The following is a 213908-nucleotide window of genomic DNA, read 5'->3' as shown; positions in this document are numbered from 1 at the left end:
TAGGGGGCCAAATTGCGGCCCGCGGGCCATAGTTTGGGGACGCCTGTACATTGCTCATTAATTTTATACAGCGCACAGACCCAAACACTTCATGTTTTACCATGAAATCTATCAGTGACTTCAGTTTCTGTCTGAAAACACGTGCTGTGATGTCATGCCTATTCACCGGTGATTGCCCAGGAAGTAAGAGCTGTTGTATATCGTCCCAAGCTGGATTGCATGTGAATGTAATGAATAGGTCTGGACGCCCATAGTGACGAACATACGCAATTACATCTTGAGCATACGCATGCATATGACATGGACTGCCTGTATATGAAGATGGCAAAATCATTAGTCTTCCAACGTTAGTTGTATTACCATCATTTACAACTGCATCTCGCAAATGAACGTATTCTTCAGAGTGAAGCTTGGTCTGATTCAAACGGATGAATATCAAACGTTCTGTTTCGATTTTTGCATACATATCTACGATGTATTGGTGAAACAATTGATGGCATTTCAAAATGTGATTGTCTTCATTCTCGAATCATTAATTGGTACGAGTAATAGTTCATTGCGCTGCATTTCATATTTGTTTCTTCACCACTGACTGGATTTATTATCTTAATGTTGAAGTGATATCCATCGGCACCATCCCCAAAAATGATCGGATATTGCAGGGCATTGTAGCATCGATGAGTTTCTGCAACTTTTTTTTTTTTCATTTTTTTTTTTTTTTCATTTTTCTGAAGCTGGAAACAGGGAGAGACAGTCAGACAGACTCCCGCATGCGCCCGACCGGGATCCACCCGGCATGCCCACCATGGGGCGACGCTCTGCCCACCAGGGGGCGATGCTCTGCCCCTCCGGGGCATCGCCATGTTGCGACCAGAGCCACTCTAGCGCCTGAGGCAGAGGCCACAGAGCCATCCCCAGCGCCCGGGCCATCTTTGCTCCAATGGAGCCTTAGCTGCTGGAGGGGAAGAGAGAGACAGAGAGGAAAGCGCGGCGGAGGGGTGGAGAAGCAAATGGGCGCTTCTCCTGTGTGCCCTGGCCGGGAATTGAACCCGGGTCCTCCGCACGCTAGGCCGACGCTCTACCGCTGAGCCAACTGGCCAGGGCTGCAACTTTTGTCAATTGATTGTTTCTCTGATGAAGAACAATATCTCTAGGTTGGAATTGATCTCCGACTTTAACAGTTGCCACTTCGTCTATAGTTGGAGCATTGAATCTTCACACATGTTCTCCAGCAGCCGTTTTGTCAGCATGAATAACAATCTTGTGTGTATCAGATGGCATCATGTCAATTGCTGTTTTGAACAAATGCACTAAATTATTTTTTCGTGAAGAAGCTTTTGCAGTTGGAAAACGATGGACCTTTTTATGCCGGTAGAAATTCCACAGCGTGCATTCAATTCATTATTGCCATCACTGATGAAATACATTTGTAGGAATTTATGTTTACCATCTGGGAACGGAAGCAGAGAGCCGGCTTTATGATAAATTTGTCCTTTCACTTTGAAAGTTGGCATGAATTGAGCTGTTATGATTTCTGTACTGAACGACGTCATTTGGAAGCATGAGTTCTATTTCCTGATATTAGATAAGAAATGTTTTGATTCAGCGTTATATCCTGCAAGAAAAGTTTTTAAAATGGCTCTGGCTGTTCTCCAAGTTGAGGCAGTTTAATTTTTCTGGTTGCACAACACATTCCTTTTGTTTCTCCATTAAATGTCAGAGCCTTGCAATAAGGACACACTTCAGTCATAGTGCAGATAGAACATGCCGGCTCAAACTATAATCATCAGCTGGGTTGTACTGGAATGCAAGGCGATTGTAATCGCGTGATTGCTGAGCACGGAGTCATGTTTGACGCTGATCTGCTGTTTCTCGTTGACGTCTTTCAGCCACTCTCAGCCTGTCGCGTTCATTCTGTTGAGAACGAAGCAGATCTGAAGCTGTAGAACGTGATTGCCATGCTTGCAACAGTGCATCCTCAAGTCTGGCTGTACATAAATGGATTGTAAATTGGAAATATTGAAATGGAATCATAAAATATTTAGTATAGCGTGTGTTGCTTTTACGTCTAACAGATAACACTATTTTTTTTAAAACATGTTTTTACCTGTCACAGGTGTGACATCTAGATATAATAGTAGGTATATAAAAAAGAGTGCTTATTCAAATGCAACATTGTATCAAAATTTCAAAGCAATCAGTGAAGAACTTTCAGAGATTTAAGATTTTGAACAAACAAACATTTACATTTTTATTTATATAGATATACAGATACATGTACTGGATTGACTTACTTATATAGATATACAGATACATATACTGGATTGACTTAATTCTTTTGACCTTTTAAAAATTCTTTATTGATTGAAGTGTTTTTGATCCTGGTTGGTTGGCTCAGTGATAGAGCATTGGCCTAGTGTGTGGATGTCCTGGGTTAGATTCCCAGTTGGAGCACACAGGAGAAGCAACCGTCTGCTTCTTCACCCCTCTTGCTCCCTTTCTCTCTCTCTCTCTCTCTCTCTCTCTTTTCCCCTCCCACAGCAGCCATGGCTCAATTGGTTTGAGCAAGTTGGCCATGGGCACTGAGGATGGCTCCATGGCCTCCCCTTGGGTGCTAAAATAGCTCGGTTGCTGAGCAATGGAGCAGTGGCTCCAGAGGGGCAGAGCATTGCCCCATAGGGGTATTGCCAAGTGGATCCTGGTTGGGGCACATGCGGGAATCTGTCTCTCTGCTTCCCTGCCTCTCAATAAAAAAAAATTAAGTTTTTTAAGAGTGTTATATATATTACCTATGTGACCTTCAGAAAGTAACTTAACCTCTTTGAACTTCATTTTCTTATCTGCAATGTGAGGGATATACCAGTTTGACTGCCTTGTTGTAAGCTGCTGACACTAATCTGCCTTTAGCAAAAATTGGAGAGCATGCTAGTCAGACTCATTTTGCTTCCCAGCCTGCCACCCCCTGGTGGTCTAGTGGTTAGGATTTGGCTCTCTCATTTTGCTTCAGTCCATTCTCCGACATTCTCTCTGGCTGTATGTCCTCCTTTGGGTCTGACCTCTATGGACTGCTTCACCTGGGCTTGCCTTCTTTGTGTTGTGGCTTTTTTCCTCTGCGAGCCCTTGGTAGTTATTATCAGTGGTTTTACTCCTTTTTCTACCACTACAGGCCTTGTCAGGTGTCCCCTCTGCTACAGCAACACAAGATTCCACCAACACCATTCCCTCTTCTTGCCCTTCAGTCACCAAGTGCAAATGGCATTCTTAGATACTTCCTGGCTTCATCACCTTCCTTCCTTGATTCCTTACCTCCAGGAGTCTAGCTAGATAGGAGGTAATAATCAACTATCTTGTCAGGACATCACTGCTATAATGACTAAACATCAACCATGTTTATTTAGCCTTTTTTAAAAAAATATTTTATTTATTGATTTTAGAGGGGAGTGAGAGAGAGAGCAAAGGGGGGAGGAGCGGGAAGCATCAACTTGTGGTAGTTGCTTCTTCTATGTGCCTTGGCCAGGCAAGCCAGGGGTTTCGAACTGGCGACCTCAGCAATACAGGTCAACACTTTAACCACTGCGTCAACACAGGTCAGGCTAAGCTTTTTGTTTCTTTACTCAAAATTAAAATTTTGAAACGACATGCAATTGGCCTAGCATGGTCATTTACTTGTGAATAAATATACCTCTCAATGAGAGCAGGACATCTGGATTAACAGTCCTAATGCTGAAATCAAGGGAGGAGAATTCCCTTGATTAGGAAATCTGAGCAATATTATTATAGGAGAGAAATATGGATGCTGGTCAGCTAAAACCATATATTCCTACTCTACGGGATGGTAATACTATTCACCTCACACAATTGTAAAGATTACAGAGAAAAATTGTAAAAGTAACAGTGCTTAGAACATGGTAAGGACTCAGTATTGACTATTGCTGCTAGGGCCTTTTCCATCTTTTCTTTTTCTTTATTTTGCGAGGGGGGTGGGATAGACAGGGATGGACAGACAGGAAGGGAGAGAGATGAGAAGCATCAATTCTTCGTTGTGGCTCCTTAGTTTTCATTGATTGCTTTCTCATATGTGCCTTGACCTGGTCTTGCTACAGCAGAGTGGGTGACCCCTTGCTCAAGCCAACAAGCATGGGGTCATGTCTATGATCCCATGCTCAAGCCAGTGACCTGGCTCTTAAGCTGGTGAGTGTGATCTCAAGCCGGATAAGCCTGTGCTCAAGCCAGTGATCTCGGGGTTTCAAACCTGGGTCCTCAGGATCCCAGACCGACGCTCTGTCCACTGCACCACCACTTGGTCAGGCCATAGTTTTCTAAATAAAATTTAGAAGGATTTTTCAGGTTTTTGAAAAGGAAAGTTCTTTGAGATTTTTATTAGAATCACCTTAAATTTAAAAATAAATTAGGAAAGAACTAATTCATAATACTTCATATTTTACCTAATTATATGTTATGTTTGTTGATTTGTTCACATATTTATAATTTCTTGCAAAATTTTGCACTTCATTTCCTATTAGGTCTTAATAACTTAAGTTCATTTCTATATATTTTATGATTTTAGTAACTAAATAGGATTTCTCTCCATGTGAAAATTATTGAGAGGCTATTTACTTTACCAAGGTATGTTAGGTTTGAAAATGGAAACACGGATCCTACAGCTACTGAGGCATTTGCTGGTTGAAGGTCTTTTCTGCCTGATAATTCCATAGTTCTAAAAATCTGGCCAGAAATCCAATTTTGTCAAATTGGATTTTTGGTGTTGACCTGTAGGTGGCACTGTTGGTCAGAGCAAATGACTGTCAGGGAAGTGCTTTTTGTGTCGACTCCTATCCAGGGGATCACCGTAGAAAAGGTTTTGTATTCAGACAGATGTGCTCATCTCTACACTGCACTTTTATGAACTGCTTTACATTCCAGCCCCAATGGTAACCCGCCTTCCCTCTCTCCCGTGTGATAACCACACAGATCACCTGAACTTCTGTTGATTATTATTTTTGGGTAAAATATAATATACAAATATATGCCCCAAAATTTTAGAGAAAAAAAACATTTGGCTAAACGTATAGATTAATGTCTTTTTTTTTTTTAATTAAAAAAAGTAAGTTTTATTTTCTACTTCCTCCCCCAGGGGACATGTTATTTGTTTTACTTACACTTATATGATACTATGTTCTTGGTACTTTTCAAAGCACTTAACAAATACAAATCCATTTAATACTCATAACAACTCTTGGTAGATAATGTTATGATCCTCATTTTATCAATGAGGAAACTGAGGTACAGAGAAGTTAAGCAACTTCCCCTTGGTCACACAGCTGATCAACAATGGGGCTGAAACTGGAACTCCAGCAGTCGCTCCAGAAGAGTGCTCTGTGATATGCATTGCCTGAAATTGTGGGGTTCTCTTAATGCCCCCCTTTTCTGTCTGCCTCTTCCTTAATTGCTGACCCTTCATTTTTTCCTTCTGTAATGTTCTTTTTCATTTTGACATAATCATAACCTTAAAGAAAAACTGCAAGTACAGTAAAGAATTTTTCCCTTTAACTATATGAGATTATGTTGCTGACCTGATGCCCTGTCACCCCAAATATTTGAGTGTATATTTCCCATAAACAAGGACATTTGCTTTTTTTTTTTTACAGAGTACAACAAAATGAATCACTTTTATTTAAAAGAAACATTAAAAATAAGTGTGCAAAATTAAATTTCATGATTAAATATATATAAAAGGAATATACATACTTTACATTGAAACCCACATATCAAGTTAGTTGATTGTGCGACAATAAAAGAACTGGCAAATCAGAGAACTTGCTTCTGCAGATTTTAAAAATATTTTTTTATTTATTGATTTTTAGAGGTGGGGAGAGAGAAAGAGAAAGGGGGAGAATTGAGAAGCATCAACTCATAGTAGTTGCTTGCTATGTGTGTTGACCAGGCAAGCCCAGGGTTTTGAACCGGCGACCTCATCATTCCAGGTCAAAACTTCATCTACTGTGCCACCACAGGTCAGGTGTTATAGCAGATTTCAAATATTTGCTACCTGAAATCAAAACCATATTAGGTCCCTTTAAACGAAATTTAAGAAAATCAAATATAACCTCAAGTAGTACTAACTACATTGAGTCCACAACCTATTTTAGTTACCAAACATTTCAAAGGAAAAAGTTATGTGCCTTTCATTCTTAAAGCATTAGTGTACAGCTCTTACAAATGTTGAGGACAGCCTGGCCCGTCGTGGCGCAGTGGATAAAGTATCGACCTGGAATGCTGAGGTTGCTGGTTCAAAACCCTGGGCTTGCCTGGTCAAGGCACATACGACAAGCAACCAATGAACAACTAAAGTGAAGCAACCATGAGTTGATACCTCTCACTGCCCCCATCTCTCTCTCTCTCATCTTTCTGTAATATGAATTAAAAAATTTAAAAATAAACTTTGAGGACAGAAAAAGGTGGTGAGATAGAAGTGGGAATGGTGGCCTAAGGCAGTGGTCCCTAACCCCCGGGCCATGGACCGGTACCGGTCTGCAGAGAAAGAATAAATAACTTACATTATTTCCATTTTATTTATATTTAAGTCTGAACGATGTTTTATTTTTAAAAAATGACCAGATTCCCTCTGTTACATCCGTCTAAGACTCACTCTTGACGCTTGTCTCAGTCATGTGATACATTTATCCGTCCCACCCTAAAGGCCGATCTGTGAAATTATTTTTTGACATTAAACTGTCCGTGGCCCAAAAAAGGTTGGGGCCCACTGGCCTAAGGCATCCTGCTCTGCTTTGTTGAGATGTCAAACGCTTCCCTTCATATCCTCTAAATTAAGTGACACTTTCTACTATGACTGATTTTTATCTTATTGATTGATTGATTTTAGAAAGAGGAGAGGAGAGAGCTGTTCCACTTATGTATGCATTCACTAATGGCCTCAGGCACACACCTGAATGGGGGTCTAGCCCAGAACCGGGATGTATTGGCATGACGCTTCAGACAACTGAGTTACTGGGCCAGGGCATCTTCTATGACTTATTTTTTTTTTTTTTTTACAGAGGCAGAGATAGACAGGGACAGAGAGAGATGAGAAGCATCAATCATCAGTTTCTCGTTGCACGTTGCGACTTCTTAGTTGTTCATTGATTGCTTTCTCACATGTGCCTTGACCGGGGGCCTTCAGCAGACCGAGTAACCCCCTGCTGGAGCCAGCGACCTTGGGTCTAAGCTGGTGAGCTCTTTGCTCAAGCCAGATGAGCCCGCGCTCAAGCTGGCGACCTCGGGGTCTCGAACCTGGGTCCTTCCGCATCCCAGTCCGACGCTCTATCCACTGTGCCACCACCTGGTCAGGCCTATGACTAATTTTTAAAGACTATGCATTACTCTGTTCCCTACACACAACAGGGAAACTCAGTTTTCATTGGGAATTTTACCAGGAGACCCCAGGCGATGCACAAAACGCCCTACTCACTGGGTAGGCCTGGCATTTACCTCAATTCCAAAGCTCCTACAGAAAGATGCCTGCATGTGAGTACACACAATCAAACCACAGGGCTACAACAGGCACAAGAGACAGTTACGTCGTGGGACTCACGAGGGAAATGCCCACTGGTGTCCTTTCACACCGCTGTGTCTCCTGTTCGGATGGGAAACATTTCTCCTTTTCTAAGACAAGTCGCAGGGGCAGTCGCCCCTCGCCGGATCGCGGTTCACGTTTAGCGGTCTCACTATATCGCGGATTTTAAAATTGTATATATCTAATTTTGTATCGTGGATTTTTTCACTATCACGGGATTTTGCGGTCGATAGGTATATTTATTTATTTATTATTTTAATTATTTTTGCGGTAAAATAAGTGCGGGAAAGGTTAAGAACAGTGTGGGAAAGGTTTATAAGGGTGTGGGGAGGGTTTATAAAGCCTTAAAAATATAGAAATAATAAAATAAATATCAGGTCGCTACTTCGCGGATTTCCGCCTATGTCGGGGTTCTGGAACCTAGGCCCGCAATAGACGAGGGACCGCTGTATTATGATTCTGATTAAACTTGGGTGTAATGGAAGAACTAACATTTACACATCTGTTCATTTCCTCAGTATAGACTCAGTGAAAATGATGGAATTTGTTGCCAGAAACAGATTTCAATTTGTCCATCCTTTTCACCACTCAGTTCCTAAGTTTGCACGGAGCCCCCACTGTAGGCGCCAGGAAGCAGTGGGCCATTAAAGCTAGACTCACAGCTGAACTACAGGCACCGAGCCAGCAGTCGGGCTCAGGCTGCTTGAGTGTCTGTGGTGCCTTGATGGTTATTCTTTCTTTAATACTGGCAATGCGAAGCCTGGCTTAGGAAAACAGACAACCGCATGTGGCTTCGAGACCAAGGTCCCAGCGGCATGCTCTCCAGCCCATCACCCACGAGGCCCCAGGGTGCTGGCAGCAGCCCCAGGAGTGTGAGCGGCACCCCCAGCACGTGGGTGTTGATTGTACTTCTGGTCACAGCTTGAGGCGCGTCATTTCTATAAACTGCACATACACATCCCGGATTCATGGCCCCTCGGGGTTGAGCAGGCACGTGCACTAGCTGCCGTCTACACACATTTTCAGGACAGCATTTGGCTCTATTCCAAAAGCACAAATGCAGGGAGAGCCCTGACACTTGGAGAAACTCCACTTGGAACTGACGTGTTTTGGAAGGAAAGTGCCTGATGCCAAACTAGACTGTTTATTCCTTTTTCCTTTCACCTGGTCCCTGGACACGCAGGTGAGGGATGTGTCCTGACTGAAGTGAATGCAGTAAGTATTCATTGCTTCAGATCCCCTTCATCATCCCCAGATTAAATGCCCTGAAAAAGTATCAAATATTCTTATAAGGCTCCCTTTTTCATATGTGGTTGCAATTTTTGTTCCCTACAGGTTGCGGGCAATGCAGCTCTGAATGCCCTCGTGGGCAAGAATGTCGATGGGCGGCTTCTTGGTGTGGGCCGAGTCCATGATCTGCACATGGCCCGTGTGTGTGCCCAGGAAGGCCAGGAGGGAGTTACTATTCGGGCACAGAACACAGAGGCCTTTAGGATTGTAGCAGATTTTAAAGATGAGCAATTGGTGAGGGATGTTTGTAAATGTAAACACCTTAATCATAGAGTACAAAACAACCACAGTTCTATCTCGCTGCAATTTGACTGCCTTAACTTCTGTAGAAAATTCTAGTTCAATAACAGCCTTCATTTTCAGGTTGTCCCAGATCATCACTTTGTTGGGAGGATATTTTGGCTTTTTCCTACCATCAACTCAAGCTAAATAGTTGCAACGGAATAACATTTCAACATGCCCAACTCTCCCCCTTCCAGAAATTCTTGTTTCTTTTTCTTTTACTGGATCAGTGTTACAGACTCGGAACCCATTTTCCATCCCTCATGCAAAACATCCATGGTCCTGTTGCCGTGGCTTCGTGTGCTGCTGGCGAGTCTGCCACGCATCAACACAGATCCGCCTGGGGCGGGCACTCTCCCATCTAAGGGCATGACCCAGGAGTTACACAGGTCACTTCCGCTCACAGCACACTGGCAGGTCACAGTCACCATCAAATGAAAGGAAAACAACCTTTTTCTGTTTTGGGAGAGGGAGAGGGAGAGGGAGAAAGTAAGGGAAAGATGAGTATCAACTCATAGTTGCAGCACTGTAGTTGTTCATTGATTGCTTTCTCATATGAGCCTTGACTAGGGCGCTCCAGCTGAGCCAGTGACCCCCTTGCTCAAGCCAGCACCCACGGGATCATGTCTATGATCCCATGCTCAAGCTGGTGAGCTCATGGTCAAACCAGCAACCTCGGGGTTTCAAACCTGGGACCTCAGCATCCCAGGTCGATGCTCTTATCTACCGCGCTGCCTCTGGTCAGGCAAACTTTTATTCTTGGGAGCTGTGTATTCACTCAAAACTTGAGTGTTCTATTATGTTGGAAGAGGACAGAATGAATTTTGGGGGCAAATTAGCAGCTTCTACCACAGTGTTTATTAAAAATACTTCCCTTGCTCACTTGTCCTCTGTTATGTCACTGTTTTTTGGAAGGAATTTTTTTTTTTATAAATAAATTTTTATTTTAATGGGGTGACATCAACAAATCAGGGTACACATATTCAAAGAAAACATCTCCAGGTTATCTTGTCATTTAGTTCTGTTGCATACCCATCCCCCAAAGAGAGATCGCCCTCCGTCACCCTCTATCCAGTTTTCTCTGTACCCCTCCCCCTCCCCTTCCTCCTCTCCCTCCTTCCCTCCCCCCACCCCCTGTAACCACCACACTCCTGTCCATGTCCCTTAGTCTCGCTTCCATGTCCCACCAATGTATGGAACCTGCAGTTCTTGTCTTTTTCTGATTCGCCCATTTCACTCTGCACAATGTTATCAAAATTCCACCATTCTGCTGTAAGTGATCCGTTGTCATCATTTCTTCTAGCTGAATAGTATACCATGGTGTATATGAGCCCCATCTTCTTTATCCAGTCCCCTATTTTTTTTTACAGTGATTCAAAGCCTTTAAGCAAACTTTTGGCCAATACAGCAAGAATCCATAAAAGAGTAGTGTCCTTAACATGTTCACCAAGTCCAAATTGGCCCCATCACCATGCCAAATCCCTGAAAAAATGCAACCCAACCACAGTTCAGTCTGTTAGGAGCTGTCACAGGGAGCAGGAGTCCAGGAGAAGTCCACACAGGAAAAGTCCGCATGGCACTGGAATTGTCACCATTCTATACTTTGCAGCTTGGAAGGAAATTTCATTAGTACATTTCAATCACCATATATGCCTTTGATAAAAGATAGCATATTGCAGTAATTCTGAAAAATATTTCCCTGGGGGTGCTCTGCAGACTAGACCCAAAACATTTATTTCTGCCCTTTGCTCTTTATCTACACTCTCTAGGGGAGTGGATTGCAGACTCTCAGTTTGTTATGCTCGTCAGCAAATGAGTATATGTGAGAATGTGAGATACCGCCAGGGATTTGGCAGACCTTCTTTGCCAAGCAGCAAAATTTGAGGGTATGTGTATGCCTCTGCTGCAGTGGCAGGGATCCTGGGTGGCTGAGGCCTCTCTTCCATGTGGTCTCTCATCCCCCAGGAAGACAGCCTAGGCTTGTTCACATGATGGAGGAAGGATTACCAGCAGAAAGAAAAGTATTGCATGTCATTTTATCTTCTCATGTTATCTGCTAATCTGCCCATTATAAATTTACTTAGATTCTGCTATCATTCCCCAGGGCTATACTCACTCACCTCTTAGTAAAAATTAGAAGTAGTCTGCTTCCAAAAACGGCTGATCAGGGAGATTTCAAAGTTGCTTAGGAAGGAGTGGGAGGTGGAAGAGATGAGTTTGGACAAGTGGGACAGCTGGAGGTAGAGTTGGCAAAGACAGGTAGGGGGAACCTTGTGGGAGCCAATGGGACAAGTGGGCGGAGTTGACCGCGAGAAGTGGTGGTGCTGGTGGGAGAGAGGTGGCGAACAGGGAAGTGAGGCTAGGAACCAGTGCGTGAGCTTCCCTCAGCATTGCCTTTTGGCTCCATTTTCTACTCTCTGGCTCAACAGTTCTTAATCTATTGCATCAGGGCTGTCAGACAAGCCTGACTCAGTCTCCAACTCTGGGCCGGTAGCATTGAGGAAGTCCTGTGTCTTCTAAGACCCAGTAACCACCTCTGAAAAAGGGAGTAATCTTCCTATCATACTTCCCTTCCCAATGCTACTGTGAAATACAAATGCAATGCCAAGTGTGAGAACTCGTGTGTGTGTGTGTGTGTGTGTGTGTGTGTGTGTGTGTGTGTATAGAGTCCAGCGGACAGATGGTGTTAGGGACAGCAGGGGTGGAGCTCCCTGCAGTCCTGTGGAGCTGGTCTAGGACTGGGCCAACACAGGGGCACTGATTTAGCTGAGAGAGGCCCTCAGGTCTGGACCAGTGGGAGTCACTCGTGATTCAGAGGTCATTCCTTGCCTGGCCTGTGGTGGCACAGTGGATAAGGTGTTGACCTGGAATGCTGAGGTTGCCGGTTCAAAACCCCAGGCTTGCCTGGTCAAGGTTGGTATTTCCAACTCCTCCCTGCCCCTGCCTTTCCCCCCCCCCCCTCTCTCTTTCTCCTCTCACTAAATCAATAAATATAGTCTTTTTTTTTAAAGGCCAGTCCTTTGGCAAGCAGAGTCTAGTAGAGGCCATCTGGTCCAGGAATGGGTGATGGGTAGTATTTTAGGCTCCTGCTCGGCGGGTCTAGGACCTGGGCTTTCAGAGTCCACACCTGTCTGGAGAGGTGGAGGAGGAGATGGGCATGTGGCAGGTATAATCAGGGAGAAAGCCCTCGGCCGGGTCACTGGAGCTGTGTGGGGTCTCCAGGTCTGCCTCTGCAGGAAAGAGCTGAGGAAGTTCTAGTTCAGAACCTTTGACAGACACCCAGTGGCGAGAACTACACTGAGCCAAATAGCTGTTCCACTCCATCTCTCCCCGCTTTTGACGTGGTCTAAGCTGGTGAACTCATACAAATTGCTTTCAGCTGTGAAAAATCCCCTGGGTAGAATGAGGAGACATTCTCTCTTATTTCGTGTGTCATTCGAGCGTGCTACCGACATGAGGACTTTTGACTGTGAGCTAGGAAGGTGAGAGCCTCGTTCACACTCTCAACCAGCGTCTGTGAAGGAAGCTTTGCCGGTGTCCTTTTTAGCGGTCCAGATGATACATTGCCTTATCATAGGAGGGGACAGTGTCTCAAGGAGACATCTCGCTCCAGCATATACTGCAACTGAGAGGCTCAGATGTTAGTTTCACACCACAACTCTCAGTATTGATGGCTTTCATTTTTAAAATATTCAATATAACCAATTGTTACGAGAGCAATCAGGTGATTCGTTGAAGATTTTTTTTTTCTCTCCATAAGGTAATGATCTGTTCCAACTTAAAAAATTAGGCATAATCATTGCAGTGTTTCCCTGGTGTTTGAAATCCAGACTCCAGATAACTAAAGCAGAATGATCACAGGATTTTAAACCTCTTAAAATAGGATAAAGAAACCTCTAAAGAAAAAGTGCCCCCAAATTTTGTCTATAGCTTCTGGACCGTAGGCCCTGCAGCTGTGACTCAGTGAATTTTTATTCTCCTAGTCAGACAAAGAGAAGGTGGTGTCTCACCACAGCCTTCCTCTGCCATCTGCAGAGGAGCAAAGGTAAGCTGGAGGCCTCTGGCCTCATTTCCCATTTGTATGTTTTGACCTCTGCACATTTAATGACGACTTTCCTGTGATCACACTGCCCCCCCCCCCCCTTCCTTGGAGGATTTCATTTTATTCTTGCTTTGAGAAAGCACAGAGCTATGCCGGCTGCTGCTGGTCCAGCCTTCTCAGGAACTCTGTACCCCTGTGGCCTTTCAGAACTTCCAGTCCGCAGGAAGCTGCCCCACTGTTGAGATGTCATAGCCTACGTGCCTCCCGGGCTAAATGGCCAGCGTCCTGGCATCTCCTCAGCCCTGTGTCTTTATAAATAGCCTCATCGGATGGCTCCATGGCCTCCGCCTCAGGCGCTAGAATATCTCTGGCCTCGATGGAGCAATACCCCAGATGGGCAGCTGAGGCAGATGGCAGAGGAAGGCTGTGGTGAGACACCACCTTCTCTTTGTCTGACTAGGAGAATAAAAATTCACTGAGTCACGGCTGCAGGGCCTACGGTCCAGAAGCTATCGCCCCCTGGCGGGCATGCCGGCTGAATCCTGGTCAGGAGCATGCAGGAGTCTGTCTCCCCACTTCTAACTTCGGAAAAATACAAAATAAAATAAAATAATAAAATAAATAGCCTCATCCGTGGGTCACCCACTCTCTCCTGCAACAGGATGCTTCTCAGTAAAAGGCTCTCTCTGGAGCAGGGTGAAAGCCCCATTGTGCGCTCAGAGCTACCTAAGCCACTTGAAGGGCTTGCATTTTTAGTAGCTTTCAGAAACAGAAGGGGCTTTTTACCTGGACAAACTATTCCTTCCAGTGAAGTCCCCTTGGCTGACCTTTGTTTGTCATTAAACAGCAAGGTTCCAGTCACACTGTGGCTCACAGTCAAAGAATCACTACGGAAATTTGCTTCAGGGCTACTACTGGGCTTCTGAGGTCTACCTCTGCTTGCTTTCTTTTTCTTAGTGTGTCTTCCTTAACAACAGCAGAAAGGGTACAGAAACTTATGACCATCCTCATCACAAAGTCAAATTGACTTTTTCCCTCTTATTGCCCCTGATGGTCATAATGCACCATGACTTTTTTTTGAGATTTCATTTATTTATTGGGGGGGGGGGGAGAGGGAGAGAGCAAGAAACATTTATATGGGCCTTGGCCAGGCAAGCCCAGGGTTTCGAACAGGTGACCTCAGGGTTCAAGGTCAATGCTCTCCACTGCACTACCACAGGTCCAGGTGCACCCTGATTTTTATTATTTTATTTTATTCATTTTTGTTTGTATTTTTCTGAAGTTAGAAGCGGGGAGGCAGTCAGACTGACTCCTGCATGCACCTGACCAAGATCCACCCAGCATGCCCACCAGGTGGCGATGCTTGGCCCAGATGGGGCATTGCTCTGTTGCAACCGGAGCCATTCTAGCACCTGAGGCAGAAGCCATAGAGCCATCCTCAGCACCCGGGCCAACTTTGCTCCAATTGAGCCTTGGCTGCATAAAGGGAAAAGAGAGATAAAGAGAAAGGAGAGGGGGAAGGATGGAGAAGTAGATGGGTGCTTCTCCTGTGTGCCCTGGTCAGGAATTGAACACGGGGTTTCCATATGCTGGGCTGATGCTCTACCGCTGAGCCAACCGGCCAGAGCCAAGTGCACCCTGATTTTTAAATGTCTGTTTTTCTCACCAAGGGAAAGCTCTATGAGGTCAGGACCTTGTCTAGATTATTCTAGATGTCTCTTCTGCCTCTAGAAAGATGCTTGGTGCATAGTATGGGATCAATGTTTGTTGAATACTGTAAGCAAATACATGGATGTTTTGGCTTCTTGTATGTGTAGGAGAGGAAGATTTTTTCTATACTTTCTTAGTTTCTTTGATTGGGACCTGTGAATTAACCCCCCCCCCCAAAAAAAAAGAAAAGACATTAATAGGAGAAAATGAGGCCTGACCAGAGGTGGCACAGTGGATAGAGTGTTGACCTGGGACACTGAGGTCCCAGGTTCAAAACCCTGAGGTCACCAGCTTGAGCGTGGGGTCTCTGGCTTGAGCGTGGGATCATCGACATGATCCCATGGTCGTTGGCTTGAGCAAGGGGTCACTGCCTCAGCTAGAGTCCCCGGGTCAAGGCACCTATGAGAAGCAATCAATGAACAACTAAGGTGCCGCAACTACAAGTTGATTCTTCTCACCTCTTTCCCTTCCTGTCTCTCCTTTTTTTTTCCAAAAAGAAAAGAAGAAGAAGACAGGAAAAAAGGGATACAAATTTATTTGATATTACTATTTTATAAGAATACAGGCCTTCCTGAAAATTAATATCCAAAGAAGTGGTTTAGCTCTAAGGGCTTACATACCATTTAAACAAGGAGTGATAAATTCTGGAGAAATGACAAGACAAAGCAGAAAGGGTGGTAAACTGTGGCAAGGTAAATATACGTGGGAACTAAAAGAAGATGAGGGTTGGCCCTGGCCGGTTGGCTCAGTGGTAGAGCGTCGGCCTGGCGTGCAGAAGTCCCGGGTTCGATTCCTGGCCAGGGCACACAGGAGAAGCGCCCATCTGCTTCTCCACCCCCCCCCCCTTCCTCTCTGTCTCTCTCTTCCCCTCCTGCAGCCGAGGCTCCATTGGAGCAAAGATGGCCCGGGCGCTGGGGATGGCTCCTTGGCCTCTGCCCCAGGCTCTAGAGTGGCTCTGGTCGCAACAGAGCGACACCCCGGAGGGGCAGAGCATCGCCCCCTGGTGGGCGTGCCGGGTGGATCCCGGTCGGGCGCATGCGGGAGTCTGTCTATCTCTCCCCATTTCCAGCTTCAGAAAAAAAAAAGAAGATGAGGGTTATCCACTAAGATTTAATTTATGTAGACTCGGTGCCCTCCCCATCTCTGGTGATAAAGGTTGTTCTCTTTCAGATATGAGGGAGGGGACTCTCTCTTAACGACAGATCAGTGCACAGGGATTTCAGCCTAACAGAATTCATTAAACATCTGGTCGGCCGAAAATACCTACCTGTCTGTGTACCTGAAAGCAGCAATAGGGCAGGGAGTTGACTGCATCTACCTTGATTTCTTTTTCACTCTTAGACATAAAACAAGGCAACCAATTGCTTTTTTCTCTCTTGTCAGATTTTCCTCTGTTATTTTTATGTCACGAGAGCCAATCTCTTTTTCATAGCTTCTTTTAAAGAATATAAAATTCTTTTTAAACTTAGTTTATATGATTAAGAGCTTCTTCAACAATGAATGTTTATTTCTTAAACTCATTCTTTCTTGTATATATTGGTTGTCTAAACTCTGTTTCTCTTACCTTCCTAACCATAAGGGAGAAAGGAATTTTTATCTTTTTTAAAGAAATGGTGGCAATGGGTAACACGCAAGCAGTGGGGAGGGGATAGTCTATGAGGACAATCTATATCTCAAACAGGTTTGTGAGCTATGGCTTCGTGAGAAAATTATTTTTCTTCATTTTTAAGTAAATCAGTTTAATTTATTAATTGATTTTAGAGAGAGAGAGAGAGAGAGAGAGAGAGAGAGAAACATCAATGGGTTGTTCCACTTATTTATACATTCATTCGTTGAGTCTTGTATGTGCCCTTACCAGGGATTGAACCTGCAACCTTGCCAATCAAGAGGATGCTCCAACTAACTAAGCCACCCTGCCAGGGAGTAAATGACACTTTTTTTTTCTATAGGAATTCCTATTAAGTTCAGTCATGAAATTGGGAACTTTATTAGTCTAATTGGAGCGATGGGACATTAAAATAAGAACTCTTACCCCTGAATGTCCCTAGACCCTGAACTAGGAGGGCCCAGAAAGCAGAGAGTCCTGTCAAGTTGGACCATTTTGGAAGTTCTGCTGGCATGGACAGCGCTTTGGCTGGCTGCAGCGTTCAAACTGTTGGGCTTCCTACTGAATACTCAGGTTGAAAACCACTGATTTTACTCAATCATATCACATTGCCATTTTGTTTTAAGTTTAAAAAATGGTCATATTGGCAGTTTATTTTGCTTAACCTACAGATGCAATTTTAGTTTTCATGTCTTTTTTCCTCCAAGAATTGCCTTCTTAAAATACAAGTGTAAATGTTTAAGTGTTACTAGGAGTTTAACCACCAGTGGCACAGTGAATAGAGTGTTAGCCTGGGGTGCTGAGGACCCCGGTTTAAAACCCCAAGGCTGCTGGTGTGAGCTCAGGCTCTTCGGCTTGAGCGTGGGATTATAGATATGACCCTATGGTCGCTGACTTGAGCCCAAAGGTCGCTGGCTTGAAGCCCAAGATGGCTGGCTTGAGCCCAAAGTTGCTTGCTGACTTGAGCAAGGGGTCACTGGCTCAGCTGGAGCCTCCCTGCCCCCATCAAGGCACATATAAGAAAGCAATCAATGAACAAGTAAAGTGGTACAACTACAAATTGATGCTTCTCATCTCTCTCTCTTCCTGTCTATTCCTTTCTCTAAAAAAATAACAAAGAAACAAACAAATAAATAACTAAATGTTACTAGGAAAAAAACATTGTATATAAAACAATGGTAGAAAAGAATATATAGATAGATAGATTTTGTTTATTGATTTTAGAAAGAAAAGAGAGAGAGAGAGGAAAGGATGGGGGTGGGGGTGGGGGGTGGGAAGCATCAACTCATTGTAGTTGCTTCCTGTCTGTGCCTTGACCCGGCAAGCCCAGGGATTTGAATCTGCGACCTCAGCACTCCATGTGGATGCTTTATCCTCTGTGCTACCACAGGTCAGGTGAAATGGGTATTTTTTAATTGACTACTTTGTAGATAAAGAAAATAAGGCTGAGAGAGTTGAGGTTATTTATTGTCCATGTGTACAGAGCTGGGAACTGTCAGAGTCATTATGGGAACCTGGATCTGGCTGAACCTGAAACCCATGTTCTTGCCATCAAAGCTCAGTGTCCCTTCACTTGTATTCAGTGTAGTCCTTGGTCAAGTTTAGAAGAGAGCAATCATTGCAGAAACAAGGTTTTGTTTTTTTTAAGCTCTGGAACTCTTGGAAATCCTTGAGCTATATAGTTACGTGGTTCCTTGAAATTAAAGAAGCACTTCAACACATTGCTAACATTAAAATTCATCTTTTTTAAAACATGAAAATAAGTTTTTTTCTAATTATAAACACAGGGAATTGAAAGAAATAACAACTTGAAAATACAGGTAGGCAAAGGGAAGAAATTTGGCAGCCACAGTCCCACCAAGCAGACAAACACTGTTACCACTTGGATTATATACTTATCTGGAGGAAAATTGACAAAGCCAATTAACAAGTACATCAACAAATACATTGGCTAAAAAAGTTGAGATGTTTGAAACCAAGTCTCATTTTTAAAGGCCAGTCTGTGATTTAGAATTATGGGGGGAGAGAGGAGCGGGAACTTGAGGAAGAAACAGTTCAGCTCGGATAGTAATGGTCAGCAGTCAGAGAAACAGAGCCGAGTGTCCAGGCAAAGTGCGGCCAGGGCAGTGAGGTAGTTCAGTCCCTGCCGTCCCCAAACACTCTGCTTTCGCATACTGATTGTTTTGAGCTGAAGGAACTTGAGAAACGGCACGTACAGGAAGGCTTTCTGACCTCCCCCTTTGAACTTAAAAGCAGGGTGTAAAATTTCCTGTGAGGAGGTGCCCTACCTGCAGAAAGGGAGAACACTCTTAACGTCAGAGACAGGAAGTCAACACGAGCTGAACCTGCATGAACACACTGTTCGAAAGTAACGCCTCTTCTCCATCAGTGTCCCCCATGTATTGCCTAGTCCTGTCCCACAATTGATAGCTCTTAGCCCAAACCCATTTCCCCTTTGTCTTGTCACTCTTCTACAGCTTATCACTTTTAGTTATATAAAGTGGGCATATGAGCCCCCGGGTCTAACTTCTTTGGGATTTTTGCTTCTTTCAGGGAAGCCCCACAGGCCATGGAAAAATATTAACATCAAATGACATTTGTGTGCTTTTTCTCCTGTTAATCTGTCATTTGTTCAGTTCGCAGACCCCAGCCCCAGAGCCTGAGAGGGTAGCGGGGGTCTGTCCTCCTCACAGGAGGTAGGAGGTTGTTAGCACATTGACAGACTCTCCACCGGGAGAGAGGGGCCGGTGGGACTGGCCTGGAGTGCGGGGGTGGAGGGGTGGGGCTGGGGGTGGGGGTGGGGCTGGGGTGAGGGTGGGGCTGGGGTGAGGGTGGGGCTGGGGTGAGGGTGGGGGGTAGTGGCACTTGGGCCACCCTGCACGTGCCTTCATAGATTTGGAAGAGAGCTGTAATTCTGTCCCATTGAGGACATTAATTATATATGTAGTTTAAAAAATAAATTTGGAATAACATTGTGTACATAATTATTTGTAAATTGTTTTCTTAAATTTTCAAGACGTATATATTGGGTCCATAGCATTAAAAATTATTTATTTATATTTTAGAGGGAGAGGAAGGGAGAGAAAGAGAGAGAAACATTGATCTGTTCCTGAATGTGCCCTGACTAGGGACTGAACCCACAACCTTTGTGTACTGGGATAATGCTCCAACTAACTGAGCCATGCAGCCAGGGTGGGTCCATAGTCTTTTTTTTTTTTTTTTCTTTTGTATTTTTCTGAAGCTGGAAACGGGGAGAGACAGTTTGACAGACTCCCGCATGCGCCCTACCGGGATCCACCCGGCAGGCCCACCAGAGGGTGACGCTTTGCCCACCAGGGGGCGATGCTCTGCCCCTCCGGGGCGTCGCTCTGTTGCGACCAGAGCCACTCTAACGCCTGGGGCAGAGGCCGAGGAGCCATCCCCAGCGCCCGGGCCATCTTTGCTCCAATGGAGCCTCGCTGCGGGAGGGGAAGAGAGAGACAGAGAGGAAGGAGAGGGGGAGAGGTGGAGAAGCAGATGGGCGCTTCTCCTGTGTGCCCTGGCCGGGAATTGAACCCGGGACTTCTGCACGCCAGGCCGACGTTCTACCACTGAGCTAACCGGCCAGGGCCGATCCATAGTCTTTGATGCACAAGTGTCCTTACCTAGGTAACCTTGCCTGTTTCTTAATTTCTCACTCTCTCTCTCTTAAAGAGAGAGAAATGGACTCTCTTATTTTTACCTGTATGATATAAATTAGGGGAAAAAACCCTGACACTTCTCTGTATATGCAACTATGAAAGTAATTTCCTTGGGACTGAGAAAAAAATACAAATGAGCACTTTTTTAATAGGAAAGTTGTTGTTACCGGTCTGTCTCCTTCCCTCTCTGAAGCACAGGCAAAGAATAAAAATAAATTTGTACACAATGTTAATATCATTAATTAAATTGTAACACCATACAATTACATTATCTATCTATTCTTATTTCTTCAGAATCTCAATTAACATAACTTGATACTTAGCTAGAGCGATACTCTGACTTCTCTAAGAAATTAATGTGCCCCTCTGCCCTCCAGCTGGCAGGGTAGGTCAGTGGGGCTTTGGGGGAGATAGTCTATTTGTTTTGCATCACTGTGTTTTTTGGTCACCATCACTATTTTCAGTTCTGATAATCACTGAATAGCCACAGGGAATCTGACACATGCCAGTGCTGGCACATGAGTGCTTTTAGAGTTTCAACAGGAAGAAGCACAATGTGCTGTCCTGACAAGTCGAATTTCATAGGATTAAGTGGAAAAGATGACTTTTTGAAAGACAAGTGCAGCAAAAATGATTTGGCGTATTTTGGGTGGTACTTGATAACAGATTTACCCAAGACGAAGTGAACAAACAAAACAGCCAGGGGCCACTTTATACGTGGTGGGTAATTTCCCAGGGTTTATGCAGGTCTGGGAGAAGTTCTTTCCAGGCTTGCGCATTGGAAAGCTTTGCTCGGTTGAGAGTAAGAGAAGATACTTCCTCATTCTCATACACCCAGTTTGAGGAAAAACCACTCAGTCCACACTCAGCTGGAATTCCCTGACTTGATCTACTTTTTGGTAAAACTTAAGGTCTGAAATGTGACAGCTGGTTCCACCTGTGTAGTCTCACGAGTCCAGAACATTTCATGACTGGTGTGTGGGGGTGTGTGTGGGGATGTGTGGGGGTGGCCATGTTCACTGCAAATTCAGACCAGTTTGAGATCTAGAAGATTTGGAACCATTATGCTCAGCCGTATTTTTTTCCTGAATTATAACAGAAAAAAAGAATCACATGAATTCTGTTTAGTTATTGCTTTTTATGGGTTTTCTTCAGATAAAACTTAAGCTTCCTGGTTGTCTGTCCCTTGTGGAGGGGGAAGACACATGAACTGTATTTTATTAAGCAAATCCAGAGCCCAGAAAGAGGATGAGAAAATGGCCATCCGTGATTCGGGATCTGGGGAAGCTGGAATCTTCCGGAGCGGGCAGTCGAGGGGGCAGCGTTTGAATGGGTAGATGGGGGTCAGTGTGTGGATTTTCTCCACCGATTGCTTTCCCAAAGCCCGGGACACTGTTTAGTTGGGAGAGGAAATAAACTCATGGTCATTTAGACGTGTTTCCAAGCCTCTTAATTAAAACCTCATCCAGTGTCATAGGATTATTTACCTGGTCTCTCTTTCAGAGTTTGGCCTCACGTAGTCCTAGATAACAGAAACATATTGCAGGTTTTCTAAGATTTGAGGGACCTAATGAAATAACAGAGTTTACTAATGTTGTGCTATTAAAAAGAAATAGTAATGATCTCAATTACCCCACAATATTGGCTCCGGAGTCATCCTGGATATATGATTTTAATCTAGGCTTTGGAACTGATCTCCTAACTTTGGTAATTTGTAATCATGTTAACTTTGCTGTGATAACGTCTATTTAAGCTATATCGACTTCCTTTTCCTGAACACTCTATACTGAGTGAAGCAACACGCAGTCACTTGTTAAAGACACGGCGGTGAACTCCAGCCACTCCCGAAGGGGCGGAAAGTGTGGGCGCAGACAGGAGACGGCGCAGCACAGCGGCCACCAGCACGGCTCCTGGAGCCAGAGCACCAGGTCCTGGCTCCTCTACTAACTAGCCCTGGCTTTGAATAAGTTAACTTCTCTGTTGACTCAGTTTCACTACCCACAAAATGGGTAGTACAACTCCAGCTTTGCAAACCTCCAGCTGCAGAAAGCATAACTGGCCAAGGGCCTCTAGCCATTGTGCTCGGACATCTGGCGCAGTGCTCACTGCGAACGGCCCCCGTGGCTGCTCCCAGCCTACACAGCAGCAGGGATATTAAGGCAAAGCCAACATGGGGCCACACGGAGCTGCTTTGTCTGCCACTTTGGCTCGAGGACCCCTTGATGGCTTTGCCTACCCCCCCCCCTTTGTGATGTTGCCGTCCACCCTGCCCTCTGCCTCCTGGCTGGGCTCAGTCTTGCATCGAGTCTGCAGGTTCTCCAGCCTCTTCAGCCCCTTCCCTTCTCCCTCACACGGGCATTTCCACTAACACAGGGTTGTCAGATTAAGCAACAAATAAACCAATAACAGGGTGTCCAGTTAAATTTGAATTTCAAATAATTTTTTTAAATGATTTTATTTTATTGATTTTACAGAGAAAGGAGAGGTGGGGGGAGTGAGATGTAATGAGTCATAGTTGCCTCACTTTAATTGTTCATTGCTTGCTTGTTGCCTGTCATATGTGCCTTGACCATGCAAACCCAGAGTTTCGAACCAGCAACCTCAGAGTTCTAGGTCAACACTCTATCTACTGTGCTCCCACAGGCCAGGCTCAAAGAAATAATTTTTAATCATATATTTTAACTTTTAATAGGTTCACTTTTTTTATTTTTTTTTATTTTTATTTTTTACAGAGACAGAGAGAGGGATAGATAGGGACAGACAGACAGGAACAGAGAGAGATGAGAAGCATCAATCATCAGTTTTTTGTTGCGACACCTTAGTTGTTAATTGATTGCTTTCTCATATATGCCTTGACCATGGGCCTTCAGCAGACCGAGTAACCCCTTGCTCGAGCCAGCGACCTTAGGTCCAAGCTGGCGAGATTTTGCTCAAACCAGATGAGCCTGCGCTCAAACTGGCGACCTTGGGGTCTCGAACCTGGGTCTTTCCGCATCCCAGTCTGACGCTCTATCCACTGTGCCACTGCCTGGTTAGGCAGGTTCATTTTATCTATCAAGAAATCTGGACAACTTTAATACCACCTTGCTATCTGATTCTAGGAGGACCCTTACTAACACAGGGTGCTCGTAATTGTATCTACCTCATAGGTGTAATTGAATGAGTTAAAGGTGTAGTTAGAGCTGGACTTGAACTTAGGAAGCGCTCGATAAGTGGTGGCTACTCTACAAGTACTGAGTGGGCTTCTTGCATCTCCCAACTTTTCTCCCCAGGCAGTAGTGGGGACAGATTGACATCCAGGCTACATACCAGGTGAAGAATGCCCCCACACAGAGTGGTCTGGTGGTGGCATTTGCAGGGCTGGTAGAGGGTGAATGACTTACTCAGAGAGGGTGGTTGTCTCCGCACAGTGACTCCCCTCTCCTTTCCGCTGCCTGAGCAAACGCTGCCGGGCTCCTGGCCATCACGTTCTTGCTCCGTCAGCAGCTGTTTCTCATCTCCCTGCTCTTTTTCTCTTATCTCCAATTTCTGGTGTTCGCACAAAGAGCCAGGCCCGGTCACCACAACACTAGAATGCTCTCTCGCTTCTGGCAAACCTCCAAAGTGGTGTTTCTAGTTATTCTTCAGGCTGTTTCTCTTTTCTGTTGTTTCCGTTTACTTTGCTTTCTCTGCCTTCGAATTCTCAGGCTCCGAGGTAGTGGTCGCTTGTGAATTCTGCAGGCCTGACATGTGGACAGCTGAGGTGATGGAAATGAATTATGTAGGAGTAGAAGCTGAAGGAACAAATGAGGAATTTCATTGTTATCTGGAACAAGTAGAGAAATTTTAAGCTCAAAACAAAATGACTTGGATTCTTGGAATAGAATCTGAATGTTTTAATACCTTATGTGTCAGGACCAGAGTTATATGACATAGTCAATAGCAGTAATACATTAGTTGATTTACATTTCTCTAAAATCCAGAAAACTGTAATTTTAAAATACTACGTGAACATAAATTAATTCTTATCAAAGATAACTTTGTAATGAGTTTGTTTCCTCTCAATAGCAGCCTTGTATGTGCATTAAACTTCCAGATATTGATGCAAATAATTGGCGACAAAACTATAATCACAAATACTGGTTTACGATTGAACTTAAACTCCAGTTCTCATTAAAGTCATAGGATCATAATGCTAGGATTTTGAAAGGCCACTAAACCCAACACTCTGCTGTTAAGCAAATGTCCCAACAAGATTAAAATCAAACCATTTCAAAGTTTCAGAACAAGGTTTACATAACTTGAGACAAAAATGTAAGTTTTGGGGCCTCTACTGCCATATTTAGCAAAAATTGCAAACTGAGTTAGTTATTTAAAGAACGCTTGTATTAATCTTGTCTGTGTTTGTGATATGCTTGTTTATGGTATGTTTGATGGTTCATGAGATGTGATTTAACATGTAGTCTACAATAATCGTAATTTGGGAGTCATTTGGAATGAGCTTTTTTCCTTACTAAGTTGTGAGGGTTTTCAAAGTGCTATGCTCTGGACTTAGGAAGACTGATGAGACAAAGAGTGTGGTGGGAAGAGGAGAGGGTTTTGAATCAGAACTCCTGGATTCAGGTGCATTCCCCTGCTATTTGGTCCCTTGGGAATGCCAATCAGCCTCTTGGAATTTAGCTTCCTCGTCTGTAAAATGTTACTACAAATATGTGCCTGAATTTTAAAAATTATTTTTATTTATTTATTCATTTTAGAGAAGAGAGAGAGAGAAAGAGAGAGAGAGAGAGAGAGAAGGGGGGAAGAGCAAAAAAGAGCTTTTTAACAAATCCCTGTTATTATTTGTATGAGGAGGACAGTGTATATATAATTTGTTACTCATAAGAAGCAAACAGATTTGTTCATTCCATTCAGTTACAAGGCATTGTCTTCACCATAAGTAATTCGTAACCAAGTTTTTAAAAAAACATGAAGGGGAAGTGCACGTACAACATTCCTGATAGGTGAGGCTTAGGCTTTTGTCCCATGATGCCATCAGCAGCAGCAGCAGCCAGCACTGACACCGTTACTGCATCACAGCCTGGCCTGCGGAATTGTGAGTCATTATCCCCAGCACAGGTAATGTGACTGATGCTTACGAAGATAGAAAGCTTTGCCAAATCGCACCATTAGTAAGTCACAGAAGAAAAACCTGAATCTGGAGACCTGGGATCCAGAATCTATGATCTGAACACTTGATAACGTTGCCTCTGAGCTCACAAATGGACAGTCCTCAATAGTGCGTCTGTTTTCCCAGAACTCCCGAGCGTATCAATGTCCTTCGCCTGCACTGAGCCTGATTTGAAGGTGCGGAATTCTTCTTGTTGTTGTTCTAAGGGGTGAATGGCGCACATTACCATGGACTTGACTTGCTGTCGTAGGGGAGGAGAAACTTTTCCTCTCCTTTCTCGGGTTCAGTAACTGGGGCTTGTGGATTTAGTTGACAAAATGCAGATTAACAGGAGAAAAGGCCTGTAGATTACGTTGATGATGATAATTTTACATTTATGAGGGGCTTCACAGAAAGAGGTGAAAACCCCAGAGAGGTATTTATATTTGGAGGATGATGTACCTAACTTTGTAGGAAAAAAAGGGGCGTGGGAAATGTGGACAAACAACTGACCTTTTAGAGAAATGGTCCCTTAGGAGACTAGATGGCATATGCTCACTCTGTGACAATGTCCCCTGGGGTGTGAGTAGCTGAGAGTTCTTAGGGCGACGGATAATAATTGAGCTTCTTTGGGAGGCTCCGCTTTTAGGTAGATAGGGGATTTCAGGGACTCAGCTGCCTTAACTCAAAATGATTCTTATGTCAAAATGGCACATCTGGGGATGTCATATTGTGATCCTTTTAATATGTTTGAGTACTAAGTTCTCAAGGTACCTAACAAATGTGATATTTAGAGTTACTACTAACTCTATGATCTATGAAGACAATCCTATGCCCTCTGAAGCTGGCAAGCAAATCCCTTGAAGGGAGGCTCCATCTTTGTGGAGGCAAAGCACAGAGATGTTCCCTTGGGGACAGAAGGTAGGCCTTCGGTCCGGGGAGGCTGGCTGGAGTGGCTCTCCCTGCGGGGCCAGTCAGGGAAGGTCACGTGGTGTGAGCAGGGACCTCGGTCAAGCGCAGACTCGGAGAGAGCGGGACAAGCAGGAGGGAGGGCGGTGCAATAGCACAGGGCTGGCCAGGGCGTGGTGAGCGCCCTCCTCGGGCCACTTCAAACTGCCGGTGAACTTCTGCACTCAGGAACTTGTACTGCATCTTCTGAGGAAACTGGTGGAGACAGCCGTGTCCAGGTACCAGCACCCATAGACATGGAAGTGGCAGCACAGACACCAGGAGGCAGGAAAGAACGGGGGCAGAAAATTTCTCAAATAGAAAAATACATTCGCCTGACCAGGCGGTGGTGCAGTGGATGGAGCATCGGACTGGGATGTGGAGGACCCAGGTTCGAGACCCCAAGGTCGCTGGCTTGAGCATGGGCTCACAGGCTTGAGTGCAGGGTTGCTGGAATGAGCATAGGATCCTAGACATGACCCCATGTCTAGGTCGCTGGCTTGAGCCCAAAGGTCACTGGCTTGAAGCCTAAGGTTGCTGGCTTGAGCAAGGGGTCACTGGGTCCACTGTATACCCCTAGATCAAGACACATATGAAAAAGCAATCAATGAACAACTCAGGAGCTGCAATGAAGAATTGATGCTTCTCATCTCTCTCCCTTCCTGTCTGTCTGTCCCTATCTGTCCCTCTCTCTGTCTCTGTCACACACACACACACACACACACACACACACACACACGTTACCTGGTAAACGTATATGGTGTGTCTCTGAGGGTGTCCTGGGAGGAGATTAGCTTTTGAATCAGTAGCCCGAGTGAAGAGCACCCTCCTCGGTATAGGTGGCATCCAATCTGTTGGGGCCAAACAAAACACAAAGGGCAGAGGAAGGATGAATTTACTCTCTTTTTGAGCTGTGCCATCCATCTTCTCCTGCCCTTGGACTTTGGAGCTCCAGTTCTCAGGCCTTTGGATCGACTCCATCACAACACTGGCTTTTCTGGTTTTCCAGTTGTGTAGATGACATGTTGCAGGATTTAACCTCCATAACGTGTAAGCCAATTCCCATAATACATCTCCTTTTATATACGTGGTACCTGGATCTCCTATTGGTTCTGTTTCTCTGGAAAACTCTAATACAATGCACTAGGCTGTATGGGATGCCTTAATACATTCCACAAGGAACAATCTCATCCAGCTTATGTTATCTGATAATAATTGTCAATAATATTAGAAATCGGTAACAGAAGAAAAGACTAAATAGCTCATATGTTGGAAGCCAAATAACAGGACTAAAGAAATTTTAGATTTAAAAAGAACTCATCAATTTAAGGCCCCAAACTAAGAAGTATTTGGAGCTGAATGACAGCAAAGGCGAGGCATTGCCGACGTGGACCTCACCGACCTAGGTTAGGTTAACCTAAACCTCTGAGGTGCAAGGAGGCCCAAACTCTCATGAGTATTTGGACATTAGAACCAGCCTGTTATTAGAGCATTCTGAGGCCTTGCTTTCAGTATTGACCACCGATAATGTTGCAAAGTTTTTAATGAGCATGTGCACATGAAGGTGCTTGGAAAGCCAACACTTTGACGGTCATGTTGTTTGTGAGTTGTCACTTATGTTGCCATGAGTCCTGGCTCCCCTGGGATAGTTCCGGTTTGTGCCTGCTGTCCTGGTTCTGAAATCATTAGTGACACCTCCCTCCCCCCCCTTGCTCTCAGAAGTGTCATGTCATGGATGATAAATAATGCCATTACCCTAATGGCCACTTGCCACTTAAGTTGGCCACGACCTGGAGATGTTGATATGTTTGTGTTAAATGATGGGCTTGTAAAATTAGCGTTATGGTTCTCCACTGGTAGTTGTTTTGTTCTTGGGTAATTGCTCCATTAGTACTATTTTAATTGATTTGTTCCTCTCCTTTAATTCATTATTACCCGGCTTTGTCCCTCCTTGGGAAAGTTGGAATGATGGGCAAGCTGTGAGGGCCTGCCCACTGCCCCTCCAAGTGGAGTATGTTCAAAGGAGTCAGAGCCGTATTTCCCTGAGGCCCCTTCCTGTCGTGAAGCTGACTTCCCGTTTCAGTGTGTTCTCATTTCTGAGCCGGAAGAGAACACATCTTAGGATTCTTAACACTTAAGTTTCCCCTAGAAACTTATTTTCTCTGGTGTGGATAGAGTCTATTTAAACTTTACCCAGGTGCAGAAGAACAGTGAGGAATACAAAGGACAGTAAATTGACCTGATTCATCACCTAGGCCCCGAGAGCTTCCCTGTTCTAGGAGCGGGCAGGGTGGTGGTTTTGGGGCCTCAGCCTCTGGGTTGGGATCATAGGCGTTGCCTAATCTCTGCAGATGCTCTCAGTCTATGATTAACTTTAGACATGCACTACTGAGTTTACATCAATGGAAATGTCTGGTTTGAAATGTGCTCTGGCATCCCTCAATGAACATGTTTATTCATGCACTGTATTAATAAAGGTTTAGACCTACTCTTGCCATTAATCAGTCTGGAAGAGGCATAACCAGTGTATTGTGCAAACCATGAAGACCAGTCCTGTCATGTCCTCAGGGCTAAGAAGAAATCTGGGATAGCCTAAAGGATTCAGGCTGACCTGAGCGGAATGCAACGTTGGCCTCTTTTTCCTGTTTCTCATAGCCCATGGCCTCGGCTTTTGCTTGCAACGAGTGTTCCTTTACATTTCTTTTTTTTTTTTTTTTTTTTTTTTAAATAAATTTTTATTAATGGTAATGGGATGACATTAATAAATCAGGGTACATATATTCAAAGAAAACATGTCCAGGTTATCTTGTCATTAAACTATGTTGCATACCCCTCGCCCAAAGTCAGATTGTCCTTCGCCACCCTCCATCTAGTTCTCTGTGCCCCTCCCCCTCCCCCCAACCCTCCCCCTGTCCCCCCTCCCCCCACCCCTGGTAACCACCACACTCTTGTCCATGTCTCTTAGTCTCATTTTTATGTTCCACCAATGTATGGAATCATGTAGTTCTTGTTTTTTTCTGATTTACTTATTTCACTCCTTATAATGTTGTCAAGATCCCACCATTTTGCTGTAAATGATCTGATGTCATCGTTTCTTATGGCTGAGTAGTATTCCATAGTGTATATGTGCCACATCTTCTTTATCCAGTCTTCTATTGAAGGGCTTTTTGGTTGTTTCCATGTCTTGGCCACTGTGAACAGTGCTGCAATGAACATGGGGCTACATGTGTCTTCACGTATCAATGTTTCTGAGGTTTTGGGGTATATACCCAGTAGAGGGATTGCTGGGTCATAAGGTAGTTCTATTTGCAGTTTTTTGAGGAACCACCATACTTTCCTCCATAATGGTTGTACTACTTTACAGTCCCACCAACAGTGAATGAGGGTTCCTTTTTCTCCACAGCCTCTCCAACATTTGCTATTACCCGTCTTGTTGATCATAGCTAATCTAACAGGGGTGAGGTGGTATCTCATTGTAGTTTTGATTTGCATTTCCCTAATAACTAATGAAGCTGAGCATTTTTTCATATATCTGTTGGCCATTTGTATCTCTTCCTGGGAGAAGTGTCTATTCATGTCTTCTTCCCAAAGAATGAAACTCGACTACAGCCTGTCCCCGTGTACTAAAATTAATTCAAAATGGATCAAAGACCTAAATATAAGACCTGAAACAATAAAGTACATAGAAGAAGACATAGGTACTAAACTCATGGACCTGGGTTTTAAAGAACATTTTATGAACTTGACTCCAATGGCAAGAGAAGTGAAGGCAAAGATAAATGAATGGGACTACATCAGAATAAAAAGTTTTTGCTCAGCAAGAGAAACTGATATCAAAATAAACAGACAGCCAACTAAATGGGAAATGATATTTTCAAACAACAGCTCAGATAAGGGCCTAATTTCCAAAATTTACAAAGAACTCATAAAACTCAACAACAAACAAACAAACAATCCTTTACATTTCTAATAGGCCTCCTGATTTGCAGCCAGGGCCAGCTGGGATTTAACCATGTCACTCTATTATAAGTGAGTGACACTATGTTCCCAAACCCACCACCAGAAATTATAATTCAGATCTGATGGGGGTTTCAGAGTCTGTTTCAGCCAACATCTACCTACTTAGGTTTAGTGGTAGGCATTCCTTGGACCACACTGTTTTGGTGGGAGGCCCAATGCCTTTAATCCCATTGTGAGTTAATTCCCAGGGAAGCCAGAGCTGCTGTGTGAAGGGCATTCCTCCTCAGACGGGGCCACTGGTCTCCCGAATCACCAGATTTGGGAAGAGGTACAGATGGTAGCCGTTTTGTTGTGGCAGGTTCATGTTTTCTCCGGGGCCAGAGTCAGTAGGAGAGCATGTGACAACTTGAGAGGTGGGTGAAACTTAAATACATAAGCAAAAGAGCTGCTAAAAGCTTCAACTGTTTCCCCTGGAACAGCATCCCAGGCCCAGGCGATTTAATGAGGGGCATATCAAGGAATGGCAGTGTCTACTTATACTGTTTGGTGCTTTATTCATTATTGATGCCAACTACCAAGACCCAAAAAAAGAAATAATATGAAATGTGAAAGAAAAGTGCTTATGGAATCCTAAATCCTTAATAAAAACCAAATCCACGGGAGAAAAAAATAAGTTCCACGCTTGTTTGTTTCCTCACACCAGTGTCCAGGCAGTGCAGGTGTATATGAAAAAAACACCCTCATAGTGAGCACCAGGTCCAGGGAGTGCAAGTGTGTATGAAAAAACACCCTCATGGTGAGCACCAGGTCCAGGCAATGCAAGTGTGTATGAATAAAAACACCCTCACTGTGAGCACCAGGGTCCAGGGAGTGCAGGTGTGTATGAAAAAAACACCCTCATGGTGAGCACCAGGTCCAGGAAGTGCAGGTGTGTATGAATAAAACACCCCCATGGTGAGCACCAGGGTCCAGATGGTACAGGTGTGTATGAATAAAAACACCCTCATGGTGAGCACCAGGGTCCAGAGGGTACAGGTGTGTATGAATAAAAACACCCCATGGTGAGGACCAGGTCCAGGGAGTGCAGGTGTGTATGAATAAAACACCCCATGGTGAGGACCAGGTCCAGGGAGTGCAGGTGTGTATGAATAAAAACACCCCCATGGTGAGCACCAGGGTCCAGATGGTACAGGTGTGTATGAATAAAACACCCTCATGGTGAGCACCAGGTCCAGATGGTACAGGTGTGTATGAATAAAACACCCTCATGGTGAGCACCAGGTCCAGGGAGTGCAGGTGTGTATGAATAAAACACCCTCATGGTGAGCACCAGGTCCAGATGGTACAGGTGTGTATGAATAAAACACCCTCATGGTGAGCACCAGGTCCAGATGGTACAGGTGTGTATGAATAAAAACCCTCATGGTGAGCACCAGGTCCAGGGAGTGCAGGTGTGTATGAATAAAACACCCTCATGGTGAGCACCAGGTCCAGATGGTACAGGTGTGTATGAATAAAACACCCTCATGATTAGCACCAGGGTCCAGATGGTACAGGTGTGTATGAATAAAACACCCTCATGGTGAGCACCAGGCCAGGGAGTGCAGGTGTGTATGAATAAAACACCCTCATGGTGAGCACCAGGGTCCAGATGGTACAGGTGTGTATGAATAAAACACCCTCATGGTGAGCAACAGGTCCAGGGAGAGCAGGTGTGTATGAATAAAACACCCTCATGGTGAGCATCAGGGTCCAGATGGTACAGGTGTGTATGAATAAAACACCCTCATGGTGAGCACCAGGCCAGGGAGTGCAGGTGTGTATGAATAAAACACCCTCATGGTGAGCACCAGGCCAGGGAGTGCAGGTGTGTAAGAATAAAACACCCTCATGGTGAGCACCAGGGTCCAGATGGTACAGGTGTGTATGAATAAAAACACCCTCATGGTGAGCACCAGGCCCAGGGAGCGCAGGTGTGTATGAAAAAAACACCCTCATGGTGAGCACCAGGTCCAGGGAGTGCAGGTGTGTATGAATAAAACACCCTCATGGTGAGCACCAGGGTCCAGGAAGTGCAGGTGTGTATGAATAAAAACACCCTCATGGTGAGCACCAGGTCCAGGGAGTACAGGTGTGTATGAATAAAAACACCCCCATGGTGAGCACTAGGTCCAGGGAGTACAGGTGTGTATGAATAAAACACCCTCATGGTGAGCACCAGGGTCCAGGAAGTGCAGGTGTGTATGAATAAAAACACCCTCATGGTGAGCACCAGGTCCAGGGAGTGCAGCTGTGTATGAATAAAACACCCTCATGGTGAGCACCAGGGTCCAGGAAGTGCAGGTGTGTATGAATAAAAACACCCTCATGGTGAGCACCAGGTCCAGGGAGTGCAGCTGTGTATGAATAAAACACCCTCATGGTGAGCACCAGGTCCAGATGGTACAGGTGTGTATGAATAAAAACACCCTCATGGTGAGTACCAGGTCCAGATGGTACAGGTGTGTATGAATAAAACACCCTCATGGTGAGCACCTGGGTCCAGATGGTACAGGTGTGTATGAATAAAACACCCTCATGGTGAGCATCAGGTCCAGATGGTACAGGTGTGTATGAATAAAACACCCTCATGATGAGCACCAGGTCCAGGGAGTGCAGGTGTGTATGAATAAAAACACCCTCATGGTGAGCACCAGGGTCCAGATGGTACAGGTGTGTATGAATAAAATACCCCCATGGTGAGCACCAGGGTCCAGGGAGTGCAGGTGTGTATGAATAAAACACCCTCATGGTGAGCACCAGGGTCCAGGAAGTGCAGGTGTGTATGAATAAAACACCCTCATGGTGAGCACCAGGCCAGGGAGTGCAGGTGTGTATGAATAAAACACCCTCATGGTGAGCACCAGGTCCAGGGAGTGCAGGTGTGTATGAATAAAACACCCTCATGATGAGCACCAGGGTCCAGATGGTACAGGTGTGTATGAATAAAACACCCTCATGGTGAGCACCAGGGTCCAGATGGTACAGGTGTGTATGAATAAAACACCCTCAAGGTGAGCACCAGGGTCCAGATGGTACAGGTGTGTATGAATAAAAACACCCTCATGGTGAGCACCAGGTCCAGGGAGTGCAGGTGTGTATGAATAAAACACCCTCATGGTGAGCACCAGGTCCAGGGATTGCAGCTGTGTATGAATAAAACACCCTCATGGTGAGCACCAGGGTCCAGATGGTACAGGTGTGTATGAATAAAAACACCCTCATGGTGAGCACCAGGGTCCAGATGGTACAGGTGTGTATGAATAAAAACACCCTCATGGTGAGCACCAGGGTCCAGATGGTACAGGTGTGTATGAATAAAAACACCCTCATGGTGAGCACCAGGGTCAGATGGTACAGGTGTGTATGAATAAAAACACCCTCATGGTGAGCACCAGGTCCAGATGGTACAGGTGTGCATGAATAAAAACACCCTCATGGTGAGTACCAGGTCCAGATGATACAGGTGTGTATGAATAAAACACCCTCATGGTGAGCACCAGGTCCAGATGGTACAGGTGTGTATGAATAAAACACCCTCATGGTGAGCACCAGGCCAGGGAGTGCAGGTGTGTATGAATAAAACACCCTCATGGTGAGCACCAGGTCCAGGGAGTGCAGGTGTGTATGAATAAAACACCCTCATGGTGAGCACCAGGTCCAGATGGTACAGGTGTGTATGAATAAAACACCCTCATGGTGAGCACCAGGTCCAGATGTACAGGTGTGTATGAATAAAATACCCGCATGGTGAGCACCAGGGTCCAGGGAGTGCAGGTGTGTATGAATAAAACACCTTCATGGTGAGCACCAGGGTCCAGATGGTACAGGTGTGTATGAATAAAATACCCGCATGGTGAGCACCAGGGTCCAGGGAGTGCAGGTGTGTATGAATAAAACACCCTCATGGTGAGCACCAGGTCCAGGGAGTGCAGGTGTGTATGAATAAAACACCCTCATGGTGAGCACCAGGTCCAGATGGTACTGGTGTGTATGAATAAAACACCCTCATGGTGAGCACCAGGGTCCAGATGGTACAGGTGTGTATGAATAAAATACCCGCATGGTGAGCACCAGGGTCCAGGGAGTGCAGGTGTGTATGAATAAAACACCCTCATGGTGAGCACCAGGTCCAGGGAGTGCAGGTGTGTATGAATAAAACACCCTCATGGTGAGCACCAGGGTCCAGATGGTACAGGTGTGTATGAATAAAAACACCCTCATGGTGAGCACCAGGGTCCAGATGGTACAGGTGTGTATGAATAAAAACACCCTCATGGTGAACACCAGGGTCAGATGGTACAGGTGTGTATGAATAAAAACACCCTCATGGTGAGCACCAGGTCCAGATGGTACAGGTGTGCATGAATAAAAACACCCTCATGGTGAGTACCAGGTCCAGATGATACAGGTGTGTATGAATAAAACACCCTCATGGTGAGCACCAGGTCCAGATGGTACAGGTGTGTATGAATAAAACACCCTCATGGTGAGCACCAGGCCAGGGAGTGCAGGTGTGTATGAATAAAACACCCTCATGGTGAGCACCAGGTCCAGGGAGTGCAGGTGTGTATGAATAAAACACCCTCATGGTGAGCACCAGGTCCAGATGGTACAGGTGTGTATGAATAAAACACCCTCATGGTGAGCACCAGGTCCAGATGTACAGGTGTGTATGAATAAAATACCCGCATGGTGAGCACCAGGGTCCAGGGAGTGCAGGTGTGTATGAATAAAACACCTTCATGGTGAGCACCAGGGTCCAGATGGTACAGGTGTGTATGAATAAAATACCCGCATGGTGAGCACCAGGGTCCAGGGAGTGCAGGTGTGTATGAATAAAACACCCTCATGGTGAGCACCAGGTCCAGGGAGTGCAGGTGTGTATGAATAAAACACCCTCATGGTGAGCACCAGGTCCAGATGGTACTGGTGTGTATGAATAAAACACCCTCATGGTGAGCACCAGGGTCCAGATGGTACAGGTGTGTATGAATAAAATACCCGCATGGTGAGCACCAGGGTCCAGGGAGTGCAGGTGTGTATGAATAAAACACCCTCATGGTGAGCACCAGGTCCAGGGAGTGCAGCTGTGTATGAATAAAACACCCTCATGGTGAGCACCAGGTCCAGATGGTACAGGTGTGTATGAATAAAACACCCTCATGGTGAGCACCAGGTCCAGATGGTACAGGTGTGTATGAATAAAACACCCTCATGGTGAGCACCAGGCCAGGGCGTGCAGGTGTGTATGAATAAAACACCCTCATGGTGAGCACCAGGTCCAGATGGTACAGGTGTGTATGAATAAAACACCCTCATGGTGAGCACCAGGTCCAGGGAGTGCAGGTGTGTATGAATAAAACACCCTCATGGTGAGCACCAGGTCCAGATGGTACAGGTGTGTATGAATAAAACACCCTCATGGTGAGCACCAGGTCCAGATGTACAGGTGTGAATGAATAAAATACCCGCATGGTGAGCACCAGGGTTCAGGGAGTGCAGGTGTGTATGAATAAAACACCCTCATGGTGAGCACCAGGGTCCAGATGGTACAGGTGTGTATGAATAAAATACCCGCATGGTGAGCACCAGGGTCCAGGGAGTGCAGGTGTGTATGAATAAAACACCCTCATGGTGAGCACCAGGTCCAGGGAGTGCAGGTGTGTATGAATAAAAACACCCTCATGGTGAGCAACTGGGTCCAGGGAGTGCAGGTGTGTATGAATAAAACACCCTCATGGTGAGCACCAGGTCCAGATGGTACAGGTGTGTATGAATAAAACACCCTCATGGTGAGCACCAGGTCCAGATGTACAGGTGTGTATGAATAAAATACCCTCATGGTGAGCACCAGGTCCAGATGGTACTGGTGTGTATGAATAAAACACCCTCATGGTGAGCACCAGGGTCCAGATGGTACAGGTGTGTATGAATAAAATACCCGCATGGTGAGCACCAGGGTCCAGGGAGTGCAGGTGTGTATGAATAAAACACCCTCATGGTGAGCACCAGGTCCAGGGAGTGCAGGTGTGTATGAATAAAAACACCCTCATGGTGAGCAACTGGGTCCAGGGAGTGCAGGTGTGTATGAATAAAACACCCTCATGGTGAGCACCAGGTCCAGATGGTACTGGTGTGTATGAATAAAACACCCTCATGGTGAGCACCAGGGTCCAGATGGTACAGGTGTGTATGAATAAAATACCCGCATGGTGAGCACCAGGGTCCAGGGAGTGCAGGTGTGTATGAATAAAACACCCTCATGGTGAGCACCAGGTCCAGGGAGTGCAGCTGTGTATGAATAAAACACCCTCATGTGAGCACCAGGTCCAGATGGTACAGGTGTGTATGAATAAAAACACCCTCATGGTGAGCAACTGGGTCTAGGGAGTGCAGGTGTGTATGAATAAAACACCCTCATGGTGAGCACCAGGTCCAGATGGTACAGGTGTGTATGAATAAAACACCCTCATGGTGAGCACCAGGTCCAGGGAGTGCAGATGTGTATGAATAAAACACCCTCATGGTGAGCACCAGGTCCAGATGGTACAGGTGTGTATGAATAAAACACCCTCATGGTGAGCACCAGGCCAGGGCGTGCAGGTGTGTATGAATAAAACACCCTCATGGTGAGCACCAGGTCCAGATGGTTCAGGTGTGTATGAATAAAACACCCTCATGGTGAGCACCAGGTCCAGGGAGTGCAGGTGTGTATGAATAAAACACCCTCATGGTGAGCACCAGGTCCAGATGGTACTGGTGTGTATTAATAAAACACCCTCATGGTTAGCACCAGGGTCCAGATGGTACAGGTGTGTATGAATAAAATACCCGCATGGTGAGCACCAGGGTCCAGGGAGTGCAGGTGTGTATGAATAAAACACCCTCATGGTGAGCACCAGGTCCAGGGAGTGCAGCTGTGTATGAATAAAACACCCTCATGGTGAGCACCAGGTCCAGATGGTACAGGTGTGTATGAATAAAACACCCTCATGGTGAGCACCATGTCCAGGGAGTGCAGATGTGTATGAATAAAACACCCTCATGGTGAGCACCAGGCCAGGGCGTGCAGGTGTGTATGAATAAAACACCCTCATGGTGAGCACCAGGTCCAGATGGTACAGGTGTGTATGAATAAAACACCCTCATGGTGAGCACCAGGTCCAGGGAGTGTAGGTGTGTATGAATAAAACACCCTCATGGTGAGCACCAGGTCCAGATGGTACAGGTGTGTATGAATAAAACACCCTCATGGTGAGCACCAGGTCCAGATGTACAGGTGTGTATGAATAAAATACCCGCATGGTGAGCACCAGGGTCCAGGGAGTGCAGGTGTGTATGAATAAAACACCCTCATGGTGAGCACCAGGGTCCAGATGGTACAGGTGTGTATGAATAAAATACCCGCATGGTGAGCACCAGGGTCCAGGGAGTGCAGGTGTGTATGAATAAAACACCCTCATGGTGAGCACCAGGTCCAGATGGTACAGGTGTGTGTGAATAAAACACCCTCATGGTGAGCACCAGGTCCAGATGTACAGGTGTGTATGAATAAAATACCTGCATGGTGAGCACCAGGGTCCAGGGAGTGCAGGTGTGTATGAATAAAACACCCTCATGGTGAGCACCAGGGTCCAGATGGTACAGGTGTGTATGAAAAAAATACCCGCATGGTGAGCACCAGGGTCCAGGGAGTGCAGGTGTGTATGAATAAAACACCCTCATGGTGAGCACCAGGTCCAGGGAGTGCAGGTGTGTATGAATAAAAACACCCTCATGGTGAGCAACTGGGTCCAGGGAGTGCAGGTGTGTATGAATAAAACACCCTCATGGTGAGCACCAGGTCCAGATGGTACAGGTGTGTATGAATAAAACACCCTCATGGTGAGCACCAGGGTCCAGATGGTACAGGTGTGTATGAATAAAATACCCGCATGGTGAGCACCAGGGTCCAGGGAGTGTAGGTGTGTATGAATAAAACACCCTCATGGTGAGCACCAGGTCCAGGGAGTGCAGCTGTGTATGAATAAAACACCCTCATGGTGAGCACCAGGTCCAGATGGTACAGGTGTGTATGAATAAAAACACCCTCATGGTGAGCAACTGGGTCCAGGGAGTGCAGGTGTGTATGAATAAAACACCCTCATGGTGAGCACCAGGTCCAGATGGTACAGGTGTGTATGAATAAAACACCCTCATGGTGAGCACCAGGTCCAGGGAGTGCAGGTGTGTATGAATAAAACACCCTCATGGTGAGCACCAGGTCCAGATGGTATTGGTGTGTATGAATAAAAACACCCCCATGGTGAGCACCAGGTCCAGGGTGTGCAGGTGTGTATGAATAAAAACACCCTCATGGTGAGCACCAGGTCCAGGGAGTGCAGGTGTGTATGAATAAAAACACCCTCATGGTGAGCACCAGGTCCAGGGAGTGCAGGTGTGTATGAATAAAACACCCTCATGGTGAGCACCAGGGTCCAGATGGTACAGGTGTGTATGAATAAAACACCCTCATGGTGAGCACCAGGTCCAGATGGTACAGGTGTGTATGAATAAAACACCCTCAAGATGAGCACCAGGGTCCAGATGGTACAGGTGTGTTTGAATAAAACACCCTCATGGTGAGCATCAGGTCCAGATGGTACAGGTGTGTATGAATAAAACACCCTCATGGTGAGCACCAGGTCCAGATGGTACAGGTGTGTATGAATAAAACCACCCTCATGGTGAGTGCCTACATTTGAAAGGAAGCGGAATCACCTAATGCAAGTCCCCTTCGGTCCGTTCTGGCTGCTTGGCCACCCAAAAATGATTTCACCTCGCTGTCTCAGTACTGTTTGTGAACTTGGAAGCAAAGTGACGTCTTTTGGCCTTTATAAACGTCATTGGTTGATTTATTAATATTTACCTAACTGCCAGGAAGTCTTCACATATAAAAAGCCTAACAGTACCTGAACAAAAGACTACAAAAATATTGATTTAGAAACCGACACACCTCCTATTTCCCCAGGAAGGCCGTGTTCTGGTTCTATGCATTTACCTCAGTAGCAGGTGCGGTCGTGTGGGAATATTTACTTGGCGGCCTTTCACACAAATCTATTCAAGCCATTATGGTTGTTCATCTCAGTAGCAATGCAGCTCTTAGTGCCATCATCGCTTTATAGTGTGGCTGGCTTTGCAGATGTCCTTATTTCATATTCATTGCTACTTCCCTCAGCAACATTTAGCAAACTTTTCACCTTCCTTTAGGCTCCATGCAAAAAATGGAAGCATCTAGTTCTGATTGGACACTGTCACGCTCTTTTCTTCTCTGGTTACATCAGGAGAGGGGATATTTCCAAGGCCCTTCTTCTGGAGACTGTAGTTTGATGTAAAGTGTGGTGTCCCACCCAATTTAATGCCCTGGCCTTTAAAAGGGGAAATGTAGCAATTTGCTCAGGAAGGTTTACAGTCGTTCCAAACGATCACCAAATTCATCTCGCCTTTGGAGACCTGTTTTTGTATGATTTGGTCTTTGAAATTAATCATTATTCCTGACATTGAAAGTACAAGGAAACAGATCAGCAGGCTTGAGTGGGCTCACATCCCTCAAAGAGTCTCTTTATAGTGCTATTTTCTTATAAAACTTCATTCAAAAGTCTGTTTGGGCAGGGGGAGCAATACCACCATGAGACAAACCTGCCTTAAACGAACCTGCACGTTGTGGCATTAGAGAAAATAGTGTTCGAGGAGACCATCAGCATCACACACTATTCACTGGTCATTCAGAAGGATGTGAAATACAATTGAAAATCTTTCTTAAGGTTCCCTAGGAGTTAAAAAACAATGACAGCACCTGACCTGTGGTGGCGCAGTGGATAAAGCATCGACCTGGAAATGCTGAGGTCGCTGGTTTGAAACCCTGGGCTAGCCTGGTCAAGGCACATATGGGAGTTGATGCTTCCTGCTCCTCCCCCCTTCTCTCTCTCTGTCTGTCCTCTCTCTCTCTCTCTGTCTCTCCCTCTCCTCTCTAAAATGAATAAATAAAAATAAATAAATAAATAAATAATAAAAAAAAAAAACAATGACAGCAAAAGGAAGTGTATACTGACCCAAAGCTTACGCATTTCTTTACCAAGATTGCCAGGAGGATTCTGCACAGGGGGAAGCAATTGAGTCTGGATTGAGACTAATTTACTGGGCTTATGCCCTCTGCTTGGACTATTGGACAGGGAGATGCAGGCAGAAATCACCTTGAGTTTTAGCGCAAGTTAATTCCTCTTTCTCCTTGTTTAATTTTCTTTACTCTAGGGCAACTTCTTATTTACGTAGCATTTTATTCAGTTCAGCAGCCGCTTGGCTTTGATTGTGCAATCAGTACTCTGCCTTCCATTTTCTGCTGTCAGTAAACTACCTTTCTGGAACAACTGCCTGGCAAACAAATTGAGTCACAATATGCTCGTCTGGGAAGCCGACAGCACACCACATCCTCCACACAACATTACACAGATCAACCGTGACGGGGCCCCGGCATTACCATGTGGCTGTTGTTCTTATTTTTTAGTTTAGCAAGAAATGGCTTTATTTCCCATGGGCGACTTTACCTCTCGAATGGAAATTTGCCACAGCCTTAAAAAACTAAAATGAGGGTAAGTGCAGTGGAGGAAATGCAGATGGCTCACCCACCACTGTTCTCTCCTGAACTAGTCAGCAGAACGATTTCATGCCAAGCAATCTAGAATTTTTTTTCACACCCCCTGATAGCTGACTGGCTCTGACTGGCTTCCTCACTGAGCAGTCACTAAATAAATAGCTTTTTAACAAGTCCAACGCTGATGGGGAGGCAGACTGAAATTTGTGAATCTCCTCTCTCTCTGTCTTTTTTGGAAGTGCAGCTGTAAGGGCTAGAGTCCTGGCTTTGCATTCACTCTAAAACAACCCATTAAAATTTTAACCTTTAGAGACTAAATGTCAATTATCATGATGTGTGTGTGTGTGTGTGTGTGTGTGTGAGAGAGAGAGAGAGAGAGAGAGAGAGAGAGAGAGAGAGAGAGAGAGGAAAGGAGAGAGATGAGAAGTATCAACTCATTGTTGCAGTATTTCAGTTGTTCAGTGATTGTTTTCTCCTCTGTGCCTTGCCTGAGGAGCTTCAGCTAAGCCAGTGACCCCTTGCTCAAGCCAGTGACCTTGGGATCAAACCAGCGACCTTTTGGGCTTAAGCCAACGACCATGGGGCCATGTCTATAATCCCGCGCTCAAGCCGGCAACCTTGGGGTTTCGAACCTGGGTCCTCAGTGTACTAGGTCGATGTTTTATCTACTATCCCACCACCTGGTAAGGCATATCATGATGTTTTGTTCTGGGTTCATCCACACAGAGTTCCCCTTAAGAAGGCTGAGTTGGCTGACTCCTAACTTGGCAACAGCAGAGAGAGTCACTGAGCCCTTGCTAGAGCATCATTCTCCTCCTGCGGACCAGCTAACCACTCGGTGTCAGGACTATTACACTGGACCTCTTCCAGAGCGGAGGGGAAAGAGATGTATTTCCTTTGCAATAGGTATGTGCTCTTGACATTGATCTTCCTTCTTTGTTCATGATGTGTCTGCCTTATTCACTGTCATGGTGACTCTATAACATATTGCTTCTGATCAAGAAGCTTTATTCACAGCAAAAGAATTTCAGCAGAGAGCTAGTGTCCATGGAATTCACTGGTTTTTACCACATACTTCATCACTCAGAAGCCGCTGGTTTAATAATAAGACAGTGGCAAGGATTATTGAAGACCCCATCAGCCTGCCAGTTGGGAGAGATGCTCTGAAAGCATGGGGTTCTATTTTACAGAATGCTGTAGATGCAAAGAAGCAGAAGTCAATATATATAATATTTGTGTGCCTTGCCCATAGTCATGGGTCTAGAAATCAAGGTTGGAGGTAGGAGTAGCTTCTTTCATTATTACAACTAATAACTCACTTGTGGAATTCTTGCTTCCCATCCCTGCAGTTTTGAGCTCTGCTGGGCTGGAGGTTTTGGTTCCTAATGAGACATTAGGAACGTTGAATTGAAAGCTAAGGCTGCCAAATATCCACTGGAGTCTACTAACGCCATTGAACCAATAGGCAACTGAAATATACAGCAGCAACAAAGAAAGGAAGGAAGGAAGGAAGGAAGCAAGGAAGCAAGGAAGGAAGGAAGGGAGAAGGAAAAAAAGGAAAAGAAAAGAAAAAGAAAAATGAAAGGAAAGGAGAGAATGAGAAATATCAAGAGAGAAAGAAAAAGAAAGGCTCTGAGAATTCAGACCCTTCAGGGATAGAAATTTGGGTCACCTCACTTGGGATCCTGACCAGCTGAGGTTTATTCCTGAGGGCAAAGAAAAGACAAAATGGGTAGTCGAAGAAGGTTATAAACACATCTTTGTGATTCGCTGCAGAAAGGGAGACGATCACCGCTGTCCATATTTTCTTCCTTGCTTCGTGTATGAGTGTGGTATGTATATTATAAATGTGTGCATAGTAACAATTTTCTTTTCTCTCTTCCCTTTAATATTTTATACAAGTTTTATCGGAGGCTAACTTGATAATTTAGTCATTAGGGAACAGAATATTTAGATGGCACTCAGACCAAATTTTATTTTATTTTTAATTAGGTTTTTTTTTTTTTTCATTTTTCTGAAGCTGGAAACAGGGAGAGACAGTCAGACAGACTCCCGCATGCGCCCGACCAGGATCCACCCGGCATGCCCACCATGGGGTGACGCTCTGCCCACCAGGGGGCGATGCTCTGCCCATCCTGGGCGTCGCCATATTGCGACCAGAGCCACTCTAGTGCCTGAGGCAGAGGCCACAGAGCCATCCCCAGCGCCTGGGCCATCTTTGCTCCAATGGAGCCTTGGCTGCGGGAGGGGAAGAGAGAGACAGAGAGGAAGGAGGGGAGGGGTGGAGAAGCAAATGGGCGCTTCTCCTGTGTGCCCTGGCCGGGAATCGAACCCGGGTCCTCCGCACGCTAGGCCGATGCTCTACCGCTGAGCGAACCGGCCAGGGCTTAATTAGTTTTTTTAAAAGGGAGATTTGAATTCGTTATTTCCCCCCATTCTTGGTTCAGTTATACAACCAGGAGATGAGGCCAGGCCCCAGGGAGAGGAGAAGGGGTGGCCGGGGGTGCTACAGAGAGTCCCGGGGAAGCCCTCTCAGGGCAGGAGTAGGACCTCCTGTGCCCCCTCAGGTCACTGAACTCAGGAGAGAGGTCACTGGGAACGCCCAGAAGCAGGATGTGCATGCCATCTGGGTGGCCCGGCAGAGCCCGAAGGTCGGCACCTTCCTTCCTTCACAGGGGTTCTGGGAGGAGCTCTGTGGCTTGGCTCAGATAGGCAGGGAGAGGCAGACCCTCTTTCCTCTTCTTTCTCCTTCTCCTTCTGTGCTCCTGGTTCCAAGTTTCTGGCCCAGCCTTTTGGGCTTTGCCTGTATCGCTACCAGCTCACCCATGCTGTTAAGACTGGGGCCTGCACCTTTTAACTTGGAGAAGAGGGGAAAGAGAGCAAGATGAGCCTCAGTGAGGGGTCTCCGGCAGGGAAACTGATGCCTCCTTGGTGCTCCCACATTTACAGAGGGGATCCAGGGCCTCCTGGGGAGGGCTGGGTGGCAGGGCTCGTCCAGCTCCGAGTCCTTTTCTCTGCGGGGAGCGGCTGGGGCAACAAGTGTTCATTGGGCAGTGGGGATTCGAGGGGGTGCCTGGATGTGCAAATCCCTAGAACAGGGGTCGGGAACCTTTTTGGCTGAGAGAGCCATGAACACCACATATTTTAAAATGTAATTCTGTGAGAGCCAGACAACAACTGGTGTACGGTAGGCATTATCCAATAAAAATTTGGTGTTGTCCCGGAGGACAGCTGTGATTGGCTCCAGCCACCTGCGACCATGAACATGAGCGGTAGGAAATGAATGGATTGTAATACATGCGAATGTTTTATATTTTTAACATTATTATTTTTTTTTATTAAAGATTTGTCTGTGAGCCAGATGCAGCCATCAAAAGAGCCACATCTGGCCCGCAAGCCATAGGTTCCCGACCCCTGCCCTAGAAGCTGAGAGGGCCGTGTCACCTGCCCACCCTGAAAGAACTTGAGCTGGGGCTGCTGTTGAGCGTGAGAATGTGCACAGTGAGGAAAAGCCAGTCCTCAGCCTCCTTTCGCGACTCCCTTGATCACTGAGGCCAAACACCTGCCAGACACCTGGGCGCGAGGAGCGCTGGGAGCTCCTGGGGGAGACGGCAGAGGTGGCAGGTGGCGGAGGGGGCGGACGTCGCTGTACGCGCACTGATACAATCAGTGTTGGGACCTGGCAGTTCATCATTTTCAGGTAAGGATGAAAACATCTTCCTTTGTACGAAGTCCAGTTGCGTCTCGTTAGAAACACGAAGTTGTATTTCTTGTCCGAGAGTTCAGATATGTCTAGAAGGGGGTGTGTGACAGCTGGGTGGCCAGTGGAGCTGCCAGCAGCCAGTTATTACGCTATTATCTCTTAGCTCCAAGCCCTCCGTCCAGACTCCACTTTGTGGTGCTACTGTTGAGATTCTTCCACTTATATTTCTGTTGTGCCAGCGTCTCCATGTTAGATCTGCTGAGACAGGGAACTAGCAAGAGCCTGTGAGGCTGGAAGGGAAGAGGGGATGGCTCTTTCCTGCTCCCTGGGAACGTCTTGAATTTCTCCTCTTCTAGTAAATTTTTCCTGCTCCAGTGTTTCCTACTCTCACTCTTCACTTTGGCAATGGCCGTTTATTCCTTTAATAAGAGCAGCTGAACCCAATTTGCCCAGCTGGCCTCCTTGTGCTGCCTCGGAGGCGTTAGCCTTGCCTGGTGCCCTTCCTCAGAGCTGCGTGTTCCCGCGCCACAGAGCCTCTCCTGAGCTCCCAGCTTTCCTAGTTCTAACCCCGTCTCTCTTGTTCCCCTCACCTCCATACCATCTTAGTGTTGTGTTTCCCTATTCTGTCACCAAGTTAACAAGCCTATCTGTTTTACAGTCCCAGAGGCCAAATTTTCTCTGGGACGGACTTTCATTTCCATCCAAGATGGACTAACAGGGACTAGATTTGATTTTTTTTTATCTGTGTCGAAAGTTCAGCAATCGCTGTAAAACAAACAAAAGAAATGAATCGCTGAAGTAGTAATTAGTAAAAGTTTATTGTGCACACAACAAAAAGTTGCCAAACTAGGAGCACTCAAGCCATATATGGAATGAGCCGAGGGTTTATTGTTATAAAGCAGCTTATATAGTGAGAAGGCAGTGACTGTTTACTCTCACAGTGAGAGAGTAAATATATTGGTTATAATATTAGAATTTTTTTTTTAATGATAGGGAATTGTTCAGTGGTTTCTACGTATCAACCTTGGGAAAGTTTAGATTTTGCTTATAATTTCCAGAGGCATAAACAAGAAATAACCCAGGTCGAGTTAGCCTCGCAAAATAAGCAAAACTAAGCTTTGCTTGAATGACTAAATTGGTTTTGTCTGCTCAGGGCATTTTCATGGCTGCCCTCCATTTGTTTTTTATTGTAATACCTAAAACAATAACAACAACAAAAAAATCCAGACAAATATATGAACAATGGTTTTCAAGACACTGGAAATCAGGTAATGAACAAATGACCACCTGGGAGAAGGGAGGTGAGCTCCGTGTGGTCCCCACCTCCCCCCACCCCCCGGGCCACTGTGTCCTGCCCAGAGCATTCCGGCTGTGGTGCAAACGGGGACCCCAGGCAGGCTTGAGCTGCGGAAATGGGGCTGGGAGGAAGCCTGGGTAGCTAGAGATTGTGGAGCAGAGCGCTGGACAGGAGAGGACCTCTCTTTGAAAGATATAAAGAAAATGAAAAGACAAGCCATAGTCTGGGACAAAATATTTATAAATTACATATCTGATAAAGGAATTTTGTCCAGAATATATAATGACTTCTGAAAACTCAATGATATGAAAACAGTCTAATAAAAAAATGGGCAAAAGATTTGAACAACCCTTTGCCAAGGGTGATATAGAGATGATGTCAAACAGCCTATGAAAAAATGTTCAGCATTAATAGTGGTTAGAGAAATTCAAATTATAGCTACAATTAGGTACCACATAGCTATATTAGAAGCTCCCTTGAAAATTTGGAAGACTGATCGTGTCAAGTGTTGGTGAGGAGGTAGAGGAATAGTCATTGTCATATACTGTTGGTGGGAATGTTAAATAATACACTTCAGAAAAACAGCTTGGCAGGTTTTTAACAAGTTAAACATACAAATACCTTCCATAAGACCAAGCCATTCCATTCCTAGGTCTTTACCCAAGAGATATGAGTCTGTACAGAGGTTTGTGCAGGAATGCTTATAGCAGCTTTATTTGTAATAAGTAAAAACTAGAAACACCCCAAGTGTCTGTCCACGGGCTGGTGAATAACCAGTTTGTGGTATATACATACCATGGAATACTATTCGGCAATAAAAAGGAATGGAATAGTGAAACATGCAAAAAGTAGATAAATCCTAAAATAATTACTCTGCATGAAACAATCCAGACCAAAAAAAAAAAAAAAAGAGAGAGAGAGAGAGAGAGAGAGTACATGCTGTATGATTCCATTTATATAAGACTTTAGAAAACTGAAACTATTAACCAATGTATAGAAACAAAAAGCAGATCTGCGGTTGCTTGGCCAGGGGCGGGGTGCATGCACTGAGAGGCACAGGAGACGGATTGCAAAGGGAGTCCTCTGGGAGGTGATGGATGGTTTTAGTATCTTGGTTGTAGTGATGCTGTCACAGGTATATACTTATGTCACACTTAAATTGTACACTTTAAACATGTAGTTTACTTTATATAAATTATACATCAATAAGGTCTTAACAGGTCCTGGCTGGTTGGCTCAGTGGTAGAGCATCTGCTTTGTGTGTGGACATCCCGGGTTCAATTCTCCCAGTCAGGGCACACAGGAGAAGGGCCCATCTGCTTCTCCACCTTCCCCTTCCACTTCTCTGTCTCTCTCTCCCTTTCCCCCACCCCCTCCCACAGCATGGCTCGATTGGTTTGAGCCCATGGGCCAGGCGCTGAGAATGGCTCCGTGGAGTCTCTGCCTCAAACATGGCCCCAGATGGGCAGAGCATCAGCCCCAGGCAGCAGTTGCCAGGTGATCCCAGTCGTGCACATGTGGGAGTCTGTCCCTCTATCTCCCCTCCTCTCATCACTTGGAAAAGAAGAAGACAAGAAAAGGTGTTAACGATTAGAAAGAAAACAAATTCGAATGCTGCAAGGATGATGCTGGTTAGCCAGAACTGCACAAACATCCCTCTTGGCAGCTCACCTACTCCTCTCCTAACCTACTGCTGTGGATCACACTCTCAGCAGAGTAGCTTTCACCTGCGGGCAAGCAATCCCCAATTTGGTCCTGGGGAAGGTTTTTATTACCTCCTACTCTGGCCCAAGTATGTGCAGAGAAGAAGGAATAGAGTTCACAGTCATAATCTTTTTTTTTATTTTTAATTTTTTTTTTACAGAGACAGTGAGTGAGTCAGAGAGAGGGATAGACAGGGACAGACAGACAGGAACGGAGAGAGATGAGAAGCATCAATCATTAGTTTTTCATTGCGCGTTGCAACACCTTAGTTGTTCATTGATTGCTTTCTCACATGTGCCTTGACCGTGGGCCTTCAGCAGACCGAGTAACCCCTTGCTTGAGCCAGCAACCTTGGGTCCAAGCTGGTGAGCTTTGCTCAAACCAGATGAGTCTGCACTCAAGCTGGCAACCTCGGGGTCTCGAACCTGGGTCCTTCTGCATCCCAGTCTTACACTGTATCCACTGTGCCACCTCCTGGTCAGGCCACAGTCATAATCTTTAAATGGAGAAAGAGTGAGGGGTAATGGGGTCACTGCTTGTCCAGGGCCCAAGAGTGAGCGAGGATAACAGCCTCTTCTGCTTGGGCCCAGAGATTATTGGCTATACTGTCACCCCATTACCATATGGGGAGGGAAGAATGAATATACAGCTGAAATTATTTATGCACGTATAGTGTAGGGCCAATCAGAAACAGAACAGGCAGCGCTGTGAAAATGCCTACTTGTAGCTTTCTGGAGACAGAGGAGGAAGGCTCCCCCCTCTCCCCCCCGAATCCGTGTGGTGGCGGCAGGGCAGGGGTGCACGCCTCACTGTAGGACTACCTTGTGCCTCTGTGTCAGAAGCTTTTAGAATCAAGGTTGATTTCAGAAACAGCAGTGAAAGGAAGACTTTCTGGCAGAATTTTTAAGACCTAAGGAAAATGGGCGACATGGTTTTCACCAAGACCCGCTGAAACAGTAGTCTTGTCTACGGGAAGCAAGTCATCTTCCCTTCCGACTTTTCATACCACATACTGGGGTTATTGGTACGGTGGACGATGTGTGTGTGAGAGAGAGAGTAAAAGGGAGAGAGGGAAGATAGACTATATAAAGTGGTTAGAAATATAAAAACTGGAAGAAGTAAAGCGAGAACAGTCAGGTCTCTTTTTTTTTTCCACATTAGAAAAAGGCTTACATTAAAAAATTATATTCCTTGTCAAATAATAGCAATATTAAAGGAAACCCATTTTGTAATTCACAATTTCAGCACCTTAACAAAACAAGCATTTTCATTATTTTGTATTTCCTTCTAGGGATTTGTGCATGTGGGTGAATATTTTTTACCTAGAAGTTGTCATATAATTTTACACTCAGATTTTTTTACTGATCATCAATCATATCATTGAACATATCTTTGCTTTTTAAAATGTTCTTTGAGGAAATACACGTCGCAGAAGACAGAAATAGGCCTGTAACAGCCACTTAGGAGGTTAAAGGCAAACACAAAAGAATTTCATTTTAGCAAGTTTAGCTAAAAACAGAAATTCTTTTCTTTTGAAAATTGTAGTATAATTGACATATTAGTTTCAGGGGAATAACATAACGATTCAATATTTGTATAGATTGCAGAACGATAACCACAGGAAAGTCTAGTTAACATTGGTCATCATAGTTATGAATTCTTTTTTTCTTGTGATGAAAACTTTTAAGATCTACTCTTTTAGAAAATTTCAAATATACAAAATAATATTAACTATAGTCACCATGCTGTACAGTACATTCGTGCGACTTGTTTATTTTCTAGCTGAAAGTTTGTACATTCTGACTCCCTTTACCCATTTTGCCCAATCCTCCAACCCCTGGCTATGGCAGACATTGATCTGTTTTGTGTATCTACGAGCTTCTTTTTCTTTATGAATTTTCATATAAGTGAGATCATATGGTATTTGTCTTTCTCTGTTTAACTTCCTTCACTTAGCATAATGCCCTCAAGGTCCGTCCATATTGTTGCAAGTGGCAAGATTTCATTACTTTTTATGGCAGAATAATATTCCCTGTGTGTGTGTTATCAGTCACATTTTTTTAAATCCAGTCATCTGCTGATACACACTTAGGTTGTTTCCATATCTTGGCTGTTGTAAATCATGTTGCAATGCCCCATTAACATGGGGTCCATTTATCTTTTCAAGTTAGTGTTTTCCTTTTCTTCAGATATATATCCAGAAATAGAATTGCTGGGTCATAAGGTAGTTCTACTTTTAATTTTTGAGAACCTCCAAGCTGTTTTCCATACTGACTGCACCAATTTACTTTCCCACCAATAGGGCATACGGGTTCCTTTTTCTTCACATTCTTGCCAATGCTTTTATTTCTTGTCTTTTTCCATTCTAACAGGTGTGAGGTGATAGCTCATGTGGTTTTGATTTGCCTTTCTCTGATGATGAGTGATGTTGAGCATCTTTTTTTTCCTAGTGTTTTCTTAATTATTTTATTGATTTTAATTTATTGTTTACAGAGATTCTAGTGTTGCCCTGAATGCATCCCCCTCCCCCATATTTCCCTCAACATCTCCCTCGGCCCCCTCCCCATAGTGCCCTCCCCCCTTCCCTTCAGGTTTATCCCATCCTATCATCCCCCTTCCCTCTGTCCTCTTTTCCTCTGGTCCCTTTGATCTCTCCTTTGTCTCAATTCTGTTCCTCAGTTCACATTGTTCATTGGATTCCTCAAATGAGTGAGGTCATATGATATTTTTCTTTCTCTGCCTGGCTTATTTCACTTAATATATTAGTTTCCAGGTCCATCCATGTTGTCGCAAAAGGTAATATTTCCTTCTTTTTCATGGCCCCATAGTATTCCATTGTATATATGTACCAAAGCTTTTTAATCCACTCGTCCTCTGATGGACACTTGGGCTTTTTCCAGATCTTCACTATTGTGAACAATGCTGCCATAAACATGGGGGTGCATTTCTCCTTTTGGAACAGTGCTATGGTGTTCTTGGGGTATATTCCTAAAAGTGGGATAGCTGGGTCAAAAGGCAGTTCGATTTTCAATTTTTTGAGGAATCTCCATACTGTTTTCCACAGTGGCTGCACCAGTCTGCATTCCCACCAGCAGTGCAGGAGGGTTCCCTTTTCTCCACATCCTCGCCAGCACTTATTCTGTGTTGTTTTGCTGATGAGCGCCATTCTGACTGGTGTGAGGTGATATCTCATTGTGGTTTTAATTTGCATTTCTCTAATGATTAGTGATGAGCATTTTTTCATATGCCTATTGGCCATCTGTATGTCCTCTTTGGAGAAGTGTCTATTCATTTATTTCGCCCATTTTTTGATTGGATTGTTTGTCTTCCTGGTATTAAGTTTTACAAGTTCTTTATAAATTTTGGTTATTAACCCCTTATCAGACGTATTGTTGAATATGTTCTCCCATTGTGTAGTTTGTCTTTTTATTCTGTTCTTATTGTCTCTAGCTGTGCAAAAGCTTTTTAGTTTGATATAGCCCCATTTGTTTATCCTGTCTTTTATTTCACTTGCCCGTGGAGATAAATCAGCAAATATATTACGGCGAGAGATGTCAGAGAGCTTACTGCCTATGTTTTCTTTTAAGATACTTATGGTTTCATGGCTTACATTTAAGTCTTTTATCCATTTTGAGTTTATTTTTGTGAATGGAGTAAGTTGGTGGTCTAGTTTCATTTTTTTGCAGGCAGCTGTCCAATTTTCCCAACACCATTTGTTGAAGAGGCTGTCTTCACTCTATTGTATGCTCTTACCTCCTTTGTCAAATATCAGTTGTCCATAAAGGTGTGAGTTTATTTCTGGGTTCTCTATTCTGTTCCATTGATCTATATGCCTGTTCTTATGCCAGTACCAGGCTGTTTTGAGTACAATGGCCTTGTAGTATAACTTGATATCAGGAAGTATGATACCTCCCACTTTATTCTTCCTTTTCAAGATTGCTGAAGCTATTCTTGTTCTTTTTTGGTTCCATATAAATTTTTGGAATATGTGGTCTATATCTTTGAAGTATATCATTGGTATTTTAATCGGTATTGCATTGAATTTATAAATTGTTTTGGGTAATATAGACATTTTAATGATGTTTATTCTTCCTAACCATGAGCATGGTATATGCTTCCACTTGTTTGTATCTTCCTTGATTTCTTTTATCAATGTTTTATAATTTTTTGAGTACAAATCTTTAATCTCCCTGGTTAAATTTATTCCGAGGTACTTTTTTTTTTGGTTGCAATAGTGAAGGGGATTGTTTCCTTAATTTCTCTTTCTGACATTTCATTGTCGATGTATAAAAATACCTCTGATTTCTGAGTATTAATTTTATATCCTGCCACCTTGCTGAATTCATTTATCAGGTCCAGTAGTTTTTTGACTGAGACATTAGGCTTTTCTATATACAATATCATATCATCTGCAAATAATGATAGTTTTACTTCTTCTTTTCCAATTTGGATGCCTTTTATTTTTTTCTTCTCGTCTGATTGCTGTGGCTAGGACTTCCAGAACAATGTTGAATAAGAGTGGTGAAAGGAGGCACCCTGCCTTGTTCCTGATCTTAAGGAGATTGCTTTTAATTTTTGCCCATTGACTATGATGTTGGCTGTGGGTTTGTCATAAATGGCCTTTATCATGTTGAGGTATGTTCCCTGTATTCCCACTTTGCTGAGAGTTTTGATTATGAATGGGTGCTGGATTTTATCAAATGCTTTTTCAGCATCTATTGAAATTATCATGTGATTTTTCTCCTTCCTTTTGTTTATGTGATGAATCACATTGATTGATTTGTGAATATTGTACCAGCCTTGCCTCCCCAGATTAAATCCCACTTGATCATGGTGTATGATTTTTTTCATATATTGCTGGATCTGGTTTGCTAATATTTTGTTGAGGATTTTAGCATCTAAATTCATCAGGGATATTGGCCTATAATTTTCTATTTTTGTGTTGTCTTTGCCTGGTTTTGGAATCAGAATTATGCTCGCCTCATAAAAGGAGCTTGGAAGTCTTCCTTCCTCTTGAATTTTTTGAAATAGCTTGAGAAGGATAGGAGTTAGTTCTTCTTTGAATATTTGGTAGAATTCACTTGTGAAGCCATTGGGCGCCGGGCTTTTGTTTGTTGGGAGTTTTTTGATAACTGTGTCGATCTCATTTGTTGTAATCGGTCTGTTTAGGTTTTTTGATTCTTCCTGATTGATTTTTAAAATAAATGTTTCAAGGAATTTGTCCATTTCATCGAGGTTGTCTAATTTTTTGGCATACAGTTCTTCATAGTATTTTCTTACAGTGCTTTGTATTTCTGTTGTGTCAGTTGTTATTTCTCCACTCTCATTTCTAATTTTATTTATTTGAGTCCTCTTTTTTTCTTGGTGAGTCTGATTAAAGGTTCATTGATCTTGTTTACCTTTTCAGAGAACCAGCTCCTTGTTTCATTGATCCTCTGTATTGTTTCTTTAGCCTCTATGTCACTTATTTCTGCTCTGATCTTTATTATTTCCTTCCTTCTACTACCTCTGGGCTTTACTTGCTGTTCTTTTTCTAGTTCTTTTAGATGCAGGGTAAGTTGTTTTTTTGAGCTTTTTCTAGCTTCTTAAGGTATGCCTGTAATGCTATGAACTTCCCTCTCAGGACTGCTTTTGCTGTGTCCCATAAATTTTGAGTTGATGTATGCTCATTATCATTCATTTCTAAGAATTTTTTATTTCTTCTTTGATCTCATTGTTAACCCATTCGTTATTTAATAAAATGCTATTTAGTTTCCAAGTGTTTGAGTACTTTTCAGTTTTTCTGTTGTGGTTGATTTCTAGTTTCATACCATTGTGATCAGAGAAAATGCTTGATATGATTTCAATCTTCTTAAATTTGTTGAGACTGCTTTTGTGCCTTAACATGTAGTCTATCTTAGAGAATGTACCATGAGCACTTGAAAAGAATGTATATTCTGCTGCTTTAGGGTGGAAGGTTCTGAAGATATCTATTAAACTGAGTTGATCTAGTGTGTCTTTTAAGTCTGCTGTTTCTTTGTTAATTTTCTTTCTTGAGGATCTATCTAGTGATGTTAGTGCGGTATTGAAATCCCCTACTATTATAGTATTGCTGTTAATCTCGCCCTTTATATCCATCAAAGTCTGCTTTATATATTTAGGTGCTCCTATTTAGGTGCATAAATATTTATAATGGTTTTATCTTCCTGTTGGATTTCTCCCTTTATCATTATGTAGTGACCTTCTTTATCTCTTACTATACCCTTCGTTTTAAAGTCCATTTTGTCTGATATAAGTATTGCTACCCCAGACTATTTTTCATCCATTTGCGTGAAATATTTTTTTCCATCCTTTTACCTTCAGTGTATGTGCATCTTTTGTTTTAACGTGTGTCTCTTGTAGACAGCATATGTATGGGTCCTGTTTTCTTATCCACGCAGCTACCCTATGTCTTTGAATGGATCACATAATTCATTTACATTTAAGGTTATTATTGATATGTAGTTGTTTATTGCCATTTTATTCTTTAAAGCTGTATTCCTTTTTGTTATATATTTCCCCCCTTTGATCTGTTTACAACAGACCCCTTAACATGTCTTGTGGCATTGGTTTGGTTGTAATGAATTCCTTGAGTTTTTTTTTTTTTTTTTTTTTGGTCTGGGAAGCTTTTTATTTCTCCTTCAATTTTAAATGATAGCCTTGCTGGATAAATTAGTCTTGGTTGTAGGTTCTTGTTCTGCATTACTTTGAATATTTCTTGCCATTCCCATCTGGCCTCAAGTGTTTCTGTTGAGAAGTCGGATGTCATCCTTATGAGGACTCCTTTGTAGGTGATAGCCTTTTTTTCTCTTGCAGCTTTTAATATTTTCTCTTTATCACTTAGCTTTGGTATTTTAATTATGATGTGTCTTGGTGTAGATTTCTTTGGGTTTCTCTTTAATGGAATTCACTTGTGCTTCTTGAACCTGCCTTTTTCCTGCTTCAATTTAGGGAAGTTTTCAGCTATGATTCAATTGAACAAAGTCTCTATCCCTGTTCTTTCTCTTCTTCTTCAGGAACCCCTATGATGTGGATGTTATTTCTCTTCATGTTGTCACAGAGATCTCTTAGAGTTTCCTCAGACTTTTTGAGTTTCTTTTCTTTTTGCTGCTCTTCTTCCGTACCTTCATTTAGCTTGTCCTCTAACTCACTGATTCGATCCTCAGCTTCATCCATCCTGCTTTTAATTCCTTCCATTGTGGTCTTCATTTGTGATACTGTATTTGTTATTTCTTACTGATTCTTTTTTATTATTTCAATGTCCTTTTTTATACTTGCTATCTCTTTATTTAGTTGTTCATTATGATCCTCTATTGTTCTTCTAAGATCTTTGACCATCCTAACAATCATTATTTTAAACTCTGCATCTAGTAATTTGGTTATATCTGACTCATTCAAGTCCTTTTCTGGGGATTTCTCTTGATTCAATTGGGTTGCATTTCTCTGCCTTCCCATTTTGTCTGTATATAAGAAGGGTGTGGCCACTGGAGTCCAATGGGTGTGGCCTCTGTGTTGCCTAGGTGTGGTCTGTCTGCAGGCCCACCACCCTCTCTGCTGCTGCTTGGGCATTCAGGTATGGGTGTGGCCGGTGCTGGCTGGCTGTGGCTGTCGCTGTGGTTTCTACCTCTCTTCCACAGGAGGGTCTCTGTTCATGTGCCTGGGTCTACAAACCTTGGCCTTCATCCCACCCCCGCAGGTGGGGCTGCACACCACCCCTGGGGCCACAAGCCTTGGCACTGCAATCCTTCGCACTGTGGGCAGGGGTGAGCACTTTTGCTCAGCCGTGTCTCTGCCTATTCACGGACTTTTGCTCTGCCCCCACAGGTGGAGCTGCGCTCACAAGTCAGGCTGCAAGCCTGGCCGCAAGCCTGGGCTCTGTGGGCTGGGCAGGGCTCCGCGCCTGTTCCCAGGCTTTTGCCCCACCCCCGTGGATGAAGTTGCACTTGTGCTAGGGCAACAAGCCCGGGCTTCGTGGGCTGGCTGGGTCTCTACAAATCCCAGGCTTTTCCCTTTCCCCTGTGAGCGGGATTGCATGTGGGCCTGCAGCCAGCTGGACCGCTTTTGTGCACCCCTTCCGCCCACCGGGCAAATCTGAGCTCACACTGGGCCTCAGTCATGGCCTGTCCAGCTTCCGCCCCCTCAGCAGTGTGGGTGGGTGCACTGCATTTCAGACCCTAACACTCAATACTGTATTCCCTAAGGCTCCCTCCTAAGCGACTCTGCTCTGAGTGCCGCGGAAGAGCTTGTTTGGCTGGTGTCCTGCTTCCCTTTGCTGGTATTGCTGTTTCCAGGGGAAATATTCCCTTCAGATTTGGGGAGTGACTTGTCCCAGGGATTAGGGTGGCTGTCCCTCAAAGTGTTTCTCTCTGTGCCTCCTAGATTACACTCTCTTTCTGCTACTCTGGTCTTCTCCTCTCTCCCCGTCCCCTGGGTCCCCGGGTGAGTGGTTGTGAGAGAGGTATTCTGCGCAGTCCCTTTAAGAGGAATCCTGGGTCTGAGAAATCAGTCTCTTTCTCACAAACAGTATCCTGTCTTGTTTCCAGCTAAATACTGTCCAAACGCCTCTTCTAGGCTCTGGGGCTGCAGGCTGGGGCTTTGTTCCTGGGACTCAGGACCCTCCCCTCTCTGCTAAACTCACTTCCCACCCCACGAGTCTCTCCTGGCTGCCGTTAGCTCCGGGGAACTGGGCAGCCCTCTCCGTGTTTCCGCTTTTTCTACCAGTCTCAGTGTGGCTTCTTCAGTGTTCCTTGGTTGAAGAGTCCTCTTAGTTTAGTCCAAAGTTGATTTTTCCAGGTGATGGTTCTTAAAATTAGTTTGTAATCCACTTTGGTTCTGGGAGGTGGAGGTTGGTACGTCCGCCTACTCCATCGCCATCTTGTCTTCTCCGCTTTCATCCATTTTTGAGTTGACTTTTGTGTATGTAAGATAGTGGTACACTTTCATTCTTTTGCCTGTGGCTGTTCATTTTTTCAATATTATTTATTAAAAAGACTGTCCTCCATTGTATAATTTTGGCTTTCTTTTTTATAAATTAATTTACCATGTACATACTAGTCTATTTCTTGGTTCTCTGTTCCCATTGGTTTGTTTTTTCATGCCAGTACCATACTGTTGTGATTACTATAGCTTTGTAATATAATTTGAAATCAGGGAGCTGTTGCCTCCATCTTTGTCCATTCTCAAGATTGCTTTGTTTGGCTATTTGGGGTCTTTTGTTTTTCTACTAAAATTTTAGGATTGTTTCAGTTCTTTGAAAAATGGAATTGGAATTTTTATTGTGCTTGGATTGAATATATAAATTACTTTGGGTAAGGCTTTGCATTTCAAAAAAGCACGGAAATGCTATAAATTCAATGATGAAAGATGCTTCATTTCATATCTGATTTTTAATTTTAGTCAAGAACTGATAATATTACCATTAGCAGCAGGGATAGGCAGCACATGAAAAGAATATTATTATTACTGGGCTCCTTTGTGAGGAGATCAGGTATGGATTCCAAATGATGGCATAACTATTATTGATGTGTAGAATTTTCACTTACAAAAAAATGCTTAAGAGAAAAATCACCTGGGCTTTTTGTAACATGTCAGTGTGTGTGACCTTTAGATCACCAGAAACAAATGAATAAACGAAGAAAGCATCTCCTGAATTTTACTATTAGAATACATAAATCAAAACAGCATATGACACAATTCATATTTAAATTGAAAAATTTTTGGTTTGACTCCATAAATTCATGAATTAGGGTATGTTATAGAAGTCAAGGAAAACATGTATTAAAGAATGTGGTGGGGAGGGTAGAAGACAATAAGGGGATAAATGGTGATGAGGGAGAGACTTGCACAATACACAGATGATGTGTTATAGAATTGTACACCTGAAACCTATATCATTTTATTAACCAATGTCACCCCAATAAATTTAATTATGAAAAAAACAGAGCAGATTGTTTAATGAGCCTGGGAAATGTTACCCATACAAAAGCATCTTCTAAGAGGCCTGTGCTTCTAAGAGTGTTATGTTTAAAACGTAATCTAATGTAAATAAATAAATAAGGCAGAACAATCACTAAAAAAAAAAATTTGTGCCTAGGATAGTTCAAAGAATTGCATAAATGCGTACCTGGGCAATGCCCTGGAGTGTAGTAGAATCTATGTAGGAGGTATCTTACATATTCACAGAGCTTGAGAAGTCAATAATAACAGCTGTTCCTGTTTAGGTGAGACTGGTAATTTATTTTTTTTGACAGAGACAGGGAGAGAGAGAGATGGATAGGGATAGACAGACGGGAAGGGAGAGAGATGAGAAGCATCAATTCTTCATTGCGGCATCTTAGTTGTTCATTGATTGGTTCTCATATGTGCTTTGACCGGGGGGCTGCAGCAGAGTGAGTGACCCCTTGCTCAAGCTGGTGAGGTTGGGCTCAAGCCAGCGACCATGGGGTCACATCTATGATCCCATGTTTAAGCCAGCGACTCCACACTCAAGCTGGAGAGCCCGTGCTCAAGCCAGCGACCTCAGGGCTTCGAGCCTGGGTCCTCTGCATTCTGGTCCGATGATCAATGCACTGCCCATGGCCTGGTCAGATGAGACTGGCAATTTCTTTTCACCAAAATAGTATGTAATCATAGATTAAATTATCAGAATGTATAGGAATAGCATTACACCAAGTAATTTCTTTTTAAGGCTTATTTTTTTTCTGATTCTATCAAGGTAATATCCAACTTTTAAAAGGTAAGGTAGCCTGACCTCTGGTGGCGCAGTGGATCAAGTATTGACCTGGAATGCTGAGGTTGCTGGTTCAAACCCTGGGCTTGCCCAGTCAAGGCACATCTGGGAATTGCTGCTTCCTGCTCCTCCCCCTTCTCTCTCTCTCTCCGTCTCTCTTCTCTAAAATGAATTTTTTTTAAAAAAAGGCAAGGTATATGGTGGACATTTGGTATTATTTAGGCCAGTCAGCATCTGCAACTTCCTTCCTAGGTTAGAATGTCCTACTTTTGTAGTTCTGTGGTAGAGGCTGAAAATTCCAGTTGTTTGCTTTCTCATGTTGTTGTTTTTTTGTTTGCTTGTTTTTAATTTGTCTGAAGGTGACTGGCAGCAATGGCTAAGTTAGTCATGCTGCATATTTACCTCCACAGGTTCACTTCTTAGCACATCAGAAATACCTTTTCTCTGGACAAAGATTTCCCGTGCTTCTTTGTAGTTCATATGCAGACACATGACCTGGGGATCCACCATCTAGATCCCCTTGCACCAGATTTTGACTTAGGAGCTAATTGTAAAAATAAAACAAGCAGCAACATCCACAAAGAAAGCAACAACTTAGGCCCTGGCAGGTTGGCTCAGCGGTAGAGCGTCGGCCTAGCGTGCGGAGGACCCGGGTTCGATTCCCGGCCAGGGCACACAGGAGAAGCGCTCATTTGCTTCTCCACCCCTCCGCCGCGCTTTCCTCTCTGTCTCTCTCTTCCCCTCCCGCAGCCAAGGCTCCATTGGAGCAAAGATGGCCCGGGCGCTGGGGATGGCTCTGTGGCCTCTGCCTCAGGCGCTAGAGTGGCTCTGGTCGCAACATGGCGACGCCCAGGATGGGCAGAGCATCGCCCCCTGGTGGGCAGAGCGTCGCCCCTGGTGGGCGTGCCAGGTGGATCCCGGTCGGGCGCATGCGGGAGTCTGTCTGACTGTCTCTCCCTGTTTCCAGCTTCAGAAAAATGAAAAAAAAAAAAAAAATTAAAAAAAAAAAAAAAAAAAAAAGAAAGCAACAACTTAAATCTAGAAATGAAGAAGCATTTTCTTTCATTTGAAAGGGTAAATTATAATGGCTGTTGGAAAAAGCACTAAAAAGTGGTTCTGGGTGCAGAACTATCAACAGTGTAGCAGGGCATGTGTTCTGGTGTAAGATCTGATACCTAGAGCACCGCTTAATATTTTTAATCAACATCTGATTAAAAAAGGTAGTAACTGCTCATTATGCAAAACTTAGAGAACATAGAAAAGGTCAACATGTGTGCTTCCATATACACGGATGTGTACACACACATATGTAGGAGTTTCTTTATACAATTGGGATCAAAGTATGTCATTTTGTGCCTACCCTTGTAATGCTGTTTTCTATGCCCTTCTTTGACACTACTTTTCTAAATAACTACATCATTTAACTGTTCTGCTATTGAGTATTTAGAGTCTCTAATATTTTGCTGCCATAGAGCTTCAAACAATATTCTTGTATATAAATCTTTGACTAGATTTCTGCCTTAGGGTAAATTCCAAGATAGCAGACTATTAAATCAGTAAAATTTGAACCTGTTAAAAGTCTCTTCATACAGTTGTAAAATTTCTTTCCAGATGTGGCTGACCACCTCAATTCTTTAACTTTTGACTGTAAAAAGCATTGACATAGAACTTTTATAAAACTGGAATGTCAGACATGAAAACATTTTTTAAAATAATGAATGTGGTACCTGTTATGAGAGTATACTATCAATACTTATGTGACAGCAATATACATACTTAGAGACATTATCACATTTAATCCTCACAGTGACTTTTTGTTGGTCCTTTTAGCTTCATCAATGAAATGGCCAAATATCTGTTTAAGGTCACACAACTCATAAAATGTGAACTCAGGAATCAAGTATTAGTTTTCTGATTTCAAAATTCATTCTTTCCCTTATATTATTTCAACCCGACTGAAATAAGTTTTGAGTGTGTAAATGAATACTCATGAGAAATGAAATAAGGGTGAGCTGGAAGTAGTAGAGAGAAAGCAAGAAGCAGTTAAAAAGCATATTGTCTTAGTAAAGAGAATTTAGAAATAGAACACAGTGTTAGCAGGGTATTTTAACCAATGAGTATTTATTAAAAGCCGGGGTGCACCAGGCACAATTCTTGTCCAGTAGGCTAACAGATACAAATGATGTAACCAATTCACTTAGTAGCTTATCTGATTAAACAAAATACATTTCATAGAAATGATTATAAAATGCATTGCAGATAGAAACGGAATATCTTTTATATTACCGATCTTACAGTACCTAAATAATTATTAATAAAAACCAGGCAACCCATATGGTAAATAAAAGTTAGCAAACCACCAGTTATTACTTTATTTTAGTCAGCAAAAGAAAAAAAGCATGCTATCATCATGCTGAAATGGGTTTCAGCATTCCATACAGACATCCTTTTACAAAAGGAACACAGTCCACCTGTACTCTTAAAAATTCAGTGTCTTTCCTCCTGGCTCAAATTACATTCTACTTTTTGGCTTAAAGATTAGTTGTGGTGTCAAAGTAAGTTTATTTAGTACTTAAGTCCCATGTCTCAGATTCTCGACCTGGGGTACGTGAGAATCAGTCCAATGAAATATTAGAGGAACAAAACAAAACTTAAATGGGATGGTTTATCTGCTTTGCCCAATATTCTAGCCAGTATTCAATGGAGAAGTTCAGATACACAGTTGATAAACCAGAACATAACAGTAGAAGGGTTTGGAAAAAGACAAAATGCTGGTGTTATTTCTTTGAAGCATGTTTGTCCATGAGAGCTCTATTGCATGTTGGAGAGTTATGGCTAATTCTTTAAAGGACCATATCAGGTTTGTTGGCACATGATATATCCCTTAGTTTGAAGGCTGGTGTGGAAAGGACTGAAAAGGCATGTTGTGGAGTGTGTTTGCTGACACAGTCTTGACGGCCACTGAACCACAGTCATCCAGGAGAGTGTGCACCAGGTCCTTCCTGAGACCTCCTGAGATAGGTCTGCTTTCTTCAGGCAACAGCCCTGGAAACTTCCATAGAAGGTCAAGGTCAACTTTTATTGCACAGGAACCAAAATTATTCCCCCTCCCCCCTTTTCCTGAGCTGGAGACCTCCTAGTGCAAACATGGCTGGGGATGCCTCTCTGCTCGCTCCTCTGGCCAGCAGGGAGCGCTCCACCAGGACGCCTCCGAGAAGCACCTTCTTCAAAGGGAAGCACGAGGTATCATGTTGGCCCAAGCAATCTGGTCAGTCAGTCACCATTCTCAAGTAACTTTTGTAAGTTGTTCTGTATCTTGAAATAACAACAGAGAAGCTCCTGTTATTAAACGGAATGGAGTCTATTAAGAGCATATTTGCTATGGCCTAAATAATGCTTGAGCTTGTTCAAAAGAGCTCCACCTGGGTTAAATTTGGATCAGGCAAACACATGCCTTTTACTGGAATAGAGTTCTGTTTAACAGTCCACTTTGAGATGAAAAGAGCGAGGGCTGGAAAGGAAAGAGTGGCACAAAGATGAGAATGCTAGTAGAGACCGAGAGAGATCAGCTAGTTTAAATCGGGGCAGTCAACCTTTTTATACCTACCGCCCACTTCTGTATTTCTGTTAGTAGTAAAATTTTCTAACTGCCCACTGGTTCCACAGTAATGGTGATTTATAAGGTAGGGAAGTAACTTTACTTTATAAAATTTATAAAGCAGAGTTACAGCAAGTTAAAGCATATAATAATTAATTACTTACCAAGTACTTTATGTCGGATTTTCGCTAAGTTTGGCAGAATAAATCTTTATAAAACAACTTACTATAGTTAAATCTATCTTTTTATTTATACTTTGGTTGCTCTGCTACCGCCCACCATGAAAGCTGGAACGCCCGCTAGTGGGCGGTAGGGACCAGGTTGACTACCACTGGTTTAAATCTAACAAACACCACATAATAATGTATAACACCACTATTCGAGAGCATACAACATTTCTCAGAAGACTGACTTTCATAGGGACAGGGATCATGCCCTATCTTTGGATCTCAAGACTAGAGTACAGTGCTGGGCAGGAAAAATGCACTCAGTAAGTGTGTGAACTTGAAAGGGTTCAGAGCAAGGAATTCTCATCAACCTGTACTGTGATGGGCACAAGGAACCCCGGGACCAGAAGGAAGAGGATGAATTCTTCTGTAAGAAGAGTCTGTGATGTCCTTTAGGCTACACAGGGCACGTGAAGAGGAAGAGCTGGTCTGTGCCAGGAACTCCGTGCACGCTCGCCCTGAGCACACACCGCCACCGTCATACAGGGGCAGGCATGACACCAAAACTGAGGTCCAGAGGGGCCTGGAACAAGCCCAGTGACTCAGAGAGTAAATGGTAGAGCAGAGATAAGAGAGGCCCACCTCCAAAATTTATGCTCCTCCTTCTGTACTGCTCCACCATAAATGCCATTGTCAGTACTAATAAGTGTTTACTTCTTTACTCATAAAAGGCATTGCCTTCACCCTCCACATTCCTACTTCATGTCTTCCCTGCTATCTCACAGGACCAACGATAAAAGCAGGAGTGGGAAGGAAGAAGAAGAAATGAACCCAAGGATGGATATCCAAAACATCCAAAACATACCTACGAAGACAAAACACCCAAAAGTACAACAAAGGAGCTAGATGGGCAACGTATAGAACAAAATCCAAGTGGACAATAAAATATATATAGAAAGATGTTCACCTGCAGTAGTAATCAGGAAAATGCAAATAAAAATCATAATGAGACCTGATTTCCCACCGTTAGCCTGGGAGGAGGGGGGTGAATGGTAAGCCTTAGTCACTAAGGTGGCGCCAATGGGAAGAGCATCTGAGGAGACCTTTGAAGGCAGATTGCATAGGACTTTCCAGCTAATGAGTTAAATCAATGGCAAGTGAAAAAGAGGAGGGAGTTAAAAATCATTCTTAGATTTCCCTGAAAGGGCTGGGATGCCGTGAACGGAAATCAGGAAGTTCCAGGCAGGGCAGACCCGGAGGCTTGGATAAGAGCAGTCCCTGCAGGAGAGGAGGAAGGAATTGCAGGGGTAAGCCACATGGCTGAGAAGGCTCCCCTGCTCCAGCCGACTGGAGCTGCGTTTCACCACCGGGCTGTGCCACACTACTTGCCTGACTGCCTCTGGCTGGAGGGGGCAGAGCAATCAAAAAGAACATGGGCGTGTCCTCGTAACTTTTTCTGCTTTAAGTCATCTGTGCCATTTATAACTTTTCAGAATGTCAACATATGCATTCTGACCCTAAATGCACTTTTGACTGCTTCTGCTTTGGGACAAAGGCTTCTGCTGACACTAAGGGCCTCTTAGCTGAGTAGCCGGGCTCTGTCCGAAGCTGTGCACAAGACGTAACCAGCTGTCCACTCTTGTGAACAAGCCCTCCTGTTTTTCTGTCCTTCATTCCAGAACGTGGTGTCCTAGCCAGGCCCGGCAGGAGACCAGGGAGAAACACAGGAGGGGCCGCGGGGTTCCGTGTGCTTCCGGCCTGAGGACACCGGAGCGTACCAGAGTAAGCGACCGGAAACTGAAAACCACCTGTCCCCTTGCTCAGCATGGGAGCCAAACATTGGTCAACAGATCATTACAGAAAAAAAAATTCCCTCCCCTTCTCAGCAACTAACATTTTAGAAAGAAAAACACTTCTGGTTGCTACCTCATACCTTCTCTAGGTTCGTTTTGGAGTTAAAAAAAAGTTTCAAGTCAGCCCATAGATTTAATGACTCAATAGGACTTAATCTGGCATGCCCTGGTTTACAACAGAAGCTTGGAAACCGCCTTTGCTCTCAACACTTCAGTGGTTAAAGGCTACATAACATTTAGTAGAGCAAAACAAACAGTTGATTCACTTGAAGTTCATGTTTCTTCGCACATAAGCATAGCTGTGCTATGATGGGGAGCTACCGGGGAGTCGGCGGGTTGGAACTGAACACAACTCTAACCCTTTCTTTAAGGATTAGAGAAAAAACAAAGTTTTAGACTTGAAGAGGTGAACATGTTGAAAGGAGAAAGAACTGTTAATTAGGTTTAACTCTGGAATATTTCTGGTGTGCTCACCTTTTTCTCCTGTTCCCTCTCCTACTGAGTTCTAAGGCTTGCCCCAAGCCTGAGGGCAGACTTGCCCTAAAGTTGTCCTACAGAAAGATGCCTCCGGAGGTAAAGGTACATCAGTGGCCTTCTCAGCAAGGGACTCAGGTTGCACTCTGAGGGCCAGTAACAGAGGGCTTCCGAGCACAACTGTGACGCCACTCAGACCTGCTTTCAAATTCCAGGTCTGCCTACTTTCTAGATGTGTCTCCTTGAGCACGATCCTAGAAACTTGGACTCTTCCTTCTCAGATAGGACTGGTGACACCCGTCTCCCAGGGTTACAACAGGGAAGGAATGCAGTGTTTTATGTATGGCAACCACCGGCCTGGGTGGAGGCGGGGCTGCGCGCTCTGGCTGGGACTCCCTGCCACATCCCTCCCCTGAGCCCCGTGTCACGGGTCACTTGCCGCTGTATGGCACACAGAAATATTTCTAATCCAGGAGGAAAACCGGAAGATAGACAAACAAGGAAAATGAGATAGAAACCTATGTCTTGGTGGAAAGAAAAAAAAAAACCAAACCAGTCTTTCACATTTACCATGTGATCCCCTGGCTCGGTTTGGTCATTTAGACTGCCTGCTGCACACCAGCAGTGCTTTTTTTATTTTTTTACAGAGACAGAGGATATCAGAGAGAGGGATAGATAGGGACAGACAGACAGGTACGAAGAGAGATGAGAAGCATCAATCATCAGTTTTTCGTTGCGACACCTTAGTTCATTGATTGCTTTCTCGAAATATGTGCCTTGACTGCGGGCCTTCAGCAGACCGAGTAACCCCTTGCTCAAGCCAGCGACCTTGGGTCCAAGCTGGTGAGCTTTGCAGAAACCAGATGAGCCCACGTTCAAGCTGGCGACTTCGGGGTCTCGAACCTGGGTCTTCCGCATCCCAGTCTGATGCTCTATCCACTGCGCCACCGCCTGGTCAGGCCCAGCAGTGCTTTAATGAGTAACCGGTGATGTATGGCAAGCGACAGGCACTACCGCGACCTCCCCCAACACAGGAAAAAAAATCGGTCACCTTTTCTAGTTTCATTATGTTAGCCGTAAGCTCGCGGCAGAGGACCTCCATATTTAACTGTGCCTGTGACCCCAGGCCAGGGGGTGCTGCCTGTCTGTAGGAACAAGGAGAAGAGTTACCATGGGCGGGAGCGGCACAGGAAGAGGTGGAATAAACACATTTGAAATGCATTTGAACAGGAAACCAGGTTGTAGGAGAAGAGAGTGAGCCTTTGATTTGTTAACATCAGAAAGGCCCTGTGGCGATCCAGGACTCCCAGACTGGATGTGTGGGGACTGATTCTCAATAGTTGGCTGGACATCTTGTAAGCTGCCTTTGTTGGACCGGCTGTGTTGTGCCTTGGCTTCCAAACAAAAACCAGATGATTATTTTCAAGCACATGATTTCCTAAACCCCTTTAATTAGCCCTCAATGTCTTCTCTATCCCCAGTACAGCATAAATTTGCAAGAAGCATTGCTCTTAGTCATGCATGTATTTTTTGTGGGAGCAAGTACGCTTTCCACAAGAACTTTCAGAGTGTTTGGGAATGTCTTTTAATGAATTTCTGCTGAAGTGTGAGACCTTTGTGACTTGCCGTACTCTTGTCTTACAAGCTGTCAGATGTATTCATTATGTACTATTAGACTATTTATGGCATGGATTCTTTCTTACTCTGGGGCCCACTAGCATCCTATACCAGCTAAAACTGTAGGAAACTTAGAGATGTGTGTGTGTGTATATGTATATATATATTTATATATTAACTGGAGAGATGGTCTAAAGCTGTTTATCAGATATTCACGTTAAGGCTAAGAACCCTGGTTTGTATCTTCTCTGTATTTGTTGGTTGGGATTATTTGTAACTGTTAAGTTTTTAGGTGGTAATGACTGTCTGACTTATTTTATGTATGATCCATTTTTAAGATACAGGCATGTGGTAAATTACTGGTGATTACCTAAATATTAACAAAGCTATCAGATGTTTTTCTATTTACTAGCACTGAAACAGTTTTTTAAAAATCGTTGATCCATACTGTCAAAATCTTAGAACCCAACAAGGAAACTGAATCTACATCTTTCAGTTTCTACACGAAGGATCTGAGACCCAGAGTACTGATTATGAACATGACATTCTGACAATCTGTAGGCTGTAACTGTAATAACAAGCTGGTACAAAGTACGGATTCAAAAGGATCGCTCTGCAGCACCTGAACAATCAGAGTCGGTGTGCGGAGTCAGACCTGGGCAGTGTGGCTGGATTAATTACCTGGACAAAGTAAGGTACTGGGGAGGCTCAGCTCCTGTAAAAGTACTTTATTAACAGACTTTCTATCATGGGTGTTCCCTGATCGTATGTCATATATGACCTTTATAACTTTTCCTTTAAATGTTTATTTTTCAGACTGCATCTCTTTCTGAGTTGATTATTCAAACAGTAAAATAAATATTTCATTTGCCTTTGTTAGCGAAATTTCCCTGTCATCACCACCAAGTTAATGGAATAACAGAACATGGTGTACATTTTCCTAAAATAATCAAACCCTTATATGACCGTGAACAGAATAGTCTGCAATAATCCAAAGTCACCTCCTAACTCTAAGTGTATTAACATTTTGAACAAAGCCCTGGCTCGTTGGCTCAGTGGTAGAGCATAGGCCCAGTGTATGGAAGTCCTGGATTTTATTTTGGCCAGGGCGCACAGGAGAAGCACCCATATGTTTCTCCACCCCTGCCCATCTCCTCCTTCCCCCCCCCCTCGTCCCTCCCCGGAGCCACGGCCTGAATGGTTCAAGCAGGTTGGCCCTGGGTGCTGAGGAAGCCTATGGTCTTTGAAGTCATATGGACCTGCATTTGAATCCTGATTCTACTTCAAACTGTAAGACATTAAGCTGATTATTTCTGAGTGTCAGTTACCTCATCTGTAAAACGGGAATAATAGTTGCCTTATAAAGGCATACAGAGAGAGATAGAGAGAAAAATTGTAGTTATGCGTATATGTATTCATTCTAGTTGAGTTGCCAGCACATGGTATGTACTCTGTAAAGGAATAACTCTATGTTTAAAACTTGTGCTAAAAGTATATTTTCTAACAGAATAATTTATTTCTATTTCTCTTTTTAGGCAGGGTGTCAAAATCCTCATGGGACTGGGTTTAAGGAAAAGGGCTCTATGTCTGAATAGGTTTAATTAGCTTAGGCATGTAAAAATGGCAGAGATGAAAAGATTTCAGATGGGGGAAAGGGAGGGGGAGAGAGAGAGAGGCATCAACTCGTTACTCCCAGTGGTTATGTCATTTAGTTGTGCACTTATTGGTTGCTTCTCTTATCTGCCCTAACTGGGGTTTGAACCGATGACCTCAGTGAGTAAGGACAACTCTGTCCACTGAGTCACCCAGCCAGGGCCTAACCTACTCTTTGTTTTTTCCTTTTTAAATCAGTTTGTGGTATAATATACATAAAATAAAATTTACCATTTTAACCATTAAAAAGATTTATACAGGCACAGTCCACTAATTACTAGTCACATGAGTCTTTATAGTGGTCAAGGGCTTTGCAAGTAAATGTGCTAACATAAAGAGTTACAGATGAAGGCCCTGGCCGGTTGGCTCAGTGGTAGAGCATCGGCCTGGCGTGTGGAAGTCCCGGGTTCGATTCCCGGCCAGGGCACACAGGAGAAGCACCCATCTGCTTCTCCATCCCTCCCCCTCCTTCCTCTCTGTCTCTCTCTTCCCCTCCCGCAGCTGAGGCTCCATTAGAGCAAAAGATGGCCCGGGCGCTGGGGATGGCTCCATGGCCCCTGCCTCAGGCGCTAGACTGGCTCTGGTCACAACAGAGCGATGCCCCGGATGGGCAGAGCATCGCCCCCTGGTGGGCATGCCGGATGGATCCCGGTCGGGCGCATGCGGGAATCTGTCTGACTGCTTCCCTATTTCCAGCTTCAGAAAAAATACAAAAAAAAAAAAAAAAAAGGAGTTACAGATGAAGAAATGCACTGAGGCACTCAAATTGCTTTTCTCCTAGGAATGTCTTGATTCTGTCAGTTCACTGAGATAAACTTTGATATTTCAATAAATGGACCAAGGTCACAACTGAGTCTTAGAGGAACAGAATGAGATGATATAAAATTAGGCTTGCTTCTGGCCTTATCCCTGGCAACACTATAGCAATTCAAGAACCTGCACAATCAGGTGGTTCATTTCTAGGACCTTCCCTGCCTCTTTGCTTCCCATAAATGTATCCTTAATTAATATGTGCTATGAAGGTTGCTAAGTGCAGCTCCAACAGTATTCTCATCTGAAGTGCAAGCAGATGACAGCATAGGAGGGAAGTGTCTTACTCAGTATGATGGGTGTCCACAACGGAGGTTAGGGACCCCAGCCGCTCCTCCAGTGTATTAATTCTGTATCTCATGTAGAAGGTCGAGATGATTAGTGCACAGACGCTGGAAAGGGATAAGAGAGAAATCTCAGTGGTCAATGGCCAAGCCACGATGTTCGTAAAACTCAGAGCCAATGTCTAGTCAAGGCAAGGTATTTTCTAAAACACCTTGGCCAAAGAGACTTTGAAAAGACCTTTATTCAACAGGCTGATCCTTGTCATAACACTTCAGAGCTAGAAGGGGATTTTAAACCTTTAGCCCAAGTTCCTCAATTTACAAGAAATTCAAATAGGCTCTCTGCAGGCCACACCCCAGGAAGATCACCACACCAGTCCTCTTCCTCCTTCCCTGTGGAGCCTCACCAGAAGTGCCCGGCCTGTCCTGTTCATTGTGACTCACAAATTCCCGCTTAATCTGGAAACCAAACTGGGCATATCTGCCTTGGTCGTGATGGAACAGCCTAGAACTGGGTCAGGCTATTTTCAGAACAACAACTGATTACAAGACTGGGAGCTGAGGGGGAAGTTAAAAAAGTCAATGCCTAAGTATTCACTAAAGGGGATGACATTTTAAAGTTGCTTTGGCCTCTGTCCAGAGAACATGGGTTGGGTGGAAAATAAACAACAGGGACAAAGATGCTTCGTTCTAATCTTCCAACTAATAGTATCCACTTGGAGCGTGGTCCTCAGCTGATCTGGACGATTGTTTTGCTTTTCATTCCTCCCTTCTCACTATTTAAATGAGAAGGGGGTGGATGGGAAAATGTGGCCTAAACCTAAGGAAAACAAATGTTGACGAAGGAGACAAAAATTGCTGAAGAAAAGATCTGGGTCACATTAGACACAGCTGAGGTTTACAGTGGCTCTTGGCCACATGAAAAGATTATTCCTTTAAAGAACCGAATCACTGTCTTAAGTCCCTTTTAGTAAATTCATTCGTTCACTTACGCAATTGCGTAGAATATAAGAATATGGCGGAGAGTCGGACATTTCTGAGACTTTACTTTGTGTAAGAGTCCAATGGTTTCTGACTGACCTGTTGGTAGAAATGAAAGTGATCGTTTTAAAACTCCTTTGTCCAGCAATATTGCTAAGGGGAAGAGGCACTTGACAAAGGTAATTATTCCTAATAGAAATCATAGAAAATAGTAACTGAAGTCTTCCAGGTGTCATTTTAACTAGTAGTAACAATTCCCTCTGAACGTTTCATTCAACCCATATTTACTGAGAGACTTCTATGTGTCAAGCATTGTGTTGGAGTGAATGGTGAACCATATAGATACCACCATAGTTCTTATACCAGTATAACTGGTAACTGGTTATTAGAATAATTAGAAAATAAGAAATAATTTAGTAACTTGATTTTTAACAGCATTTTTTGAGTCACAGTCTCAAAGTATTCAAAATAATGGTGGTGCCGCCACGCAGGCTATTCTCCTGTATATCCTCTGTAGTAAAGCAGAGGGCCGGGGGATGTGTGATGAATGAATAAATATATAAACATGCAAAGACCTACAACAGGAACGGAGGGGAGGAAATATGAAAGGCAGTCATACAATGAAATATGTGGGCCCTTTAAAAGTTACAAACATACACGCATCCAAAAAATAATAATAATAAAGAAGTTACAAGCACATGCCCTCCACCTGCAGCCCCCAATCTGTTCCTTACCATGTGTGGGGAGACTCTTGGTTTTTCCTTCAGGTACTCTGTTCACATGGGCATCGGCCCTAGTTGGTTTTGCTTCTCCCTTGGAGACATCTAGAACTGTCTGGGATTCTGTCACACGGAAATCTATCATACCAAAATGGGGCTGGGTAAGTTTTCTCCCCAAAACATTTAAAATGTAGTATCAACCACAAAAGTAAATCAAGCGCCTGACCAGGTGGTGGCACAGTGGATAGAGCATCAGACTGGGATGCCGAGGACCCAGGTTCGAGACCCCGAGGTTGCCAGCTTGAACGTGGGCTCATCTGGTTTGAGCAAAAGCTCACCAACTTGAACCCAAGGTTGCTGGCTCAAGCAAAGGGTTACTCGGTCTGCTGAAGGCCCATGGTCAAGGCACATATGAGAAAGCAATCAATGAACAACTAAGGTGTCGCAATGCGCAACGAAAAACTAATGATTGATGCTTCTCATCTCTCCATTCCTGTCTGTCTGTCCCTGTCTATCCCTCTCTCTGACTCTCTGTCTCTGTTAAAAATAAATAAATTAATTTAAAAAAAAAAGTAAATCAAGCTCTTCATGTGCTTGATAATGGCCAAGGACATAAATGGATCTTCTCATAAACTGGTTGAGTGGCTAGGGATTAAAATCTAATGATCAAGCAAATACGTAATGAAATAATATAAAGCAGGGGTCAGGAACCTATGGCTCACGAGCCAGATGTGGCTCTTTTGATGGCTGCATCTGGCTCGCAGACAAATCTTTAATAAAAAAATAACAACATTAAAAATATAAAACATTCTCATGTATTACAATCCATTCATTTCCTACCACTCATGTTCAGGGTTGCGGGTGGCTGGAGCCAATCACAGCTGTCCTCCGGGACAACACCAAATTTTTATTGGATAAATAAAATTTTATTGGATAATTTTTATTGCATAACGTACACGGGTCATTGTATGGCTCTCACGGAATTACATTTTAAAACATGTGGCGTTCATGGCTCTCTCAGCCAAAAAGGCTCCTGACCCCTGATATAAAGACAAGTCTGTCTTTACCTCACTGACTCATGGAGATGGTTGAGCTATAATAATTACTAGTATTATTAAAAGAGGGAAGGAAACATATGTTTCTCTCAATCAACCTAATATTATGTTGATTTAAGAGACATTTATTAAATATGTATACATGGAAATGGACTTTTACCACATAGGCAATCCCGTTTCTTGGAAGTTTTCAAACTATCTTTTCTCCAGATTCCCTTTCCAATTTTTAACCAGGAAGACAAGGGCTGTTTGTTGTTGTTGGTTTTGTTTTTTGTTTTTAAAGGGTGGGATGAAGATGTTTTGGGGAGAATTACATTTTAGTCAAGATAGAAAAATTTCCCAGACCTCTCGAGTTCTCAGATTCGGGCGTCTGAGAACCGGAACTGCTGTATCCTTCCATGTCTTGCCTTCTTTGTTGAACCACTCCATCCAGATCTGAGAATTCATCATTGAAATCCTGAAGGGAAATAATGAAATGAAGAGAGGCCAATTCTCCTTATTAAAGAAGCAGGTCCTTGTAACCCCCAGCCTTTTCATTTAGACCTGACCTATAAAATATGGAAAAGAAGGAAGGATTCCCCCCCCCCCCCAAATCACTGAATATCTGGTTACTGACACTGAGATTGTTCCGGTCAGTTAAAATTCAATCAACAAACAGTGGCTGACTTATTTGAAACAATAAATGTCTAGAAAAGAAAAAAATGGAATGCTGATGATTAAAAAGCTTCCAGGGTAAAGCTTCAGATGCCTTGGTTAGCTCTTGGTAATGAGAAAGAATGACTGAAATAGACATATATAGAAGAAAAAGGGATACAGAAAGATCTAAATGCCTGTTCGAATATGTGGACACTGAGAAAGGTATTCTTTGATTCTAGTTTTAAAAAAGGCATTGGAGGCCCTGGCCAGTTTGCTCAGTGGTAGAGCGTCAGCCCAGCATGTGTATGTCCTAAGTTCGATTCCCGGTCAGGGTACATAGGAGAAGCACCCATCTGCTTCTCCACCCTTCCCTCCCTCCTTTCTCTCTGTCTCTCTCTTCCCCTCCAGTAGTCAAGGCTCCATTGGAGCAAAGTTGGCCCCAAGTGCTGAGGATGGCTGCATGGCCTCCACATCAGGTGCTAGAATGGCTCCAGTTGTAATGGAGCAATGCCCCAGATGGGCAGAGCACCGCCCCCTAGTGGGCTTGCCAGGTGGATCCTGATCGGGCGCTTGCGGCAGTCTGTCTGCCTCCCCGCTTCTCACTTCAAAAAATACAAAGAAAAAAAAAGGCATTGGTAACTGACAAGGGAAAATGGCTTTAACAAATTAGACTCTGAAAGGAAAATTTTAGCTTTTCAAAACAGGCTCAGGATGATAGAGGAGCGAGGAGTAGGGGAAAGAGCAGAAATGTTTTACTCTGTATCCCATTCATTCCCCCAAAGTGTTTAAGAACTAAAGAGACAAGAACGGCCAATAAAACATCCCAGTGAAGGTACAGTTGGGCTGAGCTCTCCACAATTTAGTGAGCTGTCAGATGAAGAAGGGATTCATCTTATAAGCAAATTACCAACTTTTCACTTTCAACTAGCTATCTTCTGGTCATTTCAACATTCACTTCAATTTCACATAAGATTTTTAGAGGGATAGAAAATTGAAAAATAGTTCAAGTCTCTTCAATTTAATAATGATTTATTGAATGCCTATCATGTGTCAGACAGTATGCAAAGCTCCTTACACACACAACTGCACCTGACATTCACACCCACATTGTGAGGCTGGCATTTTACTAGATGAAGAAACCAAATGAGAGCAGTTAAAGAGCTTGTCTGATGGCATAGCTCAGCTGGGTGGAACCCAGATTAAACCATGCGTGTTGGGTTCCAAATCATATGTGTTTAATTGTCTACTGGACTCCTTCTCACTATTTTTTAAAGGTTTTTTAAAAAATGTTTTTATAAAAAAATCAAGATAACAGTCAGCATTTTAATTGGACAATTTAGTCATTTTTAGAGTATTCACAATGTTGGACAACCATTGCTACTATCTTATTTCAGAACATTTCTTTCACTCCTAAAATAGAGAAACCTTTATCCATTAGCAGTCACTCCCAACTTTTCCTTCTCCCACAGTCTTTGGCAACCACTGATCTACATTCTGTCGTATGGATTTGCCTGTGTGGAACATTTTGTATAATCTGAATCATATAATATTGTGGCCTTTGTGTCTGGCTTTTTCAATTAGCACAGTGTTTTCAAGGTTCATCAATGTTGCAGTGTGTACCAGCAATTCTTCATTCCTTTTTAGGGACATAATATTCCACTGCATGGGGAGATTACATTTTATTTATCCATTCATCAGTTGATGGACATTAGTGTTGTTTCTACCTTTTTAGCTATTATGAATAATAGCTATGATCTTTTTTTCCTTTTTTTGAGAGGGAGGGAGAGAGATGACAAGCATCAACTCGTAGTTGTGTCATTTTAGTTGTTCATTGATTGCTTCTCAAATGTGCCTTGACCTGGGGGGCTCAAGCTGAGCCAGTGACCCCTTGCTCAAGCCAATGACCTTGGGCTTCAAGTCAGTGACCTTTGTGCTCAAGCCAGGTGAGCCGATGCTCATGCCAGTGACTTCAAGTTTTCAAACCTGGGACCCAGTGTTCCAGGTTGATGCTCTATGCACTGCACCACCACTGGTCCAATAGCTATGACCATTCTTGTTCAAGTTTTGTGTGAACATATTTTCAATCCCACTACTTTTTAACACCTCTCAAAAAAGATTTGTTGAGCCTGACCAGATGGCGGCGCAGTGGATAGAGCGTTGGACTGGGATGCGGAAGACCCAGGTTCAAGACCCCAAGGTTGCCAGCTTGAGTGCAGGCTCATCTGTTTTGAGCAAAGCTCACCAGCTTGGACCCAAGGTCGCTGGCTCGGGCAAGGGGTCACTCAGTCTGCTGAAGGCCCACGGTCAAGGCACATATGAGAAAGCAATCAGTGAACAACTAAGGTGTCGCAATGAAAAACTAATGATTGATGCCTCTCATCTCTCTCCGTTCCTGTCTGTGTGTCCCTATCCCTTTCTCTGACTCTGTCTCTGTAAAAAAAAAAAAGATTTGTTGATGTTGAAACCATGGATTCATACCACTTTACCAGTTATTTCACATTTAACAATAATCAATTTGGGAATACTCATTTGAATCATATGGCTAAGACACTCTTGGTCCAATTTATACAATCATAGGTATACATCTTGTACAAATGGGGGGAAAGGAGTTACTCCTCACTGGAGATTTACTCTACAGTCAACAAAGTCTAAAAGAATCAAAGAATCTCCATCTTTTGCTTAGGCATTATATATAGCTTTTTTCAGTTATTTCTAGGTATTCCTCATCTTTTCCACCAAGCTGTCAAATCTTTTTTTAAAGATTTGATTGGTTGATTTTACAGAGAGAGGAGAAAGAGAAGTGGGGGATGAGAAGTATCAACTCGTAGTTGCTTCACTTTAATTGTTCATTGACTGCTTCTCGTATGTGTCTTGACCAGGCAAGCCCAGGGTTTAGAACTGGCAACCTCAGCATTCCAGGTAGCTGCTCTGTCCACTGAACCACCAAAGGACAGGCTCAAATCACTGAAGATAAGAACTAGTCCTAGATTTTTCTTGGTGTCCTTACAGTATACTCTAGCATGGTGCCTTGAACACAGAAGACATTCAACTATATGTGGGATGAATCATGCCCTACCCCAGATAGACTGGTGAATCCCTCTGAAACAACACTGACAAGCAAATTCAGTAAGACTTGATGAATATCTCCAAATTCCAGTGACCAGTAATCCCCAAGACAGCCCACTATCGTGTTTCTCTTCCTTTGCAGGATACCCCTTCAATGGCTTGAAAAAAGCTTATGACCTCGTAGGTCCTCCTCTTCTTCAGGACAGAAACGCCCTGTTTCTTTACCTTGCCTCAGAGATGGTCCTAAGTTCTTCCTGCACTCTGGCCATCATGTAAGGAGAAGTATAATTGCAGGATGCATTCCCTTTCTTTTGCATTTATCAGGGGTCTCCAAACTTTTTACACAGGGGGCCAGTTCACTGTCCCTCAGACCATTGGAGGGCTGCCAAATACAGTGGTCCTCTCACTGACCACCAATGAAAGAGGTGCCCCTTCCAGAAGTGCAGTGGGGGCTGGATAAATGGCCTCAGGGGGCCACATTACGGCCCGCGGGCCGTAATTTGGGGACGCCTGATTTAGATAGTTATATAGGCTACTCACCAGAGGCAGAGAGGAAGGGCGGTCTGCCCGGAAACTGTTTTCAAGAGAAGACGGATTGGGACTGTTACCAACACTTGTGTTCTGAAATTATTGAAACAAAATGAAACCCCAGATTAACTACGAAACTGTTAAGAAACACAGACGTCAGACAGCAACTGAGGCTCGGCAATGTCGTACTCACTTCGAGGTGTCCACACACAGATTTTAGTAGTTTGTAAGTTGAATCTCTGGAGAGTAAGGAGACAAATATGTACTGAAAAACAAAACAGAGTAATTAATAACAGACACTGTCTATTGAGAAGTGAGTATTCAGAGTTCAAAACTTTACTTGTACATATTTTTTTCATTGGATATAGACCAATCTCTGTCTACATTCTTGTTCTGTTCACCCACAGTTTTTATTCCATTCCTGAACTAAAGGAAATACACTTCCCAACAATAGCAACAAAACCCCCACACCCAATTTAAGTAATAAACAAATGTAGAGAGAAATGAAGGCTCCAATGCCCTGATAGAAGCGCCACAAATAAGTACAACTAGGAAAAGACGAGGATGTTAAACAAAGGCTAGTGATACTTACCAAAGCCCCTTTGAAGTCTCTCTACCACCCCCCGCCCCCTTATAAAGGTATTTAGCAATTCCTAAGGGTCTGCTTTCTCTGCCCTGACCTAGATTCCCATCGAAAATTTCCCAGAACTCTAATAGGCTTGTTCTTTTTCAGTCTACTTCCAGATTCTTCCTTGTACAAGTATGGAGATTTTTGTAGTGGATGCTCTAAGTTATGGGAAAAGTAAAATTGAAGATAGAGAAGTAATTTGGAGACAAAATAAGGAAAAATAACTTTACCATAAATAGTACGTTGAGAAAATATTAAAACTTACTCTTTCTCCATCTATCAGAGCAACAGAATCTTCCCAGACTCACTTTCCAAAGTTTGTGATTACCTCTTCCATTCATTCACCCATGAAAGAATTCGACACATTCTCCAATCTGATCCATTATAATACAATACAATGCGAGTATTTTATTCCAAAGTAGTTAAGATTCTGGGTTCTGGCATTAGACCCAGTTGTAAATTTTGGCTCTGACACTAAGTAGGCAACAGAGGGCAAATTGCTACTTAATCCCTCTCAGAGAATACACGTGAAAACGTAAGGAAAGAATTTAGCGTATGCCTGGCAAGAAGGACTTGATGCTTGTTAGCCTAATTAGTGTGTCTAAGTAATTTTTCAGAAATAGATATTAACATATTTCTTCACTCATCAGAATAGCTTCTTTTATCATTCTTTTTGCTTCCCCTTTCTTCTTTATCCAGTGTGGTTAGAAATGAAATGTGGCGTTTATGCTTTCATAGAAATAGTAGGTGAAATATTAAAAAATAACTTCAAGTGAAATATGGGAAACCAATATTTGCGACTCTCTCTCTCTTCCCAGGCTGAAATAAACACCTCTCAGTGCAAATATTTCTGGTTGCACATGTCTGTGGTATCCCAGTGGTCAACAGCAGCTTGAGCACCTCAGTACAGGAGTGGGCCAGTGCAGGCCACCTGGAGGCAGAGACGGGCTAGGGGCTGGTCCACAGCGGCACGTGCACAGCAAGTTCAGGTTTTATGTATCCGGGATGCTTTTGGTGAGGTGCCAGCTGAGGTTAGGGGGTGGCCGCCCCCCCCCCCCCCCAGGGACTCCTCAGTGTCACCCTGCCTCACCCTGTCAATCAGGTGGTGATGGCTGTTGTTTTAAATAATACGAAAGAAACTGAACATCAGTGTAGCTTGACTGAACAGATGGTTGTCAGGGAAAGGGAAGTTGAGAAAGAATTCTGTTTTTTTGACCTTGGTTAAGCAAGTATAATTAAGTCAGCAGGAAATTAAAAATTGGCAACAATTACATTAGAATAAATCTTCTTTTGAGGGGAAACAACACTACACAAATGTCTAAAAGCGAGGACTCTAAAAATTAACCTTCTAGCACATTTCCTGATTGCCTGTGAGAGATGATATTTATGGTTCAGGGTCTTGGTCCTGGAAAGAGGCCTGAAGGCAGTGGAGACCAGGGAACTTCATTCTGTTGCCTGTGTACTCACCCGGTCTGTGACTGTCGCTATGATCAGGGCATTTGGCACCAGAAGGGCAGTTTTGGTTTTCTTTATTAGGGTGACGGAGAACGCCGGGATAGAGATCTGAAACGGAATCACCGAGTTAACACACTGGCTAAGACTTCACAGAACAGCACTTCAAATCTTCATGTTAAAGGAAAAAAACCCCCACAAATCAACAAAGAATTTAAAATCAGCAGTGGTCTCTCTCTTTCTCCATGAAGAAAGGCCATCTGAAAGAGCGGCCTGGGTGGGCGCGTCAGGAGCCCTTTGCGCTGGTGTTAATACAAGTGCCGCGGATCAACTAGCTCACGGGTTCTGCTGAAGGGCTTCAAGGGAAACCTTTTAGACATTGGGGCTAGAACGCAAAATTCACATTCATTTTAAAGGGAAGACCAATGCTCTAACAAAGTTAGTGCTAGTGGTCATCCACTTTGGGCTAATCTCCCACACCCTGCTCTCCTCTGTCCTTAAGACATGTGGGTGGGGGCAGCGTTGAAAAGCACTGGTATAATGGGACCGTTATTGGACAGAAAGTCTGGGACTGGAGTTCTCAGCTTGGTTCTGTTACTGTCTGTACGATCTTCTCTACCTTATGAGTTACCCTTTTTAGGCCTCAGTTTCCTGATTTGTAAAACAGCCATAGTCTTACTACCTCCCAGGGTTTTCTGTGGATTAAATGACCTAATATATGGAACAAGCCAAGCATCCAATGAAAGTATCATTCGTTTCCTCATTTGCCTCATATAAAGAGGATGGGTGAAATAAAAGAACTCTTAAATTCTTTTCTGGTTAATCAAGAATAAAAACAGTGACACATTATAGCATCTACCAGTATTAATATACACTTACCTGATGAGAATGTCATTTACTTATGACATTTCTGAAAAGCAGAGATTCTAAGAGATAAGGACATTTGTTTAGAGGCAAATGACTTGCTCAAGGTCATAGATACGTAGTTACAGAGACAGAATCTGAACAAATCAGAACCTAAATGGGTTTTTTTTCATATATTGTACTATAAGAATGTATCAGATGCCACAGAGAAAATAGTGAATGTTCCTGATACATTTATGTTACATCCCTTCAACCATGTTTGGTTAAAAAAAAAAATAGATCACAACACTTTGATCCCTGAAAACAGAATAAGGCACACCCATGATAAGAAGAAAATAACCTGGACCTCTCTATAGTACACCCACTCACTTGAACTTGTATTTTGTAAAAATGCTTTATGCGTTCTGAAAGAGATCAGTGAGGTCAGTGGGCAAGAAGAGGGCCTTATGTTCATGCTGCCAGCTTAAAGGAAGAAAAAACCCCCCACTATTAATGTTGAATGTTTGCGTTCATATTTAGGTTTATAAGATGGAATCGTTCTATCGCCCCTCCAGTTATAAGTTGAGAGGACTCTGTATGAAAGAAGTTACGATACACTCAGATAGATGATGAAATAAAACAGGTCTTATTTTGTTTCTGAGCGACGACATAGGGTCGAGGGGCTATAAATCTGGATTTTTTTCCTTCTCATAATCTAAGGCATGGAACACCCTCAAGAAGGAATTTTCAGTCAGTGGCTTCCTGAGTATAAAATGACAGCTAGATCACATTTGAGAAAGCAAAAATAACCTTTTGGTTTGAACCTGTAGGGAATGTGATACATGCATTTAATTTTATTAGCATCTGACAATATCAATGAGCTAACATGTCCTGATTAAATTAAGACTATCCCTTATTAATATTTTTCCAGTGTAGGATGCTTAGAAAACTCCCCTTTCCGGAGCAAATTGGTGGGTTGCCTGTAGTTCATAACTGGACCATGTTGGACCAGGGTCTGTTGGCAGCGAGGAAAGTCTGCCATAGAGTTGAAGCCCCAATCTCCTTGACCTCATCCTTCAAAGGGAAGGCATGTATCAGTCACTGTCAGATTCCAGGTCCCTGGCCCTGCTCATTTTCAATCTCTTGTCTCTTAGATTTAGCACAGGCAAAAGCAATCCCAGCGTGTTAAGTCTGTACAAAACCAGGGCCGCTCCTTTTATCTTTATTTATTTATTTTTGGTCAGTCCTCTTTTAGGTAGAAGTAGAATTTTGAAACCACCGGCAGAATCATCTTAGCTTGAAACTGCACATACTGGCTTTGTGAATTCCGTCTTCCTTAACAAAGACTAATTCTTTTCTCACTAATGTCTTCAAACCCTGCTGCTTTGATCCGAGGTGCTGGCTCTCTCTCAATTTCTGAGAATTATCTTTACCACACTGAACTGGAGCTCAGTACCTCCCAGTCCCCTTCCCCACTCCAAAAACCAGTTCTTAGAATCCAGAACTCTAGAAATAAGGTGAAATACTGAGTATTATTGCTATGCATTATACTGATTCAGATAATACTGTACATCAAAATGTTTATCGAACCAACTCTATACAGTAAAGGAACAATATAAAAAAAACACATCTGACTTCAAAATAGCATGCTAGTCTGCCGACTCAACACCAACAAAATAAAGAATTTCCATTTTATTTGTTAAGTGGTCTCTACGTATAAGATTGCCAGTGGCTTTAGAGAGAATACTTAAATAAAACATACCTACCACTGAAAAGAATTCTTAATCAGCTACGTCATGAATAGAAAAGCTGCTTACTCATAGTCATAAATCGGAATGCTGGAAAACTCACTGAGGTCATGCAAACCCAAGGTGTTTCTCTGACTCCTTATTCTGGTAGCCTGAATGTGACAGCATTGCTCAAAGGGCAAGAATGTCAACAGGATGGAATTATTTTTTCTTTTCTTATGCCATAGTCCCAAGGTCTCTTTCAGAAGGGAAAACTGCCAATTCCTTCAGGCTACTCTCCTTAATGGCTCAGTGTGTCCTGGGCCTCTGCTCCCCTAGATCTGTATTCAATGAGAATGAAAAGGTGTCACTCAGCATCCTGTGGGGATTGTGGGTATATGACTGTGAGTATAGGTCTTACACACTCCAGTTCCTGCTCCTTTTGTGCTGGGGACGGTACAAACTGAGCTCGTAAGTAGCTTGTTTATAGGCCTGTTTTCCTAGATATCTCTGATGGTTAACTGGTATGAATACAGTACAAAATCAGTATTTCTTGTTTGTCTTTTTAAGGTGAGAGGAAGGGAGAGTGAGGAAGACTCCCACATGTGCCCTGACTGGGATCCACCTGGGATCTACCCAGCAACCCTTTCTAGGGCTGATATTTGAGTATTGAGCTATTTTTAGCACCTGAGGCTGATGTGCTCCAGTGGAGCCATTCTTAGCACCCAGGGCCAAGCTCAAACCAATTGAGCCACTGGCTGTGGAAGTAGCAGAGGGAAAGGAGGGGGAGAAGGAAGGGGAGAAAAGCAGATGGTCGCTTTTCTTGGGTGCCCTGCCTGGGAATCGAACCCAGGATGTCCATATACTGGCTGATGCTCTATTCACTGAGCCACCGGCCAAGGCCCAGTTTTTTTTTTTTTTGTTTGTTTTTTTAGCAAGAGAGATAGAAGGACAGAGAGACAGGAAGGAGAGAGATAAGAAGCATCAATTCTTCACTGCAGCACTATAGTTGTTCATTGATTGCTTTCTCATATGTGCTTTGACGGGGGGGGGGGCAGGGGGGGCTACAGCAGAGCAAATGACTCCTTGCTCAAGTCAGCGACCTTTGGGCTCAAGCCAGTGACCCCGCACTCAAGCTGGTGAGCCCGTACTCAAGTCAGCAACCCCAAGGTTTCAAATCTGGGTCCTCTGCGTCCCAGTCCGATGCTGTATCCACTGTACAACCACCTGGTCAGGCCGGCCTAGTATTTCTTTAAAAGTTGTTTTAGATTTAATGTACATTTTTGAAGCTGAATGTGGAACACTTTTCATAGGAACAACTTTGAGAGTTCTCTGGTGACACCTGGCTAAGGATTTAGGGTAAGATTGTGGGAGAGAGATGTGTGTCATCTTAGAACTTGTAATGTTTGGAACTATCGTAAAGAAAGCTTTGTATAAAGGTATAATAATGGCACAAATATTTATAAATATTGCTACATTTTAAATAAGTAATATTCACAAATATAATAAAGTACAGGATTAGCTTTCTTTCTAAAAAATTATACAAACCTTAGTGTCTTTTCCAAAGACCTTGGAATGAAAACAAATCCAATTTTCTGATACAAATAGCTTCCCCTGGTATAAAATTTCTTTCTGAAGAGCACAGGTAAAACCTGAGAAAATATATACAGGTACAACATCATTTAGAATTTACATTTAAAATGAGAATTCTCTCTATATGCTGGTGTCTCAGGGTGGGCCAAGATAATAAACTCACATACTCAAAAGATCTGTCAACTCTTTTTTAGTCATCTTGAGTAGAATAAACATATGGAAATGAGCATTTGTTTTTATTTTTCTTTTCTATTTATTTTATTTATTAAGTGAGAGGCAGGGAGGCAGAGACAGACTCCCGCATACACTGCTGCTCCGTTGCTCGGCAATTGAGCTATTTTAGTGTCTGAGGCGAGGCCATGGATTCTTCCTCAGTGCCCAGGGCCAATACTGCTCAAACCATGGGAGTCATGGCTGCTGGAGAGGAAGAGAAAGACAGAGAGAAAGAGAGATGGGGGAAGTGGGGGAGAAGCAGATATTTGCTTCTCCTGTCTTTTCTGACCGGGAATCAAATCTGGGATTTCCCCATGCCAGGCTTATGCTCTAGCGCTGAGCCAACCAGCCTGGGCTGAGCATTTGTTTATTTCATTCAAGTCTTACAAATGTTAGGATGAAAATCAAAATGGAAAGGCAAGCCTGTTATTACAAATGAAGAATTCAAGAACGGTGTTTCAAAAATTTCTTCTATGTGGGAAGGTGTGCCACCCCCGTGCCAATCAATACTCCTGCCCCTCCTTCCCTGGACTGTGACTAATGACTCCTTCTGAAATAGACGGTCTAACCATGGGAGGCGTGTGTGACCCACACTTTCCGGTTTGGAGATTATGGCTGGAACCCAGCACCTGGCCTTCCCACTATTCACTGAGAGAGGCTAGAATAGAACACTGGTTCCTGGGGAACCACAACAGAGAGCAGGTGCTGAACTGGCCTGCGGGGCACGGTGTTTAGCTGCGATCACGGGGCCCTGAACAATGCAGGTATCAACACGTGTTTGTCCACCCAGGTCTGTGTTTCCTCTTAGCCTTCTTTCAGTGACCTCTCTTGTTCCAGCCTTGTCATCCTAACTCCCAGGACAATCCAAACACAATGCATTTCAGCAGTAAATATGGAAGGCGAGGATATCATTCTGGAATCATCTTGGATGGATTCCATGTCGTGTAGAGAAGTTCGGTTTCCCATTCCACTTTCTTGTCTTTCAAGGCAGCCGGCGAGCGCACGCCGGCACTGGTGCTGTGTCAGGACTCTCAGAAACCAGTCTCCCCAGTGACTTAAGTCCCCGGACCGTGCCCTCCTCCCCCAAATCAATTAGCATCTCTTCATATATGGAGCTTAAAAAGTCAAACAGAGCCGAACTTACTTTGCCTCAGTGGTTCTTCAGTTGGGACGTCAAGAAACAACTTGTGAAAGTGCATATTTGCTTTGTACTAGAGTGAGAACAAAACAGAGACGTCACTGCATTCAGTTTTTTGTGAAACCTCAAAAATTTTAACTTTGATTTAAATTGCATAATACATCCCCCCCCTTTTAATATATACTGCTCACAAAAATTAGGGGATATTTCAAAATGAATATGAAGCTATAAAATATCCCCTAATTTTTGTGAGCCGTATAGTATCTTCAGGAATTCCACCTCTCTGATCTCATAGTCTCCGGCACAACCTGTTGATGATCATCAGCGAGAGGGTAGGACACAAAGGTTTCCTTTCCCAACAAGACTAGACCTGCTGGTTGGACATGCAGCTAGAATCCTGACGCAGCTGGTGGCCAGCCTTCTGCCGAGGGGCCAGATAAGGACGTCCCGAATAAGAAATGAGAAGAAATTCTAAGGAATCTCACCAGGGAAGGCAGTGGACCCCAGGGCACTGAAGATAGAAGTGGGTACTCTCAGAAGAGGGCAGTGATTAAAAACTTCCCAGTCACAGAAACCTAAGTCTTGGCCACACCTCTTCTTTGGTATGTGATTGTGGCTTAGTCGCTTAACCACTCTGGGCCTCAGTTTCCTCTTCTGTGCCAGAGGGAAAAAACAGTACTTGCTTCTGTGGGATGACCTAAGGCTTAAATGGGATAACACAGCTAAAAGACCTGCTACCCGGGAATTGCCGCTAACACTGTTACTGCTGTGACGGCATTTCCTCAGCCAGTGTCACGGGGAAACGGCTGTCAAGACAAGTAGGCTTTCTTTTAAGGGAGGCAGAAGGCCCCAAGAGTCTGAAATGCTGAACATCACTTCATTTTCAAGGCATCTATTTCCACAACTGTGACTACAACATACAGACTGCACTTGACACTTTGCAAAATGCTTTCACAAACCGCCCCCACGATAACCTAAGAACTAACATCCTCAGTGCGTGGGTCTGGGCAGTGTGCTCGGAGATGTGGCGTTAACTGGAACCACCTAGGAACCATCCAGCTACTAAGAAGTAGAGCTGGGTCCTCCTGCTGCCTGACAGATGCTTTTGAGGGAAAAGTCTTTTGAGCAAAATAGAGAGATCTCATATTTAGGTCCTCTGATGTTTTATTAGCCAAACCAGGTAGGTCACAATGGCAAAAGCGGCCCTACCATCATTGTAAAGAAAAGCTTCAGACAGGTCAAGCAGATGACAGATGGAGCCCCATGAATCAGCTGTTTTACAGATGAACACCTCACATAAGGTTGGTTACCGCAAGCAGCTTCCGAGGAGCGCATTCTGCATCCAGGAAGTTACCCCAATTAAAGCTAGGCCTTCTATGGGATTTTTACTGAGATTTTGTTCTTAGTGGCTACAGTGAGCACTGGCTGCACACTTGATTGAAAAATATCTTGGGGCCATGGACTCTTCAACATGTCATTGTAACAAGAGGTTAAAAAGAAACGTCAGTGGCACTGACTGACAAGAAAAGCAACGTGACAAATCAATGCCGTGCCTGGCTCTTGACGGGATGTTCGAGAGGGGGAAATGAAAAACCTTTATAAAGGACATTTAGTACTGGGATAACTGTGCACATTTGAAAATGGACTTTATAACTTGGGCATATCAGGACAATGCTCCAACCAAATGAGCCACCTGGCCAGGGCCAAAAATATATTTTAAAAATTTATTATTTAGTTATATTTCCTGGGCGTGCTAACAGTGTTTTGTAATAGTTCTTAGGGGACACATATTCAAGTACTTAGGGATGAAGTTTCAGAAGACCCCACTGTTGCCTGCCCTTTGATGGCGCAGTGGATAAAGCGTCAACCTGGAATGCTGAGGTCGCAGGTTCAAAAGCCCGGGCTTGCCCAGTCAAGGCACATACAAGAAGCCACTATAAGTTGATGCTTCCTGCTCCTCCCCCCTGCCTTTCTTTCCTTCTCTAAAATCAATTAATAAATTAAAAAATCTTAAAAAAAAAAACTCCACTGTTGGTCCAGCTAATATAGCACGTTTATGGCACAGGACTGGGCTTCAATAGCTTCTGGGTGTATTTTATTTTAGAACAAACCCGAAACTACTTCGGGAGGAGAGTCACAGCCCTGTGCACAGGTTTCTCTCCCGTGTGCAGCGGGGTGACCTCTGTTCACAGAGTACCTTGTCAGACTCTCTTCATTTTAATGCAGGGATGTCACACCTCTCCAGGTCTTGGCCAGTTAGTAGACAAGCACATGACTTAGTGCTGGTCCCTGCTTGGCCTGAGGGAAGGGACGCCTGTGGGCACTTGTCAGAGTTAGGGACACAGTATAGAACTCGCTACCCACTCAGTCTGTGTTAAAAGGTCGGTTGTGAAATATACTGATGGAAAATCACCTGAAGGACCCGCTGCCTGTCCTTTTTCCTAGAGTCTCTACACCTATGCCTGTGCTGGTCCTGCCCAGCAGAAAGCTGCACCCCTGGGTTCTTTGCCCCTCTGGGCTTTCTGCTTCTGTCGCCTTCAGAGACAATGGCCCATTTCCCGGTTACCTGGCTGGAAGATGAAGACTTTTTCCTTTCCACCTTAGAGTCATTTTTGCTTTCTGTTTTACAGTCGTTCTTATCACTTGCTAAAGAGACACCATCAAAACTGGATTTTGACCTGAGGAGAGAAAATCCAGGGAGTCTATAGAGTGAATTTTTTATGCTACTCATTAGTTTTATTGTAATAAATCTTGATTATACCATCTCACAAGAAACCCTGATGTTTGTTTTTCTCTTCTAGATATCAATAACCACTCATAACCCTCTAAGGCAGGGGTCTCAAACTCAACTCAGCATGTGGGCCGCAGAGCAAGATCACAGCCGTTCGGCGGGCCGCACTAGGTCTACAAAAGGCAACTGTTATGCAACACTTTTCAGTGTCACAAAACGACCAGAAACTGTAGTTCGTGGATTAGTCTGCTGGCCGCACAAAATTGTTTGGCGGGCCGCATGCGGCCCACGGGCCGCGAGTTTGAGACCTCTGCTCTAAGGGGATTTACAGTGAGTATTGTAGGACTGGGATGATTTCAGCAGGCTGGAATCTCAAACTGAAGAAAGGGTCATTGGTAGCAGAGAAAAATAACAATCTAGTTGTGAAAATAATTATATCATCTCCAAAGTATTTTAATCAGTATAAAGCGTATGGGAGGCAAGTTATTAAAACTGCAGCTCTAGTTCAATAAAAAATATTTCTATTTCAAAAATCTGTTAATATTTAACAAGTATTAATTAAGTGGGGCATTGTGTCCAATGCCTTGGAACACACAAGACTGGTCTTTATTCTTAAGGTGCCTATGCACACATCAAACATCTGTCTGTCGTAAGTTCTCATCACACACACACAAAATTGTAACTATTGTACGGGGACAGTTGTTAACTAGACTTATTGTGGTGAGCATTTCACAATGTAGACAAATATTGAATCATGTGGTACACCCGAAACTAATATAATGTTATATGTCAATTATACCCCAATAAAAAGTGAAAATAAATTAAAAACAACAACAAACAAAAAACTTCTTAGAAAGGCAGTACATGATTTAGCGCCAAAACAATACACATCACAGGCATTAGGAGGAGGTATGGAGACTATTAGTCTAACAAGAGAAGAGAGAAGAGGAGACCAATAGAACGTGGTTTTAATAGAGAAGGCCTAATAGGATCAATAGGATTTGGGTATGAGGAAAAGAGAAACATCTCAGAGTGGGAAAGTAGTTGAAATTCGGATGAAAAAGAACACCCTTGGGAGTCAAGTTCAGGATTCCCTTCTAATGGAGGTTCTGGTCAAGGCTCTCCACCTTAGCAGACTTGTGCGTGTGCATATAGCTTCAACCCTACAGCTCAGCACGGGCATTTCAAAGTGGAATGCATGTAATAATGCTTTTTAGAGGTTTAAGTTTTATGATGATTATGTAGATTTTTTTGTTTACTGGGAGAAAATAGCACAGGAAATCCTTAATTTCACAGTATGATTTCTCAGAATGAGTCATGTTAAAAAATTTTTGTTCGAAGCAGATTTAAGAAACATTTTAAGCAATCTGAGTGGTATGTGGGTGTGACGGGGGCAAAGAAATGACTGAAGTCAGACATGAGGCTCTGGTTTTCTCAGCCCAGACTTGGTCTGAATTGCTGATGCTCAAACCGCAGGTGAATCAATCACCTCTCAGCAATTCAAGGCATGCTGATCTGGATGCGAGTACTGGCCGCTGAACCTATATGCACAGCTAGACATTTCTTTTAGAAGTCTAGGGATTACTTAAAAAAAGTTATGCATAAACATTTTACTGTACTTGAAAATAAAATGATTTTTTTTCAAAGGTCAAATGACCTGTATATTATTTATACTATCCACTAATTTGAATTTTATCAACTCTATTGATTCAAACGAATAAATATTAATAAAATTGTCAGGGCAATGACCAGACCCTTTGGAGAGCTCTGGACAGGAAGCAAAGGTGAGAAGCAGGGCGGCGGTACCGTCGATACCTTCAAAGGGAACAGAAGGCGCCCGTCTGCACTGGTCTCTGCGGTGGTGGGGGAGGGCACATATTTACATAGTATTGATTTCTTTGGGTCTTCTCAACCATGTTATTCTCACTTCTCACAAGTGACTGGGCGGGGCCAATGCAAAATAAAAATTCAGCCCCCCCCCCCCGCCCCCCATTCAAAGAACTAAGAATTTTCGAACAGCGAGAGCAGAGCATTAAACCAAGTGCTGGGATCTTTGCAACTACACAGACCACACACACCCTGTGATGTTTAACAAGCATGATGAGTGTATTAATCTCATCTACAGCCTGGGGGAGTTGGGCAAAAAACAATTGTGTTTGAGAAATGCCTGCTCTAGCCATGGCGTCAATAGCGGTGGAAGACACAAGAAACAACATGCTCTGTGCGTCCACAGAGGGCCTGGCTGGTGGGAGACGGGATGCTCTGGCAGGACGCGCGACAGAAAGCAAGGTGAGGTGAGCTGGCAGATCAGGCATGCAGCGAAGACGGAGAGAGAACTGGGAGTGACGGAGAGAGCTGGGGGAAGAGTGAAGACTTACACTGGGTCCTGCATGAAGTACAGATGTGGAGAGAAGGGAAGGGCTGGGTGGCCAGGAGGGAAGGGAAAGCGAGAGTTATTTAATCGCCCTTTACCAGAGGCCAAAAGACGCAGAAGGCAGCAGTTCTGACAGGTGTGACAACGGGGACAGCGATCACTCCTCAACTCCTGCAGATCAGTGGCCTTGCTACTTGTCCTTGACCTCTGGTTTAAACATTCTCTCTTACGAGCTGAAAGGCCACTCTTACGTTCCTGCTTCTCCTTCCACGCGAAGGAGAAGCATAGAATGGTGTCTCTGAGAGTGATGGGGGATCATAGCTTCACATCTCAAAACTGCCTGTCCCCCTACAGCCCCACAACCAAACCGTGGTTCCTGCACCTCCCCAGGAAATGCACACCCCTCCCCCACGCACACCCTGCCTGGGGATCGCGGCTGGGGTTTCCCTCTGCTCTTTTCTCGTTTCCCTCTGCTCTTTCTCGCAGCTGCCAGGAAAGCCAGACAGCAGGTGTGCACACCCAGAGGCCAAGCAGACACTCCAGCCAGGGCGGGCCTCCCGCGCACCTGGCCAGCCTTCCCAGGTGCATTACAAACCTAACCGGAACGAGGGCCACCTTGGCCTTATCAGTGAGCAACGTCAGTGCCTTCGGAAAAAGGGCCGACATTCTGCAGAAGGCTGGGTGGGAAGGAGCAAAAGGTACTTCCAGGTAGAGATGAGCAAGAAAGGCAAGCGCAAGGGCCAGGATTTCAAGGAGAAACACCCCACTTCTTTCTCAGGGGGGGTTATTCACCTGTACACAATCCTCACTCCATGAAACTAGAAACACCAGGTCCTCCCAGCAACCCCTCCTCCCAAAAAAGGGCAAAAAAGAGCAAAGTCAACGTGAGGACTCACCGCAGGGAGATGATTCTCTTCGGGTCTGGGGACTCGGCCTCGCTGGACGGGGTGGGAGACTGGGCTGTAGGCGACCTGCTGACCTTCTTCTTCTCCTCCACACCATTCTCAGCCTCCGAGCTGGAGAAGAGAGAAAAGCGCTTCACCTTAGACATCCAAAGCGAGGGGTGGGGCAGAAAAGCCAGAGAAGTCACCTCGCGTTCTAGAGAGTGGAATGATCTTCAGTTCACACCAACAGGCTGAGGTCATCGTGGGCAGCTGTACCCTTTCCAAAACTCCATTCTGACCCCTCTCATCTGCCTTCAGCAGGGGGACATTTGACTGTGGGGACCTGCTGCCTCCCGGGTTGCTCCCGTGGGCCGTTGCTCAGCCCTGCCCGGCCCAGCTCCACCGCCGGAGAGCCAGAGCACCTGGAGGCCCGGAGGGCTCCCGCGCACACTCCTCCCTCCCCTGCCTCCAGGCAGGTGTGAGCCTTCCAGCTGGGAACCCCCACTGCCCTTTGTCTGCACTTGTCTGTGTCACTTAATCACCTTTTGTTGTAGTTATACAGGAACCAAGTTTGGCTGTTGTTATTTTAAGCAAGCACCTCTTTAGGTGCTTAGGCAAGTGATCCTCTCTTATCTATCTGCACAACCGCCCAGTCTGGGCAGTTCTTACCCCCACTTTCTCAATGCGGATTCGGAGGCTCTCAGATACTAAAATGTCTTACCCAAGTGTGCAGAACTAGCGTCTGAGTTAGGATTCAAACTCGGGTCTGTCCGTAAGCCTTTGTGTATACATCTCTCTCTTCTGCCTCCCTTTCCCCATCCATCCATCCATCCCCCCAACCTCCTGTCTATCCATCTAGCCCCCTTAGCAAGTCTGCAGAGCAAGAGCTCTGGGGCAGAGTGGGGAAACGAGGTTTGACCTCGGCACAGAGGAAACAGAGAGGAAAGTGAGTCAAGAGGGTCTGCACACTGAACCGCTGTAGATAAAGTTGGATCAGTGTGGCAGACACAGGCGTGTCCGCTCAATGTCGGGACCAGGAGAAACCATTTCCAATGTGGAAAGGAGAGGAAGGAAGGAGGGAAGGGACGATACAGGCGGCATACAAGGATCAGACCTTCCCTGGTGTCAACCTGCACAGCAAAGAACTCACAAAACAGACCTCTGAGGATGTGAGACCCCCACATGGTTGAGCTTAAGGGAACACATATTAACATAGCATTGCTATGACGGTTCAGCTCATTTAAATCCTAACTTATCACCCCTTTTATATTTTCACCTGCAAATGATAGCACAGGCAGGAAATATTATTGGTTAGTTTAAGCTTTGTGGTTGCTGACTTAACCACTTTTTATAGCACAGGAAAATTCCATTGTGGTGTCAAAATCAAGACCAAGTATTTCTGACAAGGTGTCCATTAATAATCCCTACAACAGACGATGCTCTCCTGTCAGTTAGCGTTTCTCTTCTCCGAAGCAGGTAAGTATTTAAGGATAAAGGCCCAACCCTTCTTCAGTTCTTTTCAAAGTACTTAGAACATTTGTGCATAATAAAAGGGTTCAGTACATAACTAAGTTGCATTATGTGACAAAAGGTAGGTAGCACACCTTGAAATATTACTAGAAAAGCACTGCTTTGGTTTAAATGAGAATTTTATTTAAATTTAGCATCAAGTTTAATTTATGAACTCAAAAGAATTTTAGAACTGTTAAGGGACCTTCAAGCATATCTCTGCCCTTCCCCTCTAATCCCCAAGACACACAGCCCTCCTATTCTTCAAAACCACCAGGCAGAAGTCTACCCGAGAGTCCCTCTTGAAATAGGGAGACAGAGTGTGTGTGGAACTTCAACAACCCATCTCAGCATTCATTCAGATATCTACTGCACTTTAGGAAGGCTCAGACGGGAGACTTAGAGGCAGAGCTATCGCTGTCCTGAACCTCTGTGTGCTTAGAAAGAGCGCCCCCTCCCCACCGGGAAGCCTTCACAAAGAAGTGCCCCTCTGTTTAGATCAGGGGTCCCCAAACTACGGCCCGGCCCATGGGCCACATGCGGCCCCCTGAGGCCATTTATCCGGCCCCCACCACACTTCCGGAAGGGGCACCTCTTTCATTGGTGGTCAGTGAGAGGAGCATAGTTCCCATTGAAATACTGGTCAGTTTGTTGATTTAAATTTACTTGTTCTTTATTTTAAATGTTATATTTGTTCCCGTTTTGTTTTTTTACTTTAAAATAAGATATGTGCAGTATGCATAGAGAGTTGTTCATAGTTTTTTTTATAGTCCGGCCCTCCAACGGTCTGAGGGACAGTGAACTGGCCCCCTGTGTAAAAAGTTTGGGGACCCCTGGTTTAGATGGAGCTCCCTTGCCACACAGCCTGGCAGAGATAAGGTGCCCCTTGTCCTGGGCAGAAACAGCCCAGCACCAAGGTGTAAAAAAGCCAAATTCAGCTGGATTTCAGCCTTCCCTTGCCCCTTGTCGGTCAGGCACTTCAGTGCAGGGTGCCAAGGGCTCCCCCAGGCGTGGTGGTCCTGACTCGGGGCCCCCAGCGCAGCACTGACGTCACACAGTGCACACCTCTGCATCCACTCAGCCAAGCAATGCCTCTTCACCACAGAACAGACAGGGCTGCTCCCGTTAAAACCGCTTCTTTCTAGATAGTCTCCATTCCACTTTTCCTTAAATTTACACTTGGCCTCCAGCACTGCTTCTGTCCCTGAGGCCCTGGGGGAGGGGTGAGGAGGGCACAAGGTTCACGGAGCCTTCCAGCCTCGTCGTCGTCTGGGTTCTGCTGCTGCTGGCTTTATAACCCACCAGCCCCCTACTTAATCAATGCCTTGCTCTGGTAACTTTTTTATTTTTGGTCCCAAATGGCTTACTTATTAAACTCCTAGACTAAATTCCTCAAAAGTAGGGAACTTCTGTTTTATTTTCCTACCGCACTCAGCTCAGCATTTTGCTCACAGCAGTCATTTATGTGTTGACTGATGTGGGATTAATTCTGCAGTGTCTCAAAGACTATGTGAAATTCATCCATGGACCAATTTAATTTTAGGTCTTTTGCTGACTTAAAGATGCTATGGAATCGAAGGCAAGTTAATTCCTACCACAGGAGGGATTACTCAGCAAGCTCCGGACATTTCAGAGGTCCTGTGGCAGAGCAGGGAAACTGTAAATGCCAAACATCAGGGACGCCAGCCAGCGTTTGAGTGAGCAGAGTGGGAGGGTAAACGGAATCCTTCGTCAAGGCCACTGGGTAACTTTGAAATGACTGTGGGTGAGACTTAACAATAGAGATGAAATAACAGGTCTCATTTAAATCATGAAGATAAAGAAATCAGGTCTTTAAAAAAAAAAAAGCTAGCCCTTTCAGGGACTGTGACTAAAGAGTCAACAAAACCAAACCACAAGAGTAGTCCTCCTTCAGCAGATGTTTATGGGCAGAGTCCCTGCTGGCAGGGCAGGCTGCTCAGAGAGAGAGAGGTAAGTGGGTGACAATGAGAAGTAGCCGCAGAAGCAGCAAACAATGCTGAACACAGGCTCAGCGTTCACCTGGCCCAGGGCAGGTCCTTCTCCTCCCATCTCCAACCCATTTAAGCATCAGTGTGGACCCTGAAGAAAGCTTTCCAGTGGGAATTTTAGGCAGTGAGACAGACAGCCATGCTGACACCAACCAAACCCGACTTCACCTATTAGGAGATGGTATTTTTTTTCTAGAGAGAGGGAGAGGGAGAGGGAGAGGGAGAAGGAGGGAAGGAGGGAAAGAGAGAGGGAGAGATGCAGAAATGAAGAGATGAGAAACATCAACTCGTAGTTGTGGCACTTTAGTTGTTCATTGATTGCTTCTCATATGTGCCTTGATTGGAGGGGGGTGCCTCCCAGTGACCCCTTCCTCAAGCCAGTGACCTTTGGGCTCAAGCCAAGACCCTAGGATCATGTCGATGATCCCACGCTAAAGCCTACAACCCTGCACTCAAGCTGGATGAGCCCACTCAAGCTGGCGACCTCCGGGTTTCGAACTTGGGACCTCAGCGTCCCAGGTCGAAGTTCTGGCTATCCACCGCGCCATCACTGGTCAGGCAGGGGATGACATTTTTATTACCAGCTGGGAAGCGCTCGGTCACTAAGACACTGCCATCCACTGTTACACAATGTATAAATAAAAAACAGGTTAGACAATCCCTATCCACAGTCCCATATCTGCCAATTCCCATACCTCGTAAGTCTGATGACAACTTATTCTCATTTCACAAGTTCTCAGAATTAGAATTCTTATCCGGGGTGAACTATCATTCCTCCCAGACTCTGTGAGGGAAGGGAAACTCCCGTTCTCCTGTAACATCAAACTCCGGCCCCTGTCCCTCCCGCTGAGAACGGGTTGTATTTGGGCATCATCACAGGCAAGTCAAAGCAGCGACTGGGCAGAATGTGACTGAGCTGCGTCTCAGTTCAGGAGGCTGTGTTCCTTTCTAACGACAGTGGTAAATGCCTGTGTTTGAGTCTAACTTCAAGTTAAACTGGTCTCAGCTAAGACATAAACAACATCACTATATTTCCTTACGATAGTATGGGGGAGGGTGGTTTTAGATCCATCATCTTTTTTTATTTTTTTAAATCCGTGATCACCATTTCCTAAAACCAGTCTTAACCAACAAAGGTTTAGAAGTGACTTGAGGATAGGATATGTGTCACCAGAGGATCTCCATTGGATAACATCCTGGAAATGAGACTGCTGTGACAAGGCCAGCTCTGTGAACGTGCAGTGTTACTGGAACCCTGGGGGCCCACGGAGCCTGGTTCTTGGTGTACTACCTGCTAGTGGCTCGGTGGCTGGCAGGCACGGGGTGGGGGGGGGCATACTTGGGAAGCAAAAAGATGAGCTACAGGGACAGAGGAGGGCTCTGGGACTGCTGGGCAGCAGCCACTGTACTGAGACATCAATCCCAGTCACCAAAGAAAGGAAGCAGGATGGCGTGTGGAAGGTGTGGGAGCGGTGATGGGAGTGGAGACCGGCCCTGCCCCAACTTCCTCTGCCTCTCGCTGCAGAGCACACTCATTCTCCCAAGCTAGACTTTTGTAAGTCAGGAAGAACAGCCTCTCACTTACAATTCTGATAGAATAGACATTTGTCTAGAAACGTTCAATTGTACTTCTTTATCTACCCACACACTTCTTTCTGAACAGGCAACTACAAGCACAAGTCCACAATTCAAAAGTTACAGTCTCTCTTCTCTCCTTGTTTCACGGGGGCCCTGTTTCTCTCTCGAGGTACCTGCTGTCCAGCTCCTGTGTGTCTTTCCGGGGGGTCTGTGTGTGGGAGTGTGTGTATTTTTTTTTTAAGCACAAATGACAGCCTGCTATTCTATGCCTGGGTTTTTTCTTTCTTTCTTTTTTTAATTTACCGTATCTCGTATCTTGGTGCTTTTTCCCTATCACCACACTCAGTCTCCTCCTTTTTTGTAAGGACTGCATAGAGCTCACTGTAATGGGTGAATTATAATTTAGTTCCTCACTGACAGACATTTAGGTCGATTTCAGTCTTGCTACAAATATATACAACATGGCAAAAATATCCTTGTATGTTTATTATGTGTGTAAATATTTCCATAGGATTATTAATATCCTGGAAATGGAACTGTGTCAGAACTGTGTTAAAGTGTATCTAATTTTAAAGTTATATAGTTATTGCTAAATTACCCTCAGCAGGGGGTTTGTGACACACCCACAATATACAGCAGGGACTCTACATCCTCACTAACGAGGTGTTAAACTTAAAAAAAGAATCCCATTGTAGCTTTGGTATTTACCTTTCTCTTCTTAAGAGCAAGGTTGAGTGTACTATTTTCATATATTTAAGATTTTAAATAAGTCTGTTTTGTGAATTAGCTGTTTGTATGTACATTTTGCCAACATTTCTAGTGGGATGTTGATGAAAACATTTAGGAAAACCATCCTTATCATAACTGTGCCTCACAGTTTCTCGGCAATATTCTAGAACTGACGTAAAAATTTAGAAAAGTTAAGCAGATATTAGGGGTCAGTATCATGTTAAAATAAAATATTAATGACAAATTAACTTTTGTTTTCCTTGCTAGGCTTACTGGCAGATGGGGGGGGGGGGGAAGGAATGCCCCAAACAGTATTCTTTGATTTCAGCAAAACCTATAGTGAAACAAGATAGGCTTCCAGTTTAAGATAGAGAACAGGAGCACAAGTGTCTGCTCCTCCTTTCTGAATCTGTTAAAAAGAGTATTTATAAAAGAAGCAATAATCCTGCTACAACATCGGCGGGAAACCGGCCACAGAAGAGCAGTTTCCCCAAATTCCTGGAAACTGGAACGTCCAGTACAGTTGGACTCTTGCAGCAAAGTAGAGAAAGCTGTGGTTGAGAACACCAACGGCACCAACGGACATAAGTGGAAAGGCATCTGTTTATCAAAGTTCAGTGAGGTGCTACAGGAGGGCGATGTCAGAAATGGATGAAAACATCAGATTAAATGAAAGGTGTGCTGGAAAAAAATCCTTGACTTCCCCAACGCCCATTCTTGCCCCCAGCTCCCATCCTCAGATGTCAGGTTCTTAGTTAGCCCTGACGGGAAAATATCAGAAAGGCCGTCAATTAACAAGTCAGGTGCAGAAAACCAGGTATACAGGGTAAGTCTCTTCTCATCCTTCCGTTTTGAATGAGGTAGTCTCCAGGCAAAGTGCCAGCTCCCTAACCGTGTTCCTCTAAGGCTGCTCTAGTCCCCTATTCACTTTTCTTTCTAGTCCCTCTTTCTTAATATGAACTGACAACAGAGCACTGCAATATATAGGAGAAAAAAATCTGAAGTCTTAAAGAAAAGACCAAGGGAAACCAACAAGAAAGTAAAATTCTTAGGCAACTGATAGCAGAGAACTCAAGAAAATACAAGAGAAACAAAAAAACCCAGACCTTCTAATTCAGTGGTCCTCAACCCCTGGGCCTTGGACCAGTACTGGTCCATGGGCCATTTAGTACCAGTCCACAGAGAAAGAATAAATAACATATTATTTCCGTTTTATTTATATTTAAGTCTGAATGATGTTTTATTTTTAAAAAATGACCAGATTCCCTCTGTTACATCCATCTAAGACTCACTCTTGACGCTTGTCTTGGTCACGTGATACATTTATCCGTCCCACCCTAAAGGCCGGTCCGTGAAAATATTTTGACATTAAACCGGTCCGTGGCCCAAAAAAGGTTGGGGACCACTGTTCTAATTAATATTGTCAGAGAAAGAAGGTAGGACCCATAAAAGAGATCACAATACTGTGGAAAAGGAAACCTTCCTTAACTCCTTAATTCTTTGAGTCTAAATCTTTAATAGCCTACAAGGCACTGGTGACTTGCCCTGTCCGCCCATCCTGATGTCTCTGACCCCCTTTTCTCACTCCATCCTCCTCTCCCCAACCATACAGCCTTGTGGCTCTCCCTCCTCTTCTTTTCTACTCAAATGCTACCATCTCAATCAGACCTATCTATTTAATAACGGGTTGAAAGATAGCATCAGGATACAGAAATACAAAAAGAAAAAGAAAGGGGGAACAATAAGACCTGGTTAAGCCAGGCATTTCCATATCTAACGAATATAAATTCTACACAGAAAAAAAGGAGAAGGTATTATTATGAAAAAATATCCATAAAAGAGTGAAAGAATGGCAGAGGTTACTAATTTCTTATCCTAAAAAGGTGAGGAGACAAATTGATTTAGCCAGAGATTTACATGGATGTATTTATTCTTCATGAGACCAGGTTCAAGAGGTGTGTTGGGCCAGTTGGTGGCCTGCGCTAAGCCCTTCTTCCAGCCCTTGTATTGCAGCTGGGCTCTGGGTTTTCCTTTTGCCATGGCCACGTGCTTGGACCTCAACAGAAATACACAGTATCCAACAGGCAGACCCCTTCCTCTGCAAAATCAGACATTCTTTTTGTTGTTCTTTTGGTTTTAGATACAGTTCACCACCTGCTAACAAAGTAAGTCTATTATACTAAAACTAGACTCACAAAACCCCTCCCACCAAACTAACATTTCCTCTGGTGTTCCCAGTCACGGTTTGTGGCAAGTTCTCCTTCCCCCATATAACCTTGGTGGTAATCTGGAATGTTCCTCTCCACTGCCTGCTCCCTGCACTCCTTCTGGTGTTATTCCTGGGTTATCTCTCCAAGGCAGTCTCTGCCTCCAGCCTCCAGCTCCCTGCCCCGCCACTCCTGGCACTGATTCAGAGGCACTTCCCCAGAAGGACATGTCTCATCAGGCCCCCCAGGATGCAGTGTGGGGAAAGGTGGGCACTAAATATCCCATGGTGTCATTCGTTCAACTTAAAAGTCTTCAATCCATCCCCACTGTGAACCAAATGAAATCTAAAAGTAGCCCCCTCTCTAGGAATCAAGCTTCACAACAATCTTAATTTCTGCTTCTGATAAAACCAAAGTGCTAAATTTCCTGTGAGCATGTGACTCTTCTTTGTCTGCGTGCTTTCACTTCTGCCTTTCCTTGTATTTCTCATGCCCTTATGGTGTCTCCACCAGTGCAGATCACAGGGACCCAGCTCAAATGTCAGTCTTTCCACACTAAGCTTTGCACGAACAATGTTTCATTGGGTAGAGAGGTAATGCAGATGACTGCAATGGGCTAGTGGAAGGATTTGATCTTTTCCAGCCAAAAAGGAACTGTTTTATTTTTATTGTTGTATAGGATAAACAGAAATACAATTTACACTTCTGGTTGCTCAACACTTCTGGCAACTCAACTTCCCAAAGTGTTTAAATGTCAGGATTCTGATTTTGAGAGGATAGAAACCTAACTCAAATGAGCTTATGTTTAAAAAAAAAAAAGCACACCCACAAGGGCTTTTGTCACTGGTTTAAGATGAAGTCAACAGCAGAGAACAGCTGCAGACGTTTCCCTGCGACCTCTGGAACACGCCGCAGTGTCCTCCAGGGTCTCCCATTCCAAGTCTTCTGGGACGTCAATGGCCGATGCAGCCTCCTGAGACACCGCCTCCCTTATGTCGTGCCACTGGCCCAGAACCAACAATGGCTTTCTACTTGAACATCCCATTAAGGCATCTGGAGACGAGCCAAGACGCTCCAGAATTTTGCTGTCTTCCTCTACTTTTCAAAAAGAATTCTCCATTCCAGTCCTGGCCAGGTAGCACAATGGGTTCATCCCCATATGTCAAGGTTGCAGGTTTGATCCCTGACCAGGGCACATACAATCAACCAATGAATGCATAAATAAATGGAACAACAAATCAATGTCCCCCCCCCCCCAAATCAATTAGGAAAACAAACACATAAAAATTTCCATTCCAGCCATGTTGGTCTTCTACCACTGGCCTCGCTGACATCACGCTCCAGCCTCTGTGCACTGGCTCTCGGTTCTCCTGGCCTGGAATCTCCTCTCTGATCCTTCTACCCACAACTGTCCGTGTTCCATGCCAGGACAGGTCCCGTGATAGACCTTTCTGGTATTGGGCCCTGTTGCTTCATTTCTAGTGTCTGGATATAAGAAATTGTGCAATTAACAACTGTTGACATGACAACTTTGAGTATAGAGAACAACATTCAGGGCCAGGCTTGAATTTTGTTTCAAAACCTATATGGAAAACTCCCTCCCAAGATTTACAAGATCTCTCGGAAGAGGGCCATGTTGAAGGTGCGAGAGGAAAGAATAAGGCCATCTTGTCACTGTCCCTTTCACTGAATCACCCTGTGTGCAAACTTAGTTTTCAAACTATCATTAGAGGGGGTTGATCAATAATTTGAAACCATATGGAAACTTGATCACCCTGTCTCTTTTGTTGGAAGAAACAACTGTAAACAAAATCATAATCACATTAAATAACTTCTCAGCAGTGGTATTTTGAGGCCACACATCATTAGAAAGCAACAAAAAACAAATGACAAGAAAATGCATCAAGGAGGCAGTGATTGACTTTCCCAGTTCCCAGAAAAGGTAGATTGATCTCTGATGTGAGTTCCTTCTTGTCATTTACAGCCTAAGCATGTAAACAATATTGGTATAATTTTCTCAGGGGCGGGGACTTGAAATAATTTTTTCCTATTATATTTATTGATTTTAGAGCGAGGATAAAGAGAAAGAAGGTGGGGGGAGGAGCAGGAAGCACCAACTTGTAGTAGTTGCTTCTTGTATGTGTCTTGACCAGGCAAGCCTAGGTTCTGAACTGGTGACCTCTGTGTCCCAGGTCGACACTTTATCCACTGCGCCACCACAGGTCAGGCTAAATATTATTTTTGTATTTCTGTCTCCACTTTTGATGTTGTTCTTCAAAATAGCTTCAAAACCAGCCAACTGCTGAATGTCAAGTTAAGCCACTTTTCATATACCTAAACTATATGAGAGGACATCTACTTAATTGAGGCTTTTGGTCTGAAGGATATGTTTGGGGAAGAACTAGATTTTAAAAATGGAACGAGGCCCTGGCCGGTTGGCTCAATGGTAGAGCGTCGGCCTGGCGTGCAGAAGTCCCGGGTTCGATTCCCGGCCAGGGCACACAGGAGAAGCGCCCATCTGCTTCTCCACCCCTCCCCCTCTCCTTCCTCTCTGTCTCTCTCTTCCCCTCCCGCAGCGAGGCTCCATTGGAGCAAAGATGGCCCGGGCGCTGGGGATGGCTCCTTGGCCTCTGCCCCAGGTGCTAGAGTGGCTCTGGTTGCAACAGAGCGATGGCCCGGAGGGGCAGAGCATTGCCCCCTGGTGGGCAGAGCGTCACCCCCTGGTGGGTGTGCCGGGTGGATCCCGGTAGGGCGCATGCGGGAGTCTGTCTGACTGTCTCTCCCGGTTTCCAGCTTCAGAAAAATACAAAAAAAAAAAAAATGGAACGAAAAAGTTACCAACACAGAAAGATAGAAACGCAAAAGAATAGGGCATGAAACCCAGGAAAAAAATATTTATAGACAGTAAAATATTAACTTCTTTAGCTATCATGACACACATTCAAAAGACCATAAACGTCAAATAAGATTGAAAAGAACCTCAGGTACTTTAGAAATACTGTAAATTAAAACCTAGATTATGGAGAACAATTGGATCACTAGGAATATTTTTTGGAGACATAATAGAGAAAAAGAATATGCCATGTGATAAATCAAAACAACTATTCAGAATGAAGGACAAATCTGAATGCTAAAACGAAGCAAAGATGTTTACCTAAACTGAACTTAGACCCAGTCAAATCCACAGCTGCATCCATTGTCCACAGCAAGAAGCCTAGAACTGATGAATAAGGAAGAAGTTATTTCACACAGCTTTGGGTAAGCCCACAAGTAAAAATTTGAAATGGGAATCTGGTCTATTTTTAAGCATCTCTACACGAAAGAGATCCCATACCCATGATAAATAGCCAGTTGGATACGAAGGACAACTCTCTATTCTCAATAGATTTATAGTTGAATAGATGAAGTGCACACACTCAAAAAACCCACCGTTACCTCAACCCTGTGAAAACCCAGAATAAAAAAGGCGAACGCCTCCATTTGGATTTTTCAGAATGAAGTGGGGGTCCATCCCACAGAATATCAGTTTGGAGCCCCGTTTTAAAAGGAACAGAGGACCAAGGATCACACAACATTAGGAGGGTGAGGGCTTCAGGCAAAACTAATAAAAAGATTACATGTATTAAAAGTAGGAGAAAGGAAAGAACAAGTAAGCTGCAATTCAAGTTTGCAATGTCAAAGAGAAGAGGCTTCCGCAGGACAAGAACCTGAGAGGTGAGAATTATTATGAGCTGAGCAGAGGATGTCTCCATTTATGAGCGGAAAACAGAGGCCCGCTGTGGTTTCCTGAGATGAGGCACAGCTTTACGAAAATGATACTCCTGAGAAAAGGCCTGTGTTCCCTCTGACGGATGGGCACTGGCAGACAGCAATGGCAGAGGGACTCGATTCAGAGGCCCATGTCCAGGAAAGGGGAGGAATGAGGCCCAGATGGTAAGGGAGCCAGGGAAAAGGGAGGACACAGAGACACTCCAGAGTGAGCCATCTCTAGCAAGCTTTATGGGCAGAACATTCCTTGATGTTAACAAATTCCTCCTGAATAACGTTTCATTTCTCTTCTTACCATACCTATGATAACTTTTATTTGGAGCGAGTGGGTATGTATCATGCCAGAAATACATGCAGTATTTAGCCATAAGGAAATGTTTTACCTATTAATAGCACAGTAACATTTAAGGCTTAAAAAAAAAAAAACCAATAAAAAAACCCAGGGCCATTACAAGCTGACTTGAGAAGAGAGAAGTGTTTGCTTTTGTTTTGAGGCACCCCCTGTCTCCATGGAGATGAGCTGTGCTACTTTGGCCCTCAGCTGTTGGAGGAGGCATTTGGACTTAAAGCCTCAGAGGTATGAGCCACCCCCTGCCGCCCTGGCTGTCCTGTGTGATGACTACATTGCTTTTTTTCCTTCCTCTTCTACCTTCATTTCCTGGAATTCCGTTTTTCTGTTCCATGTAGTGGGAAACAATCAAAAAAGCCAGAGAGCTAAAAGACCAAGGTTTGTGGGAATGGCAGCCGAGTCACAAGGTGCCACAAGAATGCAAATGAGCAGCAGCGAGTGCTCCCAGAAGCCCGCCTCTCCTTTGCTGCCCTCCACTCCCCACGCCAATGGGCAGCACTACTTCCTCAGGCGCCTGTGCTCCGAGGTCCTGCTTCATTTCAGCATCGCACCTGCGGGAGGACAGTGCAGGATGGTCACAGGGCTGCGCCGGAAGGAACTTCCCAGAGGTCAGCTTCCCCTCTCACGCCACATCACCCGCACCGGTCACAATGGGCACGGGACGTGATGTGTGGATGTCATCAGCACACGTGAAAATCCTCTTTGCTTAAATGCTATGTATTATTAAGACTCAGACTCCTTTCTAATGAAAAATTAATGGGACTCAACTTCTAAAGAACAAAGGTACTGTCACTTTTCAAAAAGAGGCTATCTACACGTTAGAGAAAACAGTGTTCTGTAAAAGGGGTTGGTTTAACCAGAACACTTTCAAACTAGATACACTTAAGGAAAGAACAGTTCATGCTATCCTAGGGCAAAAAAAAAACCACACACACACAAAAAAAACAAGAGTGTATTTTTAGTTATTTCACATTGTAAGTTGAAAGTGTTAATGTAACCTACTTAGGAAAGTCAACCTATAAACTGTCTCTTCCCTATATTTGTTTTATCCTGGAATCTATCTGTGTTTTGTACATATTATTGTCAACAATATTGAATTGTTCAATATTTATATTGCACTATATTACATGACATAATGTATCATATATTATTTATGTTAGATATTATAATTGGTATTATAGATATCAAAGTATGGAATAATGGTAGAACTAACAACTCTTTACTGCTGTTGAAGAGAAATGCTTATCCTACTATTTTAAAGACTACTAACTTGCACAGGACAGAGGAATTAGAATTAATGTAATTTATACATGACAGTACCTCTTTCAAGGAAATAAGTCTAGATAGATTTTTAACAAATCTTACATCCTTACTTCCTGTCCTTAATTTCTTCCATGGCAAACATGCATTTTCTCTGCCTGTGCTGACCACATACTCCTTGTTCTCTGGCTCTTCCTCGCCTCTCCTTCCTTCTAGAATTTCCAGATGACTCTGCTTTTGCATTGCTGTTCTCGGAGAACGTTCACACCCACACCATGATACCATTCTAGCTCTCATACTGACTTTATGAGACAAGGAGGTAAGACAGGTGTGAGCCACAGTTCAGGAAGAAGCAAACAGGACAGAACACTGAGGGACCACTCAGTAATCTGAGTGCCCGGAGCCTCCACGACTCTCGCTTAGCCTGTCTCCCACCAAAGCCAGGCAGACACCAAGACCTGGGGGTTCTACCACCTTCATGTTTCCAGTGATGCCCCTCCTGTTCTTCCCCAGTTCTGTTGGCTTAGCCAAGGTCCTCAATGTCTTCTGCCTGGACCACTGCTCCACCCTACCCCATCTGAGTTACACACGACCCTACCCCATCTGAGTTACACACGGCCCTACCCCATCTGAGTTACACACGGCCCTACCCTATCTGAGTTACACACGACCCTACCCCATCTGAGTTACACACGACCCTACCCCATCTGAGTTACACACGACCCTACCCCATCTGAGTTATACACGACCCTACCCCACCTGAGTTACACACGACCCTACCCCATCTGAGTTATACACGGCACTTCCTCTTTCCCTCTCACCTTCCATCTAGAGCAGGGGTAGTCAACCTTTTTATACCTACCGCCCACTTTTGTATTTCTGTTAGTAGTAAAATTTTCTAACCGCCCACTGGTTCCACAGTAAGGGTGATTTATAAAGTAGGGAAGTAACTTTACTTTATAAAATTTATAAAGCAGAGTTACAGTAAGTTAAAGCATATAATAATAATTACTTACCAAGTACTTTATGTCGGATTTCGCTAAGTTTGGCAGAATAAATCTTTATAAAACAACTTACTGCAGTTAAATCTATCTTTTTATTTATACTTGGGTTGCGCAGCTACCGCCCACCATGAAAGCTGGAACGCCCACTAGCGGGCGGTAGGGACCAGGTTGACGACCACTGATCTAGATGAAAACACTTTGCTCTGTGGCCTTTGCAAAGCCCCCAAATGACGTGATGTTCACATCATCTCCCAGTCCCACCCCATAAAAGCCCCTTCGGTTTGCCACTGCCTGAGGAATCAAGTCGAAGGTAAATCCAGGAGGCCCTCGCAATCTGGAACCTCCCTCACGGCTTTTTAACCTCCTGCCATGTTTCCCACCCTGTGCTTGGGCTGCCCAAGGCCTTTCCCCTCGCCCTGGCAAGCACTGCTCACCTGCCAAGACATAGCTCTGCCTGGGGCCTCCTATAGGAAGACTTCTCCAGCCTCTTTTGTGCCCTGAAGACTGACCTTCCCTTCCTTTATTTTTAAATGCCCCTCCTCAGGACCCTTGAAGGTATGACTGCCGTGGCAACTGTATGCTTTATTTAACATGGGGTTTGCTTTAAAATTATGAATGGGCTACTGTTTACCTGTCTTTCCCCTGCACACGCCACAGGCCCCTGGATGGCAGGGTCTGGGGCTACAGCGTTTCTGGGGGGGGGGCACTCCCCTCATTTCCCTGAAGTACTCCTGTTCTCTAAACCAGCACCAGAGGCCAGGCATTCTGATCTCCAGCCCAGGGCCCTTTCTGGCTACAGCAGACAGTATAAATAGCAACAGGAAGGGATGTTCTTCACTTGAAATTCTTGGACTTTGGCAGGCTGGCATGAGAAAGGCCAGAGGAGTTTTCTTCCGGGCCTTGGCTCATGTTCTGGCAAACTCAGGTTAAAGCAGTCAGGGGCGAGTTTCGCTAGGCAGTGGCCCCCTTTCCATCCTCCCAGACAAAGGTCTTGACAGATTCATCCCGCAAAGGTTGTGGGGAAAGAAAAAACATTTTCCTTTCGGAAGCTGAATAGCGTCTTCCCACAAAACTGGGTGAAAGGTAGTGGAGTCTGCCTTGCTGAGGCCAAATGAGCTCCTTGCTAATGCTGGGAGGGGCCCTCCTGCCTTGGCTGACTTTCCTTTGTCAAGGGCTTAAAGGGCAATGCTCAGACACTAGAGACTGCAAGAACCTGGAACAGGGGTCCCCAAACTTTTTACACAGGGGGCCAGTTCACTGTCCCTCAGACCGATGGAGGGCCGGACTATAAAAAAAACTATGAACAAATCCCTATGCACACTGCACATATCTTATTTTAAAGTAAAAAAACAAAACGGGAACAAATACAATATTTAAAATAAAGAACAAGTAAATTTAAATCAACAAACTGACCAGTATTTCAATGGGAACTATGCTCCTCTCACTGACCACCAATGAAAGAGGTGCCCCTTCCGGAAGTGCGGCGGGGGGCCGGATAAATGGCCTCAGGGGGCCACATGTGGCCCGTGGGCCGTAGTTTGGGGACCCCTGACCTGGAAGAAAGCAGAGCTGCTTTTCTTCATTTTGCATCTCTAAAACGACACAGATGAGGCCCAAGGAGAAGAGTGTACTCCACCATCTGTCTTCGTAAGAGTGGCCCGATGCACGGTTCCTGGGAGTGGCCTCCTCACCAGGGGTGTTGATCATACACACTTCAGTGTCTTCCCAAGAGTCCGGCTTCCGGTCTCCACACAGCTCTCCCCGCCCTGGCACGTGTTACAGGCTGCAGTGGAGGGGCTGCTCCCTTTTCACATTCACTTTGAGTTCAGAAAACACATCTTTTTTATTTTTTTTAAGTTTTGAGTGTAAGAGCTTAGGGGATGTATGTATTTTGTATGTGACCCATGAAAGTAGGTGGTGTCAACAAAAGGAATAGTGGCAATGTTTGAAGATCAGTCACAGATTTCATCAGAGAAATTCAGACTGGTCTACTTTGGGGGGGGTTAATATTTAAGTTGCATCCTAGCTGACTGAATAATTAAAGGTACCCACTTATTTTCATAAGCGATTAGAAAAATTTTCAACCACTTACTATGGTAATTTTATACATGGAAAAATGGTTATCTACTCTTGGCCCCAGTCTTGTTTCATCTGTATCCCTGCCCACTCCTCTCACCGCCTATTTATTTAGAACCAAATCCGCACGTTATCTTTGCCTCTTTATTACAGTGTGCAGCTCTAGAAGATATGGACTATTTTTTTTTTTAAAGAAAAAAAAAGATAGCCTGACCAGGCGGTGGTGCCGTGGATAAAGCATCGGACTGGGATGCAGAGGACCCAGGTTCGAGACCCCGAGGTCGCCAGCTTGAGCGTGGGCTCATCTGGTTTGAGCAAAGCTCACCAGCTCAGACCCAAGATCACTGGCTTGAGCAAGGGATCACTTGGTCTGCTGTAGCCTCGCCAGTCAAGGCACATGTGAGAAAGCAATCAATGAACAACTAAGGTGCTGCAATGAAGAATTGATGCTTCTCATCTCTCTCCCTACCTGTTCTGTCTTCCCTATCTGTCCCTCTCTCTGGCTCTCTGGCTCTGACAAAAAAAGAAAAAAGAAAAAAAAGATAAACATAATACCAATGTTAAACCCGAGAAGAACTAACAATTGTAATTGATTTTAAAAATCAGGGAAATCTAGCTGTTCTTTGGAAAAGATGTTAGCGTTATGGCTTATTGTTGAAGAGCAGCAGGACGTGCTACTCCAAAAGATGCCACTTCAGTATACTGGTTACTTTGAGCTGTAGGCACTTGAATGGCAAAATGCAGGGAAAGGCTGTCTCTGAATTTCCCTTGTGTGCCCAAGGACAGGTCCTCCACAAGGGACTCAATTCACAAATCTCTCCCTGTCAGTTGCATCAACCAGAGAGGACTGACTGAGGACAGAAATAAGTACCACATCCTGACAAACTTTGTCAAAACCTATCAGACCTCCCATTGATTCTAAGGGCCCTTCACCTTTCCTAAAAATAATTTATTCTCTGCTGAGAGGGCTACATCCTCCCTCCCGTTTCCTTACTGAGATGGTATTTAATCCTAGTGCCACTGGTAACTCCTCCTTTTCTCTGGGCATCTTCCAAGTATACATGAGGTATACGTGTTAATAAGCCTCTGTTTTTCTTTTGTTATCTGTCTTTCATTATAGGATTCTCAGCTAAGAACTCAAAAGGGTAGAGAAAAAATAATTTTCTTCCTCAGCATTTAGGATGAGAGGACTAAATCATTTCTAGGATATCTGAGTGTCCAGTATGAGATCTGGGAGAGGTCATGTTCTTCACATTAATTTACCTGGCTGTGGCCAGCTTGGCCACAGGAGGTACCTATTTTGCTATCTCCACGTCCTTTTTTTTTTTTTTTTGAGAGAGAGAAAGAGACAGATAAACAGACAGACAGGAAGGGAAAGAAATGATATAAGAAGCACCAACTTGTAATTTTGGCACTTTGGTTGTTCCCTGATTGTGTCTCATACGTGCCTTGACTGGGGTGGGGGCTCCAGCGGAGCCAGTGATCCCTTGCTCAAGCCAACAACCCTGGGCTCAAGCCAGCGACCCTGGGGTCATGTTGTTGATCCTGTGCTCAAGGTGGAGACTTGGGGGTTTTGAACCTGGGACCTCAGTGTCCCAGGTAGATGCTCTAGCCACTGTGCCACCACTGGTCAGGCTCTCCACTTTCTTTAATTTGGGAGCCTAGCTGATCTGGCTACACTGAGCAGAGGAAGAAACAGACATGACATTCTCTAATCTCTATTAGAGAATGGGCCAGATTAAGTTTTTTGGGGGATGAAGGAAAAGGGATTCACAATTACATGGGTTAGCATGAAGCAAGTTGTAACTGCAAGCAGAATGTATCCAATTGGACGAGGAACAGGACTCTGGGCGGGAGGATGGAGCCACACCTGTATCCTGCCCGTGCCTCCTGCCACAGCTGCTCCACTCCAATCTCCTTGGCTCACACCCAAGGGACAGTCTTGACAGAAACCTGAGCAGCAGCGGGTGGTGATGTGATAGCTCAGCCACCCATTTCCTCTGGCCCATCAATACTACGTGTCATCAAAGTCCCGGGCTGTGCTGGCGCTAGCAGTTATCTGGGCTTTCCCGCAGGCAGGCTCATTTATCTTTGAGAATTTGCAGCATTGCGTCAGACCTTGTGAGCACAGAAATGTGACAACTCTGTACAAGCAGTATGTGAGTTTCAAACAAAATATAAGTTCTAGGTGCAAAGATCAGCCTCTCAAAAGATGACATTTTCGCCCTGGCCGGTTGGCTCAGTGGTAGAGCGTCGGCCTGGCGTGCGGAAGTCCCAGGTTCGATTCCCGGCCAGAGCACACAGGAGAGGCACCCATCTGCTTCTCCACCCCTCCCCCTCTCCTTCCTCTCTGTCTCTCTCTTCCCCTCCCGCAGCAGAGGCTTCATTGGAGCAAAAGATGGCCCGGGCGCTGGGGATGGCTCCTTGGCCTCTGCCCCAGGCACTAGAGTGGCTCTGGTCATGACAGAGCGACGCCTCGGATGGGCAGAGCATCACCCCCTGGTGGGCGTGCCAGGTGGGTCCCGGTTGGGCGCATGCAGGAGTCTGGTCTGTCTGACTGCCTCCCCGTTTCCAGCTTCAGAAAAATACAAAAAAAAAAAAAGATGACATTCTCAGAATTTGTCAATTATAAAAATATGCCACAAATGGAAACTGCTCGTTAGCCATGCAAAAGGTTCTTACCAATTTGTAGAAAAAAAACCAACAGAATACTGTTCATGGGACACAGCTCTTATAAAACCAATAATTCCTGTCCTCACCTTGAATGGCTTCTGATAGCAAACAAGCAGATTACCTTAGAATAGCCACCAAAGAAAGGTCTTTTCTAAGCTGTAAGGTCAGCTGTTATGTTTTAGGCTACTATCTGCACTGCATGGTTAGCTCAATGGTGGGAGATCATGGCTAGGGCCCCTCTTCTGTAGTCTATCTGAAGCCCCTCATCACAACCCTTGCATGTCCCCCAGTCCCCACTCCAGTGTGTCCCATCTTTATTTTTTTGGAATAATCTCTGAAGAGGTTAAGCCAGGACTGGGGACAAGCGTGTTGGAAGGCATTTCTATCTTTTACTGATCTGAACGTTAACAATACAAATGCACAAAATCACTGGTGGCGTCTTTCCATCACAGCTCAGAGGAGGCTGGTTTCATGGAGGAGTGTCATCAACTGTGTCAACATCAGCACTGGGACAGCAGTAGGTGGCCTGGGTAAAGGGTGTCTCTGGAGACAGGAGGAGGCTTGTGAAAGGGGGTGTGGGAGAGTTTTACAGCCTCAAGGTTTCGCTTGCAGTGGCCCTGCTTATTTCACCTAATTAAGAGGACCCTGGCTCAGGACACAGATACACAGCCTGAAAACAACACTTACCAAAACCAGGACTGAGAATACACATAAGGCTGAAGAGCTTTTCTCTCCTTCACAGATGGGTCATTTTAGATGTCTGCGCCATACAGTTTCTGGTAAAATCAATCTGTGAACTCCATAAATTAGTGGCTCTAAAAGTGAGGCCTAAGGACCCTCTATGTCAGACAGAACCACTTGGGGGCTGGGAAGAAGGGCTTGTAAAAAATGCATGTTCTTAACCCATTTTCAGACCCTTTTAAGACCTAAGTCTTGCACCCGCTCAAATGTTGGAGCTGAGTGTGAACCAAGTCAAGATGACTGGGCCAAGTGGGAAGCCAATCAATTCCTTTTCTTTCTTTCAGCCAGCAATTTTATAATGAAGACTGGGACACAGTGCTAAATTTATCAGCACAGACCAGCACTTCTGGAAAAATTATCCCCCTTAGTGATGAATATATAATGCTAGACCTTCAGGAATGACGTGTATATATTACTAGTTTAAAGGCACTCTTCTAAAATCAAAATGCAAACCATGTTTGAGTTTTCTTTGGGAGTGATGACTACTGGTGATATTGGTTTCATCTGTTGCAAAGATCTGTAGTTGTCAAGGTTACTACAATGGGCTTCTTATAATCATAGCTGTTAATTTAATTAAAAGTGCTTTTAAAAAAGAGAAGAAGGAAAAGGGACATTGGATTTTGAGATACCAGTTATACACAATATTTTTAAACTAGAGCAGATTTCAAGTAAATAAATGTTTAGGGAGGGATTTTAAGTAGGACGGTCACAAAAAGTCTGTAAGTTTTTTAACGCATAAATTTGAATACACCTTGGATAATGCATTTTCAATAGGGCTTTGGATGAGTGCATTTCAAAATTATGACTGATGTAAATACTCAGGTAAAGAAAGTGACTGAAGATGAGATTGGGGGTGAATGTGCTAAATTTAAATCCTATAGTTTGAGACTATATCATGAGTGTAGCTTCCTTCTATCATTTAGACTTAGCCTGGATATTCTTTTTTTTTTTTTTGCATTTTTCTGAAGCTGGAAACAGGGAGAGACAGTCAAACAGACTCCCGCATGTGCCCGACCGGGATCCACCCGGCACACCCACTAGGGGCGAAGCTCTGCCCACCAGGGGGCGATGCTCTGCCCATCCTGGGCATCGCCATGTTGCGACCAGAGCCACTCTAGTGCCTGGGGCAGAGGCCACAGAGCCATCCCCAGCGCCTGGGCCATCTTTGCTCCAATGGAGCCTTGGCTGCGGGAAGGGAAGAGAGAGACAGAGAGGAAGGCGCGGCGGAGGGGTGGAGAAGCAAATGGGCGCTTCTCCTGTGGGCCCTGGCCGGGAATCGGACCTGGGTCCTCTGCATGCTAGGCCGATGCTCTACCGCTGAGCCAACCGGCCAGGGCTAGCCTGGATATTCTTATATGCTTGTTCTTTCAGAAGAGTTTTAGTTCTGTAATGTTTTCTTAGAGTCACTGAGATTTGTTGGTTGCACTAAACTTATGAATTGAAGGAACACAGCTGTCTTTACAATGTCAAGTTTTTCTCTTAAAGACGGTAAACCTCTCCCTTCAGGCTGCTTCCTTTAGTAGGTGTGTTTTACTTTAAGTCCTATCAAATTTACGTCTAGGTATTTTATATTTTTTTTGTTGCTTGCCTGTACCTTTTCCTCCCATTTATTTATTTTTTAAAATTTGTTATCGCTGGTAACAAAGGTAACTCATTTACAATTTACTTCTGGGAAATCAATCATTGCTTGTTTTCCAATAGTTTTTGTGTGAATTCACTCGAGTTCAGAAAGTAAAACCCATTTTTACCTATACTCAGCACATAGAAAGTCCAGCCTCCTGTGGGTGACCCTTGACCTAGCTGAATTTAATGTTCCTTATTGCCCTCATCCTCTAACAGCCTGATCGCCTCCCCGTTCCCGAGAACTTTGACACCTGGACCCTTCGGTGCCCACGTGGATGACATCCAACCACTTGGCCTCAGCTCCGGTGACCTTTACTTTCACTACACACACAACGCGGCCAGAGCCTGGCTTTCATCATCGCTCACATTGCTCCACAGAGATCCTCTGTCAATACGACATCTCCAGCCTCCCACTGTCTGCCTCTGGTCTTCTGTCCGTCCTGTTCCTAACCCTCACCTCTTGTGCTTTAGGCCCCAGAGATGGACAACAGTCCTTCACACTTCCATCTTCTCCCAGCTCAGAGGACCTATGTAATGGATCACCTTCAGTTTCCACTTATGCTGATCATTCTGTATTCAGCATAAACAGGACGACGTCAGCTCAAAATCAGCCCCTTTACCTTTTAATTCCTGGATTCTCAGCACTGTTGACGGGGACAAATTAGCAGCCCTGATTGTGACTGGTGTCCTTCCTTGCTCTCAGCTAGGCCCTCAGCATTCCTGGGACATCTTCATCTCCTCACTTGTATTCCAAACACTCTCCAAGGTCCTGATGGAGATTGGGGCAGACTGCCCCCAAATATGCCAAGGTGGCATAGTGATGATTTTGAGTTAAGTTACTTGAGAAACAGCCAGTGAAAGAATACCACTCTGAATCTCCTTCATTTCTTTGTTTTTCCCCTGTTAATCTGTCTTGTGTCAATTTACTCTCTAGACCAGCCAGAAGAACCTAGGAGAGTAGAGGAAAAGTGTTTCCTCCCAGCACTTCCCAAGCTCCTAACCGAACACAACTCATCCCTCTGGATGAAAGGGACCATGTAATGACTTCGCGAAGAAACCGAAAGCTGAAGTCTTCGGACGAGGGCGGCCACATGTCTCCTCCCAGCCTGCAGTTACCCACATCTGCATCTACCGCACCTGTCCATCCGTCCAGTTTCAGAACATAAGAGCTTTCTCCTTTTGAGGTTCTAAGCCCATTTTATGATACCTCTGAGCTTGTTCCGTTATTTCATCTTTGTGCTACATCCTCATCCTTCCCCTCTCATCTGGCTTTTTTCTCCTAGTTTATATACAGGCTAACATGGCTCTCGCACCTAAAAACCAAAACTTCCTTCGACTTCATTTCCTCTAGTTCGTTACCTTCCTCTCTTTCCTTCACTTCTTAGCCACATCCCTTGAAGCCAGTCTACCGATACTGGTCTCTTCCTCATTTCCCATTAACCCAGTCTAGTTGGGTCTGGCCTCCATTCCTATTGCTCCACTAACATTTCTCACACAGAGTTCACCGGTGACATTTATATTGCTAAATGCTAAGGGCATTTCAGTTCTCTTAGTGCTACTAGTGATAGAACCTGCCACTGTTAACTATCTCTTGAGATTCTCCTTCCCTTGTTTTTCCATGTTTCCATTTCATTTTGTTTGTTTAATTTAATTTAATTAATTTATTTTTTTTACTGCTGTGCTATTTATTCTCCACTTCTGTTGCCTCCTTTTTGGACCTTTATCCCAACACAGGATCATTCCTAAGTTCTCTCTTTGGTCTACTCCTCTCTGCATTGGAAAAGTCCATTCACTCTCAGGCTTTTAACTATATGACTAACATACATGCTGACAATTCCCAAATCTATCTCCCAGCTCTGACATTCGGGGGTGTTTTCTCTAGTAGGGTATCTGACAATTCCATTTAATTCAATTCTGAAACTTACTACCTGAACTCAGTGCAGACCCCACAGGTTCAGGGCTCAGGTCCACAAGACACCAGCTGCAAGCCCCAGGTCAACAGATTGTAAGTCAGGGGCTCCCATGACCCCCTCACCTGGTTCGATAATTTGCTAGAATGACTCACAGATTTCATGGAAATGCTTAACTCATATTTACCAGTTTACTAGAAGGACTCCAACTCAAGAACAGCCAGGTAGAAGAGATGCATAGGGCAAGGTATGTAGGTTAGTGGGGCGGCCATGCCCTCTCTGGGTGCATTATCCTCCCACCACTTTTATTGTTCACCAATCTGGAAGCTCACGGAATCCTGTTCGGGAGTTTTCATCGCCAGGCCACCGCCCCTCCCAGAAAGTTGGGGGTGGGGCTGAAAGCTCCCAACCTAAAGACTTGGCCATTCTGCTGACCAACCCCGTTTAGAAGCCTAACCCTAAATCACCTAATTAGCATAAACTCAGATTTCATTAAAAGGGTCTGTTCATGAAAAACAAAAGACAGTCCAATCACTCAGTAAAAATTCCAGCTTTAAAAGCTCTCAGGCAAAAATTGAGGACAAAGACCAAATCGATTTCTTATCAGAGAGCAGACTTCCATACCAATGTTGACTTTTACAAAAAAGGACTCATCATTTTAATACCCAAATCTCCCTTTCCTCCTATCACTATCCACTCAGCCTTCCTACAGAGAAAACCTGAGTCTTTCTAGCTTCTTTCCTCAATCAATCCAATTCATCACCAGGTCCTACAATTTGATTCACCTGACCATTTCTCAAACCTATTCTCCCCCCTATTTTTCCTATTAAAACCATCTCACCTGCATTGCCCCATAGCCAACTAATCCCTGCTTCCTCTTTTGTTCTCAAAGGGAAAAAAAATTTATCTTAAACCTTGTCACTGGAGTAATTTTTAAAAAACTCAAACCTGACTATTCTATCTATCCCTGGGTAAACCCCTCAGTGGATCCCTGTGTCTTATGACTAAGTTCAACTTCCTTCCCAGGCTGTTTGGTATCGTTTCATTTAGGCTATTATCCCTGGATAGAACATTCACCCCCTCACTCTCTCGTGTGTAGGGGAGGCTAACTCTAAGACTTAGGTATTATCATTTCCTATAAGAAGCCTTTACTCCATCCCACACTGGGCTAGTTTCTTCTCTACTAGTCTCTTAAAAATGCCTGTACATGTTCTTATAAATCACAATAGACTGAAACTCATATTTAATGTCATAATAAGACATTGCTCAAATTAGTGAAATCTGCTCTGATGTTCTTGAGGGCAGGGTCAAAGTTGAATATGGCCTAGTATCCTTAAACATACAACAGTGCCTAACAATACTAGGTCCTCAGAAACACGTGTGTTAAATTCAACTACTGATGTAAATAAAAGTTTTGTGGGTTTTTTTGTATTTTTCTGAAGCTGGAAACGGGGAGGCAGTCAGACAGACTCCCGCATGCGCCCGACCGGGATTCACCCGGCACGCCCACCAGGGGGCGATGCTCTGCCCATCCGGGGCATCGCTCTGTTGCAACCAGAGCCATTCTAGCGCCTGAGGCGGAGGCCACAGAGCCATCCTCAGCGCTCGGGCCATCTTTGCTCCAATGGAGCCTTGGCTGCAGGAGGGGAAGAGAGAGACAGAGAGGAAGGAGAGGGGGAGGGGGTGGAGAAGCAGATGGGCGCCTCTCCTGTGTGCCCTGGCTGGGAATCAAACCTGGGACCTCCGCACGCCAGGCCGACGCTCCACCACTGAGCCAACCAGCCAGGGCTTAAAAGTATTTTAAGAACTGCAAAGTGCAATATATATAAAGAGCTTTAAAAATGCTATAATAGGCCTATCTGGTGGCTCAGTGGATAGAGTGTCAGCCCGGTGTATGGACATCCTGGATTCGATTCCCAGTCAAGGCACACAGGAGAAATAACTGTCTGCTACTCCTCACTGCCTCTCCCCCCTTTTTCCCACAGCCAGTGGTTCAATTGGTTCAAACATTGGCCTGGGCCCTGAGGATACCTCTATCAGAGCGCAACAGCCTCAGGCACTAAAAATAACTTGGGTACACGAGCGTTGGCCCAAGATGGGGTTACTGGGTGGATGCCAGTCAGGGCGCATGGGAAAGTCTGCCTCACCATCTCCCCTCTTCTCACCTAAAAAAAAATGCTATAAGTATTAATTTGAAGTGGTAAACTAGTATGTCTGACTTCATTTTTGAGGAAAATGCTTGCTAATCTACAGTTGTATTCTATATTCAAATGTAATGTATGATTATTTTCAGACCTGAACTATACCTGAGACACTTGCAATACTGCTCTTAATGAGTCTGGTCCCCATTTGTGTTACAGGTTTTACATTAAGTTATTTGATTTGACATTTCTACTATGACTGAATGCACTGTGGCCCTGTCACTAGCAGCCAAATGGCAAAGCAGGGCTGTCTGAATGCAACATGAATACCAATATGTACCTATAAATGCGTAAAAGGACAGTTTAGGTATGTTCCTGCGGCAGTCCCGCCTTAACTGGGTATAGGTTTACCCAGGGAAAGAAAGAAAAGAGGCCAAAGCAAGCAAAAAAGCAAGGATTCTATTCACATTCAAAACGCTTTCCTCCGTTGGTGCAGTCCGATAGAATTCCTTACACAAAGGCCCCAGCGGAGTGCAGAGAAGTAGGGCAGTTTCTTCAAAGACTCGTACTCTTCAGGTTGGAAGGGATCTAACAAATCAGGTCATTCAGCCCTCTCTCTTTACAGGGGAGGGCACTGAAGACCAGACAGAATGATTTCCCTGAAGTTTCAAAGAATCGGTAGTAGAGCCAAAGCCGGAAGTGGAGCCAAGAGAACAAAGCAAGGAGGAGAATTCAAAGTGGGGCTCCAGGTCCTGCCCATTCTGATCGTGCTGCTAGTCCTCCTGCCCTGACCAGTCGGGCCCCAGCAGACCCCTAAGTAGTCATCAAATATATAAATTTGAACTTTCAAGTATCCTGTCCTTGTCCTTCCCTTGCCTGGAATGAGTTTCTCTGTCCAGTTGAAGCCAAATTCTTTCTTACTCATCAACCCTTCTTCAAGCATCACCTCTTAGTTCAGCTCACCTCAAGAAAAAAAATTGCTACATCTCTGTTCCCATTAGCAGCTGATAACTGCTGGGAATTCTTATCACACGGTATCGTGTGTGTGTGTGTGTGTGTGTGTGTGTGTGTGTGTCCTGCTCTCCTCTCCCACACCGGCAGCTCCTACGAGACATCGCCCACATCTCTTAAGCTTTGTCTTCCCTGATGGATTAAAGAAGAGTGGGGACATATCACATAAAACCTATGGAACAATACAGTATTCAAGTCAGATCTTAGACCAGGGGTCGAGAACCTATGGCTTGTGAGCCAGATGTGGCTCTTTTGATGGCTGCATCTGGCTCGCAGACAAATCTTTAATAAAAAAAAATAATGTTAAAAATATAAAACATTCTCGTGTATTACAATCCATTCATTTCCTACCGCTCATGTTCATGGTTGTGGGTGGCTAGAGCCAACCACAGCTGTCCTCTGGGACAACACAAAATTTTTATTGGATAATGCGTAACGTACACGGGTCGTTGTATGGCTCTCATGGAATTACATTTTAAAATATGTGGCGTTCATGGCTCTCTCAGCCAAAAAGGTTCCCGACCCCTGTCTTAGACAAATGGAAAGCTTCATGCTGGGAACGGATAGCTACCATGTTGGAAAGTCAGGAGCAGGGCCTGGCCTACAATGAAAACACTATGGTATGGAGAGGGGAGTTGAAAAAAATGTGACATTTGCATCCTCAAAGTATGTTTTTTTTAATTCTTATGATAAGCTCAACTTTACCTGGGAATTGTATAAACACTAAAAAAATTATTTCAGGGCAGAATAATAACTGTTAGATTTTACTCTTCTCATAATGAGGTTACAAAGTAATAAACCTACATATGGACTATAAATGCTGACATGTAAGCATTGCCAGGCACGCTGTTATTATTTTATGGTCACATCTTGTTTTTGATCAAAAACCCATAGAGTGGTTTAAACTATTCATATTCACCTTATTCACCAAATTTGGCTTCTGGCTGTTTACAAACTTGAATTTATTCTCAAAGGAAGAGGGTTTGCCAACCTTATGACTATTCAAAGAATGGGCTCTAAGCTTTGAAAGTAACTGCAAGAAGGGTTTTAAAAAGCTTTTGTGCAACTGCAGCATTTTTGGAAAGGTTCTTGGATTCCTTCAGTGACTACTTAAGAGACAACAGTCACAAGTTTTTAAAAACAAATCAGTCACATTACTTTACTGAAACCCTCTGTACTTGTGCAGAGCACTCTGGACATGGTTTTTTAAAAACTGGAATCTATAAATGACTACTGTGCAAATCACAGCATAAAGCTGCAACTGAAACGATTAAGTTCCCTGACAGCTCTGAGCACAGATGAATACGGAAGGATCCAGAGAGGCACCTGTGATTGACAATACACAGAGAAAGTACCAGTGCCCACATGAATGATAGCTAGAGGTGCTCTCTCTGCCCTGTCCTCACATCAGACATCCTTCAGCCCTGCCTGGCTGGGCAGCTCAGTTGCTGAGAGCATCATCCCAACATGCGAAGGTTGAGGGTTTGATCCAAGAACCAACCAATGATGGCATGAATAAGTGGATCAACAAATTAATGCCTTTCTCTTTCCCTTCCTCTCACTCTAAAAATCAATAAAATAAAAAATAAAGTCTTTCAATGTTAGAACTGTAAAATAAAAATGAGTCTTAAGAAAACTGACCTATACAAGCAGTCTCCAGGTTGCAAATGAGATAGGTTCTGTAGGTTTGTTATTAAGTTGAATACGTATGTAAGCTGGAACAGGCACATTTACCTATTAAATACAACTTAGATGTTTGTCTTAACATAGTCTTAACAGTACTGTCTTAACATTACTTTTACCTTTCTTGAATATAAATACTTAGACATTTTCAAATACAACCTTAAACAATCTCTTGGATGATGCAGAAGATGATGGACTTGTTGGAGAGGATGGGACTGGTGTTGGGGAGTCAGGGTTTGATTCTGCTGCTGGAGTCAGTTACTTGAAGGAGGCGTCAAGTTAGGTTTGTACAGAGCTTTTCTTTTTCTCATCAATGGCCCTGTAGCATCTCAGGCCTTCGGTAACTGTATCGTAAACTCTGGTGAACCTCTCTGTATTAGGATCTTGCTCCTCTAACTTTGTCATTCCTGCTTCAATGAGATGAAAAGCATCTGCTAGTTCTCTTGTAGAAAACTTTTTCAGTTCTGGAGTTTCGAGGTCCCTGTTTTCTTCCCTAAATGCTATCATCTGCTGCTCTAGTTCTGTAAGGTTTTCATTGGTTAGTTCTTTGCCACGGGAGTCAAGTAACTCTATGATATCATTTTCGCTGATGTTCAACTGTAGTTGATTACCAATAGCTCTTATGAAGTTCTGCTCATAAGTACAAGTTGTATGTAAGTCAGATGTTTGTAACTGGGGGACTTACTGTCCAAGGTAAGAGATCTAGTCACCTGACCAGTGGTGGCACAGGGCACAGAGCATATACCTGGGACGCTGAGATCCCAGAATGGAAACCCCAAGGTGGCTGGCTTGAGTGCGGGCTCATGACACTTGAGCACAGGCTCGCCAGCTTCAGCGTGGCTCAGCGTGGGGTCACCTGCTTGAGAGTGGGATCATAAACATGAATAATCCCATGGTTACTGGCTTGAGCCCAAAGGTTGCTACCTTGAAGCCCGAGGTCTCTGATTTGAGCAAGGGGTTACTGGCCCCACTTGAGCCTTCTGGTCAAGGCAGGTGTGAGAAGCAATCAATGAGAAACTAAAGCGCTGTCTTTCTCTCTCTCAAAAAAAAATCTACTCAAGGATGCATGGACACTTAATGGGAACCACTTTGCTTTGGTCCTCCTATATACAGTGAGGTTTTATACGATTGATTTTAGGAGGCTCAACACTTCAACAGCTGTTATGACCCTGGACAAGTTATTGAGTCTCTGTTACGCAAAAAAAAAATGTGATAACAACACCTACCTCATTCCATGTATAAATATATATGTGAGAGTACTTTGAACAGTGTCTATAGCGCAGAGCAATAATATTACCTCATTTTGTCTGAGCTTTGATATAGTTTCTGGAGCTACCTACTTTCTTCTTTGAAAGAAGATCAAATCTTAAAAACATAATATTCCTTTCCTCTACTCTATTTTCCTAATAGCAAAGGGCTTATCTTCTTCACCTTGGTGATTGCCGACACTGGCACGCTGCCCAACAGACAACTACTTGTTACACTCAGTTGAGAACATGAACAAGTTTCTCTGGTCAGTATCAATTGTCAGCTGCTGCCTTTCTCCTAGTTCATATGACTGACATTCATTCTTCCCTCATAAGTCTGATATTTTGTGATTTTAGAATTTGAGTTCAGAAAAATAATGATTTTTTGTAAAATTTTCAGAAAAGACATTAAATCAAGGAAAAGCATAAGAAATCTACCAGCCTCATGTCAAAACTAGTCCAAATTTATATACTACAGAACTTTATTATTAAGAGAGAAATGAAGAGAGGGAGAGAAATAAGTATATTCTTGACAGTTCATGTAGGCTCTCAGAGCACCACAGTATTTGTTACATAAAGCATCGAGCACAGTGTTTAAGTTCGAATCAAATGAGGAGCTGTTTTCCAATGAATTATAGAAACAATACAGTGATAATAAAAGTCATGATGAACTAGTTTTTCACTCAATTTACCCCTTTTTTTACAGCACTACACACCAGGGGTTTCAAAATAATTAATGGGATCACAAGGTAACTTTTCAGATAATTCTCAATAGTTCAAGATGCAAAAATTAGCATATTTCTGAGGTGCTCTGTAGTTGTTAACTCACTGCATATGGACAGCATAACTTGAAAAAAACCCAGACAGTAATAAACATGGATATAATCAGATACATGATTTGTATGGACTTTAAGAAAACACCAACGTTCACAGACAGGTCACTATCTTCGGCAGGGAAGACGAGGCACTGATAGCGCCCAGAAGAGCAAAGGGAGAGGAGAGGAGGTGTCTGCCGGGACAGAAGCAGATCAGACAAGTTCACGCTACTCTGGCTCTTTTTTTTCTCTTTTCAGTAAATTCAATAGTATTTCTCCCTCTCTTTTCTTATTTCTTTTCTCTCCTTATGCCCTTACTTACTGTCTGGAACTTCACGTTTTCATTTCTCCACTTTGGTCCCTTTTTAAACAGATCATTGCTATTGCGACCTCAATCTGGTTATTCACAGGTGGCCCAGATTTGCGACATCATCAGATGAGGGGCCTGTCTAGGATCATCTGGTTAGACGCGTGGAACAGAAGAGACCAGCAGACGAACTGCTAACCCGAGGGCGGCTCAGTCAGAAACCAAGCCCTCCACGCATGCGTTCACTTCGCAAAAGTCACCCTAACAACGTGGTGACCTGGTCAATCTGTTTACTTATCAGTCTGTTAAAACTGGGTGGGTTATCTTATTGGTAGATAACTATGCTGCAAAGAAGTTTGGGGAAGAAGTGATCTGTGAGAATATAACATCCAGTGTTTATAGAACTCTCCTGTGGCACACAGACAAGTATGGTATGATCATATTTCAACTCTCACGACAAGCTCACTTCACCAAGTCCCACTCACTGATAAGGATACTGGATGGTGGATACAATAAGGAAAAACAAATCGTAACAAATCAACAAAGATGTTATCATCTGTAAAATGTCTCAATAAACCTGCATAAAGTAATCTGCGTCCTGAGACATCACGTCCCATTATGAACGTGGGAACGGGCGCACAGGGAGTGACCAATGAGAGAGCGCACGTAAACTCTTTTATCTCAGGGGATGCAGTTTCAGTTAGTTCTGCTTCTCTTCTAAGGGTAAATAAACCAGTTTGGATGAGAATACGTCCTTTAAGAAGAAAGAGTAGGCATTAAGGAGGCTGAGGAGGCGTTTCTCTCCAGCATTTTTGCTTTATGCCATTTGAAAATGTGTTTAGTGCCCCAAACTGAGGATTTAAAGAGTTAGAAAGATGTCGAAAGAGGGTTCTGTTGGAGTTCAGCTAAAGGAAAAAAGGTCAGCCGTTTGAAGGTGAGGAGCCACGAGAGGGAAGCTGGGTGCCAGGAAGCAGGATGTGGGAATCAATGGATCACAGATAAAAGTACTGGACAACAGATGGAATAACACCAACTCAGTAAGTAATATATAATATAAACAGGCAGGCAGGTTAGTAACTAGTTACGGCATGAGATCCTTTCAGCATAAACTAAAAAACCAAGGTGCCACACTGGATTCATGGCAATACTCGGATGCTGTCACAAGTGTCCCCAGGCTGAGCTGATGGAATGAAGGCTCACTTACTAGAACACTGGTATATGCTACTGTAACAGTTTAGGCCTTTTGAACTTTGACTGTTTACTTTTATTACCTCTTATGTCAGCCTCTCACCTCCACCCCACAGTATGTCCCAGATCCTTAACAGTGAGGACTAACATAGCTGCGGTTTGCGGAGAGTTGACCTGTCAGGCACTAGGCAAAGTACACTTTTTACATTTCCCACTTAAACTTCAAAGCAAGCCTATATGAAACAGCTGATGTGAAGTATTACCCTTTAACCCTTTGAGTAGTGAGTTTTTTCACGCTCGCTGACCCCCGGGAGTGAGTTTTTTTTTCCAAAAAGTAAAATTAGTTCCCGTTCCAGTTTTATTAACTTAAAATCATGTTTGTTTGACAACCAATTTATGGAAACAAGAAGAACATACATTTGCCTTTTTCTAATGTTGCCTTACACATTTTAAAATAAAATTTTTTGTTACGATCGTACTTTGGATGGTCAGGAGGCACGAGGACATACATGAACGTTCATACTACTCAAATGGTTAAAGAACTGGAAGGGCTCAGTAACTTGCCAGGGTCACACTTCTAGGAGACGAGAAAGTCAGATTTCAAATCCTAGCTTCCTAACAACTCTGTATACTGCCTTAATAAATCAGCAATTTCCTATAACAGGAATACCTAGAACTGATCTGGCTCACTGAATTTCTTTTCAAAACATCTAACACGCCTGACCAGGTGGTGGCGCAGTGGATAGAGCGTCGGACTGGGATGTGGAAGGACCCAGGTTCGAGACCCCGAGGTCACCAACTTGAGCGCGGGCTCATCTGGCTTGAGCAAAGAGCTCACCAGCTTAGACCCCAAGGTCGCTGGCTCCAGCAAGGGGTTACTCAGTCTGCTGAAGGCCCACAGTCAAGGCACATGTGAGAAGGCAATCAATGAACAACTAAGAAGTCGCAACACGCAACGAGAAACTGATGATTGATGCTTCTCATCTCTCTCCGTTCCTGTCTGTCTGTCCCTGTCTATCTCTGCCTCTGTAAAAAAAACAAACAAACAAAAAAAAATACTTAAAAAAAAACATCTAACATAAAACATACCATTTTCCTCCACTGTTCCAAACTCCTCCGTTGATTATTTTACTTTAATATAATTTTTATACTTTATTTTTAAAATGTTTATTATATGGATTTTAGAGAGAGAGAGGAAGGGACAGAGGGAGAGACAGAAACATCGATCTGTTCCTGTACGCGCCCCGACCAGGGATTACTGAACCAGCAACCTCTGCACTTTGGGATGATGCTCTAACCAACTGAGCCATCCGGCCAAGGCTATACTTTAAATGTATCATAATTTTTTCTTCCTACCCCAAATTTTATTTTATTTTATTTATTTATTTTTTTTTTTCATTTTTCTGAAGCTGGAAACAGGGAGAGACAGTCAGACAGACTCCCGCATGCGCCCGACCGGGATCCACCCGGCACGCCCACCAGGGGCGACGCTCTGCCCACCAGGGGGCGATGCTCTGCCCATCCTGGGCGTCGCCATGTTGCGACCAGAGCCACTCTAGCGCCTGGGGCAGAGGCCACAGAGCCATCCCCAGCGCCCGGGCCATCTTTGCTCCAATGGAGCCTTGGCTGCGGGAGGGGACGAGAGAGACAGAGAGGAAGGCGCGGCGGAGGGGTGGAGAAGCAAATGGGCGCTTCTCCTGTGTGCCCTGGCCGGGAATCGAACCCGGGTCCTCCGCACGCTAGGCCGACGCTCTACCGCTGAGCCAACCAAATTTTAAATTAAAAAATGTAGAGGGTAATCTGTAAGAGTCAGTGACCTAAAAATTAAAATTTTTAAAAATTATGTTACAGATACACACGAACAGAAAGATAAGTAATACATACATAGCATAGAAATTCTCTTGCTAAACGAGCCCTTCCCCAGTTTGCAGTTAAGCAAGCACTGAGAAATCGAGCTATAGTTAATAATTATTTGTTTTTGTTCCTCTGGCTTCCAATTCAAGATCCATTTCTAATTTCAATCCTTATTCTGCTTGTCAAGTATGCCCAATATGCCGTATACAAAGACAGGAAAATTGGATAATAAATACTTCCATGGCAGGTAATTTATTTCTACTTGAGTTAACTATTTAAAGGATGCCTCTAAAATCATCATCACTTTTATTTTACTGATTGTTTAGAGAGAGGAGAGAAAAGTGGTGTGGGAGGGTTGGACAGGAAGCATCAACTCATAGTTGCTTCCTGGATGTGCCTTGACCAGGCAAGCCCAGGGTTTCAAACCAGTGACCTCAGTATTCCAGGCTGATGCTCTATCCACTGTGCCACACGTCAGTCGTCACTTTTTGATAATACCAGAGAACTTCCTTTCAAGGCAAATGTTTATATTGCCCACATCTATCTTCTCTTTCTCCGTATGTATGGGGTTGAACAAATTTCTTTTTTTTTTTTTTTTTTTTTTTTAAATAAATTTTTATTAATGGTAATGGGATGACATTAATAAATCAGGGTACATATATTCAAAGAAAACATGTCTAGGTTATTTTGTCATTAAATTATGTTGCATACCCCTCGCCCAAAGTCAGATTGTCCTTCGCCACCCTCTATCTAGTTCTCTGTGCCCCTCCCCCTCCCCCTAACTCTCCCCCTGTCCTCCCTCCCCCCACCCCTGGTAACCACCACACTCTTGTCCATGTCTCTTAGTCTCATTTTTATGTTCCACCAATGTATGGAATCATGTAGTTCTTGTTTTTTTCTGATTTACTTATTTCACTCCTTATAATGTTATCAAGATCCCACCATTTTGCTGTAAATGATCGGATGTCATCGTTTCTTATGGCTGAGTAGTATTCCATAGTGTATATGTGCCACATCTTCTTTATCCAGTCTTCTATTGAAGGGCTTTTTGGTTGTTTCCATGTCTTGGCCACTGTGAACAGTGCTGCAATGAACATGGGGCTACATGTGTCTTCACGTATCAATGTTTCTGAGGTTTTGGGGTATATACCCAGTAGAGGGATTGCTGGGTCATAAGGTAGTTCTATTTGCAGTTTTTTGAGGAACCACCATACTTTCCTCCATAATGGTTGAACTACTTTACAGTCCCACCAACAGTGAATGAGGGTTCCTTTTTCTCCACAGCCTCTCCAACATTTGCTATTGGGGTTGAACAAATTTCTAGATTTCTTCTTTCCCATCATATTAGTTTAAATGTTAAAAATTCAAACTGTGTTACAAGTATATGTTCCAGAAAATGTAACTCATTATTTGAAATGTGAATCACAATAACTTTTGCCCAGAAATATATCAGCAATAGTTACAGATACTTTTTTTTTTTTTGTTACAGATACTTTTTGAAATTCATTAAAAGTAACCGGGTCATGACTAAATCAGATCCATAAGAAACTTTAAGAAATAAAAGTGTATCTCATAAAAAGTGTGTCAAAAAGAAGGCTATGTTACAACTATCCATGGGCCCTGACTGGGTGGCTCAGTGGACAGAGCGTCGTCCCAGCACCCTGAGGTCATAGGTCGGATTCCTGGTCAGGGCATATACAGAAGCAACCAACGAGTGCACAACTAAATGGAACAAATAAGCGGAACAATGAGTTGATGCTTCTCTCTCCCTCCCACCCCCTCTTTCAAATCAATGGAAAATAAACTGTCTATGTACTGGGAGCAAATGAATAGGTAATGAAAGTGGGAAAAACTAGGCTCTCAAAAAGAAAGAGGCTGCTGAGTTACCAGTTCTTGGTAAGGAAAGGCGTATCCAAGTGGACTTTGGCAATAATTAAATCTGCAGCCTCACTTCTAGCACCAAGGTGAATAACTAAGCCACAGCCCTTAGGCAAGTAAATGTACCTAAAAATTCTAACTGGTACTGAAAAAAAATTTGGTTAAGAAATTTTAAAAGAGTGGAACTTCTCTGAGATAGTCAAGCTGTATGTCAGCTATAATTAGGGGGAACGGGGCTTCAGCCTCCTCAGCTCACTAAAAGGTCGTCATTGAAAGTAATTATTTGTTGGGTTCTCTGAGAAATACAGTAAGGAAAAATATGATTAGAGTTTGCAATCTATTTAGGGGAAAGTTAATTAATATACACTAGACGAGTATGTGAGTTAATATACGTTAGCCTCTTAAGCAGTACGTTGTATAAACTAAATGTTCCATAAAGGTTAACTGTTAATTACCGTAATAGTAATAATAACAACAGCTAAATCTTATGGGGCTGCCCACATACACACAAGGGAAGCACTGATAGGAAGAGATGAGTATGGCCAGTGATAAGGGAAGGTGTTTTTTTTTTTAATTTTCATTGAATTTATTGTGACACTGTACAATTTTATTAATAAAATTGTACAAGTTTCAGGTGCACAATTCTACAACATGTGTATATTGCATTGTGTGTTCACCACCCCAAGTCAAGTCTCCTCCTATCACCATCTATCTCCCTCCTACCCCTCCCCATCTCCCTCCTTCCCCTCCTCATCTCGTTCCTTCCCCTTTTCCCATCTCCCTCCTTCCCCTCCCCACCTCCCTCCTTCCCCTCTCCATCTCCCTCACCCCCTTTCCCCACACTGTTTGTTGTCTGTGTCTATGCATTTTTTTCTTTGCTTAATTGTTAAGGGAAGGTTTTAAATGAAGGAAAGCTTGAGTTGATTTATAGAAGTATAGAGACAGAGAGAGAGAGAGAACTACTTGAGCAAAGGAATGGAGGTGAGGAGAAGAGAAAGATGAAGGGAACTTCATTCAGTACTACCTGTTCCTTTTCTTCTGTATCATTACCTCTTGAGAACAGGGATGCTAGTATGACTGTCTGGCTATCAACAAAGTGCATGCTGGCTAGTATTAGGAAATGGGGGTGAAATGGTCTGTGTGTGTTCAGATATTTAAGGGTCTTAAGTTCTTGGCAGAGGAGCTTGGGTTTTAGAGTAGGTCCTTGAGGGCCATCACAGATTCTGAAGTAGAGGAGGACAAATTAAGTATTCAGGTTTAGGCCCTGGAATTAGGAGACCTGGACTTGAATTTGAGCTCTTCTCTTATTAACTGTGTCTCCCCAGTTGCTTACCTTCTCAGAGCTGCAATGTTCTTATTTGTAAAATGGAGATAATGGGGTTTACCTTATTCTGTACGAAAATGAATGTAAAATGTTGAGCACACCACCCATCACATAGCCAGCATTCTCAACAAATACCAGCTGTTACTATCTTAGAGGCTAAGTTCTAGGTGATAAGGCCTATGTGGATGCAGTTACAGATGCAGAGAAGTGGGGGGGGCAAGCCATTCTAACACTCTGGGAAGAACATGTTTATTGGGACATCTGAACTTCAACAATGTGGAGCTTAGTAACCATTAACTAAGTTATGAAGTTCAAAACAGAGAATTTAGACTGGGTTTCTAACAGTCTGGCTACTCAAAATGGTTTCAAATATGGAATTATTACACCAATATATCACTGTGAAGATGTATCTACCTCCCTCTCAAACTTATTCTTCTCTCACCTAAGCAAGAGTTTAAGAGCTCAGAGGAAGAGAGTGTCGAAAATCCAAGAGTGAATCAGAAGTGTCTCCAGTAAGCCTGGAAATTCCCACTTTGTAGGGGAAAACAAACAAAAAACCCAATAAACCAAGAGAAATTTACCAAAGACTGCCAAAGGGATAAACATCCCTACTGTGGAGACTGTTATGGACCAAACTTTTTATAGCATCTTGTTTGTGTGTTTTATGTGACAATGGCCACCAATGTCCCCTTAAAACTGCTCCACGATCCAGAAGGGCAGATTCCATACCATATACATTCTTGTATTCCCCGCCATTACTGAACAGTAGGTATTCCAGTATTTGTTTAACTAAAAGGAATTCAAAACTGGCTGTTCCAAAGGAAAGGCTATGTTGAGGTCTTGAGCTTCAATGCTTATCATCTATAAAAGTATTTTTCCAACATATAAAGCATTTTGAGTTCAGAGAATTAGTTCAAGTGCTATAGTAGACTTTTTTAATCATTCAAAAACAGTCTAAGTATCTAAATGACTAGGAATGAGAAGATTCTGAAATTCGGTAGCTATTGTGTAGACTTGAGTCAGTCTACTTTGTGTAACTGCAGTTAAATACTGTCTGCAGGTGACTTCTAGACTACAAGTTTAAAGTCCTGGGTCCCAGTCTTGCTTATGCCACTTAACACTCCTGTCACCTCCAACATCTATGAAATGGTGATAAGTCTATCCACAATACCTCTTCTTCAGGGAAGTAACATGTATAAAAGACATTGAGAACATTATACTAAGTGAAACAAGTAAATCAGAAAAAGCTAAGAAATACATGACTTCACACATAGGTGGGATATAAAACTGAGACTCATGGACACAGGTAAAACTGAAGTGGTTACCAGGGGGAAGGGAATAAAGAGGGACAAATATATGATGTCAGAAAATGAATTGACTTTGGGTGATGGACACAGAACACAATGAATAGTTCAAATGCCATGGAGATGTTCACCTGAAACCTATGTACTTTTATTGATCAATATCACCCCATTACATTTAATTTCTAAATTAAAAATAAAATAAAATGATTAGTGCCAAGGAAATAGATAACATTTGAGAGTTCATCTTTTTCTGGAACTTGAAGTTTTAGCATAAGGTTAGGTTTTTATTTTGATGTGAGAAAACAAATACATTTTGTGAGGGTTATACTGATAACACCTTTTCACCATCATCAATTTGTACATAAAGAGTGAAGAACATTAGCATCAGTTGACAATGCACAGGAGACAGCAGCCAAGGACAGCAGACAATGGACAAGAATATGACCAAAGCCTTTAAAACAATGAATCAGAGCAGCTAATAAAGCTATTCTTACAAAAGTTTAGTTCAAACATCAACAGACACACAGATGAAATATGCTGTTATAAACACAAGTCTTTATGTGGAACCAGGCTCTGACTTTTAAAAATCAGTAAATGTTGAAATAATGAATGATGGAGATGGAATCTTCATTAAAATAACTTATCCTTTTAGTAGCAATAAAGCATTTTAGGTAACCCCAACAGCTTGGTACCATAAAAAATTGGGTTTATTTAGATATTATATCTTATTATCTATCTTATTCAGATATTTATCTTAATATTGCTTGATGTTATTTATAGTGACAGCAAATAAGCAAACACTCAAAGAATCTTTTCCTTTTAAAAGAAGAATGTTTGGGAATTACAATCATGTAAATAATCATGCTTCTGGATAAAAAAAAGAAAAAACAAATAGTACAGGGGAAGACAAGTTTCATTACAGAAAGCTAATTCCTGTGACCAAAATATTTCAGTTTTCAGTTTCTTAAAGCAGAAGAGTGCATAGGTCAAACAATGAGCAAATCCTATTATGCACATTAATCTTTTATGAGGCGTCACAACCCGATATTTGAAGTGTTTTATTCTCTATTCATTGTGCTCCTTGGCCCAACTGCTACACCCTGTCTGAAAAAAAATAAGTGTGTAACAAGTTTGTGCTAAGTACCCAACCAAAGACAGGCAGTCTTTGAGGGAAGATAAAGCATATTTCACGGTTTCCCCTCTCTTGAAGGGAAACAGCAAAGGGACTGGGGGAAAGACACCCTCAAGGTCTGAATCAAATGACGACTACACATCACCACCGTGACCGAAGGACCAGATAACATCTACAAGACAACTGCATCTTCCCACACGTCATTAAGAAGTAGGACAACTTAAATCCATGTTCGCACTCTGCCTCTTGACAGGGCTTAGAGATTTGAATAGTTTCCCCAGCACTCCCTTAGGAATTCCAAAACCCCAGTCGTGCTTTTAGCTCCAAAAATTCACATCCCCATCGGACTGCAAGCGACACAGCACGTCCCTGAAAGGCTGCTGCGCCTTTTCTCGACTACAGAATCGACTACAGAATCGGAGAAAAAGAGGGACCTGGCGCCGCAGGAAGGGCTTCAGCCTCAAGGCTGTTGGTGGAAAAGTTCAGAAAACTGCACCCCAAACTCGCCCGGGGCAGAGAGGTTCGGCCAGCGCGCCGGCCCCACCGCGGACGGACGGATGGATGGACGGACGGGCTGAGAATACTTACTGGGCTGAGCCCACTCTGCTCTCTCTCTTCCCGAGCACTTTGGCAGGCTTCGCGTCTTCCACATCTTGCTGTAGTTCGGTCATCGGGGCCACGTCCGGAGGCACCTTCAGCCCTCCGCGCGCGCCCGCCGCCCCGCCTCCCGGCCCCCCTCCCACGGTCCCACCTCGGGGCGCAGGCCCAGCGCGCACCCAGCCAGCGCGCGGCGCACCCAGGCCCCCAGCGCCGCCGCCGACCTGGACACGTCCGAGCGGCCGCGATTGGTCCCGCGAGTGTGCGAGGCCGCGGAGGAGGGAAGGGGCGGGCCCAGGAGAAGTGACAGCTTCTCTCCCCAACCCAGGAGGCGGAGGCCGAGAAAAAGGAAACCTGTTGAACTAGTCTTTCTGGGAGAGGAAGCTAATTGGCCGAGCAGGTGAAACATTTGCCTAAGAAGGCACCGGGCACTGCAGTTGGCTTCCTGGGCAGAGGGGCTTTTTTTCCGATCCCGGGTGTAACTCAGGGGTTGAAAGGTGACCAGCCAGCTGTAGCTACGGGAAATGGTTGAGTGAGGCGCCCTCGCAAGCACGGATGCGCTGTGTGGTCTGGCCTGGGCCCCGGCCTGAATTATTTAAGCAGGACATTGCCTCGCCGAGGAGTGCTGCGTGGGACTTTACACAATAAATTAGTTCAATGACAAAGGTACTAAGAGGCGGCTGCCTTTACTGGTTGTCTGGTCGACCCTTCGTAGCTCTGTGGGGGAGAAGTTTGCATCAAAATCTCCTAACAACTTATTTGTTACGGGCCCACTCAATACAATGAATGCCTCTTCTTCTCGCCTCTTGGCGAGGTTTTGACTTGCTGGTTCTGTCTGAAGTTTTGTATTTGAAGCATCCGTTTGTTCACTGAACAGATATTTGAGAGCTACTATGTTCCAGTCATTCTTCTAAACGTTCGCTTATTATAGCTTCGCTTATTATAGCAAGGGATTCATGTGTTGGTGGTTTTAAAATTTGCTACAGAGTATAAGGATAAGAATAACTTGTTAAGGATAAGAATAACTTGTTATAACTTGAAGACACATGCATATTCATCACAGTATTATTCACAGTGGCCAAGACATGGAAACAACCAAGGGTTCTTCCATAGAGGATTGAATAAAGATGTGGTAAAATGGAATACTACTTAGTCACAAGAAAGGATGACATATTGCCATTTATGACAACATGGATGGGCCTTGAGAACATTATACTGAGTGAAATAAGTAAATCATAAAAAGCTAAGAACTAAATGATTTCACATATAAGTGGGATATAAAACTTAGACTCATGGACATAGGTAAGAGTGCAGTGGTTACCAGGGGAGGGGTTTGTGGGAGAGAGGTTGGGGAGGGGAGTAAAGAGGGACAAGTATGCCATGACAGAGAGTGATTTGACTTTGGGTGATGGGTACAGGACACAATCAACAGTTCAAATGCTATAGAGATGTTTACCTGAAACCTCTATTCCCTTACTGATTAATGTCATCCATTAAATTTAATTTTCTTAAAAAAAAAAAAAAAAGGACAACTTGTTCAAGGCTGGGCCAAGTAGCCCAGTTGGTTAGAATGTCGTCTTAACATGCCTAGGATGCGGGTTCCGTATCGTGTCAGGGCACGTAAAAGAATCAACCAATGAGTGCATGATTGAGTGGAGCAACAGAACGGTGTTTCGCTCTCACTGTCTCTCTCCTTTCCCTTCTCTCTAAGTATCAGTGAATAAAAAATTTAAAAAACAATAACTTGTTGGAAGCCTAATTTTATTTAAAACCACTACAAGTGGCAACAGGAGAGCATGACCTGGCTGAGGGAAAAAATGGCTAACTCTGTGCTCTGGGGCTGTAAGTCCTTCATTTTAGATTTAAGAATAGTTACAAAGACTCTGCAACCATAGTGTTTATATGAACGTATATATGTGTGTGCCTAAAAGAAAACACCTACCCTTCTAAATAACCTCAAACATTTTGGAGATTCATGTCCTTTCCCAAGTTTTCTTATTCCCTCGCCATTGACGAGCTTATATCATTAGGAAACAAAGGGATATTTTTGTAGACTGCTTGCTCCAAAACTGATTCTCATGACACTAAAAAATAAATAAAAGAAAAATGCTTATATAAAATTCCATGAACATTCTCTGCTTTCCTGTTTTTTCTTTTCCTTTCCTTCCTGACCACTGACCCCTCCTGCAGAAGCCCAGCGGGGTGGGGTGGGGAACCCTCTGGGTGACCTAAAACGTTGGAAGTGATGCTCTTCAGTGTCCATAACTGGCTCTTCCTGGGGACATTCTTCCTTCAGCTTCCACGCCCTTTCTAGATTCACCCCCTACTCAGGAAGGGGATGGGCTTGGAATATAGATGAGGTTGTCACCCTCCCAAAATCTGGGTAGTACCGTAACTCTCTCCTTAAATATCAGGACCACTACAAACTGCACCCCTTGCATAACTCAGACCAGAATGGACTTTTTTGGTCTTCAAGTAATTTTTTTTTCATTGCAGTAAAATATACATAATATTTATCATTTTAACCATTGATAAGTATACAATTCAGTTACATTAAATACATTCACAATGGATGTAATCATCACCACTGTCTATACTAAAACACTTTTTTTCTTCATCACCCCCAACATAAACTCTGTGCCCATTTAACAATTCCTCTTCCTTCCCAACTCCTCCCAGCCCTGGTAACCTCTATTCTACTTTCTGTCTCTGTGAATTTGTCTGTTCTGGGTTCCTCAAATAAGTGGAATCAGATAATATTATTTCTTCTGTATCTAGCACATTTCACTAAATATAGTGTTTTCAAGGTTCATCCAAGTTATAAGCATGTATCAGTACTTCATCTTTTTATGGCTAAATAATATTCCATTATATGTCCATTTGTTTATCCATTCATCTGTCGATGAACATTTGATGAACATTTGGGTTGTTTCTACCTTTTGGCTTCTGTGAACAGTGCTGCTGTGAACACTGATGTACAGATATCTGTTGGAGTCCCTGCTTTCAATTCTTCTGGATAAATACCTATGAGTGGAGTTGCTAGTCATGAAGGGAGTTCTATGTTTAATCTTTGAGAAACCATGGCCTGGCCTCTTTTACTTCATGAGTAAGGGCAGGTGTTCCCCAGTGTGGGCTTATAGCTTAATTAATAAGTGCTCAAGTTGCCATGAAACTTGTTCTGTAGTGTATGGGATGAAGACTTCAGTGGTATGATCTTAAGTGAGAAAGGGAGGGGGCACGTGGGGGGAATAGCAGATAGTCCTTTCCTAGAGTGGGGATGAGTTAGAAACAGCAAGTACAATAAATGACATTTTTTCATAGTGACATTTGCCTCAGTTTAAAAGACATTGTGAAACAGCTTCCTAATTTTCTTTATTCTTGGGTTATTATATAGTAAAACAGAATACAATGTTTAAAAGGCAGCAGCAGCCAAATGGGAAAGGAAATTTCACTGTACTATGATAAAATAGAGACTTAAGATTATGTCTAAAATATATTTTAGGAGGCTGTTTGATTCATTTGCCCCAATAAAAACCCTTTGCTATTCTTCCTCCAAGCCTCTGGAAACATAATTTTTGTTTCTAATATCAAAGAGTAGTTCTAGCAGGAAACCAATAGAAAATGCATGCCTAACCCATCACCTTTCAGGAGGTAGGGGCTTCCTTTGAATAGCTTAACATATTGATCAAATGTTGCTGTTTTTAAGATTAATCTGATACTCTGTACATCTGTCCATAGTCCCAGGGGCAGAGTTCAAATATGAGTTTGGAAATTTGAGTGGAGCTAAGGTTGCAATGTATGGTCAAGTAGTTACCTAATTTATAACAAGTGTCAGGTTATACACTTATTAGTCAATATAAACACACAAAGTGTCATATGCCTGTAATTTTATGCATATTGTTTTAGAACATGTTGATGCTGTTGTCAGGATGGAACCTGGAAGCTCAGTAATAGTTTAACTATGCATAATATTTAATATATCAGTGTCATAAGTCAAAGAATTCCAGGAACACTTATCACACCATTCCTGTTTCCAAATTAAGGTCAATATCCAAAGGAGGAAATGGGAAAAAAAAATGAAGAGTTCAGAAGAGAGCCATATGCTGAAACTGAAGAACTTAATTATAAAACTCTTAAAAAACATTATAAGAATGAAATTTGAGAAGCATTACATAAAGGGGCCTTTATTGAATGATTTCTGTCAACTATGAAAGAAAGTTTCCTGATGAATACAGTCATTAAACATTGGGATGGAATTTGATAGTAGGCTATGGAATCTCTCACTATACAGGCCTTTCAAAACAATATTTAAAAAAATCAAATAGAATGGTCTTGCACCATTATTTCCCAAGCCAAATTATACTACAGATGGGGACATCTGAAATGTGTACTCTATCCCTCTCTCTAGAGGTGAGGCAAGAACTAAGCTTAGTATCTGTGTTGAGAGGATTAGGCAGGATGGTAAGGGCTTACTGGTCCAGAGGGTGGGTGGTAGTTGGGAAACACTGATATAAATCGGATTTTGCAAGAAAGCAGAGGCAATACGAACACGTCCAGTTTCAACGTTTGTTCAAAATATTAAAGCGCATGATGCCACATCAATAGTAAGTGAAAATCTACCCCAAAGTTGTAAAATATGTCCATTTTCTGTATGGTAAATGTTATCGGTCACAACCTGGAAAGAGTAGGAGGCCTCTGAGAGCATTCAATAGCATGGTTCTCCCCAGATTCTGGTGGAGCCTGGGGCTATTGGAAATCGTGGGGGGAGGAGCTGGCATTTGAAATAAGGTCTTCTGACTCCACTGCCTACCTGCTACCACTACTCCAATGTACGGTCTCTCCTTCAGTTAGAGCTCTTCCGCTTGTATCTCTCGTGTTTCTGCTCTGCATTCGTTTTCTATACAAGTGTAGGGGAAAGGGTCCCCAGCCACATACCAAACAGCATTAAAAATCAAATCCTCACCATCTCTCTTCAAAGAAGAACCTGAGCTTTAGAGAGTTTAGTGACGTGGCTAAAATGAAAATGTCTCATGAGGATGAAGACCCAGCTTTCCTGCCTTCTAGTGGGGAACAGAGCAAAACCAGGTTTGTTAATGGCGGGGATGCCTGTCTTATCGGAGGAGTGTGTGTGTGTGTGTGTGTGTGTGAGAGAGAGAGAGAGAGAGAGAGAGAGAGAGAGAGAGAGAGAGAGAGAGAGAGAAGCCCAAGGACCCTCAGACATATATAATGTTTTGGGGGAAAGACGTGTTTGGATCTAGAGCTGTCTTTGGGGCCGCATCTTGCAGTTATCTATTGCTGCATAGATAATCACTTTAAAGCCTGGCAACCTAAAACTAGAATGTTTTCTTTCTCATGCTGTGTGGATGGATGGGCTTAGCTGGGTGGCTCTTACTTGGGTTGCCCATGCAGTAGCAGTCAGATGCCACCCAGGGCTGGAGCCTTTGAAGACTCCACTGAGCTGGATGTGCACTCCTAGGTCTGGTATTGCAGCTGGGACGGCTGGGACAGTGGAGCATGTTAGTTCCTCCACATGGCTAGCTGGGACTTTTTTACAGCACAGAAGTCTCAATGTAATGTGACTTTTTATGTGGTGGCTGGCTTCCTTCAGAGCACGTGTTCCGTGATACCAAGGCCAAATATGCAAGACTTTCTATGAGATTGGCTTGGATGTCGGCAGCTTCATCTCTGTTGCATTCTGTTGGTCAAAGGTAAGCCACAGGGCCAGCTCAGGTTCAAGGCAAGGTGTGAATACAGGAGTGTGGTTCACTAGGGACCATCTTTGGAGACCTGCTACCACAGCTCAAATAGATTAGACTGTAGATACTTTGTCATTGGGTATATGAATAAATGGGCATTTCTAACAGCACTGTTCTAAATGCAGGAGATATAGAAGTGAAAAAAAGAAAAAGAAAAAGACAAAACCCACCTGCCATGGCTCTTATTTTCTGTGGGAGAAATAAAAAATTTTAAATGGCCCTGGCCAGTTAACTCAGTTGATTAGAGCATTGTCCCCAAACCACAAGGTTGTGGGTTCAATCCCTGGCCAGGGAATATACGGGAAGCAACCAATGAATGCACAACTCAGTGGGAAAACAAGTGAATGCCTCCTGCTCTTTCTCTCTATATCTCTTTAAAATCAATTAATAAAAATAAACATAAAGAATAAGCACATAACCCAGTTTCAACAGATGAGAGATGTAAAGAAAATAAAACAGAAAGCCAAGGAGAGTGAGGAAGGCCTATTTTACACAGGAAGACAGTGAAGCCTTTTTGAGAGGTGACATCTCAGCTGAGACTTGGACGAGGGGAAGGAAGAAGCCATGTGAAGTCTGATTGGAGAGCTCGCCAGTCAGAGGGAAGAGCACACAGGACTTAAGGCCGGACTGAGCTTGGCATACTCTAGGAGCAGTAAGAAGGCCCAGTTCTCCACTGGGCCTGGAAGAGGGAAGAGAGTATTGGAGGGAGATGGTCTCAGAGAAGTATTATCTCTGGTTCTTTATTATCTGTATTCTTCTATAAGAACGGAATCTTCTCAGAAACAAGGGACATGTCTGTTGTGTTCACCACAGTGCTGGTTCTTGTTAGACGCCCAGTAAATATTTGTTGAATGAATGATTGAATGGATGAATGAATGAATGGATGAATGAATCGTTAGGTAGTTTTTTCCAGCCAGTGGTTCTCAGCCATACTCCCCTGGAACTCTAGTTGACCTGAGATGTTCTAATGTTGAATAGTATTGGTCTTTTTCTACAATTTGGAGAGGAATAAAAAGAGTGGATAAAAAGAAATATAGCCAATATTCCCCCACCCCACCAACTAAAACAGAAAATCTTTGGCTTATGCTACTTGTCACCCGTCTGCTAGTTGATTGCAAGTGCTTCACACAGGTCAGAGAGGTCCCCCATCTCCCAGATGGTCTAGCTCCGGAGCACATCCAAGAATCACCGTTTATAATCCACAGGCAGCAGTGTAAAGTTATGGAATCTCTCTTGGTTTCTTGAAGAAGAAGTCATACAACTACTTCCTTTCCTTGTTTCGGAAACTAATGATCACACCATCCATGTGAGGCCTGGCCTCTTTCTTTCCTCACCCCCAGGTTAGGTGTGTTCTGCTTTCCTCCCTGGGAGATGTTTGACAGAGCAGTCAGTGTAATGTAATCAGTACATTAAAAAAATTTTTTTTAATTTGTTGATTTTAGAGAAAAAGGAAGAGAGAGACAGAGAGGGAAAAAGAGAGAGAAACATTGATTTGTTGTTTCACTTATTTATGCATTGATTGATTGAGTCTTGTATATGCCCCCTCTCTGGGGATTGAACCTGCCACCTTGGCATATTAGATTGACACTCTAACCAACTGAGCTACCTGGCCAGGGCAAATCAGCATACTGGTTTGAAGCAACTAATACTTAATTACTGTTAAAGTAGTTTCTGCATGTTACATTTTTTTATATCACATATTGCATACTTTTTTATTTCTTTTTCTGATTTCTCATTTCCTTTTACATACTTTCATTTTATTATACCTTCTTGACAGTTCCTATCAGCATTTTATCTTTTCTTCCAATCTGTTCCCTATGAGCATTATTCACTTTTTAAAAATTATCCAATAAATAAGCAGGCAAAGGAGGAGCACAGGATAAGGGAATGCAGAAAGAAAAGATTTTCTATTTCTTTCTTCATAATCTGTTGGTTGAATCATAAATACTATATATAGATCCTTCATTTGAGGTATATTGAACAGCCTGTCCATTCTTCCTCCCTCTCTCCCTCCCTCCACTCCCTTCTCCCCCCCTCCCCTCTCATCCTCTCCCCTCCCTCCTTTTCTTCCTTCCTTCCTTCCTTCCTTCCTTCCTTCCTTCCTTCCTTCCTTCCTTCCTTCCTTCCTTCCTTCCTTCCTTCCCTCCCTCCCTCCCTCCCTCCCTCCCTCCCTCCCTCCCTCCTTCCTTCCTTCCTTCCTTCCTTCCTTCCTTCCTTCCTTCCTTCCTTCCAATAAATGTTGTTTTTGTTCTTTGATACCTATTCTGGGTGATGGAGCTATAAAAATAAATAAGCACCTGCTTGCTATAAGTGAATTTTTAGTCTAGTGAGATATACAGTTCAATAAACAAATATCTATAAAACATACATACATAGAACTTTAGTAAAAAACTGTCACACTCATTTGTCACAATCAGATACTTGGACCAAGTAATATCAGGATGTGAAATGATGGGAAGGGGTAGGGGATGGCCCTATAATGCTTTGTGTTCTTCTGTTTTGGATCACACACAAGCCACCATACCCTCCCACCCCCCACATCTGCACAACTTGTTGAAAAGGCCCTAGACTGAAAGTCAGGAGAACTGGGCTCTAGTCCAAGCACTGTGCTTTGTGCTGGAATTTCTATTAATGGAATACTGCGTTTAAGTAAGAGGATGCTGGCCTCAAGGAAAGAACTTCGGAGTTCAGGGTTACAGCAATATCACTGTTTGCCTTACGTAGACTAGCTGCAAGAATGAAGAAGGAAACAACCCACGTTTTTTACGTGGGAATGTTACATCTATCAAATTGCAAATTGGTGATTTTAAATAACTTTTATTTGGATAGAGTAATTACTGAAATCGATTCACTTGGGAGGCTAAATGCAGTTACCCCCTTCCTAGAGGGATTTTGTGCTTCTTTTTGTTAGTTTCTACTCTTAAAAAGCAAACCAGATGCAAATAGAATGTTTCCCTGTGTAGGAAGATCACAGACCAATTAAAATCAGAACTTGACTTTTATTTTTATTAGTAGTCAAAGAAATGATGTTAAAAGTTCATCTTTCCTCCATACCAAAAAATAGATGTAATAAGCTCTTTAATAAGACAGTGCAGTAGAGGGTTATTCAGACAGGAGAAATGCTTGGTTCTGTAGAAGCCTAGGCCCCCAGATTTTGAGAAAATATTGTATAAAGTTGCAGTAGACAGTACAAAGGTACGTGAGATGAGAGCTAGCTTCTTAGCTGAACCTCTGCGGTGGTCCTACAATGTTTGCTTTTCTGCTCTTGTCCAAGGCATTGCCCGTGGAATCCTCTCAGTAAACAGCTTGTGTCTGAGCTTGTTGAGAGACTAGTCCTGGCAATGAGAGCCCTGACCTGGGAGGGGGGAGGTCTGGGGAGGAGAATGAGGAAAGGCTTAGCAGTCAGACTGAGCTGAGAATCCTAATATGCATCTTCCTACCTCCTCTAAGCCTCAATTTCCTCATCTGCTGGGGGGTGGGAAAGGAATGGTGGTAGTATCTATTCTATACAAGAATTTAAAGAGCTAGTGCATATAAAGGAATCAGTACAGCAGGTCAGATGCATAGTGAGTGCTCAATTTATATAAACTATTGATTATCATCATCACATTATTATTGACCAGAATAATATTTAAAAATTTTTATTATTGATTTTAGAGAGAGAGGAAGGGAGAGAGAGAGAGAGAGAGAGAAATGGGGAGAGAGAGAAAGAGAGAGAGAGAGAAACATCGATTTGTTGTTCCACTTATTTATGCATTCATGGTTGGTTCTTGTATGGGCCCTGACCAGGGATTGAACCCACAACTTTGGCAGACACTCTACCCCACCTAGCTATCTGGCCATGGCTGACCAGAATGATATTATAACGAATCGAGGGTATTGCCCGCCCTTTGTTCATCACCTTCGTTATTTAATGACAATAGCAGTGTGTGGAGTAGTATGTGTCACAAGCGGGAGGGAATTACTCAAAGATGTCACCTCCGCGCCCTGCTGAGTCCTCTTCAGGCTGATATCTCTATGTCACAAGCTAAGGCTGCAAATTCGGAACAGTGGCATTGATACGCTTAACTTGCTAGATCTCAGCTATAGTCTCTCATGTGTCTTTGGGTATTTTCCTCTTAAATGTCTTTGCCACTGTAAAAACAGTAGCTTAATTTGTAAAGGAGTCATTGAATTAAGAGTTCATCAATACGAACTCTTACAGAGTGGAGGCTTATGGTACCTAGGGTGACTGTATGTCCTGGTTTGCTTGAGAGACTCCTGATTTAGGCCTGGGTTCTGGGATGATTGTAAGTGTCCCCTTTTGTTCTGAGGAGAGTGTTCCTGTTTGGAAATATTACTGATAGCCAACCAATAGTAGTGACCAAACTAAAATAATGTATTAGCTCGGTTGTTTAGAATAAGTAGCTAATGAAACAAACTGTTGGATCTGATTGCTTTGCAGAGGTCCTCAAACTTTTTACACAGGGGGCCAGTTCACTGTCCCTCAGACCGTTGGAGGGTCGCCACATACAGTGCTCCTCTCACTGACCACCAATGAAAGAGGTGCCCCTTCCAGGAGTGCAGTGGGGGGCGGATAAATGGCCTCAGGGGGCCACATGCGGCCCGAGGGCTGTAGTTTGGGGACACCTGCCTGCCTAGTAGGCTACCTTCTGTCACTCATTTACTCCCAACTTATATTCAGTGACCTGAAAGTTATCAGAATGATGAGGTAAAAACAAGTGCAGGCAAGAATGTTGAATTATTACAAGTATGTGAAAAACAACACAAAGCTCAGGTTACATTCATGTCGAAAGAGGCGTCTTATTTGTTTCCTATAACTGAGCTGGAAAAAAAAAAAGAGGCGTCTTATGCACAGAGTTGATATATTATAGTTTCATGACCCAATCGAGAGTTTGGGTCTAATTGACTCAACTCAAGTAATTTTTATTACTTATAACGACTTTGCTAACCATAAGGCAGAATTTATGTTTAGACCCTTTGAGTCCCACTTACGTAGACACTGAGGTTGTAAGCAAGCTGGTTTAATTCTCCAGATGTTTTCTTTAATGGGTCTCTGACTCTTGGACAGTAAGAACTTGAAGGCTGCTTCTCTTAAGCCCCAGGGTCTGGTTTTCAGTTTACCACCAGTGAGCTCATTTCTTAGAGCCTTGGTAATCTGATGTTGACTAAACTGCAGTGGGTAAACTTTGTAATGGAGCACTCATACTAAACACTTGAATATTGGGTTTTGGGCTTTTTTAGTTTTCCTCTTATTTTCTATTTTTGTTACCTGCTCTATTTAAAAATGTGAATGATGGTTACTCTGTGAGTATGGATTGACAAGAGGGTAGGGAACTTTGAAGGGTGCTGGAAATGTTCTGTGTCTTGATCTGGGGGTTGTTACATGGGTGTATGCATATATAAAAATTCATTGAGAGTACACTTAAGATTTGTGCATTTTAATATACTTAAGGGGGGGGGGATCTAGGAGGCCAAATATACAGTGAGGGAAGGTGGTTTGACTTTGAGTGACTTTGAGTAATACAATGTATAGATTACATGTCATGGAGATGTTTACCTGAAACCTGGGTGTTCCTATGGACTAGTGTCACCCCATTGAATTTAATTTCTAAATAAATAAAAAATATTAAAAATAAATTAAACCTCAATTTAAAAAAGTAAAAAGAAAAGAAAAGTCTCCAACATCTTTAGTCGTTAAAAAAAATGTATTCTGAGTTAATAAAGGAACAGAAAAAAGAAACAGAACACCTATTTACATACAGTTTTTAATCTCTTTTTTTTCTCTTGGATAACAATATGATCATTGTCCCTTCATTTACTCATTTCTATGGACGTATGTCTCATCTCTTACTTAATGTTTGATAATAAACCTTGAAATTATGACAACAGTTTTTAGAGAGGACTTTTCCTATTCACTTTAGTTCATATGTTTGTTTCAGTGTATAACATTACAAAGTGTTTGACTCTTAACTGTACACTTTTTGCATAACCTATGAAATCGCTGTTAAAACTTCCTAAACCACATCAGTCATGGCTTATGAACAGTACGTATCTTCACCCCTTGCTTTCCGCTTCTATCATGTGACTGTTTAATAAGGTAGTTGACTTGTATGATTAAAAGGATCAAGAGAAACAATCAGTATTGTAACATCAAATAGACATAGTGCAATTAGAACCTTCCAGATAATTTAGAAAATATTCGATACTCCCAAATATTCTTTTATTTTCAATCTATCTTCAAAGTATACTCTACTAATATGTAGCCAGCCACACAATGATCTAAGGTTTAGGTGAGTTCAAGAACTGAGATGATATATCATTAAAGAAAAAAGAAAAGGGAGGAAGATTCTGAAATAACTGAGGGCCGCAGGTGTGCCAGGCGCTGTGTCTAGCATAGATTATTCACTCTTTACAACAACCCTATGAGGATTGTCTCATTGTGTCAATGAAGCAACTAAAAGGTAAATAACTCTCCAAGGCCACACAGTTAATAATTCTGTTGTGTTATTTTGAAAAGCTTGTGTGTGTGTGTGTGTGTGTGTGTGTTATCTCTGGTGATGTCACAAGAGGTGAATTCCTAAGTGATGAAAAAACTTAAAGGGATTTAAGAGATAATCTCATCAATTCTACTTGTTTGGACTTGAGGAAACTGGGTCTGAGGAGGTTATATTGTGTCCATCTGGGCAATGCACATTTCAGTTGCCATTCCTCCTAGAAGCTTTTTTTACTCCTCTCCCCATGGCCCCCCCCAACCCTGCCCCCCCCCCCCCCCCCCCAGTCAGAATTAAAATCGTCTATTGTGTAGTGGGCAATGGTGAATAGCATTTGAACACTAGGTTTAAATTCTCGACCTGCCACTTATGAGCTGTGTGACCTTGGATAAGTTCCTCAACCTCTCTGAGCTTCAGTTTTCCTCACTTTAAAAAGGGAGAGAGTGGTTGTGATAATTAAATGAATTTAACATGGAAAGCTTTTTAGAATAGGGTGTGGTGTATGATAAGTGGCTCATGACTGTTAGGGATTAGTTTTTATTATTACGCTGCATGCTGCTTTTCTCTGGGTTTATGGTTGCATGTGTACAGGCTTGTCTCCCGAGTGAGATGGACAGTGTCTAGCATCTTTGTAATTCTCCTCTCATCCCAAGATCAGTGCTTAACAAGTTTAGACACTGAACAAGGTCAATTGAATTGCTTTCATTTTCCTAGTTAATGGCTTTCCACATTTCTTACAAATTTCCAAATTTCCCCAGTTAATGACTCCATCATCAAATACAGAATCCAAGCCTTGTACACTTTTTTTTGCTACTTGAGGATCCTGATTATTGATTTCTAGGCTGGCATTTCCCCCTGGATTCCTCATTGCTTTTAGGAATCTAAAAGTACAGGGTCATTGCTTATGTCCATGATTCAATTTGGGAATTAGTTATTTCTTTGTTGTTTCTTTAAGAGATTAAGCATCAAGAATGGACTGATTTTCGGCCCTAGCCAAGCCAGGTAGCTCAGTTGGTTAGAGCATTGTCCTGACATGCCCAGAGTTTAAGGTTCGATTCCCAGTCAGGGCACATATATGAATCAACCAATGAGGGCATGAATGAGTGGAAAAACAAGTCAATGTTTCTCAGTCTCTCTCTCTCTTTCTCTCTCTCTCTCTCGCTCTCTCTCTCACTCTCTCTCTCTCACTCTCCCTCTCAAAATCAATTAAAAAATAAGAATGGACTGATTTTCTATGTGTGGTATTATGTGGTTGATATAAACTGGTCTAATGTAACAAATAATTCTTTTCTTTTCTTTTTTTATTAAATGAAAGGCAGTAGGCAGGGAGGCAACGATAGACTCCCGCATACATCCAGGATCCACCTGGCAAGCCCCCTACAGGATGATGCTCTGCCTATCTGGGGCCGCTGCTCCGTTGGTTGGCAACTGAGCTATTTCAGTGCCTGAGGAGAGGCCATGGAGCCATCCTTAGTGCCTGGGGCCAAATTGCTCAAACCACTGAGCCATGGCTGTGGGAGGGGAGGGGGGGGAGAGAGAGAGAGAGAGAGAGAGAGAGAGAGAGAGAAAGAGAAAGGGAGGGGGAGGGGAGCAGAATCAAATGGTTGCTTCTCCTGTGTGCCCTGTCTGGGAATCGAACCCAGGACTTCCACATGCAGGGCCTACACTCTACCACTGAGCCAACCTTCCAGGGTCACAAATAATTCTAATATGTGCTTTCTCCTCACAGTTTCCATTTTCATTGACACTGATATCTTAAACTCCCACCACGAGCCTTCAGGTGGGAAAGTAAGGCTTTTAACTCTTTGCTTCCCTTTCCATTCCCTCTCTATCAAATGCTGCTGTCACGAAAAGGCCTAGTGTAAGGCTTCATTTCCTTGGGCTGTGTTGAAACTGTGGAATCTTGAGATCTCCTGAATTCAGGGAAAGTAACTACTGTGTTTTAACTTTCACTCAGCAATTTTGCATATGCATTTCTATAGCCCCAGCCCAGACCATTGTTTTCAAAGGCAGGGTACCTAGAATGTTACAAGGTTTCTAACAATGTGGACTGTAGCTGTTGGAAGTTAGCATTCCATCCTCTTTTGGCAAAGTTGTAGGTTATCTTTTAATAATAAAGTTCAGCTCTGTTGTTTTAAGATTCAAATATTATGGAATGTCCAGTTTTTAGGAAGATGATGCTGTTATTCTATTGTGAATTTTGTAAACTTTTTCCCCCCCTACAGAGCCTCTTCCCTATGAGCAGAACTTGGGGGGTATATACAGAGTGTCCGTAAAGTCATGGTGCACTTTTGACTGGTCACAGGAAAGCAACAAAAGACGATAGAAATGTGAAATCTGCACCAAATAAAAGGAAAACTCTCCCAGTTTCATACTATTCAGTGCAGTTCGATGTGGGCTCACGCACAGATTGTTTAGGGCTCCTTAAGTAGCTGTCCCATATACCCTTTACAGACTCGTCACTGACTGATGGCCTACCAGAACGGGGTTTCTCCACCAACTGCCGGTTTCCTTAAACTGCTTATCCCACCGAGTAATGTTATTCCTATGTGGTGGTGCTTCGTTATAAACGCGCTGATATTCACGTTGCACTTTGGTCACGGATTCGAATTTAGCGAGCCACAGAACACACTGAACTTTCCTCTGTACCATCCACATCTTGATTGGCATGGCCGTGGGCTGCTCCACTGTATACACGGTGTTACATCATCATCTGCGCATGCGCACATGCTGCCACATCATCCTACAGAAACTGGGAGGGTTTTCCTTTTATTTGGTGCAGATTTCACATTTCTATCATCTGTTGTTGCTTTCCTGTGACCGGTCAAAAGTGCAACATGACTTTACGGACACACTGTATATGTATTTAGACAGTCTCTCTGAGCTTTGTCAAGGTTTGGGGACTTTAATATTACTCAAAGGTGAATCTTTCAGTGCCTCAGACTCTATATCAGAAAATATAAAGCTGCTTTAAAATAATATTTCCTCATAGTAGGAAAGTTTTGATGTATAAAATTACAACAATGAAAATGTAATTTTAATTTGACATTAAGATGAGTTTATTTTAACTTGTATTTTTTTTCATGCTGCCTCGCCCCCTAGTGCCTAAACTGCGTGAGGGCTGGTTCATTGCCTCTTGTGGAGCCTCTGTAGCTAGTACCTATTATTTTTGGAACAATAAATGATGACAGAGAAACACTACGTATTATAGGCAACATACAACTTGGAAATGCATTGTGTTCTAAATGGCACTTTGAATTTCATTATTTGAAATGCAGACTGTATTTCCTCATATAAAGAGTAACGTGAAAAGAACTTCAATTCCTAGGTTTACTCATAAAAGTGACTTTATCCCATATTTCCAATTCTATTGTTTTAGCTACTCCACAAATGTAGCTAAACAAACCTCTGGGCTAGCGTGGGAATCAAGTCATCATTTAATTTAATTTTATTTATTTTTAATTATTAATTAATTAATTTTTTTTTTAGTCATCTTTTTTAAACTTGTTTATAACGTGAAGGCACTTCTTATTGTATGGTGAACTTTCCACTGAATTCAAAAGTAGGTTTCCCTCTATGTAGCCTTCTTCCTGCGTGAATGTTAGTCAGGGTATCGAAGGAGATGAGGAATGGCCCCTAGAGGTAAATATTGTCTTCTTCAAGGACTCAGGGAAGAGGGGACTCTACCCTTACCCCTGGCTCTATAAAAGTACTCCCTCCCTTTTACATTTACCACTCAAGTATGAGGACTTCTTTTTTTTTTTTTTTTTCACAGAAACAGAGAGAGTCAGAGATAGGGACAGACAGACAGAAACGGAGAGAGATGAGAAGCATCAATCATTCGTTTTTCATTGCTACATCTTAGTTGTTCATTGATTGCTTTCTCATATGTGCCTTGACCATAAGCAAAAGCTGGTGAGCTTTTGCTTAAAGCAGATGAGCCCGCGCTCAAGCTGGCGACTTCGGGGTCTCGAACCTGGGTCCTATGCATCCCAGTCCGATGCTCTATCCACTGCGCCACCTCCTGGTCAGGCTCAAGTATGAGGACTTCTAATTTCTCTATATGACTTTCTCCTTTTAGCCACACATCCTGTACAATTACCTCAGCCCCTGGAGGAAAACAGCGAAGGAAGACTCTGAATTAATTTTGAAGCTAGCACAGATCCACAGGCCCTTATCCAAGCCCATGGGCCAGATGTGTTTTGGAATACAGAGATATACTGGAGGTTTCAAAAGGTAAGAAGACACATGTGCTGCATGTTCCAGGAGACTCCCACTTTGTAATACAGCACAGTCACAAATCTTTAGCTAAATATGTGACTGTTCCCATCAAGTGAGACAGATATTGCTGACAGCCTCACCTCTCTTCAGTTCAGGTCTTGCTAGTACAGTGGTCCCTCGTCTATCACCGGGGGGGGGGGGAGGGGTTAGGTTCCAGAACCCCCCGCAATAGGCGAAAATCCACAAAGGAGCGACCTTATATTTATTTTATTATTTATATATATTTTAAGGCTTTATAAACCCTCCCCGCACTCTAATAAACCTTTCCCACACTGTTATTAACCTTCCCCACACTTATTTTGCTTATTTTACTGCAAAAATGATTAAAATAATGAATATATAAAAAAATACCTATATACTGCAAAATCCTGCAATATAGCAAAAAATCCATCCACAATACAAAATCAAATATATACAATTTAAAAATCTGCGATACAGCGAGACCGCTAAAACTGAACCGCGATACTGCGAGGGACGACGGTCAAGTTATAAAAGTTTTAGTTTCCAGAGCTCTTTCTATCTCAGAGTTGCTAGTAGGGGATTGTGGAATGTGTTTCAAGGAAGAAATGATGAAGGCTGTCTCAGTCCCAGGACCTTGGACTGGGTTCTCGGGCAGCTGGGACCCTATGCAGAGGGGACAGAGATTCACCTCCTTTGGAGAGAGGGCTAGGAATGGGCTTCCAGGTGGCATTTACCAATGTGCAGCCAGACCTGGGGCTCATTAGCTATAAGTGTGTTATCAGTGAGCTTATTAAAAGTCAAGCTTTCTGAGTTGGCTGAAAGAACTGTCACATTTGGAGAGAAAACCTCTGTCCATTTGGAGTGGGATGACAGAAGGCACAGGGGTCACCTCGCCCCCACACCAGGCTTTTGATTTTTCCCTGTGGCTAGTTCAGCAGTCCAAGTAGGGATCCTCAGCTAAATATGACCAACCAGTATGTTTTGTTAGAATTTGAAAGTCTAAGAACCAACTGGGAATGTTCCAATTTATTGTTGCCCCTGGTTCTTATTCTCCTACTTCCATGATTTACACCCTAGTATAACCTGCTGGGATCCCAGCATCTGTCCCTGGTGTGTGACCTGGGTTCACCTCAGGAGATACTTGTCTGAGCCTACCCAGCAGCAGAGACATGGCCTACTCGGGACACATGGTTGGAGAACTGTGTAATAACGTAAACCATCATCGTTCTCTCTGAGAGTCAAGTTTGCTGTGTCAGGACTAGGTAGAGCGAATCCGGATCCAGAAGCTTCCACAAAGCATTCCCTCTGGTTCTGGAAAGTGAGTAGTATGTTCTGGCCTGCTGCTTCTGACTTTCAATCCCTGGTATTTTCTTTTTCTTTTAGCATTCTAGCGTTGATGAATATGTAGGTTGCTAATAGATTTTTTGGGGGGAGTAGTCTAAGTAATAAATAAAGCTTAAAAAAAATGAAATAAAATGAGCTTTTGTTAACGGTGGTTTTTTTTCCGTGAGGAAGTGTTTGCCTGGAGCAGTGTTGCCTGGAGCCATGCTGGGTGTGCAGTGAGGCCGAGCTCCTGGAATTTCCCCAGAGTGCTCTCCTCTGTCAAGCTCGGCCTTTTAACTGCAAGGTCATCTTTCCAAATCATCATGTGACTCAAGTCTAAGATCATAGTTATTAAATTCAGATTAAGGTAAAGTGATCCTATCTTGAAGTGTGCTGATTAGGCAAGTGATTAGAAAATGAATGTCACTAATTATAAGTCATAAGAATAGTTTGTACTTAATCAGCTTTGTGCCTTAAGAAATTTAATTAGGAGACTAAATGTTAACCATTAAAAAGAAATTATTTTTAGTGTCTTTCTTAAATATATACCAGCTTTGTGTTTCTTCCCTAATTATGAAACACTGGTCTTCCATGTTTCTAAAGGAAAAACATCTTCTAACCATAAAAAATTATTTAACTCTAAGTTATAAAAAGTGCAACCAAAAAAAAAAAAAAAAAGGATGATTCTAAATAGTTCACTTTAGGAAGATAGGTTTGAGGCTTTTTCATTAATGTGTTTTGCAGACCGGCAGTTATAACTTCAATGCAATGAGCTCAGTAGTATTATAAATAAGCTAGCCTGAAGCTGTTTCATAGCTAAAGATTATTAATTTGGCTGTCTCATCTTTGTAAGAAAAAAACATATTTGGGGCTCTCTAAATGGAGAAAAACTCTGACTTTTATTTTGTAGAATTGGTTTCTTGAGATTAGGAAAGACTTCACATAGCCTATCTGGATGTATGTTTGAGTCATCCCTATACATCTGAGCAAATCTCCCTACCAGACTCTAAGTTGGATGAGAGAAGGAACCACAGCTATTGTATTTTATTAATCTGTGCATAGCCAGTGTTAGGCCTCCAGAGTAAATATTTGATAAAGGCATACAGAATGTTTAATGAATCTATCAAAGACTGGAACAGCTTTGGCTACAGGGAACACATTGCGGTTCAGAGGCCAGTCCGTCTCTGGCAATTTGGGTTGTTCAGCATTCTCTTTTATAATGATTGGACTGCCTGTCATCTCTTCCCACTCTTTTGTTCTAGTTCTGCCCTTCAGGTGTGTAGAGTTGCTCTTCCACATCCCAAAGCTTTAAATAGTTGGCCCTCATGCCTGAATTCTTCTACCTGGCCTCTGAGCTTTGCTTCTGCAGACTCACTTCCCCAGTTCTGTCACAACTGACAGATCTGAGTGTCCCCTCATGCTCTCCCACGCTCACTTCTGAGAGCGCTCCAGACGAGCCCCTTGTACAGGACCCAGGATGGTTCCTGGAAGGCCGACTCCGCCTGGAGTTGTTAACGTACACATTCTACAGTCTGTGTGTGCCATTTGTTAATAAACTTGATTGTGGCCCTGGCCGGTTGGCTCAGCGGTAGAGCGTCGGCCTAGCGTGCGGAGGACCCGGGTTCGATTCCCGGCCAGGGCACACAGGAGAAGCGCCCATTTGCTTCTCCACCCCTCCGCCGCGCCTTCCTTTCTGTCTCTCTCTTCCCCTCTGGCAGCCAAGGCTCCATTGGAGCAAAGATGGCCCGGGCGCTGGGGATGGCTCTGTGGCCTCTGCCTCAGGCGCTAGAGTGGCTCTGGTCGCAACATGGCGACGCCCAGGATGGGCAGAGCATCGCCCCCTGGTGGGCAGAGCGTCGCCCCTGGTGGGCGTGCCAGGTGGATCCCGGTCGGGCGCATGTGGGAGTCTGTCTGACTGTCTCTCCCTGTTTCCAGCTTCAGAAAAATGAAAGAAAAAAAATAATAATAATAATAAACTTGATTGTTTTTAGAGAAATCAATTTTTTTTTTTTTTTTGCTTTTCAGAGAGAACTTCTATTTTAGTTTTATCAAAGTCCTGCCTCAATAGAAGGCAAATTTAATGGTAACTATTTACTATCCAGGATATAGGGTTAGCCTACTCATTGTTCATTTGTTGTGTCTTGTTTCAAAGTTGACTTACTTGGATATGTAAATCGTTAAGATAATTAGACTCTTTGTGAAGCTTAAACCTGGAGAGTTAGATGGAGGGTCTCCATCCTGGATGATCTTTGCCAGGAATGTTTCCTCCATGGTTAGCAGAGCCAGCCATCCGGACTACCAAGTATGATATTCGGGAACTAAGTTTTCCCCGCATGGCTGGTTGATAGAGCAGAACTTTGCAAATTTTTGTAAGGCTGCTTCTCTTTCTTCCTTCCTCCTTCCCTCCTTTGCTTCCTTCCTTTCTTCCTTTTCTTCTTTTCCAAGTGAGAGGAGGGGAGATAGAGAGACAGACTCCCCCAGGAGTCCCCACCAGGATCCACCCAGCAACCCCCGTCTGGGGCTGATGCTCTGCCCATCTGGGGCCATGCTCACCACTGAGCTGTTTTTAGCACTTGAGGCGCTCCAGCAATGTGCTCGAACAATTGAGCCATGGCTGCAGGAGGGGAGGTGGGAGAGAGAGAGAAGGGAGAGAGGGTGGGGAAGAGAGGAAGATGGTTGCTTCTTCTTTTTTTTTTTTTTGTATTTTTCTGAAGCTGGAAACGGGGAGAGACAGTCAGACAGACTCCCGCATGTGCCCAACCGGGATCCACCCGGCACGCCCACCAGGGGCGATGCTCTGCCCACCAGGGGGCGATGCTCTGCCCCTCCGGGGCGTCGCTCTGCCGCGACCAGAGCCACTCTAGCGCCTGGGGCAGAGGCCAAGGAGCCATCCCCAGCGCCCGGGCCATCCTTGCTCCAATGGAGCCTTGGCTGCGGGAGGGGAAGAGAGAGACAGAGAGGAAGGAGGGGGGGGGTTGGAGAAGCAAATGGGGGCTTCTCCTATGTGCCCTCGCTGGGAATCGAACCCGGGTCCCCCGCACACCAGGCCAATGCTCTACCACTGAGCCAACCGGCCAGGGCCGGTTGCTTCTTCTTGTGTGCCTTGACCGGGAATCACACTGGACATCCAAATACTGGGCCAATCGGCGAGGGCCATAAGGCTGCTTCTAAATAAACATTTACAATCTGTTTTCTCCTTGGGCAAAAGGTACAATTTAGCAAAAAGAATGATTGATTTTCATGAACTTTGATAGCTACTGAAGGAAAATTAAAAATCAAACAATGCGGAAGATGTAGGTATACATATAAGCAAACATGCAGGAATTTTTATTAGAAATAATCTTTGAGCGAGATAATATCTTACATTTGGGTAATTAGAGAAATACAGTTGTGAAAGAAAACAACTTTTCAGTTCTCTGAATCCTTTGACATTAGAGTCAGTTTCTAGTTGAGTGGGGAGGTGGGAGTGTGGAAATAGGGGAAGGCGAAGGAAAAGCTGACTGGTGAGGAAGGGAGAGGGAGGGAGGGGGTCACAGGGCCGGGCCAGAGAAGTATGTATTTTGTATCTTACCGGTCAACGTTAAACAATTCTTGTTTCACAGAAATGTTTTGCTCTGGGAAAAGGTATGTTCTTTTCACTTTATTTTTCAACTATATTCTAGTTGATGTGTGATGGTTACTGGTTCCAAAGAGAGCTGAGACAGCAACAGATCCTTCTCCTTTTCCGTGACATAGGTGGTGATTCTTACTAAGAATTTGCTATAAAGGAAAGGACTAAGTTAGGGCCCTCCTGCTTAGGGTTTATTTCTCAAGACTATCTCTTTTTGACCATTGCATCTGGGCTAATAAGAACAGCTAGGCTATGTTGATCAGGGGTGTGTCATGAACTCTGTGCCAGGTGATAATCATTTCAGCAACTGTATATCTAGAGATTCTTTCTTGAATGCCAGGGCAAAAGGTAAAGATCAAAGAAGCTTTGCACTTTATCTATCCTTTTTTTAAACTTTCCTCTGAAGGACTTGCTGATTCCAGGAAAGTACCGCCTCCTCCCAGGCTGACCTCCCCTTGGAGGCCTGGAGAGCTGAAGGCTGGGATGGCAGATATAACTTAAGCTAGAAACTCTTAGGACCACTTTCAAGTAATCAGGCCTAACTGGCCCGAAGGCTGTTTCTTGAACCAGTCCTACTTGCCAGTGTTCTGGGAGTCGGTAGACTTCTGACGTGGAAACCAAACCTTGCAAGGTGTCCCCTTGGCCCTGAAAGCCTATTGAGTCTATTTTGTTTATTCCAGAATCTCTTAGTCCTCCTCTTCCTCTTTCCCTCAAGGATGTGTTTTCTTCAGATGGTGGTTTTGAGACCTTCATTTTCCACCCCTGTGCAGAAAAGAGTTAACATAGTAGGCCTGAGCCTGCTATTCTTAGAAAGGCCTGTTTGCAAAGTTGACCCTTAGCTGGCATTTGGGAACTTGGATTTAGAAAGTGTTCCCTCTATTCCCTAACATAAAGGTGGCTTATAGAGCCCAGACTATGCAAACGATGTGATTTATGCTGAACACTTGCTTTTCTTATATGAGTTTAGATTTGGGGCATGTGCTAAGCCTAAGGTGCTATGTGACCAGCTTCCAGTGAAAATCTTGAATTGCGAGGGAAGAGTGTATACTCTCTGTGACCCTTCATGGGAGAGAGCAAGCATGAGGAATGCGCCACATAACGTTTCAGTCAAGGATGGGCTACTTATACTATGGTGGTCCTATAAATTGATAATGGAGCAGAAAAATTCCTATTACCTAGTGGCATCATGGCAGTCATAAAGTCGAGCAACGCATCACTCACGTGTTTGTGGTGATGCTGGTATTAACAGAAATACCGTGCCACCAGACATATAAAAAGGGTGGCATGTACAGTTCTGTGCACATAGTGCATAATACTTGGTAACAATAATAAACAACTGTGCTACTGGTTTATGTATTTACCATACATACTTTTAATTGCTATTTTAGATTGTACCCTTTCTAGTTACAAAAGAAACCAGTTTTGTATCCAAGATGGTGTCGGAGTAGATGGAAGTTGCACTCACCTCCTCCCAGGATCATATCAAAATTACCACTAAATTATAGGACAATCAGCCTGGATAACCATCTGAAGACTAGCTAAACAGAGGTCTTATAAGTAAGGATATACATAGATATACATAGAAATGATGCGGTGACTGGTAGGAGGGGAGGAGGTACACAAAGGGCTGACCCCACACCCACATGTGATGGTTGAAAACCCAGAAGATATTTCAGCTGCAGCGGTCTCCCCTGAGGAGCGAGGGGTCTCAGTGCTGTGTTGGACTCCCTAACCCAGAATGCCAGAGCCAGGAAGAGAAGACCACATAACATCTGGTTATGATAATCAGTGGGAATTTTGTCTTCCTCAGGTCAAACAAGAGACTATTGGAAACTCAGACACCCTCTTAAAGGGCCAGCATGCAACATTTCATTAGTGGGCACTTACCCTGGGTTCCTATGGAGGTATGGCAGCTTCATAGAATCTGCTGTTGTTTCCTTCTAGTGTATTCTTTATTTCAGATATTCTATTCTTTTTTTTTTTTTACTTATGAATGGCTATTTTTTTTATGGGTTCTATGTCCTTTTTTTTTGTTTACTATCTCTTTGTTAAGTTCTGACTGAGTTTATTTCCCTATGTTCCTTGGGCATCTTTATAACCATTGTTTTGAATACTGGATCTGGTATATTGCTTGCCTCTATTTCATTTAGTTCTTTTTTGTAGATTTCTCCTGTTTATTTATTTAGGGCATGATTCTTTGTCCCACCATTTTGGCTGCCTCTCTGTATTTGCTTCTGTGTAATAGGTGGCCCTGCTCTGCCTTCCGGCTTTGGTAGGGTGGGCTTCTGCAGTAGGTGTCCTGTGGGGCTCAGTGGTTCATCTCCCCGATGGCCTGAGCTGGGTGCTCTGGGAAGGTCCCTGCGTGGGTGATGAGGAACCTCCTGTTGTAGTTGAGTCTTGATTGCTGTTGGCTTGTTTGTGGTGGGGTTAACCCTCAGGCTGGCTGACAGTGAGGAATGACCCTGACCACGGTGTGCAAACTGCTTTAGGGTGGAGGGGTAATCCCACAAAAGGGAATTTCTCCCGGGAGGGTCTGGTGCCTGCTGAGACCTCCCTTTGGGTGTCCTTCTTGTGGAGCTAATTGGGTCAGATTCTGCTGTGGCCTGAATCCAGCCACTGGGTTCATCAAAGTGGGAAAAGAGGGAACCCACTTCAACATAATGAAGATCATATATGACAAACCCACAGGTAACATCATACTCAACGGGGGACAACTAAAACTGTTTTCCTTAAGATCAGGAACAAGACATCAATGTCCATTTTCACCACTCTTATTCAGCATAGCACCGAAAGTCCTAGTCACAGCAATCAGACAAGAAGAAGACATATGAAAAGATGCCCAACATCACTAATCATCAGAGAAATGCAAACCGAACCACAATGAGATATCACCTCACACCAGTCAGAATGGCTATCATGAGTAATCAACAAACAAGTATTGGTGAGGAATTGGAGAAAAGAAACCCCTTGTGCACTGTTGGTGGGGTTGCAAATCGGTACAGCCATTATGGAGAACAATATGGGGGTTCCTCAAAAAACTAGGAGTAGAACTACCTTAATACTCAGCAAATTTTACTTCTGGGTATTTATTCAAAGAAATCTAAAACACTAGTTACAAAAGTTATATGCACTACTATATTGACTGCAGTATTATTTACAAAAGCCAAGATATGGAAGTAACCTAAATGTTCATCAATAGAGGAACAGATTAAAAACCTACTCCTCTAATGGAATATTACTTGGTCATAAAAAAGGATGAAAGCTTACTAGTTATGACAGCATGGATGGACCTAGTGCTATGTGGGATAAGTCAGACAGAAAACGACAAATACCATATGATTTCACTTATATGTGAAGTCTAACTAACAAAATAAATGAATAAACAAACTAGAAACAGACTTATCGATACAAAGAACATTCTGATGGCTGCAGAGGGGAGGGGAGTTGGATGGCTTGGTGAAAAATGACGAAGGGATTAAAAAGTACAAATTGGTAGTTACAAAATATCTGCTGGGATGGAAAGCGAAGCATAGAAAATACGGTCAATAACTATGCATGGTGCCCAGTGAGTACTGGAAATGGGAGGGGAGGACACTTTGTAAAGTATATGATTGTCTAACCACTATGCTGTATGCCTGAAACCAATACAAAATAATATTGATTGTATATTGTAGTTAAAAATAAAATAAGTTTGCTGTAAACAAGGTGTTATGCCAGCAGCCTCTTACATCTTGTGTTTACACCATCGCTTGATTGCATTGTTTTCTCTTGTGCTTGATTTAATCTTCTGTTGTTTTGTACAGTAACGTGCTGTACAAGCTTGTAGGAGCAAGAGGCCTAGGTGTGTAGTAGGCTATGCCATCTATGCACTCTGTGATGGCCGCACAGTAAAATTGCCTGATGACCCATTTCCCGGAATGGATCATATACTGTTGTAAAGCAGTACATGATTGTACATGGATTCTTCCAGACTCCACCTACATCTTTTTCTCTATGACCCAGCTTACTATATCACTATAATAAATCTTAGCCATGTGTTCAACTCTATGCTGAGTTCCGTGAGTCCTTTTAGTCACTGACTCTACAAGTGTGAGGTAGTCTTGGGGACCCCTAACACAGTTCCCTTCCTTTCAGTACTTACCCTCCTACATCCTGTTTTAACCCTATACAATTTCAGTGAAAGGATAAAAGGGAAGTGTGTTTGAAAAGTTAACTGGCAAATAGAGAAAATATTGATCTTGACCTAGTATAATAAAAACACGTCAATCCTTTTAGAAATCAGGAAGTCAGTTTAGTAGTCATCAAAAATTATTTATATACTTTGTACTTAAAGAACATGAACTTTCAAAGAAAGGAATGGTTTCTTAGGCTCTTTTACTAGCTTTTAAAAAATAATAGCTTTATTGAGATATAATTCATATACCATGAAATTCACTCTATTAAAGTCTACAATTCAGTGGTTTTAATACCACTAAACAAGGTTGTGCAACTATCCAGAACATTTTCATCACCAGAAAAAGAAACTTTATACCCATTAGTAGTCAATTTTTGTTGTTTCTTTCCCCTGATCCCTGGGGACTACTAATCTACTTTCAATCTCTATAGATTTGCCTATTCTGGACATTTTGTATTGATATAATTAATCATGTGGCCTTTTGTGACTAGCTTTTTTCATCAATGTTGTAGTATACAACAATACTTTATTTCTTTTTATGGCCACATAATATTCCATTCTGTGGATATACCACATTTTATTTATTAGTGAATGGATATTTGGGTTGTTCCTACTCTTTCTTTTTAAATATTTATTTATTTTAAATGTTTATTTTTATTAAGTGAGAGGCAGGGAGGCAGAGATAGACTCCTGTGTGTGCCCTGACCAGGATCCACTTGGGCAAGCCCCCTATTGGCTGCAGTGCTCTGCCCATCTGGGGCCACTGCTCTGTTGCTTGGCAACTGAACTATTTTAGTGCCTGAGACGAGGCCACCAAGCCATCCTCATCCCAGGGCCAACTTGCTCAAACCATTTGAGCCATGGCTGTGGGAGGAGAAGAGAGAGATAGAGATGGGGGGAGGAGAAGCAGATGGTTGCTTCTCCTGTGTGCCCTGACTAGGAATTGAACCCGGGACTTTTACATACTGAGCCAATGCTCTACCGCTAGTTGGCCAGGGCCTATTTTATTTATTGATTGGAGAAAGGGGAGAGAGAGAGAGGGATAGAGAGAGAGAGAGAGAGAAAGGGGGAGGAGCAACTCATAGTAGTTGCTTCTCATATGTGCCTTGACTGGGCAAGCCCAGGATTCTGAACTGAAAATCTCACCATTCCAGGTCAATGCTTTATCTACTGTACCACCACATGTCAGGCAGGTCATTCCCACTTTTTAGCTACTGTGAATAATACTGCTATAAATATCCATGCACAAGTTTTTACAAGGACATGTGTTTTCAATTGCCTAGTAACATATTGATAGTTAGGAGTGGAATTGCTGGGTCATATGGTAATTCTATATATATTTATTTAACTTGTTGAAGAACTACCAAACTGTTTTCCACAGTGGTAGCACAATTTTACATTCCCACCAACAATATATGAAGTTTCCAGTTTCTCTACATGCTTATCAACACGTGTCTTTTCAAGTATAGTCATTCTGGTAGGTGTGAAGTGGTATCCCATTGTGGTTTTAACTTGCATTTTTGTGATGACTTCTAGTGTTGAGCACTTTTTTGCATCTAATTTGCCATTTATATATCTTCTTTGGGAAAAAATCTATTTAAATACTTTTCCCATTTTTAAATGTGTTGTCTTCTTACTATTGAGTTGTGAGGATTATTTATGTATTCTGAATACTGAGACCTTTATCAGATAAATAATTTGCAAATATTTTCTTCCACTCTGTTGATTGTCTTTCACTTTCTTGATGATGTCCTTTGTATTTAATTTTGCAGAGGTCCAATTTATTTATTATTTCTCTTGTAGCTCATGCTTTTATTGTCAGATCCTACTCTCATGTCAGATTTTGATTACCCAGCTTACTTTAGGAGGTCTACTTCCACTAGCCCAAGACGTTACTCCATGATGGGAGGAAATTAAGGGTCTCAGAGAAGTTGGAATAGAGCGAGGTAGAAATAATACAGGTTTTAGAGTCTTAAGATTGAGTTTATCTCTTCTCTCATGAGAATTAAGTATTTAATTTTTCCATGGCTTCGTTTCCTCTCTGGAAGATAGGGTAATAACAGTTCCTATTCCATAAGTTATTGTGAAGTTTGAATTAACAAATTTGTTAAAAGAGCTTAACATGTATCTGGCACACAGTAAACAGCTAATAAGTATTGTCATTGTTATTAAGAAGCTGTGAAATTAAATCTGGACTTAGCCAAGAATTACTTAATAGAACTAAGGTTATCACCCTGTTCCTGACCATGCATTTCTGAAAGGCTGTTGAAATCACATAAAACTATAGCTCTGTTTATGGTTACGTAGCCTTCAGGCACCATGTCAAGACTTTTCTTTCTTTTGGATTCAGGAATAAACAATGCTGTTGTTCTTTGGAATCCAAAAATGAGCCATAGTCCAAAACACTGTGGTATCAGCATAATGGAATGTTTCATCCTAGTGTGTGCTTATTATTATTTATAATAGTTAAGGACCATTTATAGAACTACTTGAAAATTAACAAATCCCCTTCCTTGTCACTTAGATGTAAGAGTTTTAGAAAGGTCACTTGATATTTCAGTTAAACATTTGCCATGCTTTACAGCATTACCTCAGAACTTTCCTATTAGTGACACAGTCATTTGGGGCTCACAGGTACACAGTACTTTAGGGCCACAGGGAAACACACTGTTTATTATTATAAACCTAGACGTTGGTGAAGGTTCAAAGCCATATCATCTGCTGAGCCTGCTAATGCATGGCAGGTGGGCTGATAAGGCACCTACTAATAGATATCTATTTATTAATACTTAATAGAAAGAGGCCTTTAAAAAAACCTTTTGTTTAAACAACTCAGTTTAAAATTTTGCCACTTTACTCATCATCCGAAGTTAAACTCTTGCTCAGTAATTGGCATAATTATATTTCCTAATGTGGACAATTTAGCAAAGATTAAAAACTCTTTTGAAAAATAACATAATAATCCTATACTGTGAAACATTTACTTTAAGTTAAGAGACGTGGTTTTCTGTTTTTGTTATTCCTGTCTTAATCTGCAATACAAATAAAAAAAAGGCTTAAGGATTACAACACTTTAGGGAGACACAAAATAAACATCTTTCTTCCACTATAAATATGGCAATTCAGTAAGAGATCTAGAAGCAAGACGTTGTGACTAATGGGAAAAAGACATTGGGATAACATGGAAAACAATGTAATCATTACCCAGGTTGATTAAGCAAGTTGTGAGATGGCAGCCTAAATTAGAAGTCAGCCAAGAACCTGACCTGTGCTGGTGCAGTGGGTAAAGTGTTGACCTGGAACGCTGAGGTTGCAGGTTCGAAACCCGAGGCTTACCTGGTCAAGGCACACGTCTATGGAAGTTGATATTTCCTGCCCCCCCTTCTCTCTCTCTCTCTCTCTTTCCTCTCTAAAATGAATAAAGTCTTAAAAGAAATAAAATAAAAAGAAGTCAGCTGAAGATGTTTTAAATAACATTTACATAGTACTTTAGATTTCTAAGCACTTCACAAGTATGGTGACTCATTCAGTCCTTACAACCATCCTGTGACATAAGAGCTATCACTCCCCCTTTAACAGGAGAGGAAACTGAGGCACAGACACTCTGAGCCAGTTAGGGGAGATGGAAATCCCTGCAGTCTGGCTGAGGGGCTGGTGTTCTTAACTACTCTTCTGTGCTATTTCTCAGCTCAAATAGGAATAATTAGTACAATTACCTTTTGGATTTCTGGAATCTATTTTTTAAAACTTCTAAAATGTGGGATATAATGTCGATAAAAGATTCAATAATGTTTTCTTTTAAGAAAGAAAATAAAGATGCTATCACCTTGATGTATGTTTCACGCTAAAATTGAATTCTACATTAAATATATATTATCTACTCTAGTATATATGGTCTATAATATGATATGGTCATTTTGTATAATGACAATATGGATGTTCCAAAAAAAATATCATGTCTGTGTAGGGGATAAATTTCATTTCTATATTTCCAGCCATCTGTCACTTTGGAAATACCCTTTCATAACATAATAATAGTTTCTTGTATAGATTTGTTAACTTAGTAAATAATATGCCATTTCCTGATAAGAAATAACTGCTGATAATATTTAGAAAATTGGTCTTGGTTGAAAACTGCATCTTTAAAGTCACAACAGCAACTGGAGCAGATTCTGTTTGTAGGGGCTGAAGCTTCTACAACATGGAGATTTCTTTAAGAAAAGCAATACGAAATTGGGTACAGGTAGTGAATATTGACTAAGAAGAGTTTCATTCACGCGATAGGTAGGCCCTCAAGTTTCAGCTTAATTAGCTTCATGGTAAACTTACCACTTCGGATAGCAACTGAAATAAGTTTTTTTTTTTTTTAAATACGATAAGAATAAGAGTAAAATAATACCTGAAAAGAATTCTTCATTCCCACCCCCACACCCCCCAACAAGGAGCTTGTAATTGAAAACTTTATGTATACACAGTCATCTGGTTTCCTCCCTCCTTTTTATTTCTCTGCAGTCTGGGACAATCCTGCTCACAATAGATTTTGTGAGGTGAGGGGAAGGGAGGCTCCGTAAATTGCTCCAGGTCACAGATGCCAGTCAGGGCCAGACCTGGGCACTTTCAGCTCTATTTCTGGCACATGAATTTGGAGAAAGAATATTTTGAGTCATATCTGACGAAGTCTTTTCTCTCAGGGTTTTTGTTCTTATTTCACCACAGAAGTAGCAAAAGTTGGAGAAAGTCACAACAAAGACAGAGCACAAACTCTCAAATTCCTGAGTAGAGAACATCGTTCAACCTTGTCCACTAGTAGCACTGTCGGACAGGCGTTTCATTTTGACGTGAGACAGAACTTGACCATTTGTGCCTATCTTTGTTCTAGACATAATCCCCTCCCCTCCCTGCCTTCCCCCCAGAGTTGCAGTTTTGAGAAAACTATTTAACTCAGTCCTGGTGGGGTTCCCCTACCCATCTTATTTTCACATTTCTTTAAGATGATCATAATCAGAGGCGGATTTAATGGTGGGCGCGCCACAAACCCTGGGCCCCGACTTCTGAAGGGCCCCGCAAAACCCCAACTTGACAATTTTTTTTTTTCTTCTGAAGCTGGAAACGGGGAGAGACAGTCACACAGACTCCCGCATGCGCCCGACCAGGATCCACCCGGCACGCCCACCAGGGGCAACGCTCTGCCCACCAGGGGGCGATGCTCTGCCCCTCGAGGCGTCGCTCTGCTGCGACCAGAGCCACTCTAGCGCCTGGGGCAGAGGCCAAGGAGTCATCCCCAGCGCCCGGGCCATCTTTGCTCCAATGGAGCCTTGGCTGCGGGAGGGGAAGAGAGAGACAGAGAGGAAGGGGGGGGGGTGTGGAGAAGCAAATGGGCGCTTCTCCCATGTGCCCTGGCCGGGAATCGAACCCGGGTCCCCCGCACACCAGGCCGACGCTCTACCGCTGAGCCAACCGGCCAGGGCCGACACTTTTTTCTAATGACACCAAGTTTGGTTTCATATGTGTAATTTTAACATTAATAGTATATAATATTTTTTTATTTATTTAAAAATATGGCTCACATGTATTTTTATTTTCCCTGTCTTTCTCTTTTCTTTAAGGGGCCCAACATTTTCTTCTGCACCCGGGCCTCAACTGACCTTAATCCGCCTCTGATCATACTATGGAGTGTCTGCCATATGGGAGAGATGCAGTCGCTTGCCAGCATTTGGCTCTTCAGGTTTGGATCTTTGCGTCCTCATGCCTCTACATATATTCAAATATATAAAAGGAATTGTTTGTTTGTTTTTTAGCTTCATATTCTTTCTTCCCCCTGTGTTTAGTTCTAAGTCATTTATAAGTTATAAAAGAATGCATAGGGATAATCAAAAAACTAGGAAAAAATACCCTTAGGGTTTGACACGGGCTTGCTTGGATTATGACTTCCGGCTGTGTTTCTATAGTAACACACCATCTACCTTGTCGTTATACTAATAGCAACTCTTGTGTGCTGGGTTTGCCGGCCACCCTTATCCATACCTAATTCTCAGAACAGCCCTAAAAGGTAGGTGTTATTTGCCCCACCTTCCAAATGAGACAACTGAGGTTTAGAAAGATCTAATAACTGGACTAAGGTGACGCAGAAAGCGCCGGAGCTCTGATTCCAATACACGTCTAAGAACTCCAGGTCCACTGCCCTCTCACCAATGCCACCTCTCGCATTAGAAAAAGGTGGTGGTTTTGGGGTCACCCACAACCTCTGAGGTGGCCCCCTAGAATCCCCCCCTCTTGGTATCCTCGCCCTTCCACACTGAACGCACAGGGCTGACCTTTGTAACCAACAGGATATTGCAGAAATGCACCATGCTGTTGATTAAGTGTTGTTTGAGGGTGATATTATTCCAGGCAGGCAGAACACCAGCGAGGAGGCACGAAGATATGAATGTTTGCGGCCTGTGCGAGGGATCATTTATGACACTAAAAATCGATGCTTTATTAAATTAAATTCTTATTTCTTTCATATCTAGTTTAATTCAATTTTAAAGTCATTAAGTTTATTTTAAAATTAAAGTCAATGAAGCATTAAGTTAAAATTAAGTTTATGCTTAAAGTAATGGAAACAGAAATTTCAGCCTATCTTGCTCCTGGTAGCCTTTTAATTGCGCGATTTCCCCCCTCTCTTTTTCTAATGGCAAAGGATAAAGCACATGGGACCACACCAAGGAAATACCAGTTCAGATCTCATGATAGATCACTGTGGAACAGTGAAAAGGTCCTGGACTGTGAGTCGGAAGGTCTCAGGTGCCGTCTGAGTTTGCCCCTAGCTGTTCTTCCCGCATCCAGCGGACTCCTGACTTGGGCACCTTGACTGTGCTGCTTGCTGAGCGCCAGCCTTCCTGGGGCGAGACCAGCAGCTCCGTGGCCAGGTCAGCCTTGCTTGTCAACCGGGGGAGCTCTTTCTCTATCCATCACCCTCCACCATTTATTCATCCATCTAATACTTACTGATGTGTGCTTTGTGTCAGGAGCCGCACTGAGTGATGGGTTGGAAACAAAAGGCAGCAGAGTGGGAAGAAATTAAGTCTAAGAACGTGTGTGATTCGGAGTGTGATAAACGCTGTGATGGACGTGAAGGTGTAACGTGAGCCCAGACCAAGGGAGGTCAGTGTCGTGGGTAAGTTTTCTTAAGGCAGTGATCCCCGGTTGAGTTTTGAAGGACAGCTCAGAGTACACTCTGCCAGAGTGTCATAGGCAGGAAATAAGGTTCAAAGTCTGGAACTACGTGTGTGGCTGGCATGTGGTCTTCCTGGGGCTACAAACAGGTCGAGCGATGGGACCTAGGAAGCCGACCAGGTCACAGGAGTCCTCCTCAAAGTCCAAAGGACAACCCTGTGAAATAAATGAACACATGTATAGGACATCACGGTTCCTACTTCCAGGTTTCCTTCCTCTTTGGCAGGAGCCTATTTGGAATGAAGCTTGTTCATGGCACATTGTTCTGCCCCTACAGGTTCATTGCAGGGAGTGAAATAGGTTTCTTTTGCTCCAATATCATGCTGGCAGCTATTAGTTTTTCATGTTTGGCAAAGTTTATTCTGTCCCACTAAGTATTTGAAATGTGCAGTTTATTTCTAGATTTGAATATTGCAGCATGGGGCTTAACAGGAAACATGCTGCAAATAATTATAGTTTGGAGGGTTAGGCTAGGCATTTAATTTTTAAAGTGCATGCACATTGCCTGCCTTCCTTAGTAGCCCGGGTGTGTCTGTCATCAACAAAGATGGGAGGTCCTGGAAGCAGGAGTTGGGTCTTCAGCCATTTATTCATTCTATAAGAGTCTCTTCTCACCATAGAGTTTCTTCTGTGTGCTAGGTGCTTTAGATAGAGAGGCAAAGATGTATGCTGAGCTTTACGTGATGAGGGAATTACCATGTATTTCTCTGTGGGTCACCCCCTCCGCTGCCTTATAATAACCACCGCAAGCTTGAGAGCATTCACTGTATGCCAACTACTTTAAATGTTATCTCATTTAATACATTCCACAATTCAATGATTATCCCCATTCGGCAGCTGAGAAAAGTGAGGCACAGAGAGATTGCACAGCTGGTAACTGGTGAAAGCAGGCGTATACAGCATGCAGAGCATCCTATATAGAGATTCTAGAAAGTAATCCTTAACTGTTTGTTAAATGAAATTACCCATCATACTTGTTAATTCACTATTTCTCAAAAGTACATAGGGCAGATACCCTTGCTTTTTGTTGTTTTTTTTTTTTTTTTACAAAAATATTGAAATGAAATCCACAGAATCATATAATGAGCCAATATGAAATTGAGACTCCCAGGTAGGTCTCCTTAACCTTGTTTTTTTCAGACAAAGTAGCATGCCTACTTCTGAAACCAGGGTTCCCTCTGTGGCTGTAATAGTCACCCTTGGTGAGATGAAGGAACTGAATTAAATGACCCTTGAAGATGGGTTTTGTTTCTGGAAATAGCCCAGATAATTTGAAGCCAAGCCAGGTGGATAAATTGGTCAATGAAGTCGCGGAATGCTATTTTGGCGTGTTTCTGGCTGTGCATTCGCTACTTGCATTAATTTTGTTGTCTTAATTTTGCCCTACAGCAACAACAGGAAATTTATGTTCCCTTTCTGTTACTTGCTTTCCTCACCTAAACAGTGCAGAGAATAACCTCTATAATCCATCTACTGTAGTGTAAAGCCACCAAGGTGGATAAGGTCACATGTGTAAAAAGTTCTCGAGTAAGCCAGCGTGCAAAGAGAAGAGACTATCATGATGGTCACTGCTGGGTTCTATAGAAACACTCATTCACCACACGGGTGCTTCTCGGCAGGGGTTCCCATTGCCCTCAGGCAGCTGCGCATAGTTATCTATGGGAGCAACTGCTAGAGGTTTCAGTTCAGTTACATTCTCCTGGTTTTGTTTCTGTTAAACATGGGGCAAGGTTGGGGGAGGGGGAGGAGAATGTAAATGAAGCTGATTGATTTTTTTCAATCTGTCACCTTAAATTGCTTTTTGACTTCTTCTAAACTGGATTTCCATGGGGTTTTAAAATTTTATTTAAAAAGTGAGTCAAGGATTAAAGCATAGGTTATTCAATTGTGTTTTCTGAAAACAATTTTAAGTGTTCTGAAAAATATGAAGTGAATACTGATCGAAAACATTTTTTTTTTTAAAGTTAGTTTTTCTACAACTATTTTCAAAATTGCCCCAAACGAGGGACTGGTAACAGGCAGTCGTTTACAAGCAGCAAGTGTTCAGCCCGGGGTTTGCTCCCGGCAGGCAGCGCGGCCTCCCTTCCCTGACCCGCCCGACACAGCACAGAGCGTGAGCTAAGTCCCACACGTACACAAGCACACGTGTGTTGCAGAACACAGGCACTGAAGCTGTTGGAATCAGGGGCCCATTTAGGTTTTGTGGGCCTGAAGCTTATACAACTCTAGGGTCCTCTTTAAGAAAAAATTGTGAATAAAAAAATTAGGTACAAAAGTGAGTATTTATTTAGAATAAGGAAAGAAATCAATTTATTAATTTGAAAAAGCTGACACAAATCCGATAAACATCTCCAAGTCCAGAAAACTAATGTGACACTCTTATGATCCGACTACCTGATTTCTTACAATTTTTAGCTGACAGTAATAAATCTCTTTATATGGCAATAATGTTGTAATATTGTCAATAAAGTGAACAAAAGATTAGTCTTTTCTCTAGCATCAGAAGCCTATTTTTTAGATTTAAACCTGTTCTTGATAATGTCATGTTAAGATGGGCTTTACTACATGACCCACCTAGGGACAATGGCTGTTTTTAGTTTGACTTTGGGTTTGTGCCCCATAAACACAGGACTTCTGATAAATTGTGCAATTAGCATAAAAATGTTTGGTGTACTTATAACTAAGTCAGCTGCATGGTTGGGTATATAGTCCTAACAGGAGGAAACTTCTGTTTTTACTTGGCATGCATGATAATGTAGTCCACTGACAATGTGCATAGCTGATGATTGGAAGCCTTTGCCAGAGAATGGATTCTGGCTCCATACATTTCCAGTCTTGTTTATCTTCCATTACGCACATACTTTCGAAGCATGTTATCTGCGGGACACATTCATGTCACAATGCCAAATGCACTTCTGTGTCACCAAGCAGGGTAAATAGGCCTAGTGGGTGCTGAGAGTGTTCCTGGAAGCCAAGATAACTAGCAATAGCTTACATGCACATAGAAATGATTGTAAATCACATATATATCTTATGCTAATTCCAAACTTATTGTATCTCCAAACAACTCCCTTTTAGCTCAGAATGTCAAATATACTGCTCACAAAAATTAGGGGGTATTTCCAAATGAATATGAAGCAATAAAAAAAGCATTTTATTTTTTTAAAATTAAACAAGAACATCACAAAAGCAAATGACAAGTCGAAGAAAGTTGTTTGATTATGCAAATGAGATGAAAACCAACTTCTATTTCGTTGGTGAAAATACACTATACAAAAGGCTGAAAGTACAGGAGTATCTGCATGTTCCCTGACCCCCTAGTTTTTGGGAGCAGATGCCCTTGGTTACTGAGGGGAAAGCATGACAAGGAACAATTGAAGTGCAAAGAGATAGCAATCATAACAGCAGTGAAATTATAGTCTGAAAAGTTTATTAAAACCTACGACTATGTCAACAACTTGCCAGGGACTCTTCCAGGGCCTTGGACGGGGGCTTTATAAGTGGGGGTGGAAGCTTAAGCTTCATAGGCTTTATGCTACACCCCTGATGGCAGTGCACTCAGAGAAATGGTTCAGGTGGGCTGTGCCAACACATAAGAACTCATCCAGTTCTGAGGGGAGGCCAGGGGCCCACAGGGAGTTATCCAGACCTTTCGGGAGACACATCCTGAAAGACAAACAGGAATTTTTCAGGCAGTCAGGGTGGACTTCCAGTATGTTCGCCAGCCTGATAGCAGGATAGAGCATGTACCGTATTTCTGCATATATAAGATGCACCCTTTTTTGAAAAATTTGGGGTCTAAAAACTGGGTGCATCTTGTACAGTGGTTGTAGATTTTTTTACTTACATTTTCTGTTTTTTCACATGGATGAGGAGTTGTATAAATTTTATGATGAATAAAACTTAAGTTCAATAACCTTATGTAATATATATATATATATATTTTCAAATTTTGGGCCCTAAAATTAAGATGTGTCTTATACATGGGGAAATACAGTATATTGAGAGACTATTGAGTGTTTGGTATAAGTGGACTGTGGAGAAGTGTCTGGTGAAGCTGGGGAAAGAGACTGCAGGTCTCTTGTCTTCTAGCAATGATAGCTTCTGGGAAGTCCTTTTCTCTTCTGGGAAGATTCTCTCTCTCCTGTCAAAGAGGTCTATTCCTCTGTACTTGACCTCTTTGTTGTTACATCTACCGCCCATTTCACCACGTCCTGAAGCCCTTCGTTCTCTCTGCCTTCTGACAGCTGTCCCTCACTCTCCTGTCCAAGGCTCTGCAGAGGCCACAGGTCCTGCCACCCTGACCTTACCCCTAAGAATAGATTTACTGCATTCACTGAAATACGTGCCCCACACTCAGGACTAATACCATTATACAGAGTGGGGAAAAAGTAGGTGTACAGTTGTGAGTATGCAAAACACAGAGTTTATACTTGTATTGTTATTTATTAATTATTGTATTATTTTCCATACAAACAACTGCAAACCTACCCTTGCCTCACCCTGTATTTCCCCTTAAGACAGTCCTGCTTTCTTTGACTACTACCTCCTCATCTCTGCTCCTGGCGAAGGAAGCTCATTTCCCAAAATTCAGCCTCCCTCCGCTTCTAACTGTCACCTGTATCCCTACAACTCCAGTGAACAGGAGCTGGAGCCCTGGACTTACTTAGTGAAGTGGGTCATGGTACTATATCCATGTATTCTTGGTCTCCAGGTACCGAATAGTGATCTTGTCCTTTCCCTATTAGCAGGAGAAGTGGGCTTGGCTAAGAAAAAGAAGTGGGATTGGGAGGGGAGAGTGGAAGGGAGGAAGAGCAAAGATTTCCTCTTTCAGTCACTGGTGGCAGCTGGAAGAGCAGAGGAGTAGAGGCAGAGTCACTGGAGCCCCAAAGTGGAGAAGTAAGTGTGACTACAGGCTGCCTGGGACCTGCCAAGGTCATTGTTGACTATGGCCTGGAGTGGTTCCCAAACTAGAGCACAGAAGTCTGAGCAGGTTGGGCTGGTCCCACTGGGTCCCTTATTTACCTGAAGGCTGCCTCACCTTTGACTTCTTTGGTTGTCGGGCCTTGTTTGTGCCCCCAAAGCCCATAACTCCCCATTCTTCATATTAGCACCACTGGGAAACTTTCCCCTTTGTCTGTAATTGCAGTATAGTCTAATACCCAAAAAGGAAATATTTTGAGAAAACAAATTTATTAAAAGCAATACCGCTAATGGCTAATTTGCATAAAGTTCTCCAAAGCCAGCTAGTTAATTCAATAAAAATTTCTGATTTTTGTTTGCTAATCTATGAAACTATTAATTACCCAGAGTCTTTTTCAATCTACTTATCAAGCATACAGCAATTCATGGTTTTCAAGACCACCTGATATTCTGTATATTTTGGGAATTGATGATTTCTTATGAATTTTGACTATGGAGATACTGTGCTCATTATGAATATCAAAAGATTTTTAAATGAGGATCATCTCAGAGGAGGCCAGGAAAGCACTCAGTAGTTTTGAACAGCCTCTTATAAAACCTCAGTTTGAAGGAAACATTTTTAATCTGAAAAAGGCTGATAAAATCTAAAATGTGAAAAGCATTCCTTTAAAAATCAAGAACCAAGCAAGAATGCCTGGAATTACTGCTTACACTCAACATTATAATGGAGTTTCTTGCTTGTGTAATAAAAAAAATTTTTTTAAAAAGGAGTAAAGATCAGAAAAGTAAAAACAAAATTTTTACTACGTATTTCAAATACTATTGTCTACAAAGAAAACTTCATAGACTCTACAGTTTAATTACTGAACTTAATAAGATTTAGAGAAGATATTGAATATAAGATCAATTTAGAAATTTAATTATAATCTGTACAATACAACAAAATAAATGCAATTTCAAATATATTTCCAATAACAACAAAGGTGTGAAGTACCTAGGAATAAATCTAATAAATGATGTGTAAGATCTTTGTATAGAATATTCTAAAGGACATTAAAGAAGACCTAAATACATTGAAGACATACCATGTGCATGAATAGGTTTATTTAATAACATAAAATTTTAAATTTCCTCAAATTGAGCAATGGAGCCATTGGAATTTCAATTAAAAATAGACCTATTTCATAAGCCAATTCTAAAATTTAAATGGGGCCCTGGCCAGTTGGTTCAATGGTACAGTGTCAGCCTAGAGTGTGGATGTCCTGGGTTCGATTCCTAGTCAGGGCACACAGGAGAAGGGACCATCTGCTTCACCACCTCACCACCTCCCCCCCTTCTCTTTCTCTCTCTCTCTTTCTCTTCCTTTCCTGCAGCCATGGCTCAATTGGATTGAGTTGGCCCTGGGTGCTGAGGATGGCTCCATGGCCTCTGCCTTGGACACTAAGAAGCGCTCAGTTGCTGAGCAATGGAGTAAGACCCCAGATGAGCAGAACATTGACCCCTAGTGGGCTTATCAGGTGGATCCTGGTCTGGGCACATGCAGGAGTCTGTCACTGTCTCCCCTCCTCTCACTGAATTAAAATAAATAAATAAATAAATGAAATTTAAGTAGAAGAGCAAAAGGTCAAGGGTAGCTAATCACTTCTGAATTAGATAAGGAGTCTCATCAGATAACAGAACTTTTATTATAAAGTGATAGTGATGTTGTTAGTGATTTATGGCAGAGCTGGTATTGCAGATTAATGGGGAAAGGAAAGACTATTCAATAAGTAATGTGAGACAGTTTATTATCCAGATGAAAATTTAAAATGATGCCGTAATTCACAGCAGAAACAAAAGATAAATTCCAAATCCTTTATAGGATTCTAGTTTGGAAGGGAAACATAGTTTTAGAAAACTATAATATATAAGAAGATTTTTATAGCCCCAGGGTAGGGAAGGGTTTCTTAAATGAGTCACAAAAAGTATAAGTCATTAAGAACATAATTAATAAACTGATAAATTAAGAACTTGAACCTGATAAAGAACATGAACAGACAAGTCATATGCTAGAATAAACATTTGCAACACGTATAAGAAAGATCAGTATCTGGAGTATTTTGAAAACGAAAATTCTCCTGTCCCCCCAAATCATAAGTCTTATAAGCAGGTGTTTTACAAGAGGGAATGAAAATGATCAATAAACACACTGAAAAGATGCTCCTCCTATATTAATAAGGGAAATACACATTAAAGCACCACTGAAATTCCACTTCACACCTTCCGGATTGGAAACAATTAAGAAGTCGGACACCATCATTGTCACTGAGGCAGGGAAGTCATTACTGGTGGCAGCATAAATGGCACAGAACTTTGGAACACAATTTGAAGTAATGAGTAAAGTTAGACATGTCCATTATCTATGACTCAGCAGTTTCTCTCCTAGGTACATGCCTTACAGATACCGGCAAGATGTGAAATGGGTTGAATGAGTAAATAACCGAAAATAACCCAGAGTTAGGCGAGAATGCCCTTCTAAAGGGAACACCACATCACGATCACCACACTCTTTTTATTCCAAACCCTCCAGTGGCTTCCCATGGCGATTAGAATAGAACTCTAACCGCGTTCAACCTCTGCTTATCTCTACAATTTCACAGGGTGCCACTCTCCCCAGGTTCCTCAAGACACAAGATTTTTCTACTCAGGGCAACACACTCCTTCCTGATCATTCCATGGTTGGCTCTTTTTTTTTTTCATTCTGTAAATTGGTCTAAATATCACTTCTTTAAGAGTCCCTTACTTGCCACCGCATCTAAATTAATTTTCCCCATCTCATTCCTTGTCTCAGCCCTGTATTTGTTTCCTATAATAATACACGTTAATATTTGAATTATATGCATGTATTCATAATTTTTTGCCTGTCTTGAACATTAAACTAATTACCTTTACGAGGACAGGGACGAGGTATAACTTGGTCATGATTGTATCTCCTCTGCCTTCCACATAGCCTGGCATATAATAGTTACTCATAAATCTTTGCTGAATTGAATGATTGAATAAATATACTACATAAATTGTATCTGTAGTTTGTTAATCTGAGAATATATTTTATTTGCTCTTGTTCATTTAAAGGATAATATGATATCACAAGTGCCACATAAATTCTTGATATTTATTTAGAAGGTCGAGGGAAGTGTTTATCCGGTCTTATTTTTGACCTGAAATAATTGCCCAACATGTGCTTGAATATTTCTATAAATTATTTTCAATGATTTTATTCACAATATATTAAATAGATATTTCAACTAGACTAAAAGTCCTCTGCTGTCCAAACTATTTAGAGATTGGAGTAGTGTTTTTAGGTTGGTTCTAACACATATCAAAAAACACTTATAGATATTAGCATAGAGCAGGCGTCCCCAAACTACAGCCCGCGGGCCGCATGCAGCCCCCTGAGGCCATTTATCCGGCCTCCCCCCCCCCCCCCCCCCCCCCCCCCCCCCCGGCCACACTCCCTTAAGGGGCACCTCTTTCATTGGTGGTCAGTGAGAGGAGCACTGTATGTGGCAGCCCTCCAACGGTCTGAGGGACAGTGAACTGGCCCCCTGTGTAAAAAGTTTGGGGACCTCTGGTTTATATTGAATATTTATGTTAAATATGTAAATATGCAGGTGAAATAGGCCTGGGCCCTTTTTGAAAGAGGCTTGAATTTAGGTTGGTGCAGGCTTTTATTTTACTTTTACTCTATTTCTCTATACTTGTTTAAATCATATATGTATTATATTTATTTATACTAAATGAAATAAGTCAGACAGGGAAAGACAAATACCATATGATTTCACTTCTATGTAGAATCTAAAAAACAAAACAAACAAACTCATAAATACAGAGAACATTTTGATGGTTGCCAGATGGAGGGGAATTAGGAAGATGGGTGAAAAAGCGGGAGGGATTAAGAACTACAAATTGGAAGTTACCGAATAGTTACGGGAATGTGAAGTACAGGATAGGAAGGGCAGTCAATAATCTGGTGCTAATTATGTACGGTGGGAGATGGGTACGAGACTTATTGGGGTGATCACTATGTAAGCTATAAAAATTTCTTATCAATGCATTGTACACCGGAATCTAATGTAATATTGTATGTCAACTATAATTGAAAAATAAAAATTATTATGAATGGGAAAATGGCACTTTGTGTAATTAATTAATGCATTGTAATTAAATTAAATTTTCTGTTAACAGCTTGAGCTCCTAAAAGAATTTACATTACAACGTTGCAGAAGGTATGGTTTCAGCAGAAAATGTGTTTTGAGAAATACTCCAATTTCAGCAAAATATGAAAGCAATGCAAGAGTTATACATTTTCAAGGACAGAAAATCGCGCTCTTGCTCAAACAACCATGCTGCACTTTAGGGAGAATCATTCTAATGATAGACGGAAAAACTAAACTACCTTTTAAAATAGTTATTAAGCCACATTTTGCATAACTTCAGACTCTTGATCTCTAAAATTTCTTTTTAAAGCTATTTAATTGATACTTTTATAACCTGCATTCTGATACATGAATGTCATTCAAGGGAATGGGATTTCTTGGTTTTCTTTTTTTTTTTTTTTTTTTTTTTTTAATTTTTTTTTAAATTTTATTTATTCATTTTTAGAGAGGACAGAGAGAGGGAGAGAGAGACAGAGAGAGAGAAGGGGGGAAGAGCTGGAAGCATCAACTCCCATATGTGCCTTGACCAGGCAAGCCCAGGGTTTTGAACCGGCGACCTCAGCATTTCCAGGTCGACGCTTTATCCACTGTGCCACCACAGGTCAGGCGGTTTTCTATTTATTCTTTAGACATTATACTTTTAAGCACCTCTTTGTGTAACTGATTTAACATGATTAAAAAACAAGACAGATGTTCGGCTTTCTGGACATGGTGCTCCGTGACAGTCAACTTCAGACATAGGGGCTGTTCCTCTGCTTTCTCACTGGGGAAGCTTATACGACAGGGACATTCAAGTTCACATCAAAGTGGGGTGAGAAACTTTTTTTTTTTGTAATTGATTTCTACTGCCCTTGATGTCTATCTTTTGTAAGTTTCTAGAGAATTATGATGAGACAAAATGAATAAAGAGGCAATAAATAAATTTTCATGATAAAAGTTTGTAATTATTAGAGTGGTGTTGATGTAGATAGCAATACTTAACAGCTAAAGAAAGGATATGTTTTGTATCTGGTCAAAGCTGTTGTAAATCACTGTTCCGTAAATATTTATAGTTGAGCCAGAGCATAGCTAGTACTATAAATATTTAAATATTGAATTTAGAGAGCCAAAAAGAGCACAAGTATTTTAAGATTTAATAATAATTCTGGTAATTTTGACACTGAAGTAAGGTTTTGATTATTAATTATGGCTTCACTTCCTGTGAACCCGGGAGGGAGTCAGGAATTGAGGAACTATATGGCTGGCCAGTGATCTAGCGCTAAAAAATCCGAAAGAAGTCGCTAACGATGATTTTTCCCCTTAATAGCAGTTAAGTTCTATTTGCCCAGAGGTCACATCCTTGGGATGGACCCCATCCATCCACTGGCCCCGATGCCAAGGCTGTGCCTTCTCCTTCTCCTTGGCAGGTTGCTGCCTCAGGGAGGGAGGAAGGAGCTCTTTAAGGAATACCTGTGAGTGGCAGGAGCCACCGACGAGACAGACAGAGGGACCCACCTGAGAAGCACGGAGCCGGGGCTGTCGGTGGGGCTCTGCGCAGCCTCCGGGCGGGCCTTGCCTGGGCTGCCGGGAGTCTCAAACAGAAACACCGTGTCGCTGGAACACATCCTTTTCTTCACCATGGTGCACTAGGCGATCGCCAGGTCGAGAAATCTGTTCAAAGGCTCATTTCTGAATCTCCCCAACAATGTGAAAACCTGCGTTTTAGCTTGCTCAGTTCCCGCATTGCAGGAAGCTCTTTCTTCACAGGACTCTTAATCTAGCTGAGGCTTTTTTTTTTTTTTTTTGAAATGAGTTAATGAGTAACGTGTAAGTATGACAGAGGGTGGTTTTGATCCTACCCACATTTGCTCTAAAGGAAAAATAAATGTGTTTGGGAAATTCAGCTTTCAGTTTGCTAACAGGAACACCACACAACTCTGTGGATTTAGGCAGAAAATTCTGTGGAAAAGTCAAGTTTTAAAACAACCAGGTGCAGAGAATGGCAGTCTCTAAACATTAAAAGCAGAGATACTTCTTCTATACCCTGGGCCTGACCAACAGGGTGAAAAATAAAATGTCTTTATGCCTTTGCACATGCGGGAAATAACCAGCCCACCTGCGTGTCACGTTTGGCAAGACACATGGGATTTAAGACTGCGCTGCTTGGTTCTTGGGGACTGAGCAGTCCTGGAGTTCTCATGGAAATAATATGCACAGAGTCAAGGGAACCTGGATGTTGTGCATTGTGCTGCATTGCAGCAGGCTGTGACCTGTATCAAAACAACCAAGGCAGACAAATAAAAAACTCTGGGAGGCAAGGGCTCCAGCACCATCTCTGCGGCTTGCTGGTTGGGTTACCATGGGTGATCCCGACCCCTGCGGAGTTTGGAGTCTGCCCTGCTGGTCTCACAGAATTGGGGTTAAGATGAAATCATGTAAGAGAATATGTTGTGGCCTGACCTGTGGTGGCGCAGTGGATAAAGTGTCGACCTGGAATGCTGAGGTCTTGGGTTTGAAACCCTGGGCTTGCCTGGTCAGGCACATTTGGGAGTTGATGCTTCCTACTCCTCTCCCCCTTTTCTCTCTATCTTCTCTCTAAAATAAATAAAATCTAAAAAAATAAAAAGAATATGTTGTGGAAATTTGCAAATAGGCTATGTACTGGGTTAGGCAAAAGTAGGTTAATAATAATAATAAAGAATATAATAATTTATAAAATATTAATACAAGAATGAATTCTGTGCTTTGCATACTCACTACTGTAAACCTACTTCTGCCCACCCCTGTATTATTATTGCTATTATTTAGAACCCATTTAATCAGGAAGTTCAGAAAAGGAATGTCTTTTTGTGTTATTCTTCAATCACTTAATATTCATGCACAAGGAAAACATGAGTGTCCACCAGTGTGACTAGCAGCAGGGAAGGATTTGGTCCAAGTAGCTATTCTCTCTCCTTGTTTTCCCTGTGACGAGTCAGTGACATTGGAGAGTGACTGGCTTAAGTGAGATATGCCGATTCTGATTGTGGAAGAGAGCAAAGTTTCCAGAAAATCAGACTTTAGCCTTGGTCCCGGCAGTACTTTGCTCTCACCAGCTGATAACCAGTGAGGGACAGGTTTGCACTACTTCACGTGCAGTGGACTCTAAGCACACTTTTGAAATTAGACCAAGTCTTTTGGTGAGAATTAATGGGTGCCTAATACAGTGACCAACTTTCCGCAGTGTACCTGGCATTTTCCTGGTTTTACACTGAATGCTCTATATCCTGGGAACCCCTGTGTGCTGGGGAAAACGTGACAGGTGGCCACCCTGGTTCCCAATGCCATCTCACTACAATTCTGACGCTCTGCTGCTCCCAGCTTCTCTCCTTGTCTTTCCTTGATAGTGCAGTATCTGTATTTCTCTTTTTCCCTTGTATGTTGCAATTATGTTGGAAAGACATTAAATAACTTATAATAAAATATTAGAGTAAATAAACTCATCTCCATACCTCATATAATAGCAAGAACCTGCAGGGCTGTTTCTGTTCCCTTTAAACAAAAAAGTCTAATCAGCGCAGATGTTAATAACTAATACAATAATTGCTACTATCTCCCAGGAAGGATTGAATTTTAACTGAAGGCAATGCTTAAGTTAACTTAGAACAAAATATTTGTAAAGGAGGAAATTCCAGAGTCAGCAGCCAGTCGCTGGATGTATATTTTAGCCGAGAAGCTTGCTTAGCACTCAGCAGTATTTTATTAGCAAGGCTTCATGCCAACTGCCGTGAGTGATACAAAAAATTTTAAGAAATGGGTTCTTGTTTCGATAATGTAGCTAGGAGGAGACAATATACACAATTTGAAAAGTTAACTAATCGTAAAAGGGGAAGTAAGGCAATAGGTAGTAATTGAAGCTAGTATTTCTGGAGTCTCTGTGTATCTAATGCCTTTTGAGTCTATGTAGCATCTCTGCTAGATAATTCCATAATAACATCTTATTTAGTTCTTGCCCAAAGTACATTTTTACAGATGATAAAGCTATATCTTTAAAAGGTTAAGCAAGTTGGCCATAATTAAGTGGTCATGCCAGAATTCATTCATTCATTCATTCATGCATTCATTCATTCCATATGTGTTAACAGAGCATTTATAAAAGGAGGCAAAAGGGAAGATAGTAGGACTCACATGAACAAATAAATAGGCATGGCCAGGTGTGTGCGTGGTAGTGGAGAAGGGTGTATTGGTGAGCTGGTGGAATAGCTTTGGTCATTTCGATGGAGGCTGAATTATGAAGGACCCCGAATGCCAGTGCATAGTTCAAGCTTTATCTTACAGGTAATGGGAACAGAATGATGAAAGGTTAATTTGATGGCCACGTGGATGATGCTTTGGGTGCAGAAGGAGATGAGTTGGCTCATAGCTGCAATCATCTGTTGATAGAGTTATTTCATTTGGGCAGCAACCACCAGTCTATGGGAAGCAGCTCTGAAATAGTTGAAAAAATATTGACTCAACCCTTATGTAATATGTTGAATTAATTCCTTATCGTAAAAAAAACTGTGTTAAAGATGAGATGGCTGAAAGTCTAGAGCAGGGGTCACAAACTCAAACGCCTTCAAGAGCCAGAAAGGTAAGTATCAATAGAACCATGAGGTGAGGAGAGAAACCAGCAGAGGGGAGTAGAAAGGACAGTGCCCATGCCCTCCCTAGTGGCATTCAAATTTTAAATGGCAGATGCTGGTGGGAGGGGCAATCTGAAGGTGTCTGAGGGCAGGAATCAGCTGTGGCTTGCCCGCTGAATTTCACTTCTTGGTAGGAGCTGCCTATGCTAAATCTTTCAAAATTAGCTAGTAGTTGTGTTCAGACTTCATATTCAGGCAGGAGTGAGATTCTGATGGCCCATGACCACTGAAAGCAAGTGTGGATTCTGTCTGATGCTCTCTTTTAACGATGAATGGTGATTGCTGTGCAGCAATTACATCAGCAGGCACGGGCTGCCACGGGCTGACTCCCTCAACTGTTTAGACAGGAACTCTGCTCATGGCATTCCTAGCCTTTGCCACAGCTTTTGTTTTTTTATGTGTAAAAATAAAAACAGAGACCAGGAGATCAAAGATAAGTAACTGGAGTAGGACATTTATGTAAATATAGCTATCAAAGGAGCATGCTCACTAGTAAAAAAAAAAAAAAAAAAGAATCTATGATTACAACTTAAGTCCAACTAAAATAAAGATAGCAGTGACCTTCTGTAGCCTTCCAGAAGTTTAGATGAAAAAATATCACCAAACAAGATAAAAACTGACAACTAGCAGACAATTTTAAGACAGACCACCGATGACTGAAATATCTCATTTTTCTGATGCTCTCCATTAAGTGACAATGTTATAGCTTTATAAACAGAGATTGGAGAAGAGAGCCTGACATGGAAGAGAGAATAGTGAATTTGGGCTACTCCACTTGGTAAATTCTGTCAACACCTCTAGACTTTCCTCCTCTTCTACTGAACAAAGAGATACTGGGCTAAGTGTGGCCTGCTGACATGTTCTATTTTGCCTTTACCATGTTTTATAAGTGGAAGTGTTTTTCATATAAAACATAGTCATCTGGCCTTGTGTGGAAGATCAGATCTGGCAAGAGAGAGTATGACTGGCAATAGTCTGGTTAAGAGCAGTGCCTCCTTGTAAAGTAGCTGAATGCTGCAGTTTGCCGCAGTCTGCAGTCTTCCCCACTGTCACTCTGCCTGCTTTGCTCCACTTGTTCTCATTACCTGCATTGGAGTCTAAAACCGCCAGCCTAGGCGATGTTGAAAGTCTCTAGTTCTAAGTCTCTTTCCTTAAATCCCACTCATTAAAGATTTACTGTAAGATTTTTTTTTCTTCAATGAAACAAGATTCACAGATAACTCCAAGAATTTAGTCTTATGAAATGATGATAATCTATGGTTATTCTATCCAACCATTTTGAAGTCCACAAATAAGGCACTAATACACCTACTGATGCTAGCTAGCCTAGATAGGGGCTGGGGAATTCGTGCCCGTAGATTCTCCTCCTCCTGTTGCGGGTGTGGGATGTGGATGTTGAGGCACAAGACCAAACTAAAAATACCAATAAGCAGAGCTTCAAAACTGAGCTTTCCAGAGGCATGAGATATAAATTTCCATTTACAAATGAACTCGATCTCTACAATTAGGTAACATTATAAATATTTGTGCCTTAAGATTTATCTGCTGAATTATGCTGTATTCAGGCTAAATAATAAAATTAGTTTGTACTAATTTTACTCTAATTAATTATTAGTTACTAATTAATTACTAATTAATATTCTAAGCACATAGTACTGCCATTTGGGCAAAGAAGCATATGGTCTGGTGTAATTACCTGGAGATTCAGACTTTGTCACGAAATAGTCGTATGTGGAAACCCAGTGTCTGGGTATAATGTGAATGTTCCCATAACCCTGGAGTGGGCAATGGGACGTTGTGATTAAGAGTGGGGGCTTGAGGGTCAGGTTGCTTGGATTGGAAGGGTGGCTGCATTGTTTCATTGCTGTTCCTTTAGAAAGGTACTTAACTCTTCCAAGCCTCTGCACAAATGGTAATGGTAATATATAGTATCTCCCTTAAAAGGCCACCGTGAGGACTTGATGACATGTCAAATTTAAGCACGAAGCCTGCACAGAGTAAGCATTCAGAAAATATGACGGATGGGGAGGAGGAGGAAGATTATGATCTGAACTGGTTATAGTTTGACTAAAGTTGAATGAAGTCTTTTTATGATGTAATTGAAAGATATGATTTCCTTTCTGAATGTGACATCAGCCATGTGCCTGCATGAGGCTTGCGGAAGACCTAATCTCAGAGGGAGCGCGATGGTAACAATTTAGGCCCATGGAATGTTGACATTGGTGTTAATGCCCCCGCCAAGCAGCCTAGAATATTCCAGTCTAACTAACGGGCTAGATCATATCCACAATCCCTTCCTTTCACTCAAGCTCCTTCACTCTGTGATTTCCAATAGAGATTGGAGAGGAGGGTCATTCCTCCCCTAAAGTAATGATCCCTTCTCTGAGGGAATGCGGAGAGACCACTTGGTTCTTTTGACAGAAAATATTAGCATATGCATCAGTTGGTGACTTTAGAGGAAGTTGAACCTCCAGAAAGATTAGAAAGTTGATCCTGGCCCTGGCCGGTTGGCTCAGTGGTAAAGCGTCGGCCTGGCGTGCAGGAGTCCCGGGTTCGATCCCCGGTCAGGGCACACAGGAGAAGTGCCCATCTGCTTCTCCACCCCTCCCCCTCTCCTTCCTCTCTGTCTCTCTCTTCCCCTCCTGCAGCCAAGGCTCCACTGGAGCAAAGTTTGCCCGGGCGCTGAGGATGGCTCTATGGCCTCTGCCTCAGGTGCTAAAATGGCTCTGATTGCGGCAGAGCGACGCCCCAAGATGGGCAGAGCATCGCTCCCTGGTGGGCATGCCGGGTGAATCCTGGTCGGGCGCATGCAGGAGTCTGTCTGACTGCCTCCCCGTTTCCAGCTTTGGAAAAAAAAAAAAAAAGAAAGTTGATCCTGCAGTTTTAGTAACTGTGACAATATCAGACGTAAGGCAGTCTTTCTTTTTGTGTATTTGGTCTTTGTGATGTAAGGGAAAGAAATGTCAAGACCCATGGACCTATTCTAGCCCTGCAACTCACTTGGGCAAGTCTTTTTACTGCTCTCAATTGCATTTGCTTAAATTTATGAAATGAATCGAGAGAGTTGATTTTAAACATTATTTCTGTGCAAATTTCTCTCTATTGGTATATTTATTATTTAAACAGTAGTGTTCTGGTAAACCTGTTTTCTAGGGTGGGAGAAGATCTGGTATGTAGTATTTGCCAATTTCCAGAGTGAAGATACTCCCAGCATAGCTGATTTTAAGCTACTGACGTGATGCCCTGAACATGACTTTGAGAAGAGATGCTGATAATTAGCTCTTTTGAGCCAGCATGAGCTGACTCCCTCACACCACTGTAAACATTTGAACACCCAACTTCAACGTTTGGTAAAACATATAAATTTGTCCTAGAATTACCAGATATCAATGTGTTCTTTGATTTAAAGAGCATTATATTCTGACAAATTGCATAGTAGTTATTGTATAATCTGCCTTTGTTTGATTTTTATACAAATTGGCAGTTCTTTCCAGAGAAATATTTATGAATATCATGTGATTTTTAATGTTCCCATGAGGAATTTTCTTTGTATTTTTTTTTTTATTTTGGTAAAATATACACAGTTCACTGGCATTAAATGCATTTCTAATGTTGTGCCATAAACTTTTTAACATACACCTTTTGTTTATAAAACAAAATGCACAAAATATGAAGAATAAAATTACAAAATTATCTGTAATTCTGAGCCTACAGATATAACCACAATGAACGTTTTAGCATTCTCAAAATTATGTTTTACTCTAAAGGACTGACAAAATAGTTCTGCAATTCTGAATCTATATCCAACATTTACTAAATAGATTTTTATTATTTCCAAGGGGCCCTACCATTCCAAGTGAGGAAGAAAGACACAATTTTCTATTCTTTTTCCCCCTTGGGGAGTCCAGGCACCAGAGTAGTGGACAGAAAACCAAAAAAGACATTTGGAGAAATCCATGAAACAGGATTGAGGAAGATTTGTTTGAAAGCAAACATAACATTGGCCAAGATGATTTCAAGATTAGTCTAGGAACTAGGTGGTAGATGGTGAAACTTTAAAACCAATAGGGACCCTATGAAACATCTGTTATAGTTACTTCATGTCATAGATCTATTGTTTGTGCCCAATTCAGGTGCTCTATCAAAGGTCACAAGAATAAGAAGTATTAGAGCTGGGACTGCCCTTTTTTCTCTCTGCTCCGGGCTTGCTAACCTGGCTCCTGTTCACACCAGGCAGAGTCCCCTTTCCTCAACTCAGGGAAGAATAGAAACATGCCGGGACTCCCAGCACTAGCCCCCTGCCCCCGTGTTTAATACAGGACAAGAGAGGGACACAGTCACATACTCTACAATCTTTTGTTTACTACTAGTATTGTGTGAAGTAACAAAAATTTATTTTTACACTTAGGTTTTAACTTTCTTAGGCTCTCTCTTGAATAACAATATTTTAAAATTTCCCCAGTTCTCTGAATTTTAGGGATTCTCCCCATATTTTGCTATTGGATTCCAGGTCCAGTTCATATTTTACTTAAAAACACAGACTCTGTGAATACTTATACTGCCCGCCACTAAATAGCTTTGGTTTTCCAATCTGTAAAATGGGGGAAATAATAGATGTACCTAATAGGTTTGTTGGGAAAGCAAAGTAGTTAATACTTATAAAGACTTTGAATATTTCCTAGCACATAATAAGCACTCAGGAGGTGGTATCATTACCAGCATTTATAATAATATCATAGGGTCTTATTTAAAATAACTGTTTTTGAAGGTTTAAAAAAAATCTTAAAATATTTACATAACATAAAGCCTACCTGTTTAAAGTGTATAATTTAATGGTTTTTAGTATATTTTTTCAGAGTTACATAGCCACCATCATCTAATTTTAGATAATTTTCTCTCTTTTTTTTTTACATATTTCTCTTTTATTCTTTTGCAAGAATATTGAAGTTCGACCCCCTTAGAAAATTCAAGAAAATTTTATTTTTTAATTACATTTTACATTCAATATTATTTTGTATTAGTTTCAGGTGTACAGCTTAGTAGTTAAACAATCATATACTTAACAAAATTGTCACGACATTTCAAGTACCTACCTGGCACCATGCATAATTATTACAATAATATTATTGGCTGTATTTCCTATGCTATACTTTAAATCCCTATTTTCTGGCTATTAATTTGTAGTTATTCTGGAACATTTTCACCACTCTAAAAAGAAACCTTGTCTCTCCATTAGGAGTTACTCTTCATCTTTCCTACATCTCCCTCTTCTGCACTAAGGAACCACTGATCTACTAATGTGCCCTTTGTCTCTATAGAGGAGACACATTCCATGTCTTCTCTATAGAGGAGAAAGTACTTATTCTAGACATTTCATATAAATGGAATCATAGTATATGGGATCTTTTGTGACTGGCTTCTTTCACTTAGCACACTTTCAAGTTTTAGCCACGTTGTAGCATGTATCAGTGCTTCATCCATTTTATGACTAAATAATATTTCATTGTATGGGTATGCCACATTTTATCTGTTTTTTAGTTGATGAATATTTAGATACTATGAATAATGCTAATATGGAAGTTTGTATACAAGTTCTGTGTGGACATAAATTTTAATAATTTTGGTTATATAACTAGAAATGAAATTGCTCTTTTTAACTTTTTGAGAAATTGCCATACTGTTTTCCAAAGTTACCACAACATTTTACATTCCAACTAAACCAACCAGCAATGATGAGGGTTCCAAATTCTGCATATATTTGTCAATGCTTACTTTTTTCTTTTTGATTATAGCAATTTTAGTGGCTAGACTGGTACTTCATTCTGCATTTAATTTGCATTTTTCTAATATTGATTATATTGAGCATCTTTTCTGTGCTTATAGACCATTTATATATCTTTTGGAGAAAAATCTATTCAAGTCCTTTGCCCATTTTCAAACTGGATTATTCGTCTTTTTTATCAAGTTGTGTCCTTTACATATTTTGAATACAAGTTCCTTATCAGATATTTGATTTCCAAATACTCTCTCCCATTCTTTGGGTTGTCTCTTTACTTTTTAATGGTGTGTTTTGAAGCATAATTTTTAAATTTTAATAATGCCTAATTTATCAGTCTTCTCTTTTATATGTGCTTGTGTGTTGTACCTAAGAAATAATTGCCTAACCCAAGGTCATGAAGATTTACTCTTATGGTTTTAAGAATTTTATAGTGTTAGCATTTACATCAGTGTAAGGTCTCTGATCCACTCTGAGTGATATTCTTGTGTGTGGTGTGAGGTAGGGGCCCAACTTTCTTTTTTGCACATTGTCCTGGCACTGCACTCTTTTACTAGCTTTCCAGGTGCTATTGTTGAAAAGGCTATTCATTCCCATTGAGTTGTCTTATCCCCTTTGTTGAAAATGAATTGACTGGCCCTGGCCGGTTGGCTCAGTGGTGGAGCGTTGGCCTGGCGTGCGGGGGACCCGGGTTCGATTCCCGGCCAGGGCACACGGGAGAAGTGCCCATTTGCTTCTCCACCCCACCCCCTCCTTCCTCTCTGTCTCTCTCTTCCCCTCCCGCAGCCAGGGCTCCATTGGAGCAAGGATGGCCCGGGCGCTGGGGATGGTTCCTTGGCCTCTGCCCCAGGCGCTAGAGTGGCTCTGGTCGCGGCAGAGCGATGCCCCGGAGGGGCAGAGCATCGCCCCCTGGTGGGCAGAGCGTCGCCCCTGGTGGGCGTGCTGGGTGGATCCCGGTGGGGCTCATGCGGGGGAGTCTGTCTGACTGTCTCTCCCCGTTTCCAGCTTCAGAAAAATACAAAAAAAAAAAAATACAAAAAAAAAAAAAAGAAAATGAATTGACTATAAATGTTAGGATTTATTTCTAACTAATTATTTTAAACAATATAATTAGAAACTTATTACAATTGATGAGTTTGATCATCGCTGTTCCTTTTGAAGACATGTGTTTTTAGTCTTACCTATACATGTCTACGTAAGTCCACAGCCAAGATTTTTAGTATTTTCCCTTTTTCCTTCTGGTAATCCTGAAAGCACATTTTTTATGTGGTTATTGCTTCTGTTTGTAATGATGGTAATAACAAAGAATACTAATAATGATAATTCTTTTAAAATCTTTAGGCATGCAGAAAAGCATGAACTTCATCTCTTTTTTTTTTTTTTTTTTGTGACAGAGAGAGACAGAGAGAGGGACCCACAGGGATGGATAGACAGGAAGGGAGAGAGATGAGAAGTGTTAATTCTTTGTTGTGGCACCTTAGTTGTTTATTGATTGCTTTCTCATATGTGCCTTAATGGGGGCTGGGGGGGGGCTACTGCAGAGCGAGTGACCCCTTGTTCAAGCCAGTAACCTTGGGCTCAAGCCAGTGATCATGGGGTCATGTCTATGATCCCAGCTCAAGCCAGCAATCCCAAACTCAAGCTGGTGAGCCCATGCTCAAGCCGGTGACCTTGGGGCTTTAAATCTGGGTCCTCTGTGACCTTGGGGCTTTAAATCTGGGTCCTCTGTGTTCCAGTCTGACACTTTATCCACTGCACCCCCCCCCCCCCCAATCAGGTTGAACTTCACCTCTTTTTTTTTTTTTTTTGTATTTTTCTGAAGCTGGAAACGGGGAGAGACAGTCAGACAGACTCCCGCATGCGCCGGACCGGGATCCACCCGGCACACCCACCAGGGGCGTCGCTCTGCCCACCAGGGGGCGATGCTCTGCCCCTCCGGGGTGTTGCTCTGCCGCAACCAGAGCCACTCTAGCGCCTGGGGCAGAGGCCAAGGAGCCATCCCCAGCGCCCGGGCCATCTTTGCTTCAATGGAGTCTTGGCTGTGGGAGGGGAAGAGAGAGACAGAGAGGAAGGAGAGGGGGAGGGGTGGAGAAGCAAATGGGCGCTTCTTCTATGTGCCTTGGCCGGGAATCGAACCCTGGTCCCCCGCACGCCAGGCTGACGCTCTACCACTGAGCTAACCGGCCAGGGCCGAACTTCACCTCTTAAAGATAGACAAAATGAAAGAGTTCATATACTAATATGTTTCCATGTTACTGTTAATTATATTTCTTCAATTTAGCGATCATCCTGCAATTTTTTTTAAAGAAGTGAGTGATAGTGAGACTGGGCTGAATTTAGAAGAGGTAACTGAGATGGTGCTGTCTGTGATGGTTTAGACTTGAGAATTTAGCTCATAGTTTCTTTTAAGGTGTGAGTCAGGTCAAAAGCATGCAATTTATGGAAGAAAAAATGTGCATGTCCAATAACCAAAAAATATTCTCTACCAGTTATTGAAAAATGAAGAAATGACTCAATCGGATAACAAGTTGGACAAGTTTTTTACAGGTCATTTTTGATGCAATGCTGGAAATGATTCCATAAAGAAGTTAGCCTCATTTTGCAGAAAAGAAGTCTGAGACGCATGGAGAACCTAATGAACTGGCCCCATGTCTCCCAGTTTGTGAGTGATCAAGTCCTCCCGAGCCACAGTGAGGTTTGCCCAGACAGTACAGATGTTATTCTGAGATTTCTGATAGAGCAGAGTTTAAGTTCTACACCTGCCCTATGCACTTGTGAAAACTCTATAGAGTTGGGTGGGGTTTGGTGATTGGGGCTGAGCCATCGTAGGAACTTCAGAGATGTAGACCGCTTCTCTGAGAGGCTGAGCTCCAGTGTTTCTTATTAGATGTTCGGGGAGGGAGATAAAGAGTGGAAGGGAACTTTATTTACTTCTCCTAACAATGTTGGGAAATAGGTATCTTTCTCATCACTCTGGAGATAAGAACACCGAAGTTGACTCCTGATCGTCTCTTTTCCTAGTCCCCACATTTGGTTCAACAGTTGCAGAGCTGGATTCCAGGGCAGGTCTGCAGAATCCAAAGCCCCGTGTCTGTCCAGTCTTATACACAGTCTCTCACTAAAAGAAACAGAGCACATGGTTTCCAGTCCCCTCAGGCTATTTCCATTTTATCTAATATGTTTTGTTCCCATCAAGCCCCCTGCACAGTGTCTGTCCTCACGGTGTTCTTGTGAACACGTGACGATGCCTTCACATGTCTTTCTGGAGGCTTTCTCTTTACTGCCCCTGCTCTGGGCTGAGTTAAATAACCTTCCTCTAGAATTCTGTCCTTTGAAGATAGGATTCTGTGAGGGATACTTAAGCAATTGTAGTTGAAATTCTAGAAGAATTGAAAAACAAAACACTTCTCGATGGACTTGGTACTCTGCTAGTAGTTGTATAAGCTTTACATGAGAAAACAAAGCAAAAGCTGAAAAACCAAGAGCCTAACCCATAGTGTCTGTTTACAAGGAAGTCAAAAGAAATTTAACCTAAAACCAAACCTATCTTTCTAGATTAAGAGGAACTTAAAACCAGAGCTAACAGAGTCGACACGGCAAGTGGGACAATGCAAGTGTGTCCCAATCTCATTTTCCCGTAACTGGGAAATACCGAGCTCTCTGAGAGGATTGAGTCCTAGATTGCAGCCACGCTTTCCGTTGCTCGTCGCCTCCCTCTGTGTGAGTTCCCTTTCTCCGGCTTTCTCCATGACATGAAAAACCTCAAACTCTGCTCGTTCTTCTAGGCAATAAACTTCTAAGCAAACGCACCGTGTCAGGTTCCAGAGTACAGGAAAGCAAGCGGGACCACTCCTGTTTTTTGCTCAAGTTCTTGCTCAAGCCCTTGTTGCTGGTAAACAAGGAACATACCCCTACTTGGCAACCAAGAACCTCCTCGCTGGGGAGACTTTCTGTCCCTGAGATACCAGAAAGACCTTTATATAGCAAAGAGGCAGCGCGCTATCCTCAACTGGTTTTTCCCAGGTCTGAGACCTGTCACTTACGGTTTCAGGTCAGCATCCATTTTCACTTTCTTCCCCTGGAGCTTAATCTTCCAGGGCATGAACTGTGCTTGGAAAGCCTGCTGGGTGCTCCTCTTTGTTGGCAGGGACTGCTGTTTTCTCCACATCTTCTGGAGGCCAGCTGATCTTCCAGACACTCTGGGGAGTACCAGGAAGTTAAGTTGACTCCTGATCTGGTCAGTGACAGCCCTTTCAGCCAGTGGCCTGCTACTCTGAAGATTTCTTTTCTGAGTCTGCTCAGAGGGACGGGATCAACCACACCTGAAACCCACATCTGTGGTCAGCAAATAACCACAGAGCCATTCCGTGTGACTCCTGAGATAATATTACCTTCTTGCCTCAAGAACTTTACTTTATCTTAAGGCTGATGTGGGGTCACTTTCACTGACCCCTTCCCATGGTGACCTATGTGTCACTGCAACCCTGGTGACTTTCTTCACTTTAGAAGGCAGAGTATATGCTACCTCAAAGGTTCCATCCTAGTTCTCCTGAAATGGTCTTCAGTTTACTCCTTTAAGTTCATGACTATACATTATTCAAGTTAAACATACCTAACACAACAACTTTGATATTCATTGTTAAATGATATTATCAATTGATCACCCATGTCTCATCTGTGCTTTCTGTAATCAGAATATGCCTTTCTTTGACAACATATTATGTATTTATCATGGTTCTTTCCTCACTGTGGGGCCTCACTAATTATTTACTGATGATCAACCTGTCATGCTAGAAGGTAAATTCACTAGGAAGTTGATCTTTTTCAATTCTCTTTCTTTATAGCTGTTCCATCATGTCACTAATGCAAATACAAAAGTTGCTTATTCATTAAAAGAATAAAGATATTAAAGAAAATTTTTTTAACACAAATCATACAAAAATCTAACTAGCTGAACTCAAATGATTAAATATTTTAAAGTATTTAATTAATTTAAATTTAAAACCATTGCAAAATGAAACATATGTAAGGAAATGATTTGCTTGCATAGGAAATACTAGGATAAAGATTTACCAGTGAGAAGAAAGAGTACAGTTTGCTTGAGGTCAAGACTAGATAATAGAACAAGAGATTTCCATGCATGAGATTATTAGGAAAGCTAATAACTTTCATTCTCTATCTTCCCTTTCCTACTCTTTCGGTCAAAATTTGCTCTTCCGTCCTGTGTCAGATTGAAGGCATTGCTGCTGTCAATTCATTCAATGGCCTCTATGTATCCACACCTTTTGCCTGACAACTTTGTAGTCTCTGCTTCCTCTAACCTGGGCTGGCCTTGTGACTTGCTTTGGCCCATACAATGTGGTAAATTAATACAACAGTGCTAAGTCTAGACCTCAAAAAGCTTTGCATGTCTTCCTCTCTGGCTTCTCTGTGGTCACCATGACAACATGCATGGACAAGGGGCATGTCGCCTGTGAGACCACACAGAACAGCGTTGAGTCATTCCGTCTATCCTAGACCACTCAACTCTCAGCTGACTTGCCATTTGACCACAGGCACATGATGGAACCCAAGCAACATCTAATTGGTCTTGGTCAGAGGAACTACTTGCCATCCTGTAGACTCATAAGAAATAATACACAATTGTTTCAAACTCCTATGTTTTGAGATGGTTTTATTATGTAGCAATAGCTAACTGCTTTAGATCCTATATTCATATTACTAATAGGATAAGCTTCTCCTAGGGAAAATTACATTTGAACTGTTGTCAATGGCTTGAGCTAAATGAATGGAACTTTGAGAGTGTCGTGAATTTTAGTAAGTGGTCAGGGGGAACTTAGGGAATGTGGTGGATCTTCCTGGGAGAATAGCCCAATATGTATAAGAGGGCTGTTATCATAAGAAATAAGGAAGAGGCCCTGGCCGGTTGGCTCAGTGGTAGAGCGTAGGCCTGGCGTGCAGAAGTCCCGGGTTCAATTCCCAGCCAGGGCACACAGGAGAAGCGCTCATCTGCTTCTCCACCCCCCCCCCTCTCCTTCCTCTCTGTCTCTCTCTTCCCCTCCCGCAGCCAAGGCTCCATTGGAGCAAAGATGGTCCGAGCGCTGGGGATGGCTCCTTGGCCTCTGCCCCAGGCGTTAGAGTGGCTCTGATCGCAACAGAGCGATGCCCCGGAGGGGCAGAGCATCGCCCCCTGGTAGGCAGAGCGTTGCCCCCTGGTGGGCGTGCCGGGTAGATCCCGGTCGGGCGCATGCGGGAGTCTGTCTGACTGTCTCTCCCCGTTTCAAGCTTCAGAAAAAAAAAAAAAAAAAAAAAAGAAATAAGGAAGAGTAGTGGTAGTCTAAGGTAGATGATGTCTATTAAAGAACTCAAGATAGTATTTGGTAGACCTACAAACTATTGCCACGGCATCCCTACCCCCCTTCCTTCCAGCCCCGCCTTAAGTCCTCCCGCTCCCCGTCTTACCCTCCCCACACAAAGCTTAGAAGCAGTACCTACCGCTCACTCTTCTCAGGCCTGTAATGGAAGTCCTTCTTCTTCTCACCCCTCTATTGACTGCACTCCGGGTTTTTGTATGGAGGGGATAGCACACCTTTTGTGTAAAGACAAAGCTGGCTTCCGAGTCTGACTCATGTCTAACGTGTTAGGAGCCTCGAACGTGCTAAGGGTGTAGTGTCTGCATTTTCCAGTTTCTTCTCTGAAGAATGGTGATGAGGAAAGGCCCTCAGCAAAGCTCTTTTCTTCCTCTCTGCGGATTAACCTTATAGTTGAAGAAAGAAGTTAGGCAGAATCAGAAGCTATTGTTTTTAAGAAAGTTAGGCCGAGGTTCTTCTGATCACTGGTAAAAATGCTCTCTGCTGATTTAGAAACTTTGAGTTATGGGTCACAGAGTTAGTAAATATTAACCCTCACCCTCCTTTTACTGCCCTTATTATTAACAGCCAGAGAAATGAAAGTTCAGAAACTTTGCATGATGTGGACAGATCCAAAGTCACACATATGTTCGGAGACAAAGTCATAAATATAATCCAGTTTAATCATCTTATTTGTGCCTGATAAAACAAAACAACTCACTTCCCACTCTGAATTAGGGATATGTAACACAGTCATTAGTTTGGCAACTTTTTATAAATCCTATGGGTACTACTTCAGGCAAATAAAGGAACTTAGGCCTTCTATAGGCATTTCATTAACCTGAAGGCCTACTAAGGACACTTATAAACTCAGCTTGTGTCACCTCTACAATCAGGAGCCCAGATGATCTTTAAAAAAATTTTTTTAGGGCCCTGGTTGGTTGACTCAGTGGTAGATCATCAGCTCAGCATGTGGATGTCCTGGGTTTGACTTTTGGCCAGGGCACACAGGAGAAGTGAACATCTGCTTCTCCACCCTTCCCCCTTCTCCTTCTTTCTCTCTTTCTCTCCAACAACCATGGCTCAGATTAGTTCAATGGAGTTGGCTTGAGTGGGCACTGAGGATGACTCCTGGAGCCTCCACCTCAGGCACTAAAAATAGCTTGGTCGTCAAGCAACTAGCAACAGAGGGTTGGGGGGAGGGAAGAGGGGCAGGTGGGCAGAACATTCCTTGGGAAGGGACTTCCTGGTGGATCCTGGTCGGGGTGCATTTGGGAGTCTGTCTCTCTGTCTCCCCTCCTCTCACTTTAAAAAAAACAACAACTTTTTTTTAGACTGTGTTACTTTTCTCATGGAAACCTTCCAATGATTGCCTATTTCACAAAAAAAGAAAATCTAAATTGCAATCTGTGCTCCAGGTCTCTGTTCATCCTGCCAACTTTGTCTGGCTGATGCTTCCCTGTGTTGGCTCTACAAGAAAAGAATTCCCTCGCAGTCCTTGATCTTTTGCAGAAGCACCAAGATGCGAGTAACGTGACTATCAATTATTTTCTAGACAGAAGTGCCAGCTATTGTGCTTCCCAATGTAGCAGCAGTTTTCCTTCTTGCCTTCAGGTTTCATGGCAGGAAACAGAAGTACTTCCTTGATGTTATTGGAGTCTGTGAGAAAGGTGGTGACTCAGCTGATGCCTGTACCCCAGAAAGCTGTAGGGGACAGCGGGTATTCCAGGGTGGTATAGAAGTTTTCATCTATGAACATGGCCTCCTTGTTGCCAGTGGCCTGGGCCTATTCTTTGAGAAGCTGCTATTTCCACATGGGCTAATTCAGCTTGGTGCAGTCATAGCGTACTTCCTTCTTCATGACAAAGGGATCAGTCAGACCCTCTTTAGAGCAGTGCCACTGGGCCAAAGGGCTCATTATCTGTGGGTGATCACAGATAAATGCAGTACTGATGATGTCACTTCCAGGAACTCCTCAACAAGTTTATCAAGGAGCCTGGCTGTGGTCTGAGGTGGAGGGCATTCAACAGCTTTTGGCACACAGATATCATCGAGAGTTTTGCAAGTTTCGTCAGTTTTGAAGAAGTTAGTGTCTGGCAACTTCACCCCAGGGCTTTTTCAAGCTCTTCTACCATGCTGATTTTCTGAAAGGGTAGGGTGAGGTCAATCTCATAGGGTTGGCCATCTGGGTGGTAGGTGACCTTGGAACCACCTGCAATGTGCTTTACCATCCCTGAAATCATCTCTGTGATTCCCGTGAGATTGTGATAGTCTACGCAGGCCATGTAGAACTCACAGGTGGCAAACTCAAGATTGTGAGTCAAATCAATTCCTTCATTCTGGAACTGGCATCCAGTTTCATAAACCCAGTCAATGCCACCAACCACCAGCTTTTTTTTTTTTTTTTTTTAAATTTATTTTATTTTATTTTATTTTACAGAGACAGAGAGAGAGTCAGAGAGAGGGATAGACAGGGACAGACAGACAGGAACAGAGAGATGAGAAGCATCAATCATTAGTTTTTTTTTTTTTTTTTTTTCATTTTTCTGAAGCTGGAAACAGGGAGAGACAGTCAGACAGACTCCCGCATGCGCCCGACCGGGATCCACCCGGCACGCCCACCATGGGGCGACGCTCTGCCCGCCAGGGGGCGATGCTCTGCCCATCCTGGGCGTCGCCATGTTGCGACTAGAGCCACTCCAGCGCCTGAGGCAGAGGCCACAGAGCCATCCCCAGCGCCCGGGCCATCTTTGCTCCAATGGAGCCTTGGCTGCAGGAGGGGAAGAGAGAGACAGAGAGGAAAGCGCGGCGGAGGGGTGGAGAAGCAAATGGGCGCTTCTCCTGTGTGCCCTGGCCGGGAATCGAACCCGGGTCCTCCGCACGCTAGGCCGACGCTCTACCGCTGAGCCAACCGGCCAGGGCCAATCATTAGTTTTTCATTGCGTGTTCTGACACCTTAGTTGTTCATTGATTGCCTTCTCATACGTGCCTTGACCACGGGCCTTCAGCAGACCGAGTAACCCCTCGCTCAAGCTGGCGACCTCGGGGTCTCGAACCTGGGTCTTCCACATCCCAGTCCGACACTCTATCCACTGCGCCACTGCCCAGTCAGGCCAACCACCAGCTTTTTATGGTAGAGTTCTGGAGCAGTTCTCATGTTCTCATATATAAACTCATGTGCAGCTCATTGTGGTAGGCGGTAAAAGGCTTGGCCACAGCTCTCACGGGATGATGTTCGTCATGGTGTTTCAGTCTCTAGGAATCCCAACTCATCTAAGAAACGTATTTTTAATATGGTGATTTTAGAGTGAATGATAAGTTTCTACTTCACAAAGTCATTCAGGATCAAGTCCAAGTATCTCTGATGATATTGTGTTTCCTTGTCTTTGACTCCAAAGTGAAGATGAAGTAACATATGCAAGCAAGGAGGCAGCAGTGTCATCTCATAAGGAATGATGCTCAGCTCGCCCTTTTTGGTTTTCCCAGGATTCCCCTGAACTCCAATTATGTCTCCCACACATTCTTCTGGTTAGTAATTCCTGGAATTGGCCATGACTTGCAACTTGAGCCCCTCTCCTCATAGGTCAGAAAAGATGAGCTTTCCCCAGAAGCTCTTTGGCACGGATCCCACCTGTCACCTTTAAGGTGATGTCCCTCAGGCAGTCCCCAGGCTGTAGGTGACTGTATTCTTGGATGAAGTGGGTGAGTGAGAGGTCACATGGAACTTGTGTGGGTGCGAGTCTTCCCCGCTGACCTTTGGTTGGTGGACTGCTCGGCTGCGGACCTTACAGTATTGGTTTGGGTCCAGGCTCTGCTCCCTGGCACACACGTCGCTGTCAGTGGTGTGGCTGGCGGCAGCAGCGCTGGCTTGGCTTAGTTGTTTCTCACTGATCTCTTTCTGCTTGGCCTCCTTCTCCACTACTTTTTTTCTCAGTTCCCAGGGTCTCTGTAGCTCATTTTTGCCCAGTGTCAGCTGACTGCTGTCTGTGTTCACCGCAGGCCCCTGCACTGCAGCCATCTCTCCGCAGGGCCTGTCCTGAAGGGTCTATGCCAGGGGTCCCCAAACTTTTTTCACAGGGGGCCAGTTCACTGTCCCTCAGACCACTGGAGGGCCGGACTATAAAAAAAACTATGAACAAATCCCTATGCACACTGCACATATCTTATTTTAAAGTAAAAAACCAAAATGGGAACAAATACAATATTTAAAATAAAGAACAGGTTAAATTTAAATCAACAAACTGACCAGTATTTCAATGGGAACTATGCTCCTCTCACTGACCACCAATGAAAGAGGTGCCCTTCCAGAAGTGTGGCAGGGGCCGGATAAATGGCCTCAGGGGCCGCATGCGACCCGTGGGCCATAGTTTGGGGACCCCTGGTCTATGCTTTATTTTAAAAAAGAACAGTTGGCCTGGCTGGTTGGCGCAGTGGATTGAGCTTCAGCCTGTCGTGTGGACGTCCTGGGTTTGATCCCTGGTCGGGGCACACAAGAGAAGCAACCATCTGCTTCTCTCTCCATCCCTTTCCCCTTTTCTCTCTCTTCCCCTCTCGTAGCCAGTGGCTCAGTTGGTTCCAGCATGGGCCCTGGGTGCTGAGGACAGCTTGGCTGATTTGAGCATAAGCCCCAGACAGGGGTTGCTGGGTGGATGCAGCAACCTGTTGGGGTACATGCAGGAGTCTGTCTCTCTATCACTCCTCCTCTCAGTTAAAAAAAAAACAAAAAAGAGTTGTGTTGGTCAACTAAGTTTGTAAATATGATTTTTTGTGTTTGCTCGCTTATATAAATAGTTTGCATTGGGGGCTGGGCAGCACCAGGTATAGGTGGTCTGTGAAATTGCAAATTACCTTCCTGCTTGGGAAGGGCCATTGTTTTGCTAATGTGTGCTGGAGGAGAGGTTTTCGTGCCAGAAAGTTTTGAAAAGAGAGGGCAGAAGGAGAAGAAGAGACAGAAAGAAGCTGTGTTTGCAGAGTGAGAGGGGAGAGAATGCCAGAGCGCTGAAGAAGCCAGTTTTGCAGAGAGAAAGAAGGCATGCAGATGGGGGACCAGAGCTGAGGGATTTGGGGAGCCCTACTGAGATGGGTGGGGCCTTTGATTCTAGGAGAAACCAGAGGAGATTCTGGTTGTGGAACTGGAGTATGCGTCAGGGCTTTGTGAGCCCCGAATGCCCTGTGTGTTTCCTCGTCGGCCGGTGGGAGACTTTAATAAAGGAGTGGCCCACAATTTTTTGGCTCTGCTGTTTCTTTACTGTCTGCCTGAATTCAGTGAGAACCTGCATGTGCATGGCCATGATAGCGTGGCCCCTGGCCCTACAAGTTGTCATTCTGTAATTATTTTGTTAATTTATTTGTTTCTTTTTTCTCCCCACATGTTTCTCCCAACTAGAATGTAAGTGCACAAAGGCTTCTGTGTTGTTTGTCTTGCTCAACCCCCATCTCTATGCTAGTATGTAACACAGTGCCTGCTACATATAGTTACTCCATAGACATATGTAGGATGAACAGAACAAATGCATTATTTGTCTTGCTCAGCATTACAGCCATTTCTGTTCAATGCCCATATAAAAATAAAAAGTAGTGAAATACATCTAAGGCAACATACAAAGCAGGTTTCAAGAAAACACACTCTTCAGGAAAATTTTGAAATAAAATGATCATCCACACAGGATTTTTTTAATGTGAAAAAACTGAGAAAAGAGATAGAATAAAACTGTTAAAAAACTTTTAACACTGAACTTTTGCACTAATGCAGTGGGAGTTAGAAAAACATAAACTGATAATTCTGGTATATTTTTGAAGTCATGGTTTTTGGAAAAGGGCAGGGATCAAAACTACAAAAGGTTAAATATGGCTTTCAGGAACTGTCACTTCATTCTTTGGTATCCGATCATTCATTGCCAACACGGCACTACACCTAGTGGGTTTCCTTCTTTCAAAACTGTGCGCCCGGAAGGGAAGATGCTCAGACCAAGAGGAATGCTGAAACACCGCCCTCAGTCCCTTTGAACAAGCTTCTGCGTTGTAACCAAAATAAATTTAAGGAGAGATTGTCAAACGGATACTGAGTTATATATTTATTTTGGTGTGATATAATCCTTTCCTAAAAGTTTGGAGAAGTGGGGAGGAGAGAGAGAAAAGGAAATGAGAATTGTTTTTTACTGAAAGGGAAATGCATGCATACCAGAAAGTTGCATCTGTGATACCTTGGCACCACCTAGTGGTGAGTGAATCCTGTTCTTTTTTTAAGTGGTGGTTCTCAAACTTCCCTGGTTTGTCTCAGAATCACGCAGTAACCTTGTACAAAAACTCCTCTCTTATAGATCCTGATTCTTTAGGTTTGATGTGGGGCTTGGGCATTAGAGTTTTAAAAAACAAGTTTCCCATGTGATTCTACTTTAGCTGATGGTTTTAAAACTCAGAACTACATCTGGAATTAGTCTCTTGTTTTTATGATTTCCCCTCCCTTTTTCTTTCACCTTTGTAAAAAGTGTTTATACAGTGTGTGTGTGTGTGTGTGTGTGTGTGTGTGTGTGTGTGTGTGTATGACAGAGACAGAGACAGAGATAGAGAGACAGAGAGAGGGACAGATAGGGACAGGAAAGGAGAGAGATGAAAAGTATCAATTCTTTGTTGCAGCTCCTTAGTTGCTCAGTGATTGCTTTCTCATATGTGCCTTGAGGGGGAGGGGGCGGGCTATAGCAGAGCGAGTGACCCCTTGCTCAAGCCAGTGACCTTGGGCTCAAGCCAGTGACCTTTGGATTCAAGCCAGAGACCACGGGGTCATGTCTATGATCCCACGCTCAAGCCAGTGACCCTGTGCTAAAGCTGGAGACCTTGTGGATTCAAACCTGGGTCCTCTGTGTCCCAGTCTGATGCTCTGTCCACTACACTAACACCTGGTCAGGCTATACAGGATATTTTACAATTAAACCAAAGTGAATTGTGACTAATACTTCTTTGAAATTTTCTGAGGATTTTGTGACATTCAAATCAAGTGTGTGTGTATGAGGCAGGGTAGCCCTAAATCAGTGTTCCAAGTCTAGCCAATATCCAACTATTGCAGATGTTATTTGTAATCTGTCTAATTTCAAGTGTCCTTTTCTATTGTCTGTCATCTTCTAGACCAGTAATCCCCAAACCCCAGGCTGTGGACCAGTACCGGTCCGTGGGCCATTTGGTACCGGTCCGCAGAGAAAGAATAAATAACTTACATTATTTTCGTTTTATTTATATTTAAGTCTGAACGATGTTTTATTTTTAAAAAATGACCAGATTCCCTCTGTTACATCCGTCTAAGACTCACTCTTGACGCCTGTCTCATAGTTCGACAATTATATTTAAAAATACCACAGTTTTTATGCTAGTTGCATAATTTTATTTTGTGCATTTATCTGTCCCACCCTAAAGGCCGGTCTGTGAAAATATTTTCTGACATTAAACTGGTCCGTGGCCCAAAAAAGGTTGGGGACCACTGTTCTAGACTATTGACTTTATTTATTTATTTATCTTGTGGGAGAGATAGAGTTAGAGAGAGTTAGGGACAGACAGACAGGAAGGGAGAGAGATGAGAAACATCAATTCTTCATTGCAGTTCCTTAATTGTTCTTTGATTGATTTCTCATATGTGCCTGACAGGGGGTGGGGAGGGTTACAGCAGACCGAGTCACCCCTTGCTCGAGCCAGCAACCTTGGGTCTAAGCTGGTGAGTCTTGCTCAAACCAGATGAGCTTGCGCTCAAGCTGGCGACCTTGGGGTCTCGAACCTGGGTCCTCCACATCCCAGTCCGATGCTCTATCCACTGCGCCACTACATGGTCAGGCTAGACCAGGGGTCTCAAACTCGTGGCCCGCGGGCCGCATGCGACCCGCCGAACAATTTTGTGCGGCCCGCAGACTAATCCACGGGTTTACTTAATTTTATCCAAAATATTTTGAACTTCGTGGATTAGTCTGCGGGCCGCACAAAATTGTTTGGCGGGTCGCGAGTTTGAGACCCCTGGGCTAGACTATTGACTTTAATAATTAAAACTTTTTAACTTTTCATTTTGCAGTCATTTCAGATTTACAAAATAGTTGCAGACATACCAAGAATTTTCATGTATCACTCATCCAGTTTCCCCATGTGCTAAAACCACAGCACAATCACCCAAATCAGAAAACTAATGTTGATTTAATACCATTGCCTGGCACACAGACTTTATTTGAATTTTCCGGTTGTTTCACTAATGCTGTTTTCCTGGTCGGTAGTCTAACCCAGACTCTCATACTGTATTTAATTACCATGTCATCTTAGTCTCCAGTCTGTGGCATCCCTCAGTCTTTCTTTGTTTTTCAATAAACTTGATTTGATGCTTTTGAAAGGTATTAAACAATTATCTTGAAATACCCTTCAATTTGAGTTTTCTAATGTTTCTTCTTGATTACAGGTTATATATTTTTAGCAAGGAGTATTGTTTGTATTCTCAGGGCATCAGCTCCAGAAACATGACACCAATTTGTCCCATTACTGATGACATTAATTTTAATCAGTGGGGGTTATGAAAAGCTCTTCTGGTTGTTTTTTAAAAATATAATTGTGGCCCTGGCCGGTTGGCTCAGTGGTAGAGCATCAGCCTGGCGTGCGGAAGTCCTGGGTTCAATTCCTGGCCAGGGCACACAGGAGAGGCGCCCATTTGCTTCTCCACCCCTCCCCCTCTCCTTCCTCTCTGTTTCTCTCTTCCCCTCCCGCAGCCGAGGCTCCATTGGAGCAAAAGATGGCCCAGGCGCTGGGGATGGCTCCTTGGCCTCTGCCCCAGGCGCTAGAGTGGCTCTGGTCACGACAGAGCGATGCCCCAGATGGGCAGAGCATCGCCCCTTGGTGGGCATGCCGGGTGGATTCCGGTCGGGCGCATGTGGGAATCTGTCTGACTGCCTCCCCGTTTCCAGCTTCAGAAAAGAAAAAAAAAAAAAAAAAAAAAAAAAAAAAAAAAAAAAATATATATATATATATATATATATATATATATATATATATATATATATATATATATATATATAATTGTACATCAGGTGGCTCTGGAAGAGATGCTTCTGGTTGTCTTGCAGTAAGTTTGTCCTAGAAAGAATACTCTGGCAACAGGTAAGTCTAAATGAGATGACACAGTCTGAAAGAGAATGTTAAACACTTCATGGAGATCCAGGGTCTGCGCCACCGCCTCAGGGACGTATGTCCAGCTCGGAGGCAGAGAAGGGGTTAACGCCTCTGGCGGAAGGGACGCATGGGTAAATACTCCTGCCTCTCCTACTTCAGACAGGCCTCATTGTGAAGGGTTATGAGTGCTAGGCTCAGGATTTTATCCCAGAGGCAGAAGTGTGTTTGAAGGAAAGAGTAGTGTCAGAGAGAATTTTAATTTGGATCCTTGATACTTTGGTGGTAACACGGAGGGTAGCTTGATGTGGGAAAGAGCCAGGCCAGAGACAGATATCAGAAGTCAATTACAGTTGTCCCGATTAAAAATAAATGGGATCTAAACCAGGCAGAAAAGGGCTGGAGAAATTTAAAATTGGAGACTTGAGAGTCAAACCACAACTACAATAGCTGGCGTTCCTTACTGAATTGGTATATTACATAATGAAAAGCATTCTGGGCGCTCATTCAGGGGTCTTCAAACTTTTTATAAAAACTGCCCACTTTTGCAGTGCTGGTCAACCTGGTCCCTACTGCGCAACCAAACAGCGCTGCGATTGGCCCACGATGAAAGCTGGACCGCCCACTAGTGGGCGGTAGGGACCAGATTGACCAGCACTGCAAAAGTGGGAGGTTTTTATAAAAAGTTTGACGACCCCTGGTTGGGCTGCACCCAGCTAAAGAACTGTCTTTTGCTGCTCTTACCTAAGGTATAGTCATGTAGTGTTCTTCTTTTGGGGTTTGTGGGTCATTGTATTAGCCAGGATATAGATATAAAGAAATAGATATAAATATAGATATAAATAGATCTATCTATCTATCTATCTATCTATCATCAGTCATCTATGTATCTATCTATAATGTATGTATGTATGATATGTATGTATGTATATATGTATGTATGTATCTACCTACCTATCTATTTATCTACCTATATCTATGTAATAGGAATTGGGCCACACAGTTATGAGACTGAAGGTCTCACAAACTGCCGTCTGTGTGCTGGAGAACCAGGAAAACCAGTGGTGCAGTTTGGTCCAAGTGTGACGGCTGAGAACCAGGAGCTCTGATGCCCAAGAGCAGGAGAAGATGGACATCACTGCTCAAACTGAGAGAGAGAGAAGTTGCCTTTCATTCACCTTTTTGTTCCAGTGGGTTGGATGATGCACGCTGTGCTGGTGAGCTCAAATCTCATCATTCAGTCCACTGAATCAAACGCGTTCTTTCCCAGAAGCACCCTCACAGACACACCCAGGATGTGCCAGCCAGCTGGACGTCTCTTAAGTCAGTTGAGTTGATACGTCGAATTAACCGTTGCGCTCAGGAACTCTCTGCAAAGACAGCTTGTGTCTGCTTCACCGAGTGTCCTCCTGCAGAAGCTCATGCTCCTGCCCGTGGAGTCAGCAGACCCCGGAGGGTGAGGGCAACCTTGCGAGTCCTGCAGCCTGAGCTCAGCCACATGTCACGGCACCTCATTCTGTCAGTCAGAGCAGTCACAGGGTAACTCACATGGTGGGGAGGTGGACCCCATCTCTTGATGGACGGAGCTAAAATAGTTGATGACCATGTTTGATTTATACTAGCATAGCTTAATAAGATAAACATCGGGTTTGGTTTGGTTTTGAAACTAGAATTCAAACTACTCATGTGCTGACAGATCACTCTTATTGCTTCTTACTGATCCCCTGGTCCATTCCAATACCTCTGTTCTTGTTCCTGATAAATGTTTTCAGCCAGGATCCTTGAGACCTGTGATAGCGTTAGTCAACCTTCTGTAAGTAGAAAGATGTATAGGATTCTCAGAATACATCGCTCCCTAGTTCCCTGGAATTATATAATTAATATTTTTATTTATTGATTTTTTGTGAGAGAGAGGAGTGAGAGAGAGAGACAGAGAGAGAGAGAAGGGGGAGGAGCAGGAAGCATCAACTCCCATATGTGCCTTGACCAGGCAAGCCCAAGGTTTCGAACCGGCGACCTCAGTGTTCCAGGTTGACGCTTTATCCCACTGCGCCACCACAGGTCAGTAATTAATATTTTAAAAAAACTGTTGTAAATGACTTCAAATGAATTTCTTTTTTTAATAAACTAATAAAAATTTTTTGGTGACTTTTTTTTAAGGGGGAAGAAAAGGATGTATTTATTTTCATAATATGGTTATCACTCAATATTTCTGAGAACATTTTTGATAATTACACTAATAAAAATCTTTATAATGAACTATAAATAATTTGTTTTAAATGCTAGCAGTTTTCTAAAGCACTAGTAAGTTTTTCTTTTTTTTATTAAGTGAGAGGCAGGGAGGCAGAGACAGATTCCTGCATGCCCCCCCCCCCCCCCAGCTGGGATCCACCCCACAAACCCCTACCAGGCAATGCTCTGCCAGGCTGGGCCACTACTCAAGCTATTTTAGTGCCTGAGGCCATGGCATCAGTGCCCCAGGCCAACTTTGCTCACTATTCAAACCGGGGCTGCAGGAGGGGAAGATAGAGAGAGAGAGATGGGGTGAGGGGAGGGAGAAGCAGATGGTCGCTTCTGCCGTGTGCCTTGACCAGTAATTGAACCAAGGACTTCCACACATTGGGCCTATGCAGTACCACTGAGCCAACTGGCCAGGACCTAAAATTTTCAGCACCTTAAATATCAGAATAGTTTAGTAAGTTATAACTTTCATAAAATGATTGTGCATGCTCATGGAAATACCAAAAACTTATAGAAAGAGCTTTTTAAAATTTATTTATTATTTATTTTATTTATTTTTAATTTTTATTTATTTATTCATTTTAGAGAGGAGAGGGAGAGAGAGAGAGAGAGAGAGAGAGAGAGAGAGAGAGAGGAGAGACAGAGAGAGAGGAGAGACAGAGAGAGAGAAAGGGGGGAGGAGCTGGAAGCATCAACTCCCATATGTGCCTTGACCAGGCAAGCTCAGGGTTTCGAACCGGCGGCTTCAGCATTTCCAGGTCGACGCTTTATCCACTGCGCCACCACAGGTCAGGCAAAAGAGCTTTTGATAACCCGTGTTTAAAAACGGCAGAAAGAAAATGCAAATGTCTTTGTACAGGAGGACTTGTTTGGTCAAATGTCTTACAATGTGTGAGAAGGTCTGCTCCCTAACAGAGAAGCTGCCTTCACATCAGCCGGCCTTGAAAGGCAGAATGTCATAGGCAGGAAAGGAAATATTTTTCTTCAGAGAGCAAAGCCAGCCTTTTCATAAGGCTAAATTTTATTTTCTTTTGAACCAAGATCCCTGATGCAGTTCTGGGCAATTCTTTCCAAGACTGTTTCCTGGCTTATCTTACAGAGCTCTTTGCAGTCTTCCATTTCTTTGCTCAAATAACTGCTTCTTAACAATTGACTTCAGGCTATTTCAAGAGGTCACCTTAGTCACCGTTCCCTCTTTTGACTAAACCTTTATATTGCAACACTGGGACCCGTGTGTCTCAACCTGCTTGTTTGTCTTGATGCTCCTGAAACAAAACAATACAAAACAAAAGGCAATTTCATATAGCAGTGACAATGAAGACACTGTTGCCACACACGAGAACAAAGATGAATGTCACCAATACAATTTGGAGCACCACCCCCAAATATAAAAACCAGACAGAAAAGAGTATATGCTGAATGAACCATATACATAAGGTTGGAAAACAGGCAAAGCTAATCTATAGATTGACCAGGTTAGGGGTCCCTTAGGGGGTGAGGTGAGGTCAGGTAGGGACATAAGTGGGGCTTTTCTGGTGCTGCTTATAGTCCTGATACTGGTGACATTGGTGGGCTTGATTTGTGAAAACTTTTTGAGTTGTGCATTTACGATATGCATATTTCTATTTGTTTGTTACGTTCTTTAAAAAGTTGGACAGTAAGGAAAGGTGGTTCTTTTGACTTTCATGGGAAGTGTGAGATTGGGTATCTCAAGTGGTGTGTTAAGAACTTTCGGCCTTGGCCAGTTAGTTGACTTAGTGGTGAGAGCATCAGCTTGGCATATGAATGTCTCAGGTTCAATTCCCTGTCAGGGCACACAGGAGAAGTGACCATCTGCTTCTCTTCTCCTCCCTCTCCCCCTTCTCTCTTTCTTCCCCTCCTGTAGCCAGTGTCTCGGTTGGTCCAAGCATTGGCCTCAGATGGGGGTTGCTGAGTGGGCCCTGTCGGAGTGCATGCAGGAGTCTGCCTCTCTATCTCCTGTCCTTGTATTTATTTATTCATTTATTTATTTTTCTTCTTTTCCAAGTGAGAAGAGGGGACTTCACAGAGAGGCTCCATGGAACCATCTTTAGTACCGAGGGCTGATGGACTTGAAGCAGTAGAGCCATGGCTGTGGGAGAGGAAGAGAGAGAGAGAGAGAGAGAGAGAGAGAGAGAGAGAGAAAGAGAAGGGGAGAGGAAGGGGTGGAGAAGCAGGTGGTCGCTTCTCCTGTGTGCCCTGACCGGGAATTAAACCGGGGACATCCATATACCAGGCCAATGCTCTACCAGTGAGCCAACTAGCCAGGGCTCCATTCTCTCATTTTAAAAAAAAGAGAAGAAATTTTCTAAGTTTACAACATTTACTTTTTTTTAGATCTATTTTATTGCAGTGTTGATTTTGATTTGTTTGGATTTTGGTCCCAACATAAAGCACATTTAGGAGATCAAATATCCAATAAATCAGTGGCAATCAGAAACAGAATGGAAACAATACAGAACAAAATGAAACTCAACACAATGGTTACTGCATGTAAGACTGTATTTCATTGAGAAAAGAATGATCATGCTCCACTCAACCAAGAAACCCCAAGAAGAAAAACCCCCAAACACACTGATATCACTGAAGCCAATGTTATCTAACTTCTCTCTCCCCACACTTTTTTGTTTTGTTTTGTTTATTTGTTTCTTGGAGACACCTTCTAAGACTATGTCATTTGATATTTCTTGGTTGATTCTGTCCAGCAGAAAGTTGTGCATTCTTTTTTGGAAGGAGAAGGATAAAGGAAGTGGACTAGTAAAACTAATGAAATAGTTCACATTTTCCAAAACTCACATTTCAACGTTAGTGATACGTTGTTAGTCAATTTTTATTTCCCATAACAGCACTGACTGCCCTCCCAGTTGGTGCCTCTTCCAGGAGATTTGTAGACTGTAATAGAATGCTGGACATAATGCCTGAACTCATTGTTCCCTCCTCCTGGTAGAAGGAGTTGAAATAATATCAATGATGCTATCCTTAAGACTCTAGCGTCTGCATATCTGGGGTGTTACCTTCAAGCTGGAAGTTAGAGAGGAAAACACAGATCAGCTATTTCAATTGCTGCTGCCATGCCAGGGATAGAACTGTGATGGGTGGAAACACAGTTCATTCTCGGGACCCAGAACTTAAGGTGAACTGAATGCCTTATCCCATCTTTCTGTGAACCTAGTCTACGGATGGTGGGATTGAATTCATCTCAACAAACATTTATTGAGTGGCACTTACAGTACAAAACATTAGGGATCGAGCTAGAATTGTGGGAGGGATGAGCATGGGCATAAAAAAATTGTAACAATATGATAAGTGCCATTGTATAGTAATACAGAAATGGCTTCACACACAGAGAAAAGAAAGCAACGAACTCTCCTGGTGGAGTGGAAGGCCACAGAGGAGGATTTTAAAGGAGTGGGCATTTGCCAGGTAGATGAGGTGGGGAAGGGCATTACAGGCTGTAGGGAGAGCACAGAGGCTTCACTTCCCACAGAGTGAGCAGGAAATGGTGAGAGGTGGGCATGTTACAAGCTGGGGGCTGGGTGCGGGGAGGTGCTGGGATGGAAGCAGGTAACCTGGGACAGAGTCTGGTGTTAGGAGGGTCTGGGAAGGGGTTCGGATTTTACCTGAAGAGCAGTAGGATTGTAAACAGGGGAGCAGCACGAGCCTCCCTGTGTTTTAGGAAGGTAAGGTCAGCCGTGATGTGGATTGTGGGTTACAGATGGGAAAGCAGACAAGGAAGCCAGTAGGAATCGCTGGAATTATTAACACTCTGAACTACTCCAAGGAAGCAACTTCTTGGGAGGCAGAACTCATCCTAGATTTAAATAAGCTATTGCATTCAGACAGTGGAATGCTGGAAAAGCATGAAAGTGATAATATTGATTTAGTTTAGTGATATAGACACATTTCCCAAAGACACTGTTGAATAAAAAGTTTGCAAAAACACGAGTCATAAGGTTCTGATATTATCTATACCTATCATGTGTGTGTATGTATGTATGTATGTATCTATCTATCTATCTCTCTCTCTCTCTTTATCCATAAGTATACATAGAAAAAAAACACTGAGAGACTATACAGTACACTAAAATGTTAACAATAATATTTACTTACTAGTAGGTTTTTTGGTAATTTGGAAAAAAGCAATTCAGATGCTTAGATAGGAACATAGTACCTATGTGGAAGCTTAGAAAAACTTTCCCCCCTATATTCTTTTTTTTTTTTTGTATTTTTCTGAAGCTGGAAACGAGGAGAGACAGACAGACTCCCGCATGCGCCCGACCGGGATCCACCCAGCACGCCCACCAGGGGCGATGCTCTGCCCACCAGGGGGCGATGCTCTGCCCCTCCGGGGGGTCGCTCTGCCGCGACCAGAGCCTCTCTAGTGCCTGGGGCAGAGGCCAAGGAGCCATCCCCAGCGCCCGGGCCATCTTTGCTCCAATGGAGCCTTGGCTGCGGGAGGGGAAGAGAGAGACAGAGAGGAAGGAGGGCCCTGCATGCCAGGCCGACGCTCTACCGCTGAGCAGGCCCCCCCCCCAGAGCCCCCCCCCCCTATATTCTGACCCTTATAGAAACCTAGTGGGAAGTCTGGCATTTCAAGGTGAGAGAGGGGTGTGCAGAACCAAGAGGAGCATGGAGAAAGAGAAATAGAAAGTAAAAATATGAGAACAGAATGTAGAAATGGGATTATTGAGCTGAGAAGAGAGGCAGGAGGACACTTTTGTTTAACAGGTGTGTTAAAGTTTACCTCTGGATGCTTTTCGAATTGCTTCGAATAGTCAGAGTCTAAGGATGTCACTCCATGAAAGTGAAGGTGGTGGTTTGAACGGCCTCTCGGGGACCTTTCCAGCTATATGATTCCTTGTATCATCTGGTTCCACTGTTTCAATAGATGAAGGGAACTCACAGTCTTATATGTATTATATTATCTCTTGGATTATTTTAAGTATTCTTTCCTGAAAACAAAATGGGCTACCAGTGCAAGATTGAATTAATGCTTTTGGATAATTCAATTTATATGCAATTGTGTGGTACCGAATTGATCTTTCTAATTCAGAACTAAACCTCATAGAAGTGCTGGGGGTTGGAAAGGTAGCCAAGGAAAGGAGGAGGAGCTTAGAATCGAAAGAGAAGGAAAGGAAAAGAATCAATGAGATTAATTTGCAGGAGGATGAATGTGTTTATGATGAAAGAGATCAATAGTCATACTGTCATTTTTTACTTCACTGTGACAAAAGACAGTGATGCTCAAAGGAAGAGGTACTGATGTAAAGTCAATCCACAAGGTTCATCTTGGGTTGGTATTATGCCCTTATGAGGAATCACCTCCTGAGAGTGCTCATTCTCCGGGGTCCTGGGACAACTCAAGTTTACCTCCTTTCATTGTTCAGACCCCAGGCCCTGGCTGCTTGCTTTCCATACTGATTTCTACCCCTCATTCTTTTACTAGTACTTCCTTTTGGTTATTTAACTGCTCTATGCTCCTGTTCCTTAATTTTTAAAGCACTGAAATTAGACTAGATTGTTTAACAATATATTTAAAAATTATGGACCCCTTGAAACAGAGAAGTGTAGTGCTGTTCTGGCTGGAGTCTGGTGGAAAAGTTACAATTGGCTCTTACTCCTCTAGTGCCTTTGATCAGGGCTCCACCGAACCAGGCGTGCAAACCCCTGGACCCGATACTGTGCTTCCTAAACCAGGAGAGATTACTGTGGTCTGGATTATCTTGAGGACAATAAAGACCCTTCCTAAGATGATATTTTGCTGTTCCATATTACATTTTCAGCTGGTGTTCTTAAAAAGAAAAATTTGTGTTCTTGTGGTCACCTAGTAATAGCTGGGCACTCAGGATCAGTTCTTGTGTTGGATAAGAAGAAATGTAGCTCTCAGAATCAGAAACACTGTTTTCCTTCTCTGCCACTGTCTTGCTGAGGGGTCCTTTGAAAATTGCTCAGCCTCTCCATACTTCATCTCCCTCTCACTTTTCCATAAAGATGCTATGAAGACCTGTGGCTGGGATGCACACCACTTTGAGCTTCCGGGAGAATAGAGGGAGCTGGGATCCGTCCTTGAAAACGGTGTGGAAAAAAGCAAGGTGGAGATCTAATTACAGGATAGTTAAGAATATGTGCTCTCCATTTTATGAATTTGACTCCACAGGCAAGAGAAGTGAAGGCAAAAATTAATGAATGGGACTACATCAGACTAAGAAGTTTTTGCTCAGCAAGAGAAACTGATAACAAAATAAACAGAAAGCCAATTAAATGGGAAATGATATTTTCAAACAACAGCTCAGATAAGGGCCTAATATCCAAAATATACAAAGAACTCATAAAACTCAACAACAAACAAACAAACAATCCAATAAAAAAATGGGAAGAGGATATGAATAGACACTTCTCCCAGGAAGAAATACAAATGGCCAACAGATATATGAAAAGATGCTCATCTTCTTTAGCTATTAGAGAAATGCAAATCAAAACGGCAATGAGATACCACCTCACACCTGTTCGATTAGCTGTCATTAGCAAGACAGGTAATAGCAAATGTTGGAGAGGCTGTGGAGAAAAAGGAACCCTCATCCACTGTTGGTGGGAATGTAAAGTAGTACAACCATTATGGAAGAAAGTATGGTGGTTCCTCAAAAAACTGAAAACAGAACTACCTTATGACCCAGCAATCCCTCTACTGGATATATATCCCAAAAACTCAGAAACATTGATACGTAAAGACACATGCAGCCCCATGTTTATTGCAGCATTGTTCACAGTGGCCAGGACATGGAAACAACCAAAAAGCCCGTCAATAGATGACTAGATAAAGAAGATGTGGCACATATACACTATGGAATACTACTCAGCCATAAGAAATGATGACATCGGAACATTTACAGCAAAATGGTGGGATCTTGATAACATGATATGAAGCGAAATAAGTAAATCAGAAAAAACCAGGAACTGCATTATTCCATATGTAGGTGGGACATAATAGTGAAACTAAGAGATATTGATAAGAGTGTGGTGGTTACGGGGGGGGAGGGGGGAATGGGAGAGGGATAGGGGGTGGGGAGGGGCACAAAGAAAATAAGATAGAAGGTGACAGAGGACAATCTGACTTTGGGTGATGGGTATGCAACATAATTGAACGACAAGATAACCTGGACATGTTATCTTTGAATATATGTATCCTGATTTATTGATGTCACCCCATTAAAAAAATAAAATTATAATAATAATAAAAAAAAAAGAAAACGGTGTCTTTGTGCCTGTTTGAGTGCAGGTTTGAGCTCCTCTGGACCTCCATGTCTCTCCGACTATCCCCTTGTCTGGTGGAACACTCGTAGCCACTTCCCTCGTAAGGGCTTGAATAAAGAGAATCATTATTACATCTTTGGGGAAAGCATTTTATGCTGCTATTTGGTCTTCCGCTCTGGACATAGTGTATGAAAGGCATGTAGAACTATTCTCCTTTAAGGAAAAAATAATCGTGTCATTGTTTCTGTCACTGTTTCAGAGATGCAAGTCATTTCCATTGGATGGCACTTCCTTGACCCTCTAAGGCTGCTGGTCACAGGGACTGTGAAAAGCTTGGAGGGACATTGGTAAAGGAATTGATTCAAGGCAGCAGAAACCTCTTATGGCTACAACCTAACTGACCTTTCTTGGTATTCACTCAAAAGCTGGATCTGGGACCTCTATTTTGTGGCAATACATCTTCATTGGGACTTAGAAGTAAATATATATATATATATTTACTTTTAATATATAATAATATATATATTAAAGCTCTAAGAAGGAAGCAATTTGTCTTGAACACAGAGGATTTGATCTTGAGAAAGAGGTGAACAGCTAACTTGTTTATTTTTTTTTTTCAATGAAAGCTAAGGATGATGAATGAAATGCCTAGGGCTAAGAAGGTATCTTCACAGCAGAGTGGTTTATCCTTGAGAGGATTTTAAATCAACACACAGGTAGTTACCTGGAGAAGGAGCACTTGTGTAGCTGTGATCAGTGACTTTTTCATACGAGGTTTCAGAAAAAAAAAAAGCCTCCAACATTCTATCTTGCAAACCTGAAAGAGTTGGTATCCAGAATTTAAAGGAACATATCTTGCAAATTATAATTCCTCCTCTTGTGCCAGTGAACTCTATAGAAAATACGTAAAGCCAGCCCTGTGGAGGTATGCTGTGCTGTTAAGTGAGGACATGCACCACTATTTGACTTTTCCTTTATGTGGGTCTTTTTTATAGACACTATTCTATATATGGGCATTCCATCTAATGAGAATGGGTATTGGAGTAAGATTTCTTAAGACAAAGCTTTCCGAAACAGATTTGATTGGTGTGCTAATATGGAATTTGAGTCATATTACTATTTTGATCAATTACAAAGCTTGACATTTGCCCTATTTTTGTTTGTTTGGTCACATGGACTGGCATAGCAACTAGTCATTTGATGTTAGTCTTTGTACAAACAAACAAAAACAAAAAAATCCTCCCAAACCAAAAAACAAACAAAAACTCTGTAAGTGTGTGCTACTCTTATTGAATAATGTGAAAAAACATGCTTCCCTTTAGAATGGTCTGCTTTAGAACATGATTTAATGGAAATGTTAAAAATGGCCTGTATTTTTTTCCCCATACTTTTCTATGTGCTTGATATACATTATGTCATGTCATCCTTTAAATAACTCAGTGTGACTAGAACTATTATGACCTCATTCTATGAAGGAGGAAACACAAGTGACTTGCTCACAATTACCCTGTCCGTAAGGGCGGGAGCACAGATCCAGCACTCAGGACCTAGAGCCCAAGCCCTTGACGGACTTTACTGCTGCCATCGTCACAAGGGAAACACAGGGTGGCCTGCATTTACTGAACACCTACTATGGTGTAGACTGAGGAGAAGAGAGGTACACAAATGTCCTATAAAGGCCATGGTGTTAACCTTGGGACTAATACATCCAGTTGGGAAGATGGCATACACACCAGTATGACTTAGAGTCAGGTAAGTACATGCTAAATCTAAATTAATTATACTCCATGGTATGTAATTTAGAAATATTAAAGTGTATATAAAAAGGAAGGTTTAGAATAATTGAATAAAGATAAGTTATAACTAACTTTCTGTTACAAAAAAGACCTAGGATAAATACATGCCTAAGGAAAGGATAGATACCAGTTACCGAATCCATGGAATGATTTTGTCCCATCCAGGGCAGAGAGTCTCTCACTCATTGAATTCATCACACTTGGATAGGCCACCGAATATTTGGTTCAGGCGAAAAATACCATTGGCACAATGTTGGTGAACTTCCAACTGTGACTCACTTTGTTAGGGCCTCCAGGTGGTATATCAACCCAGGGAAGTGTGGAGCCTCTCAGCCCTTGGGGAAGCTGGGTGCAGGTGGGGGGATTCCCTAATGGATGATGACAAAAAACCATGGAGCACACTTCTCAAGGCATGGCTCTATGTAAACGTCCCCGAAATTACATGCAATCAATGAAAAGATTTGGAGTTACAAATGAATGAAAATGAGTTTTTACCATCTGAGCAAAAATGGAAACTCAAAATGTAAGTCTGATTACTGTACCTATAATATCGACACTGGGTTATTGGTCACTGATAATATCGCCATAAAGGATAGTCTTTAAGTCATACAAACGAAGTATTCTTGGTTTTTAAAAAAACATTGTCATCGATGGGTTTGTGGAGTGTCTCTGCAGAGACCCGTGCTTTGAAGATGCGGTCTGAGAGCACTTCAGCCCATTGTGGAGAGGCAGCCAAGGCCAGGACCACAGACTATAGAAGAAAAGTCAATTGAAGCCCTCAAATATAAGGAACCTATTCTGATAATAATACATGTTTGAGTCAAAAGTACTCAAACCTACAAAAGAATAAGTTCAAAGGCCCTTTTAAAAAAAGCACCACTGACTGACAGCAAAGCTTGAGCCTATTATTAATCTTGTTTATCTAAGACAGGGCTGAGTTTTCTCCTCCGCACGTGGCAGTTTTCTCTGGATGAGGTCGGAGATGTGCATGTGAAAATAAAATATTCCTTTTTCCCAGCTAAGACTTTGGGGGCTACTTTTTATAAATATATAGAACCTTGGATTTATTTCATTATCAGATTTATATTAAAAATTTATATATCAAGAGTCACTGTAGGCTCTGGCCAGTTGGCTCAGCACTAGAGCATCTGCCTGGTGTGTGGAAGGTCTGGGTTTGAGTCCCAGACAGGGGCATCAGGAGAGCAACTATTTGCTTCTCTACTCCTCTCCCTTTTCTGTCTCTCTATTCCCCTCCTGCAGCCATGGCTCAAATGAGCCAGTTGGCCCTCGGTTTTGAGGATGGCTCCATGGCCTCACCTCAGGAGCTAAAATAGCTTGGTTGCTGAGCAACAGAGCAGCGGCCACAGATGGGGCAGAACCTCAGCCCCAGACTAGGGTTATTGGGTCCTGGGCTGGGCACATGAGGGAGTCTGTCTGTCTGCCTCCCTGCCTCTCACTTGATTAATAAAAAAAGAAAACAAAAGACAGAAAGAAAAAAGAAAAGAAAAGAAAAGGAAAAGAAAGAGTCACTGTAGTAGAAGGAGAAAATGAGGTGCTTGGGTGGGTGTCATCAATATCACCTCACCAGAGCATCTTTGGTCCCTGACATGCCCTGTGGCTCATGGGATTTCTCCTTCTTGGGGCTGCCTCTACCTCAGAACCTTTCTACAGTGGAATGGGTCTTGATTTCGTTTCAGTCTCTTCGTTGATGCTCCTGATTGACAGGCGCCTCACTATTCTGTCTTTCAAAAATTTCTGTCTCTTTCAGCCATTGACTTTAATGAGTAAGGATCCACAGACTATACTTATGTTTGGAATGTACTTATTAATTTTTCTTTATTACACAGGCAATATATTTTTATTGTATCAAAATACAGGAGAGGAAAAAATAAGAATCAAAAGAAAGACACAAATAATAAAACCAATCATAATTCTATAATCCAGAGGCATCACTATTAGCCATTTTCTGTATATCACTCCAGGAAATGTTATCAAAATAGATGTTCTCAAAATAGAATTATATACACTGCTCACAAAAATCAGGGGATCAGAGAACGTGCAGATGCTCCAGTACTTACAGCCTTTTGTATAGTGCATTTTCACCAATGAAATAAAAGTTTTTTTTTTTTTTTTTTTCATTATTCTGAAGCTGGAAACAGGGAGAGACAGTCAGACAGACTCCCGCATGCGCCCGACCGGGATCCACCCAGCACGCCCACCATGGGGCGACGCTCTGCCCACCATGGGGCGACGCTCTGCCCACCAGGGGGCGATGCTCTGCCCATCCTGGGCGTCGCCATGTTGCGACCAGAGCCACCCTAGCGCCTGAGGCAGAAGCCACAGAGCCATCCCCAGCGCCCGGGCCATCTTTGCTCCAATGGAGCCTTGGCTGCGGGAGGGGAAGAGAGAGACAGAGAGGAAAGAAAGCACGGCGGAGGGGTGGAGAAGCAAATGGGCGCTTCTCCTATGTGCCCTGGCCAGGAATCGAACCCGGGTCCTCCGCACGCTAGGCCGACACTCTACTGCTGAGCCAACCAGCCAGGGCTAAAAGTTGGTTTTGCATCTCATATGCATAATTGAACAAGTTTCTTTGACGTGTCGTTTGCTTTTCTAATGTTCTTGTTTAATAAAAAAAAATCAAATGCTTCTTTTTTTTTATCACTTTATATTCAATTTTGAAATATCCCTGAATTTTTGTGAGCAGTATAGTAAATATTATTTTAGAATCTGATTTTCCCACATAATATAACAAACATATTTCAATATTGTTACTAACCTTTATCAAACTGATAGAAAAGGCTGAGTATTATTTTGTTTAATGGATATACCATCGTAGCTTTGACATTTCCGACACTGTCAGATAGTTTACTGCAAATTTCTAGTTACTGTTCCTTTTAGCTACATCACCTGCACAGTCACAGTTATTTCCTGAGGATACATGTCCAGAAGTCAGGTTGCCAGGTCAAGGTCAGTGCAGAATCTGAAGTCTTGCTGTAGATTGCCAATTGCCTGGCAGAATGTGTGCCCCGATTTTTTACCTACTAGCAAAATCTGAGAGCCTGGCACCTTGCCTTGACTTTTATTTATTTATTTATTTATTTATTTATTTATTTATTTATTTTTTGTATTTTTCTGAAGCTGGAAACGGGGAGAGACAGTCAGACAGACTCCCGCATGCGCCCGACCGGGATCCACCCGGCACGCCCACCAGGGGCGATGCTCTGCCCACCAGGGGGCGATGCTCTGCCCCTCCGGGGCGTCGCTCTGTTGCGATCAGAGCCACTCTAGCACCTGGGGCAGAGGCCAAGGAGCCATCCCCAGCGCCCGGGCCATCTTTGCTCCAATGGAGCCTTGGCTGCGGGAGGGGAAGAGAGAGACAGAGAGGAAGGAGAGGGGGAGGGGTGGAGAAGCAGATGGGTGCTTCTCCTGTGTGCCCTGGCCGGGAATCGAACCCAGGACTTCTGCACGCCAGGCCGACACTCTACCACTGAACCAACCGGCCAGGGCTTGCCTTGACTTTCTTACTTGGTTTTCTAAATAAGATTTTCTGCTATGGCTCTCAAACTGTTCTAGTATTTTCACCATGGCATCTTTGCTCTATATCTTTGCTACATAACTAATTGGCTGTAAGGCAATTTTGTTATTTAAAAAAAAAAAAAAGGAACTGTTTGACTTTGGTTTGATTTGGTTTGATTTCTTCATTGATGAATCAACCACTTTGGCTGACAATGTTTTTAAACTATGTAGTTGTAGTTGTCAGCTTGATTTCATATTTCCATTGACAAAATTCTCACATTCTAAAAATGGAAACTTTTATATTACATATAAATCTTAGCTATCATAATGTTTTATACAGTGCTAAGTAGATGTGGGGGTGGTCTTAAAATAGTTAGCATATCAGCCCTGGTTGAATAGCTCAGTCGGTTAGAGCGTTGTCCCAAAGCACAGAGGTTGCCGGTTTGATCCCTGGTCAGGGCACATACAGGAACAGATCAATGTTCCTGTCACTCTGTCTCTCTGTCTCTTTTTCTCTCTAAAAGAAAAAAAAAATAGTTAGCATGTCTTCCACATGACAATGATTTGCCCCAAGAATTGGTTTCTTATCTTGAAACACACTGCACTGAGAGGAGAAAGAGAGGCCGAGGGCCCCTTTTCCCCCCAAGATTTTATTTATTCATTTTAGAGAGGAGAGAGAGGGAAAAGGAGAGAAAGGGAAGAGAAAGAGAAGGGGGGAGGAGCAGGAAGTATCTACTCTCATACGTGCCTTGACCAGGCAAGCCCAGGGTTTTGAACCCACAACCTCAGCGTTCTAGGTCAACACTTTATCCACGGCGCCACCGCTGGCCAGGCCCTGACTCCCCTTTTTGACTGTACAGAATTCAACCCACATTTCCCATAAAACAAAGACGAGTGCTCAGGTACAATCCACAAAAGGACATCAGAGGGTAACTGCACAGCATTGCCCTGAATCTACTCATATTCTAAAGGTATTAGAATACTTTGTATTTTGCCATAAAGTCTTTTTAAATTTTATGTTCTTTTGAATATCTCTCTTTTATTTTTCATGATTTTATTATTATTTTTTTAACACCAACATTGCCTAATGGCCAATTAGTTATGTGGTGAAAACATTTGTAGCAAACGCTCGTGGCAAAGATGCCACAGCGCAAGTACCTAGAACCTTCTCAGACGCACTACGGGTCCCCTACAGGGCTTGTGTGGAGAAACAAAGCTTGTACGAAATAGAAGGACAAACCAAAGGAAACCTGCTGGAGGGTGGAGAGTCGGTTGAGGAGAGAGACTGTTGGTTACATTCTACGTGATTTAATGTGTTCTTGCACTGTCCCCTGGGCCGGCACAACGGTCACAGGCGCCATGGGTTCCTTACCTGGTGGCCAGACAGGGGTCCCTGATCCCCAAGTCCTCTGAAATGTGTACTTGTTGTGTCAGTGCATGTGACCTTTTTTATGAAGAAAGGGACCATAACTTTCTTCAGGTTTTCTAAGGGTCTTGCAGAGCTCGTAGGGTCCCTAAAGAGCTGAATGATTCATGTGATAAGGTGATAAGGTGCCAAGGAATTGCAAAAATTGTTAACGTTAGTATTTGAAAAGGAAGAGCCAGGCCCCCTTACACCTCCTTTCTGATGAGAAAAAAAACCCAAGAGAAAGAGATTAAAGGGGCAAAAGTTAGTTAGTAGTTCATCATAATTTAACTATAGTTCTCTGGAAAGACTAGACAGCAAAGAAGGTAAAACTAACCTGAAAACTTCCTCTTCCCCTTCCTTAAGAACCTTTAGGAGACAATGTTTACATATCTTAATTAAAAATTTCTACACTGATTCTAACTCTTCCTCCCCTCCTGGAGTCCTGAGAGTGACGTGTACCTCTGGACAAAGGGATCACGAGCCCACTCCCCTTGCTTGAAAAATCTGCATTCTGTAACATTATATACTTTCTAATAATCATCCCTTTTGAGATTCTTCATA

The 213908-nt window shown here is 43.1% G+C and overlaps 1 protein-coding gene and 1 pseudogene across 7 annotated transcripts; both read right to left on the bottom strand.

The window, feature by feature from the left end:
* Positions 1-60679: 60679 nt before the first annotated feature.
* GRAMD2B (GRAM domain containing 2B) lies at positions 60680-185833 on the bottom strand. Of its 7 annotated transcripts, none has more exons than XM_066382123.1 (15): positions 129275-129484; positions 89379-89498; positions 88487-88529; positions 85944-86055; positions 83384-83450; positions 81982-82085; positions 77879-77974; positions 75977-76048; positions 75796-75876; positions 71899-72010; positions 70514-70636; positions 69791-69878; positions 68802-68906; positions 65486-65579; positions 60680-61657 (listed from the first exon to the last, which is right to left on the bottom strand). In XM_066382123.1, exons 1-15 carry the CDS (start codon positions 129336-129338, stop codon positions 61616-61618), a joined length of 1323 nt encoding a protein of 440 aa, XP_066238220.1. In that variant the 5' UTR covers positions 129339-129484; the 3' UTR covers positions 60680-61615. The 7 variants fall into 7 exon arrangements, with proteins under 7 accessions (XP_066238220.1, XP_066238216.1, XP_066238217.1 ...); XM_066382121.1 differs by lacking the exon at positions 60680-61657 and adding an exon at positions 61680-61853 and having other exon boundaries at positions 129275-129489; XM_066382119.1 differs by lacking the exons at positions 88487-88529; positions 129275-129484 and adding an exon at positions 185685-185833.
* A 3698-nt stretch (positions 185834-189531) lies between these two features.
* On the bottom strand, positions 189532-192009 carry LOC136404298 (lysine--tRNA ligase-like; annotated as a pseudogene).
* Positions 192010-213908: the final 21899 nt, after the last annotated feature.

Source organism: Saccopteryx leptura, chromosome 4 (genome assembly GCF_036850995.1).
Source record: "Saccopteryx leptura isolate mSacLep1 chromosome 4, mSacLep1_pri_phased_curated, whole genome shotgun sequence".
NCBI lineage: Eukaryota > Metazoa > Chordata > Mammalia > Chiroptera > Emballonuridae > Saccopteryx > Saccopteryx leptura.
The sequence above is the reverse complement of the archived record's forward strand: the minus strand, read 5'-3'. Positions and strand labels throughout refer to the sequence as shown.

Bases quoted from the DNA above. Each gene is read 5' to 3' on its own strand.
- GRAMD2B (XM_066382119.1), bottom strand. From the start codon at position 185,809: ATGTGGAGAAAACAGCAGTCCCTGCCAACAAAGAGGAGCACCCAGCAG. The intron at 89,499-185,684 runs GTAAGTGACAGG...TCTCTTCTCCAG, and splicing joins ATGGATGCTGACCTGAAACC to CTCGGAGGCTGAGAATGGTG. The intron at 86,056-89,378 runs GTGAGTCCTCAC...TTCTCTCCTCAG, and splicing joins AAGAGAATCATCTCCCTGCG to GTCAAAATCCAGTTTTGATG.